We start from the raw sequence: 288,358 nt of genomic DNA, 5'->3' as shown, positions 1-288,358 counted from the left end.
TTAGAGCGAGAGGATACACTGAAAAAACAATTGACAGGGCCAAAAAGATTGTGGCAGAAAGAAGCAGGGAATCACTTTTAATAGAAAAGGACAAAATAGTGGAATATAATGAAAATATGAAAACACGCTTCATCACCACATACACCAGCCAAGCGTTTATGATTAAACACAGTTTGAAAAAATTCTGGCCTGTCTTGCAAACAGATCCCGAGATTGCAGGGTGTGTGGAACCATATCCTCAGATAACCTTCAAAAAAACGAAGTCATTGAAGGATGAGCTATGTAGTGCTATAATTCCAACCAAAGGCAAACCAATGGGGATACAGGGGTTTTTCCCCTGTAGGAACTGTAAAGCGTGCAAACATAGCAAAAATTGTAAAGAAGTAAAACTTTCACCGCATACAGAACCCTTAGTGATACAGGATTACACATCATGCAACACAGAGTTCGCTGTATACGCTTTATTTTGTCCCTGTGATAAGGCCTATGTAGGTAGCACGATACACAGAGCCAAAATCAGAATTCTGGAACATTTAAGGGCCATCAAGAACTGCGATAAGGCTTATCCCATGGCAAGGCACTTTCAGACAGAGCATAACCAGAACACCAACTTATTGAGATTCTGTGTGTTGGACATGGTCAAACACGATGAGAGAGGGGGAAACAAAATCCAAAAACTGCGGAGACTGGAATCCAGGCTGATTATTAAATATCAGACAACAGTACCGATTGGACATAACTGCGATGAGGAACTGGAAACTCATCTAGGCTAAGGGGACAGCAAAGCTAATACAAGAAATTTAAGTCCAGGACTGTTGGTCGTGTATCTTGGGTTTAATAACACTATGAATTGGAGAAATTGTGAAGCTGATATATAACACATACAGAGGAGAGGAAATAGAAAACATTAATTGTTGTGAATGACCTAATGTAGTACTGAGAGATACTGTGTAACATTGCTTTGAAAATGTAACCACGACTTTTGAACCACTCCAGTCCCTAGGACATGAAGAATGATATCGTTTAGTCTCGCATTACTAAATAAATATGAGAAGCTTTTGAAATTCACAGGGTGAAGTTGAAATGTGTGTGGTTAATATAATTTTTGTCTATGTATTTTCATAGATACTAATGAAGAATAGAAGAGGAAGAAAATTTGGATGCATGTCAGCCGAGTATAAGAGGATGGAAAAGAGAGGAAATGTGGACTTAAAACAGACTGTTTGAGATTGAGGGGTTCAAATGTATGCCCAGGAGAGCATAATAACTGTCAGATAAGCTACAAATGGTTATATGCCCACTAGGGCAAAGGGATTTTTAGTTGCTTAACCACATCAGTAGAGTTATGCTGACTCGGTAGTGAGGTAACCCAGCCAGGAGCTGGTATAACTAATCATTATAACCTTTGATAAGCAGTGACAGCACGATTTATTCCCCCAACGTCTACAAAAGCGCAGCAATGCATTTGCTAAGTAATGGTGAGGGTTGAAAAACAAATGTTTTCAGACTGTACAGCAAAAGGAGCTATGAATGTAAGCCCACTTGGGCAGAATAACTCTGTGGCACTCAGATATGAAATGGCTGTACTAATTAGCTAAATAGCGATTACCAATGGTAAATTACAAAAAACGATTTATGTTGACAATGTTACATTTGCAAATATGTAATTGCATATGCTTTAACTGGTCCGAATGCCTTGCACAGAATGATTAACTTGAAGATGCTGTCAAGTTTTTTACTCGGCTGAATATCACCATTAGTATCTATACACTTGTTATTTTGCAGCGCTAGTCTGCTTTCTATGATTATGCACTTGAATGCCACATTTTTGTTTAAAAACCTATCGTGAGCACAACACTATTACTCGTGAGCAAGGGAGGTGAGCTCCTGAAACGCGTAGAGTTTTTTTGCCTGAAACCTGCATTAAAGCGGTTCTTCAGCAAGAAGTTGTTCGTGTGTTTTTGACCGAAAAGAAAAAGTCAAAAGTCGATTTTATGTGAAGGCTCGCTGCCTACACGCGAACCGCCTTCGTCAAGTGGCTCGAGGGAGCGGGGCTTGGCAACTGCCAAGCAACTTGGAATTAGTATATATATATATATATATATATATATATATATATATATATATATATATATATATATATATATATATATATATATATATTCACTGAAAAAACCATGGGTTATAGACCATATATAGTTAGGAATTAGCATTTACAAAACCTTATTTTACTCACACAAAACCATTGAAATTTCATATATAGTTAGTTGCACTAACTATATATCGCGCACCCGCAATCCACTGCTGATCATGTCACATATTACATCATTCATGACATGATCAGTGACATCACAGATGACATCACTGATGACATCTCAAATGACATCACTGATGACATCACTGATGACATCTCATTTGACATTACTGATCACATCACTGATGACATCATTAATGTGATAATACGGTGAACCTCTTCAGACTCTAATATAATCTTAGATACACTCAGAGTAAATAGACACTCACAGACTGTCACTCATCCATGGAGTTACTCACACACCTAGTCAGTCATGCAAAGAATCAATCCCACTTCCATTTCCTCAACTATACAGTTATACACACCTTACTTATTCAAACATATACTAACACATATTTACTCTCTTATACAATCCCTGATACAAGTTCACAATGATCCATACAGCCACTCACAAATTCACTGGCTCTTATGCACAGTTATTTATATATGTCAACTCTCACATGTACTGTGTTTTACATATGTACTTACTTTGACATGTAGCACTGAGATATCCATTCACTCACCAATACACTTATGCACACAGTCAACCGCCCATACAGCTGTTTCCACATGCACTTTTGAACCCATACATCTAGTGAATCAACTGCTCACACATCTATGCACCTCCCAGCCACCCAGACTCACACTCAGTCTCCCATACAAATACTTGGGCAACCAATCAATAACCCATATACTTAATCATAAAACTACTGATCAACACATGCAGCAGTTTACAGAACAACAGACATAATGATGCACAAATTAAGACAGTTTAGTCACTAACCCATGCACTCAGTGAGACACATTTAATCCCTCACTCATACAGTCAGTCATGCACCTACTAAATCCTTCATCCAGACACTTATATATCCACTCATTCTTCAATATGTAAGACATATTTTGACTTTACAGAAACACACAGTCACTGGATGGTGTCATCAGTGATGTCATCAGTGATGTCATTTGAGATGTCATCAGTGATGTCATCAGTGATGTCACTGATCATGTCATGAATAATGTAATATGTGACATGATCAGCAGTGGATTGCGGGTGCGCGAAATATAGTTAGTGCAACTAACTATATATGAAATTTCAATGGTTTTGTGTGAGTAAAATAAGGTTTTGTAAATGCTAATTCCTAACTATATATGGTCTATAACCCATGGTTTTTTCAGTGAATTTTCAAGGTTTTGTAAATGCTAATTCCTAACTATATATGGTCTATAACCTATGGGGGCATATTATCAAGGGGGTTTATCTCTGCTTTTTTGGCTTTAAAAGCCAAGAAAGCGGAGATAAAATTATCTCCCTATTACCAAGCTGTCGCTAACACCAGTTAGCGACAGCTAGTAGGAGATAGCGACCATCTTGGGCCCCACTTTGCATGTCAGTGATATTTATCACTAATGAGATGCAAAGTGGGCGTGCCAAGATGTTAGAGACTGAAAACAGTCGCTAACATCGCTATCTCCTATTACCAACTTTTGGAGATATTCGCGCTAAGCGGGAATATCTCCAAAAGCTAACACCTGCCCTGAGCAGTTCTTAGCCATGTTATCCAATGGGAGGTGGATAACATGGCTAAGAGCATTTGCTCGATAATGCATGAATATCTGTGACTTGTCAGCGATATTCATGCATTTCGGCCGTTTTTTATCGCATTTGCGATAAACCTTGTTAATAGCAAGGTTTATCTGCGATAAAAATCGCCGATGTGCGGCGATAATTTTTGTCTCTAAACAAGTTAGAGACAAAAATTATCGCTAGTTGTTGGTAATATGCCCCATGGTTTTTTCACTGAATTTCAATGGTTTTTGATTGGCAAATATCAAAAGCTGTAAAATGTCAAGTACGTCGTAGGTAAAAACATTTTCGTATTTATGCACGCTGATGTGCTTTGAACGCTGCCCCCCCCTCCTCTTTTCTTTTAGGAGTATTCTCTCTTTGCAGATAGTGAAGGGTAGGTAACACAGGCCTTTGCCCCCGTTGTAATCCGTCGTGCCTGCTTCCCTCTCCATTTGATTGATTGTTATCCTAGCATTTATTGTTTTGGAATTGGTTCTCTTTGGTTCATTCTCTATTTACAAACAAGCACAGAGTCGCAATACTCTGATTAGTCTTTGCAGATGGTGAAAAATCGTTCAAAAAACAAAAGGAATCAAGCAAAATCAGTAGGCCACTAATGGGATCTCTTTTTGACCTCGCTAAAATAGAAACATTATGAACAACTCCTCATGACAAATACGAAACTAGTGAGAGGAACTGAGCTCGACACCATGATGGCTGCAAGACAGCTCGGCTCCGCCGCCCACCCCACCCAAAATAACGTCAAACACTATGCAAATATTATAAATATATACAACACACCAGCAAAGTAACAGGGTAAAACGTTTTATTAAATAACTATTTACATGGCAGCCTGCTGCAACATCGATCCAAACAATCCTTTGTATTTGGGGCTCAAAATCAACAAGTAACAGGGTAAAACGTTTTATTAAATATCTATTTACATGGCAGCCTGCTGCAACATCGATCCAAACAAGCCTTTGTATTTTGGGCTCAAAATCAACCATCAATAGTAAGATTTTCATAGGTGAGTGTAGGTTCATGGTTTTCCATCCACAAACTAAAAGCCTGGAGTGGGAGTGAAAGAACAATAACTAGGTAAGAAGGAAGGCAGAGGTTGTGGGAAGGACTCTGGATATGGTATGTTGCTTGGTCCCTGATATGCTTCGATGTCACTGCCTTGCACAAATGGCATAAGTCCTGGATGTTGGGTGCCATAGTTGAGGTTTCCGAGCAGCGCTTGTAACACTGTCTGAAGCTTATTTGCACCTGCTGCAGCTTCACTATTCTCAAAGTAAATGGGGGCTGTTTGTGGACCTGACTGCATTGAAAACAATGTGATGCGGTGCCTCCCTGAACCGCTTGATGGAGGCCCCCGAGATAATTGCGCCTGCTCCACACCTTGTCCCACAATCCGTATGACCTGAAGACACGTCCTGCGGTGCCCTGGTCCGACCATCACATATACCTGCGCCAGGAGACGGCGTGGGGTGCAGTAGAAGGGAGAGGCGGCGCGAACGAGCCTCCCCCACCTCCCCAGGTGGAGGTTTCTCAGCTACACCCCAGCGCTTCACTCAACCAGCTGACTTGCGCCCGCTCTTGCGACACAGTGCCTCGCTCAGCCAGCTGAATTGCGCCTGCTCTTGCTATTACAACGTCTCACCCGCCATCCAACGGAATTGCACCCAATCTTGCTGTACAGTGACAGGCGGCCGCTACGGAGCTCACGAAATGGCGGTCGGCTCCACAGACTTGGGCCTGGCCTGCAAAGATGGCTCTGGGCAACCGTGGAACTCGGACGCTTGACTGCTAGGGCATGGGCCCCATTCCCAAAAGAGTCCCCTCAGCCTTGAAGATTCTACAACAGTCACCGGGACCCCCGACTCCCGTAGACTTCCGGTGGGGAGCGACTGCCAGGATTGCTCGCGGAATGGCTACGACGTAGCCACGAGATGGTGGTGCTCTCATGCTGACGCCAGCTTCAGTCCGAAACATCCAGAAACACTGTAGACTACCAATTCGATCAGTTCCGGTGGAGCCCCAACGTGACCCGGTAGAGAAGAACTTGCCCTCCCCTCTTTGACTGATGGTTCTTGTTGCCTGTCCCTTCTGTTGTCATTTAACAGAACTTTTTGGACTGCTGAAAGGGGTTGTGTTCCGACCGCTGGTTGGTGGAGACATTTTGACTATATTCTGGACCTGCGTTGTCGCGTAATGCGTCATATGATGGGCCGTGTTAGCGCACCCGGAAGTGCTCTGGTGCGCGAGGCGCAGCTTCCCGGAAACGATCCAGAGCGCGGCGTGCAGCGCATAACGTAAGCATAACAAGTCATGTGACTTGTTAATAAAACTTTTCATTGGTTCATTTTACTTTTGTTTTTCTATTGATGAAAGGCTTGGTCATATGACCTAAAAATAACACTTTTCATTGCTTTCGAACATTTTTGTTTTCCCAAATGATGAAAGCCCCACCTTTTTTTTTCTCACTCTGACTTGTAAAGCAAAGGACCCAGATGCATTTACAGTTTATCACTAACAATGTTCCAGGATAATGTATTTTCCCGGGAAATTTACAACTGTCCTGCAAGTAAAATATTCCTATTTCGAGAAAAAGGGCGTTTCTTCGTCCCATGAGGGAGCCGTTGAACAAAAGAGGCTCGGCCTGCTGTCTTAGTCGCTGATAGGCATGAATATCGGATTCTTATCGATCACTTTATGTTGCAGGAGTGGAAAACACAACAGCCCTTGACCATTTATCTTTACTGCGTTCCTGCGTATTATACCTTTTAACCGTCATGTAATCGGGCTGCTTTATTTCACTTGCCTTTTACTGATTCAAAAACAGTGGCTATTATTCAAAACTTTACCAATCTAAGTACTACTACCATGTTTTGTTTTAAAAACCTTTATTCTGAAAATGTCAGTACAAAAATATGGGCCTATAACCACGTGGGCCAGCCACGGAGTAAACTGGAATCGTATATGATGAGGGGACATTTACACTGTAGAAGAACGTAACGGGCGCCCCATTAGGTTGCAAGAACTAAGGTGTCTAACAGTTGCGGAATCGGCGGACGTACATTTTATAATTAAAGTACGACAGGGCCAGTTACAATAAAATTATCTAGATATACATTTGCGGGCAAGTACCATGGGTGACGTTAATTCGAACTTTCAATAGTACAGTAATTAATAACACATCAGAACTTAATAACAATAGGGATGTCCAAATGTTCAATCAGTACTCGTCCCCGCCCGCCATGTGCTTCAAAACTGCATATGTATCTCGTGATATCAAGGTTGGGCAACCAGTACACAACAAGGAGTTACGAGTCCCATTTATACCGGCGCCATTTTGGGCAAGGCCGGGCAGGTCCAGGATATAGTCAAAATGTCTCCACCAACCAGCGGTCAGACCAGAACCCCTTTTGGCAGTCCAAAAGATCTTGGGCGAGATCTTGGGCCACGCCCACCTTGCAGGCCACGCCCCCTCCGCTAGGAAGCATATAAAAGCGTCAAAACCTAGCGCCGCTACAGATTTGAACAAGACTCCGCAGGCACACGCCGGGAGCGTTTTAAAAGCGATTTTTAAAATTATTGTGAGTATTCTGTGTTAAAAAAACTATCTGTTAGCAACTCAAGCCTACCACAAACAGCCGAGAGCGTTCCTTAGCGCCGGCTGCAACGATTAGTCAGACGCCATTCCGGCGAGATCTTGGGCCACGCCCACCTTGCAGGCCACGCCCCCTCCTCTAGGAAGCATATAAAAGCGCCAAAACCGAGCGCCGCTACAGATTTGAACAAGACTCCGCAGGCACACGCCGGGAGCGTTTTAAAAGCGATTTTTAAAATGATTGTGATTATTCTGTGTTAAAACAACTATCTGTTAGCAACTCAAGCCTACCACAAACAGCCGAGAGCGTTCCTTAGCGCCGGCTGCAACGATTAGTCAGACGCCATTCCGGCGAGATCTTGGGCCACGCCCACCTTGCAGGCCACGCCCCCTCCTCTAGGAAGCATATAAAAGCGCCAAAACCGAGCGCCGCTACAGATTTGAACAAGACTCCGCAGGCACACGCCGGGAGCGTTTTAAAAGCGATTTTTAAAATTATTGTGATTATTCTGTGTTAAAACAACTATCTGTTAGCAACTCAAGCCTACCACAAACAGCCGAGAGCGTTCCTTAGCGCCGGCTGCAACGATTAGTCAGACGCCATTCCGGCGAGATCTTGGGCCACGCCCACCTTGCAGGCCACACCCCCTACTCCACCTACATCATGTGCTGTCACCGGAAGCGCAGCGGACGAGCACAGCGGGAGCGCCGTTTGCGCGCCGAAGGCGCACCTAAGGCAAGCCCGTCTGCGCCCGTCCACGCCAGGACAGAGCCCAGGGCCAGCCCCCCTGATCAAAAAGATAATGAGATCAGTCGCAGGAAATATACATCTCAAGAGATCCTGACACTAAGATGCATTGCAACATGCCCTCCAATAGATCTACATAAAGAAGGTAAGCGATGTCCTTGCTGCCCTCTTAATTTCGAATTTGCCACAATAAATCATACAAATGATACATTAATAGACAACAATACAGAGAGTACCAAAAAGCGCTGCATTAAGGCAGGACTCATAAATGCCAGATCAATGGTAAAACATAACATCCACATCGCCTTTTTGATGGAAAATCGAGAAATCAATGTACTATTTGTAACGGAAACATGGGCGGACGAGGCGTCAGACGCCGACCTCGCACTGGCAATACCCGAAAAATACTCATTATATAGAGTAGACAGAAAACTGAAAAGGGGAGGGGGACTAGCAATTATAGCTAAAGAAAACCTCAGGATCAAGAGCTCTGAAAAAGGAAGTCATCCTGACTGTGAAATCATGACATTTCAAATCATGATTACTAACAATTACAGTTTCAATGGAGTACTAATCTATAGACCACCAAATGCAAAAAGACCGCTCATTGAATCACTAAGCCCATTCCTAGAATCCTGTGTAACGAACCAAGACTACACAATACTGGGGGACTTCAATCTACATTTGGAGAAAACCACAGACCCCAAGATTAGCACCTTTAAAGATGCAATGGCTAATTTCAATTTAGAACAAAAAGTCAAGCTAGGCACACATATAGCAGGACACACACTTGATGGTATTTTTACATCTTGCCAAAAATTAACAAAAGTAGAAGTCCACCCGATGGCGTGGACAGATCACAAACTTGTATCTTTCCAACTACAGATTGTAGAGGACCTAGGAAAACCTATTGAAAAGCCCAAAAAAGTCACTTACCCTGATTGGTCAAAAGTTGATCCCCAAATATTAACAGAGGCATTGAACTCATCATATCCAACTCTAGATAGTGACAGCAATATAGCCTGTACGCAATTCAATGACTGGCTAAAAACAGCAATTCAGAGCTCCGTACCACAGAAAAGAGCGATCTTCAAAAGGAAGTCACCCTCGCAACCCTGGTACTCGGACGCCTTAAAAACACAGAAACAGATATGCAGAAGAGCAGAAAAGAAGTGGAGAATACAATATGACCCCAAATTAAAGACAGATTACAAAAAAGAATTGGCCACTTACAAAAATATGACAATCGCAGAAAAAAGCAAATTCTTTGTACATAAAATAAACGAATCCAAGAACTCGAGTAAAGAGCTGTTTGCAGTAGTCAAAAAACTTGCTAAAATCGAAAATAATAATCCCGAAAACATATCATCCGATTTCTGCAACACCCTAGGTCATTTCTTCGTAAAGAAAGTGTCTTCAGTTTATGAACTATTCAAAAACAATCAGATAGACCATACAACTGAAAGCCTCACCAATAATACAAAATTGAACAACCAATCCAGCGGTACACCCTCCTTTCACTGGTCTCTACCTACAGTGGAACAAATTAGTAAAGAAATAATGACAACCAACTCGGGCAGCCCCTTAGACCCTTGTCCACCGAAGGTAATGCAAAAATGTTCAGAACAAATAGGACCAGCATTGCAAAAATTGTTTGAGGTAATTCTGAACACCAGCACATTTCCAAACGACTGGAAAACAATATCGATCAGGCCACTTCTGAAAAAACTTAATTTGGACAGTGAAGTCCCTAGCAATTACAGACCTATAGCCAGGATTCCTTTCGCTGCGAAAATACTGGAGAAACTGTTAAACAAACAGTTCTCACAGTACCTTCTGGAAAACAAGTGGCTGGACCATTCCCAATTCGGTATCCGCGAGGGGCACGGAACAGAGACAGCCCTCCTTACGGCAACTGAAGAACTTAGAAGAATATTAGATAATGGAGAAAAGGCCGCCTTGGTGCTATTAGATCTCTCGGCGGCCTTCGACACGGTCAGCCACGAGATACTAATAAAACGCATTAAAGAAGCCAGAGCAAGCGATCATGCATGCAATCTCATCGCATCTTACCTAAAGGACAGAAAATTCTCAGTGGAACTAGGAGAAGCAAAATCAGACTCCTTCACGGTACCATGCGGCGTCCCACAGGGCTCTTCATTAAGCCCAACACTTTTTAACTTATATGTGGCCCCCCTTGCCGAAGTAATACGAGAAAATGGCTTTACGCCAATTTCCTACGCAGACGATACACAGATCGTCATCTCCATAGGCAAAGACAATAAGGTAACAGCCAAAAAATTCCAAATATGCATGCTAAAAGTCAGTCAATGGATGCAACGAAATTGCCTCAAACTCAACGGAGAGAAGAGTGAGGTAATGATTCTGGGAGGTAATGCAGACATCTGGTCGCCAGACTGGTGGTCTCCTGAACTGGGAATCAGACCAGAACCTTCAGAGAAGGTTAAAAATGTAGGATTTATGGTCGACACAAAATTAGCATACGAAGCACAAGTAAATAAGCTAGCTTCGTCTTTCTGGCTGATTTTAAAAATGATAAGAAAGATACTTCCGTATCTGCCCCAAGACACTCGTAAAACTGTGGTGACTGCCCTTGCACTGTCGCGACTGGACTACGGAAACGCGCTGTATGCGGGAGCCAGAGTAAAAATCATGGAAAAATTGCAGCGGCTACAGAATGCGGCAGCCCGACTCATACTGGATATTCCGAAGTTCCAGCCCATCAGCCACAAACTAGAGTCACTACATTGGCTTCCAGTGGCTAAAAGAGTCAAGTTTAAGTCATTATGCCTGGCATACAAGGCATTGCAGGGTAAAGGACCAAACTTCCTGAAAATGCACCTAAAACATTACGAACCTTCTAGACTACTCAGATCTGGACAACAAAATCTGATAGCGATACCCAAGTTTAAGCGATCAAACTGGGGAGGAAGAAGTTTCCTAGTTCACGCAGCACGGACCTGGAATTTACTACCACTGGATATAAAAAACAGCCCAACATTGGAAATATTTTGAAAGAAAATTAAAACATGGCTATTCGGTGTATAAATTGCGCTAACCACAGACCTGCTCAGGGCAATGGACAAATCATAGCGCCAAGACGCCTCCGGGCATTCGTGCGCTTTAGAAATGGATAAATCAAATCAAATCAAATCAAAAAGGTTCCGTTAAATGACAACAGAAGAGATAGGCAACAAGAACAATCAATCAAAAGAGGGGACGCTTTCGTGAATGGGGCCCATGCCCTAGCAGGCAAGCGTCCGAGTTCCAAGGTGTCCCAGGGCCATTTTAGTGGACCAGGCCCAAATCCAAACATCCGGCCACCATTTTGAGAGTCCTGTTGCAGCCGGCTATCGCTGCACCGCAAGAGTGGGCGCAATTCAGCTGGATGGCGGGTGAGTCACTGTACCGCAAGAGCGGGCGGAACTCAGCTGGATGGCGGGCGAGACGCTGAACCGCAAGAGCGGGCGGAACTCAGCTGGAATGGGGGGTGAGGCACTGTGCCACAAGAGCCAGCGGAACTCAGCTGGACGGCGAGGGAAACGCTAAGGGGCGCCCCACTGCAGATCAGGTGCCTCCACCTGGGGAGGCGGGAGAGGCCCGTTTGCGCCGCCTCCCCCCCCCCCGGGCACCCCACGCCGTCTTTCGGCGCAGCATTGTAGGATGGCCACACCAGTGAAACTTGCTGGACACCACCTCGGTGCCATCCGGATCTCGGCGCGTTGTGCTGCCTTCGGCCTACTGTAGCAGCAACTGCGGGCGCAACTCTGCTGGACGGCGAGTGAAACGGTAAGGGGCGCCGCACTGCAGATGAGGTGCCTCCACCTGGGAAGGCGGGAGAGGCCAGTTCGCGCCGCCTCCCCCCCCCCGGGCACCCCACGCCGTCTTTCGGCGCAGCATTGTAGGATGGCCACACCAGTGCGGCAACTTGCTGGACACCACCTCGGTGCCATCCGGATCTCGGCGCGTTGTGCTGCCTTCGGCCTATTCGCACATCGGTCCACTACTGACGCCGCCTCACAGGCCAACGGATTTTGTAGGCTTTTTATAGCCCAAAGCCGCATAACAGGTCATGTGACTTGTTTATAAAAGTTTTCATTGGTTCATTTTACTTTTGGTTTCCTAATGATGAAATGCTTGATCATATGACCTAAAAATAACACTTTTCATTGGATTGAAACATTTTTTTTTCCCAAACGATGAAAGCCCCACCTTTTTTTTTCTCACTCGGCAATCCAAAAAGGTTCCGTTAGATGACAACAGAGGGGACAGGCAACAAGAACCATCAGTCAAAAGAGGAGAGGGCAAGTTCTTCCCTACCGGGTCACGTTGGGGCTCCACCGGAAGTCATCAAATTGATAGTCTACATTGTTTCTGGATGTTTCAGACTGAAGCTGGCGTCAGCATGAGAGCACCACCAACTCGTAGCTCCGTCGTGGCCACTCCGCAAGCAATCATGGCAGCCGCTCCCCACCGGAAGCCTGCGGGAGTCGGGGGCCCCGATGACTTTTGTAGAATCTTCAAGGCTGAGGGGACGCTTTCGAGAATGGGGCCAAGCCCTAGCAGGCAAATGTCCGAGTTCAAATGTGTCCCAGGGCCATTTTAGTGGACCAGGCCCAAATCCGAAGAGCCGGCCGCCATTTTAAGAGTCCTGTGGCAGCCGCCTATCGCTGCACCGCAAGAGTGGGCGCAATTCAACTGGATGGTGGGCGAGACTCTTTAGCCGCAAGAGCGGGCGCAACTCAAGTGGATGGTGGGCGAGACGCTGTAGCCGCAAGAGCGGGCGGTAAACAGCTGAATGGCGGATGAGGCACAGTGCAGCAAAAGCGGGCGGTAAACAGCTGAATGGCGACTGGAACGCTAAAGGGGATCCCCATTGCAGCAGAGAAGCCTCCACCTGGGGAGGCCCGTTCGCGCCGCCTCCCCACCCCCCCCCCCCCCCCCCCCCCGGGGCGCCCCACGCCGTTTTTCGGCGCAGCATTGTAGGATGCCAAGACCAGTGCGGCAACTTACTGGACATCACCTAGATGCCGTCCAGATCTCAGCGCGTTGTGCTGCCTTCAGCCTATTCGCACAACGGACCGCTACTGACGCCACCTCACAGCAGCCCATTGTTGCTTTGTTTAAAAAAAAATGTTTTAACGTGTTTACTTTGTTGGAGCGTTGTATATATTTATAAGTTATTAAAGTGTTATAATCCTACTACTTTGTTGGAGTGCTATATATTTTTAATGTGACACATAATTGTGAAGACTTTGATGTACAAAAAGGCATCCCTGGAATCTTCTGCTTCAGGCTCGGTCCCACACACCCTCACAGTGAGAATCCCCTCCCCAATCACAATACAAGATCGTTATCAGATAGTAGGAACGCGTGTGGTGTGACGGATCTCATGGGGTGGGGGCCTTGATCTACTGTAACTCCTTTGAAGAGGGGTGATTCTTTACAGTTGGGGCCATAAACTACATCCACAGGGCTAGGTGATAGCCTGGGACCGGCCTGGACAATCAGACACAGAGGAAGAGGAGTGTCAGAGGGTGCGGTAGTGAATAGGGTGAAAGGGAGGTGTCGGGCGGGCACAGGGTGTGATTCTCAGGGAAGAGCAGCGCAGATGGGGGGAGGTTTATGGCCCATGCATCAGAGAGAGAGCGGGGGTGACCAGTGCGTGGGGGAGATGCTTGCGAGGGTGGGGAGCCATACCGAGGATCGGCGGCGTACAGAGAGAGGGTCTGGTCAAGGCATCTAAAATGGCTGCCGTGCACGACAAAAGTGTGGCATTGGAAAAAAGGCAAGATGGCGCAGACAATGTTTATCAATACGAATTAATTTATAACAATTATTTTTAACAATATATTTACTCGCAGTGACAAAATGGCGGTCAACACTTCCTGATTTCCTTCGAATCGAACGTTAACAGACGTCACGCAGCAAAAAAAAAAAAAAACGCTCACGCGCAGCCGCTGGAAGACATGTATCAACATATATGAGCATCCTCAGCCACCCTCAGAAAACATAGGGGGTCAGGATACGTCTCCCGTACCCCCTTATACCCATTTCTCACATTGTTTTTCCTCCATCTTGTAATTTAATTAAAACGAAACACAAAATGGCGAATTCCCGTTTCGCGACCCGGTTCGCTACCCGGTTCGCGAACCGAAAAGCGCTTCTACAGCAAAAAATCAAGTTTTTTTTATTTGCCAAACGGGACCCTTTAATAACCCCAACATCATTCCTAGGGGGTCAAGAAGGGTCTACCTTGCCCCCTTTCATTAAATTCCCCCTTTGTTTTTCTCCTCCTCTTGTCTCTCGATCCTATCGAGAGACAAGATGGCGGCCGTTCCGGACTGTTTAGAATGTTGACAGACACCGGAGAGCCAATCAGCTTCTTTTCGCAAAGTTCCGTTACGCGAAAAGTTCGCGAGCCGGAGCGCTACCTGGGACGCTGTCACAGATATATCTGTTTTTTAAAACGTTAATTTCTCAAAATCCACTGGAGCACATATATTGAGACCTAGCAAAGGCACATCGGGCTAACAGTCCCTACAATTTTGCCAAGTTTCGTGCAAATCCATTCAGCCGTTCGAGCTAAAAGTGAGGCCAAACGCCCTATGGAAAAATGAATGGGAAAAACGTGTTTTGGGACCCCCCTTTTTTCTCGGCCCCCCCTTGACGACACCCCCACCAAATTTTCAGGGGCTGCTCAGAAACAAAATGTGCCATTTTCCTGAACATTTCAGCCAATTCCGTCCACAAACGGCAAAGTTATTAGACATAGAATTTTCAAAAGTCCCATAGAGAAAAAATCCTAACTATATATACCTACTGGCGACCGCCAGTAGGTAATATATATATATATATATTTTCAAGCTCCTCGGTCCGCCACCAAATTGAAGGAGCTCTCGAGCAACAGAGAAGGTTTTGACCTGCAACCTTTATTATTAGGTACAAACTGCACACGTAGGTGGGCGGGATATGCAGAAACTTCGAATCACCTGATGCGTTTCAATTTCTATCTTCCTCAGAGGCTTACGCTGAAGTTTTCGTGCAGCACTCCTACTTGCTCACTGATTGGGCCATTCACGCCCCTCAGCATTGTGGATGTTGAAGTCTTTAAAGTCCATAAATTAACGCACTGTCTTAACTGCTGCTCTGTATGAGCCCCTAGACTCTGGATGAGCCTCCACCAACGCTGCAGTTTGAATCCAGCTCCGCTGCTCCACAGTCGAGGTAGGTAACATCCCATCTCATGGCCCCCGTTTTAGACAGGATGGTGCAACTTCGCGGCTGGGCTGCCGCTATGTATTCAAGCTCCTGGGTCCGCCACCAAATTGAAGGAGCCCTCGAGCAACAGAGAAGGTTTTGACCTGTAACCTTTATTATTAGGTACGAACTGCACACGTAGGTGGGCGGGATATGCAGAAACTTCGAATCACCTGACGCGTTTCAATTTCTATCTTCCTCAGAGGCTTACGCCGAAGTTTTCGTGCGGCACTCCTACATGCTCACTGACTGGGCCATTCACGCCCCTCAGCATTGTGGATGTTGAAGTCTTTAAAGTCCATAAATGAATGCACTGTCTGAACTGCTGCTCTGTATGAGCCCTAGACTCTGGATGAGCCTCCACCAACGCTGCAGTTTGAATCCAGCTCCGCTGCTCCACAGTCGAGGTAGGTAGCATCCCATCTCGTGGCCCCCGTTTTAGACAGGATGGTGCACTTTCGCGGCTGGGCTGCCGCTATGTATTCAAGCTCCTGGATCTGCCACCAAATTGAAGGAGCACTCGAGCAACAGAGAAGGTTTTGACCCATAACCTTTATTATTAGGTACAAACTGGACACGTAGTTGGGCAGGATATGCAGAAACTTCGAATCACCTCTTCCTCAGAGGCTTACGCCGATGTTTTCATGCGGCACTCCTACATGCTCACTGATTGGGCCAACATCCACAATGCTGAGGGGCGTGAATGGCCCAATCAGTGAGGTTGTTGTATAAATCAGAATATATGTAACATCTCAGTATGAAACCTTGCTTTAACTGAGGCTATCTCATTTTTGTAGTAGGCTTTTATTTTAGAGTGTAATCGGACAACCGGATTTTTGAAATTACTAACATTGTTTTTGAATAAATACTAAAGTTGCAGTATCGCACACAATATAATGACAAGATGCGCAAGAATACAAATCAATAGCGCACATGATTAGGAAAACGTATATTTCCATTCCTATTTAAAAGGTGTTTGGTGATATGGTGTTAGTTGGGTCAAACCCTCTGTGAAACAAGGACTTATTGTTAGTTTGGCCGGTAAGAATGTTGTACACATCGGAGTAGAGCTTGACTGACAATAAGATGGCAGCAGCTTGAGAGAGCTCCGAAGATCGCCAGGAAACTCAGCAGGCATCGACCACATCCAGGAACTATATTGTCCTGAACATAGCAGATGGGGTATCGCTAGTTCAGAGTAAGCCACGCGTGCGTGCCTCTTTGCACTGCGAGCCCGCTGCGAACATTGAGATTGAAAAGACAAAGTGCGGCCTATCCAAATGCGTATGCAGTGGATCGAGCTGCATTGGAGCCACGGTCGTCAGCCTGGGAGCTGGTCCCAGTATGCCTGTTCCGGAGTGTTCAGGCTCGCACACTGGGTGCCAAATTGATCTATGTGTGCATGCTGGTGGCGGAGTGCTACGGAGCTGCATCAACTGGCTGCTGTCCGCCTGGACGTCCGAGGCCGGCAAGCAAGTTTTGATGTGGCGCACAGAGGAGGCTAGGCTGACCCCCAACTGAAGTTGGCACAGATAGCATCTGACAGCGGAGGTGCAGAGGGACTGCATGGGCCCCCGTCAACGAGAGCGACATAGGCTGGGTCTGGAAGACACCCTGTGGAGCCGCGTGGTGCCAAGGTGCGGCCTACCTGAAAACTACTTACAGCAGTGAGTGAGCGCTGGTCATGCTTTACTCCTCCCTGGCAGTAAATGGCACATCATAGTGCACAGCTGGGTCTGTGTAGAGGAGCTCAGGCCTTCATAGCGTGGACTGGAGGGGCAGGGTGACCCCACCACTGCCGCATCAAGAAATCACAATAAAGAGGTGTACCAGTAGCTTAACAGCATGTGGAATACAGATACAAACTTGCCTGTTGGCCTTCAGGGGCATAAATAGGCAGTCCAATGACTGCCACTCAGGGTAGCCCACAACTACACCTGTGGTAGAACAGCACAGCCCAAAACTATGGCGAAGGCCGACAATCCACAACTAAAACGTAATTTCGATCGACGCAAGACGGCTGGGGCCCGGGAGGATGTTGTGGACTACATGTTGTCGGAACAGGGGAATGTGGCCACTGAACCAGGTGATGACGTATGCCACATCTTAGCAGCAATGCAGCAAAGCCTGGTTACCATAGATGGCAAAATAGACTCATTATCATACAGAATGGATTGCATGTCTGAACGTGTGGATAAACATGCTGAAAGGCTAAATATGGTGGAGTGCAGGCTGTCAGAGGCAGAGGATGTGCAAGTTGAAGCTGGGGCCGGGCAAACTAATGACAACATTGCATGATAAAGCGGAGGACTTAGAAGCGCGCTCTAGGCGCAATAATGTGTGCATACTAGGCCTACCTGAGTCTACAGTAACTGGAAATATGGAACTATTCACAGAACAAATCCTGGTGACCTTGCTGGGTCATGAAATATTCTCGTTGGTGTTTGTTGTGGAGAGTGCTCACCACTCACTGGTCCCTAAGCCTCCTCCGGGGGAGCTCCCTCAAACTCTAGTAGCAAGATTACTAAACTACAGAGACAGGGATGCAGCACTCTGACGAGCCAGGGAGCTACGAGTGCTCAAGTATGAGGAATCTGAACTGGCTCTCTTCCCTGACTTTACCCCATAAGTGCAAGAGGCACGCAGACATTTTGCACCCATGAAACGTAAATTAGGAGAGCTTCAGCTAGAATATGCAATGCTTTATCCGGCCAGATTGAGAGTGTCCTTTGACGGCAAGACCAAGAAATTTACTGACCCTCAACTATTGCAGCAAGAACTTAAAAAGCACAGCAAAGACAATCAGAGGAAACTCTCGTAGAAACCCACAGAAGAGGAAGGCAGTGTACAAGAAGACCTATAATAGCAGGACTGACAGTACCGGAACGCTAAAGATTTCCTCAACAAGACGGAAAGACTCATATGTGCACAACATAAACAGCGGATAAACACCCTGTAATGAAACTGACAGATTGAAATGGACGCATAATTGTTAACAAAGTAGGACATGTTACTCTACAACAGTTGCAAAATGAAAAGTTCTGCACTCCCTATAGTTGCCAGTAATAGTAACTACCTGGATGGTAATTCACTAGGAGGGCAGTTAAAAGGCCAACAGGTAGCACCAGGAGGCAGGCAACCACTGTACCTAAGTTTATCATATACCAGGAAGCATTGTTTAAATAAATTTTGTTTCTGGGGAGGGGGTAATCAGATGTTCAAGTTAAGCCATGTCGTATTTTTTGGGATGTGGCGAGGGGATGGGAGCCGGGCTAACCCAGTTATTTGGCCAACAAGCAGCACTAGTTTAATTGTGTATAGTAGTGTCCGACGAAATAATTGGTCATGCCTTGTGTATTTCTTGGACCAAAATGAATGTGCATGCTATGTGCACAAAGCAAGCCACTAATACCAATGTTCATTTAAACTTTTTGTCATGGAATGTGAGGGGCATTAATGACCATAGGAATATTCGCAAGGTCTTTGCAAAGACATTGTGCGTTGATGTGGCCATACTTCAAGAGACCCCCCCCAACCCCAGCCACTGGCCTGTTGACACCACAAAGGATGAAAGGTACATGTATTGCGTCCGGGTGTACCTCACATGCCAGAGGAGTGCTGATCTGGGTGTGCAGGAATTCAGGATTACACGTGCACAGGGTAGAAGTAGACACAGGGGGCAGGTACGTGTTAGCCAGATATCATAAGGATAATTTTAAAGTGTTATTGGTCAGTTCCTATGGACCCAATCATGATAAGACACAATGTTATCATACTTTACATGGCAGAATCATGCAATACCCACATTTACCGCAACTCTGGGGGCAGGGGGGGGGGGATTTTATTCGTATACAGAACCCAGACTTAGAAAGATCGAAAGGCCCCCCCCAGGCGTCATTCTATGGCTGCTAGAGTGGTAGCTGGTATGGCTGAAACTGGGGGACTCACTGATGTTTGGCGACATCGCTCACCTCTGGATAGGGAATATATGCACTATTCTTCCGTACACAATACTCATACCAGAATAGATTATTGGTTTGCATCGCAGGAGTTGCTGCCCTTCATAGGCAAATGTACACATATGGCGCACAAGTTCTCTGACCACTCACCTATCATGCTTAGGTTGTTAATTAGTGATATACATCTCAGGGAATCCACCTGGGGATTCCCACAGTACTCTTTTCTGGACCCAGTCTTTCGAGTCGAATTGGGAAAGGTAATCGATTAATTTTTTGCTACCAATCTGGGAAATGTACCCAAGATGAGCACTATCTGGGAAACATGTAAGGTATTCATTAGAGGGATGATGATTTCAAAACACGTTGGGGTCCTTAAATCAATCAGAACACAACTACAAAAAGCAGAAACAGCATTAAACATATTAGAGGGACAATTTCAGGAAAGCGGAGACCCTAAACTACTTTCACATATCAGGTCGCAAATAGACTAATTCAATGAACTAGCAAACACTGAGATCAAGCACCTGGGAAAATATGCCACAGCTCGGGTATATGCTAAAGGGGACAGGCCCAGCTTTGTACTGGCAAGGCTAACACGATCCCCTAGAAGTGAAAATGACATCTCGCAAATATATCATGAAAACGGAAACTTGGTCGGGAGTATGGCCAAGATAGTGAAGGCCTTTAGTGGTTATTATAAAAAACTATATACCATGCATGAATCTATTACAGAAGAATCAGATGATGATTATTTCACCCATGTTGCGATGAAATGGTTGGGCAATACTGATAGGGAAAGACTTATGGCCCCTCTCCACCCAACAGAAATCACGGCAGCACAAAAGACATGCCTAACGATAAAGTGCCAGGGTTGGTGGCCTGACTGTGGCCTCTATAAAGCATATCAGGATCGGCTTACGCCTCACCTGATGAATCTATATGAGGAAATTGCAAAGGAGGGAATAATTCCACCCTCGATGCGAGAAGCCATCTTGATCATGTCACTAAAGCCGGGGAAACAGCGTGATCAATGCTCCTCTTATAGACCTCTACAACTGCTAAGCTGTATGCCAAGATTGTAACGAACAGATTGGCACCTCTATTTGACTGGCTTTGTTCTCGGCCATTCCCTCACATGTAATTTGAGAACCCTTTTCGGCAATATCGCACAAATTGACCCGAATGTTAGAGCTGCTGCCCTTTTCATAGATATTGAGAAGGCATTTGATTCAGTCAAATGGCGATTTCTGTATGCTGTCCTTAGGAGGGTCAGAGTGGGAGAGGTATTCTTGAAATTAGTTGAGGAGCTGTACACTAAGTCATCAGCACATGTAAGGGTCAATGGGTTATTTTCGCAGTCGAAAACAATCACAAGAGGTGCTAGGCAGGGATGCCCCTGTTCCCCGCTATTGTGCGCCCTGGCGGTGGAACCTTTTGCTTGCGCTATGTGCGATTATCACGCTCACAGAGGCATACATACATTCCTTACAACATAACCTGGTCATTGCAGCGTATGCAGATGACACACTGCAATATATACGCAACCCTGAACACAATTTAAAGCCTATGCTCCAAGAGGTTGAGCTATTCTGCCAACATTAGGGACTAAACATTAATTGGCATTAATCAACAATATTTCCACTCACAAGCCTGACTCTCCCTGCTCACACTGACTATCCAATAGAATGGACCACAGACCCAGTGCGCTACCTGGGATTTGAGATACATACTGACCCAGAAGTGGTACTGCTGGAAAACTAAAATGTTTTGTACTTGTATGGCGCACAGCTACCCGCAGTGGGTTTCCCGGCGCTTGTATGAATACCACAATGGAACCCTTCCTGGCTTTCCCTGTGAAGTGTCCAGTCCTGGGCACCCCCATGGTGCAGCCAGGCATCACTCGCGTTGTGGGGGTCGTTGTGGAAACCAAGCAAGCTATTGCATCGTGGGACCCATGATCAGAATAGGCACTGAGGCGAGAATATCCCGTCAGGGGAATTAATGAGCCGGAGACCGCCAAGGCGGGAATCGAACCCTGGTCCCTGGCCGGAGCTCTGCATCGAGATATGCCTGCTCTAGCCATTGAGCCACACTTCCCCACTACAGGCCTTCAATACAGAAACTAAAAGGCTCAATTGATAAATGGATAAGACTCCCACTGTCTCTTAAAGGCCGCATTGCTCTAATAAAAATGATCTTACTTGCAAACACGAAGACCATCTCACAGACCTGGGCAACATAGTTTAATACCTTATAAATATCTTCACAGAGTATAGAACACTCCAGCTTGGCTGTACAACATGGCTTGAGGAGAGGATGATAGATGCATGAGGTGTATGTGGTGTTTGTTATGTTAAAAAAATGTGTTTATATAGCGCTCGGCTACTCTAAAAGAGTGTCCCGGCGCTTTCCACATAAAGCTACAGTGTATAACAACATAACAAGAAAAACAAAAGCCCAATAGAGAACAAAGAAGAAAATCCACCTAAACAGAAAGATTAAAAAGCCAAGTCTTCAAATTCCTTCTGAATTGAAGCAGAGTGGGAGTGCTGCGAAGTTCCAGTGGAAGCGAGTTCCACAGCTGGGAGGCCTTGAGGCTAAAGGAGCGCCCCCCAATCCGGGCCTTCCTCACGCGAGGAACCACAGCCGTGAAAAGGGATTCCGAACGCAATGAACGGGCAGGGCGATAGAAAGCCAGTCTCTTCTGTAGATATCCTGCGCCTGAGCCTGTTTCCTCCTTGCCCCCACACTATGCACTGAGCCACTTTAGGTGTAGACTTCTTTATTTGATATAATAGCCAAGTATTATGAACATAGGGCGCCGAGCGTCTATCTTGCACCAGCTCCGGTCGCCAACTCCCGTTTTCCCCGTTTACGCCTTTCTCTCCACTCTACCGCGCATGCGCGCGCCTCGCACTCCAGTCTATGGCGTGACGCGTCATCGCGTACACGCTCATAGACTAGAGCGCATACTACATATCTCCCCTTTTTATATAAACAACAAACAACATTTCCCCAACTCTCAATGTGTGTCCATAGTCCCCAATCTATGTCTCTGGAGGGCGCCCGGAGACGGCCATGCCTATGACTAGTGTCCACTCATTTCAAAGTCTCTATATCGAGAGGGCACGGTGACTGCCCTGCCACTACGGGTGTGTCTTACCGGCATGTTCTCTTCCACCTCTCGCTCTCCTCGTGCTCTCTCTCCTTCTCTCTGATCTTCACTCTGTACTACACCGGCCGGTGTATCATCTCTGTCTGTAGACTCTGTGTTGGGATTGTCCGCTTCACTGTTCTCTCCCATTCCATCCGACAGGTCTCCTGCGTTGTGCCCCGTTTGAGGTCTAGCTTCTTGGGAGTCCACCTGTATCTCTTCCTCCTCGGACTTGGGCCACACTACTATCTTGTTGACTCTGGCCATGCGGTCTTGGGACCACACCTTGCCGTCGCTGAGAAGAGCCGCCCTGCCTCGCACCTCTTTGACCTGTAAGGGCTGGCTATACTTGCTTTCACCTTTCTTTTGTATGGTAGGGAGTTTGACCCTGACCCATTCTCCTTCTTCCAGCTCTGTTCCCTTCGCATTGCGACGTTTGTTGTAGTGTGCAGCATAAATCCTCTGGGCCTTCTCCAAGTTGTGCTGGACCACCGCGGGGGACCATTTGCTGGTGATGGTCTTCTCCCTCCACACTACGTTGTCCCGGGTGAACGGATGTTGTCCTCTTAGCACTTGGAATGGACTGTACCCCACCACCGTGGGGGTGATCCTGTAGGCCCACAGCATACTCATCACTTCGGTCTCCCAGTCCTTTCCCTGCGTGATGGCTGCCTGTATGGAGCCCATTAGCACGCAGTTGAACCACTCCACCTGGCCATTGCATGCTGGGTGATAGACTGCCGTGTGTTTTGACTCAATCCCGTTCCTCCTCATAAACTTAATCCATTTGTCCGAGACAAACTGCGGTCCGTTGTCACTGAGGATACATTTGGGTATGCCTTCTCTTAGGAACACTGATGTCAGGAATTTCAGTATCGTGTCCGTGTCCATGGACTCTTGTATGTCCACTTCAGGCCATTTGGAATACTTGTCTATCACCACACATAAATACTTGTTCACACCTCTGCTGTCCAGGACGGGCCCTAGTATGTCGATGGCCACGTTCTCCCAGGGGCTTTGTGGTGTGTCAAACTTTCCCAAGGCTGGTCTGAGTGGTCGTAGCACTTTGTCCGCTCCTTGGCACTGCCCACACTCCCTCACTTGTCTTTCTATGTGGACATCCATGCCTGGCCACCAATACATTTGCTTGACTCGTGCTTTGGTCTTTACAATACCCAGGTGTCCTTCATGCAGTTGTGTTAACAATCTGGGTATTAGTGATTCTGGTGGTACGACCCTTTCACCTCTGTAAATGAAAATCCCTGAATCACTCAGGGACAGTTCCTCTCTCATTTCGTAGAATCTCCGTACCCCTTCAGTGAGCTTCCTTTTGTCAGGCCAGCCAGACGTTAGATGTCTCTTTATCTCTACCTTCTCCCCATCCTGCTCATAAGCTGCCGCCCATTCCTGACAGCTTATCGTCGTCTCATGGTCCTCCATGCTGGCCACCATCTCTTCTCTGTCCGGGGCTTCCTCCGGCGCATCTTCCATCGCCGCCGCCCTGCTGAGGTAATCTGCAACCCTGTTTTGCGTTCCTGGTAGGTACTCCACGTCATAAGTGTAATCAAGTAGCTTCAAAGTCATTTTCGCTATTCTCGGGGTCGCTGTCTCATGGCCCGAGGACGTCAAGACTTTGATCATGGGTTTGTGATCGGTTTGAAGCTTGAATCTTGTGCCCCAAACGAACTGCCGAAACTTGCCCATGGCCCAAGTGACCGCCAACATCTCTTTTTCAATGACGCTGTACCTTTGTTCCGTCGGGGACAGCGCACGTGAAGCAAAGCTGATGGTTTCAGTGGATCCATCTTCCCTTTCCTGTGCCAAGACCGCCCCTAAGCCCTTATCGCTTGCATCTGTCGTCACTATGGTCTTGCCCGTGGGGACATACCCTTGCAGTGGAACAGCTTGGCTGATGCAGTCCTTTATTGTGTCAAATTCCAATTGCGCTTCTGAGTCCCAATCAAATTTTGTCTTGTCTCTGATGAGTTGCCTCATTCTGTATGTTCTGGTGGCGAAGTGCCTCACAAACTTGCTATAATACTCGGCCATTCCGAGGAATGACCGCACTTCCTCCTTGGTGCTAGGAGCATTGGCATTCCTGATGGCCTTCACATTTTGTTCCTTGGGTGATATACCAAGCGTGCCGATTTCATGACCCAAGTATGTCACTGAGTGAGTTCCAATTTTACATTTGCTCCATTCCGCAGTTAAACCTTTGCTTTGTAGCACTCCCAGGACTCTATGTAGCTTCCTGTCGTGATCTTCCTTGGAGGAGCCCATCACCAGGATGTCATCCTGAAAGTACTGTACCCCCGAGATGTCCTTGAACAGCCGATGCATCAGCTTCTGAAATACGGCCGCTGCAGATGCCAGGCCAAAGGGCATCCTCCGGAACTGGTAGCACCCAAAGGGCGTAATGAAGGCGGTGTACTTCCTACTCAAAGGATGCAGCTCAATCTGATGGTACGCTGACGTGAGATCTATGGTGGAGAAGTGGGTTACACCTTTTGTCCTAGCCAGCATCTCCTCGATCCTGGGAAGAGGAAATCTCTCCACTATGAGATTTTTGTTGAGCTCGCGGAGGTCAACACAGAGACGAACCTTTCCATTGGGTTTCTTGACCACCACCAAGGGTGATAGCCACTCCGCACTGTCCACCGGCTATATGATGCCTTGCTCTTCCAGCCTCAGAAGTTCTTGTTGTACCGCCCCGCTTGTGGATATGGGTATGTTCCTGACTTTGTGTACCACTGGTACTGCTCCCTCCTTGAGGACCATTCTGTGGACGAACTTGTCCAGTTTACCGACTGTGCCATCAAAAACCTTGGGGTATGCAGATTTCCAGTCTTCTTCTTTCGTGAGGGGCAACTCATCCGTTAATAGTATCTGCTCTCTCCCGCCTGGGTTGAGTATGATTCCTAGATCCCCTGCGTCTCTCCATCCCAGCACTGATGGGCCCTTCTCCGCCACGTACAGGGTGCATGTGGCCGACCTTCCTCTGAATTCAAATGTGAAGTCTCGGCACCCCACCAGTGGAATGGCGTTCTCTGTGTACGAGATGGGTTTGATGTCCGGCGGCCATAAGTCTGGCCCCACTACCGGAGCGAAGTCTTCTTCCCATATGGATCTTTGTACGATGGTCCAGGGAGATCCTGAATCGACAGCCACGTGTACCTTCACTCCCCCTATCAGCATGTCCGTGCGAGGCTTATCTCTTCGCTTCCCAGCCACCTCCAGCACTTGGTCCTCGATGCATAGCACCAAATCGCCATCTTCCAGGTCGTCTTCCTCGCTGATGTCTGCGGTGGCTGAATCGACGCACTTGACCGTGGACTTCTTCCCCCTCTTGCGGCATACCTTTTCAAAATGGCCGACCAGGCCACAAAACGCGCATCTGGCGCGGAACGCGGGACAGCGTTTATCCTGGGCCGAATGCGCCGTGCTGCCGCATCTGTAACACGCGAACTTATTGTCTGTGCTGGGGCGGACCGTCTGTTTCCCAGTCCATCTCGAATCCTTCCTCTGGTCTCCATACGTCCCCTTGGGTCTACTGGACTGTGATGCCTCATCGATCTTGTTAATCATCTGCCTCGGTGCGCCCTCTCGTTTGGCTGCATCTGCACCGCGTTTCGACATTTCTGCTTTTTTGACCATCGCCACGACTTCCTTGAGTGATGTCTCGTTCTGCGCCCATAATTTGTCTTGGACGGCCCTGCTGGTGGTATGCATGACGATCTGGTCTTTTATGTACTCATCCTGTAGAGTACCGTACTGGCACGTGATGGCCAGACATCGGAGCGCTGCCACATAGTCATCAATGGATTCGCCAGCCTCTTGTTTCCTCTGTTGAAAGTTATAACGGTCTATGGAGACACAAACTGCTGGACGGTAATGGCTGTCCAAGTCATCTAGTGCATTTTTGAAGACATCTGTCTCAGTCGCGTCCCTTTCCTTGGGCACCAGGTTTTTGAATACTCTCACCCCTTCCGGGCCTAAGTTGTGGAGTAACAGTCTCTTTTTCCTTTCCGGGGTGTATGCTCCGTCATTTTCATCCTCAAGTGCCTCTATGTAATTTTGAAAGTATTCCTTCCAATCCTCCCATTTTAACTGGGGTTCCCCCGGTCTGGGCAGGAATGGGACGGGGGCCATCAGGGCCGACGCTTGACTCGCCATCTTAGCCTCGCCTCTGGGGTCTACTGCCTGGGCACTGTGTTGGGCGGTTACACCGGATGCTCCTGCACTCCCTGCCGTGTCACTTTGCCCTCTGGGACTACCTGGGGTATTGTCCCTTATAGCCTGCGTGGGGTTGTCCGTCTGCGCCCCTTCCTCTGGCTTGGGGGTGGTGCCTTTGGCTGCCAGGATGCTGGCTGTAAGCTCTATTCCTTAGGGCAGCACTGACCTGAGTGCTTGGGCTTATATCCTCGTTTATAATCGTGCTGTTGCGCTGCTGCCACGCCCTCTGCTCATCCTTGTTGCTGTTCTGTCCTTCTGTCTGGTGTGGGGCTGTTGAAGGGTGCCTGCTCCTGTCCACTGTGTTCAATGGTGTTCTTTGTCCCAGCCTCGTCGCCAATGTGGTGTTTCCTCCTTGCCCCCACACTATGCACTGAGCCACTGTAGGTGTAGACTTCTTTATTTGATATAATAGCCAAGTATTATGAACATAGGGCGCCGAGCGTCTATCTTGCACCAGCTCCGGTCGCCAACTCCTGTTTTCCCCGTTCGCGCCTTTCTCTCCACTCTACCGCGCATGCGCGCGCCTCGCGCTCCAGTCTATGGCGTGACGCGTCATCGCGTACACGCTCATAGACTAGAGCGCATACTACAGTGTAGAGCTGGTAACGTGAATTTCACTCACCTGGTGTGGGAGTGCCAAGGAGTTTGCACATTCTGGAGCGAGGTTTACATGGTTCTAAGACAAGTTCTCCACGACGAAGTATCACAATGGTATATGCACTCATCAATATGCGTAACACTCAGGTACTGCACAAAACACAATGGGAGTGGCAGAAATAGCTAGGTATAGAAATCACTGAGGCACAGTGGGTGCGTTGCTTTGCAAACACGAAGATCATCTCACAAACCTGGGCAACATAGTTTAATACATTATAAATACCTTCACAGAGTATACTACACTCCAGCTCGCCTGTACAAATATGGCTTGAGGGAGGCTGATAGATGTATGAGATGTAGAGCTGGTAACGTGAATTTCACCCACCTGGTGTGGGAGTGCCAAGGAGCTTGCACATTCTGGAGGGAGGTTTACATGGCTCTAAGACAGATGCTGGAGTTGCCTATCCCAGAGACCCCACTGGTTGTGCTCCAAAGCTCTGATAAAGAAATACACAAACCAGGTGACAAACTGGTGGCTATTAGCCTATTATTAGCAAAACATAGGATAGCACTGTGAAGGACGTGGGGTCCTCTGCCCAAGCTATCAGATTACCACACAGACCTAACTTACTGCTCAACGCAATTGGACAATTATAATGCATTAATTCTTGACCGTAGTAGACCTAAGGATATATGTAGACTGTATCAGACTTATAAGGCGCAGAAGTCCATTTAAGATGAAGGACCGGAGGGGCAAAACAGAACAGGTCTGGGCTGAGGCACTGGGAGGCAGGTGAGGGTCACTAATAAAATACCTGTGATGGAAATCATATAGATGTACAGAATTATAGATAATAGGTGGTGAGAGCACGCACCTATATGTCAGTATTGCACCCTGAACAACAGAGCATAAAGGTGGTAGACATACAGTGGTAACCATAAAATAGCTTACAATGAGTTGACTGTTGGATATATGAAATAGTATTTGTATTGATGATTTTGTATTATTTGTGCTCCGTGACTGGCTGTAAGACACTAACATTTAAATAAAGTTTAAAAAAATGTTGTTCACATTGATATTCAGGAATTGAATTTGATAAGTGATACTCGAACAGAACAGTAATTTAATATCCCTTTTGAGAGGCTAGCTCAGTGTATGAGGTACACTGATGTTAAGGGACACCTTGCAATGATCCAGAAAACCCTTATGCTGATTTTAGTGGTCTTAGACAACCTTAGAAAGCTCTCTAAGTGGTAACTGTGGAGAGCGGCCTTCAGGCTTACAGGCAAATGCATCAAAAGGATTTTGCGATTGCAAACGGTGCGAATCGCAAAAATCGTCCGTTTGCGATCGCAAAATCTGCTTTTGGAATGCATGAAGGGTGAAGGCCCTCGCAATTTGAGAATTCGCAAATATTTGGGAATTCTCAAATTGCGATTGCATTTATGGAATCGCATTCCTTAAATGCAATGCATGAAACTTTAAAAAATTGCGATTTCGCAATTAGGGGGAGCAAATTACCATGAGGTTGAACCTCATGGTAATTTGCGAAAACTTTGAAAAATGCACTTTTGTGCATTTTTCAAGGTTTCATGTTGTGCACACACATGCCCTTAGGGCATGTGTGTGCACAACATATGTGCACAGATTGATTTCAGGGGTGCAACAGGGTGTCCTTTGGACACCCCTGCACCCTTGAAATCGCATTCTCAATTTGCGATTTGCTAATTGCTAATCGCAAATTGAGAATGTCTTCCCATTCATTCCAATGGGCCTCTAGGGCCATAGGAATGAATGGGGAGGTATTCCTTAATTGCGACTCGCAATTTGCGAGTCGCAATTAAGGAATATTAAGAAATCGCAATTTATTTAGCGATTTCTTGATGCATTGCATTTTGCAATTCCTTAATTGCGATTCCTTATTTTTCGCAATTAAGGAATCGCAGAAAGCAATATTGATGCATGTGACTGTTAGTCCGAAAGGAATGTAATGCAGCTTGTTTTACTAGAACATAATCTTATAGGGAAAGATTGAGTGAAAAAGAACCACACAGTGTATTTATAAAAATATGTATTTATTACAAGACACTCTCAAACACGCACATATATCTTCTAGCCGGAGATATACACAATGCACAAAATACTTTGAAATAGAAACAGGTAAGTAACACAGAATACACAGTGGTCCCCAGCGGGAGACCAATTTATACACTAAAATAGTGGGATGCGAACCCCGACTCGAGTCAAGACAATACTCAGAAGAGGTAGAAGTGTCGGGACCCAATGAACCACCCAATGAGTATTTAGTAGCCCCACAGAGGTCATGTGCAGTGTAGGAACATGACTGAGTTCTCTCTACAAATCAATGTGTAAGTCAAGGTTGCAATTTTAAAGAAGAAGGACCCTTCCCAGTGGACCCTGAAGAAACAACGTGAAAGACAAGAGGTTGGAGAGCCACCCCACCCATGGATACCCATGGATACCTTAGTAACCAGGATACCTGCACCAGGGAGGCCGGGGGCATAGGTGTGAAGTGGTGTCGGAAACCGAGTCAAACCCAATGGGGAACTTCAGAAAGATGCTGCCGCTGGAGAAGGTGAAATTGTCCGGTGGAACCCAAAGGTGGATTCAAAAGGTGAAGAACCTGCAAGCAGAGGGGACAGAGTCTATGCCACTCAAGAGTGACCAAGAGGCACTGAAGACGAATGCCCTCCGATGCCAGGTATTGCAGGAGAGCTAACGGTGACCTTGAAACTCCAGCTGTGTGGACCAGGCGATGATGTCAAAGACCAGGAGCCGTACATGAGCTGTCCCACATCGGATGTCAAGAGTTGAGGGGTCAGTGTCCAGCGGGAGTCCCAACAAGCCTTGGCAACTGCAACCAATGTGGAAGTTGAAGAAATCGCAATATCAGCACCAGCAAGGTCCAGGAGACTCACCACAAGAAGGGGAGTCAGGGCAGACCTCAAGCAATCAGGGGAGCACAAAGAATTAAATGTGACCCTCACCAGGACCCACATGCCACAGGCACTGGAGTCGCAGGAGGACCTTGAGCAGCTACCAAAGAAACAGGCCCACAGTGCAAGCAATGCGGTGTGACCGAAGATTCTGGTCATTAAAGATGCTTGAGGTTAGGGCTACTTGGAGCCTGAGGATCTTGATGGAAGGAAGCCAACAAGCTTTTGTAATGGCAAGTCAACGCTGTGCACAGAAGTTCAGTTCCTGCAGCTCCGACAAGGGATACTGACCTTAAATTTGGTGAGAGGACAGGGCAGTCCTCAAGGGATGTGAAGCACCACAACTGTGTTACTGGGCCTTTCGGAGTCTGTGGGAGCCCAGGATCAGCAGACCGGTCAGCTTAGTTGCAGTGCCTGTAGATGCAAGGAAGTGACTCCTTCATTTCAAGGAAGATTCCTTCAGGTGTTTTGGATGCCCACAGTCCTTGGAATGTTTCCTGTATGGAGCACAAGCATGGAATTTGCAGCAGATGAACAGGGTGAAGAAATCAGGAGCAACAGGAGTCTTCCAGGGTGCAGCCTTGATGCCCAGAGCAAAGTCCAGCGAAGTCCAGAGTGCCCAGACAGTCGAAGTTGAAGTGGTGACTGACTTGAATCGTGTCCCACAACGAATCTAGGGACCCACCTTCAGGTACACCCATAAGTACCCTAAGGAAAGGTTTGGGATGGTTCATAATTCCCTCCCAGGGGAGCGGTTGGACATTGGGGAGAGTACTCCCATGTCTTCTGTCCAGTTGTGTGCCAGAGCGGAGCCAACAGCTCCTTGAGCTGGTTTGAACTGGACTATGCAAGGAGGGCACCAATTATGCTCCTCAAGCAGATTGAGTGGTGCTGGTAAGCCCTCCTACCTGGCCCAATACACTAACGTTAAACCCTGCTCTGTCCCCCCTCCCTTTCAAAGGATACCTATTGTTCTGCCTTCCCCTGTCTCAGCAGCAGGAGGGCAGAATCGTGTCTCTGTTTGGCAGCTGCCATGTTGTGCTCTATGGGTCTAGAAGACTGGTACCGGGAGTACTGATGACCTAACAGAGGGCCTTTACAATGCTTGGAATCATACCTCCCACACCAGTTACAGTGTGGGGGTATGATTCCAACATGCGTGATACCAAACATGATAGGGTTCATTACAGCCAGTTTGGAGATGGTCATCGAGTAATGACGCAGTGCCCCTCTATATGTTATATGGCTGTCTCACTTACAACCAATGTTCCCTCTAATATTTTTCCTCTGTGTGCGGCAGTGGAGGGTCTCTGTGCGATGCAACCATGGCTATGTGTGCCAGGAACCAAACCGCGCGTGTCTGCGGCGCCTAATGCCACTCAAAACGTTTAATTTAAAAAGTCAAAAGATGGTGCATTTTCACGAATACAGAGCCACAATAAGGGTCTTAAGGGCAGTTTGAAAATGTATTGTATTGCCTGTATTTTCATTGTTGTGTCTCTGACTGCTGTTGTCTGTCTTCCCCGCTGCCTGTACGTGGTCCATGCCCCTTTTTCTTCCCTTTGTTCCCCTCGCTGTCCCTGTGATCTCTCTGCCCGGTCTTTCCTTCTGTACCCCTCGCTGCCCCTGTCTGCCCAGTTTTTCCTTCTGTTCCCCTCGCTGCCACCATGCCGCTCTGCCCGTTCTGCCTTCTGTTCTTAGCTGCCCCTATATTTCAGTATTTTGCCTCTGTGCTATTAGTTTTTTGTGCCCGTCCGCCCTCTGTGCCACTAGTTTTTCTGCCCCTTTTGCCTTCTGTTCCACTCGTATTTCCCTAGTTTTTTGTGCCCTTCTGCCCTCTGTTCCACTCATTTTTTGTGCCTTCCTGCCCTCTGTTCCACTTCGTTTTTCCCTCAATTTTTTGTGCCCTTCTGCCGTCTGTTACACTTGTTTTTTGTGCTTTTCAGCCCTCTGTTCCACTAGGTTTTCCACTCGCTTTTTGTGCCCTTCTGCCCTCTGTTCCACTCGTTTGTTGTGCCTTTCTGCCCTCTGTTCTACTCGTATTTTGTGCTTTTCTGCCCTCTGTTCCACTTTGTTTTCCCCTTGTTTTTTGTGCCCTTCTGCTCCTGTTCCACTCGTTTTTCATGCCTTTTAGCCCTCTGTTCCACTTGGTTTTGTGCCCTTCTGCCCTCTGTTCCACTCGTTTTTTTGTGCCTTTTAGCCTTCTGTTCCACTGTTTTCCACTCGTTTTTTGTGCCTTTCTGTCCTCTGTTCCACTCGTTTTTCTGCCCCTTTTGCCTTCTGTTCCACTCGTTTTTCCCTCGTTTTTGTGCCCTTCTGCTCTCTGTACCACTCATTTTTTGTGCCTTTTTGCCCTCTGATCCACTTCGTTTTCTCCTCGTTTTTTGTGCCCTTCTGCCCTCTGTTCCAATCGTTTTTTGGGCCTTTCTGCCCTCTATTAAGCATGGGCGGAAAATCCGTTACGCTCGCGGATTTTGCGGATTTTCGGGAAATCCGCAATCCGCGAGATTTGCGAATTTCCCGCAAAATCCGCAAATCCGCGAGCAGCGGATTTTGCTCGCGCTGCTCGCACTGTTCGCGTGAGTTCGCGCCCCGCGAATAAGTGCAAAATTGCAGAAATACGATCTTAGCAAAACTGAAAGTAACTACTTACCAGGTTCAAAAGTTCAGGCACATCATTAGTAGCCATTTGCTGTAGTGCTTCCTGAGGGGCCCCTCCAGAGTTCAGTTGCCAGTTGAAACTATTATGTGACCCTGCTCTGAACCTCAGAATAGTTACACATATGCCACAAAGGTCCTGAATTACAGCTAAGGGAGACAAGCAGGAGCCAGGCTGGAAGTTAAAATCCATTAATCAGCCCCTAATTCATTATTGTCAGTTGGGGCAGGGCAGGTGTTGTAACTAATTTTGCAACAATGAAAGCACTTAGCAAGTGCAAAAGATCACTAATCAGGGCGCACTAAGGAAGCAGGTGCCAGCTAAAAAAATATTCTGTGACACATTAATCAGCCCCAAATTAATTCAGGTCACTTGAGGCAGGGAAGGTGTGCTTTGCTTTGCCGAAAATAATGTACACTGGACAACCAGAGGGTGTGGTGATGAAACAGAGGGTGGCATGGGTGGGCCAGAGGGTGGCATGAGTAGTCAGAGAGTGGCAGTGGTGACAGAGAGTGGCAGTGATGAAGAAGAGTGTCCCAAACAGGCTGGACACGTAGAAACAACAAGTTCGCGAAACTTGCGACCCGACAGGTAAGTTCGCAATTTGCGAAATTGTAAAAACCCTCGCGAACTGGCAGAAACACGGGCGAACACAAAAAAAAAAAAATCCGCAAATTCGCGGGAATTCGCGGATTTTGCGGATTGCGAATCCGCAAATCCGCAAAATTCGCGGATTGCCAATCCGCAAAATCCGCTCATGCTTACCCTCTATCCTAATCGTTTTTTTGTGCCTTTCTGCCCTCTGTCCTACTCATTTTTGTGCTTTTCTTCCCTCTGTCCTACCTGTTTTTTGTGCCTTTCTGCCCTCTGTCCTACTCGTTTTTGTGCTTTTCTGCCCTCTGTCCTACTAGTTTTTTGTGCCCTTCTGCCCTCTGTCCTACTCGTTTTTGTGCCTTTCTGCCCTTTGTCCTACTCGTTTTTTGTTGCTTTTTGTGCCTTTCTGCCCTCTGTCCTACTCCTTTTTGTGCCTTTCTGCCCTCTGTGCCACTCGTTTTTTTCCTTGTGTTTGTGCCCCTTTTGCCTTCGGTTCCGCTCGTTTCCCCAGCCGCTGTGGCCTTTTGTTTAAGTATTGCTGTTAATCAGAGCCCCTTCACGGGCTCCGATTACAGCAATACTTAAACAAAAGGCCACAGTCTGCCCGCGCTTTAATAACAAAAGCGTAGAGACAGTTTCTAAACACAGCGTGTACTGTCTCTACGCTTTTGTTATTAAAGTGCTGGGCAAACTGTGGCCTTTTGTTCAAGTATTGCTGTTAATCGGGGCCCGTGAAGGGGCTCAGAATAACAGCAATACTTAAACAAAAGGCCACAGTCTGCCCAGCGCTTTAATAACAAAAGCCCTGCCTCGCGCTCCCACATAGCCCAAGCGCCTCAAGCGCCACAAGCCCCACCAGCCCCCCCGCCTCCTTACCTCACTCCTCACGTCCGCTATGCTGCCACCGCCGCCACCGCCACGAAAAGTGCCTCATGTTTGCGCCGCTCGCCTCTTTAAAGCGGCCGGTGGCGTGACTCTCTCTAGCGACGTCCTGTGTGCGCGCTCCATGCGAGGTGGTGCGCGCTGATGTCAGGGGAGGTGCGCGCGCGTGCGCGCCCTAGATGGAAAAGTGCTTACAACCCAGGAGAATGGACTCTGAAGGCTGTAGGGGTGTACTGCTCATGCAGGTGCACCCTTACACTGAGCACCCTGCCTGACTTCAGGATCAAAAAGGCCTGCTTTAGGGGTGACATGGGTTTTAAGTGTAGTGACCTTAAATATAGAGAAATCTATATCTTTGGTAAGTGATGTATGAACCAGCTTACACAAGCTGCAGTGGCAGGCATGTAGTTACAAATTGGGTTATCTCCCATGGGTGGCATAACACATGATTCAGACCACAGGGGACACCTGTTGTGTCTATGCCCAGGATACCTTACTACCATATACTAGGGACTGATAAATGTACACCAGTGTCCAATGTGGAAGGTACCTAAGTGCTTACTATAACAATTTAGGGGAGAAAGCAGAGAGACTGGGGTCCTGATTAGAAGGATCCCAGTCAGACTAGTCAGAAACTGCATTGTACCAGGCAAAAAGTGGGTGCAACCATGCAGAAGTACCTTACCTTCCTACATCCCTATTTTCAGAAACCTTATTTCATGATTATCCAAAGAGAAGTATCAGGACATGTAGGAATATTCTCTTCTCTTTCAGTGAATATCAATCACAGATATTTTCTTTACAGGTATTTCGATACATTATAGATAGAGAATTATTATTTAGTTTGAGATAGTCACCTGTAATGTTTCCCATGTTTTAATTTTCCTTTTAGGTCTCCTTCCCTGTTGTTCCCTTCCTTACCTTCCCTCGCTTGATTCTCCTCAGTCTTCTGTGTATTATAGCTGTCAGAATTGAGACGATCGAGAGGCTGACTCATTTGAGCCTCAAACAGATCCTGAGAGTTTGGAACAGATCCTTGCCAGTCACAACGTACTTTAGTCAGATCAGCTTGGCTGGTTGGTCCTGGTCTGTCAGAGGTTCTTGAAGGAAATGTTGCTCAAATATGAATATACCTTGAAAAAACAAATGACAAGAGGTGTTTGGCAAAACCGGAACAGTTCGTTTAAATAAACGCTTCGGCCGGGAGTGCAGTTACAGAAGTGGGTCTGAGGACTGTCTCGAAGTACAATTGATCTGATCAAAGTTTTATACATTTCTTTGGGTTTCATAAGTGTTTCCCTCAGTCTTTTTTGGTAAAGAATTCAAGCCTTGTCTTTGGAGTAAGAAATAAGGCCGCTGACATCAAATACAGGTGGGCCTCGACCTTGTGTGGGCACAATGGGGACCAGTGGGTATCCTGTCCAGATGTTGGGCATGAGGGGCATATGATCACTGTATGTACTGTGTTTGCTGTGTCCTGATGGGCTGTGTTCCTAACTTCATGTTGCATCTTACTTTATAGTGTTTTTGAGAATGCACCCACCCCTCCGGCCATGTGTGCTTTGTGGTGTTGCTGCGCCTATCTATGGGATTGATCTGAGAATCCTGTTTGTGCATTTTCTTTCTGCAGGTTACGTGCCACCCAGCTATGACCTGTCAGTCAGCATCCTCAGGCATAGGTCTCAGAGCCTGCTTGACCACGTATTTCTGAGTCAGAATTGACATAGAGTTATTGACAGGTTAATTCAATAATAGAGATACATTTTTATTCTTACATACAAATGCATCATTATTAACATTGTCATCAACTTTAAGAACATTGACATTCCCCCTTCTAGAATTTCCAACTACACCATCCAACCCATACTTCATGGCAGTCACATTATTGGAGACTTGTTGTTTCTCAGTTTTGACCAGTACTACTTTCCTAGTTACTTGCATTCTACCCAACTTGAGCAATGTGTTTTTACAGCAGGAAATTCACTACTGCAGAAAGCCACACAAAAACAATAGAAATACGAAAACATGCAGCAATGACATGCACTCTCATACAGTCAGCAGGGAGCCAGGAGAATCTGTTTGTGAACCATTCCTGCTCAGGTGCACATCCCTTCTCATGCATGTCTCTTTGTAAGTGGTGCAGTGCTTGGATGGCAAGAGTCAGAGTCCCATTGTCCATATCATTGCCTAGAATAAACGTGCAGCATGACACCAACGATCATGGCACACACCCCTCCCTCCATCGTGGTCATTAAGTCTAATACCTGTTGATGTTGCATCATCATGAGTTAAATGGCTCTCAGTTCTTCCTTGATTGAATTAAGGATGAGCTCAGTGCTTGTCATCATTTTGAGTATTTCCCACCAGGTTATCTGCAACCAGCGGGTGTTCGCTTTTGTCTGTATGGTGAAGAAGGGCATGGACCCTCCTGTTGATACTGGTGCCTTTGAGAACAGGCTGAATTCTTCTGAAATGTCCATATACTGAGCCCAGCCAATATAATCAGCAGTTCTTTTTCACAAGCCTGATGCAACAAAGTTGTCTTCTTCATTAGCGGGTGTTGATACAAATCCAACAGTTCTTCTCCTGGAAGGACCAGAGTCTGGTGTGAATGGTGACGAGGGAGCAGAGGCCATGCATTCTGGGGATGAGCTGAGTGTAGGCAAACTTGCTGCCCCACCAGAAGGTATCCATCAGCGTGGAAGAACCCCTTTACGTGTGCCAAATGTTCAGGATTGTTTCATAGTTTTATTCATGCCCAGTGGACGTGTTTTTTTTCCTCTAAAACACAAGAAATACAGTGTAAGTTACCATACATTTAGGGGTTGCCCCTTCCTGTCCAGCAATGTATATCCACACCCCTTGATATCCCAGATTTCTTGACATGGGTTATCCATGCTGCTATTAAACCCTCCCCCACAACACTAATTTTCCTTCGTATCATACAGATGGATGGCCCTAAACTAGAACTCCATGTCTATGGTCCAATTGTTATTAAAGAAGACTGCCCCTAATGGCCCTAAACTAGAACTCCATGTCTATGGTCCAATTGTTATTAAAGAAGACTGCCCCTAAGGGCCACCTTGGAACAACAGATGGAAGCAGGGATGGATGTGTTCATGCACTAGATCAGTGGCTATGCTACCTCCAAGAATCTCTTCTCTGGGATGTCTCAGACCCAAACAATATCCTCCCCTATGCTACCCCATCTGTGCATCCGATCTAGCTCAGTTTTAATGTTGCGAGGCTCGGTGAAAAGGTATAGTATAGTTGGATTGATCTCGTATCGAGGCAGATTCATTACTAGTATGTTGGTTTCCACCTTGTTGGGTTGTATGTATTTTAGCCATAACCCTATGGAGGTATAGGTGGAGAGGCCATTTTGCTTGTTCCGCAGCTACCACTTGGGAAAAGTAAAGCCTTTCTGCGCCTACCGAATGGGTTATCAGCAAAAAGACCTAAACATGACCTTGTCGATGTCTTGAAGCCTACAGCCATCATGTGCAGATACCATGTTTTGTGTAAGAGGGTACTGTGTAATGCATATGAGATACAAGTGCTGAGCTTTGTGTTATTGTAAGTGAAATGGGTGCTTTAATAGTTCCTGGGTGGACTCCATTTGACTAGGCAGGTCTTTGGTGATGAATGGATGCAGCAACACCTATAGTAGACAGAGGGTACATAGAAGTGCAACAATTCATAACTTATTGAACATTGCAAGTCGTGGGGTGAATCCAGGGAAGGTATCTCTAGTCCTCTAGTAATTGGGAGTTTCTTTAGTTTCAAAAGTTTGAAACAAAAAAGTTCATGGTACAATTCGTAGTTCACAATTTACACACTGTAGATCCGATCAGGATGCGGATGTCGCCTATGAAAAGGTGGTGCACTTGGACATTCAATCACCGGCCTGGTGGATAAGAGCTACTTTCATTGGTTAGTTCAGAAAACAGTGTATTATTGCATGTGGTAATGTCAATAATTTGTCTTCGGGGTTCCTGTGCTTTTAGGGGTGTGTTCTTCATGCTCCATCCACGAAATTTTATTGAGGCACCAGAAGTGGCCCCAGTCGGGGTATCTATGGGCCATATGTATGAACACATTTTCCCATAGAGACAGAATGGGTAAAACCCTTTGATACATATGGCCCTAAGTTTGATGGTTTACATTAAAGAGTAGGTATTGTTTAAGGAACACCTTCGTTTTTTATGATTTGTGAGGCCTCCCCCTCTCCTTAACTAAGGTAGCAGACTGGTGAAGTATTTTTATAGGGTGAACTTGTTAACGTTAGGGCAGTATCAATTTTATCTTGAGTCCATGGGGGTCGCCAGCCTTTCTCTCCTGGTGTGTGCAAGGGGGTGCTATCGATGTAGGCTGTGTCTTTAGAACTACAAGTGTTTGGGACGATATGTAATGAGGGGGCGTGTCGCTATTTGATTGCTGTTGGTGGTTGCAACATGCCCTGAGGTCACATGTGAACCCCTCTAGTCCCTGGCATGTGGAGTGCATTGTGACCTTCTTGGCATCAGGTATCTTGGTTGAACCCTTTTTCTAGAGACTTCTTTTGGACTGGTTTAGGCTTCTTATTGATTGTTGGTCTTCTGGGCATCTCCCTGGATCTCATGCAGAGTTGGTCAGAAAGCTGCTCCTTGGCTCCATGTACTCCTGCTTGTGTCGTTTTACGGTGTTTGAGGTTGGACTTACTGCTTTCTCCAGATTTTGTATGTAAGGCCTTGTGTGTTGGCTGATTTCTAGACCAGATACAAGGGTGAGGACATTCTGCGTTCTACTCCTGCCTTAGCTGTGATAGACTTTGCGGGCTACCTTCTCCCAGGCACGCCCCTCACCCTCAGACCATGTCTTTTCCAGGGTATTTGGGCCTGCAGTCACTAGTTGTGGCTAGGGACTTTTAACTGGCGGCATGCTCCAGTTGTTATTTTGAAGGGGCGTGACCAGGCGAACAGACTTTGAATATTTTAAAAACTTCAGGGAAAGGAAGAAACAAGATTGCTGCATGGAGAATCCAGGGTTAAGGTCAAGAACTCATAGAAATTCACCTAATGATGGTGATGGGCTGGAACAGTTGGTTAATCTGGAGAACCTCCCCTCCCAACTGACCCAGTGCGATGTTGCTTTGCAGCCTGTCAGATCTTGTGCGTGGTGTAGAAGTGATGCGATCCTCACTATCTCAAGCGTATAGAAAACTGGAGGATAGTTTCTTTTTGGAACCAGAAAAAGGGAGCCTATATTTGACTGGAGGCTTCTCGTTTTTTGGGGGTGCTGTTGGGACAACATGCCATGAAGGAATTTTGCTCCCAGGCTGGATGTCCGAGAATAGGAACATTTCAGCTTGGTAACTGGAACCCGTCCCAATTAACTTGGTTGTGGGAACTTGAGCGACTGCCTTTAAGGACTGGTCAGGGAGCCACCCTTCCTTCCTTGTCAGACTGCCCTCCCCCTTGGATGTGGTGAGCCAGCCTGCCCTTGGGGACCAGCAGAAAAGTAGGCACCCTAAATGGCAGACTGTGGTGAGGGTACACGATCGACAAAACACAATCAGCAGCCTTGAATTCCAGAATAAAAGTAAATACTTGAACTCCCAATTTTGTCTCATTGGTCCTTCTTTTGATTTTTGGTATAGCGAAGCTTGAGGTGTGGGTGATATGTGTGGAATGCTTTGGGGGTTTTAACTCACTGCACATTTGGGTTCTGAGATTGTGTGAAGGCATTACCTCCCCAGACAGTTATCCCTCCTTGCTGAGGTTGCAGCGCTGGTTCTTGTTAGACTGAGTTCTGTCTGTTGTTGCTGTTGCCACTTGTTTGTCATACTATCTAACCCTGTTGTGGTGGTGCAGTGGCTGACTGACCTCCCTGCATCAGAGCGTAGGGTGCATTTAGGTTTCCCTGGGCTTGGGTTTTTGGATGGAGATTTTGTGGGGACTGGCCAAGGCTTATCTACCTCTGTTTGTGGAATGCTTTAAGGCCCATTCTGAGGCAATAGTAGCATTCAATAAGGTCTTGTTGCTGCCAGCCTCCCTGGCCTCTGCCACTATAGCTATGGTGGAGCCCCCTTAAAGCTGGTGCCAACTGAATGCTCGCAGACAGGGTGGTCTTTTTCAGTTTGTTTAGGACCAAATCAGTGCTTTATTTCTAGGAGTCCTCCTGTTTGGGAGCCTTTCTAGTAGTTCACTGAGTGGGGGGCACATGTGACAGCCTGCCCATCACATGCTCCATGTGGTTGGCGGGAACCTGTGTTGGCGAGAACACTTTCTTGTGGTGGTTTCCTGTCTTCTTTACATATAGTATTTTCTGCGATAGCTGTGTGTTTGGGTACCACATTCAGCAGCAGTGTCTTGTACAATATATTATATCACACTGGTCATGTCATATTGACATACATGAGACGTGAGACTACATGGGTATGTTGATATCACACTATATGTTTCTTTCTTTCTGTTCCCAATATTCTATATCAGAATTCACTGACGTGCACGTAATTTATTCACACATTCTTTATTCAGCATGTCAGATGCACTGCTCCTTTAAGATTGGTTTAGCATTTAACTTCCGGGTAGCGCGCATAATCATGTAGTCTCATGTCTTATGAATGTCAATACAACATGACCAGTGTGATATAATATAGTGTACAAGACACTGCAAAACTGTCACGTTTAAAGAAAGTATTGCAAGGGAAAAAAAGAAGCAAAGTCAAAGCGTATAATAAACACGGAAAAATCATCACATAACTCATGGTCTGAAATGCAGAGTGATCAGCATGATTGTATAAAAAATGCAAAACACTGCAGGACAACAGGTCTTAGTTTTCTCACTTTTCAAGTAGGAGGTGGGCTGTAACTCTTCTTCAGGTGCACTCCGAATTGAAGAGTGTTGATGTTATTGTTTAACTTTGTAGTTACATTTGTTCAAATTGCCGGCATATTAGCTGTTTATATTCTCAACTTTCTAAAAGTGGCATTTTCAGACTTACAACTTAAAACCATAAGTGGTGATTTTAAATTGTGAGTCCAGAAACACCAAACTGGAAAAATCTATCTTGTCTCACTTCGATATCACACTTATAAAATATGATAAGGCAATCACAGTGTTAACCTACGGGAGAGATTGGCCTTACAGTACGTGAGCATGTAAATCTTAAAGGTACATGTCCCATTATTTTTAATGCACTGCACCATGACACTTGAGGCTCTCTAGGGCCCTACCTTTGCGGTCACTTATATGGAATAAAAAGGAAGGTTTGGGCCTGGCAGGAGCGTTAACTTGCCAGGTCGAAATGACAGTTTTAAACTGCACAAACAGGCTCTACAGTGGCAGTCCTGAGACATGGTTAAAGAGCTACTTATGTGGGTGGCACAATCAATGCTACAGGTCCACTAGTAGCTTTTAATTTACAGGCTATGGGCACATGCAGTGCACTTTACTTGGGACTTATAAGTAAATTAAATATACCAATTGAGAATAAGCCAATGCTACCATATTTTAAGTCTACAGCACATGCAGGTTAGCAATAGTTAGCAGTGGTAAAGTGCCCAGATACTAAAGCAAACAAAAAAGAGGTCAGAAAAAGGGGAGGAGGAAGGCAAAAGGTCTGGGGGTGACCCTGGAGAAATGGCCATATCCAACAGAGATCAAGTATTTTTTTAATGTAGTGCCTATTGATATTAGTCATGTTTTCCACCTAACCATGCCCTTTTAATGTAAATGTAGTAGTATTTGTATAGCGCACCAAATCGACCCCCAAAGGGGTATCTCAGGCACTTGTACGCATATCTCTGTGGAAACCTTCCTGGCTTTTCCCTGTGAAGTGCCCACTCCTGGGCACCCCAAGGTGAAGCCAGGCATCCTAGCGTTGTTGGGGCCATTGTGGAGATTAAGAAAGCTATTGGCCGGAGTTGCAGAGTGGGACCCATGATTAGAATAGGCACCGAGGAGAGATTTATCAGGTCTGCGGGAATTGAACCCTGGTCCCGGGTTAGACCTCTGCATCAGGGTCTGCCGCTCTAACCATTGAGCCACACTTCTCAACCCTGCCACACTCATTTTGAAGTATGTATGATTCAATCATATAAAAACTGAAGTGGGACCACTTTTAGTTGATTTACTTAAAATCTAAGAATCAGTAGATCTATGATGGCTCTGTATTTTTTTTACTTGAGCTCATTTCTACCACCTAATTTCTGATTACCTTGGTTGTAATGATACAATGCTTAATTTTAGTAACTTCTCATCATCAAATGACCTTCAGGGGCAATCCATCAATAAAACGTAATGCCTGCTTAGTACTTTTGCTTGCCCAACTTTGTTCTACCTTTATTGAAAAGCACCCATAAAACCCAAAGAGAGAACTTACACGAGCAAAAAGCGCAAACGGTCCTCTTGCATTAAGTTTGTGCTAGCATATTAAATAAGCATGATCTGCTAACAAAAACAAGCACTGTAGTAAGGTAGGACAGGCAGCAAATTAAACCATCGTAAATCATTTGCCCTCATTGTCTTCGGTACAAAACCTACTAATCCCAGTATTATACTACTCCTCTGTATGATAAAGGCGTTTGAAAACAACCTGACATTTTTCCTTTGAAAGATAGAGGTGAAAATTGTTATAGTGAGCTAAAAGAAAAGGTTATTAAAACAGAACAAGAAAGATAACTGTAGTGGAGCATGATTGTGCAAGACTTATTGGCAAGGTGATAACTGAAGACTTTACTCTGACTGGAATATCTGGCAGCCTACGTGGGATTGAAAAAAGGAAAGCAACTCATAGATAGGATCAAAATAGTTTATTAGCCACCCTGGGATGCACACCTGTTCAGTCCTGAGATCTTTGGACTGCAGTAATTCAGAGGTAAAGTCAGTTGCACTAAAGAGGGCCACCATTGTGTAAAATAAGCAGAGAGACAACAGATGTAACTTAAAATAATGACTGACCTCTGAGGAATAACCCTTGACTGCACCCATCTACAGGCAATTAGAAAGCCATATGTGATGGCATCAGATCATACCATTTTCTTAATTCTTGCCCTTTTCATTTCAGAGGATATCAATTTAGTTAACATTTTCCAGAGTCCTTCTGATTTTTCTCTCCATCACGAGTTTAGAGGGATTACGAATAAAATGTATCATAGTATGTCTTTGCCTAATAGACGAATTCTGGACACACAAGTAAAATACACCTGGAAACATGACATAAAACATTTTTGGTTTATAAATTTGTGTTTTAGACTATTACATTGTACAAAATGATCTAAAAACAACTTGAAATCCAAAAAGGAAATGAGGTGATGAGCATCCAACCCCATGGAAAAAGAGAGTAACTGATGACAGTATGGCAGTCCATAAAGACTTGTGTGCTAAGGGGATGCCTCCTGCAATCAAAATGTATCACTTTTATTCTCCCCAATAGATACAGAATTGAACAACAGCCTGAGGAAGATTTATAGCAGGGTGATGAACTTGTGGATCACGATGCTACTCATATTCCAGATGATGTATATCATTCAGAAAAAATAAGGAATAACATTTGAGGACTATGAAGGAAGATTTTTACTGACTGGTTGCTACTTTCATGGGTTCTGGACCTCACATCATGCCTAACTAAGGGACTACTCCTTGGACTGTATATTATATTATTGAATGTAGTAAGGACTGCAAAACACCTGGAGTTTGTATAATATGTCACACAAAAACGAATAATAGTTCCATAGGAAACTTGGGCAGTTTTCATGGGGTTTACACTGTTACAAAGTGCATCCATCCCAAGGATCAGAGGCGGAGCTAGGGGTGGAGATTGGTATTGGATCCAGTGTTAGGCATTCAGCATAATTCTCTGGTTTTTAGATCAATGATTTATTTATCATAATGTCTCCTGCTATGAAGAAATTCAAACATACTTTAAACATAACATAAAAAACAAATTTGTTGGAATTTCCCAATATACATATGTACACAATAAAAACAAGCATTAAAACTTCAACTATCAGAAACCCTTTAATGTTAAAGGACACATACAATTTTCAATCTCTAAAGTTTTTTTAATTTCAGGAAGTGTTAGAATGAATTCAGTACCATCAAAATTAATTACATTTTTGTAATACTATAAATAAGGTCAAGAATGACCATACATGGTGCTAGTAGTATTTCCCACCTCCATTATTTTCCATGAGTGAGCCTTGTAGAAGCAATGATTTGCAAAGAGTGGTGTTTGACTCCAAGGGCTGCTTGGAGAGTCTCCTGACCAGAGTCTGAGAAACAGATACGACTCTAACCATCTTGACCCACCCCTGGACCCAGCCTGAGTGAGTCCTAACCCTAGTAGTGGTGCCCCTCCAGTCCTGGGCCATTGGAAGTGGTGCTAAAGGTGCCAAATACCCAATTCCAAAATGTAGGACTTGGAAAATGTTCTTTCCAAAAAGTGCTCTGAGAATCGAGAAGTTACCGGGACCTACTTGCTCGCCGATCCGCACAAGGTGCATTACCGGTTGGCCTGACAACGCTAGATCCAGCTACATTCTTCTCTGCAGCAGCAAGTCCTGTTCAGTGGCTCTCTGCCGAAGGTGCATCTGGCCTTATAGAGCCCTCATCGGCTACAGCCTCCATCTTCTTCCCACTGGATATTTTTGTGCTTAATTAAAATAGACCACTGGCCTGATTTAGAATTTGGCATGGATTACTATGCCACAAACGTGATGGATATCCTGTCTGACGTATTACAAGTGCATTATATCCAATGGCACTTCTAATACAACAGACAGGATATCCGTCACACTTGTGATGGAGTAACACATCCGCTGAAATCTAAATCAGGCCTATGTCTGAACGTAGAAATTTTCACTGCGACTTCGTCCAGCAGCTCCTCAACAACGATGTCTTCATCTCAGACAGCACTGTCTGCCTTGCCCCACTGAACTTACTCTCCTAAGTCCAAAGACTAGTGGGGACGAAGTCCAATCCATATTGTGTATCCAATCCGCACTCTATCATAGTCTGCCATAGCGTTCGACTTCACATGACTAGACATCCGCGGTCTTTTAGGTGTTATTTGCCACTTAAAAATTTTAAACATCATAACTCCAGTTCTACTATGTAGATTTCGGTCATTTATATGTTAAATAACTCACCACCATTCATTTTATTTGTCTCGATTGGTGTGGAATTTTTCTTTTGATGTGTTCTAACCTAACTACTGTTTAAGTGCTGCATAAATTCGTTCTACATTGCCTCTAAGTTAAGTTGATGTCCTTTGTGTGAAACTACGAGAAGGTTAAGCACATGTTAATTTAATGTCTTTTTGTGATAACCTTGACACAGATTGTTGCTGTTGCTTCAGTAAGGCTTCATCCCCCTCAACCAACAACCCGACTTCTCAAAGTAGGTTATTCAGCTTCACTTTTTTAATTGGCAGAGCCTTGCCATTCATTTAACAATTGTTAGTTGTTGTAATTACGTTCACTTCTATGTGTAAGCATTTGCAAATTAAATAACTCAGGGGCATATTATCAAGGGGGTTTATCTCCGCTTTTTTGGCTTTAAAAGCCAAGAAAGGGGAGATAAAATTATCTCCCTATTACCAAGCTGTCGCTAACACCAGTTAGTGACAGCTAATAGGAGATAGCGACCATCTTGGGCCCCGCTTTGCATGTCAGTGATATTTATCACTAATGACATGCAAAGTGGGCGTGCCAAGATGTTAGCGACTGGAAACAGTCCCTAACATCGCTATCTCCTATTACCAACTTTTGGAGATATTCGCGCTAAGCGCGAATATCTCCAAAAGCTAACACCTGCCCTGAGCAGTTCTTATCCATGTTATCCAATGGGAGGTGGATAACATGGCTAAGAGCATTTGCTCGATAATGCATGAATATCGCTGACTTTTCAGCGATATTCATGCATTGCGGCCGTTTTTTATCGCATTTGCGATAAACCTTGCTAATAGCAAGGTTTATCTGCGATAAAAATCGCCGATGTGCGGCGATAATTTTTGTCTCTAAACAAGTTAGAGACAAACATTATCGCTAGTTGTTGGTAATATGCCCCTCAGTTTTCGCATTTTTAAAGGTTGCGTACAAAATAAAGAAATCAAGGAACTATTTGATATATATTACACCTTTTTATTTGTTTATAAGTGAAGTAAAACACACAACTTGCTCTTTGAAAAAGTGAGAGTTACATTAACAGGAACAAAGCTGCCTAGTCACTTCCGCACAAAGTCGCAAGAATAGTTTCATAATCTCCTTTGGTTTCATCCTGTGAATGTAAACAGACAACCACATTGAGTTAGAGTTGCTAAACAAACAAGAACATAAAAATCTGATGGTTGGTGGAGACAAAACACAAGATCCTTACATGCTACAGTTCAAGTAGTTTAAGCAGTGTACAACATTTGTCTCACTCGATAAGGCCTTGAAACTTACTCAAACCCTTTCTCAGCCAGTACTAATGAGTCCAGAGTTTCAGGAGTTTTCTTGGTTATCTGTCTCTTTTTCCCCCTCCTCTTTTTTAAAGTGACGTATCTGTCTTAGAATGTATTGCACTTTGAAATCTGTGGGTGAGGTTAGCGCCAAAAAAAGCACCAAATAAATAAATACATTGAAATTCATTTGAAGGAAGAAGGCAACTCGTTTCCCCTTGTTTCCTCACCGAGCAGATTTTGGTTAATAACCACGGTTCAGCACTATTAGTAGCATCGCTTTTACCATATTATATGCATGCTAGGTACCAGTCCTTCACCCAACAATCAACTAGATGATGTATCACATATGTTGTGAAACATTTTGTATTATTCTAGGGGCTCAAATTGATTACAACTTTGAAATTCCCCAATGTGTGGATATTTGGCTTGTGCATTTTGAAGAGTCACAACGTTTGTCTGGTTCATTCAAGGCACATGCCAGCGAACTGTGTACATGAATGTACATGGGTTTTCATAAGTAAAACAGGAGGGAACACAGAGGAGAATTTGATTTGTTGAATAAAAAGGCCCTCTAGGAGTTTACTACTTAAATGTGACATAAAGAATCTCAGATGTACTCAAAAAGATAGCTTTAAGTATGTTAGCCGTGCCCTAGAAACAGACCCTGCGTTCAGTGAGCAGCCAGTGTAAATAACTCAATGTAAGTTTGATATGCTCCCTTCTAGGATGCTTAGTTGTCAGACATGATGCTGCATTTTATACTTCGCCGGGTGAAAAGATAGATAAAGTTGTCTTTGTCCAGACAGGAGTGTAATATAGAAGTAATTAGCAGAGTTTGAAACTGTTGTTAAAAGTAAATGTTATGTTCAAGAACTTGATCTGAAGCAAACAGATGCTGGTATCTTTGGCAGACTACATATCTCATGCCAAATTACTATTACTGTCATAATAGATTCCCAGGTTAGAGATTGATTAGCAAAGAAAGGTAGTGGGTCCATATTCGCAGCCAGACCAGTTTGCTCCACCGGAAATATCAGGGTTGGCAAGGAGGAGCTCAGTTTTGGCTCTATTGCACTTGAGAAAGTTGGTCCCCAACCACCATTGGCTGATAAAGAGGTGGACAACGAGGCAGGTTCTCAAGTGCTTACATCAGCTGGAGAGGCTTTGGATAACCTGAAGATATTATTTGTGACATCAGCATATATTTACAATTAGGCTCCTGACAGATGGGGGAGTTATGTGAGAGGCCACACACACAAATATAACAGAAATGTGGAGAAAACTGATCTGTTGAAAATATCACAAGTGAATTCCCTGTCCCCTGGGTAAATGCGGGAGGGTGACTATATGTTGCCTATCCCTGGGAAATTATTTGAGCCAGTTAAAAAAGTTTCTGTGAAATTTGTCTGTGTCAGTTTATTTAAGGAATATTAAATATTTATAATTTGACAAGTTAATGTTTCACACTGTAAAAGCAAGTTAATTGCGTTGTAAAGTAACTGTTTTGAGGTAATGGTCAAAAAAGGATCTGGCTTGTGGGTACATATTTATTTTTTAGAGTTTTGTTTCTTGCGAACTCGACCCGAAGGTATCAGTGCGCTTTACATATGAACCAGTTATGTTACAGATAGACACATTCATTTTTGATAGTCACAGAAAGATTAAGTGATTGACCCGGAATTACAGGACATTGAGCTCCCCTGATAGGACTCAAACCCAGTTCCCCAACTTTGAGGTCGACCGCTTTAGCTGCTAACCCACATCCTCTATCTTATTGTAACCATTTACATTTATCCACTCACCCAGTGTATCCACAGACACCAGCTCATAGAGTACAGTCCAGCAATAATTGTGTTTCAAGAGATGGCTCTACATGGATGATACCTTGGTCACTGTCAGAACGACTGCCTTTTCTAAACCTAAGATCAAAGCTGTCAATGGCGTTTCTGTAACACTGAGGGATGGAATAAATGTATGGCATATAGATATATCAATCCATGCTTACCATCAGTCTACCTCAAATGAATTACCAGGAAGTAACTGTGCCACACCTAAGCTGCATATTTGTCCACATAGCGCTGTATCGTCTATATCTGTTTTGTAAAATAAATGTAAGCCAAATGGCCGTCCTGCACCAATGCTTGGGCCTGATTCACAAAGGTAAAGTTAGACTTTTGGTCTAAGTTTAGACAAAACGTCTAACCTTACTACTTTTCAGTATGCACAAAGGTAAGTTGTGAGTAGTATCTTTACGTCTGCTCTCCGTGTACAATCTCCGCACTCAGGCGGAATCTCAGCACTCGGGTAGAGATCCGCCCTGAGGGTGGAGATTACACCCTAGTGTGGAGATTCCACTCAGAGTGCAGAGTAGTAACTCCTCACTCGGGGCGGAGATTCTACCCCGAGTGCAGAACTCTGCCCAAATGAGAACGTAAAGATACTACTCGTAACTTAGCTTTGTGAATACTTAAAGTCGTCAACTTTGACTTTTGGACTAGGTTTACCTTTGTGAATCGGGCACTTAGGTTTTATCTCAATCTCTCCCTAGCATTTTGCTTCCTTCATATTTTAAAACTGTGAATGGAAAATGCACATCCTCTATTTGGGTAGGGGAAGCAAAAAGTCCAGTTTAAAAGAAAGGCAATTTTCATTAGATAAGGGAGAAAGGTCTCTCCTGATTTTAAGTTCTATCTTTATGTAGCAGCAGCACCATACATGTGGTGAGTGATATCAATGTAGAACGATATAATTATATAATGCAATGATTCATCACACATCAGAGGAGTATGGCCCTTAGAATATATCCCACATTGATATTCTTCAAAAAAGGCTGATTCGGCAACATGCTTTAGTTGTGTTGGTTGGCAAAGTGAGTGGAAACATGAGGTATTGAAGATCCTCAAAAGTTACAAGCATTTAAGGGTTTCATGGGTTTCTGGGATTTCTAAATACAATTTGGGTTGCAACAGCAGACTTGTTTTTAGAAATATCTTCCTCAGCTTATCTTGATATAGGTGTGTATTGCTGATGAATCCAATTATTATAATCTGTTTTAGGAATATCTATAACAGAGTCATACTGAAGCCAAGAATTGTAACAACTGTAAGATTAACTCGAAGCAATATTCTCAGACGAAGCATAACATGCCCGTTCGATGTATTAGTTGCCCTCTATAACTTGAGGCCTATATCACATAATCCTACATCCTCTTGATACCTCTAACACTGTTATGCTGGGCAAAATAGTTTGTTTATTTTTGGTACATACCAACGTTGGCATTCTAAGACACTACACATATTTTCAGAGACAAGGGGTTGCGTGATATGCAAGGTCTACAACGAATGTCTATGGCTTCCAGTGTTCTACCTCAATCTCCCGGTCTTGACCAAAATCTTGGCAAAGAGCAGTAGAGAGGAAAAAAAGCTATTTTAGGATATGCATAATTTTCTTCTTAGGGCTAAATTACAATGGATCAGATATTCTAATATTTATAGGCTCAATCATACTCCATAGAAAATGCACACAATTACACTTAATAGCACAGTCAATGCCAAGATAGAGCAGAGGTTAGCAAAGGTGTGCCTATGCTCTGGTTTTGTTCCATGCTGGTCAAAAACAACTTGTCCAATTCTATCAAATGCCCAACTTTTGCACCTTCATGAAATTGAAATGATACAGATTTTTGAAGAATGCTACCGGACAGTGACATTTCCTATAAAAAATATTTATGCACCCTAATTCACAAATTAACACTTTTATGTGAACAAATTATTTTACTAAATGGAACTTTAAAGTTGAAAGTTTTTTTCAGGATTTTCATCATTTTTTAATGTCACCAATTCCTGAGATTTGAGAAGTTGCTCTTTAGGATTACTGGGGTGGTCTAGTGTGTGGGAAACATCAGAAATGATTCTGCATAAGCACCAGTCCATTCTAGAACCGGGCAGCATATACTGCCACATTATTCCCACATAAAGAGAATGGCGGGGCGATCCCATCATGTAAAAGGCGGTATCCACACCTCTGAATTCTCCCCCTAATTGGCAGCACAGAGGTCATTGGTGAGACCTTGGTTGAGGAGAGTATACAGCCTCCCTCCACCAAGATCTAAGGAGAGAACCAGATCATTGCCTTTTTAGCTTCAGTCAGAAGTAAAAGGTCAGTACCAGAAGGTGGATTACTCCCAAAACACTTCCCACATAAATGATTAAATTAATGCAGACTTCTCTTGGATAACAGCGACACATGTATCACTTTACAATGAAGGCATGTCCCTCTAGACTGACGTGCTAGTGGAAAATCCAAAAGAACACAAAGGAAAACATTATTAAGTCATGAAACACTTACCAGGATAGCCTGCAGAAGTGTCTTTCCATACATCCGCTTGTAATGCGCTTTGATCTCATTCATGTCAACACCACAACGTGAAACCATAATTCTTATCAATTGTTTATCGCGTGTTCCAGAACCCTGTTGAAATTGCAATTCATTTTTGTTACCTATAAACCACTAGGTTAAATGTATTCAAGCACAGGAGCACTTTACATCAAGCTACTATTCTAATCAAATACATTTTCTACTTAATTGTTAAAGCTTAGCTTCAAAACAAGCTCTTTTGTGTAATCACAACTTTAGCGATTTGAAAATAACATGTTCACCTTTATGTGAAATTATTTTATGTTTAGATAGTTACTTTATAATGCATATATCCCATGAACAGCGTTGCATCTAGGCCCTGGCTCACCCAAACCAAAAGAAAGAAGAAAACAAAATGATTGTCCTTTCCTATCAAGACAAGAATTAATTACAATATGGGCAGTGAAAGACAGAAAATTGACAAATAATGGATTGTAGTGTCTCAGGATCCAAACTTTTCTATGGCCTCTGTATTCCTTTTGCGAATACCAGCTCATTCTTATTGATGTTTAGAATAACATTTCCCAATTTTACCATCCAGTAAAGCATTAGCAACTAATATTCATCAAAGTTACCAGCCATTCATTTACTATCAGTTGTACCAGTGCAGCATTCTCCCCTCAAAGGGCCTGATTCACAAAGACTTTTTGTCAAAGTTCTGACCCAAAGTCTAATTTCACTCCTTTTCGGTATTCACAAAGGTAAGTTACGAGTAGTTTCTTTACAACTGCACTTGGGCGAAATCTCCTCACTAGGGCCAAAGATCTGCCCAGAGTGCAGAGATTCCACCCAGAGTCTGGAGATTCCACTCCGAGTATGGAGTGGAATCTCCACACTAGGGAACAGATTCTACCCTGAGTGTGGAAATGCCACCACGAGTGTGGAAACTCCACTCTGAATACAGATGTAAAGAAACTAGTCACAACTTACCTTTGTGAATACCGAAATTCATAAACTTAGTCTGTTGGTCTAATTTCACATTGGTGAATCAGGCTCAAAGAGTTTCCATTCTGAAATAATGCATTGTCATTATAACAGTTGTTGGACCTGACATCCTCAGCTTGGTTTTTCCCCAACTTTTCACCTTCCAGCCCCTGTTTTTGCTGACTTCATCTTTTGTTGGCTTTAGGAAAACACAAATGTTATCACTGCCAACCTGTGCTAAAGTGCTTGTGCTCTCTTCTTTAAACAAGGCTGTAATTAATGTATATCCGATTGTTATAATTTATCTACTTATACCCTAGTAAAGTGGTACTACATGTACCCAGGACCTATACATTAAATGCTGCCAGTGGGCCTGCAGCATCTATTGTGCCCCTGACTTAAGTAGCCTTGAAAACATGACTCAGGCTTGCCATTGCAGCTTATGTGTGTGCAGTTTTAAACTGCCATCATTTTGACCTGGCAAAGAAAACCTTTTGCCAGGCCTAAAACTTCCTTTTTAATACATACAAATCACCCCCAGCTTAATGTATTTGAAAAATTGGGCATGTACCTTTAACATTTTACCTGTCCTGGTAGTGAAAAACTGTTACATTTGTTTTTCACTACTGCAAGGCCTACCTCTCCCATAGGATGAGTTTCAATGGGGAGCAGGTAGGAATATCGAGTTTGGCGTCTAAAGAACTGTAATTTACAATCCTCTTTAATGGTAAAGTCATATTTAAGTCACATCTCTGAAATGCTGCCTTTAGAAAGTTGGTGTTTTCATGTTCCAACCATTTGGTGCCTGCAGCATGTATCTTGGGCCACATGACGAGGTGCAGCTGGCAGTTGATATTTGTGTATTGCTCCCAGACAGTGAGACAAAGAGGAAATAGGTGGTGGTAGGATGGGTTATCTTTGACTTGATGAGGGAGAGGAGCTGTCACCTACTACACTTGCACATCAGAAAGCTCTCCATGAGAAAACTCACAAAGGAGTTGATACTAGTCTTTTGTGTCCCAGACAAACTGGGGCAGAAGCATGGAGGAAGGAAATTCCGAGCACCTCTAGCAGTGGAAAACTATAGAAGCTTCTCCTATTTCAAAGTGGGTACCAGGTATAAATAATGGACCCTGCGACCCAACTCTTCAGTACACCTCTAGGCCTGTGGAAGGCTCTGAAGACTGCTGTGCGGCTTTGCAAGAAGGACTGCTGCCCTGCTGCTTGGCTGCCTGAGCGGGAAGGACTCTACCTGCATATTGAACCCATGGCCACCTGAGTGCCTCCAAGGGCTACTTGGCTAGCCTCCTGATCGGAGCCTCAGGAACAGAAAAGGCTCCAACCGTCTTGAACTCAGCACTTAAACTCTGCCTGATGTGAGTCTTGCCCCCAAGTTCATGATATGGCAGGATTAGGAAAATGTTATGCCATAAAATTGTTTGCGTCTGAGGCATATTTAAACATTAAAAAAATGTATGTGGAATATCTACGCATTCTGTATATATCACACCTTTTACAACATTAAGATAGGGATACAAGATATATACAGATTCAGAGAATGAGCTTTGCTCCCCCCAGTCTATCCCAAACCTTTCGGCTTGTTGTTGGATTGCATCATTATGGATCTATACGGAAACCGCAAGACATTGAAAAGATATACATCATATGTTAGCTGGCAATGCCTGACCAGTCTTTAAATATTTGGCTTTTATTCTTCTTCAGTTCTTTCGTATTCAATTGCTACACTGGACAAGGTCCTCTCTGCTAGATGGAACGTTTACAAAGGATGTGAGTGTGACAGGCATTGTGATCCTATTCTGTGGGAGAGACATTAACTTTCAGTCCAGGTGTAGTGTTAAGACAAAGCAATGAAGCTCAATTGAGAAATATTTTCTATGATACTATTAACCATAGTCATGTTTTTTTAGGAATGCATAAAGCAGCATTTTACAACTGTCTAAGCCCACCCCAAAGGTCTCCTTCTCAAAAGGTAGCATTATGGATTTGAGTTTGTTAATAAGTGCAGCACTAGCCTGTGCCAATATTAGACCACTGCATGGTATTTTAGATTCTGGTACCCACAATCCACATCATGGGCTCTCTGATGTTGCAGGAGTTTCATACTCTTCCTTCAATTGGTTTGCATACACACAGTGCACCTGATAACAGCACCTCAAGTTAGGCCTTTTCAAACCACCAACTTTATTATGCCCCCTCTGACACGACTCACATCTAACTACACATTACCAATGAGCAAATCCAATGATGTGCAGTAGAAACCTGACTATTTCCATTTCATTAGGAATGACTAGACACGTCAAGCTCTTTATTCCATAACAGAAATAATTTTCTATAATTATAAATGCACATCTATATCAAGTTAACACCTCCGTCCGTCCATGGTCATTTAATAGCCTCGGCACCAAATTCTAAATCTTTTTTAATCATATTTGACTTAGGAGTGACCCTGGGTGACCTGTTCATATCTGGGTGAAGCACTTCAACTATTCTGACTACTCTTGCCTGCCCTCTGCTTTAGCTTTCAGATAATCACAAGGCAGTTTTGTGAATTACCATTAAGTGCAGTTCAACCACAAAACGCTGATTTACTCGACACTGGTCTGCCAGAGCAGCAAGAAAAAAAACTCCACTCCTCGAACCGTGAAACATAGACAGTATCTCCCCAGTGAAGCCGTCTGCTTCTCTCATAAAGGCATCACGAGAAAAACTACAAAACACATCAACAGAATAATAAAAAATCTTGTTGCTTTCTTCACCTTCCCCAACTGGACTCTTCTCCACATCGCTGAACATGCTGCAACTAAAAAGTGTAATCCAATGACTCGGGTCCAAAACACGCATCCTGACTAGCCAAATTACCTCATCTTCATATAAAAATGGTCATATCTAAGAAGTCTTCTTCCACCAAAATCTCAAAGCCAAAGAAGCGTTCATGTAATTACATTATTGCAGAGCTCCGTTTAACAAGTTTAATAATTGTTTTATTTACCAAGGGTTCCTTTTGACAAAGAATATTCTAACTCGTCCAGCAGCATCATGAGATTATAACATTGTGTTGTAGTGCCCTTCACAGACCATTGGATACGGTTCAAGCAGAAAGCAAAAGCGTTCGGTATTTGAAGCGGTATTTTAAGGTATTTTAATGCATTTGGTTCCATTTCCTTACAGTTGACATACACTGATACACAATAAGCAAAACGTTCAGAAATGTATTCAGATACAGTACCTTCATTGAAAGAAATAACTGTTCAGCAAAATAGGCGGGTTTGCTTACTGCGCATTGCACTGCAAAGACAACGATGAAGAATATATTTAATACAGGAGCAGAAATTCGAAACATGGTTGGACACCCATATTTTTTTGCATTACCTTTTTATGACATTGTTATATAAGATAATAGCTATATCGACGTAAATTACGTTTACCTTGAACAAACGCCACAAAAAACTGAGGATATTTTATACAAACTGACGTTTTTGATACCTGTGTAAATGAGCGTTTTCTGTCATAAGGTCTGCATGAGAGGCTCTGTGTCTGTCCATGACTGCCTGGCTTTTCCTCCTTGCCATAAAGAGCGTTTAAGATCTGCCTCATCTATAATAATCATCACGAAATCGCCTTTCACAAGCACTCCAAAATTACACAAACACTCCAAACCGCCATTCAATGTTTTTTTTAACTCAAATCGGTTTTAATTAAACCTTCAAGAAAAGAACAAATAAATAACAAACAAATTAAACAAATAATAATGATCACAAGAATATTATCAAATGATTGCAACCATTCAATGTTATCTGCACCACAGCCGTCCGCTCTTTTCAGCCTATGCTTATGTGCCCAATAAATTCCCTGTTCTGTCTTCGACAATGTATTCATTTTCGTATTAGTGCTGATTACCTTTGAACTCCACTGGGGCAGGGCAGGAGTGGGTTAGAAAAGAAACCCTGGCAAAAAGCTCAACCAGCCTGCTCCCTTGGTCTCCTCGTGCAAACTCTCTCGTTCCATCCACCCACTCAGGCTGATTATGAATTTGGAGGCGCGGGAGCAGAGCGGCATGCCACTGCCCCACTCCTGCACCGCCAAAGTTAACCACCACACACCCACCAGATTACAAGTAATTTAGTTGTCTTGTGGGAGGAATCGTGGTGGTTCCACGAATCTATGACGTTATTCCGCTGGCTTTAACAATGCAGGGAATCACAACACGGTTGTTACAACGACCGCGTTGTGATTCCACATATAATTACTCAGCTAGTCGGAACGACGACTTGCAGGGGGGACAATGGATGTTGGAATAGTATAATTTACTATTCCAACTCCAGCCTGTGCGGACACTTGGGAAGGTGTTGGGTTTTGAATCCAACACCTCCCCACCCCCTCCGCAAGTCATTGTTCCGACTTGCGGAGTAATGGTATGTGCGTTGTAAAAGTTTCGGGGTAAACGTTGTTTACCAGTCCCACGGCTTTGCAGTTTAAAGGCTCATAGTCAGCCTTATCACTGTACTGCCGTGGGACTGCCAATGGACGCTCCTGCATGGCATGGACTGAGCAATCCATGCTATGCAGGAACAGGGGTGCATGCACACAGGGGCAGAACATGTGCCCCCTGCATGCACCACCATGCATAGGGGCAACAGAAAGCCCTGTAGGGCCCCCTTTGGTTCCCTACCACCAGCTTTTTCATGGTGGGCTCACCGCCAAGGTAAGGCTGGCGGTGTAGAAACTAATAATATGCTTGGCGGTGCTGCAGTGAAACCACCAAGCATATTGCTGTCCCAGACAGCTGTGGGACAACGTTTCCATGGTAGTTGTGGTGGTGCTATGGCAATCTGACAGCCAAAGTTGTAATACAGCAGTCGGATTACTGGTGTGGCAGCAGCTGGACCACCACTGCCATGCCTCCGTGAGTCTGGTGGTCCTTAGACCGTCAGACTCGTAATCAGCCCCTCTGCCTCCTTTGCTCCTCTTTCTTTTCATCTCCTTGCGTTCTGCCCCCCCAGGGTGTGGTGTAGGTAAAAGGTAGGACATGTGTCTTAACTGTGCGGCATGTCCTGGTAGTGGCAAACAGCTTATTTGGTTTCTCACTGCTGTGAGGCTGCCCTCTCAAAGGTTTGCATTGAGGATTCCCTGATAGACCTCCTAAAAAACTCACTAGCAACAGGATCATTGCCAGCCAGCTTTAAAGAGGCACGTGTTAAACCCCTGATAAAAAAAAACCAGGGGCTGATCCAACCAGTCTGAAGAACTACAGGCCAATTTCCCAGCTGCCTTTTCTGTCTAAAATTTTAGAACAGCATGTATTAAAATCATTGTCACCTCTCCTGGAATCACATCATCTACTCCAGGAGTGGCAAGCTGGGTTTCATGCCCACCATAGCACGGAATTAGTAATGCTGTCGGTGCTGGACGAGCTTAGATGCATGGCTGACAGTAAAAAACCAAGCGCCCTGATACTCTTAGACCTTTCAGCGGCGTTTGATACTGTCAGCCATGCACTGCTCCTGGACAGATTAGCCATGTCTGGGATAAAAGAACAAGCTCTCCAATGGATAATGTCTTTTCTGTTAGGGAGGACGCAGAGGATCCAATTAGCAGATCGTGTATCTGATGTAGGCGTCCTGGAATGTGGAGTCCCGCAGTGTCCGCACTCTCGCCACTCCTATTCAACTTATACCTGCAGCCACTGATAGACTCTTTGGTAAACATGGGCTGTAAAATTTTCAACTATGCCGATGATACTCAGCTGCTGCTGAGTATCGATAATACAACATCGGCTCAGTCCATGGCCCAAAAGATATTGCGGTTTACAGTGAACTGGATGACGTCTAACCTATTAAAAATCAATCCAGATAAAACGGAGGTCCTAGTAGTCTCAACTATCGCCTCTCCCTGGAATGATCTGTTCTGGCCCCAAGAACTCGGACCTACCCCAAAGCCATGTCCCAGCGTAAAGAGCCTTGATATTAAAATCGACCAGGAGCTCTCGATGACCAGCCAAGTATCCATTGTGGTTGGATCATGCACCAACCTGATTAGGCAGTTGCAAAAGCTAGCCCCTTTGCTTTCTACGAACATGCTTCGAACCATTGTTTCAGCTACAATAGTCTCCAGAATCGACTATGGGAACGCACTATATCTAGGTCTTCCAAAAAATGTAATCAATCGTCTACAAGTCATCCTGAATGACGCAGCACGGTTAATCTTTGGATCACCTAGACGGACTCATGCTTCCCCTCTACTTTATAGGTTACACTGGCTCCCTATAAAGGAAAGGGTAGAATTTAAAAGCCTGTGCATCGCCCATAAGGCAATTTATGGGCAAGCGCCTGCCTATATAAAAGAGAGGCTTGAAGTGTATAATCCCAAGCGAGCTCTACGATCCTCCAATTCCCTACTGCTATCATGCCCACGCTTTAAAATGGCGACTAAAGGTGGCAGATCCTTTTCAGTCCAAGCCCCCACCATTTGGAATAAGCTACCGGAGGTTCTTCGTAGAGAATCTAATCTTCTCCGTTTTAGGAAATCTCTGAAGACACTGCTTTTCAGGAACGCTTTTACATCCCTGTAAGATAGGCCGGCAATCTGTACTTTTATTCACCCTTCTCCTTGTTGCTGTACTCTGTCAGAAGCGCCTTGAGACCTGTCGGTGATTTGGCGCGATATAAAACCCAGATACAAATACAAATACAAATACAAATATGTGCTTCAGTGGTAATTCCTGACATAAGATGGGTAACGCGACCATGCTTGGTATGTCTGGAACAGTAGTGATAAATCCTGCTTATTGGTGAAAGCAGATTTATTAATGCTATTTTAGAAATACCACTTTTAGAAGTGGGCATTTCTATGTGCTATGTGTCTTTGTGCCTGCCCGGATGTGTATTGAATGTCTGGTTCTGACTGACTGGGGAGAGGGGATGTGCATTCACTCCAGCCAGTCCCTGGGGGTCGACGTGTGTCTTTCCCTGCCATGGTTACCCAACGCTAGGCTGAATGCACCTTGGCAGAATATAGAGTAGCAGGAGGAGTTGTCCCTTGCACCTGAATAGGCCTGGTCTGCATTTGGAGTGGTGAGAGGAGTAGCACCTGCACTTGTATAGGGCTGTGCCTGCCTTCCACAATGATGGCTCCGCCCCCCTGTGGTGTGTCTGAGGCCAAGGCGTACACTCAGAATGGAGGGTGCTGTGCACTGATAAATGTATTTTTAAAGTGCCCCAAGAACTGGTTTGGACTGGGCTCAGAGCCCTGTGCCAGGGGAGAACAAAGACATTGGGCTATAAGTACAGGGGATGTGACCCCATGTTTGGTGGACTGTAAGAGTAAGCCACTGTACGGATTACTGTGTGCCAGGAGGAACCGCCATGGGACTCAGCGACTGCCTGCTGGATGGTCAGAAGGACTGCCCTCTACTTAGGGGCCATGCGTGCTGGCCTGCCTGTGCCCTGTTCTCTGGCCCTCTGCTAGAGGAACTGTAGCTCTACACGTGTCTTGCATTTGCTTTGTGGTGAAGTACAGATAAAGTACATTGTTTGCCTGATTACTGATGTGGAGCGATGTCCACAGTTTGAAGGATGCTTCTCTCTTTATTTACTAAGAGCGCTTTATTTTCTACCACAGAGCGCATGGTGGGCGCTTTCAATTTTAGTGTCTGAGCCAGAGACGTGGGCTCAATCTACCAAATGCAGCAGGCGCAGAGATTGATTGCGCCATGAGGCATGGCTGCCTAGCAGGAAGCCCAGTAGCTGCCGGAAGTCAGGCAGAGGCTAAGCCTGGGCATGGGTGGAGCTGTGTAGGCAACCATCGAGGAAGCAGCATCGGAGAAGCCTTGACGGGATCCGGCATAGCCTGTGGGCTGGGCCCCGTTGAAGAGAAGGAGCCAGAGCCTTGCGGGCTCCACTCCATGACTTCCTGCCTCCCGCCGCCTGGAGGTGGAAGAGGCGGGCAACCATTGGCAGTAGGTCTCTATGAGGTTACTGGGGAGGCCGGAGGAGGTCCCGGTGAGTAGGGCCTGTGAGGATCACAGTTTTCCTTCCTCTGCGCTCCGTGCAGCAGGGTGCTGGCTCTCCACTCTCATCATGTTTCAGCAGCTGGCCCAACGTTTATGGCGCTCCTGGCTGCCCCTGGGGGCTAATTTGGAGGCCTTGTGCTGAGGGGATCAAAGGGATCACCGCCAACCCTACAGGGGAATACATGCATGACCTGGAGGGTTCCTGGTACGTTGGGACGGCTGGATAGTGGCATTTTATTTAATTTCATATTGCGGGTCAGACTCAGTGATAATGGTTATGCCTAATTCCTGATGTTCACAAGTATGTTGGGCTAATTGGCAAGGTTGGCACACTATGCATTATAATGGTGACCTACATATGCCCAAGGTGGACATGATTGGCTTATGATATGTGCAGTACTGCAAGGGTTTACTATGGTGCACTCCTAATAACATGTATGCATAAGGTGTTATGCTGAGTACAGTTCCTACCACTAGCTACTGGGTTCTGATTTATGTAATGTTTATGACAGTGGTCCGATTGGCCAAGTGATTCATGTAATCCCTGTGAAGTCATAACGAGTGCCTGGTGGCACACGGTAATATATGTGATTGTGATCTAATGTGTTTTTATGGATAATGCAAAGGCTATTTTTATATGAGCTTGTGTGGAGTTTCTTTTGTGGTGTGCCTAGTGTGTCACTGCTGTGAGTGTATTGCGCACATGCTTTACACATTGCCTCTGGGATAAGGTTCACTGCTCTGCCAAGCTTCCAAGGGGGTGAGCAGGGGTTATCTTTAGCGTTTAACTCCCTTGCCTTGACTAGAGTGGTGGGTTCTGCCTGGCTTAGGTGCATACCCTAGCCAACCAGAAATCTCATTTCTAACAAAATTCAACAAGCATTGACAACGGGTATTATTTTAGACAAATTATATATAAAAATAAAAAGTACACAGTACCTATTATATTCTTTCCATGTTTTAATTGGGGTCAACCAATTTTTAAGTTACTCAGTCCTGAAGATGGTCTAGCGGACTATAGCATGATAGACCGAAACGTCAACCACAACACCTATCTCCTGCTCAAATGATAGCTTAGGCGCCTTTGATTTATTAAACTAATCAGTCTGCCTTCTTTGTATGTTTTTGAGAAAAAGTTGTCCACAATTGTAACTGAGAAATATATGAAATGTATATACAAGTACAACCTTCTGCTGCATTGTGGATATAATGATTTTGTACCCTTTTATGTTATCTTTTGAAATGAGATAAATTCCATTATTTTAATTCATACAACCGTGTTTATGATATATTTTTATATCTCAAAGTGAATGAAAAGGGAGTTTTTTTTTAATTCATGCATTAACTGTTGATACCATAACTCTGTAGAAGAAATTATTCCGCAAGTAATATATTTAAAACTTGTCTTGAACTCAGAACAAAATCGAACTCCGAACAGTCTATATTAAATAAATCCCTTGTAGGCATACCTAAAAGGAAGCTTTTGGCCATATTTCTTCAGTCAGTAACTTGTGCGAGCCTCCTTCAAACATTGGCTCCATTGACTTTCCATCATATGATGGATCAAACAATGGTATTTGGTGTATGTTTCCATGCTCTACTTTACATTGGTGAGTATACAAATGAGTTCATCTGCAGACTTATACTGCTGCCACCCTGTGTCTTTTTCTCTCCCTATGGGCCACACTTTTTTCATGTCTTTTAGGATAGTCTCATCATGGATACCCCATTTTTACATACATTGTCCCAGCCACACGACAATAGCGATTCTAAACAGGTGACCTTTTACCCAGGTAGATTGCTCCTGTCTCTTCGAAACCAGGCTCTAAGTATTCTATCAAAATCCCTGTACCTGATGTACATAAACATGTCCTCAGGCACGCAGAATTATTCTGTATAAGGGTCACCACTTTTTTTCATCCTTGGCCAACAGCCAGTTGTGCATGATCACACTTGTTTAGAAAAGCATTGGTGATTGTTTTCAAAACATGTATGATTGTTTTCAAAACATCCATGGTTGTTTTCAAAATATATTGATTCTAGGAAAAACCCTGGAGTAACCACTTTTGATTAAAAGACCCTCAAACCTCCCACACACACACATTTGAGGAGAATTCCTTCTGAGCTGAGTCCTGCATGCTAAATCTTCGAAAAAGCAGAGGTCTGACATCTACTATTTACTAAATTGGTACTAGCAATCTCTTTCTTATGCTTCTATCTCCTGATTATTGCAGCACATATGTTTTACAGGAGGCTGTTGCTGGACCAAAACATTCTTATTGAAACCTCCTAATCGCCATGCTGTGTATTTTCTGAGAGAATGTAAGCATGAGTGTCTGAGCAAAAAGCATTGTACAGTTTTCCACGATCCCTGAAGAATCAGGGTTGTCATGTTCCGTGGTTGTCAGAGAATACCTACACCACTGTGGAATACAGGGGAGTGGTAGTGGACCTATAGAGCTAGTTTGTCTAATGGCTGACATATCCTGTGTGGATGTCCGGAAGCGGTTGGGACGCCAAGCCCTCAGTTTAGGTCATGCAAAATGCGCAGGTCCTGGAGGACTCCAAGGAATTTCACAACACTTTATTATCCATATGCTCCGCCTAAGTGTCCCGGCCACTGAATCCACAGCACTTGACATGGGTTTTCCACAGTGTCCTTCTACCTCTGGTGCCTGTACTTGTTTGCGGGTTGCTTCACCTTCTGCAGAAGTGAAACAAGAGCTTGTCTCCCTAGAAGCTGAACACTCAGTCTTCATATGGTTAGAATGGGTGTCCCATTCAGATCACTGACAGTGGAAACAGTGCAAGGGTGTGTGTCTAGCAGTAGCAATGATGTGTAGTGGTGGAGCACACACTTAACCAATACATCATGCTATTGAATGTTCCGGTGATGGCCCATGCCCCCATCACTCTGCCAGAGTATTTTGAGCACAAAAACTGCAGCAAGTTTTACATGACAAAAATGATTACAGAAAAATTTGAGGGTGTGGTTATTACCATAAAACTCAGAATTCTGACCCAGGTGTAAACCCAAATTTGGATTGGGATTCCTGTGGGTCCATGAAAGTGGCCCCTTATGTTTCGAGATTTTCATTTGTTCTGTGATGTCTCACTATCTGATCATGGCACCATTTGCTTCTGCATGATGCACTTTTTTACCTGACGTTTCTTGCCACCATTTCTTTCACATCCAGTAGACTTCACTGTTCTTGCTCTCCAATTCCTTGTGGTGAAGCAAGCTTAAAAAATGTGCTGCACTTCCTTCTATGGATTTAATCCCATCAACTCCTTAGCCAAAGTCTGACACTTGTGCATAAACCATAGCTGCTGAGATGATAAAAAAAGACAATTCCTCAATTATTTGCATCACCTCTCTCAAACACACTCCGACAGGCTCATGCCCACAAACAAAGATGTCTATATTTGTTGTAGAAATATGATTCCATCTCTGAAGCCAGTTCTACCAAGGAAAGTGCCTGGTGTCTCAAAGGTAAAGCCATGGGGGAGCAGCTGCTTCCTCTGGCAATTCCTTCTTGTTGTCCATGCTTGGGTCCATGGTAAAAAATTCATGTATGAACATTGCTATCATTCCATAGCTACCCCATACTGTTAAAGTGTCTAGTTAATACATACATGTATCTCAAGTAGATGCAGTTAAGTGAAATAGCTGGTAACCTTTACTTGACCTCTTGTACCCCTGATCTCAGAGATCATAAAAACTGTAACAGAACCAAATGTATATACAGTCCTAGGAGAGGTGTTCACTTTCAATGCTCTTTGTACTCCTGCACCTCTTTTATGTATAGGGCAAGCGTTCCCTGTTTCCGGCAGGTGCACTTTAAAACAAGTGTGCCAAACACAAACAGGTAAAGTGTACCCTAGTACATAGAATCCGCTATCCCTAGGGCAAGCCTAAGCTTGTGCTGCTCCATGTTTCACTGTGCAGGTGGCAACCCGCTGCCATTTAAAGTGGATTAGAGATTTCCTTGCAGGCAGGTGTAGTGAGCAACTGCATCCGTCTGCAAGGGGATGTCTGGGGGTCCATTAATCCCCTTTTACACCTTTCGAAGGCTACTATCAAGGGGCACACTGACAGTGCACCAACCTTTAAGTAGTGTACTGTCAGTGCGCCCCCTGACCGCTTCTTTGCCTCTGTCACGTCTAAAATATCGCGCGGGCACACTGGCAAAGGGATTCCCTCATTTGCATGGGGTCACGTCCCTATGCAAATTAGGAAATGCATTCATGAGAAAGCGCTGCCGCTTCATATGCGCCAGAACTTTCAGTATTATAGAAGGGGCCGCGCATGCCTCTGTGGCACCTTCTATAATACCAAAGTGCCCCCGGGGTGTTTAATGCAAAAACAACAGTTGATGGACAGAATGCAGAACAATGTCATACATTCACCCCAGTGCAGAGATCTGGGCTTAAATCCATTGTTTATTTGCACTCCACAACACCCCAGTTCAGACATGGCCATATGCAAATCAGCCTTGACCCAGTGCCTCATGGGAACAGTCCAGCCCGAACTGCCAAGCCATGTCTTTCCTGGACCGGAATCAAGCATCCTAGGACCGGGTTCTGGCTATCAGCCGTCTTCAGCCAGGATATCTTGACTCCAGTGGTGTGAAGAGCATGGGACTCACGTCTGAGCATACCCATCCCACTCGGGGTGACAAATGCAAAAACAACAGTTGATGGACAGAATGCAGACCAATGTCATATACTCACCCCAGTACAGAAATCTGGGCCTAAATCCATCGTTTTTTGCACTCCACACCACCCCAGTTCAGACATGGCCATATGCAAATCAGCCTTGATCCTGTTCCTCATGGGAACAGTCCAGCCCGAACTGCCAAGCCATGTCTTTCCTGGACCGGAATCAGGCATCCTAGGACCGGTTTCTGGCTATCAGCCGTTTTCAGCCAGGATAGCTTGACTCCAGTGGTGTGGAGAGCATGGGACTCCCGTCTGAGCATACCCATCCCACTCGGGGTGAAAAATGCAAAGACAACAGTTGATGGACAGAATGCAGCACAATGTCATACATTCACCCCAGTACAGAGATCTGGGCCTAAATCCATCGTTTTTTGCACTCCACACCACCCCAGTTCAGACATGGCCATATGCAAATCAGCCTTAACCCTGTACCTGACATTGTTTGGCATTCTGTCCATCAACTGTTGCTTTTGCACCCGGGGTGTTTAAAGCAAGTGCAAATGCCTGTCACTTTGTATAATATGGCCCCTGGTCCTTATTTTAGTTTCTTTACTGAAAGTAGGAGGCTTTTTGGGGCCTTGGGTGGCTAGTAGTGTGGCTCACTGGTTAGAGGCGGCAGACCCGAGAGCAAAGGACGACCCGGGACCAGGGTTCGATTCCCGGCGCGGCAGGTTTCTGGACCAGGGTCAGCGGACTCGATAATTCTCTCGCCTCGGTGCCCACTCTGATCAGCGATCACACTCGGCAACTCTGGGCATTAGCTTGCCTCATCTTCACTAACGGCCCCATCAGACCGCCGGGGATGCCTGGTCTCACCCTGGAGATACCCATTAAGTGACCATCTCTCAGGGAAGCCAGGAAGGGTTTCGCAGCGGTCGAAGCGCCTTGGGACCCTACGGGTAAGTAGTGCGCTATATAAATGCCAATACATACATTTACAACCTTGTGGTGTTACCTATGCTATCCTGACATTCCAAAATTCACAAATAAAAAAAGAGACATCAATAAGATACTTGATTCAAAGATCAAATTTTGAGGGAAAACCAATACATACCAATGGCTGTCAGGCACTTTTCAATGTCCCCTTTCAATTCCAGGTCCAGCGCCTTGTTCATGTCATTCTTGCTATAGGTGGGATATCTCTGTAAGACTGTGCAAACAGTAAATAGTAAGATAAAACCAAGTGAAACATTATTCAGTTGATGCAGTGTTTGATTTCTGGTAATGCTCCATGACCATGAAATAAAATCATATAATTCCCTCAACAATTTTTGAACGGTGCCGCCACCTGTGAAGGAAAACATTTTCCTCTCCCAGTTCGGGCAAAAGGACATGATTTGACTGGGTAAGTGGGGTGATTAGTAAATAAGGATTAAGAGAATGCAGTTATTGTAAATTTGATTAAATGGCCTTCCGCTTCCGGGAGATGTCATCACCTGTGATTATACTGGCCATCTCGGAAAAGATAATTTATTCCACAATATTGAAAACAATTCTGTTTTTATTGCTTTAGTAGAGCATAGCCTGTCTGAAAATAAAATGAACGTGAGCACTTGTGTTAGTGGAGAATGATGGTAAATGGAGAAATTCTAATGTCAGTGTAAGTGGACGAGAGGATCAGTACAAAGCAGTGATCATTTCAAAAGAGAGAAAGGAAGGACAGAGAGGGTTAAATTTATTGTTTGGCAGAAAGGCACTCTATCATAATGACGATGGGGCACCCTTTCTCGAGCAACTCAACGTCGGCCCAATAAATTATGAGGTGGGCGGACGTCCAGGTTTTCAACAATGGAGTACAATGTTCTCCTTCTGGTGTAAACCTATCTCAAACAGTCTGAGGGAGCATGAGGTGTTGGAGGTATCCATCCAACCACCTGACCTAGTTAGAGTGCGGTAAGTGACCTGTGCCTAGTCGGAGGAAGGTTGGAGGAAGTGATGTGTGACGAGAAGCAGTGCTGGCGAAGGCCACTCGAGGATACCGTGAAGCCTGTGAAAGCCACCAGCGTCTTCAGCCAAGAACCAGGCAGGTGAAGCCAGGTAAAAGACAGCCATAAGCCATAGGCTTAAGACATCAAGCCACCAAGCCCTGACTCCGAGCTTAAACAATGAACCCCAGAGTGCAAGGATGGATGCAGAGTGGCTGGAAGATGCAGCATTAGTGGGGTGGACTGGGCGTGACAGTGAGCCACGTTTACCGATCCCTGATCCACTGATTGCAGTTTCCTGCTTGCTGTCCCATCTCCCATTCATTGCCGAGATGCTGCTGTGAGGTCGGCAGCGCAATTGAGGGATTCTGATGTCCCTGGGTGACTCCAGCCTGCTGGTCTCAAACCGCAAGTACTAACAGAGCACACTGGGACATAATGAGGAGTGGGACAGCAAGGTTTTGTGAAGGACAGAGAGTGTGTGGGCTCAAGGGTTGTACTCAACCTTTGTAAGAGTGAGCCCGATGGCCTGTGGAAGAGGTCCAGACAGGTCTGTGTGCAAATTGTGGGAAACTGTAATGCTCCTGCTCTCCTCCTCTGGTCCTGGTGCCAAGTGATCACAGCCAACTGGGATTCTCCAGCAACATCCCCCCATTGTCCTACAAGCGTTATCAGTCACCATCAGCAACACTGTTGTGTCTCGAGCCAGGAACCTGCTGCCTGCACTCCTAAGCTCGAACACTGCACAGCTGTGTTTGTGTGCTCGTGCACCCTTGCTCTGCCTATGTGTTATGGTTCAAACTGTGGTGGGGATTCCCTGATGTGTGGGAGGTAGTTGGGGGCAGTTCGAGTGGTGTGAGCTGGTCAGCGACTGCGTCCGCATCTCCTCTATGATTCGGGGTTATGTCTTCATTAAAGGATATTCTATAAACATCGACTACGTTTATTCATCTTAACAATGGCGACGATGGTATGAGAGTTTGCAGCTGAATTGAGAAAAAGAATGTTGGAGGGAGTGATAGTAATGCTGTTGTAAATAAAGCCAGTTATGCGAACAGTGATGAAATGATTCAAACTGTCAGAACTCCTGCTCAGACCAAGAGAAATTTTGACCAAAGTAAGGGAAAAGGTGTAACAAGAGAAACCAGCGACGGCTCAACCTTTGAGTATAAGGGAGATTGTTTTCGTTGTGGGAGTTTTTCTTATGTTAGTGATGAGTACGATGACGAACTAATTATTGTGTAAGGGTGTTATTAATAGTTTGGTCCAAGGTTTTTCGCACTTATTTCTGTGTATTACACCATGCAGGAAAATGTTGACAAGGTTATAACTGAAGTTGCAATATAAAAGGTGTGTACAGCATTGTTTTTTTTTATCTTTTATTTTTTTGTTGTAAAGGGGGGGAGAAGAGTCTTGGGTTTTGAACCCAGCCTGTTTTGTTGTTATTTTGGTTGTTATTGTAAAGGGGGAGAAGTGTTGTGTCTCGAGCCAGGAACCTGCTGCCTGCACTCCTAGGCTCGAACACTGCACAGCTGTGTTTGTGTGCTCGTGCACCCTCGCTCTGCCTATGTGTTATGGTTCAAACTGTGGTGGGGATTCCCTGATGTGTGGGAGGTAGTTGGGGGCAGTTCGAGTGGTGTGAGCTGGTCAGCGGCTGCGTCCGCATCTCCTCTATGATTCGGGGTTATGTCTTCATTAAAGGATATTTTATAAACATCGACTTCGTTTATTCATCTTAACAAACACCACACAGGAGACCTACATAACAATTGCACATCCACAACTGCGAAAGCCCAGAATAACACAAGCAGTTTCCAGTGTCCAGTGAAATCTTTGAACTTTGCATGTTACCTGCAAGGCAGTTGTGGTTTTGCTGGAGGAGCTAAAAGAGGCAGGAGTGAGTTCTCCTGATTCTGAGACTAGTGTTCTTCTGCCTATCCCTCCCTCCTGCCCCAGGCCGGGCCCACTGGGGGCACAAACTGACCCGGAGGAAAGGCAATACTATCTACATAGTCGCCCCACACCATCTCTCAACATGTTTATACCAGCTTACAAAGGCCAAATCTGCACAGAACGGCAAATCATGCTCCTTGAGAACAAGTGTCCAACAAAACTGTGTGAACATGGTTGAAAGGAAAGTCCTCCCCTTGAAAGCACTCCCAGAGGGCTCAGACTTCTTCCATATTACATCTCGGTGGCCCTTCTCCAGGACTTTGATTTTGCTTCAAATGAATCAAGAAAACAGGACATAGCAGAGCAGAAGCAAGAGGCTGCACTTATGGCTCCCCCAACAATCACCAACCCCGAACCAAAAAAGCCTCTGGGGCTGACAAGCGGGTTCTCCACAAAGACCCAGAACCTAGGTGTCCAGCCACCTGTGCAAGGAGCAGATAACGAATATTTTACTAAGATCCTCGACAGGGATCCCCACCTAGCAACCTCATTGGGTTCATGGGACTTTAACAGTTCATCATTTTCCTCCTCGTCCTCACACAGCATAGGCTCAGAGGGCAAACTGGCATCAGAATTAAAGCCCTGTAGGTCAAATTATTGCCCTGGGCTTCAATGGGTTCCCCAGTGCAGCAAAGAGAGCCTTGTTTTCATTCCTCAAACAACCCTCCAGACAGCTGCCCCAGAGACTACAGTAGCAGAGAGCGAGAATTATTCTGCGAATCAAGTGAGCATAGAAAACTTGCACCTGGAAAGAGAAACCCTGTACAGTGAACATTGCTCACGAGCAGTCACAGTGATCATAGAAGTCCAATGCAGCAAGACACACCCTCTCCTTACGGGCTACAATATCAAAAACCAAACCATCAGAAACGGCTCCAGAGGCAATCCCCTTCTAAAAAGCCTAGGATGGAAAGTATATCTGATTAGGAACTTGGAAGCCTATTGGACCAGTTTCTTGCCACACTAGAAGCTCAAATAGAAGCTCAGATGGAAGCATCACTGGCACAAACACCAAAGTTTAGAAATGACCTCAAACTCAGAATCATAGGTCCCATTCACCAAGGAGTATCAGTTCCTCCTTCTGCAGGGCTTCCTAGTTCTACACAGGCCTCCCTGTCCTTCATTAGCATCAAGCATGATATTATCACCAGGGTGCTCCTATGTCAATCACAAAAGATGGCGCTTCAGATAGCCCTAACCCAATCCATCGCCTCCAGCTAAATGGTCATGGGACTCAGGGTAAGGACACTGGAAAATCTCTTTGGTGATGCAGGGGTGGACAATCTGCTCATGCTCCTCGTTGCTTGATCAACTAATCTCTCTACCGGAGATACTCTGGTCTCTTATGGACAGTATAAAGAGTTTGGCCTATGCCCTGGGAAAAAAAGTAGTGCATCCTCCCCAAACCAAACTCTTAAACCCAACCCAATTATCACTAACAACGCCTCTTCCCCAGATGTGGTAATACTGGCTTTACCAGGGTCCGAACAGATGTCCCATTCTTTATTAAATTAGCCCACTCACACCTTGGCCAGTATTGTGGCCTAACTCCACTGAAGCTCGACCAGAGGGAGCGTACAAGTTCAATTGCCTGACTCACCATTCCCATCAGGCACCAAACTTTAAAGAAGAGCAATAAAGATACTAAAAAAACTTTTTAAAAAACAGTGCCTCGCAAAACAGAGATCCCTGATCACAGGACCTACCAGGGTCTCTCATACGGCCCAAAAGGACGGGCCCACTAAGCTCTTATCCATATTTAGCACAGCCCCTAAATCAAGCCTGGGTCACATGGTAGGTACAAGCCCGCAAACCAGCACGGAAAATTCAGGGAGCCCTTCTGCTTCCCTCAGAGACGTTGCAATCCAAACCACAAAAAGCATCAGCTGCACTGATCTGCCAAAGGGCCTGGAAAAACATTCAAAAGGTTACTACTCTGGGGACTGGCTTGGATCAGGCACCAGCAGTTAGCACCAATCCACCTAGGGTCACACTGATTCTTATACCCACAATTGAAATATTAATGGTATCAATGTCATATAATGAATCCCAGGAAGGTACGGGTGCACACAACAGCGAACCAGACACAAAGCAAGCCAACACCTCCCATTCACAGTGTGGAAGGGGCTGCACACAGAGGTTGTTTCTATGAGCCCTGCATTAAACAAATCCACATTGGGCAAATATGGGATCAATCGTGCTCAGCCTTCAAACAGGCAAAAGTGTGCATATATTCTTAACTGCCCCAGGCCACAAACAGTAGAATCAAGTACTAATAGAATACCCTCACATGGAGCCATTAGGGTGCCTCCCACCAAAGGCCACCCTAGCCCTCCTGGCTATGCATGTAGCATCCAAAATACCTACTGGCCTATTGCACCCAGCAATCAAGCACAAACAAATATACGGTATGGGCTTAGCGACGAGAATTTGGAACAAGCCCATCTAAGCAGTGGGTCAATCCTAAACCTGGTGAAAACAGATAGTTTGACATTCAACCACAACCAATATTGAGACCAGCAGTCCAATGCTCGAAAGGGAAATGGGGGGTCAACCAGTCACACACAGCAAATGGACCAACAGATTAAAAATTGGAGACAAAGCGGCCCAATTAGCAGACTCCCACATATCCAACTCAGTGGCCCCCCAGGTGCAACCTGCCCCAACGCTTTCCAGCCGCAACCGGATCTGGAGCCTCAACCTTAATACCAGGGTGAGTCACATATGCAAGGACCATGGACCACTTTGGACTCGCATTCATTCCACACTACACCCCCAAGGGTCCCACTGACATATTAAACAGGGGTAATTTGTTTCTCTAGTTTAAACACATTTTTACACTGAAGGGCCTGACATCGGCAGTAAAGTTTGCCCATCTCCTGGAAAAAGTTCCTTGCATGTCCCAATTATCACATGGGAAAGGGCTGATTTCAAAGATGCCATATTCAATGAATCAATTATATTTGAGGAATGGGACATTGAGCTGTTAAAGGTCCACCCACCAAAATACCTCCATGTACTACTGCCGCAGGCGCCCAGTATGCAACACAGAAGTGTTCTGAGAGGGGGTTATGGTAACAAGAATTTCTATATGTAATGTTAACAAGAATTGCGCACGTACACCAAGAGGTTTCGTGGTGCTTGTTATGTGTCAAGGCTGAGACGGATTTACGCATGAGCCTGCTCAAACAGCCAGGTCTTGAGCAATTTTTCTGAACCCCAGGAGGTTGTTGCAGGAAAGGATTACTGGTGATAGGGAGTTCCATAATTTAGGTGCTAGATAGGAGAACCTACACCCTCCCTGGCATTTCAGCTTGAAGGCAGGGGAAGTTAGCAGTGGAAGGTGATCTGAACACAGGTTGTGATAGGGGACATGCCTCGATATCATGCAGCTGATTAATTTAGGGCTCCGGCAATGCAGGGCCTTAAAGATTAGGCACCCTGTCTTGAAGGCCGCGCGTTGAGCGATAGGGAGCCAGTGAAGTTTAAGTGGTAAAGGTCTGGCAGATTACTATCTATGTTGTTTGTGGATTAGTCTCGCCGCTTGGTTCTGTACCAGCTGGAGACGTTTAAGTAAAAACAATGGCAGGCCGAAGTAGATAGAGTATGAAAAGTCAAGGTGAGAGAGTACCAGGGCAATCACTACCTGTATGAGAGTGGTGTGAGTGAGCAGGTGGCTAATCTTCCTAATTTTGCGCAACTGGAAGAAGCAGGTCGAGACCACTGCCCCAACTTGGGTTATGAGTAAGAGATCAGCATTTATGGTGACCCCTAGGATTTTTACGGAGGGGGACCGGGTGGGGGCAGGTCCCAGTTCAGTCGGCCAATAGTGTGGGCCGCAATAGATCTGGCGTTTCCCAGGAAGGACTAGTTTGGTCTTGCCCGGATTAAGTTTGAGGTGATTGAGGTCCATCCACCGCTGGATATGAAGTAGTTTGAAATTCCTGGATTGAGTCAGGGGAGTTATCGATAGTAAAAACAAGCTGAAGGTCATCAGCGTAATTAAATGTGGTTACCTTCTTGTTCCTTAGGGAGTGAATCAAGGGCAGGAGGTAAAGAGTGAACAGATGGGGGGACAGCAACGATCCCTGTGGGACCCTACATGTGGTAGCGATCTTGGGGGCAGTGAAAGGGGCAAGGCGTACTGCTTGGGTGCAGCCCTCAAGGAAGGACTTGATCCAGTTGAAGGCTGATCCCTGTGTTAACACTCTATAGGTATTATGCACCAAGAATCAACAAAATGCAAGATAAATGACAGCAAGCAACAACAATGACAGGTGAAACACGCTGGTAGATCCCCAATGAAGCACCCAACAGGACTTATCCTAGCCACCTCCAATAAGTTTGCCTGGAAACTCAGAAAGCTCCAACTTAGCAAAAGCTCATAATTACATCATTGAACGTGGCTGGTCTGAGGTCAATACTAGAATCAAAATCTGCGGTGGCATTCCTACATAAAAGCGATATCATCTGCCTACAGCAAGATCGAAGTTGTGCCCCACAACCAAAACCCGGGCTTTGCAAGTGACAATTTCAGGGCTAATAATCTCTCATAAAAATCTTTCCTTTCTCCTGATCAACTGCTATCACAACATGCAAAAAGCCCCAAGACAGTGCGCTATCAGCGATCTTTCTAACCACCTAGAAGCCATCCTTATGGAATTTCCCTCTCATGAAGACTTGCCTACAAGGAAACTTCAACATCAGGGACCTGGGAAATCCTAGCACTGCTGCTCGAAATATCCAGGAATGGGGAAAAATAAACAGTTTTCTAGGTTCCTTTAAACTAATCTCTGGTAAACTAGCATTCAAGGCCTAGGACCCTTACTACCAGTCCCACAGTACCTTCAAAGGAATCTCAACAATCAACAACATCTTCCTGTCCAAAACCCTTGCAAATTGTCTTGCCAACTTTGAGATTCCCAGCAGAGGTGAATGCGGCCATAATTCCATGACTCTAAGTCTGGACCTAGTAGTTTCAACAGCAGCCGAATATCGCTCAGTGTATTTTTCAATGCGCCTGCAAACTACAAAGTTAGTCAGGAGGATTAATTGGAGGGCCATAGACACTTCTATGGTGACTAAGTGGGGATGCAAGGCGCATATCAATTCCATAAATGCACATGGAGTCTGTTAGACGTGGCACGATTGGCGTGGATCTCCCTTCCATTTTTTTGCTCTTGCCTCATATGTTTTTGCCAGTTATATACGCTTTAGGCACTGTGCCACTGCTATCCAGTGCCACAGTGCAAGTGCTCCCTCTGGTAAATTGATGTATGGATGAGTAACTCCATGATTGGCTGGTTTTGTTTACTTGTCAGACCCTAGTAAAAGGCACTGCATGTGCCCAGGGCCTGCAAATCAAATGCTGCTGGTGGGCTTGCAGCAGTGGTTGTGCCACCTAAGGAATCAGCCTGTAAAGTGCGTCTCAGGTCTGCCATTGCAGAACCTGTGTGCACTTTGATACTGCCATGTTAACTGGCAAGTGCACCTACTTGCCAGTCCCTAAACCTCCCCTTCTGTGCATATTAGTCTTCCCTATGGTAGGCCCAAGGGCAGGGTGCATTGTAGGTAAAAGGTAGAACATGCACTGATGTGTGTGGCATGCCCTAATAGTGAATTACAGCCATTTTGGTTTTTCATTATTGCAAGGCTTCCTGTTCCCAATAGGCCAGAATGGGCAGTTTGATTATTATTTAAATTTTTATATAGCGCGCAGTTACCCTTGGGCATCCCAGCGCTTATCCAGACACCATCAGATAGTAAAAACAGCCAGTTTGAGGCACTCAAGCGGGAAACAAAAAGGTTTTAAGACCTTTGCGAAAACGCAATGTGCAGGTCTCGGCGCGTAATTTTAAAGGGAGCGAGTTCCACAACTTCGCCGTGTTAAATGAGAATCTTCTCCCGCCTGTGCGGGCCCTTTTAACTCTGGGGACTAAAAGAAGGTGTTTTTGATCAGAGCGGAACGTTCTGCTCGCTTTGTATGGGATCGCTAAATTCTTTAGAATAAGGGGGCCTTTCCCCAAAAGGATTTTATGGGCTGTACAAAGTGCCTTAAATATAACCCTCTCCCGCACTGGAAGCCAATGCAGCGCCTTTAAGGCGGGTCTCGCTGATTGCGTCCTAGGAACGTCCATAAGCAGCCTTGCCGCCGCATTTTGGACCTGTTGGAGTGTCTTGAGAGTGGATTCAGGGGCGCCCAGAAAGATGGCATTACTGTAATCCAATCTGGATGTTATCAGGCCCTGAATCAGCAGCTTCCTCGATGTTACCGGTAAAAGAGGGAAACTTTTTCGGGCAGACCGTAACAGGGCGAAACACACTCCTGCAGTTTTCTTAGCTTGGGTCCAAAATGACAAGTCTTGCTCTAACCAGACTCCCAAGCTTATAACATCTTATAATCCTAACTGACTCAGCGAACTAGGTAGAAATTCGAGTTTAGTATGCCTGAACACAGAATGATAAAATACATCTTTTAGTGAAGTTGGCTTTAACATTCTGTGTTTGAAAATACCACTTTACGAAAGTAGGTATTTTCTTGCCTAACTAGCCATGCCTGCCTCTGCTAGGTTGTGTATTCCTTGTCTGGAGTTTCAGAGATAGGGGCTGGGAATTTCAGAAGACAGGATGAGTCATCACAGGGCTGAATAGATCCATCTGCTTGTAGAGTGGTGGGAGGGGAGCACCTGGGACCTGAATAGGGGTGTGCAAGCCTTCCACAATGCTGGCTCCACCTCCTGCGGTGCGTCTGATGTCCCTGGCCTACACTGTCAAAGGAAGAGAAGGAGTCCTGCAAACAAAGTGCTCCAGGACTGCACAGAACTGGTTTGGACTAGGCACAGGCACTCTCTGTCTTTAGAGACAAAGGATTTTGGGGTATACAAGAGGGGACCCAGATCCCAGAACTATAGATCACTTCTGGGAAACAAGAAAAACCTTTGCTGAGGAGAGGAACCCAAGAGAAACTGAAGGAGGAGACTATCCCTAAAGCTGAGTTCTGTTTGGGGGATTGGAATGCAGTGGTCGACTGACTGCCAAAGAAAGGAGAAAGGACTTTGTGCAACTTTTATTATCTTGTAGAAGATCTCCAAGGGCTTGGAAGTTGACCTTGCCTCAAGCTGAAGTCTCAGGGATAACAAACTTCCCCAACCAGCTCCTCTGAGTTCCCTTGCTGGGAATTTGAAGTGCCTGCTGTTGTGCTGGGTCTCCTGAGACTGCGTGTTGCAGGGAGCTGGAAGCGCGACTCAAGGAGAATAAGGGTGCCGCCGCTGCCGCCGCTGCCGCATTGCGTCACCGAAGCACCACGCATCACCAGAGAAGTGTTGCTGCCACAGCCACTGTCGTTTTATCACTGAGTAAGGGTGTCGCTGCTGTAGCTGAAGCCGTCGCATCATGGAAGAAGCATGTCACAGGGCCTGTCGTGGCTCAGAATATTCACAGAATCGCTGCATGGCTGTTTGGCATGCACGCATCGCCCCTTCGTTGTCGCATCAAGAAGAAGGAGCCCTTTTTGTTGCATTGCAATGGATAGTCATTGCATCGTGGCGCTGCAACTCGCATCGCCACAGGAGCGCAGTAAGAAACCGATGCATCACCTCCCCACACGGAGAAGAACCGACGCATCACCTCCCCTCCCGTAAGGAACCAACGCATCACCATCCCCTGCGAATTAGTAGTGAACCGACGCATCACCTCCCCCAAAGTAAGGAACCGATGCATCCCCGTTCTTGCGTGTAAGGAACCAGCGCATCACCTTCCCTACAACTCTTTTGCTTGTATCGAGTTACACATCCAAAGGTACATTGAACATAAAGTGTCGCATTTACTATCTAAAGTTAACTAAGCTATTTCTACCATTCTAATGTACAGTATTGTGGATTTTTGTTGTTTGTGGTCTTGTGTTAAGTCTATATAAAAATACTTATTTTTATGATGTAACCTGTGTGGTGTCCATCTGTAGTGTTATCACTGTATTACTGTATGTGTTCACAAATGCTTAACACACTGCCTCTGAGATAAGCCTGTCTACTCGTGCCAAGCTACCAATGGGGTGAGAAGGGGTTATTTTGGGAGTGTACCCCCTTACCCTGACTTGATGCAAGGGTCCCGATTAGGTCAAAGGTACCTACCTCTGCCAACTAGAGACCCCCAAATCTAACATTGGTGGTCAGCGGTGAGGATTCTGGACTTGCATTTCTGACTTATCTACAGTGATTGTGAACACTACTAGTGAGTGCAGACCAAACGCAACCACATACATTTTAGTAGATTGTTTTCCTTGGATTTTCTATTTTTGACAAGGACTGCCAAGTATAGTCAGCACGAGTAAAACAACATCCATTGCATCCATTGATTTTGATTTTGAAGAGGAGAAAGTAGAAAGCAGCAATGTGAGACAGCTAAAGCACTTCTGCAGGAAATTCAAAGTTGCTATGATCGGTCTCACCAAAAAGGATGAGTTCCAAAAGGCGCTGAGGGTCTGGGTAGAAGCAAGGAACACCCCAGAGCATGTGGAGGGGGATGAAGATGCAGAAGGGCCACTGGAAGGGCCATTCGGTCCAGTGGGAGGAGAGCAACTTCCTCAGAAGAGTTGCAGGACAGGGAGAAATGTAGGATGCACAAATTGGAGCTGACCAAGCTAAAGATGGGTGGGCAGTTGGAGTTAGAGAATACACAATTGGCCCTAGAGGAAAAGAGGAGCCAATTGGAGCATGAGAGAATTTTGAGGGAGTTAATGTTAAAAGCTAGGAGCTTAGAGATTACTCCTTCTGGTGGCAGCACACCGTCCATGCCTGTTGAAGCAAAGGTGTATGTTAGATCTGGGGGTCTCAGGTTGGCAGAGGTAGGTACCACTGTCCAAATAGGGACCCTTGCTTCTAGTCAGGGTAAGGAAGATACACTCTTCAGATAACCCCTGCTCACCCCCTTGGTAGCTTGGCACGAGCAGTCAGGCTTATTGAAGGCAATGTGTAAAGTGTTTGCACCAACATTCACAGTAACACAGTGAAAACACCACAAACTGACTCCACAACAGTTTAGAAAAATAAAGGTATTTAATCTAAACTAAACAAGACCAAAACAACAACAATCCAACATACACAGTTTAAGAATATGGTTTCAAAAGTGTTCTTAAGGTTGCGTTAAAATAATCCACAGTTGCGTCACATTTTAGCCAACCGTACCTTTAGGTGCGACAAAAGTTGCAAGTGAAAGCTGCAGCTTTGAAAAGCAAGCGATGCGTCACTCCTGAGACCCTGGGGCGACGATGCGACAACCTCACTGGATGCAGCAGGCGTGTTGTAGTGACTCCGGTCTGTATGGGGAGGGATGCGATACCTTGCGTGGATTCCGGTGCACAGGTTTCGGTGGAAGCGGCTCGCAAAAGTTACGATGCGATGATCTTCGGGGGCGGAGATGATCTCTGGTGCGGCGATGATGCGCGGCTCAGCGTCAATCTTCTCCTCGCACGGCCCCTCGATGCGATGGCTCTGTGACGACTCTCGCAGCGACGTGATGCGGTCCGCAAGCAAGCGGTGTGGCGATCTCACCCAGTGACGACAGGCTCTGCGACGATATTCGCAGAGATGATACTCTTCCCGCACCGGACCGGTGCGTTCCGCAAGCGAAGGATGCGATGACTCTGGCAGCGGCAATAGGTGCTGCGATGATCTCGGCCTTCGCGGCGGCAGGAATTTCCTCGCACTGACGGGGATGCGCAAGCGAGCGATGCCTTAAACTTTGCAGAAGTTCTTAAAATCTTGGTTTCCAGCTTCCCATCACAGGTACAACTTCCAGAGGCACCAAAACGGCCCAATCACTCTAGGAAGGACAGAACTCTCTCAGTAGAGTTCAGGGAAGCTGGGGTGAAGTCCTTTTAGTCCGTGGACTTCTAAACAGGGAGCCAGCTCTTCTTCAGGCCCTTGGAGATTCCTTCAAGCAAGGGGACACAGCACAAAGCAAAGTCCTTCCCCTCTCCTTGGCAGCAAAGCAACTGCATGTCAGTCCAGCAAAGCAACAGCAGGACAGTCTTCCTTCTTCAGTCTTCCAGCTTTCTCCTTGGCAGAGGTTCCTTCTTGATTCCAGGATAACCTAATTTTCTGGAGTCTGGGGTAGTATACTTATACCCCTAAAAGTCTTTGTAGGAGGGCTCTGAGCCCGGTCTGAACCAGTTCTGGGTGTTCCTTGAGCACTTTGTTTTCCTGGCTTCTTCTTTCCTTTTGGAGAGAGGGGCAGGTTTGTTAGCAGCCTTGCAGGAGGTGGAGCCAGCATTGTGAAAGGCAGGCACAGCCCTATTCAGGCCCAGGTGCTATCCCCTCCCACCACTCAAGATGCAGATGCAGTCATTCAGCCTAGGGCTGACTCATCCAGCCTCCTGGGGGCTCTCCAGCCAATGTCACTCTCAAACCAGAAAGTCAATTCACAAACCGGCCAAGGCACACAGAAAGGTCAGACAAGAGAACAGTCACTTTCTTAAAGTGCTGTTCTCAAACACAGGATTTAAAAACCACCTTTCCTAAAAGATGTGTTATTAAATTCTGAGTTCCGGGATACCAGACTTTTATGTCCTATCTTGCTCCTATGGGAAGATATGCTGGTAGCCACTGTAGCCAGCATTCCCCATGATAGCCTATGGGCAAGATAGCCTTACAATAGTGAAAAATAAAAATGGCTGTAATTCACTACCAGAGCATGTCACCTGAACTAGTACATGATCTACCTTTCCCATACACTGCACCCTGCCCAGGGGGGTACCTTGGGCCTTCCATAGGGATGACCAATGTGTACAGAAAGGGAAGGGTTAGGCCTGGTCAGTAGGGACACTGGCCACGTTGACAAGACGCCGTTATATCTGATGCAGTCTTGACCACGCTAGGAAGGAAGATGCAGTCGTGACCACGCTAGGAAGGAAGAGGTTTCTTCTCCAGCATTTTGAATTTAATTAAAGTGCTATCCCTTGGCTCTTCAAAACATATGTGGATGCACGACTGGGTACAAGAGTAATCCAAATACCCAGTCAGAAAAAAAGTCCGCACAGCGGTTCCATAAGAACAACCATCGTGGGAGCATTCTACGCACCACCGATAGACACACGCCGTTCAAGCTATTCAAGATACACCACCTTGACAGTTGATTTCTTTTGAAGGCTGTTCTGTCCCCTCCCAGTCCTGATGAAGACCCGTGTTTGACGTCATATGTGCGCGCTTAGAGGGTCGAAACGTCGACGAATGGCTGGATCTGTATTTTCAATACCCTGTGATGAGAATTAACCTATGTGGTATACAGTGGTATATGTGTGATTGTACAGACCAAAGTTGAATCATTGTAGATTTTCCCTGTATATAAATATTGTATAGTTTTTGTTCACTTTTGCGCCGCCAGCACTGAGCACTAAATGTCACAAAATTGCACTTTTTCACACATTGTACAGCCTTCTCTTGAAAATTACAAAGAGTATTTATGAATGACTATAAATTCATAAAATAGTGCATAAATACAAGATTGGTGTGGGATTCTGATCTTTTTTGTATTGTACCTGATACACTACATATAATTATGAGTGAGTAAAAGAAATGTGGCACACCCGAAGGAACCAATTGTTGTAATATTGATTAACTGCCCAGGTTCTTAGGGATACTGGGTTAACCCCATTGGAGATTTCACGACGTTGACATGGCAGCCCACAGACTGCACACAAGCACTGCGGTGGCAGGCTTGAGACACCATTTTAAGGCTACTCATGTGGGTGGCACAATCAGTGCTGCAGGCCCACTAGTAGCATTTGAATCACCAGCCCTGACACACTCAGTGCACTTTACTAGGGACGTCTTGGTAATACAAATATGCCAATCATGGATAAAAAAATTACAATAACAAATTACACAGAGAGCATATGCACTTTAGCACTGATCAGCAGTGCTAAAGTGCCCAGAGTCCTGTTGCCAACAATCAGGAAAAACAAAGGAGGAAGAAGCAAAACGTTGGGGGATAACCCTGAAAAAGGGCCATTTCCAACAGTGTCTATACCTAAGGATGTGGTTAAAGAACTTTATAAAAATGACATTAAGCAGTGGTTCAAGGCCTATGAGGGAGCCATGTCCTCCCACTGGGTCCCTGAGAAGGATTGGGAAGTGGGGTTGTGGGGACGGTTCCTCAGTGAAGGGTGGGATATCTTGTTAGACTTGCCTACTGAAGTCCACAATTCTTATAGCCATATGAAAGAAGCATTGATGTCCAGGTAATGGGTTGACTCCTGAACTGTATAAGCAGAGGTTTAATAGGTGCAAAGGTTGGAGTCAAGCACATGGGTAGAGTATGTAACTTTTTTTGCAGATTGGGAAAAAATAATAAGGAGGACCCCACACTGAATTATGAAGGACCGTGGGGAAAACAGACTTTAAAAACAACAAACGTCCCAAGTCGGTGGACAAAAAGGATTGTGTCCTATTTTAGTGTTGGTCAAATGGGCATGGTAATTGTAGGATATAATATTTGTCAAATGGGACGGGCGTAAATTCCACGGGAAAGGCAAAGGTACAAGTTTGTATGATTAGTTATCCATATACAGAAATTGCGCACTATAGTCTCTAGACACGGGTAAATGACAGATTCTACGCAGTTGCTTCAGATACCTTCAATAAGTATTACAAAACTCATTACGACTTTTTAACAAGTATTACAAATTTAATTAAAACTTATCACCACATGTGTTTGGTAACAATATATAAATTTTATTACACTTCATAAATTTACAGTTTATCTTAAAAACAACATTAAAAACATTTAGCAATAGACATGATCATCACAATAATTTTTGATAAAATATATATATAAGCACAGAATCAAAAGGGCAATAATTCCATTTGGAATAACAAGGTATGCAGTCAATATAAGAGATGGCGTACTACTTTTAGTGGTGGCAGCATGGGGATCGTTCTAATATTGTACATATTTCCAAGGGGAAGGCAAAGGAGGAGTGTAAACATGTGTAAATAATGATTGTCAATATTAAGCAATGAAAACAGAAAACGCAGATATAGACCATGTGGTTTTAAATGATGAGCAATGATGTAGACCAATATGAAAAACAGTAAACTAAATCGGGAAAATGAAATGTGATAATAGACAGATGAACAATATAGCACCCAATCATAATTGTTTGGTAACTTTGTGTTTTTATTTTAATTGTTTAGAATCAGTCCTGATGAAGGTGTACTAAAAAAAGCCGAACGCCGCGTCGACCTTTTGATTCTGTGCTTATATATATATTTTATCAAAAATTATTGTGATGATCATGTCTATTGCTAAATGTTTTTAATGTTGTTTTTAAGATAAACTGTAAATTTATGAAGTGTAATAAAATTTATATATTGTTACCAAACACATGTGGTGATAAGTTTTAATTAAATTTGTAATACTTGTTAAAAAGTCGTAATGAGTTTTGTAATACTTATTGAAGGTATCTGAAGCAACTGCGTAGAATCTGTCATTTACCCGTGTCTAGTCTAGAGACTATAGTGCGCAATTTCTGTATATGGATAACTAATCATACAAACTTGTACCTTTGCCTTTCCCGCGGAATTTACGCCCGTCCCATTTGACAAATATTATATCCTACAATTACCATGCCCATTTGACCAACACTAAAATAGGACACAATCCTTTTTGTCCACCGACTTGGGACGTTTGTTGTTTTTAAAGACTTTTTTTGCAGAGCCTTGAATGTTTGGGTGAGGATAGCAAAGGTAATGATTTTGAGGCGCTCTTTGATTTAATTTTATGGGAGCACTTGGCAAGTAATTTTTTTCCAGAGCTAAGCCAGCACCGTATTGATAGCAGGCTGACTAACCCTAGCAAGCTTGCTGAGGAGGCGGACCACTGGATGAGCACCCGGGTCCACAAGAGTCACTTGGGAGACTCCACCAAGAGTGGACAGGGTCCCCAGCACAAGAGTGGGGGGACAAGGGTAAACCGAGGGAGTTCCAGAAAGGGCCCCAAAGGAATCCCCCAGGGATCAAAGGGAATGGTTCCTAGCGTCCCCTGAGAAGAAGCCTGTGGCCCCGACAGGTAGACCTGTTCAGAGGTGACCCCTGAGTTGCTTCAAGTGTGGTGAAGTGGGCCATAAGTCTTTTGATCACCAGTGCCCACAGTATGGAAAGACAGCACCTCCACTGCCCCACCCCGGCAGATGGCGAGTGTAGCCCTGGGGGAGGAGATAGGTGCCAAAGGTGGGTGGGGTCCTGCAGAGATGACCCTTGTCTCCTTAGTAGACTGTGAGGTGGTCCCCAGGACCCAACTGCCTGATAACACTAAGAAGTACAGGCAGTGGGTGACCACCAATGGCCATAGAGTGGAGACACTATAGCCAGTGTGACAGCTGTCAAGTGTCACCTATTGTCTGAAGAGCAGGTGGTCCCCAATGCATTTTACCCAGTTGTTTCCGCTGACAACACAGAGAGCCACAGCAAGGTGGCTCAGGTTCCCTTTGAGTGGCGGGGTCTCTGGTACTCTTCAAGTAGCTGTGAGGCCTGCCATGCCTGTTGAATGTCTGTTGGGTAATGATTTGGAGAGCTCCCCTTGGGCTAAGGTGGAGCAAAGTGCTCATTTGGAGATGTTAGGTCTGCCTGGGTGGGTGTGTGTGACCACATGGTCCATGGCAGCCAGTAAGGGTGTCCAAGAGCACCTGGAGCCTGAGAGGGAGGCCCAGGTGACTGCCTAAAAGAGGAGGGGCAGTGGGCATGAGAAACCGGCCCCGAAGTTCCCACGGTCCAGGAGAAGGCAGACCTTGAAGGGGATGCCCTGGAGCCTACATGGGGACAGGTAGCTGAACTGGGGGACTTGCCTGAGCTGACCCATTGGCAGCAGGAAGGAGGACCTTCCATAGAAGAGATCTGCGAGGAGCAGAAATTGTGCCCTTCTCTTGTAGATTTGCGGTAGCAGGCTGCAAACCAGGCAGCACGTGATCAGTCTGGATCACATTGGATCTATTGGGAGAATGGTCTCCTGTATAGTGAGCCTAAGGTTGCTGAGCCTGGGTCAGCCCGTGTTCTGGTGGTACCCCAGCGCTTCAGAGCCTTTCTACTGGGGCTGTCTCATGATGTGCGTTTAGCAGAACGTTTGGGTCAGGATAAAACCTTTGATAGGCTTGTCACCCACTTTTATTAGCCTCAAATGCTCAAGAGTTCAGACACTCATTGCAGGACCTATCAGACTTGTCAGACAAGTGGAAAGAATGGAAGAAAGCAAAAGGCTCCTCTCCAGCCATTCCCTGTGGTCAGCATCCCCTTTGAACGGGTGGGAAGTGAAATTGTGGGGCCACTGGACCCCAAGACAGCCATGGGCAACAGGTTCATCGTGAAATGTTCTCGAAGCTTGGCCTCGGCGGCCTCAAGTCCCGGCTGAGCATGGGCTGCGCCCCCTCTGAATGTCAGTGCTGCCGAAAGCATGACCACGATTACAATGAAGGACCTCTGCTGCAGCGCAACTCACCCCTGTGACTGCGGACCTCGGACTGGAGCCTGCTTGCTTCCCTGCCGCCCCCGCCGCCGCTCAACACCCGCGGCTGCCGAGAGGGGCTGAGCAGGAGAACTACATCTCCCAGCGCCCCCTGCTCCACGGGGACGCCGCCGCCTGTCAGCTGGGACTTCCGCCGGGAAGGCGTACAAGAACAAGCCCTTCCTCCCGCGTCGCGGGACGCGCGCAGGCGACGCCGGGCGGAGCCCGGGCAGAGGGCGGGCCGTCTAAGGCCGTCCAAGGACGACCAGGGACGGGACGGGCCACACCTGTAACAACATGGGTAAGAGAAAACTGGCCACTCCGGTGACGGGAGAGGCGAAGGCCAAGGTCCCGAAATACACCACCAGCATAATCACCTATCTGACTTCTAAAGTGGATGAATTATCCTCACAGATAGCTGTCTCGGAACGTGCACTGGGGCTGGAATCTACTCCTGAAAGCATTACTACTGTTCTTTCTCCGCCCATTAGTTGCGTACCTCTTGAGCCGAGGGTCATAATCGCATCATGTCGGGCAAATGTGGCACAGACCCCTACTGTCCTGCCTTCCCCGGAACTCCCTATCACCGTGATACCTCCTGTTAATGAGGCAACATGTGTTGGAGACGGTGTGGCCACCATTCATTCTGGGGGTTTGCAGACTTCCTATGTCACCGAGGAGGGTCTTACGGATCTCCTGGAAAAACTTTTCACAGAGAGGCTAGAATCAGTTTTAATCCAAATTGCAACAGACATAACTGAAACATTGAAGGATTGTGTCAGTAAACTGTTAAATAAATGTGAACGCATTAACAATTTTTTGGATAGCCGGGCTCCGGTTTCAGTACCCATAGAAATTGACCCTCCTATCACCCTAGTACCTAACTTACCGGCAGAAAACTCTATGCCAGTGAAAGGGAAAGTTATAAATGGCAGATATACACCTTTACCGCAAGCTGTGTCAAAACGTGTTCTATTGGATAAGCCTGTACAGGGAAACCCATTGGGCCCTCTAGGAGACCAGAGGGCTAGGGTCCCCCCAGTACATCTCCCTCCCGAGGCAACACCTTTTGTGGCTGTACTTGTTAATGTTCCCAAACTAGAAGTGCCGGAGGTTGAACACCATGAAACACTGTGAAAGCACACGGAAAATTGGTGTAATGCAAATTGTACGGGTGGAAGTAATGTCGCAGCTAACATATTGATGTGCAGAAGGGTAAATTGGGTTGGCAAAACCAAGAAATGTGTGTCAGGCGATTGTGTAACAGTCAACTTTAAATCACGTGATGTCACAAGTCGCCTCTTCTGGGATGCCTCTCCTTTAGATTCTTTAGGTAAGGGTGTGCGCGCCATGCCGCTGGGTTTCTTCTACCCACCTACATTCAGGGGAACTGGAGATGGATATGGCAGGCCCCAGCCAAATAATAACCCTGGCTTTCACGGCAAACAAAATCTCCCTTTGATAGGAAATGAGTGGGTGACTAAGAAGGTCAGGGGTGGTGGCGCAGCCACAACAGTAATGAATACACACCCAGATAACCTGCCCCTTTCAAATAGATTTGCGGCTTTTGCTGATCAGGATGTTATGGACTGACTAGAGCCCTCGCAAACTAACCAGCCAGTCATTGAACTGGATGACCTCACTGAGACCCCTATGCGCTGTAACATTTCTAACACTACTAACAACTCTACCTCATTTAATGCGGCATGTGTTGAGGGGGAGACAATGATAGAGGGAGACAATAGCAATAGAAATATTAAAATCATGTCCTGGAACATTGCGGGCCTTCGAGCCAAACGAAATGACCAAATTTGGCTGGGTAAGCTGAAAGAGTACGATATAGTAGCCATGCAGGAAACGTGGGCTAGGGAAAATTCATTTTGGCTGGACGGCTATTCCTCATTTTTTGTTAAAGCACAGCACTCCGTGGTGGGAAGAGACATTGGTGGCTTGATGTTCTTGGTATCCCTTAACATAGCGGGGAGTGTGAGGGAAATTCCTAGTTCCTCACATTACTTTCAAGTGTTAGAGATACGCCACGCAGATAAAAATAAAACACTCTTTATAAATTGTTATAATGCCTCGCAGGGTGGTCCCCAAAACTTTGTTTTAGATTGTTTAGTTTTATTTGTTACTGAATATATGTCAAAGCAAACCACTTTTGTTCAAATTATTTTAATGGGCGATTTTAATGTGCATTTATGTGAATCACAATGTCATATTAAGGATCTAGATGGGCCGGACCTCACGACCCCTCCCCATTTTGAGCATAGCCTGAAGGGTTCAGCTATGGAACAACTATTGTCATCTAATGATTTGTATGAACCTAGTTTTGCTGACCCAAAGGATCGGGTGGTTACTTATAATTCTAGGGGCAGTGAATCCATCATCGATTACATTTTTATGTCACCAGGGCTCCTTCATTATGTTTTTTTTATAACGCCACAGAGAGTGGTTTTAATGACCACAATCCGGTGTGCTTGACGCTGGATGGATCGTTGGGTTTGCTGAAGGGGGCCTCGTTGGCCACTTCTGCGAAACATGTTAAGAGTAAAGACCAGGGGCGGCGATTAAAATGGTGCAAAGTCTGCCCAGAAGACTTTTCATATTTTATTGAACACAAAATGGTGGTGGAATTCCAGACCTGCAGGGACCCTGCTAGGGGGATAAAGAGATCATTGCCGCTTTTGAGGCTATTTGCTCGAAGGTGGAGAAAGACCTAACACTTAGACCCAAAAGGGGACCTCCACCTGCCTCCGGTTGGTTTGACCATTCATGCACCAAAGCGCACTCTGCATTGATAGCAGCACTTAAACAATCCCCTAGAAATAAGCTAGTGATAGCCCAACTAAGGAGAAATTATGCAAAGGCGGTAAAAATACGCAAAAAGGCAGTGAAGGAAGAAGCCTGGGATGCTTTAATGGATTCTACCACCCTAAAAAATAGCTCTAAATTCTGGTCTATAATAAATAATCCCATTTTTGCAAAGACATGTAATACTGACCTTGAGGCTAATATTCCGGAGTCAGATTGGCTTAGTCATTTTTCAGTTATCTATGGGAGCAATCAAGTTTATGAAACATTCTGCATACCCTGCTATTCGAATATGCTACCCATTGTTGATTTTACTGAAAAGGAAGTCAAGGTCGCAATAATGGGGTCTGCTAAGAATAAAGCCCCTGGTCCCGATGGGGTTCCATTGGATTTATATAAATCAAACCCAGAGTTGTGGGCTTCTGTTTTAACGAACGTATATAATAATGTACTTAAAGGGGGTTTTCCTAATACCTGGGCTTGCTCAATCATTGTACCAATTTTCAAAAAGGGAGTAAGAAATGACCCTAAATGTTATCGCCCCATATCCTTGCTGGATTCCTCCATGAAAATTTTGGGGAAAGTACTACTAGGGAAAATTAATAAATGGACCTTAGAGAATAACATCTTGTCCAATGCCCAGTATGGCTTCCGGTCAGGTAGGGGGACAGAGGACCAATGCTTGAACCTGAACATGATCATCTCTAAATACACCAAGGTCAGAAAAGGGACAATCTATGTTGCCTATATGGATTTGTCCACGGCATTTGATCTAGTGAATAGAGCCAAGCTGTGGGCCATGTTGCTACAAATGGGTCTAGACCCCCCTTTGGTCTACTTCTTGGCTGAACTTCACAAGGATCTAAAGGCTTCCATTAGAATGGATCAAGAGGGACATCGCACAGCATGGTTTAAATCAGGCAGGGGCGTGCGACAAGGTTGCATCCCTGCCCCTATGCTGTTCACTTTATATATAAACTCTCTGGAAAAAGCCCTACTGGCCGCATCTGCGGACATTCCGCGTGCAGGAGACACAAACATCCCAGTGCTTTTGTACGCGGATGATGCTGCTTTAATAGCTAGGACACACTTGGGCCTCCAGAGACTTTTAAATGCATTTAGTGACTTCATGTCCTCTCTTGACCTTGTGGTCAATAACACGAAATCCCATGTGATGGTTTTTGGGGCAGCTAAAAATAACACTAAATCTTTTTTCTGCAAAGGGGAAGCGATCAGTAATGTTAAAGTTTTCACTTACCTGGGAGTAATTTTCGACACTAGGGGTAGTTGGATCCCCCAGATAGTAGCAAAGACTAAAGCAGTGAGAAGCTCTGTTAATGCTATCTTAAGCTTCTCAAGGAGACTAGGGGGGAAACCAAGTGGTGCCCTTTTAGCCTTGTATAGAGCAACATCCTTGGCTATAGCTAGGTACGGGGCTGGATTATGGGGTTATGTAAAAACTGAAACCATCCAAACTGAAGTTAATAAGTTTTTATGTTCAATATTAGGACTCCCCGCATCAACACCCACTTTCTCAGTCCATCAGGAGCTTGGAGTAGGATACATTACTGATGTCCTCTCTATGGCACCTTTACTTTTGTGGATAAGAGTGTGGACAAATAACAACTTAAGCCTCAACCACAAAATCTTATTGGACTGCCTAAAATTGGATAAGTTTAAAGATATTGCTTGGCTGGCATACATCGACAAGTGCGCTGTAGAACTAGGACGTCCAGAGATTTTCTCCTCCCCGCTTGATCTACAAAAAGCGGACCTAGCTTGGGTCAAGGAAAATTTCTACAAACTTAGGTCCTTGGAGAGAGAACTACACCAGTTAACAAAACCTACGGTCAGAGCGCATTATATGACACTCACCGTATTGCCATCCAACCGTATCTTGCCCTAGTCAATATCCCGTTTCACAGATGGCTTCTGGTTAAATTTAGATTTAACCAGATCTACTTAGTACTCTGTGACAAACAGGGATGGTTCAAGCCTGAGGATGCACCTGTATGTGGATGTGACAACTTTTCCATACAAGACAATATGCACCTTATGTTATTCTGCCCTTTTTATCTTGCTCCAAGGCAAAAGTATCTGTTACCCTTGTTGAAGGGGAAAGCGTTCATGCAAGCAAAACCTGCTCTTTTGTACCTACAAATGCTAGACTCCCCCCTGGTAATGTTCAGTGTGGCAAATTACCTTGTCGCTGCTGTTCGTATTAGGAGGAGGAAAGTACAAACTAACCTGTAGGGGGATGTAATGAATTTGGTATCTCTTGCTTTTTTGCACACGATGAGACTTTTAAACTGACCTTTTTATTACTCAAAAAATGCACTGTTCAATATGAAATAATTTTTTTTGTATTGTATCATATGGAATTTTTATTATACTTGTATTGTATTATGTAAAAAATTTCATTTTTAAAATATGTACTTGGAATGATTTTAACTGCTGTAGTATGCTTTTATGATTTTTTAACAAAATCGAATAAAGTGGTTTTTGACTTGACTTGACTTTGAACAGGTTCATCCTGGTCTTGGTGGACCATGCAATCCGGTACCCGGAAGCCATCTCTGATGAGAATTTTCTCCAGTGTGGGGTTCCCTAGAGAGGTGTTGTCTGACCGAGATTCAAACTTAATTTCCAAGTATATACAGTCCCTGTAGCAGGAGGGCGGTGTAACCTACAAGTTCACCACTCCTTACCACCCCCAAGGTAATGGGCTGGTTGAAAGGTTCAACCGGACCCTCAAAGGCATGATTATGAGTCTGGAAGAACCCATGTAGCATAAGTGGGATGTCCTCTTACCATGCCTTCTCTTTGCTTACCGTGAGATGCCACAGTAGTCCCCACGGTTCAGCCCCTTTGAACTTCTCTATGGTCAGCCAGTAAGAGGACCTCTGAGTTTGGTCAAGGAAGGTTGGGAGCAATCTTCCAGGAAACCTCCCCAGAATGTATATAGCTACATGCTGGCCTTCAGGAACCAAACCAGGCGATTCAGACAACTCACTAAGGCAAATCTGGAAGCCATCCAGGAGGAGATGGAGCGATGGTACAACCAAAGGCCACTCTGGTTGAGCTTCAGCCTGTTCAGAAAGTGTTGGTCATGGCCCAAGTGGAGCCCTGTGCGCTCCAGGATAAGTGGACCGGACCATATGAGGTAGTGGAGCGCAAAAGTCCTGTTACCTACTTGGTGGACTTGCGGTCTCCCAGGAACCACTTGCAGGTCCTGCATGTCAACCGCCTGAAGCCCCACTTAGAGAGGTCCGAAGTGGGCATGCTGCTAGCAACAGATTCTTGAATGGAGGAGGAGACTGAGCCTCTTCCTGACCTCCAGTCTGCAACAGAGCAAGATGGATCAGTGGATGGTGTAAACCTCTCTTCCAACCTGACCCCAGAGCAACAGAATGACTGTCACCTGTTGCTGGGACAGTTTTCTGATCTGTTCTCCCTGATTCTCAGTGTCACTGATTGGTGCATCCATGATGTGGACACTGGAGTCCTGCTGTTAAGCACAAAACTTACAGGGTAACTGACAGAGTGAGGGCTTGCATCAAGGAGGAGGTCTCAAAGATGCTTGCGTTAGGGGAGATTGAGTCCTCTAACAGTCCTTGGGCCAGCCCAGTGGTCTTGGTCCAAAGGCTGCCACGCCAGTGTCACGCCAGAACTGTGATTCTGTGTGGACCACAGAGGGCACAATTCAGTCACCAGGACTGACGCACTCCCCATCCCCAGAGCTGATCGATCGGTTAGCGGCTGCCCGGTACTTCTGCACGTTTGACTTAACGTCTGGTACTGGCAGATCGCCTTGACTGATGGGGCAAGAGAGAGGTCAGCATTCTCCATACCAGATGGGCACTTCCAGTTCCGGGTTATGCCCTTTGGGATGAAGAATGCCCCTACCACCTTTCAGAGGTTGGTCAACCAGGTGTTGGCTCACCTGGAAGAGATCAGTGCTGCCTACCTGGATGACATTGCAGTGTTCAGCGCCTGTTGGGAAGAGCATCTGCGCCACCTCTGGGAAGTGTTGATGGTATAGCGGGGAGCAGGCCTCATGATCAAGGCGAGTAAGTTCCAGATCGGGCAGGGTTCCGTGGTGTACTAGGGACACCAGGTTGTGAGCGGCCATGTGACGCCCCTATAGCCAAAGATCGAGACCATCCTGGCTTGGGAACCCCCAAGACCCAGACAGAGGTGAGAGCCTTTGTAGGACTCACTGGGTATTACAGGAGGTTTGTCAAGGGGTATGGCAGCATTGTTGCCCCCTTCACAGACCTGACTTCCAGGAAGCAGCCCAAGAAAGTGATTTGGACTGACACCAATCAGAAAGCTTTTGATGCCCTGAAGACTGCCATGTGCACGGCGCCCGTGCTCCTGGCACTCAACTTCTCAAAAGAGTTTATCGTTCAAACAGATGCTTCAGAGCACGTGTGGGGGCTGTTTTGCCACAGATAAATGAGGAGGGCCTAGATCAAGCCGTAGCCTTTATCAGTAGGAGGTGGAGGTCAATTGAGCGTGAGGCATTTGCTGTGGTCTGGGTGCTGAAGAAAAAGAAACTTACGGGTTCAGACAGACGACAGGCCCCTCAGATGGTTGATGCAGATGAGGGTTGAGAATCCAAAGCTGTTGAGGTGGTCCATTTTCCTACAGGGGATGGATTTCACGGTGGAACACCGCCCTGGTTCAGAACACGCCAACGCTGATGGCCTGCCCAGATTTTTCCACCTTAGTGATGAGAACTCCCAGGTAGTAGAGTAGTTCTCCCCACATTTCAGCTGGAGGGGACACATGTCAGCCTGGCACCATTGGCGTGGGTCTCCCTTCCATTTTTTCAGACCCTAGTACAGTGCTCTGCTTGTGCCCAGGGCTTGTAAATCAAATGCTGCTGGTGGGCTTGCAGCAGTGGTTGTGCCACCCACAGAAGCAGCCTGTAAAATGTGTCTCAGGTCTGCCATTGCAGAACCTGTGTGCAGTCTGGTACTGCTTGTTGACTGGTAAGTGCACCCACTTACCAGCCCCTAAACCTTCCCTTTTCTGCATTTTAGTCATCCCTATGTTAGGCCCAAGGGCATGTTGCATTGTAGGTAAAATATAGGACATGCCCTGATGTGTGTGGCATTTTCTAATAGTGAATTACAGCCATTTTCGTTTTTCATTATTGCAAGGCTACCTGTTCCCCATAGGCCAGAATGGGCAGTTTGATTATAACATCTTATAATCCTAACTGACTCAGGGAACTAGGTAGAAATTTGAGTTTAGTATTCCTGAACTCAGAATGATAAAATACATCTTTTAGTGAAGTTGGTTTTAACATTCTGTGTTTGAAAATACCACTTTTAGAAAGTAGGTATTTTCTTGCCTAACTATCCAAGCCTGCCTCTGCTAGGTTGTGTATTCCTTGTCTGGAGTTTGAGTGACAGGGTCTGGGAGATTCCAGGAGACAGGTTGAGTCAGCACAGGGCTGAATAGATCCATCTGCGTGTAGAGTGGTGGGAGGGGAGCACTTGGGACCTAAATAGGGCTGTGCCTGCCTTCCACAATGCTTGCACCACCTCCTGCCTCTGCGTCTGATGTCCCTGGCCTACAATGTCAAAGGAAGAGAAGGAGTCCTGTTAACAAAGTGCTCCAATACTGCACAAAACTGGTTTGGATTAGGCACAGACACTCTCTGCCTTCAGAGGCAAAGAATTTTGGGGTATAAAAGAGGGGACCCAGACCCCAGAACTTTAGATCACTTTTGGGAAACAAGAAGAACCTTTGCAGAGGAGAGGAGCCAGCGAGAAACTGAAGGAGGAAATTGTCCCTAAAGCTGAGTGTTGTTTGGGGGATTGGCGTGCAGTAGTTGCCTGATTGCCAAAGAAAGGAGAAAGGACTTTGTGCAACTTTCCTCATCTTGTAAAGATCTCCAAGGGCTTGGAAATTGAGCTTGCCTCCTGCTGAAGTCTCATGGATAACAGACTTCACCAACCAGCTCCTCTGAGTTCCCTTGCTGGGAATTTGAAGTGCCTGCTGTTGTGCTGGACCTTCTGAAAGACTGTGTGTCACAGGGACCTTGAAGCTCGTCTCACAGAGAGGAAGCGTGTCGCCGCCGCAGCCGCTGTAGTCTCATCACAGAGTAAGGGGGCCGCTGCTGCCGCTGAAGCCGTCGCATCACCGGAGAAGTGTGTCGCAGGGCCTGTCGCGGCTCAGAAGATTCACAGAATCGCCACACGGCTGTCGAACGTGCACGCATCGCCCCTTCATTGTCGCATCAAGAAGACTCCGCTATTTTTGTTGTATTGCACCGGATCTTCATCGCATCAGGGCGCAGCGAGTCGCATCGCCACAGAAGTGCAGTAAGAAACCGACGCATCACCTCCCCATGAGGAGAAGAATCAACGCATCACCTCGCCTCCGGCAAGGAACCGACGCATCACCGTCCCCTGCGCAACAGTAGGGAACTGACGTATTACCTCCCCCAGAGTAAAGAACCGACGCAGAACAATAGGATAATTTCTGAAATGTTGGACTAAGAAATGATCTAAAAGGGTATGATGTTTTGTAAAAAAATGGTCCATTGTCTCATCAGATCCAGATATACAATAACTTCTCTTGATGAATCTGCGTATAAATGTGATCTAAAATGTCTACTCTCTATTGTCCCGGATGTTATGTGAATGTTTTCCCAAAGATTTTTAAATGTTCAAAAACTGCTTGATTTGTTAATTCTGGTTCTCCCTGTTTTTAAGAAAAAGTGTGTTAAGAAAATAGCACTTATGTATTGCACTTTGTAAATATGTGTTTTTGTATCTTTTTATTGTGTATAGCCCTGAAGAAGTCCGGTCACGGACGAAGAGCGTTGTCTATTTGGGTATCAGCGATTTTTAAAATGAAAATGAAAAACTAAATAAAGGACAGACAACTAAAGACACAGAGTCTCTTGCCTATGTATCTGTTGGGAAAACAACTGTGATATTGTCACATGTGATTTAACAAATGTTGAGATACCATTTTGCTATCTATCCAAAATTGTGTATTTAATCCTGAAGGTTGCTGTCCATTTTCAAAGTTAAGGAACCAACACATCCCTGTTCTTGCGTGTAAGGAACCGACACATCACCTTCCCTGCAACTCTTTTGTCTGTATCGCATTACGCATCCCAAGGTACATTAAACATAAATTGTTGCAGTATTTTTGTCATCTGTTGTCTTGTGTTAAGTCTATATAAAATACTTATTTTTATAATACAACACGTGTGTTGTTCATCTATAGTGTTGTCACTGTATTACTGTATGTGTTCACACATGCTTAACACACTTCCTCTGAGATAAGCCTGTTTGCTCGTGCCAAGCTACTAAGGGGGTGAGCAGGGGTTATTTTAGAAATGTAGCCCCTTACCCTGACTAGACACTAGGGTCCCTATTTAGTCAAAGGTACCTACCTCTGCCAACTAAAGACCCCCAAATCTAACACTCTTAAAAACAAGTGGGGCAAACTGACAATAGAACTTATAGACTCATTATTCACCACTGGAGTCGTAAGCAATCCCCACTGCCAGAAGGGAAGGTGCAACCCAACCGACCATATAAAACCCTTGTTATTACACGAAGAAAGCTAACATTTTTAAAACTCCATGACTGCTGACTGTACTAAGAAACTTGATAATATCTAGTGGCATAGGAGGATCAACAGCCCACCTGTCTAATGCTGCCCTGACTAACTCGTACCCATGCCTCAGATCAGCAATCCGCACCGCTGCACTTTGTACCACCCTGTCTTAGGCTATTATCTCTGCCTTTCTAGCTTTCTAGAATTTAAATGTTTTTACTCTAACCAATCTTTTTCATCCCCGTGTGACTGACATATATATGCATTATTTTACTAGTAAATCAAATTGAATCCCTCAGTAAAAGTGGACTTCAGTGGGTGCTGTACCGACAATGATACATGAAATAACCTTTCATTATGGTTTTTATTAACTAAACAATACGTTTGATTCCTACATGAGTGGTCAGGGGGATGGCTTGTTTCACTGTACTTCATCGCTAGAAATAGCTCTTCTTTTTTAATTTTCATGCTTAATACATTTTATTACCATGATTATCGTAACGCCACCTTGACTCAACTTCTTCAACAAAACCACTATAAACATGCAGATGAAAATGTACACACTTATTTAGATGGAGACTCTGCAGCTTTGTCAATGTCATGACCTAAGAAGATGCAGGATGTTTGCTTATGCTTTAACATGCAACATTTGGAATCTGGCGTGATCGGAGGATCATATCTTGTGGACTCTAGCGTGTTCTAGTACCTTAAGAAAAACAAAACCGTTTTCTTGAAAGAACACACAGTGCTTAAAAGACATGATCATTTTTCTAAACACCATTTAAATATTGAGATAGAAGAAGTTTTACCCATATGAGGCTGAAGGCTATTATCCATTGTAAATGTAAATGTAAATGTATTTGAGCTTATATAGCGCACAGCTACCCAAAAAGGGTTTCCCGGCGCTTGCTTAGGGAACCCGTCCTGGTATTCCCCTGTGAGATAACCCCGGCAGGGTATCCACAAGGTGAAAGCCAGGCATCCCGCCGCGAGGGGCCGTTGTGGAGATTAAGCAAGCTATTGCCCAGAGTCGCAGAGTGTGAACCCGTGATTCGAGAAGGCACCGGAGCGAGAATTATCGAGTCCGTGGAATTTTTGAGCCCAAGACCCGCAGAGGCGGGGAATTGAACCCTGGTCCAGGGCCTATCTCAGCTTCCGGGTCTGCCGCCTCTAACCCCTGAGCCACACTTCTCCATTGTAAACTTGCATAGGTCAACATTACTCAGTCAATGACTTTGCAGTGGGAATCCAACTAACACAATGATTGATTAGTCCCTCTACAAATGTCTATATTTGCGTTTACTTTTTATTTAAAGGTTTGAGGACTCATTTTCAAAAATAAAAATTGCTCCTCATCTAAAACTGCATCTATACTCAATAGATTCTCAACTGTCTACTGCTGTCTACATTGTCTCACACAAGAACAAGCATGAGGAAAGGCAGAAAATACCTATAACTGACTGGGTATATACTCAAAACACATTGATTACAAACATTTTTGACTTAGATCTGAATACATCAATTGCATTCCTTTTTAAAGCAAAACAATAAGATGAAGTCTAACTAGGGAGTGAAATGATAAACTGAACATTTGAGCAAATTTGTGGGGTGTTTTGTGAACAGAGTGAACATGTTAAAAAATGTGGTTGCTCACCTCAGTTTGCACAGGTGAAGTAACGTTTCTGCAATTATTATGCATAATCATTAGGGGGTGTCTTATTCCTTTCAGTGACGAGATCAGAAGTAGAATCAATTAGTCAATAATATGCATGAGGCAGTAATCTTTTTGCCACCCCTTGTAATTGCATGCAAATGCATGGATGGAGGCCTGAGAGAAACTGCAGAGCACTGGTCACCCATTTTCAAGCGGCCCACTTTTTTAAAAGCAGCAGGGGCGGCTTAAAAATACGGGGAATGTGTTTCGGGTGAGCTTCTGGTGGACACTCGACAAATGTCTGCTTCCTGAATTGTAAGCAGCTGCCAATCCAATGGTTGATATTGTCCCATTAGCACCTATTACCTTTACCTTTCTGAAAGGATCTAAACATCAGGCCAGTTTCAGTCAATCGTTTGTGTGGGTGCCCCTTTCAGGCCCCTTATTTGGAATGGGTTGCAAAAGGTACATTGAAAGTCAGAAAAACTTTTGTGACTTGTAAAAGTTTATTCAGCCTATTGCGAATTGTGCTTTGTGGTTGCAAATCATCTGAGTATGCGAATCAGAAGCATTTCAACCACAAATGCACTTTGTTCATCGATTCTTCTGAGTTGAAGAGTGTTTTTTAGTGACAGTGTAGTTTCTATGGAGCATATTCCTCAGTATGTACTCATATGTACATTTGCAATGCAACTTAAAAATTCAGATACATTTGCTTTACATTAAGGAATGTATGCATTCAATTAACCATTGATTCAACCACTTGATTCAGCCGGAGTAAAAATACCCATTGCACATGCACTTCCTGACTTCTTGCGGTGTAAGATCTCACTAATACCTACCCTTACGAAGGTGTGGGAAACTTCTTGTTGTAAGAATGTTGATGAAGGCATTAACATCTGTCCCCTTTCTCTTCTCGCCAGCTTCATACAAGGCCTATTATAAAGCAAAGCAAAATAACGCATTATTCCTTAGTATGGATGGGTTCAGTAAAATGCATTTCTTGGTCTGTATTTAAGTGCATCATCTTGTCTATAAAATCGAAAAGATTTCTATATATACTCCACTGACTGTCCCGAGCTTACACCCCAGTATTTGCTGGGATTGTATAGTGGTGAGTTGGCGCATAAGAGGGTTAATTACAGTAGGGGATTTATACACAGGGGATGGTTTAAAGTCATTCAGTCAGTTGAAGCAACAATATCAACTCCCATCTGCACATTTTTTTTAATATTTACGAATTTGTGCTTATTTAATGAAAACTACTATAAGCATGATATCTAACCCTCTTATAGAGGCCAACAAGAAAGGCGCTTGGATCGGAGTACTTTATAATTTAATGCTAGAGACTATGCCTAATGACTTAGAAGTACAAGTGACCAGATGGGAGAACAGGTTAGGATGTCAAGGAGTACCGCTTGAAAGGTCAATTGAACTTGCTGGAAGAATACTTATGTCTGCTAATCTTATAACCCAACACTATAAAACCTTGTTTTATATGTACCGTACTCCAGATAAAATATCAAAGTGGGGTGGAGATCCAGAAGGAAAATGCTTCAGATGCAGCGTCCAACAGGCGGATGTAAAGCATATTTTTGCCACTTGTGTAAAATTAGGGGAACTGTTTAGGCATGTAAACAAGTTTCTATCTGAGATTTTGAGCACCCCTTTTCAACTCTCAATAATGCAGATTTTGTTGGGTATAGATATGGAGCCTGATCAGGCTGAGGCTAACGATAATACCGGCTATCTGATTTTTGTTGCCACAGCGGTCCTAAGACTCTGTATTGCCTCATGTTGGCTACAAAGTGAACCTCCTTTATTTGAAGCTTGGCAAACTCGGCTCTTATTCACTTATAATATGGAATATAATTTGTACGCCATGAAGGGAAGGAGGAAAAAGGCATTGGGACAGCAAATATGGGGTCCGGTTAGAGTATATATGGATGCAGAAGATTGATTAATCCTGACTTTCTATGTACCATTTGTAAAACCTATAATTGTCTTCTCGCAGGATTGTTATGAAATACTGTAATATGTAGTTCAATATATAGTATATGAAACAGCGGATTTAATTTAATTTATTTCTGTTTAGGTTTTAAGGCTTGATCTGGTTGTACCTTCATATTTCTCTTTATTTTTTTCTTTTTCGTTTTTGGGAAAATAATGCCTAGTACACTGCTCTTGCAACCCCACAATTGTTTGATGACAAGTTGTTTGTTTTATTTCGTGTTCATGATCTCTACTTCAATAAAGAAATAAAAAATCTAGTCATATTGTCTTTGATTCAATACAGGTGTTGGCGGCTGAAATGTACTGTAAAATTAGGGTGCAAAGTTCCTAGTAGGATTGTATCTGCTGACCGATCAAGATACCAGACAATGATGCAAAGAACTCTTTTCCACTTGCTAATTCCCCTATCCAGCATTATCCCAAACCTATACCCTCCTTCTCCCCCCTTCCTTCATGCTTTCCTCCCCTTGAGCAATATTCTTTAACTGTTTTTACACAAACTTCTGCAATTAAATCCAGCCATCCCAAAATCTCACTGGCATTCTAATGTTTGAACATTCTGAACTTTTTCTTGAGATCCAGGAGGAAAATTTCCATCAGAATTTTGAGAAGAATCGGAGCCTCTTTTTAACACGTCCCATGGTATGCTGAGGTCTTTATACTGGAATAAACATCTTACACTTTGATTTTCAAAAGACCTAGGCACCAAACCACTCTCTAATTTGTTTCTTCCAAAAAATGCAATAAGAAGAAGAGACATTATTTTCATTAGGAAGATAAAACAAATGTTACTTGAGAGACAAGGAGGCAGCCTACTAAACACCGTAGATGTGGTTCTTTCCTTAGCACATTGTGTATCAGGAAATTGCAATGATAACCCCAACATAATTGCAAAAATATACCACGAGGTGCTTACCACGCGGTGCAGAGATGAATACAATCTCCCATTTCTCTATGGGAGCTTGTGCTATGGCCAATTTACAGCCGCAGCACAAGCTCCTATAGGGAAATGGGAGCATGTGACGGCACCATATGCATTTGCATCGTAATTCTGCAGTCGGATCCGCCACCCGGAGGTCGGTCGGGTCTCTATTCCATGATCATAATCAGGATCATAGACTGTTGTGATTGACTAAAAACTCTTTCTTTAGTAACAAGGCATTTAGTAGTTACCCTAGTCCTCATATTAGGGCTGACATTGGCTTGATAGATAGTGAATCATCACGCAAATACATGATTTCAGATCCTATCCATTACGTCTCTTGTTCATTTGTTTAGGTGTCGATTTAGACATTTAAACATTGATTAGTGGCACTACCCTAATTTAGGTGTTGCTCCTGCCATTCCTGTCACTACCCTGTCAAATCTAATGATTTGAAAAATGCTGCAGCAGTACAATCACATAATTCCAGTGGCCCTGCTTATAGACCTTCTGTATTTCCTATTTCAAATGCCATTCTAATTTGTAGGAGACATTTAGTCTTAGTATTTGAGGTCTAGTAAAGAACACCACTCGATTTAACACAGCATGCCTTCATTTGAGATTGTTACTTTATTCTTTCTTATACAAGGATGTCAAAAAGAAAAAAGGACATGAAAGACACTAAAGAGATGACGACCGGTCAAAAAAGACCTAATTCTACTTCCCCGTTGCCATTGTCACCTCTAAAATCCAAAACTGATCAAATCACAAACATGAATCTTATTCTACGGTGAATTACAGCTTCACATGATTTTTAGAGAACCCCCCCAAAAAATGGATATATGCAAATTGACATTCAAGGCTTAAGGAAGGACTTTAAGGATTTGGCTAGAAGAATCACTGAAGATGAGTCTCATTTCAGCTGCCTAGAAAATGGTAGATCGATGTCACTGAAACTCAACAACTCCATTTGTTCTAAACTTGCACCTTTCTCCTTGAAGTGATTGATCTGGAAAATCACAGTCAAGAAGAACCCCAAGGGTATTTGGCCTTCTGAAGGTGTAGAGGATACTGCAAATTCGTGTGCAGAATTTCTTGAATCTTGAATTCCCAGTATCATAAACACATCTTTCTGTAAAGACTTTGAAATCGAGAGAGCTTATAGAATCCTCTCAGGCTAATATCTTTCGGACTCATTTAAAAGTAAGAAACAACCCAAAACCATGATCTTCAAACCACTGAGATATCAACACACTGAAGATATTGACAAGCATATGAACCAATACATAACCTGGGAAGAGGTTAAAATTGGTATTGCTAAGAACTAATCCTACAAAAGGAGTTACGAAATCTCAAGGCATAAGAACTAATCCCACAAAAGGAGTTACGAAATCTCAAGGCACTGCAAAAAAAGAGGATCTGGGATAAGAAAAGGCAAATGAATGAGGAACTATGGGTGAAAATAATGCATGATTCAAAATTGAGAAACAGCGCCAAGTTATGGAAGACAATTCATAGCCTTCAAAGGCCTGGTAACAACAGAGTAAATCCACACACATCAGTATTTGATTGGGCACATTACCTATCCAATCATTTCAATGACAAAAATCGAAGGGGGGACTCAGCTAGAGTAATATTAAAGATAATCGAAAATAATTCATGCAACAAAAACACAGGAAGAAACAAACATGTAAAATGTGAAGGCATCACCCTGGTTGAGACCCTGGCCGAACAAGCGAACCAAGAGGAGGAAGGAACAACAAGCTCAAAAACAACTGCAAGCGGAGGGAAAAGAATGATGAAATAACAGCCACAAAAAAAAAACTACAAATATCAAAAGGAATAGCGGATGGAGCTCCCGGTCCCAACGGAAACCCTCCAATAGTTTTCAAACATGATGCTGACTTTTGGAGTAAAATATTGGTACCAGTCTTGAAGGGAATCAAGGAAACAGCGAAATGTCCATTGTCCTGGACAGGTTCAATAATAAGCCCAATTTATGAGCAAGGCAATAGGAGTAATCCTAGCAACTATCGACTTATTGCCCTAATCGACACTGAAGCAAAGTATTACGTGGAGCTGCTCCTGGAGGAATTAATATTGTGGGCTACCTTAAAACATATCATTGCCGCAAACCAAAAAGGATTTTGTAGAGGACAGGGTGCAACAACAAACATCATGACACTAACCCTATTGATAGAAGCAGCGAAAACAGCAAAGAGCTTGCTATTTCTATGTTTCATAGACTATAGTGCTGCGTTCGATCATGTAGATCGCGCCAAACTGTGGCAAAAATGGGATAAGTGGGGAATGCCAACACCTCTCCTGGAACAGCTGATTCAACTGCACACCAATACATGGGTCAAAATCAAGATGGAATCAGGGTTGCACCTCTCAAGGCGAATTAACACCACCAAAGGCATAAAACAAGGGTGCGTTCTTGCCTCCATGCTGTTCAACCTTTTTCTAGCACACCTGCCAGGGGAACTGGACAATAAGATGGCCGCAGGGAAGGAGCTGCTGGGATGAACTCCGGTCCGGGATCACAATAAGTGAAAATCCCCATGGATCGTTCACATCAGCCTCACCCTGCCGACAGCCACAGCGAGTTTCCATTCCTTACCTGCACACTATGAGGAATCCGGCGGCGGTGTGGAATCGTCGAGGGAAGTTCCAATAGAAGAAACGGGAGCAGCGTCGAGAATGCACCCGAGAAAGGAAGTGCATCCAAGGCATCCTTCAAAGAGGTCAACGGAACGCAGGACACACTGAGGCAAGACGATCGGGGGCCCAAACACAGCACTGCTGCGGATGAGCCACGGGTCGCGCGGGGATGGCAAAGGAGTCCGGGACCGAGGTGAGAGTGCCTGTGCCTGACTCTGCAATGGCCACCAAAGTCCCAATAAATAGAGAGCTGCAGCTCGCGCCACAGTCCTGATTAGCCTCTGCTCCCAAATCGGCTGCCAGCGCCCAGCAGCCTGGGGAAATTGAGAGCAGAACTCCTGCTAGACTGACTGCCTCGACCAACGGCTGACTATTCTGAGCCCCACAGTCTCAATACAATACGCCTGTCCCCAAAATGGCCACCAATCAGGACACCGAGGACAAGCGAATATCGACATAGCCCCCTAAAGTTTAAAACCGACTCTGTTCAAATTAGATGCACCATTCAGCAGCTTAAGTAAACGAGTGCAGACTGACTCCCTTGAGCAAAGACTACCGATCTTAATGCTACTCAGTCTCTACCACACGCCTGCCCCCAAAATGGCCGCCAAATAGATCAGTGAGGACAAGCTATTAACTTTGGAGCCCCCTAAACTTGGAAAGCCAACTCTCACCAACTCAGATGCCTGCGCTCAGCAGTCTGGAGCCAACGAACACAGATCACCTGCTAGATTGACTCACCGGAGCAACAGCTGACAATTTGAGCGCCACTAAGGCTACTCATTACGCCTGTCCTGAAAATTGCTGCCAAAGAGGACACCGAGGCCAAGCTATCAACTACATGGTGATCAAAGGTTGAAAACTAACTCTCAGCAGAACTCATCGCAATAAGGTCACTAAGATTCATTAGTCATTAATTAATAGAGTCCTGAGCTAAGAATAACCAACAATTAACAAAATCCTGGCATCAACCTAATCTGAATTAGTTTTCACCTGCAAGAATAGCAACAAAGGTCAAAACTAGCCATCATACAGTAACAAATGGGGCGTTGATCTTCAAAAGTGTCCAAATCTCTTGAGCTTCCGCAGAGAGAGTACCCTGACGCCTGCTCTTATATTGTCCACCAGAATAATCAATTAAACTAGCTTCCCTCCAGCAGAATCCCTAATGCTACATTCCGGTTAAACCTCCATCAACACCCCAGAATACATAATCAGCTGCATTTAGTACACTGCTCATTCTCAGTCTGAGAGAAGTCCCTCTCCAACACGCCCCCCCTTACCACTCCTCTCCCACGGGAGAACCCCCCACAAGAGTCAACCCCACTTCCCCCTCTAGAAGCAACCCCTCCTCCTCACCGCCCCCCGCCTGACCAGAACTCTCTCACCCCACCTCTTCCGCATTCCTTCCTCCAGATCAAACCAGACCCCCTCATATCAGAGGAAAATGTCACTGAATTCACAACCTGCTTCCACTTCGCTAACTTCAAACCTCCTGACTCCCCATGGTCCGAACTCTTTCGCAATCGCCTTCCCCTCCAAACTCTCCAGTAAAGCGAAGAAACTCTTCAAACATAGACTTCTCAGAATTCACCCCGAGACTCTATTCGCTGACACCTACCACTGCCTCTCCAGAGGGCAGATCAAAATGGACCTTATCTTCCATCTTCAAAACCACCTCCACTCCCCTCAGTTGCAAACTGACGACCTCCCTCCCGAATCTCCTGCTAAAGAACGGATATATCTCCATTACCATTTTCACTAATGGCACAGTCTTAATTCAGGCCAAAAACGCTCACCTTGAGAGCTTTGATTCTCTCTTCCTCTCACTAAAAGAAACCCCCCTGACCACTTCAGGTTTCGGACCCATCCCAGCCTTTCATTCAGATAGACATCCACGACAGCAGACGAATCAGACCCCTCCTGCAGCTGCCCTGACACCCACCACAGCACCAACCCGAGACCCCCTCACAACCCCACCCCTCCTTTCTCCACTTACTCCCAGGTTATAAGACAGCCTGCTCTCCAAGTCCCCCACGGTAACTCTTTCCCGCTCCCCATTCCACTTACCCTCCGCCAATCAGAAAACCTGGTCACCCAGCCTCCTCCTTACCTCCTCTGCTGATTCCTAGGATGGATCATCTCCCTCCAGATCAGCCCACCCATAGGTCCCCACTCCCGAATCACTCGGGATCAGTCTACATTCACGAGGCAGCATCCCCGTCAATCAGACAGCCTGCCCATCCTTGCCCCTCCTCCCCTCCTCTATTAACCCCCAAGTGGGAACATCACCCCCCAGCTCAGCCCACTCGCACCCCTCCATCCCCTCTCCACTCGGGACCCATCACATGCCTTGAGGCAACAATCTCCTCTCCTTTTACTCCTACTATAGATTATCCAGGCAGCCCCTTTCACAAGAATCTTCTTGAACAGGACTCTCGTCCTTCATCAAACCACCTTCTAGTCAGAGACCCATCCCCCGTCATCAAGAACAATGCGGCCTCTGACACCCTTCCTCCCCCCGTGGTCCCTTCTCCCTTGGTCCCTTCTCCCTCACACAAGATCACCCCGGATTCAGACACCTATCTTCCCCACAGTGACAACACGACACATCGCCTCTCCCTACTAGAAACACAGTTGGAAATCCTGGTTCGAGGCTTGAGTGAAATTCTTTCCTCCCTAACCCTAACCCAAAAGTCCTTCCAGCATCTCTCTGAGCTAGTCGATCCCATCCAACCTAACCCAGGCAAGGTAACACCCCCCACAGAGCCACACGTCCCACCCAGATCTAAAGTCGGGTCCCTAGAAAAGGGAAGATAATCTCACTGGAAATACTCACAAGAACTTCATCCTCACTTTCCCCGCAGGGCTTGACACCCCCTGAGGAATCCTCCGAACTTCTGCTGAACTCGTCCCCAAAATCCACGATCCAAGTAATCACGGGAGACAGAAGCAAACACCCCCCTCCGAGAACCCTAAGACCCCCTTCCCACCTGGCCCTCCTTCCAAAGGCCCAACTGAACGAGTATAAAGAAGTATCCCCATCAACTGCATGCTCATAAACTGCAGATCAGCCTCTAAATATACTTCCGAATTAGCAGAAGCCAAACTCTCCCATGACATAGACATAGCATTCATAACAGAAACCTGGCTCAACAACCTCTCCTACCCTATTATGGACATATTAGCCCCCCTGGATTCTCGAAGATTAACAAGGACAGGCAAGGGAATAGAGGCGAAGGCATAGCAATCATCCTGAAGAGTATCATCGCCATCACAGAAACCTCCTCTTGTGCTTACAGCTCCTTTGAATGCCTCTCTGTCAACATCAAAACTCAGGATTCCAGACCCATACTCTTCCATCTTCTATACCATCCTCCAGGTAATTCTTCAGAATTTGGGGTTCACCTTTCCGACTTGATTGCCCACTGAGCACTAGGCAACTCTAACTAGATAATTCTGGGCAACCTCAACCTAAGATGGAATGAAACCAAGAACAAACTCATTCAAACCTTAAATAACCTACTTCAAGCGAACAATCTGACACAACACTGCTTAGAAGAAACTCATCACAGAGGAGCTATCCTGGACGTCATTATAGCGGAAAGAAAGTCTATCACCATCGATCACATCCCCCCCCCGACTGGTCCGACCATCACATTGTCCTCTTTCACATCAACCTTCCAATCCTGACTAATTCAATTCCAAAACGAGACCCTTCCAAATCGGTGAGAAACACTGCCCTGATTCCACGAGCGATCTTAGAAGAAAGAATCAACTTGCTGCTCCCATGCACCACTGACCACCTCTCAACCAATGATATCACTTCTCTCTATAACTCTAATTTAACGCTTACCCTAGATCAAATTGCTCCCTTGAAACTAAAGAAAGCTAGGAACATCCCCTCCAGAACATGGTTCACCACTGACATCAACGAGGAAAGAAGGCAATCAAGAGCCGTAGAAAGAACTTGGAGGAATAATCCCTCAACCCCCCACCATGATCAACTCCAAGAAGCCCGCAGGAAGCAAAAAAATCACATCAAGAATAAAAAGTCTGCTTTCTTCTGCTCAGCATTAGATAATGCAAAAAATCGACCCAAAGAACTTTTCAGCATCATAAGAAATCAGACCTCCAAACCCATTCCTCCCTGAACTCAGGCATCCAAAGCTCAGTGCAACAACTTCGCAACCTTCTTCACTGACAAAATCTTCAAGATCGACCTCGCATTGGGTTTAAACCCCATCTTTCTCAAAGAGAGCAATTCGCCCAAAACCCTTGTCAACGCTTCCATGAAATCTCCACAACAGTCGTCATCATTCATTCCCATCCAGGAAGCAGAGATAGTAAATCTAATCTCCAAGGCTAAACCCTCAGCTCACGCCCTGGACCAACTACCCCCTCTCCTGACCAAAGACCTAAAGCGAGTTCCAGCTCCAATATGGTGCAAGATCATCAATAGCTCCTGAGCTCTGGATCTGTTCCAGACTGCCTCGAGGTAGGGCAAGTCACTGTTGTGGTTACTATACCTTTAATGGAACTTTACCAGCTCTACCTTCTTGACATAATTATCAGAATGTTATGTTTTCTTCTGAAGAGTCAGTTGCTGTGATCTCCTGTTGATGGTTGTACCAATAAAGCTCCTTCTACAACTTATCTTGCTTCTGAGCTTTTATCACTAGCGACGAGGGTCAGGGTTTGATTGGGGACAAGCATCTACAACCATCAACTCCCCTACCATTGGAATTTTCGTTTTGGACTTGGATTTATTCAAATTTCCGTTTTTTTTTGGATATTGGATTACATTGGACACAGAATATTCATCTTGGACTTGGTTTTAATCATCTTGGATTGTTATTTTACAGACACGTTTTTATCACCCCACTATTAAAGAAACCAGGTGTAGACACAGAAGATCTGAACAATTTCAGACCGGTCTCGAACCTTCCATTCTTGGCTAATATCATGGAAAGATGCGTGCTCCCCCAGCTAACCCTTCACCTTGAAAACATCAAATTTCTAGATCCCCACCAATCGGGATTCAGAAAGGGATGTAGTACTGAATCTGCAATCCTCAACGTCATAGACGACATACTCAAGTCACTCGACTCCGATCAATGCAGCCTTCTTGTCCTCCTAGACCTATCGGCTGCATTTGATACAGTCAACCACAACCTACCATCGTAATTGGTCATTCAGAAATGTTTCTGAGTCTGTCAGAAATGCTGGTTTCAACGCGGATTCAGACAAACTGAATGCCGTTCGGAGTCTTTCCGACCGGCATCATAATGAGGCCCTTAGGATTGAGACATGGATTGTTAATGGTAGCAGTTTATGTGCCTTTCTCTCACTATTTTGGCCATCAGGCTTTAGTTTCTCTATGGTTGTTTGATTGACATGATCAGTTCATTTGGTCCTAATTTGTCTTCAAACTGCTAATGTATGCATTGTTTGGTTAATGTGTTATGGTATATTATAGATACACTTTTGCAATTGAATTTATAGATACATAAAATTAAATTTGTTGACTGTGATGCTATATTGTGATATTATATTACTCTCTCCATCTCATATTTAGTTAGGTATCTTTTGATCTGATTCCCACGTACAAATGGAAATTGCTCTATTGATAAACTGCAAGTTAAGGAGTATTTTTTACGTTGTTTGGCTGTTCTGCGGTCATTATATACTCCATCACTTAATTTCATTTTCTACCATTTGACCATTATTGGATATTTTATGTTGCCTACCATACTAACTTGCTCACAATGCAGTTACTAAAAATACTCTCACTGATTACAAATCATTCATTTAAAAGGAAAAAAATGTTGAATACTGTCACAGATTAAGGGGGATATCATCTTACTGCAGAAAACAAGGCTTAGTTTGTTAGAATCCTAAAAATCCAAATACTCTTGGATCAGTATTAACAATCCTGCTCATCCCACACCGACTGAGCATATACATCGTGTACACCTCCTAGAGTTCTGTCTCTCTCTTTTTCAGCATTTTCTATCTTTGGTTTTTTAAATCCCCTACTCTATGTTTCCAATGTTATGGTACAAATATATCATGCTGCTAATAATATTCTGCACCCATCCCTTTCTTCAATGGGAGCCTGTGTTGTTGGTCGGAACACAGGCTCCAATTGAAGTCAAAGGGAGTTCGACCGAACGGTGTTCGGAAAGATAGTAATCTGTCGGTCGGACTCCCAAAATCTGATTCAGATGGCAACCATTCCGAGACCGAGTTGGGCGGAGTGCTTTCCGACCGACATCATAATGAGGCCCTTAGTTGTGATTCGGAAATATCGACTCCACAATATGGTGTCCCCTAAATATTGCGAACAAAGTACTTAACTACAAGAATATTGCAGGGCATATTATTGAAAATATTTGTATATGCTTGGCAAAAATATTAATGTTTTAAAATATAGTACACATAAATACAGTAGCATATATTGCTTATTGTTTGTCTATTTTTCTTTTCATTTAATATAAAAAATATCTCTGAGAGTATTGTTTTGAAATATACTACATTTTTTGTTCCTAAGGTTATTTTTTAGATTGTGAGCTTTATTTGGGGATTGAGTGGCTAATGTTTTGCTGTAACTATATATTATCTAATATCATATAAATATTTATCTACTTAATTCATTTATAACATCCATTTATTTTATGTGTTTTTTTATAATGGGTTTGGTTCTTTGCATTTTTTTAGGTTGTTTAACGTTATAGGTTTTATTGGTTTGTTTTTGAGCTTTAGATATTAGTTAATACATACAATTGCAATTCTAGAGAATTATAGTTTTTGTTGAAATCTTAAATACTATATTGGTGGGTTAAATTACTTTTCTATATTTTTTTCATTTTTATATGTATAATTTTAGTTTTTGTGATAAATGGGTATTGAGTTGTCACTGTTTTGTTTCAACAGTATATTAATTAATACACAATTAATAACTATAACACTATTTAATTAGTTCAACAGGCATTATTTAAATTAGCATCTTTACTAAATCATTTAACAAATATTAAAACAAATGGAGGTTCCAATATTTATATTTTTTAAGTATTTATTATTTGATAAAAAATCAATCAAAAAACACCAAAAAAGTCAAATATATTACTTTTTGAAAATGTGCTATTTTTATTTAGGACAACAAATGAAAGCTCTCACCCTAATATTTGTATGATCAGCAATAGTAGTCAGACAGGAAATAAAATACCAATGCAAAACTCCATAATGTATTATTCACTTTCACCAATGTGTGTGGGACTGGAGTCAAAATAGTATATCTGACTCTTCTCCACTCCCCAATGTTAATGGGATTGGGGTTAGAATACTAAATCTGAACCCATCCACGACTATATGCAGGCTCCCCAGTGATTATTGGGACTGAAACTAGAATAGAAAATCTGCCCTCCCCCAATATATACACTTTCTACCATGTTATTAGGACTTGAGCTAGAATAGTAAACCTCGTACCCAAAAGTCTATGCACTTTTTCCTAGGTAAGGCAAAAGAGTAATTCTGACCTCCACACAAACAAATATATGCACTTTTCCCAATCTTAGGGGCCGATTATGATGGCGGACGGACCTGAGTCCGCCCGCCACCATAGAGTAGGAGGGAACCTCCGCATGGCCTGCGGAGTTCCCTCATGTGCAATGAGGATGTGACCGCCACCCTGGCGGTCACATCCTCTATTTTTACCATTGCAGCGGGTGCGGCTTCAAGCTGCATCCGCCGCAATGGTAAAAATGCATACATTGCATTTGTATGCAGAAAGTGCCAGGCACTGTGCGGTGCCTGCCGATTTCTGCATACAAATGCAAGGGGGTACCATTGGTACCCCCATGTGCACCCCCAACCCCCTTCACCCAGGGGACCCGCAACGGGCCCCCACAGTGAAGTTACACATGCTTTTCCACGGCGGAAAACCAGCCGCGGAAAAGCATTTTAAACAGCCCATCCTAATATGGCTGACAGTGTCTGAGAGACACTGTCACCATATTGGAGCTTTTACGCCGCGATTGCGCGGAGGATGCGGAAAAACCGCAATCGTAATAGGCCCCTTAGTAGGACTTGCATTATAATAGTAAATTGGAACACCTAAATAGATGCACATTGTCAAAGTTAGAAGGACTGGGGATAGAATGGGGAAAAAAAGCTTCACCCAAATATTTGCACTTTCCCGAATGTTAGTGTGACTGATTTTATAATAGTAAAAATGACCAGCCCCAATATATGCACTTTCCCCAGTGCTAGTGGTAATGGAGGTAGAATATAAACCTGACATCTCCAGATACATGCACTCTTTCTCTAATGTTTGAGGGACTGGTGTTACATTTAACCCTCTCACCCCAATTTAGTGATATTGCTCAGTGTTGGGGGGATAGTACCAAATCATTAAATCTGAGTATCCAAAATATATGCCCTTGCCCCAGTGTTAGGAGGACTAAAGTTAAAATACTAAATCTGCCTACCTCACACTACTCCCCCCCCATAAAAAAACAATGTGCAGTTTCTTGAATTTTAAGAGGAATTGAAGTTAGAATAGTATATCTATCCCGGCCCACATTCTGTATGCTCTTTACACAATGTTTGTGAGACTGTTATTAAAATGGAAAATTTGACCCTCTGGTTTCTAAAGTTTTCTAATGTTTGCTTAAGTAAAACAAAGTTAATTAATACTCTTTAATTTTATTTTTAAATGTGCGGTTTAAAGGGGGTTGGAGTTAACATTTTAGGACTACTAATTAAATGTATTTATAAATTGTTATGGATGTATAATATATGCATTTAAAATTATGAAAATATTCGATTTTTAAAACAGGGCTATAACAAATGCGAATTAGAGCATTTAGATTTACAATACGTGTAAATAGAGTGTTTATTTAAAATGTGATAAAAAATCTATTTTGTATAAGATGTTTTATATATGATTATTTTGCATGAATGTGCAAAAAAAAAGATCGTTGTTATTTAAATGTTAATTAAACATAAACATGCTTTTATTTTTAAAATATTTTCAAAATAAAATATATTTTACAATATTATATAGCTATGTATTACACTGGAGTATATTTATGCTTATCTATTTATGATAAATGTTTTTGTTGCCCTGCAAAAGTTAGATTTTTTAAAATTAAAATATTAAAGTAAATGTGAATTGCATTGCAGTTATTTTTTATATATTATAGATATTTTGGAGTTTGTTCTAATATTGAAGTCACCATCTCTTTTTTATCTATATTTTTGGGCTCTATATTTTTGTATTTTAAATATTTTAAACATGATGGTTTTGATATCAATATTTTTGTACTTCCCTTCATATTTATCGAACATCGATACAGTGGCCTTAAACATTCTTAGTAGGAAATGTTTGCATCCATATTTTGCACATGATATTCTGCCATGCAACCCATCTGTACCTTTAAAACAATGTAGTCTTTAAGTCTTTAACTAGAAATAAAATGCAGTGTGGCTTTTAAACAGGTGAGCATTTAAGTCATTTCAAGATAATAATTACTCAAACAACAAAAGTGCATGTGGTCTTTTCTGAAAAATTTAAAATAAGTTTGGGACAATTGCGGGAGTATATGTAATTGTTGAAATATGCCAGTATAATGCATAGGTTGAGTGAAATGTTGTTTTCGGAACTTGAGATCGGGTAACTAATTTATGTCTATTGATATATGTCACAGTAGTAAAACATATTCTATGACATCCCACAAGAGTACACACTCTGCCATAGTTTTTGTGTGACATTCTTAACTGTTTAAATAAATGAGAAAGAAAAGATGACCACCATATTGTTTTTTAGAAGACCAAGACCACCAAGAAGTTGTATATGGAATGCTTACCCTTGCATCATTGTCCACAAGTTCATCATTCACACGAGTATCTTCACTTCTCTCACCCTGAAAAAGATCAATTACTATGCCTTAAATTCAGATTTTTGCAACATGAAATGTTTTTAAATGTGAAACTCAAACGACATGTAACTAAATAAACATTACCTAGATTCAAACAAGCACGGGTGGTACTGTTATTTTTAAAATTGACTCCAGATGCTCTTACACTATTTTGTGTCATGAACTTTTTAAGGGCTGCATTCAGACTAAGGAATACAAGGGGCAGCAGTAACTTGTAGATTTCCTGTCATAATTACCTTTTATTTTTAAGAATGGTCCCCATGACTGTAGTTGAATTGGTTGGATGTGGGATAGGTGCAATGTAATCTTTTAACCGTTTTTGACTGAAACTGTATCATATGGTTTTTAAACTAAGGGATTATTAACTCTTTTTATGATTGTACCTGTAACCTGTTTCGGATAAGTTGTTGCTTTTATGGTATTTTTACATATCGAATAAAGTTATCTAATAATAATAATAAAATAAACATTACCAGTCCAAAGACAATCATATCCTTGCAAGTAAAAGTCAAATACACCCCATCAAACAGACCAACTAACGTGCAATGAAAATACATGTGAGCAAACATCCAAATGAGTGGATCAAAAAGGAACAATGAAGAATCTTGTACTTGAACAAGGCTTTGTTTGGAGACTTGAAATTATCTGGGCATGGCGTTCTCACCTTGGCTAGTGCCAACAGAGCTTTCTGAAAATCTCCTTTTGTGTCACCACTAATATCTTTAGACAGCTCACACTTGAACTCTGCATAAAGGAAATAGAAAAACACACATAATAGACACATTGATAGCTGAAACCTTTCCTGATTGGTACTGTATTATTGTGTGCAATAGCATACAAGAGTTAATAAAGTTGAGGGCACTGGATTCGCTGAGTGAGCCCTCACAGCCCAAACAGTGTCAAAAAGCTACTTGATAAAATCTACTTTATTCAAACAGCTTCTGCATACTATAATATCTGAAAAAGTACTATTACTTCCGAAATCACAGAGAAGGAAAATGCTATGGGACCAAAACAGAAAGACACTGTCACAAGTTTGATGTGCGCACTTTGCAAGGCCCACTTCTTGTCACCAAGGCTGGCTTTGGAACACAAATCAAAGTAGACCTTTAAGGACCTTTCTTCTTAAATCCATGTTTTCCTTTGACACCACTAATAGAGGGGTGGTCAAAGAAAATCGTACAACTATGCTCTTATGACTTAACAGTGCAGTGCAGAAGGCAGTATGAGACAACTGCATCCTTTTAGCATTCCCCTTTGACTGGCTTACTTATTTAAGTACTTTGACTGGCCTACACCTCCTTAGATCAGTCACAGAGGAATGCAGAGTTCATAGGTACAAATGTGAATGCATATTTTACTGGAATCAGGATACCTCACCAATGTGGCCACCAGGGGTGTAGCTTAGTCAGTTAGGTTAGGGGGTGTGGAACTGAGATTCCCTAATTACTAATATTTAAATGGCAAAATGGATGAAAATAGTATTATAATTAAATGGTTTCTCTGCATCACTTAAGAGCCAGTCAGACCTCTGTTTTTATTGACATATTTTGTGTGAGAGGAAAGAACAGTAGTGGTTGTATATAAGCTCAGTGGAGTTTCATAGAGACATGTGTCTGTGTTATGAGAGCTGCTAATCCGAGTGGAAACTCAATCAAAAACACAGCTAGCCCAACGGGAGGCCCCTGGACCCAACTACACTCACCAGAATTCATTTATTAGTGAGATGTCATACTCCATACAACCCCACAGAGCTACACCCCTGATGGCCACACAGGCTCTCTGAACAACTGTTAGAAGGTGGTCTGACACTATGGGCCGCCCGGATTGTTTCGCTTTTTGAGGACCTAATTGTTGAGCTTTCACTGTGGGGGAGCCTCATAAGTTGGGACTCACCTATGGGGAACTCAGGATGAAAGAGACTGCACAGGGTTTTTACTGGTATCCCCCTGGCTTCACCAGGCCACTGCGCAGCACCTGGAGTAAGGGAAACTGGGCTGGTTACATGCAGACACAGGTGTTACTGCATGTGCACATATATAAGGGCTGTGCAGGGGAGATTCCTAGCGTGCGCAGTCCAGGAGCTGCTACAAAGTGAATAGTGTGGCAGGACTTATGCAGAATATACACTGGTAAGGAACATGCCAGGGAAAGTGAGTCTGTTTTACTGTTTTTCACTTCAATATTCCCCTCTGGGGGTGTGGAGCCCATGGGCTAGAGTAACTTTCATAAGCCCTACAGATTCCAGACACACACTAAAGTCCACTGTAACAGATGTGAGAAGGAGTATTCTGCAGAGTCCAAAGTCATATTTTTACTGCTTTTGGGTCATCCAGAAATGTCACATTTCTCTGAGTCAGCCATAACCAGGGCTTGGCTGAATATGACCTCAGCAGGATGAATTGATAACCCTTCTATCACAAGCTAAGGCCTCCTCTCTACGGAGAGAAGATGGGTGGGGCTACAGGCTAATCCATTAGCAGCTATCACTGGGTGCCAGGCACCAGGCTGCACCAAGGAAGGAAGGCAGCGAGGGGGAAGGGGCTTTTTCAGAGACCGTGTGGATGTGGTAAGAGTCCCTGGGTGATGCCATTTTGAACAAACCCAGAGGCTGGGCAGGAAGGAGGGAGCAGGGGCAGTGAAGTGATGTGTCGCTGTTTGATAGGACAAACAGAGACTTCCTGCCAGCCCCCTACTCAACTTTAAAAAAATGCTTGCACAGGAAGAGAAGCTCTCTCTGGGGTGTGGTCTGCAGAGGCAGAGGGTGCTGGAGCCTGGCACAATGGGCAGTTGGAAGGAGGAACTCCTGGACTGCTCCAGAATCCTGAACTGTGCCAGGAGAAGAGTCCAGGACCAGTGCGCATAAGCAGGGGCCTCTGCGCAGGAAGAAGAGAGGCCCAGGACTAAACCAAGGTGAAAGGCTGGTGCAGGGAGCCAATGAAGGTAGCTCCCTGCTGACTTCCCTGGCTGGGAGGCCCTGAGGACGAAGGAAAGTGCTCCCAGTGGCTGGGGAGCGCCACCAGGAGTAAGAAGAGGTGAAGAGGGTGCAGATCGGTACCCTGGGGGACAAGCTATGCCCCCAGAAGGTAGGCGTCCTTTGACCCCTGCCTGGACCGACAACCAAGCATGTGTGGCTCCACCGCCGATCCGATGCTCTAATATGCGACAACTCCCATAATGCCTTACAGGCCAGGACCAGCCTGCAAGGGCAAAACAGCATTCTCCTCTGCTTATGGTGGCCTCAGGAGAACGGGATCACCACCACATGGTTGCAATGGTGCAGGGGGAGCTGCTTGAGAAGCACAATCTCCCCCAGCACAAAACTGGAAGTCCCTCCACAAAGGTGTCAGCAAGCATTTTAACTTCTCTTGGGCTAGAACTTTCGTTCTACAGCTGAAGGAGGGTTGAGAAGTGCATCAAGGAGTGAAAGGCTGAATTGGGGATGTCTGGAGGAAGGCATCCCCTGGAGGTGAAGAGGTGTAATTACACCATTAGTGCATTTAGCGCGCATGTGTTTCATGTGAAGATATTATGGTTAAAATGTAAACTGTATCAGAGGCTCAGCAGCATTTCGAATAGCAGCAAGTGTAAGAAAACAACAAAGCTTAGAAACTGATATTGGCTGTATGGTTGTGCAAAACTCATGTAATTTGGATTTGTACAATTCATTGAACTTTTGAAAAAATTACATGAAATTGCACTTAATTATACATGATGCAAAACTGACATTACATTTTATCGCAATTATCCCAAAATGCATCCTAATAAAACAAAAGCACTGCTAACAACATCAACTCGTGTATTTTTGTTCCTGTACGTTCGTGGAACATTTTTACCTCAAATGGCACATAGTTGCATGATATGGCATTATAGCAGAATGTCGTCTGGCAAGAGAAGTGTGGGATTACTACAATTATGCTTCATTATCCAACATAATGATGATTTTACCTGGGTCTAATTAGGAGAATCTAGAGAAACAGAGTATCATAGAGGAGGTTATTGGACCATCACAAGGAAAATGCTAGATCAATTTTGGAGTTAACGAAGACGCAAAATCAGAAGTAGACAGTGCTTAATTTGAGACCGTGGTTTCTGGTGCTTTGCACCAGCACTTAATTGTCAGCAGTGGCACTTATGACAGACTGCCATATGGAGGCGCTGTTTGTCTACTTTAAAGATGAGCACAACACCAGAACTTTAGCACTATAAATACAAAAAATGACTAATACCTATTATCCAAGCAATTCTTATAGTTTTAGGGGTCTGGAATAGTCTAAATTATCACAAGTGTAGGAGTGTGATGGTTAATAGTTGTGTTGGTACTTTCATTGGCAGCACTGGTAGGGGCAGTGAGTGGTGCAAGTTGCAGTGGCCTCCTGACAAAGGGCTTTGCCCGTATTTTCTTTTTCTTTTACAAATTAAACACTGGAAGTAGTGAGAGAAAAGCGAGACAAGAGATTGGTAAGATGTTTGAAAATAGAAACGAAAGTCCATGGGTTTGGTGCAAGAGGGGGATCTGTGTGGGAAAATAACTTTTCTTGGCAAACAGAAGACGAGTCTCGAGCTGAGTGAAGACTGGAGTGAGGGATTTGGCTATTAGAAGAATAGGCCTTTATTAAGAATAGTTTCGCTTTCAGGTAGGAGGATTGTATTGAATGGAGAGAATAAGTATGGCAAGGTCAGGGAGGCCTGCTGGAAGGTTCAAAAGATTGAAGGAGTGAGTAGAATTGATGCAGATCAGAATGGGGGAGAAGTAGTTAATATCACTATTGAGGTCAGCAGGATTCAGGTTAAACGGGTGGGAAATACATTGTGCATGAGACAGAAGGGAATAACAGAACAAATGCCCAGGAAAAAAACTAAACTTGATAATAAGTAAAACGAAAAGAATTAGTAGAATGTGGAATTCGAAAGTAAAAGAGAGAAAAAATGTCCAAAGTTCCACAGAGGGAGAGAGAAGACACTGGTTCAGAAGGATACTGGAAATCAAGAACACAAAGGCATGAGCAGCGATAATATGAACAGTGTAATCCCTGAATACAAACCTAAAGATCCTTCCATGAAGAGAAAAGAGGGAAGGTAGCATGAAATATCATAGCCTAACTAGAATCAGTACACTTTGCCAAAGCTGAAAAGCTGTTTCTTTGAAAATGTGTGCGTTAGGACCATCTGTGATAATCAGAAGTGTTTTACTATAAGAGTGGTTCTGATCTTTCCCACATTCGCCTCACACTTACCTATTAAGCCTATATTCCTATTCCTCTGCTTTAGCTACATAAAAGTTAAAGATGAATCATGGACCATGGTCAACGGTCCTATCCATACACATCTGAACTGAGGTAAAAGGTACTTAAAGATTACCTTCTTTGTAGGTCTTAAGGATCTCCTTGATTTCTTTGTTGTTTCTCGAAACAAGGATTTCAATAAGGGTGTCTTCATCTGTCCCCAAACCCTATATAAAAATACAATATAATAAACTGTTTGCAATTTAATACAATACCATTGAGACACCTCAGCTTCTGCCTTCTTTGCACCCTGTAACTCAGGATTTGAAATTACGAGGCAAGTACGAATAACAGACCACGAATAGTAGGCATATTTCTAAATTTATCAGGCAGATTGATTTGCCATCGCATTATAAAAGTGGATTTTAAGTATTTAATAATTTTAACATGCTTACAAACACATAACACACAAGACCTGATTCCCAAAGGTAACTTACACTTTTGAGTAAGTTCACATTTTGGAGTGCGTTTACTGCTTTCGGTATTCACAAACTTCACATGGAAACCTACTACAAAGGTGTAAGCTGCATGGCTCCAACCCCAGAGGAATCCAAGTGGCTTACGTTTGTATGTGTGGCCCATCCAGGCACACCTAAGCTCCCCATTGTGTGTGGCTGTCTGGGAGGAATACACAAAGCCCAACTGTCACCCATACCCAGTCATATAAACCAGAAACAGGCTGTAGGCACCAAATAACTAAGGCCTGAAAATGCCAACTTTCTAAAAGTAATTGCATAAGAATGGGGTATCCCGACTAAATGACCCAAAGGACCTTGGTAGTTATTAATACGTGAAACAAGTGGTCTAATCGGGAAGATCCACAATGTAGATAAGGCTGTAATGAAGACACTTATCCAAACCATTTCTTCATAAACCCGAACCCATATAACTCAAGGATGTGAGTAAGTACTCTTTCTGACCGTAAGGAAGAATAGTTATACCAAATACTTTAATCACACACAGAAGAAACACATTTGAATGTGTACATTTTTCTACATTTTCTAGAAACACGAAATCTAAATACATTGCATGCCTATACTGTTGCTCCAAGGAGATATGTGAAGGGGTGCTCAAGAAAGAATGCTTGTACGTGAAGTTTCAGGAGAAAGATGGCAGATTAATTACATAAATTAACTTATTTGCACAATAGGCTGTTCATAAGTACTTTTCATCCAACATAAGTAAGGTCACATCAAGACAGAGGTAATTGTATTATTCAAAATTACCCCTTAGTGATACCACTGGACGATGCAGGCTGTGGGAAGTGAAACTCTTTTGAACCAGACTCTTCATACAGCAGCAACCATCAGCGACGACTAGCAATGTGAGATCTGCACTTCATGCTCCAGCAATGACAGCCCGCGGTGACCGCTAACGCAAGCTCCAGCAACAACTATCTGCAACACCGGACTGGCTCTTCGTGCTACGATGACAACAGCCTGTGCCACCCCCCCTGCTCTTTGTGCTACAGCGACAACCATCCACAACACTCTCCCTACTCCTCCTGGCCTCCTTCACAGAGAAATAATCTCTCCACCCTGGAGTTTGAAAAGATAACATTTTTCAGCAGGACTGACCTGTTCTATGTAGCCTGCCCATGCTTCATCAGGATCAGCCTGAACTTGTGGCTGCCCATTGTCTAGCACAACCAGATGACCAATAATGCAACATTGTGCTTTTATGTGCTATTTTCCCTAAAAATTGCATATCTCTGGCTCTACTGATTGGATTTTTGTAGTTCTGGTATCATTTTTAAACTTTTCGCTAATTTTCAAAATTGGTTTGGGAATTTTCTTGTGCTGTATCTTCACTGTATTACTGTTTGTGTGCTGCATAAATACTCTACACAGTGCCTATATGTTAAAACTGACTGCTTTTGTGTCAATTTACCAGAGGGTTGAGTGCAGGTTAATTTAGTGGCTGTTGTGTTTCACCCTGACAATATTGTGGTTGTTGATTGAGTAGGGTTTTCACCCCCCCTTAATCAATAACCCCATTTATTACATTGGTGTTCATTGGTGGGATGCAGTACTTGTGTATGTGCAGTAACACTCAGTGATTGTTTTGTCCCACTAAAATCCCATACAAATAACTTGATACCAGATTCATATTTTCTCTCAATTTTCCTTGATTGCTCTCTTTTGCTTTTTTCCAAATTCACTTCCACTCTGCCCGTGTTTGCACACCTGTTAGTCTTGCCTGTCAGCATGGAATTTGAGCTCAAAAACTTGGAGAGATGCACTGGCTGAGCTCAGGGCATTCAACAGGGAGAGGTGGCTTACAGCAATCAATATTTCCAAGAAGAAGGAGCACCAGAAAGCACCTTAGGAAATGGTAGGAGACCCGCCAGTTACAGTCCACAGCACAGAAACAAGAGGAGGATATGGATATGGAGGGGCAGGTGAAGGAAATAGAGTGGGAAGCTGCCCAACCAGCCCTGGGTAGATTATGTGTACTATGTTTGCAAGGCACTGGATGGTTGGGTGAAGGGCAGTGATATAAATAATTAAAATGACTTGTACAATCTGATTGCAAGCGAGCACATGTTCAGTAGTTACTTTGCAGAGCTGTGCCAACATCTGATAGATCGCAAACTCACAAGACCAAGAGACCTTGCCAAGGAGTTGGGCTGCTAACTCTACAACAGGGTCCATAAGAAGATATCTGGGAGTGAATGTAAGTAGGCCCCCCCCTTGCAGAGTGGAGGTCAGATCTCAGGAGACCCAGACAAGTCAGAGGATAAGGTAGGGGGAAAGAGTTCCCATGCCTCTTCTAAGAAACAGGGAGAGATTCTGACGGACAGGGCTTCGATTATTTTCAGTTAAGACAGAAGCAGGGGGAATCTGTCTGTCCTAGGAAACCACCCACTGGTGGGAGCTCTACAAGGGAGGCCAATTTGACCGTAGGGCTAAATAGTCCACGGGTGCAAAGGTTAGAACGTACCCTAGTCTCCCTTAGATGGGAGGTAGACTCAGAGAGAAGGTGTGTTATTCCTGGGGGTGGCAGTCACCACTTCCACTAGATCACAATAAATGGGATCACTGCCATTACTCTGAGAAATACTGGTGCCAGCTAGACTATGGTAGTGGAGAGGCTGGTTTCTCCAGTTCAGTACCTGCCAGGTCAGGTATGTAGGTTGAGCCAGGCACTTGGAGCAGGAAGTTGTCTATTCTATGGCTCTGGCACCCCTAGTATTTCTAGGAAATGAGTTAACACTAGCATTAGAGGAGCTGGGAGGGGAAACCCCCCCAGGGGTGCCCTGAAAGCTGAGGTCTCTGGTGGTACTATCTCCACAGGGAAAGTTTGAGGCCAAAATTCAGAGGAAGGTGCGGGAGGAGGAGACAGTACCCTGAGGAAGGACCAGTTGATCAGTGGTTCAAAGCTCTGAGAACAAAGCCCTCCAAGAGTGACTCTTGTGAGGCCACTTCTGCAGGTGATCCCTGTTCTGTCACAAAGCCAGACCTGCACTAGGCAGACAATGTGTCACTCTTGAGAGGGGTGGTTCCCCCCTAGACCTTGTGACTTGCCAGGCACCTGTTCAGTCTGAGGGTACATACCCTGGGCTTAAATGCAGGTCTAACGTTACCACCCCTGGAATGATGGGAGGGAGAGTGTAAGTAGGATGCCTAACATACAGGGCTGTTGACCCCCACTTTGAGAGACCTCAGAGGTATGTCAAACCTCAGGAACAAGGAGGGTACTCCTTGCCAGCTCCAAGGTCTGCGGCACTCAATGTGCCACCCCCTAAAGTAGCCCTTTACAACATGTCTCGGGCCTGCCTTTCTAGCCTGCTGGGGGTTTAAATTGCCATTTTAGCCTGGCAAAACAAACCTTTTGCCAGGCCTAAGCCTTCCGTTTAATCCATATAAGTCACCTCTAAGGTAGGCCTTAAAGGCCCGTAGGGCAGGGTGCATTGCATTTAAAAAATAAGTCATGTTCTTAAGTTTTACATGTCCTGATAGTGTTAAAAACTCCAAAATGTGTTTTTCACTACAGTTAGGCCTCGCTCTTCCATATACTTAGATTAGGTAGCCTTATTACATTTGCTAACGTTTGACTGGAAGCAAATTGCATGTTGCAACTCAAAAGAATTGCAATGTAAAATCCTCTTCATTGGTAAAGATGAATTCTAAGTCACAACTCGGAAAATACTACTTTCAGAAAGTTCCCATCTTCTTGAAATACCATTTGTACCTCCTGCCAGTGTCCTGATTCAAATTATGTGAATGGCTCTGCTGCTGGGCTTTGTTCATGCCTTCAAGACTCTGTGCAAATGAGGACAAGGTGTTAGCAGAATGGGTCATCATGCCAGGATGGCAAGGCCGGAGCTGTTCCCCGCCCTACTTACCCTTCAGAGGCTTGGCCCAAAGCCCATACAAAGAAACCTGACATTTGTCTTTTGAAACCCCAGACTTCTCAGGGCCTTGGCAGGCTATGGGGAGAACTTTCCAGAACAAGATTTGAAGTAATATAAGGAATCACCCATCTTCAAAGGCTGGTACCACCAACCGCCCGCACTGCTCTTTTCACTACAGCAACGACTATGCAAAGATTGCGGTTGTTGCGTGAGTAGGGTTTTCACTCCCTTTAATCAATAATACCAATTTGTATACTGCTCAATTAACAAATGGTTTTATGCATGATTCATTTATTTCTCGTATTTAATATATAAGAACACGCTCCACGAAGGGTATGGATATTCTCTAAAAGGAAATCTTCCATGTTCTCAATCTGAAGCCCCAGAATAATGTGGAGTTCTGGTTTACTATATGTTTCTTGCCCAAGGCCAATGAAAATGCAATCTTATTATTCTGCATACGTTGCAGGCTGAGAATCAGTCTATGGCCATTAAAGAACTTAGGGCCTGATTTAGATTTTGACAAACTGGTTCCTCCATCACAACAGAGATGGCTATGCTGTATGCCAAAATCTAAATGTCATTATTTCCTATGGGATTTAGATTTCAGTGGAAGGGATAACTGTCGCCGTTGTGATGGAGTAACCCATCCGCCTACATTTAAATTGGTCCCTTAGTTTGTCAACCCTTGAATAATAAAATTCAGTCAGCATTTTTCTGGTTTCCTCCTTCAGTGTGTCTGAGAAAAATAAACTTGTCTTGCACAGGGCCACTAAAATGTGATAGTGACATATAGGTTGAAGTGGGAAATTGGGTTGTTGAGTGAGGGGGTGTGAGCACTTCTCAAGGAATAGCCATGATTCTTGTCACGATGAACCACAAAAGTCACTAAATTAAACTGTTCTTAGCCCTCTGGTAACTTAGCACAAAAGCAGTGAGGCTTAACTTAGAAGCAATGTGTAAAGCAGTTATGCAGCACTCAACCAGCAATAAAGCAAAAACACAACATAAAAGAAGTCCTAAACAAATTTAGAAAAATAGAGTACATTTTAACAAATTTTTGGAAACTAAAGCTACAAAAATCCAATAGGATTTGCTGCTGCTGAGAGCAAAATAGCAAGACCTACCGCAAAGTCAGGCCAACCAGCGATGCACCTTGGGTAGATTGGCAAGCAGGTAGGTGCCAGTCTCCTCTTAGTTCTCAGAGCATTTATTCGCAGAAAAATTTAAAAGTCCCAAGTTTTGGATTTGAGCTATCTGGGCACATTTAGCACCACTTGCATATATTCAGGACTAGAGGGGAAGCACTTGGAGGGACAGGGTTCACTGGGGCAAGGTCTGGGTTCAAGATGTTTGGAGCTTTTTCTGTCCCTGAGGCTCTGATCAAGAGGCCAGCCAACTAGCCCTTTGAGTCACTCTGGAAGTCTCGGGTTCAAGCAGAAGTGCAGGTCTCACGCAGCAAGCCAGTCCTCTGAGGGCCCAGGGCAGGCTTCAGGCAGCAAAGCAGTCCTCTTAGAGACTTTCCCACCACAAAAGCGTATTGCATTGCCTGCCTCCCTGACCTGGTCCCAGGATATCAGGAGTCACAATAGACTAGAGTAATGCCTTTCTAGCCTGCTGGGGGTTTTAAATTGCCATTTTAGCCTGGCAAAACAAACCTTTTGCCAGGCCTAAGCCTTCCGTTTAATTCATATAAGTTACCTATAAGGTAGGCCTCAAAGGCCCGTAGGGCAGGGTGCATTGCATTTAAAAATAGGTCATGTTCTTAAGTTTTACATGTCCTGATAGTGAAAAACTCCAAAATGTGTTTTTCACTACAGTTAGGCCTCGCTATTCCATATACTTAGATTAGGTAGCCTTATTACATTTGCTAACGTTTAACTGGAAGCAAATTGCATGTTGCAACTCAAATGAATTGCAATGTAAAATCCTCTTCATTGGTAAAGATGAATTCTAAGTCACAACTCGGAATATACTACTTTCAGAAAGTTCCCATTTTCTTGAAATACCATTTGTGCCTCCTGCCAGTGTCCTGATTCAAATTATGTGAATGGCTCTGCTGCTGGGCTTTGTTTATGCCTCCAAGACACTGTGCAAATCAGGACAAGGTGTTAGCAGAATGACCCATCATGCCAGGATGGCAAGGGCCTTAGCTGTTCCCTGCCTTACTTACCCTTCAGAGGCTTGGCCCAAAGCCCATACAAAGGAACCTGACATTTGTCTTTTGAAACCCCAGACTTCTCAGGGCCTTGGCAGGGGATGGGGAGAACTTTCCAGAACAAGATTTGAAGTAATATAAGGAATCACCCATCTTCGAAGGCTGGTACCACCCACCGCCCGCACTGCTCTTTTCACTACAGCAACGACTATGCAAAGATTGCGGTTGTTGCCTGAGTAGGGTTTTCACTCCCTTTAATCAATAATACCAATTTGTATACTGCTCAATTAACAAATGGTTTTATGCATGATTCATTTATTTCTCGTATTTAATATATAAGAACACGCTCCACGAAGGGTATGGATATTCTCTAAAAGGAAATCTTCCATGTTCTCAAACTGAAGCCACAGAATAATGTGGAGTTCTGGTTACCTATATGCTTCTTGCCCAAGGCCAATGAAAATACAATCTTATTATTCTGCATACGCTGCAGGCTGAGAATCAGTCTATTGCCATTAAAGAACTTAGGGCCTGATTTAGATTTTGACAAACTGGTTCCTCCGTCACAACAGAGATGGCTATGCTGTCTGCCAAAATCTAAATGTCATTATTTCCTATGGGATTTATATTTCAGTGGAAGGGATAACTGTCGCCATTGGGAAGGAGTACCCATCCGCCTACATTTAAATTGGTCCCTCAGTTTGTCAACCCTTGAATAATAAAATTCAGTCAGCATTTTTCTGGTTTCCTCCTTCAGTGTGTCTGAGAAAACCAAACTTGTCTTGCACAGGGCCACTAAAATGTGATAGTGACATATAGGTTGAAGTGGGAAATTGGGTTGTTGAGTGAGGGGGTGTGAGCACTCCTCAAGGAATAGCCATGATTCTTGTCACGGTGAACCCTAAAAGTCACTAAATGAACCTGTGCTTAACCCTCTGGTAACTTAGCACAAAAGCAGTGAGGCTTAACTTAGAAGCAATGTGTAAAGCAGATATGCAACACTCAACCAGCAATAAAGCAAAAACCCAGCATAAAAGAAGTCCTAAACAACTTTAGAAAAATAGAGTACATTTTAACAAATTTTTGGAAACTAAAGATACAAAAATCCAATAGGATTTGCTGCTGCTGAGAGCAACATAGCAAGACCTACCGCAAAATCAGGCCAACCAGCGATGCACCGTGGGTAGATTGGCAAGCAGGTAGGTGCCGGTCTCCTCTTAGTTCTCAGAGCATTTATTCGCCGAAAAATTTAAAAGTCCCAGGTTTTGGATTGGAGCTATCTGGGCACCTTTAGCACCACTTGTATATATTCAGGACTGGAGGGGGAGCACTTGGAGGGACAGGATTCACTGGGGCAAGGTCTGGGTTCAAGATGTTTGGAGCTTTTTCTGTCCCTGAGGCTCAGATCAAGAGGCCAGCCAACTAGCCCTTTGAGTCACTCTGGAAGTCCCGGGTTCAAGCAGAAGTGCAGGTCTCACGCAGCAAGCCAGTCCTCTGAGGGCCCAGGGCAGGCTTCAGGCAGCAAAGCAGTCCTCTTAGAGACTTTCCCACCACAAAAGCGTATTGCATTTCCTGCCTCCCTGACCTGGTCCCAGGATATCAGGAGTCACAATAGACTACAGTAATGTTCTTTGTGTATCTCCTGAGGCAGTGTCTATGAAGTGCAACTAAGGCTGAGCGCAGCTGCCCCTCCCCATCCTACCGGAGTGGCCCATCCTACAGCCACCCATTCCCTCAATTGTGTGACTGTCTGGTAGGAATACACAAAGAACAATTGCAACTCACACCTAGTCATGTTACCCAAGAACAGGCTGCAGACACTAATTGGTTGCAACAGGAAAATGCCAACTTTCTAAAAGTGGATTTTTCAGAACTGTGACATAAAATCCCACTTTAATATTGAAAAGGATTTTAAATACCAATTCTGTAGACACCTAACATGATATTTCTACCTGCCCCCCAGCAAACATTATCATATATTAAATGTAATAAGGTAACCCAATGTCACCCTATGGGAGAGGTAGGATTCACATTAGTGAAAAAATGAATTTTGGTGTTTTTCACCACTAGGACATGTAAAACATAAAAGTACATGTGTAACTTTTTAAACGCAATGAACCCTGCCCCATGGCCTATTTAGGGCCTGCCCCGGGGTAGGGGGCGGCGATTTGGCAGTTTAAAGGCGCAACACACTCTGTAAATGGCATGCTAATATATGTTTAAAAGTACACTTAAGTGATTAAGTGATTGGCACAATAGGTACTGCAGACCCACTAGTTTTATTTAATTTAGCCCTGGGGATATGTAATACCACTTTACTCGGAGCTTAGAGGTAAACAAAATGTGCCAATCAGGTATACTCCAGTTTTACCATGTTTAAAGGAGTGAGCACATGCACTTTAGCACCGGCTAGAAGTGGTAAAGTGCACAGAGCCCTAAGGCCAACAAAAACAAATGGGAGGGGAGTAGGCAAAAGTATTTGGGGGAAAGCCACCAAAAGGCTGACAGGTCAAACAGTAGATCACTTATCAGATATATGAACTAGTCATTCAGGCAGAAATGCTTTGAACACAGAACGAGGTGCACTGCTGACTGTCAGTTGGGAGAACCAGTCCGTGCAAGGCCAGCTCACCCGCAATTTGGTGCTGCCATTGGTGCTGCTGTAAGAGTTCTGCTTTAAGGCTAGACCTATCTAAACTGCACCTTAGCAACACTTGCACTATCTCACTGATAGCAGTTCAGGGCAGAGCGGGAAAACTCGGGAAGGCTTAGCAATGGTACTAGGGGGCTCGGAGCACTCTAAGCAATCATCAGGGGCGCAGCTTCAGGAAGATGTTTGTATTGTGAAATTCCCCCCCCACATAAATGTATTCTAGGTGGGTCTGGGGACCCTGAGTTGAGACTATTGTCTCTGCTCCAGTTTTTTGCATCGTGAGACAAGAATGTAAGAAAAAACATTGACCTTTGATGTAAAGAGAGAGAAACAGAGGTACCCATCTGCCGTCTGAATTTCAAAATGTTTATCCACATTGTGTGATCTTAATCAAATATTTTATTCTGGGACTTGTAGTCCAGTTCAAATCAATAGGAAATGAGGGCTACAAATCAAAGAATGCAAAGCAAAGACTGACCTGGATAAGGTACGCACACATGTACATTGGAAGCTTGAGAACTCTGTTAAACTCGACGTAAGCCACACACCCCTTAAAAATGACGTAGGCCACACACACCATTGTCCACCAGAAACACTTTCTGTGTTGACTCAGGCCAGATGTGATTGCTTTTTGTTTAAGAAGCTTGCCTTTGGACAACGTATTTAAATAGCCTTTAAAGGGAAATATTTATTCCACATGAAATCTGAAATTCTGCCACACTTGCAATTTATTTCCATTGATCCAATGATTCTAATAAACTTATGTCAAAAGATATTGAACACATTTTCTTTTATACTCCTATGGTTGATATGAAGGATACAAAGTTGTACAGTAAACACAAACAACATGCCTCAAAGTATTCTCTTTTTTAACCATTTGCCACTATTGACCTAAATATATTATCTCTAATGTTTACAAACCCTTCACTGGAAACATATTTTATTCTATTCTAGGTGTCTTATATAGCACACAGCTGCCACAAGAGGCCTTCAGGAACTAAGAAAGGCACACCTGCAAGACCTAGTCCAGTCATACTGAAGCTAGAATAGATGGTCTTTAGAAGTTACCTGAAGGAAGTTTCTAGCTGCGATAATCTTAATTTGGCAGGGAGGGGATTTACATAACTGGGCAGCTAGATAGGCAAAGGATATCCACCAAATCTGGCTTTCCTGACCTTGGGGATGATCAACAGAGAGGAGCTCTCAGAGTGAATAGATCTTCTTGCACATATGGGCAGACTAGTCTTCATATCCGAAGGGGACCCTTTCCGTGCATTGCTCAGTGGGCCATGCAAAGGACCTTAAATGGATCCTTTTTAGGATTGGGATCCATTGAAGCTCAACCATGGCTGGGGCTGCTGAACGGTGTTTGGGTATCTTGATGAGTGATCGTGCTGCGGCATTTTGAATGGTCTGCAGATGTCTTAGGACATATTGAGGGCTTCCTAGGAACAGGGAGTTACTGTAATGAAGACTGGAATTGACCAGTCCCTGTATGACTACTTTTTAGATGAAAGAGATAGCCATTGCATGAATGTTTTTTTACTGTGCGCAGTAGCCCTAAGCAAGTTGCAAACAGTTTTTTGGCTTGCATTTCCATAGTGAGATTGCTGTCCAGCCCAAACCAAAGACTTTTCACTGCTGTGGAGGGGTCCTGGCTGCTCTCTGAGGCAATGGGGCCATAGCAGTTCTTTCCAACTAGATGCATTGTTGTCTACAACCAGCACCTCCTTCTTCCCACCATTGAGCTTGAGGTTGCTGTCTGACATCCATCCAGCTACTTAAGGCAGGCAGTTAGGTCACTGAATGTCTGCTTAGATTCAGGGGCAAGTGCAAAGATCAACTGAGTATCATCAGCATAAAAGACAAGGTCTAAGCCATGTGCTTGCACAATTCTTGCTAGCGAAGGATGTAGGCATTGAAAAGAATTGGACTCAAAGAGGAGCCCTGTGGGGCTCCACATTAGATGGGTTAGGTAGATGAAAGAAATGGTTCACCGATAAACCTGGAAACCTCTATTGTTCAGGAAAGCCTTGAGCCATTTATGCACGTAACTTCTGATGCTGTCATTTTCCATTCTTTAGATCAGAGTACAGTGCGAGACAGTGTTTAAAGCGGCACTGAGATCCAGCATGATCGTGGCCGCTGAGCCACCTCGATCCAGGATGGCCGAAGCTCTTCAGTAGCCACTAATTATGCGGTCTACGTTTTCGAGAAAATTAGAGATGTGTTTTAATATACTTGTCTGAAATTTTACTGGCAATTGGAAACAAGGAGATTGGCCTGTAATTATCGACCATCAAGGGGTCTGCATGTGGCTTCTTCAGCAGAGGTTTGATTATGGCATGCCTGCATGCAGGAGGAACAGTGCTTAGTGCCAGGGAGCTGTTAAGTGGCTTCATAAGAGTAGGTAGAATAACATCACCAGAAGGAGATCAAGAGGAGCTGAACTAGAGGTATCCATTTATGGCAATACGAAATGGCCTGGAGAAAGTAAGCATCCAACAGGCATAAACCATTAAACAAAATGCTGATCAAAGGTTTCAGAATAAATGCCATTCATTTACTCTCCTTGAAAGCTACATTCATGTGTGAAATTCGGCACTAAGGAAGTGTCATTCTTCAGGCCTAATGGGAGAATATTACATAATGCTAGTCCCAAAAAAATGGGACACTGACTGCATCTTATTGTACAGTTTCACAGAAGAACCTCCCAACTTCTATCGAATCATCCATCCAATATCGAATTGCTCGATAGTACCAGACAATAAAAATGATGGTCATCAACACCTCGGTTACAATTATTAACCACAATGGAAAATCACAATGAGACATGGGTGTAACAAATTTAGCAGGCACACAGCAAGCATTTTTAATCGCATCTTCATTGCTTGGTCAAGCATATTTTCCTTACAGATACATACAGTCGATTTTCAAGAAGGAATTACTACAAATAGCATGCTTGTGCTGCAAAGGCGATACATAAACGTACGCATGTCCTCGTGTACGTCGGTACTGGCATGAGTTGCCTCTTGTGTCTAGCTTGTGTTGTGCTGCATATGTGACTTTACATGTTGCCTGAATGATAATTCTGTGTCTACTCATCTCTGTTTCTTGGGTTGTTAATCTGTGGATGTAGCATACGAAAGCAAGACGTGTTAGCTTTGCCAATTCTTGTTTCAGTTGAGGTGGTGTGTTTTAATCTGCTGAAGGCCTTAGTTTCGCTTTTACTTGTATATGACAACTCGTTTGGATACTGAATCCCACACAGCACAATCCCTGGCACTTTAGATGACTTCTCTTCTTATTAAGGACAAGAGCATGTGGTGCAATATTCAGTGTTTCTGTGATAACAATGATGCATTACGAATGAGATCGCTAAGAGTAAATCGTTTAGCTAACGTGTTAATGTGGCATTAAAACAAACACAATTCTGATCCAGTCAGTCACAGAGCACAGAAGAGTACATTTTCTCAGTAGCAGACTGCAGCAGATGGTCTTCAGTCTGCTGTTTGCAAGATGTAGGGTGCAATAGTAGTAAGTGTTCATTTGTCTCTAACCTTCAATAGGAAAACATATTTATTTGATACAGAAATGAGAAAAAACATTATGCATTAATTTCTAATACAATTCTATTTTTGCAGTGTTCCACTCTTCTAAATAGTTTATGCAACTCGGCCATGAAAGAATTTGTTTTGGCATTGAACCTCAAAGCTATTTTGTAAAAATGTGCATTTGAAACATCACCGATTACAATAAGGAGACCAACCAATTGCGTTGCGTACCTTAGTGGCAGACTTCAGTTCATGGGCATCAAACTGAGCTGGAGTCTTCAGCATAGCCAGGACGACCTCCTCATAATGACCGGAAAGAGCTTTCTTGAGCGACTCCTCTAAAGGCTGAAGTACAATCCAGGAAGACAAATAACAGTTGGTAAGTGCATTTAAAAAGCAACTTCTAGCTGATGATTAAATCTGAGTTAAAAACTTAGTAAAAAGAGGATCTAAAAGCCATTCACGTAAAAACTGCTGCCCAAATAAATGCATGAAAGCTAGTTGTAGAGTTGTATGCAGAGGTAAAGAATGTTATATGCCATGAAAATAGAAACAAGGTAGGCATTTCCTAATGAGGCCACATTTATCTAACTTAATAGAATTAATATAACTCAATAAAATGCGTTAAAAAACTAATGACCCATCCATATGTTTCATACTTATTGCTTTCAAAGCTCTCATGTGTATATTTAAACAGGACGTTCAAACCAGGAAATGAATCTCTGTGGACATTGGGTTAAGAGACATTTCAATCGAAACTTACAATTTTCAGAATTCTTTGGAATACTAGCATTGATAGCTGCTGGAATGTAAACGTTTTGTTGCTCCTCAATGAACTATGCAGGATTGAAGCTTAATGAGAGTTTATGCACCTGGTATCTGGTAGCCCAGATGGAGCCCATTATATGTTTTCCACAGGATGTCACCATATTTAAATGTGAATTTGTGAAGGAGGTCAATGGTTCCCTAACAGTAAGAGTTAATACAAATGCCAACTATTATTTATACATGACAACCCCTAATTAAATTGCATTGATGTAATTGCATGACTCACATGACTGGCATGGAGCCTTGCCTACATTATTCAAAAACACTGAGGGAGAAGCAGATGTTTAACGGTTAGATGGAGATAATTAAGCAATTAAGTGGATAGAACATCTAAGAGTGTTGCACAACACAAGACCCACAAAATGACATACAAGGATTCACAGAGTTATTTATTGTTCAATTATTGAAGAGGCAGGGATGGGCTCAATTATTCTACCTAGTTCGTCTTAAAAGCTTATGATCTCAGTTCACACTCCACTCTGTACTCTTTGATGAGGTTTGACAGCCTGATCTAGTTTTAATGTAAAATAGCCAGTATTAGAAACTCTATCCTAGCTCAAGAGAGAGCCAGGTGCTATATAAAGTAATGAGCGATTTATTATATTCTCGATACAGTTGAAGTCCTAATATCTCTGAAGATAAACAGGGTAACCCTTAACCCTTTCTGTGCGTTAGTCGGGCGGGAGCTGTCCAACATCATGGTGGGCATGTGCGTCGGACTGCTCCCAGCCGTCCTAGCACACACCCACGGGGAAGCACTGGCGATTACCCAGTGGATCGCCCTTCATGCTGCACCCACCGGGGAGGACAGCGGAAGCCCTTACGCTGCCCTCTCCTCCATGTCATTTAATGACGTCAGTGCGCCACGCACGCCGATGTCATTATGTGATACCGGATGCGTTGGAAGCCATTTGCTTTCAGTGCATCCAAGGAGGGACAGGTGAGTTTCTCCTCGGGGAGAGTGGGGGGATTTAAAAAAGAGCCATCGGAGGAAAGGAAAGGGTTTTCCTTTCCTCTGATGTCTCTTTTCAGCATTCCTGCTGCAGGGTGGCGCATGGGGCGTGATTGTGCAGCAGGAATGCCCACTAGACACCAGGGGTTTTTAATTATTTTTTTAATTGAGTGTTGTGTTGTGGGGAGCGGCCCCTTGGGCAACAGTTGCTCCCCTTTGGGGAGCATTTTGTTTGGTTGTTTTTGCCCTCTGGGAAGATGATCAACTGATTTTTCTTTTAGCTTTGTGTGCCTAGTCCACAAGGAATGTCTTCTTTTTTTAATGTTGGGTAGCGTCCCCTTGGGCAAGGGTTGCTCCCATTTATGAGGATGAATATTTTGGCCATTTCTGCCCCCCTTGGGGAAATATCAGCCTTATGTTTTTAGGCCCATCTGAAGCTATTAGACACCAGGGATTTTTTTTGTGTGGTTGGGGAGCGGCCCCTTGGGCAAGGGTCACTCCCCTTTATAGGGTGAATATTTTGGCCATTTCTTCCCCCCTTGGTGGCATATCGGCCTTATGTTTTTAGGTCCAGGGTTTTTTAAATGTTGGTGTTGGGGAGTGGCCCCTTGGGCAATAGTTGTTCCCCTTGTATGGTGGGAATATTTTGTCTGTTTCTGCTCCCCTTGGGGCAGATCGGCCTTATGCTTTTAGGCCCACCTAGCCCCCAGCTTGGTTGCTGGATCGTGTGTGGACTGGTACATTATTTGCATATGTGATTGTAATGCTTTATTTCTCCTGTTTATTCTAGTGAAAAGCTTTTGATTCTTGTTTGCGGTTTCGGCAGTGGTTGATCTGCAGTTTTGCATAGCTGCATATATTTGGAAAGAAATGTTTTTGTACGTGTTTACTCCAAATGAGTATTATTGTCATGGATACATGAATTTGTTGTTAGTGGTGTCATAATAGCAGCATATTTAGTTTGTGTTTTGAGCGTGAAATTCTTTGTGATGTGGTTTGTGTTGTCTTATGTCTAATTTCCTTTTCTTTTCTTTTTTAGTGGGATATTGTTGGTCCTTGCTGTGTCTGTGCAGAGTAATTGGTGGTGAGTCTAGCAAGTGAGTCGTATAGTTTTGGAGTATATAAGTCTTTGCGATAAAGCCACATATTGTTTACTACTTATTTTACAAAGGGTTTGTTGTTGTTGACTAGTTTGACAAGTTACCTTTATTAGTAAGGATTATGGCTAGCAGCAGAATTACTCCTCAGCAGATGGTTGGTATACTTTTTAAATCTTCCTCTGAACATGATTATGAGACAGACAGTTTATCTGAGGGAGAGGAGGAAGTGCAAGATTCTGGCAGCGATTTTCTGTCCGCGATGATTCATGATTTGATGATGAAGCTACTCTCAGTGTGGATTAAGCTACTCTCAGTGCGGATGAAGTGCCTGTTTTAGAGGAGGACACTGATGTGTCGATGGTGCAACAAGAGGCATCTGGATTGCAGCCTGTGGCTGCAAGGCTTCCCATTGGAAGTGCTGGATTCTGGGTTGATCCAAACATGGTACAGCCGGTGTTGCCTGCCAAAAGTGGTCTTGCAGGGTTTTTCAGTTGTTTATAGGTGATGTATTTTGGCTGAGATTATTGAGCAGACTAATTTTATGCTGAACAGTATTTGAGGGACAACAGTGCCAGATTTAGGCCACACTCTAGAGCTACCTGGTGGACTCCCACAAATCTGGATGAGATGAAGAAGTCTTTTAGTTTGACTTTTTTGATGAGGAAGCTGTCCCTGGCTTCATATCAGTCTACCAGTCCATTGATGGCAATAGCCATATTTCCTGCAATTATGAGTTGTGATTGGCATTTACGTTTGCTTCGGATGCTGAATTTTTGGATAATGCTTCAGCATTGCCACAAGATCACCCTGAGTGTGACCATCTTTTTAAGATTCAGCCTGTTCTTGATCACTTTATAGATTGGTTTTCAGAGATCTATATTCCAGGGAAAGAAACAGCTGTTGATGATTCTTTGGTCCTGGTCAAGGGCCATTTGTTTTTTAGGCAGTGCATTCCTAGCAAGAGGGCACAATTATGGAATTAAGATGTATATGTTGTCTGAGAGAAGGACAGGATATGTCTATAATTTCCTGGTGTACACTGGTAGGGATTTCACCATTGACCCCGCTGGTTGTACATCCACTTTAGGAGTTTCAGAGAAGATTGTGTGGGAACTTGCTAGAGGACTTTTTAGCAAAGGTCATCATTTGTACCAAGATAACGGTTTAAGGAATTGTTCAAAGTGGACACTCTTGCTTGTGACACAATCCGCTCTAACCATAAAGGTTACCCAAAAGTGTTTCTTTGCAAAAGCTTCAGAGGGGACAGTGCAGTGCCTTGAAGTGATGAACTGCTAACTGTGAAATTTGTGGACAGGAGGGATGTGTACATAGTTACTACCATCCATGATGACAGTACTTCACCTGTGACTGTTTGGGGTCGGGTTGCTGTAGTGCGCAAACCTGTGTGCATTGTAGACTACAATAAGCACATGGGTGGTGTTGCTAGAGTAGATCAGAGGTTGGAACCTTACACTGCTGTTAATGAGGCTTACATTTGGTATAAGAAGTTTGCCATCCATCTTTTTCATTTAGCAACTTTTTTTTGGGGGGGGGAAACCTTTATTGACACTTCAACCAGTTACAAGTATGGGCCTACAACCACCAGGGCTGGCCGCTAATCAATATCATTTAAAACAAACAATTAGAACCAAACTCGGCCTCCCGGGAGGCGAATACAGCACGACTTCAATTAAAACTGGCAGCACAGCATACTATACGAATAGCAGGATAATAAAGGTTCCATTTTAAAATATAAAGATAGAAGGATCAGGTGCCATACAATATCACAAAGGTGCAGAAAGGGCGGGCAAAACAGTGGGAGGTACACAGTTAGTTCGATATCATTCAAAACAGTGGCGCTGAGGCATACGATTCAGGATAAACAAGCATACAATTAATGTTCGCACCAGTGAAGCGCCCGCCCGAAGGTACTGAAGTACCGTGAAAGTATAGGCACAGATAAAAAGGCGACAATTGACAAAAGAATAGACCCACTACGCTGACCCGAAAAAGAAGAAACAAAAGAAAAGGCGAAGAAAGATAAGAAGAAAAAAAGGCCCTAGAAACAAATAGTAAAAACAAAATTCCCCCCCTCCAACCCCCCACCCTGCACCCCTGCAGATGACTACGGCCTACCCCCCAGCAGCGTGCCTGTCGCCCCGTAAATGAACCAGAAATATAGAAGGACAAAGGTAAAAAGAAAGGGAAAGACAGAAGGGACTAAAACCCCGCCCAAAAAGGAGAAATGGAGGAGGGCTATGTCATACGCATTCCCGGACTCTCCCACCCGTCTTAACAAAGAATCCCCCGCAATGCTAACACTATCAGGCAGACCACAATAAAACAGTACATCAGAGGAAACTAGAAATCCCGCCCCGGACTCCGTTAACCAAATAAAGCAGTCCCGTTACCGATAAATCAATATTGAGAAACCTCAAACAACAGTCTCAGCCTTGGCCCAGTCGATCAAATTTGCTGATCCCCTCTGATAAAGAGAGCCCCACCGTAAAATTGTCAAAGGTCAAACAGAAGTTGTCGAAACATAGTCCATAAGTCGAAGAAAGGATTGCAAGTCCCAAAGCTGACGCTCGAGTCCAACAATGCCCCTACCCGGCTCTAAGACCAGGCACTATCCCATCCGCCATCTTGATGGACCAGCTGGGAAGGGGGTGCGCCACAGTCCCACACAGATCCCAATTACGAGCAAACGTCTCCAAATCGGGAAAAGCAGTGAAATGTTCCGCCAATGGCAGTTCCAAAGATTCCGACTTTGTAGGTGCATCGCCAATCTCCACATGTTCGATCCGTTTCACTTCTGTAGGGGTATGGAAAGCTCCAAGCACCGGGTCAAATTGCGTTGCTGGGGTAGCAATAGGAGAAGGAACTGGCCACCGGGTCTCGAGCAGCAAATCAGAGTCCGGCCCCGATCCTCTAATTCCGTCCGCCGCCAACATCAGATTCCAGGCCTGGGTCTTCATAGTCGCCTGAAGTGCTTCAAGGGCCGCCATCACTGACCGCAATGACGGGCCGCACTGAACCCGCTCCGCCGGGTTTCGCATAGCATCAAGCATATTGACCCCCACGGAGAGGCGCCTTCCCCGGGGTAAGATTAGGCGGAGCAGGAATGAACCCTGAGGGACCGATCGTCAATAGGCCATAGTGCGCACCAAGTCTCCGATCCAACGGCACCGGCGCTACGAACGCCAGGCTCCCGGGTCTCGGACCCCCACACACACCACCTCGGGCGTCACTTGTCTCCTCACCTACGGTACAGTTCCAGGCAGCAGATCGGCAGCCAAGCAATCATAAAGATGTCGGAAGTTCCATGGACCGGACCCTGCCGCTCTCTCCGGTCCGCTGTTGTTCAATTAGGACCCGGCCAGACCAACACTTGAGACCCCGGCTTCCAGACTAGGCTAGGCCTCAAATTAAACCTCGACATAACTCCACTCCACCATGTCGGAAAAATCTCGGGATTGCACCGTCAGTCCGCAGAGTAGTTCATGCATCCGGATATGGGGCGAGAAATCAGGATATACGACAAGATCTTCGAGCGAAAGACAGGGGTCAGCGGAGCCGGGAAGCTATGCGGCCATCTTGCTTGCTGTCGTAGCTCCTCTCCCATTTAGCAACTTTTAATGCTTTTGTTGTGTTCGAGGAATGTTCTCTCGCATCAAAGATTACTTTTGTTCAGTTTCATGAGTTTGTGATAGGCAGTCTTGTTGGAGTGGAACAGGCAAGTATTCCTAGAGTTGGAGTGGAGGAGGATGTGGCTAGATTGAAAGATCAACACTTTCCCGATTTAATTCCTCCCATGCCCCAAAAAAACAATCACTATAAGAGATGTTTGGTCATTAGAGGGATGTCTTTAGCTACAGCTGTTGTGTTTTTAGTTATAGTTTTGATTCTAGTTCCAATTGACTTGTGATTTCTTTTTTGTTAAAAAAATATGTATGACAGTGTGCGTGGTCTGGCTGTTGGCTGGTGGTGTGCATGGACTGGTGCATGGATGGCAGTGTGCATGGACTGGCGCTTGGCTGGTGGTCTGCCTCGCTGGCACTTGGCTGGTGGTGTGCGTGGGATGCTGCTTGTCTGGTGCTGTGCGTGGGCTGGAGATTGGCTGGCGGTGTGGGTGGGATTGGGCTTAACTGGGGGTATAGGTGGGCTGCCGTTTGGCTGACGATGTGTGTGGACTGGCGCTTGAATTGCGGTGTGTGTGGGATAGCATTTGGTTGATGTTGTGTGAGTAGTGACTTGCTGCTGGTCATTACACACTCTGCTAGCCAAACGCCACTGCACACACTATGTCAACCACCAGCCGGTGTGATTGCTATGTCAGTCATTTGGGCGTCTGAAAGTGATGGTCCCTTGAATGGCGCTGTCTGTTGATGTGAACGTTGTAATGTGCTGGGCACTCAGCGGGTGGTGTGAATGGTCTTGTGTGTCACATATGAAAGGTGTGTGAATGGGCTGTAAAGAGGTTGATGCCTTGCCATGGCTTCACAGCTCACGAGCTTTAAGTCACTGGTTAAGGTTTTTAACCTTTTAATTATTAACAGAACATTTCCTTTTTATGGAATCTCTTCTTAATAAAATGTTACGTTCTGAACCTTCACTCACCCTTGTGCCAAATCAAACCAGTATGTGTGTGTACTTAAGGACAAGTTTGTTTTGAAGTAATATTTGTCTTTTCTGCCTTTCTCTGCCAGGGTGTACATTGTCTCTACATTGTTTGATGATGTGAGAGTTGTAATGTGCTGGGGCCACAGCTGGTGGGTTGACCGTGTGTGTCAAGTATGAAAGGAGAGTGAATGGCCTGTAAATCGGTTGGTGCCTTGCCGTGGCTTTACAGCTCACGAGCTGTGAGTCATTGGTTCAGGTTTTTAACCTTTTATTTATTAACACTGCATTTCCTTTATGTGAAAACTCTTGTTAATAAAACATAAATTTTGAACCTTTCACTCAACCTCATGTCAAATCCAACCATATGTGTGTGTACTTGAGGAACAGATGCATAGGCAGTCATATTTGTCTTATCTGTCTTTCTGTGCTAAGGTGTAGTTTGTCTCTAGGGAAAATGTACTCACATTGCCATGCAGACCTCAAATTGTGTCTATAGTCATACACTTTTCTTGCATTACTGTGTCATAATCATGTGGTATCAGAAAAACCACAATGTTCCTACTGTCCAGCATTCTCCCAGATCTCCAGATAAAAATGGTACCTCACTCTTGTGCGTGGGCCGAGTACATGTGACAGGTAAGGGCCCAAAACATATTGAGGAGACATCAAAATCACCTATCACAAAATGACCTGGTTTTGCAAGGGGGGTCACCTAGTTTTTTGGCCCAGGGCCCGGCGTCCATCTAGGGAAAGCTACCAAACCCACACATTTCTGAAAGCTAGAAACATGGGGGAGTCCAGGGAGGTGCGGATTGCGTGGACCCCCAACGTTTTCCTACCCAGAATCCCTTGCAAACCTAAAATTTAGCTGAAAAAATCAAATTTTTCTCACATTTCTGTGTGGTTAAGTTGATGGATCACTGGACTGACACAAACTTCCTACCACCAAGCGTTCCCCCAAGGTCTCCCAATAAAAATGTTACCTCAATCATGTGGGTGGGCCAAGTACCCATGACAGGCAAGGGCCCAAAATGTATTGAAGAGACATCAAAATGACCTACCACAAAAACAACCCAGTTTTTCAAAGGAGGCACCTGGCTCTGCGACCATCTAGGGAAACCTACCAAACCCACACATTTCTGAAAACTAGACAACTGAGGGTGTCCAGGGAGGTATGTATTGTGTGGATCCTTAACATTTTCCTACCCAGAATGCCCTTCAAACCTCAGATTTAGCTGAAAAAAAATCATTTTTCCTCATATTACTGTGTGTGATCACCATGCCGGCACAAATGTCCTACCACACAGCATTTCCCATAGTCTCTCGAGTAAAATGATACCTCACTTGTGTGGGGGGCAAGGGTATGTGACTAGAAAGGGCCAAAAACATAGGGATTAAGGATATAGCACAAAGAGTTTTAAGTGCTACATTAGAAAAACAGTTTTAGCCAATTCTGCATTGTACATCCATACAAGTGAGGTATCATTTTATGTGGGAGACTGAGGGGAATGCTGTGTGGTAGGAAATTTGTGCCGGCACAGAGATCCCAAATAGAAATGTGTGTAAAATGTGATTTATTTTCAGCTAAATTTGAGGTTTGGAGGGGATTCTGGGCAGGAAAATATTGGGGAATCCACACAAGCCATACCTCCCCGGACTCCACCGGGTGTCTAGTTTACAGAAATATGGGGGTTTGGTACGTTTCTCAAGATGGCTGCCGAGCCCAGGACCAAAAACCCAGGTGCCCCCTTGCAAAACCAGGTTGTTTTGTGATCGGTAATTTTGATGTCTCCTCAATACGTTTAGGGCCCTTGCCTGTCGCAGGTACTTGGCCCACCCACACGAGTGAGGCACCATTTTTATCAGGAGACCTGGGGGAACGCTGGGTGTTAGGAGATTTGTGTCAGCCCAGTGATCCCACAACTTTCCCAAATAGAACTTTGAGCAAAATGTGATTTTTTTTCACCTAAATTTGAGGTTTCCAGGGAATTATGGGTCGGAAAATGTTGGGGGGGGGGGGCGGGGACAATGCAAGCCATACCTCAATTTCCCTAGATGGCCGCTGAGCTCAGGGCCAAAAACCCAGGTTATCCGCTTGCAAAACCTGGTCATATTGTGATCAATAATTTTGATTTCTCCACAATACGTTTTGGGCCAATCCCTACCGTGGGCACTTGGCCCACCCACTCAAGTGAGGTGCCATTATAATCAGGAGACTTTGGGAAATGTGTGATAGGTGGAATTTTGTGGATCCATGCAGTTTCCAGAATTTTCCATCACAGAAATATGAGGAAAAGTTGTTTTTTTAACAAAGTTTGAGTTTTGCAAGGGATTCTGGGTAACAGAACCTTATGAGATCCACACAAGTCACCCAATCCTGGATTTCCTTGTTTGTCTAGTTTTCAAAAATATATAGGTTTGCTCTGTTTCTCTAGGTGCCTGCAGAGCTAGGGTTCAAATTAACACACTTTGCAAAAAAAAGGGTCAGCTTTCACTGTAAAAACGTGGTGTGTCCATTTTGCGTGTTGCCCCGTTTCCTGTTGTGGGGCCTAGGCCGACCCACAGAAGTAAGGTACCATTTTTATCGGGATTCTTAGGGAAATGATGGGTTAGTGGAATTGTGTGGATCCACACAGATTCCAGAACTATCCATCACAGAAATGTGAAAATATTTGTTTTTTGACACTTTTTGAGGTTTGCAGGGGATTCTGGCTCACAGAATGTGGTGAGAGCCACACAAGTCACCCATCAAGGATCCTCTATGGTGTCTAGTTTAAAAAAATATGTAGGTTTGCTGGGTTACCCTAGTGGCTGGCAGCTAGGGTTCAAAATCCATAAGTAGGCACTTTGCAAAAAAAGGGTCTGTTTTCACTGTAAAAATGTGGTGTGTCCACGTTGTGTTTTGGCCCATTTCCTGTCACTGCACTAGGCCTACTCACACAAGCGATTTACCATTTTTATTGGGGGGCTTTTGGAAATGCGGGCTGGGTGGAATTTTGTGGATCTATGCAGATTCCAGAATTTTCCATCACAGAAATGTGAGGAAAATTTGTATTTTTTTGCACAGTTTGAGGTTTACAAGAGATTTTAGATAACAGAACCTGGTGAGAGCCACACAAGTCACACCATCCTGGATTACACTGAGTGTCTAGCTTTTAAAAATGTATAGGTTTGCTAGGTTTCCCAAGGTGCCGGCAGAGTTTGGGTTCAAAATCCACAGCTATGCACTTTGCAAAAAAGGGGTCAGTTTTCACTGTAAACATGGGGTGTGTCCACGTTGGTTCTGGCCCTTTCCTGTCGTGGGCACTAGGCCAACACACACAGGTGAGTTACCATTTTTATTGGGAGGCTTTTGGAAAAGCGGGGTGAGTGGAATTTTGTGGATCCATGCAGATTCCAGAATTTTCCATTACAGTTGACGTTTGCAAGGGATTCTGGATAACAGAATCTGGAGAGAGCAACACAAGTCATCCCATCCTGGATTCCCATGGTTTTCTAGTTTTTAAAAGTATATAGATTTGCTTGGGTTCCCTAGATGCTGGCAGAGCTATGGTGCAAAATCCACAGCTATGCTATTTGCAAAAAAAGGGTCAGTTTTCACTGTACAAATGTGCTGTGTTCACGTTGCATTTTGGCCCATTTCGTGTCATGGGCACTAGGCCTACCCACACAAGTGAGGTACCATTTTTATTAAGGCGCTTTGGGGAATGCAGGGTGGGTGTAATTTTGTGGCTCTACGTATATTCCAGAACTTTCTATCACTGAAATGTAAGGAAATTGTGTATTTTAGCACAGTTTGAGATGTGCAATGGATTCTGGGTAAGAGAACCTAGTGAGAGACACAGAAGTCACCCCATCCTGGAATCACCTCAGTGTCTTGTTTTCAAACAGATTTGCTTGTATTCCCTAGATCCTGGCAGAGCTAGTGTTCAAAATCCACAGCTAGGCACTTTGCAAAAATAGGGCCAGTTTTCACTGCAAAAATGAGGTGTGTCCATGTTGCGTTTTGGGCAGTTTCCTGTCAGGCTCTAGGCCTACCGACAAAAGTGAGGTACCATTTTTATCAGGGGACTTACTGGAATGCTGGGTAGTTGGAAGTTTGTGAATCCACGCAGATTCCAGAACTTTCCATCACAGAAAAGTGAGGAAATATGTGTTTTTATTTAGGAAGGTTAGAGGTTTTCAAGGTATTCCGGGTAACAGAATCTGGTGAGAGCCACACAAGCCACCCCATCCTGGATTCCCCTGGGTGTCTAGTTTTCAAAAATGTAAAGGGTTTCTAGATTTCCCTAGGTGCGGCTGAGCTACGGTTCAGAATCCACAGCTAGGCACTTTGCATAAAAAGGATCAGTTTTCACTGTTAAAATGTGGTGTGTCCATTAGGCCATTTCCTGTCGCAGGAAATAGGCCAACACACACATATGAGGTACCATTTTTATCAAGAGACTTTGTGGAATGCTGGGCAGGTGGAAGTTTGAGGATCTATGCTGATTCCAGAACTGTCCAGCACATAAATATGGGGATAATGTGTTTTTTTGGCAAATTTTGAGATTTGCAAAGGATTCTGGGTAACAGAAATTAGGGAGAGCAACACAAGGCCCCCCATCCCGGTTTCCCAGGGTGTCTAGTTTTAAAAAATGCTTAGGTTTGCTAGGTTTTCCTAGGTTCCGGCTGAGCTAGGGTTCAAAGTCCACAGCTAGGCACATTGCAAAAAGAGGGTCCGTTTTCACTGGAAGAATTTGATGTGCCCATGTTGCGTTTTGGGCTGTTTCCTGTCGCAGACCCTTGGCCTACCCACACAAGTGAGGTAGCGTTTTTATCAGGAGACTCAGGAAAACACAGAATAGTAGAACAAATATTATTATCAATTGACTTTCCTTGCATTTCTGCCTTCCAAATGTAAGACAATTTGGAAAAAAAGAAGTCATTTTGAAAAATGACCTCTAATTCACTTGCTTGTATGGGTACCCACAGTTTTGTAGATGTGCAAAAACCTATTGCTTCTAAACTCTATATTTTGTTCAAATTTCAAAAGTATATTGGTTTCTTTGGTACCTATTTTTCACTCTTTATTTTTTTACCAAAGGAATTGCAATTTACCCGATACACAATGAAAAACCATTTCATGATGCAGCTCAGTTATTGGCTCTGGGTTCCTCTGGTTCCTGGTGAACTTACAAGTGCTTTATATCCCCACAACTTGAAGCGTACAGCGTATGGAATGGTATATTGCTTTAAAATATCTGTCATACTTAGAAGACGTTACAGGTGAAAGCGCTGGCACAATTCTTTTTAACTCAATTTCAATATTTTCTATTTTCAACTGTTAGTTTCTATAGAAATCCCTTAAAGGAGATACACAAATGACCCCTTGCTGAATTCAGAATGTTGTCTAGTTTTCAGAAATGTATAGCTTTCTGGGGTCCATTATTGGTTTTATAACCATTTCTACCACTAACTGGAAAAAGGTTAAAAGCACAAAAAATAGGAAATATATGCCATGACCCAGTAAAATGACAAAACTGTACAGAAAACTTTGGTTTTCTGACAAAAGCCTGCCTGTTCCTAAAAGCTGAGAAGATGGTGATTTCAGCACCACAAACCCTTTGTTGATGCCTTTTGCACGGAACAAACCAGACGCTTTCTTCTGCAGAAATTTTTCCCATTACATTTTTAATTAGCTGTATTTTGACTAATTGCTGGGTTGCTTCCAGGTGAATCCACAAACTTTGGGTACCTTTAGAATCCTCTTAGTATTGAGAAAAAGGGTGCAGATTTGACGTTCATACCTAATGTGGACACAAAATTACAGGGGCCTAACGCAAACTACCCCAAATAGCCAAAAAAGTGTTAGCACGGGGGGCTAGCAGCGAAGGGGTTAAAACTCAAACACCAAAACATTCTCCACATGATTTAGCTAGCCAACAAGCTATTTCAAACCAGTCAGTTCCATCCTGAAAGTATGGTTGCACCCTGGATATGGGATGAAACCTGCACCGGTTGGTATTAAAGATTGCCTCTTATGACCTATTGCTGAAAGTTAGTAGGCAGCTTTGATATTGTAGACCTCTCAGCTGCCTCCCATACTATAGATTGTGCTCTGCGGATAAGAGATTTAGGGGCAGATGTATCAAGATAGCATTTTGCGATTCCCTAATCACAAGGATTTGCAATTAGGGAATCGCAAAAGGCAATGTATAAAGGTGTATAGTACACAATTTGCAATTCCTAGGGTGTCGCAAATGACCTACTTCGTGAATATTAATGAGGTAGGTAGCAATTTGCGACCCCCTAGTAATCGCAAAATCACGGGGATGGTGGCCTGCTGAGATCAGCAGACCACCATGTCCATGATTGCTTTTCAATAAAGCAATAATTTTCTTTATAAAACAGCCCGTTTTCTTTAAAGGAAAACGAGATGCTTTACAAAAATAAAAATGAAAAGTTTTCTTTTTATTTTTTAAGAGCAGGCAGTGGTCAGTTGGACCACTGCCTGCTCTAAAAAATGGTTTTACAACCAGTCACAAAGGGCAAGGGGTCCCTTGGGGACCCCTTCCCATTTGCAAATGGGTTACCACCTACTTGAGGTAGGTGGCAAAATGCGAATGTTTTGCGACCACAATTGCAGTCACAAAACATTCATGCATACTGATTGTGGTGTTAGGGTTCTAGACGCTAGGGTTCTGTGACGTAACCGGTGGAAAACATAGCTGCTGCGCATGCGCAAATGGCGGTTCGCGCTAGTGAGAGCCCGGCTCAGCGCAAAGCACTCCTGTTGCCGGCGCTCTTCCCAAACTAATTTAAGGAAATAAATGAAACTCTCCCCTACACCTGCCTCAGTGTGATTATTAGGAGGAAACCTACACCTCTACAGTGGCGACGAGGAGTGGGATCTGTCCACTCATTGAAGGAGACAAGGTGCAACATGTGGCAGGACCAAGCAGGCAGAGACGCAGGAGGTCCAGAGCCAGATCATCTGCGCCATCCACCTGCAGGAGAGGAAGGAAGCATGGGGGGGCGCTACAAAACCGAAGGGAAGAGCGTGGCAGAGGCGCAGAGTCAAGGCCAAGTGCACTTGCAGTCAGAGACTCAAGGAGGGAGGGCGACCGGCGCACAAGCACAGTAGTAGCACGCTATCACCCCACCAAGGGCCCTGGCTGAGAAGGGTGTCCACGAGGGAGCGGGAGGAAGCAAGCCCAGCCCCACCACGCCACAGGCAGAAGGCGCCAATGCACCTGGCAGCCCCAGAAGCCAGGGAGGAAGCAATAGCGTACCTGGCAGCCCCAGGAATCAGGAAGAAGGGCCAGACAGACAGGTCAAGATGAGCAATCAAGCGTCATCCCTCACAGCGCCGATCCCGTTTTTGCCCAGGCCAGGGGAACCACAAATGAAGTAGGAGGACTGGAGGGAGAACTTCAAGAATTACTTAGACCCTGGAGGATGAATCTACGGACGAATTCACCCCCAAGACGGAGAAGGATATTGCTGCACAACCTGGGCCCGGAAGGAATAAGGGTGTTCACAAACATTGCAACGTCGCCACCACAAGCAGCAGATGCAGATGTCTTCAAACATGCCCTAGATGACCTAGACGCTCATTACCACCCAGCAGTTTGCGTTTCTATTGATAGATTCAACTTTCAGCAGAGGAAACAAGGCGATGGAGAGTCAATGGACGATTACGTGGCAGCTCTGAGAAGACTAGCAGTCACGTGCTAGAACGGAGCGCTGGAAGAGGAATTTATCAAAGACCAGATAGTAATGCACACCACCAACAAGAACGTGCAGGACAAGCTATGGGCTCATGGTGAAGTAACGCTGAAAGAAGTGATCGCCATGGTGAAAAAAGCTGAGCTTTCCAAAAGGTGTGCAGAAGGGGCGAAGAAAGAGAGTGCGCAAAGAGTCATGGTTAACAATATTGACAACGCGGAACCACCGAGTAGATACAAAATGGCGCCGGGAGACAACCGCGGAACCAGCAAATGGGCGGGAAAACCAGGTCAAGCGGGAAGGCAGTCCTCCTTCACCAAATCGACGTGCTACAGGTGCGGAAGTGCAAACCACGCAACTCAAGAGAAACGCTGCCCCGCCTTTCGTGTGAAGTGCATGTTCTGCGGCCTGATAGGCCACTATGGGAAGGTGTGTTGAAAGAAAGAAAAGAGAACGATGGTGAAATACATAGCGCAACAGCAGCAGGATGAAGGCACCGAGGAAGAGTCTGACGAGGACGACAGAGTGTTGTGCATCAAGGAGCAAGTACTAGGCATCGACACCCAGCGATCTGACAAACCGAGAGCAGATATGTTAATAGGAGGTGTGAAAATCAGGGTTGCAATTGACTCTGGATCCCCGTACACCATTGTGCAGAGATCGGTGTGGGAAGGAGAATTCAGACCGAGCCTAGGTCCACAGCTAAACCCGCCAGACATCAGGCCGGTGTCGTACACAAGCAACCCGATCCCCATTGTGGGATACCGGAGCCTGAAATTCGAGTTCAGAGGGAGAACGGCCACATGCAAGCTATACGTAGCTGAGAAAGGACCCTCTGTGCTAGGATGGAGGGACCAAGGAGACTTGGGGATCAAGCTGGATCCAGGAGGCAAGGAGCAGGTGCTGCTAACAGATATCGAGCAATGGCCAGACCTAGAGAGAGTGTGAAGAGAATTTCCCAACGTCTTCGGTGGCAAGGTGAAAAGCTGGAGAAGTTCATGCATAAAATCGTGCTCAGAGAAAACTCCCAACTGGTGTCTCACAAAGTCCGCAATGTGCCCATTGCAGTGAGGAAAGCGGTCCAGCAGGAACTGTCTCGTCTGGAAGAGCAAGGGATCATTGAACCGATCGACAGCTCAGAGTGGTTGGCTCCGTTGGTTGTCGCCAGAAAGCCCAATGGCAAGGTTCGTCTCTGTGTGGACCTGCGCGAACTGAATAAATGCTTAGTGGTAGAAAAGTTTCCCCTTCCCAGGATAGAAGAAATGTTGGCGGGAACCAGGGGAGTGAAGTGGTTCTCCACAGTCGACCTCACGTCGGCATACCAACAGATCAACCTACACCCGTCCAGCAGGAAGATTACATCTTTCATCACCCCCTACGGCTGTTATCAGTTCCGCAGGATGCCCTTCGGCCTGGCATCGGCCCCAGCAGTATTCCAAAAGCTCATGCATCGCCTGTTCAAAGATGTCAAAGGCATCCAGTACTTCCAGGACGTCATCCTGGTAACGGGGATGGCTCGTAAGGACCACGACTCCAAACTGGACAAAGTGCTGAGCGTTCTACAGGAAAGAGGTCTCACGGCGGAATGGGAGAAGTGCAGATTTGGAATGACATCTGTGACCTACCTGGGGCACGAAATAAGCGGACAAGGGATCACGCCCAAGAAAGACAATGTCAGAGCAATCTGCGTAGCCAGAGGCCCCAACAACAAAGATGAAGTACGGTCATTCTTGGGGATGGCCGAGTACTACAGCAAATTTGTCCAACACTTTGCTACGAAAACGCACAGGTTACGACAACTTATAAGAGACAAAACAACTTTCCAGTGGGACGACGAGGCACAGGCGGATTTTAAGGAGCTGAAAGGGAACATCAGCCAGGCCGTGCCATTGCAAGGACACGACCCGGCAGGAGCCACCATCCTCACCACCGACGCCAGCGAAAAAGGACTGGGCGCAGTCCTTGCCCAGCAGAGAGACAACAACACGGTTGAGACACTCAGCTTTGCATCAAGGGCGCTGTCGTAAACTGAACAGAAGTTTAGCGTAATAGAGAAAGAGATGCTAGCTGTCGTGTGGGCAATGGGAAAATTCTGTCAGTTCCTGTGGGGCACGAGGTTTCGCCTACAAACTGACCACAAGCCTCTAGTCAAGGTACTGACCTCAAGTGGGCATGCCATGGCCACCCCGCGGATTGCCAAGATGACTCTCAAACTATTAGAGTACACGTGCGATGTGGAGTACATCCCGGGGACACGCAACAAGGTGGCGGAATGCCGCAGCAGGGCCTCAGCCATGGAAGATGCACCCACACCTGCAGATGAGAGTGAGGAAATGGTTGCAGTACTGGAAGACATGGAGAAAGCGATCAGCAAGCAGGAATGGGCACATGCATACAGGCAAGATGAGACCCTGGAAGAGATCAAGAGGTATCTAGTTGATGGGTGGCCGGAAAAGAGGAGGCTGAAGGAAGCAACCAGGAAACTATATGAAGTGAGAGAGGAGTTATCAATGAGTGACTCGGGGACATTCCTGTATCGCGGGGATAAGGTAGTGCCTCCAGAAGAGCTTATCCCTACATTACTGAACCAGCTGCATGAAGGTCACCTCGGCATTGTAAAGACCAAGTCGAGGGTGAAGCAGATGTATTGGTGGCCTGGTATGGACAACATGGTTGAGAGACACGTTAGAGACTGCAGCCAATGCCAGGAGTCCAACAAGGTACTAAAACCGTTGAGACCAGCGTTAGGCAGCTTCGAACAACCTCGCGATCCCTGGGAGGACCTAGCTGTCGACATCCTAGGGCCGGTATTAGATGGACAAGGCATGGCAAAGTACTTGTGTGTGCTGGTGGACAAGTATTCTAAATGGCCAGAAGTGCATGTGCAAGAGGAAATGGACTCGGAAATTGTCATAAAGTTCCTCACGTCGGTGTTTCTTAGGGAAGGTATCCCGAGAACCATAGTGACAGACAATGGCCCGCAATTCACATCCGATAAGTGGCACAGATACGCTGAAAGAAATGGAATCAAGTCCAAACACGCCTCAGTGTACCATCCTGCCAGCAATGGGCAGGTGGAAAGGTTTAACTGAGTTCTGATGGGGTCAATCCAAGCGGCCATAATGCAAGGAAAAGACTGGGAGGCTGAGATTCAAAGAATGCTGTGGGCATACAGAATCACTCCCACGGCGACGGGATACAGTCCCTTCCAGATTCTCAGAGGCAGGCACCCGTTCACAAAGGACAATGTGGTTTGGCGAGAAAAAACAGTCACCAGTAAATGGTCTCCTGCAGTGGTCCAGCACAACTTGGAGAAGGCCCAGAGAGTGTACACGGACCATTACAACCAAAGAAAAAGAGTGAAAGAGTCAACTTTGTAGAAAGGGGAGTGGGTGAGAGTAAAACAAGCAGTACTGAAGAAGAAAGGCGAAAGTAAGTACAGCCCACCCCTACAAGTAGAAGAGGTGTACAGTAGAGCAGCCCTCCTCAGTGACGGAAAGGTGTGGTCCCAAGATCGCATGTCTAAGGTAAACAAGATTGTGAAATGGCCGGAGGAGAAAGACAACTGCACTTCTGGTCAAAGACAAGAAGATAGTAGTGAGGAAAGAGAATCAGAGCATGGAAGTCTGGGAGGTGGAGATGAGTGCATAGAAAGTGAAGACCGAGTAGAGACAAGTGTGAAAGTAACCCCAGCAAAAGAAGAGTCGATATCTGGGAGATTGGGGCATAGCCAAGAGAGAGAAAGGGTGGAAAGCTCCACTCATGTGGTTGTCCAAGGAACCACCACCCCGGTAAGACGCAGGCGGGCTGGGAGAATGGTGATCAGACCATCGCACCTCAAAGACTATGAGTGAGACATCCACGAACACTGAACTGTAATAATGCATTGTGTAAAAAGGGGAGATATGTGGTGTTAGCGTTCTAGGCGCTACCGGCAGCGTGTGATGTAACACACGCCGGTGGAAAACGTAGCTGCTGCGCATGCGCGAACGGCGGTTCGCGCTAGTGAGAGCCCGGCTCAGCGCGAAGCACTCCTGTTGCCCGGCGCTCTTCCCAAACCCTGTAATTTAAGGAAATAAATGAAACTCTCCCCTACACCTGCCTCAGTGTGATTATTAGGAGGAAACCTACACCTCTACACTGATGTGATTCGGTATTAGGAAGGGACACCCTAAACACGCCCCTTCCTAATACTGAATCAAAAACCCATTTTCCTATTCGGTAACAGGTTACCGAATTGCAAAAATTAGGTTTGCTACATCGGGAAAGTAATTTTTGCGTTTGCAAAAGGTCAGATTCTGCAAATCTTCCCATTTGCAAACGCTAAAAGTTTTCACATCTTGCCCTTAGACTTGTACGCAGCGATTTTTGGGAATCTGAGGTTTGGAATATTTCCTTTATTACTAACAGGTGTCAAATTGTCCATTTTGGAACCCACATTTCTTCTCCAACTGCTCTGTCCTTTTTCATAGCCAAAGGATCATCATTTATATATAATCACTGGCTGATGTCTTGGGGATGAATTTGGACTTCAAATGTATGCTGATGATATTCAGCGTGAGTCTCAGAGTAGAAGTCAAAAAACGGATGCAGTACAGCAGGTTGCCGGTTGCTAGGTCACTGCTGATGGGCAAGATTGTCCTTGAGTTTCCTCTAATTTCCTTGGTGTTACACGTTTATTATAGCCCCTTATTTCATTCCGCATGTTTCACATCTAAGAAGCTGTTAAAATGTTTAACTTCGGTGTTCATTTACCAAGAAACCTCAGACCGGTTTGAAAATGTTTAATCTTGGGATTCCGTTAATTAGTGAAATGGTTGTAAGGTGAATGGCTCATTGAAATGTTCAGCGACATGCACAATTATGACTGGGCTGGGTGACATGCAAACTGAAACCTCAGAGTCGTTTCACCTGAGATACAGCTTGAAAAACGAGCTGGCAGTTACACCTAGATTACATAAAGTAATTCAAATGAAAGGCAAACATATCGAATTGAGGTAATGGGGCTCCAAAAGCCTACAAGAATGTTCACGGTGATGCTAGCTCCTCAAATGCATGCGCCTAGGTGGAAAAACATCTTCAGGGCAGGTGCTCTTTGATTGTGCATAAGCCAACTCTTTGGAAATCTCTTCCTGAGAAGTTACAACGAATCAGTTGCAGAACGGCATAGAAGGCTGGGAGGAGTTTCCTTTTTAATCATAATAATAATAATCCACATTTGTAAAGTGCGAACAATCACCCGTAAGGGTCTCTAGGCGCTGGGGGCCGTCGGGAAGATTAAGCAAACTATTGCCCAGAGTCACATGGTGCTGGGCTAATCTGCCGCGGCACGGGGATCGAACCGTGATCCCCAGATTCCAGAGTCAGTCGCCCTGGCCGCAGCGCCACACCTCCACCACTTTCAAGCCATCGACTTACCCCACACTACTCAGATGCATGTGGAGTCAATAATATCCTCTAAAATGTTCAACATTTATATTCAGCTTCAAGCCAGTCAGATGGATTCTGTTTTTTTAATATATATATAGACCAGTGACAGCCGGATCTTACTTATACCGTGTCATAGCACATCTATTCCAGAGGTAAACCTATGGGCCAGATGTTGTGTTTGATGGACAGAATAGCATCCTTGGGATGGCAGAGGACTTTAAGTTTGTCATTCTAAAGATACTTTGTAGGTCAAATTTAGAGATGACAGCTATCCCAGCAGTCATTTCTGTACTTGCAAGGAACACTGTCATGGTTGTTCCCTTCCAGGGAAAAAAAAGTTTGGTGGATGGCTGCAGTCAGTTTTGACAGCCATTTCTCAAACTTCTAACTTTTTTGTTTTTCAGAAACAAACTACCAAAGGCCTTGCCTCAAGCCCTCAGAAAAATGACGGACCTCATGGCCTTTAGAAGAGTTTTAAAGACATGGCTGTTTACCATCTGATTCCCCAACCCACCTCTATCTCAGGAGTAATACTTAGCGCCAGGACACATACGGGAAACAGAGCGCTCTATAAATGCCAAAAATAAAAATAAAATAAAATTATTTAAAAAAAAAAAAAACTAAGGTACCCCACGCCCTGGGGGTGGCTACCAGGGTCATGAAGGCTTTTTTCTGTCTCTCACTAATAGGTTTTTACTGGTGGTGACAGACGGAAAAAAACATCATACAGTCGGCTTTAAATAAAGCAGGTGGTTTCATCATCCTATTGGAGGAAGACTAGGGAATCGCTCACAAGGACTACACACTGTAGCAATGATGGACAGGCCTATACCCTGGGCTCAAAACTTTTAAGACTGTGGCTCATGTTATGGATTTGGGACTTCTTCTAGCTAAATGTTAGATTACTTGAGTTGGAAATCTCGTACAGTGCCCCTTGTTTGGGACTGACGAGAGGAGGTTTAGCGCTGGGGCACAGTGGAAAGTTATCCGCTGCTTAGGGAAGAATACAGTGGGTACGCAAGCAGCTCATAGCAATATTTTGGGATGATCTACTGTAACAATAGGAGGAGGAAGTTGTCTGAACCTTGCCTGCACAACGGAGATGATACTTTGATGTCCCTGTATCTTGTCATTTCCTACATCTAATTATACAGGCTGTATGGTAACCCTTATATGTACTTATGAACTCACATAGATCTCACCCATTATGTACTGATTCTCTTGGGGGCGTGGACTCTGGATGGCAGTTTACATTGGGGGTGGTTAGTGGAAAAGTGTATTTTTGTCTTTTTCAATCTTTTTGTTATGCATATAAATGTGATTTTTATATCAACTACACTGCTTATCACAGGGTATACACCACTTATACTTATTCCTGTATATGGATGACTGTTGCCACTTTTGCTGGCTTATACCACAATGTATGGCAATATTATCTTCGATTATGTCTTGTTTATGATTGTCAAAATGCAATAAAATATGTTTGAAAAAAATAATAAATTGAGCAGGTGGTGTGCTGACTACTGCTAAGGCCCCTAATCCATCGTCAAAAAATCCAACGGGGACCCTTCTGACAGAAAAGGTGCGGTCAGCATATATCTAAGTGAGGTGGGCAGACTGGGAGTTTGGTACATTTGCAATAGAGTACTTTGTTCACCAAACTCTAAATCAACCCAAAATAGACTCTGCCTTGAAACCAGTGTGCACTGGCCCTACAATGATAACGTGGGGCACCCCATCATACTGCACATGAATTAAGTGTGCACTGAGTGCACATTAGAGAGAGACTGGCTCATGGTAGGCGTGTGAAAGCAGAAGTAACCGAAGTGCTGAATTCAGCCATGATGACATAGCGTAGTGAGCCCCCATTTACCAGCTACCTGGTAAAAGGTCAGACGTGGGGCTTCACAGGTGACTGAAGCTGGATCTTTGTGGTGTAAGCAAAGGGAGTCTGGACAATGAGAATACAAGCACTGATAGCTAGTATACTCTGTAATCAAGGACTACAAATAAGATGTAGAAGGATGAAAGAGGATTTTGAGGAGTCAAGCTGTTGTATACTGTCTCTGACACGAGATGACACGTGGTTTGACTCGTGTTATCTTGTGTCAGTCGCTTTCTGTTTTGTGCACATGCCACTGCATCTTTCAAATATGTAAGTTATGCGTTGCTTGGAATGATGTAGGCATTAACTGTTTTGACTGGACTTGCTCCAGACGTGCTTCATTAAACTCTTTCTTTAACAAGCTTCCTGAGACCCTTAGTCTTTCCTACACTGGCGACGAGGGAAAAGGACATTATATTTCCTAATTTTATTTGATTATGAAGAAGATTTCATCAACGGATTTTTAAAAAAAAGGAAATCCCGACTTCAAGCAACTTTTAACTTGCGGAGCTACTGGAACCTGCGGACTCCCACAGATTCGACTTTAGCAAACACTCGCTTTCATCTTCTGAGGTATTTATATCAATTATTCTTTACCTCGAAGATTTCTTTAGCGCGAGTTGTCCTCAGCGCGAGTCTCTTTCAGTCCGAGCTCCAGCCAGCGCGAGTCTTCAACAGTGCGCGTGCGCGAGAGCTCCAGCGTGAACCTGAAGGCAACGCGAGATTTCCTCAGCCTCAATCTACGTCATATGCTTTCAAAACAAGGCCACTGCCTTTAGAAAGAAAGCGATTTCCACGGCGGCCATCTTAAATTGGTGAATTTCGTTTGTTTATCATTTTTCATCGTTTTTTTTTCTTTGAAGTTCGTGTTCCTGGAATCAATTCTACACGGTTGTTCTTCAACTCGACTTTATCTAAAGGTATTATTTTGGATATTTCCCTTAACGTATTATTTCATACAAGTCATCTAATTAACTTATAATATTTTAACATGAGTGGAATTGTTCCTCCTCCTTCGTTCTTGGCAAATAAAAGTGATCCTCCCATGGAATGGGAAATATGGGAACCTGTTTTCTTGGCTTATGTTGAGGTCATGGAAGGTACTGAATGCGAACCTGAGAGGAAATTATCACTTTTAAAACATTGTCTTGGGTGGATTGGATTAAAAGAATTTGTCACTCTTCCAGCTTTAACCAATCCTGGTGAGAAGGATGTGTATGAGTGTGCAGCAGAACAATTAAAAATTAGATTCGGAAAAAAAAAGAACATTGTCATGGAGAGATTTATTTTCTATTCCCGTAAACAATCTGCAGACGAACCAATTGATGATTTTGTATCTTCTCTCAGATCACTTGCTGTGACTTGTGATTTTGAACACATTACCTATGAACAAGTACTAAGAGATCAAATACTTATGAGAACAAATAACAAAAAGGTCCAGGAAACACTTTGGACAACTTCGGATATGTCCTTAAATGCAGCTATTGATATTGCAAGGTCAATTGAACATTCTGAGAAGTTTGTGAAGGAAATAAGAGGAAGTGAAAAAGGAGATGTTTTTAGTGTTTGCAAAGAAGGAGAGAAATTTAAGAAACCCTTTATTTTTAAAAATGAATTTGCTAACAATAAGAGTGACTCAAAACTTAAGTACACTAAAAGTGATAAGAAGAGCAATACTCAATGGATTTGCTTCAGATGCGGAAGTTCAAATCACTTAGCAAACTCTAAAATGTGTCCTGCCCTTGATAAAATGTGTTTAAAATTCAATAAGAAAGGGCATCTAACAAAGTTTTGCAAATCCACTACCAGGAAAGTGAATATTGTCCAAGATGTTGATGACTATGATTCAAATGAAAATGACATCAATACTGTTATCAATATTTGTGGTAGTGAAGGTGTAAGTAAATTTCCATCTTGTGACGTGATTATAGATGGAAAGACAATTAATATCTGTGTTGGCACTTGTGCATGGTATACGTTATTCAGTTTAGATGTCGTAAAAAAGAATTGGCCAAACAAAATTTTACTTGAATCTGACATTTCCCCAGGGGGCTATACTGGACATAAAATTGAATTAGTAGGGTATTTTTGGGGGAAAATCCCATTTGCCAGTGAATCCACATATGGTAAGATCTATGTCGCAAAGTCTGGGCAGCCATTGTTAGGATGGCCACACCAGGATCAATTGGGCATTAAGATAGATCCAAGAGCCAACCCTCCAGTTTACTCCGTTGCAAACACCAACGATTCTGATCGAGATCTCATGCTTGATAAATTGAAATCTGAATTTTCAAATGTTTTTAGTGGGAAACTTGGTCAGTATCTAGGTTTTAAACATACTATTAAACTCAATGATGGTGTTGTTCCTGTTCGGCACAGAGTCAGGAACGTCCCTCTTACATATAGAGATAAACTTAAAGTTTTACTCAAGGATTTGTGTGACAAAGATAATATTGAGCCCATTGAGTCCTCGCCGTGGGTTTCCACGATTGTGATTTCGGTTAAATCCAACGGCGAATTGAGGCTCTGTGTAGATCTTCGCAGCTTAAATAATTCAATCTGGGTGGATGCTCATCCCTTGCCGAACCTTCATGAGATGGTCTCGACATTAGGAGGTGCTGAGATTTTCTCGTGCATAGATTTGGCAAGCGCTTATCATCAGGTTGGCCTGGATGATGATTCCAAAAATCTGACAGCTTTTATTACGCCAGAAGGTCTTTTCAGATATAAACGTATGCCTTTTGGATTGGCTAGTGCCGCATCCGTTTTTCAAAGGCTAATGAAAGAGACACTTGAATGGTTGACAGGGGCAATCGCCTTTCAAGATGATATTCTTGTATTTGGAAAAAATGTGGAGGAGCATGATGATAATCTAAGAAAAGTTATATCTGCATTGTCCTCTAAGGGTCTTACCCTTCGCCTTGATAAATGTAAGATTAGAGAAAAAGAAGTGGAATACCTGGGACACTCCATAAGTGGTGCTGGGATTAGACCTAAGCAAAAACACATTGAAAGCATTATTAAAGCCCCTGTACCTGTTTCAAAAGAACAATTGGTAGCCTTTTTAGGACAAATGGAATTTTATGCCAAATTTATTCCAAATTTCTCTTCTAAAGTTGATTCCTTTAGACCACTTTTAAAGAAAAATGCAAGGTTCTTATGGTCTGATGTAATGACAGAAGCATTTCAAAATCTGAAAGCTTTCGTTGTGAATGCACCTTGTTTGAGACCTTTTGTTGTGGGGAAAAAGTGTACCATCATGGTTGATGCAAGTAGCACGGGGTTAGGTGCTGTGCTCATGCAAAATGACTGCGGAAAAGAGTGGATAATTGCCTATGCTTCAAGGGCTTTGAGGGATGCTGAAAAACATTATTCAGTTATTGAAAGAGAGTTATTAGCGTCAGTTTGGGCAGCTGAACATTTTAAAACTTTTCTATGGGGAACAAAATTCACTATTAAGACTGACCATAAGCCCCTTATTTACATGATGGCACCGGGTGGAGGTCGAACCTTATCAGCTCGTCTTGCCAGATTGGCTTCTAGACTACAATCATTGCACTTTGAGATGGTGTATGTAAAAGGGAAAACTAACATTCATGCTGATTGCATGTCCAGATTGCACACTTCCTGTGATGCCCCTTGTGATGATGATGAGTGTGAAGTAGCTTTCACTTCCCAAGACATTATGTTGGTGTATGGGGAGAAATTTGATTTGAGTAAGGAGTCCTGGGCGAGAGAAATGGAGAAGAGCATTGAATTAACTGAAGTTAAAAATTACATTTTACAAGGATAGCCAGAACAAAGGAAGTTTTCAGGCGAGATGATGAGTTATGCTAAAGTTCAGGATGAGTTGGCAATCGAAAATGGGGTTCTCATGAGAGGTGATAAATTTATTCCTCCTTTTTCCTTGAGAGACACTATCATTGGCATTGCTCATGAGGGACATTTAGGAATCTCGTTTACTAGGAGACGAATAAAAGACTTCTTTTGGTGGCCAGGAGTAGATGGTTGTGTGGAACACTATGTCCAAAAATGTTCAGAATGCGCCAATAGTGACAAGTCTGCTGTCCCTTTGCGTTCTGAACCTTGTCCTGTGGAATGTCCTTTCGGTCCTTGGCGGAAGTTAGGTCTTGATTTTATTGGTCCATTTTCTGTCTTACCTGAACATGAGAGATTTGGCATGGTTTTGATAGATTATTTCTCAAAATGGCCAGAGGTAAAAATGGTTAGACAGATAACAACTAGAAATGTGGTAGAGTTTTTAGATGAGGCATTTTGTAGAGAAGGAATTCCAGAAGAGTTAGTGACTGACAATGGACCACAATTCACTAGCAAGGATTTTCAATGTTTTATCACTAAATGTGGGATTACTCACAACAAAATTGCTGTGTTCCATCCTGAGACCAATGGCCAGGTTGAAAGATTCAACAGAGTTGTGAAGGAGGCTATCCAACTTTCTGTTAAAGGTAACTTGAACTGGCATAATGCTCTTCAGTCTATGTTACTGTCTTATAGAACATCTCCCAACTCTGTTACTTTGGTTAGCCCGTTTGAACTTTTAAGGGGTCGGAAACCCAGTACTTGGCTGACTCCGTGGTGGCTGAAAAGAAGTTTGAGTGACCATTGTGGTTTATCAAAGGTAGATTATGATTTGGTTCGAAACAGAGTTAGTGCATATAAGGATGAGATGAAGAAAAGGATGGAGGTAAAACAGGGGTCAGTGAGTAAACACGTCATTTCGGTTGGTGATTTTGTTCGTATTAAAAGAAAGGAAGGTGTTTTGAAAGGGGGTCAAATTTGGTCACGTCCCAAGGAAGTCATTGAGGTTTTCAAGCATGCTGTTAGAATTGATGATGGGAGTGTTTGGAATTTGAACAGCGTTTCCATATGTAAAGGCAAAGATACTGTTGTGTCAAATGATGGCAGCAGTGTTTTACTTAAAGGCAAGGATGCTGTTGTGTCAAATGATGATAGCAATGTTTTTTTTTATTTTGAGTCTGACAATGGGGGTCCTGGGAATGTAGGAATTTCTTCTGGGAGTCCTTTGAGTGAGAATGTCACCCTTAGGGATGTTACGCCCATTCCTCTTATTGTACCTTCAAAAAATTGTCCTATGTCTCACCGCCTCCCTGAAAGATACAAGGATTTTGTCATGAACTAAGATTGTTCGAATTGTATATGCTTTAGTGTTTAAGATTTTATTGTCATGTTGTGTTTTTTTTTATTTTATCATTCTTTGACTTTATTTTTTTTTTAATTGTTTTTTTTTATTCACAGGAAGGGAGGTGTGTTGTATACTGTCTCTGACACGAGATGGCACGTGGTTTGACTCGTGTTATCTCGTGTCAGTCGCTTTCTGTTTTGTGCACATGCCACTGCATCTTTCAAATATGTAAGTTATGCGTTGCTTGGAATGATGTAGGCATTAACAGCCTGATTCATGTAGCCAACAGCGCTCGCAAAAGGGCCAGATTCTGAGAATCTGGCCCTTTGCGAGTGCGATTTTTGCATTTGGTATTCTTGATCCCAAATGCAAAAATTGCTAATAGAGAATTAGCAAAGATGCGAGGATTAGCATTTAAGGAATCTCTATTAGAGATTCCTTAAATGCTATTCATGACAAATATAAAAATTGCGATTTAGCAATTTTGGGCCGCTATTTACCGAGAGGTCAGACCTCTCGGTAAATAGCAAAAACTCAGAAAAATGCTTTCAAAAGCATTTTTCTAAGTTGTATGTTGCACACACACATGTCCTTTGGACATGTGTGTGCGCAACACCTGTTCAAATGTGCATTTTAGGGGTGCTACAGGGTGTCCTTTGGACACCCCTGGCACCCTTAAAATCGCTATCTGATTTGCGAGTAGCAAATTGCTACTCGCAAATAAGGGATACTCCCCATTCATTCCTATGGGCCTTTTGGCCCATAGGAATGAATGGGGAGTTATTCCTTTTTTTGCGAGTAGCAAATTGCTACTCGCAAATAGAGAACATGTAGGAATCGCTATTTATTTAGCAATTCCTACATGAATACCGTTTTGCGTGTCCTCAATAGCGAGTCGCTATGATTCGCTATTAGGGCCACGCAAAACGGCCCGTACATGAATCAGGCTGTAACTGTTTTGACTGGACTTGCTCCAGACGTGCTTCATTAAACTCTTTCTTTAACAAGCTTCCTGAGACCCTTAGTCTTTCCTACACAAGCAGTATGGTAACGTGTGCTTGTTAACTTGGGTAGAAGGCTCTGACTGGTCTAAGAAGTGTTAGCACCACTTACTTACAATCTTCAAGGATATCCTTCAGCTTAGGGTGATCCATGTTGTTTCTGGTCACAATGGGTGTAAGGACTGTTGCCTGCTAACACCTCTGAACTCAAACAACTTCATTTGCACTTCTGTTTATAGACTGTTATGGCTCTCTGATGTGGCTGGATATGATTTCATATCCCTCGAGTTTTTAAGGGATAACATAGCCCCTGTCCATTTTGGGAAACTTGGCTAACCTACACTACTGTTGCTTAGTCCCAATTATGAGTGGTCCTAATTAACTGTAGTGGAAACTTTGTCTACACCTACTTCGTCAAGTTTCACCTATATTAAGTGTAAACAAAGAGGTTCACAACAATAGATCATCATTACAGGAGACCACTACACCAGTAACAGTCATGAAAAATCCTTCTGCAAAAGCATTATGGGCAGGAACTTTCCAGGGTAGTGCGAGTTTGTTTTGAAGTAAACAAACTTTGCGCTTTGGGAAAGGAAAATATGTGTATTTCTTGGGAGCAGCAGATTTGAACGCTATTTTCAAGGGGCATCTGGTGAACGATGCCACAATACCCTAGGAGACATCATCAAACAAGCATTGGCATAGCCACTAAGTCTCGCCTTTGGGACCTTATAAGTGTTTAGCCATGCAACACTTAATGGTGTTGCACCAACGATAATGTACTGGATAACTAAACACTTATAAGGTCCCAAAGGGGAGACCTATTGGCTATGCCAATGCTATTTTTAAAAAAAAAATTTTTTAGGACAAGCAGTGCTATAAGGCTCCGGCTGCCACTTAGTTCACCGCATTCCACGTAGATGCTGTAGCCATCTTTGGATGGTTTTAAAGCCAATTCAAAAGCGGTTGCCAGTGTATGTGAATCCCTTCCTCAACGGTGAGACTGTTCTCCTGCTTCCAAATTCTATTAAATACAAATTATGTAAAATGAACCTCCCTTTATGAGCTGCACGGCTCATCCTACCCATGTTTCACACGCAGATTTAAAATACTGATGGTTTGGGCTTCCCGGAATTCAACTGGTAGAGAGGTGTAGAGAGGGGTAGAGAGAGGTAGAGAGGGGTTTAGAGGGGTAGAGAGAGGTAAATAGAGGTAGAGAGAGGTGTAGAGGTAGAGAAGTAGAGAGGGGTAGAGAGAGGTGTAGAGGTGGAGAGTTAGAGGTAACGAGGTAGAGAGGTAGAGGTAACGAGGTAAGAGAGAGAGGTAGAGGTAGAGAGAGAGAGGTAGAGGTAGAGAGGTAGAAATGTAGAGGGAGAGAAGTAGAGGTAAAGAGAGAGGTAGAAAGATAGAGGGAGAGAGGTAGACAGAGGTAGAGAGAAGTAGAGAGAGAAAAGCATAGAGAGAGAAGCAGAGAGAGAGAAGTAGAGAGAGGGAGGTGGAGAGAGGTAGAGAGGTCGAGAGAGAGAGGTAGAGAGAGAGTTATAGAGAGAGGTAGAGAGAGAGAGGTAGAGAAAGAGAGGTTTAGAGGGAGAGAGGTAGAGAGAGAGAGGTAGAGAGGTAGAGAGGTAGACGAAGCAAGAGAGTGAGAGAGGTAGAGAGAGAGAGAGAGGGATAGAGAGAGAGAGAGAGAGAGAGAGAGAGGGAGAGAGAGAGAGAGAGAGGTAGAGAGAGGTAGACAGAACATAAAGAATGACATTTGTAGATCAGCACCCATTCAGGGGTTTGCTCCTATACTATGCCGCATTCTTACTGTGGAGGCCATTCGAAATAGTTTGGGTGCAGTGCGCAAGCAGAAGAAGGGTGGAGAAAGAGTATGTAATTGAGTTATCATCAAGAAGCCTTACACCCACAGAAGAGACGCATTCTGTAAGAGAGAGAGAGACACACTAGCTTGTGTGTGGGATACAGAGCCTTTTCAGGCACTTGGGTACTGCGTTTGTTGTACAATGGACTACAAAACAACAGTAAATTTGCTTACAACAGAAGGGTTTATGAAGGCGCCTGCAAGAATTGGCAGGATTTCTATGCAGTTACAAGATTATAATTATCAAATATGTGCCGGGTGTACAGAACAAAGTTGTTGATTGTTTAGGCCATATGCCATTACCCATTAGAGAACTGCCAAAAAGTGAATGGGAGGATTGCTTTATAAAAGAAATGGGGTGAAGCATGTCTATCCTTCAGTATATCACCCATCAGGGAAAGGGGCAGTGGAGCGATTTAATCGGGTAATGAAAGGCACCAGCCAAACAGATTGTGAAAATAAGAAGGGATGGGAGGTCGTGTTGAAGAAAATGTTGTGGAGATACAGATGGACACCTTCGCTCTCTGGGTACAGTCCTTTTGTGCTGATGCAGAGTAGGGAGCTATTCACCAAAGAGAGCATGGGGCAGAAGGATAGTGCAAGATGAGTGAGTGCTCACCAGAAGTGCTTAGGAGGGACGCTGTTAAAGCTGGCTGAGCTCATAAAAAGTTGCTGTTTCCGTGCTGTCCGGCCACAACGTAGAGTTGAGACTAAAGGAAGTTGTACACTTGGAAGCACATGCATTTATTCCCCACAGGTACATGGGATGGCAAGGAAAGGCCATCTAACTTATGGTGGCAAGAAGTCAGGAGTATCAGTAAAGGGAACTGAGCTGACAAACTGGATGTTGGGGTCACCCCGGGTGTGCAAAGGGAGCTAGGGTAAATTGCCATAGCATAAGACTGATCTTGAAATGAACTGTGTACTTCCTTCCTCTGCACGATCGGCATTCCGCTCAACTAAGTTTCACTCTGAGATCTATATTAGTGTACAGTGTTGCAAAATATACATATCACATGCTAACCCATCTGACAAAATATTTTAAAAATGTATTTCCAGATACAAGCTAGGTAAACCATCTACGATACAGTCTTTCATAGGGCAAGACCTCAAAACAGATTGCACATTGCACTGTATGAACTGATCCTCCAAACTATACTAATTTCAAATGCATCTGAGCAGCTTTCCAGAATATGAATGTAATTATAAGCAAGACAGAGTACTCAATTTATACTTTAATAAAATAAGTGTCTTCCTCTCACTGAAAGAAAACTACTTCGGAAGAACAAAACTATGCCATACGGTCCCAAGCTTTCAATGGTACATATCAGCAAAAATAATCTATAGTCTGTAAATCTACTTACACATGCTTGTGTATATTTAAAGTGCAACTTGAGGTGATAAATTAATGGAAAAGCACTCCACTCAGACTGTATTTATACCCACTTGCAATGTACTGGTCAGTCAGCCAGCCATCCTTTAACCTGATCTTATATTTTCGCTAAACAATATTAAGCAGCAGAGAACATGGGCAGTACCCACGATATTGGGCTCAACTCTGAAATTCCTCAGCAGACCCCGAGACATTTGGTGCAAGCTAGGCAGGACCTTTTGTTGGTTCATGTACCTACAGTTTTAAAAGGAAAGGTACAACAGGGAAAATAAGTGCAGTTTCCACGTAATGTGCACCAATGATCCAGTAACTTCACTTTAGCTTAAAGATCGGCAGGCGAAATGCCAGTTGGTTTAGCACAATTGGAAGTTGCCTGACCTGCTGCTTCACACGCAGGCTGGCTGACACATAACTTTGATCCGCACTTAGGGGCCGATTATGATGGCTGAGTCCGTCCGCCACCATAGAGTAGGAGGGACCGTCCGCAGGGGCAGCGGTGGTCCCTCCTTGCAGATTAGGATGTGACCGCCAGGGTGGCGGTCACATCCTCTATTTTTAACATTGCGGCAGGTGCAGCTTCAAGCTGCACCCGCTGCAATGTTAAAAATGCATGCACGGCATTTGCGTGCACAAAGCGGCAGGCACCGCGCGGTGCCTGCCGCTTTGCTGACGCAAATGCAGGGGGGTACCATAGGTACCCCGCACGTGCACCCCCCACCCCCCCTTCACCCAGGGGGCCCGCAACGGGCCCCCGAAGTGAAGGTCCGTATGCTTTTCCACGGTAGAAAAGCCGCAGTGGAAAAGCATACTTTGTACTCCATCATAATATGGCTGGCGCTGTCTGATAGACACCGCCAGCCATGTTAATGCTTTTCCGCCGCGGTCGGAAGGCGACTGCGGTGGAAAAGCGGCGGACAGATTCAAAGACCCACCAGCCATCCTAATTTGGCGGTGGGTCTTTCCGGCATCCGCAGCGGTTTTCCTACATCCTCCGGGCCGGCGGTGGATTCCCCCGGCCCGAAGGATGCGGGAAATCCGCAATCCTAATCTACCCCATAATGCGGGGGTAGACGGACTACTGGCATGCAGGGGGGCAGGAGGAGAAACAGACTGGCATGCAATGGCAACGAATACCAAGAACCTACTATAGAAGTTTAGTATATCAAGCAGAAGAAGATGCCATTCAGAGTGAGAGGTGGTGGTACATAAGGAAGACGCGTGCAAGCAGCGGGCAGAGAAGTGCAAGTAGAGCAGTTAGCATGCACAGGAAGTGGGGGGCGCAGAACTGAGCTTTTTTCTTAAAAAAAAAAGGTGCTGGCATGCAAGAATCAGGACATTAGCTTGGCATGCAAGGATGTTAACACACAAGATGCTAATGGCTAGGAGGAGTAAGTGCTTTCAATAGTAAACAAGAAGCGCGAACAAAAAGTGGACGCGAGTGGTGCGCGCACGCAATATGAAAAGTGAAAGTAGACTGCAAAAAGTGAATGCGAGTGGTGCGGGCGTGTGCGCGCAATGGGAAAAGTGGAAGTAGGCTGGCGAGTGGTGTGTGCACACCATGACGAGAGAGGAAAGCCATGTGGCGCCTCTGCTCGTCAATGTGCGCGAAACCGCACACTCTAGGCCAGCCAGCTTTTGGTAGGACTTTTAAAAGCCCGTTTACAAAAATTCTCGCTGTGCAGCGCATGCGCTGGCTCAGGCGAGAGCTAAAAAGGAACACACTTGAAGGCCTATTGTTGGCGTTTGTTAGAGTAACAAGACCAGGTATTAAGGTCTGCTTTTTTCTCTACTCTGGATATGCCCTTTCAATATTATAACATTTTAAGCAGAACAGTGGAGAAAAAGTCACTGCCTAATTTACATAGATCATTCCTCATGCTAACAAGTGATAAGTTGAACCAGTATACCACTGAGATGTATGCCAATGTGTCACTGGAGCATAGAGGTACAGGTCTGCAGTAGAGTTCGTATATCGACTAATCATATATATTTCTGTAGGGTATGCACCCTTAGCAGCAACTCCAGAATATCAATTTAACACAATATCGAGGACAAAATATAAAAAAATATATATCAACATGTAAGTAATTCCTAACTTCACATATATGTACCTACAAAGTACATATATCTTGAAGGTACTTTGGTGTAAAGTTAGGAATAGTAAATCTATGCTTCCCTAAACTCACGGACCTTTTGATATGTCGACCCTCGAACTTCTGTCCTCACTATTCCTTTTATGGCTATATTCTGGGGTCGATATTCAGTATTGCATACTTCTGGCAGCATTGCCCTTACTTATCTTTGTGAATGAGAGAAATATTTTTTGCGACCCAATTTAATAGAGTCAACGCCTCCTCCCAGTTGCTACTTCACCCTCAAAGAAAAGGACAATAGAAAGATTTATGAACAGCCTGTATTTACCTTTCCTGTAGCCTGTTGGAACGCAGCTTTGATCTGTTGTCTTTCTGCATTGTTTCGCTTCGTCAAGATAGCGGTAATCGCTGCTTCGTCCACTCCTATGTGAGGTAGAAAAAATATAGGAATTTGTAATGGGTACCCAGGAAACCGGGTGTCGGAACATATCCATCTGTAGCAAGGTACAACGAGGAGGTAAAGGTACTATAAAACAGCAGGTCTACCAACAGGCTCACCACAGTGCTGGCCTCACGCAAAATGATGGAGAGCCCTGTAGAAAGGTACATCGGGCCCGAGTCTCCCATAAACCCACAGATATGCATTAGTCTGGGGAGGAATGGGGCCAACCAGAATGGTTGGGGGCTCCTTGGATGGTTGGTGCCCCCCCCTGCGCCGCAGGGGATACAGAGGCTGTTTTTGAACCCCTGGCTCACCAAACACAGACCTTCTGCAAGGAAGACTTTCGAGAGGTCTAAGTGGAAGCGAAAGGAAAGATTTACTGCTGTATGTCCAAGCTAAGTTCCACCTCTCATAAAATATCTACTCACAACAGAGATGTGCCCAGCGGTCTCTAAAACATACTTAACAGTGCATACAGGGCGTATGTTTCATTTCAACAGTTAAACCATTCAAATATTGATAACAGAAATAGAAAACGTCACAAATAATGCAAAATGTGTATTTATAAAATAAATGGTATAGTTGTCTTAACTAGATTGCATTAAGTCCCTCATTCTAAGAGATGCAATGGAACCCCATTGGTAATCACATTTTAGTGATTACGTGCCAATCGGCAATTCCAGGATGTGGGATTGTTGTGGGATAGCAAATAATCCCCAGTGAAAGGGGACCTGTAGAAATCGTAGTTTGAGCACTCGGTTCTCGGAGAAATTCCTGTTATAGGTGATTATCAGCACCCCCGTTTTGTGATGTTTAAGCTGCTTAAATATCAGTGGAATTTTGAGAGTGCCGTTTTTCAGCTCATCCAGTAATCCTTTTTTTTAATAACAACAACGCCCATTCCAGCGAAACTCGATTAATTAAGCCTATTCAGTATTGTGGGATGGGGGGGGGGGGGTAAACAGATGAATTAGGGTAAATTAGCATCCAATAGGCTTTATAGTAGATATTCGGTAAAAATATGTCGATTATGAAATCGCTGGGTTCCTGAATCCAGTTGTGTTTTTTTGTTTTTTTCATACAGTGACACCCCCCTCCCTGTCTTTGTTCCAATGTTTATGCCTCCTCCAGGACCACTGACACGCACATGGTACTGCTGACTTCTCGCGCCGGTCTCCATACTTTCCAGAAAGATTCCAACGTGAATGCCAGACATGCACCGTGTAGGGGCATACTGGGGGACATTTCTGGCATATTCGATGTTAATTCCTGGCATTGTCTCCAGACCTGGCATATTGGGTATAATTGTTATCATTTTTTGGAACCCTCGTGATAAAATGGTTTGAACCCTGGGCAAACTACTGGCCATGGCATATTGGTGGTAATTTGTAACAACTGAACACCACCCACTACAGAATGTACCCTCTCTCAACAAACTGTTGGCCATGTCTTATTGGTGGTGATTTGTAGCATTGTGGGTCTACCCAAGGGCTGAAGGAGGCATTTCTTAGCAATTTAGAAACACCCATAGCATATTGTTGGTATTTCCTAGTATTCTGTACCCATCCATAGCAGGATGGTGGGTTTCTCTGGGTAAACTTCTGGCCAAGGCATATTGGAGGTTACTGTGAGCATTTAAATTCAGCACCTGTAGTAAGCTGGTGGTAATTCCTGGCATTTTAGAGACCACCCTTAGAGATCGGGCGCATCATGGTCCAAATGCTGACCTTTGTCATATTGAAGGGGATTCCTGGTGAATTGGGGCTCTCAGTGTCATGAGGATTACCATAACAATGATAATTAGTGCAAAAGTGAAGGGATACATGACATGAGATGGGGATATGGAAACACTTCCAGTTATAGTCAAACCTGAGGGCTTTACTGACTGATAGATTTGACTTGCATTTTCAATTAGAAACTCGGTCTGGCCAACATTTGTATGTATAAAGAGAGAATTATTGGTTTGCCAATGCTTGTTTCCATGATATAATATGATTTTGGTACATCTCTGATGAACTAAAATGACATTTCCAGTCTAGGACTAGCTTTGCTGTCAGTCTGACACTCTGGCACTGCCAGATGGCCTGACTTGAAGGGCCACAGAGTGGTCCATTATTGTTCGGGCCTACTGGGTGTTATGGAACCAAAATAATGGCCCACACACTGGACCTTTAAGTAGTGCCAGAGGGCCAGACTGACAATACAGCCAGACACTGACATTAACGTCCATATAGTGGATGTACCACTAAACATTAAATTATGTTGTGATCGTTGTAACCCATATTTTTAAGGGTTTAACAGTGTTCAGAATGATTATGCACATTTTATTAAGATTTTATTTTCTGATGCTACGGACATTTACCAAGGGTCAGCCCAGCATCCAGCAGAGTTTAGTCATGCTAAAGCACATAGAGGCCGATTATGATGCACCCCAGAAAAGCTCCTACCAATGGTCGAAGCCTTCTCAGGTTGCAACGTAATCGTCCCCTCAGTTTATTTCTAACGGCTGCATTGCAATGCAGGCGGTCAGAAACTAAATCGAACAGTCATTCTGGCTGGCTTCCAATGGCTTCAAGGAGCCCGTCGGCCACTTGGAACCAATTTGTAATCCCTAAAGGTGAGCATTTATGCCCTTAGGATTACGATGCATGGTTTCCGGCATGGTTTCTATGCAGGCCTGTCGGATATGGAAACCATGTCGGAAATGATGTTTAGGGCCCTCAGCAGGCCCCCCTTGTGTGTGCAACCTCCGGTTGGGGGCCAAGTGACCCCCTGTTGATCCCTGCATCCCGTTTAGGTTCCTGCCAATGCGGTGCAGGGATGAACAGCACCTCCCATTTCCCTATGGAAGCATGTATTGCAGCCGGTTTACGAACAGTGTTCGGTCGCATCCTAATTAGGCAGTCAGGACCCCCGGCCAGAGGTTGGTCCGTCACAGGAACAAGACAGTCTTGGGCGAACTTAAGTCTGCCTGACATCGTAATTAGGCCCTTAGTCTTTGGTAACTCTTCAGAGGCCTGGGGAGCAGGTATGAATAGATGACTGAACTGTGATGCAAGACATTATGGGGCCTATTAGGATGACGGGTGGACTTTGTCCGCCCGTCATCCTAGCGGGGAATGGGACCGCCCGCCATAAGGGCGGGGGTCCCGGGGGTGGCATTAGGATGTGCCCGCCACTGTGGCGGGCACATCCTGCATTTCTAGCATTGTGGCGGGCGGAGCGCTCAGCACCGCCCGCCACAATGCTAGAAATGCTTTTCAGCATTTGCATATACAAAGCGGCAGGCACCGCGCGGTGCCTGCCGCTTTGTATATGCAAATGAAGGGGGGTACCATAGGTACCCCCCCATGTGCACCCCCCACCTGTACTTCACTCTGGGGGCCCACAGGGGGCCCCCAGAGTGAACACCGCATGCCTTTCCGTGGCGGCATTGCCGCCACGGAAAGGCATTGTGAAATGCCTATAGTAATACTGCGGGCGGTGTCTGACAGACACCGCCTGCATGTAACTCGTTTTCTGCCCCGGCCGCAGGGCGACCGGGGCGAAAAAAGTGGCGGGCGGTGTTTTGCACCACCGTGGTCCCCCCCGCCATTCTAATATGGCGGGGGGGGGAATACAGGGAAGGATGGCGGGCGGAATCCGCCCGCCATCCTAATGGGGCCCTAGGTCTTTTGCACATGTTTTTATGGTGAAGGCATTTTAGAGGTACTACAAATATCTGGCTGAGGAAAGCTGTAGAAGGTGACAAGAGCATCAGAGTTACATGAGATGCATGATGATAATTTTTTAAGATGTTGGGGTAGATCTCAAAGGAGCTCAAAATAAGGTAGATGTTGTTGAAATGATGGAAGAGGAGATCTGATGGAAACACTTGAAAATGAAATGTGCTACATTTTGTGAGTGCTCTTATATCAGCCAGATGACTGTTGGGGATAGATTAGGATGTCGGGCGGACCACCATTGACAGGCCGTCAGTGGCAGACCGGCTGACAGCCAGGATTACAGTCCAACCCCCACTTTATGAAGCAGCTTGTCGGAGCGTCGGTCGGACCATAATCCCTACAATGTGGTTGGTGCCTGCAGAGGCTCCGCTATAGGGATTAGGATGTTCCTTTCCCCCTGGCTTTACCCGGCGATCTGACTGTCATGTAGAGGCAGACGGAAAGGGATTCTGGGACCCTTAGCAGGGCCTCTGCTATGTGTCCAAGGGAACCAGTGGGGCCCCTCCAAACATCCATGCACATGAGCCAGGTACAAAATGGTGCATGGATGTTTGCAAAATACCTTGTTCCATTGTGGCTTGTGCTGCAGTCCTTTCCCAGGACGCAGCACAAGTCGCAATGGAAGAAAGCATTTTCGACCGCCTACACGGAGGTCATATTGTAATTTGGCGGGTGGAAAAGCTGACTACATGTTGGGCCGTTCCACTTCCGCAGGTATGGTAGTCAGATGCTTTTCCTACTGCCATCGTAATCAGGACCTTGGTGTTAAAACCATTAGCACATATTCAGAAACCTGAACTGCTTGTGCAATCTCTGCACACAAAGAAGGAATTTCATCAACCTCCCTGATAATCAAATTAAACCAGTTCAAGTGAGTCACAGCTATAAAAGAACAAAAACGTCCAATGGCTTATATTGACAGTGCAAGAGAGAGTCTGAGATGCCTTCTGGATTTCTTAAGGGGATAGCCAAATAGTCTAGAAATTGGCCTAGAGAAATGGAAAACTTACCCTGTAGAAAATCTGTTGACCCATGGACCACTAAACATGCACAGACTTCGTTAGCAAACGGAGTTACAAAAGAAGAGGATACATGTGAGTTCAGTAGTCAAACTGTCCCATTTAAATTATATGTGTGATAGTTTGTTTAATAGATACAAAACCATGTTGAAGCATAAAATGTTAGACTAGCCAAATGAAAAAAAAGAACCGTATAGACAGGGCTCTTTTCTTGAATAAGCAATGCTGGAAAATGTTCATAAATCTAATCAATTAGTAGAAAGAAGTTGAAAAGGCTGTGATCACCTGACCCGTCAGTGTATGATTATTGTTTACTAAAATGCAGGGCATTTTCCCTTAGGACCTGGAAAAGGGTTGGATTTCAAGGCAGGTGATCAGAATTTATGATTCCATAACTTCGTTGGTGCTCACTATCACAGTTCTGTTTTGTAGCCATTCAATATCATTTAGTTGCATCTCTTCAACCTGCAGACTGCCTTAGCACAGTCTCCTAACTGAGCGGGTATCAACACAGCATCATCTGCCAATTGTAATAGAATCGGTGTGGCACTGAACTAGAAACATGAGGACCGATTCATAATCATTTACGAGTACAGGAAGAAGTACTGCAGGAGCACTCTTTCACACAAAGTCACTGTGATACAGTAGTACTACAGCTGTGCAACTTTAAGTAATTAGGTACTCCAAAATGCCTTCGTAATCAGGCCTCAAAATCTGCAACCAAAACAGGCAACGAGACGAGATAAACATGGTATAAATATGCAGCTTTATGAGAATAAGGTATATCTCATGTGTAAGGAAAGTCATGGTAGATTAGGAAAGATAATATTTTACATTAGTTTTTGCTCTTGTGAATCCTTTTAATCCCTTTTCTCCTTTTACTTAAAATGTAAGCAACACATGCACTCAATAGTTTGATAACATAGAGGATATGTTGCACTTTAAGCACTTTTACCATTAGATCATTGCAAAAAAAATTTATTTGGGAAAAGCGTTACAAATAAAACAATTTTTTTAGAAATTAAAATAATGACAGAGAAACACAAATATAAAGAATAACGCGTTATTAATGTGTTACTGGCTGAACTGACAATATTGAAGTTTAGACTGTAGGATGCACAGCAACCATGAAACTTCACCATTGCATGCTAACTACAATTTTAAAACTGCAGGAAACTCAGGCCACTCCCGTATGATATTAGTTACTTTCTCCAATGCCTGCGAAGCCTTATTTCACCAACCCTAATCTCATCCATCCCATGCTTGCTTGAGAGTCAGGCCACAGTGTTGATACACTACAGCACATGACTAAAGCTGTACTCCCCAAGATGGTCGACGGGTCAAGGCAGCACCAACTGGCTCAGGTTCACCAGAGTGGGATTCCAATCACTATTGCAAGGGTACAATCACAGCCTACCTCCGAAAAAGAAGTTTCCAGTAGGAAAACACAGTGGCGTAAAGGTGTGACCTTCACCTTCCTAATTATGTTGCATATACACACAGAGCTACCTATCTGTTGTTCAATGCTTATTGTGAACAAAAAATAGTATAGTGAGCCTTGGGTCAGTCCCTTCCCCATGATCGGAAAGCCTTCTTGTCTAGCTTAGCCCACCACATTTGATTCAATTGCCTTTTTCCCTATCCTTGATTTTTCATCCCCTGACCATCGTTTCTTTACTGCCATTTTGAAAAGATGAGGTGCATCCTTCAACTGCAGTGCTGCAATGTGATATGTTCTCTGGGGTCCCCACAATTGCAGGGGACATATTTTTAACCCGCTGGTGTAAAGACTAAGTCAATGTGCCAATATAAATTAGAAATCCATTTGAAACCCATACACAACCCACTGATCATAATGAGCAGGACGTGATCAGTCCCAAATAATGAATTCATGGACACAGTAGAACTCCAAATCCTCTTTCGTTTAAGAATAGCACACTCAAAATAGCCCTAAGAAACAGGACATGTATTTTTTTTAATGTTATTTTAAAATCTTAGCCGAGTGCATGCAATATGAGTATGAATGGTAACCAGAAGAAAAGAAAAATAAATGTAGAGAAGCATGTCATGGACAGAGAAAACAGCCAGAAAAACGATAACATGTTAATTGAATTCTTAACACCCTAACACTTTCATGCTATTTACAGTCTCTAAACTAACCTTTAGCTAAAGCAGTACACAGCAAGCCTGCACTCGCGTTTCTAAGATGAATCTCACAGCATACCTGCATTTTTGTAATGAAATAGCAAGCTAGCTATTTCTTATTGCAGCTTGTTGGTGCATTGAACATAAACATGGACACCTGACGGCCACTTCTCCCCGCTATTGCCACAGACTGAGGCTTGTGCTACAACTGGCATGACCTCTGGCTTGATAGTCGTTGCACAAAGTCCCTCTCTCACTATAGTCAGATACCTGCATTCTTTTAGCATCTAATCGCCAATTCATATTTTGAAAATAAGGACAGTGTGGGCAGACACTAAAGAAGCAATAGGACTAATCAGGTGACAAATCCGTAAGTTCGATTGTCATATTGATTAAATGTATTAAAAAAGATAATCAATCAAAACGTGTGGCTTTAGACAGCAGATGGACATGATACTACCATTTCTATGAAACAATAAAAAAATCGGTACAGAATAGAAATAGTACAATCTGACAATAGAAACAGAAAAGTCTGAACGGGACCTATCACAATGTTCACTACACATAATGTGACCAGCTTTTCATTTTTATTTTGGCGCTCCTTTGGAGAGCATGGGTTTCCTTTCACTGTTCCTCATCCTCTTATTCCCAGCCTCTCTGCACTGTCTTGAGTCTTTCCATCCCCACGCTTGTCCATTGTTTCTCTGCCACTTCTCTTACTGTACCATGCTTTTCTTTTACTTACATTTCTTTTGTGACTACCTTGAAACTTCACACTATTACTGAGCTGCCCTGTTCTTTGTAAGGCATCATATACATACTTTCTTTCTTTTCTACCATTCTAATATGGCAATCACCATGTTGGAATGGCAGACTAAAGCTGAAGAAGATGCAAAAATGGCCACCATTGCATCACATGTGCACGTTGGAGTGATTAGCGTTCACAACTGGATGTCCGGCACAAGGATATGTGAGCCAAAATGTTAATCCCGGCCTCCCAGCACCGCCCTCTATATTTCATTTATCAGCCCCATCTCCTTTCTTGAGCTGTGTCCTGACCATTTCCTCGTGATCTCTCATTGAATCAAAGAGCACCCTTTGAAGAGTACAGGGGGGAGCCTCGCTTTCCCTGCTCCATTTTGCCCCACCCCGCTAATAGGAATGCAGCAATACACAAATTTGGCTAATTCCTATAACTTTTCATGACTTCAACAGGCAGGCCTGGGACTCCCAAAATGGAAACCACACAAAAGAGGGGTGGAGACAACAAACAAAACAAGCATAGACTCAACACCCAGGTGCAAATGTTGGCACACTTTTGGGTGGTGAAAAACTGCCCTCACTCACACACAATGTGTGTGACATGCTTCACGCACAGGATGTATGGTGCACCTGATAGGTGGGAGGGCACTCTGGAGATAATATTCTCTATGGATTCATCTGGCATGGAGCATCCTGTTAGGGCACATATAGTGGACTGTGCAATTGCGGGTCCCTATGGTGTTTATTGACACACGTATTTTACTTGTTTTTCAGTAATGTCACCGTGTTGGCGGAACTCCCTCCACATAGCTCATTATTGATGGGTAGGAGTGACATACACCCTTCTCAACACCTAATTGAGGTAAGAGGGGTAGTGTGTTAGACTGGGACAACTAGACGTCCTGACGAAGACCCAGGTGACCCATTGATTAAGGGCAATTTAAGGGTCGAAACATGTTGACGCAAGTAGTACGAGTGGGGTGTTTGTGGGTCCTAATAACCCTTTATTACACCACCACCCTACCATTTTTTAATCCTGTCCGTGGTACCTAATAATAAAGATGGTTTTGGTATCCATGAGTCAGTTTTAATATCACCTATTGCACTTTGAGTTGTCTTGTGTTGTATCCAGTCTCGAGTCATTGTATGTGGACTTGAGGGTCACGTCCAGTGTCTCTGGGTGTTTCTTTACATTTTGTTTGTTCCCCCCTCCCTATGCTCCGTCCGTTGTGTGGCTACGCTCGGACGTCGCAGCAGACCCGATGATGAAGCATGTCACACACATTGTGTGTGAGTGAGGGCAGTTTTTCACCACCCAAAAGTGTGCCAACATTTGCACCTGGGTGTTGAGTCTATGCTTGTTTTGTTTGTTGTCTCCACCCCTCTTTTATGTGGTTATTATAGCTGTTACTGGAGGTTCGGGGTGGTAGACAGTAATTTAGACCCTCTCCCCTCTTGTGTGCGAGATGACTCCCAAAATGGAACCCAGGTCCTCCACCTAATGTACCACTTCGAATTCAGTCTGCGAGCACTGCTCAGTACTGTAGTATTTCTATGTTGCCGCTTGCAAGCACATATGCAGCCAGCAGTCATGTGCCAATCAGCATCTCCAAGTCAGACAAGTATGAAATATTTACAGTATCTCCACATTAAAACTTTCTATAGCTACTGGAGGACAGTGGGTCAGGAGTTGGAAATACAACTGTAACACATGACTGCTAGTTTATTCTTCAGTTGCAGCGGTCTATAATACCAAATGGCAATTATATTCAACTTTGCATGGTGCTAAAAACCATTTAGAAGCAAAATAAATTTCAGTCAATCACATGAAGCCACTGAACAGCCAGGCAAAAGAGGTAACCGTTTAGGCTCGATGCTGAAGGTGTATAACACACCTCTACGTTTGTTCATATTGTCTTTTGTGGCTTCAATTTAGCCTAATGGACAATTAATTAACCAACATGTATCGTTGGCAGGTAATTGATTGACTAACTTTCAACCATGCCTGCTTTTTCATCCAGTAATTAGAATCATGGTGAAGCTTGTAGGCTTATAACGCAATGGTCTTACATACTGGTTGAAAGTCACCCTACTGGCCCGTGGCTGTTGAGAGCTATGCTAAACACTGTATGAGATGTGATAAAGATCTTCCATACAGTTCTGCTGCCTTTTCACATTATTTGTATTTTCTTCCTGAATCGAACAGTAGATCAATGGTAATAGCAATACACGCTACAGATTGCCAATAATTATTTCTTATAAACTTATCTCACAATACATTTTATACACACTTTTTATGCTTGATTAGAACTTCGCACCTATTTTGACGACACATTCCCATCCTGTCTTCTTCCCACAGGCTACCTAGACTCTGGCGCAAGTGTCCTTTGTTATAGCTTAGTCGTTATCTACGAGTCAGCCCGTCTGTAGCTATGTGGGAAAGCAATCGCAAGTGTTTAAAATGTCATTTAAAAAAAATGTTTCTTAAAGTTGCACGTTGACATCAAGTCATGGCAGTTACCTTCAGTCGGGCCTGTTTTTCAGACAACAGGAATACGCCTGTTTGGACTTGTAGGCCAATAAACAACTTAAATAGTGAAACTGCATGTTCTGGCATGGGACACGTTATTAGCTGAAACCCCCAGATTCAGCAAAAAGCCACCCTCCACACATGGAGCTAATTCACAGCCGATGTTCTTACTCCTGTCGACTGAGACGTTAATCAGAATATCCCATGAGGGATAGCTTCGCTGTCTACGGCCAAAGCCAGTTGGTCTATCCATTGCCAATAGTCTGCTAGCATGTAGGACTGTTAGTAGTCGGCTGTTTAAGGTCCATCCTATCAGATCTAAATTACCTCGGTTATATCATTCCCTTTGTCGGAATGTGCGATTTATTTGCGTATCCAGAACAACGCTAAAAGGCACATTTAAAATACCTCACATCTATATGTTTTACCAATGCTTGTATTAATTATGCGACAAAGAACATACCAAACGATAATTGGCGGGAAGTTGGTGTCATCTGTGATATGATTTTACTATATGTTATGTCAGTGTTTTATATGGCGCAAGCCTTGCTGTACATTATCCTGTGCCTAATCTGTACAATATGAATGGATGAGCCTTAGTATCTCAGGTCTGTGTGTGGTAACGTTAGCTTGCTTAGAGTAGAATTACAGAAATAAATTCCCTCGATTATAATATTTTTCTTGTAATGATGTTAACAAACTAGGAAGGTTTTTTTTTCAACTTCGGCCGTTTTCATGATGGTGGTGGCTGAGAAATGTGTTTTTCTGTAGTTTGGCCTTGATATGGGGACATTTTTGCTGTCAAGAAATCAGAGGAGACAGAGGATGCGACAGTATCTGCATGTCTTAAACCAAAAATAAAGGCATTGTTTTTACTAATATAGCCGCAGCGTTTGGAGGGCTTTGATGACTTGATCGGACTCGCTGTCCCAGGGGGCCGCTGGTCACGCCCTCACCTGGTTGCCTGATTGAAAACGCCCTCGCCGCTCCCGCTTCGCGGGAGCTGCAGCGTTTGGAGGGCTTTGATAACGTTACCTTCTGACTTGATCGGACTCGCTTTCCCAGGGGGGCTCTGGTCACGCCCTCACCTGGTTGCCTGATTGAAAAGGACCTCGCCGCTCCCGCTTCGCGGAACGCGCACGCCGGCGAAGCCAGGGCCAAGGACGGGCCCGTCTGTGCCCGTCAGGGGCCGTAAGAGGCCGGGCTGGGCCAGGTCATTTGGTTTTATTCTCTGTTTACTGATAGCCACTGATTGTATTCTCTGTTAGCTGTATACTTAATTTGACTCGTCATTCACCGCTGTGACTTAATCGCCTGGTTCTTAATTTTTGGGTGTCTTCCTCTACGGGGTGGTACAGATGGGGAAGAGAAAGACCCAGGCACCTTGTTTAGGGCCCATAGCCGCTGCCAAATCTACTGTCACAACAATGTATGCTTTCCTTGCCAGGGCCGCGCTAGTCATCGATAAGGAAATCGAGATGGTTAATAGACGTTTATCTAGGTCACCTAAAGGCATTATGCTTCCTTTGAGCAACAATGGTAACAAGGGTTCTAAAGACTCCTCCCTGATGTTAGGTGGTACCTCATTCCCTTCAGTTGCATTGGGAGACACCCCAGTGGAAGAGAGGTCCCATACTGTCATAGAGAGTGCAGGGGAGCTATTGCATAGACCTCTATCCTCCGAAGTGATAATAATTAATAAGCAGGTAATTTCTCATTGTGTTACGCTAGGGGAGGGTGGTGATACTGAAAAGAACACTGCTATGCTTAATGAAGGCAATAACGGCTTGTCCATCTCGAAGGGCTCATGGGATGATTGTAGCCCCATTGGGATAAGAAAAAGAAAGTGTAAAGCTAATGCTAACCAAGCAAAAAAAACTATACCCAATAATCCGTCATCGCCGGCCCCAGTTACAAGGGGCAGTCAGGTGGCAACTTGCCTTTGGATATACATCCCCTACTAGAACCTATGAAATCTTTATTAATCAACAAATTGGAGGGTAAATTGGCACCTAGTGTGTCTAAATTAAAGTATATAGAGCAAAGTCTAGCGGCTCTTATGAAAACAGTACCATTCAAGTTCAAGTTCAAGTTTAAAATTTGTATAACACACTACTCACCCAGAGGGTCTCAAGGGGCTTGGGGGAGTGGGGTACTTTACTCATCGAATATCCAAGTTTTAAGTTGTTTTCTGAAGGAGAGGTGGTTCTGTGTAAGGCGTAGGTAAGTGGGGAGAGAATTCCAGGTCTTGGCCGCTAAGTAGGAGAAGGATCTTCCCCCCATGGTGGAAGATCCTTAACCAGGTCAGATCCCACTGCAGGCTCCCAACACCACACAACAGGTCAGGGGATATCAACCCTCTCTAACTCACACAGAAACCCGGTTTCAAATCACACAGGGCAGGTAGCGGGTGGCTCTAGGGAGGGCTGGGCAAGGGCTAGGACTCCTCCAGCTCTACAACAGGTCCAGGCTCCTCGGCGCTTGGGCGACAACGCTGGTGATGTCGCGGGTAACCACACTGTTGTCCCCCCCAAACTGTATATCTATTAATTTACCCCCCGAATCAACACCTCTAGTGGTAATTCTAGGAAATGGTTCACCCCTTCCCCGAGGTACTAATGAAGTACTTAGCCAGCTTAAGAATAAGGTCACACACTTGCTTTCTGGCAACACCTCTGTAGGCCCGGCTGTAGACCGTAACATCTAAATGGTCCGCCGCATGGGCTGGGTGGGTAACGGCAGAAAAACAGGGGAGGGGGACTGCATTATTATAAATTTCAATAACTGAACGATTGTTGAAAGAATATTTAGAGAATCTCGCTCTAGCCAGTCTTATTGGGGTTCTAACATTCAGATTCTCCCTCTGGATTTTTTCTACAACCCTGTGTTATTTTGCAATGATTACCCTCATGGTCACAACCATCGATACGGCCAGAAAGAGAACAATGTGAGATCCTACATTACTCAACATATTCCAAGAAATTCCACCTTGGAGGGGAGCCCCTTTCTGCCAATTCCCCTGGAGCCAAATAGATTTGCTCCAATCTCAGGATTAGAAGATTGTGACTGACTGAGTGCTAGTATTGGTTCAACTGTTGCAACCCTGGACTCGCAGTCACCTACACCTTTTTTATACCGTAGGCAGCCCTCTCCAAGAGTGTGTATCCCTGTACTACCAGAGGTTCAATCGAATGTCCCCTTGGGGGACCCTCCAGAGACAGTATTGCATAATATCATCTCCTGGAACATCGCAACATTGGCGGGGCAGTTCCTTGACCCAAAGTGGGTCCGGTTTATTAAGCAATTCCCAGTGATTTCTTTACAGGAGACTTGGTTGGTGGAATGTAATCTATTCTTAGAGGGTTATAAAGCTTTTTTTTGTCCCCGCCTCGCCCTCGATAAGGGGTGGAGCTAAGGGGGGTCTGGTTATATATACAGCCCTAGCTCTAAAATGTAGAATAAAGGAAATCTGTTCCCCCCACCCAGATCTCCAAGTTGTGGTTTTAAAGCAAGGGAATGTAAATCTCAGCCTGATTAACTTTTATAATGCAGTACACGCTGTGGGGCCCTGCAAGTTCACCTTACTGGGCGAGTTTGTTAAACATCACTGCAGCTCTTTTCTTCATTGCCTTATGGTATCAGGAGATTTTAACTTACGACATGGGAGAATTGGGCTGTGCAAAGATGGGGGAGGGGGGCTACATTTTGAGCACTCATTGCAGGGAGTTGTGCTTAATAACCTACTCAATGAGCTAGACTTGATCTCAGCCATGTCCATGGTAGGTGATTCTAGAAAACAGCCTGTTCCTTCTTTTAAAGGCCATAATGGGGGCTTATTTATTTATTTATTTTATTTTAAGAGTTTTATATAGCACTGGCTAGACCCGGAGGTATCAGAGCACTTTACATGAGGTTCCACAAAATTACACGATTGCATCAGTTCCAATTTACATCAGTTGCTAGACAAACAATAAAAAGAGCATAGAAAACGAGATAAGTGAAGAGTAACGGGGACGGGGGTAAGGGTAAAGGGGTGGAATGGAGACACGGCAGAAAGACTAAAGAAAGTCTGCTCAAAGTCCGGCTGGGTAGGTGACGGTCGAAGAGGAAGTCCCCAAACCCATCTCCTCTATAGCTATCAAGTAGCTCCATCAGGCTTTGGCCAAATAGCTAGGTCTCAATGGGTAACATTTAGAGAACATGGAGGTCAAAAAATGGAGCGAAGAGGGGAGGGGACAGCGAAGGTGAGAAAGGGAGGATAGGGGAAGAAACAACAAGGAGAGACAAAATGAAGTCTGTTTAAAGGCCGACTGGGTAGGTGACGACCAAGGAGGGAGTCCACGGCCCATCTCCCCTATAGCTAAACCAGGTAGCTCCATCAGGCATCACACAAAATAGTTTAGTCTCAATACATTGAGAGAGGAGAGAAGGAGAGACATCAATAGAGGGAGGATGCAGGAAGAGACGACAGGAGAGACTAAAGGAGGTCTGGCTAAAGACCGACTGGGTAGGTGACATCCAAGGAGGGAATCCCCGACCTGTCTCCTCTGTAGCTAAACCAGGTAGCTCCATCGGGCATCAGACAAAATAGCTAGATCTCAAATGACGAGGGAGAATTCACAGGTAGACAGGGTGGGGGACCAGGGCCAGGACAGGTGAGGGCAGAGGACAGTAGCAGGAAAGTGGAGAGGAGTAGAGCGGGGAGGGGTAGGGGGTAGGAAGTTCGGTAAAAGTTACATGGTTACAAAAAGTTACTGGAGCATGGTGATGCATACGAAGCAGCTACATTGGCTTCCTGTAACACAGCGGTTGATGTTTAAGACCGGATGCATGGTCTTTAAGACCTTGTCCAGTTTGTCCGAAAAGGACAGGTTGGGTGGAGGTTCTGTAGTTAAGACCCATGTCGGGGTCTTTGGCATGTTTTCTGGGGCGGTCTCAGAGACCGCGGCGCGCTCCGATGCTCTCGGTTTCCCCATTGCTGCGGCGACTGAAGGAGTGGTACGTGGTGTTGTGCCCACTGCGTGTATGCTGGGTGATCCTGACGAAGGAGTGGCACCCACCTGACGGAGGATGGAACGCGCAGCAGTTCGATGGGCGTCTGGAATTGCCGGGGCCCTCACTCCGGTCATCTCAGAGTTGATCTTGCCACTTTGTCGTTGCGGGGGGAGGCGGGTGCTGTGGCGCGGTCCAAAACAGAGCAACGTTTCACTGAGGATCTCTCCTATTCTTCTTGCGGCCGCACTCAGGGGCTGGGGAGATGCATCTGGCATCTCCCTCAGCTCTCGTTGTTCCTTCCAGATCACGTTCTTATTTCTACTGGCCTACAATCTTCTTTTTTGGAGTTCAAAATCAGAAGTAGCATTTTTAGTGACCATAATCCTGTGTGTGTACGCCTTTGTGGAGATTGTTTGACTCAACAAGGGAAGAAAGCAGCGCCTGGCGTGTTGAAACTCACGGACGGCAGGCGCCGACTTAAGTGGTCCCAGGTGGACCCCGTAGCATTTTTTTACAATATCCGGGAATCTTGTGCTCCTGATTTAGCAGCATGCATGTCCCCTGACTCTTCTCCTGAGAATGTACTCAATGCCTTTAAGGCCATTGTCAACAAGGCGGGGACCTTGCTGTCTATCCGCTCTAAAAAAACATCGCTTAGAGATCCCAGGTGGTTTGACAGTTTATGCTTGAGAGTGGCGAGAGAGCTAAAGGTGGGTCTGAGGTCCACCCCAAGAGATCAACCTCTAATCGGGCTTCTCCGCCTTAATTATAAAAGGGCCCTGGCAACTCAGAAATCCGAAATAAAGGATACCACATGGAAGGAGCGTCTCGAACCAGACACGCTAGGTAATAGCTCGAAACTTTGGGGAATAATCAATAAACCCCTATTCGAAAGGGAAGGGGCACACGTCATTGGCACAAATATAACAGAAGATGACTGGGTACATCATTTCGGGTCCATATTTAAGTGTACTTCGTCAAAGCTATACCCAAAATTGGGAGGAAGTAATTAAACACTTCCCCCGTTCACGCTGTGTGAGGTCGAGAAAGGCATCCCTGGCCTGACCTGTAACAAGGCTCCAGGCCCAGGTGGCTTGCCCACAGACCTCTTTAAATCAAATCTGCCTCTCTTGACCCCACTTCTGACGGCTGTGCTTAATGCAGCAGTGGTTGAAGGTTGCCCAGAGTTGTGGGGAACCAACACGATCGTTCCAGTTTTCAAGAAGGGAGACCGTAATAGCACTAGTTGCTATAGACCGATCTCCCTTATTGATTCTGTTGTCAAGGTAGTGGGAGGAGTATTCCTGAACAGATTATCCACTTGGGCTGAAGAAAATAGAATTATCTCTGATATTCAGTACAGGTTTCGCCCGGGGCATTCTACTTTGGCACAATGCCTCAATCTGTATATGAACCTAGGGAAGTACGGTCAACCGTGAAGAAGGAGTAATCCGAAACGCGTTGTTGTCTGCCATTAAATTGGATATTTTGCAGCACATTGAGAGTCTGGTGACCTTTTTCTGACAAGGACAGAGGTATTTTGCAATATATGGGGACATCCGGTAACCCTACCAGACCGCCCAATGACAGCTCAGTCAAACCGGAACTGGATGTTTATCTATATATATATACTGATGACATCATCCAGTGTCTGTGTGTTTCTGTAAAGTTGAAATATGTTTTACATATTGAAGAATGAGTGGATGTATAAGTGTCTGGATGAAGGATTTAGAAGGTGCGTGACTGACTGTATGAGTGAGTGATTAAATGTGTCTTACTGAATGCATGGGTTAGTGACTAAACTGTCTGAATGTGTGCATCATTATGTCTGTTGTTGTGTAAGCTGCTGCATGTGTTGATCAGTAGCTATAAGAGTGGCTATATGGGTTATTGATTGGTTGCCCAAGTATTTGTATGTGAGGCTGAGTGTGTGTGTGGGTGGCTGGGAGGTGTGTGACTCTGTGCATAGATGTGTGAGCAGTTGTTTCACTAGGTGTATGGGTTCAAGAGTGTATGTGGAAACAGCTGTATGGGCGGTTGACTGTGTGCATGGGTGTGTTGGTGAGCAAATGGATATCTCAGTGCTACATGTCCAAGTAAGTACATATGTAAAACACAGTGCATGTGAGAGTTGGCATATATAAATGACTATACATGAGAGCCTGTGATTGCGTAAGTGGCTGTATGGATCAATGTGTACTTGTATCAGTGAATGTAAAAGAGAGTAAGTATGTGTTAGTATTTGTTTGAATAAGTAAGGTTTTGTGTGTATAACTGTATAGATGAGGAAATGGGAGTGTGATTAATTCTTTGCATGACTGACTAGGTGCGTGAGTAACTCCATAGATGAGTGGCAGTGTGTGAGTGTCTGTATAGGTGTATGAGTGGATATGATAGTGTTGTATTGACTGTATGTATGAGTGATTGTATGTGTGAATGAGTGGATGTGTGTGTTGTCTTAGGAATCAGTGAGTGAGTATGTAGTAACTGATATTGGTGTGTCAATGGTTTCAAGAATGGTAGTCTGTTTTTAACACTGGGTGTATCAAAGGTTAGATTAGAGTGTGAGGAGGAGCATCGTATTATCACATGGATGATGTCATCAGTGATGTCATCAGTGATGTCATTTGAGATGTCATCAGTGATGTCATCAGTGATGTCATTTGAGATGTCATCAGTGATATCACTGACCATATCATGAATGATGTAATATGTGACATCATCAGCAGTGGATTGCGGGTGCGTAAGTTATAGTGAGTCCAACTAACTATAACGTGGGAATTTCAATGGTTTTGTAGGAGTAAAATGTTCAGCTAATTATAACTGGTGTGAAACCTATGGTTTTTTCAGTGAATTTCAAAGGTTTTTTAAATGCTAATTCCTAACTATAACGAGTGTTAAGCCTATGGTTTTTTCAGTGAATATATATATATATATATATATATATATATATATATATATATATATATATATTACCTACTGGCGGTCGCCAGTAGGTATATATAGTTAGGATTTTTTCTCTATGGGATTTTTGAAAATTCTATGTCTAATAACTTTGGCGTTTGTGGACGGAATCGGCTGAAATGTTCAGGAAAATGGCACATTTTGTTTCTGAGCAGCCCCTGACAATTTGGGGGGGTTTCGTCAAGGGGGGGCCGAGAAAAAAGGGGGGTCCCTAAACGCGTTTTTCCCATGTTAATTTCCATAGGGCGGTTGGCCTCACTTTTAGCTCGAACGGCTGAATGGATTTGCACGAAACTTGGCAAAATTGTAGGGACTGTTAGCCCGATGTGCCTTTGCTAGGTCTCAATATATGTGCTCCAGTGGATTTTGAGTAATTTAGGTTCAAAAAAAGATATATATCTGGGCGGAGCCTAACCACACATCTGATCTGATTGGCTGTCAGCACTTCATCCAAGAAGTGTTGGCAGCCATCTTGGGACCAATATACATGATAGCACCTCATTAAAAAGCATTGTAGTTAATAGAGGGTTTTAGGACTTTAGTTACATTATAAATCATTTGTTGATGGTACCATACTCGTTTTAGGAATTGTGGTGGGTTCTAAGGTGATTTTACCATGTGAAAAAACCTTCTGCTGTGATATCATGAATATTGTTTGAAAGAAAACTAATATCTCATGATTTTCCCACAGTGGTTTGGAAGGGGATCTATAAGCTAAACTGAAAGCATATTTTCTGTAAATTCACATTATCTTTCTCAGTCATGTGAAAATGAAGTCTGACATTCTCAGTAAAACATGTACATCCAACAAGGACAGAGACTGTCAGTTGATTCCTTTGTGTTCTACTGCAGCCTCCTAGAGTGTTCTAAAGAACAACTAGAGCGCTAACAGTCCTACTTATTACAAAGGTATGGCACACCTGAAGCCATCTTGATTGGAATAAAGTGGTAACTCTTAAAACATTTAATTTAAAAAGAAACAACATGAGGGGGTATATTTTGCCATAGAAAGTATGATTAGTGCTGCAGAATGAAAAATTAGGGCACATTTTGAGTGACTTCTCAAATCCTTTTCTATTTCATTAAAACATTCTGACATGCAGTCTCCCAAAATGGCCACCAGAGACAAAAGAGCCCAAATGTAGCCCAAATATCACCCAGATGTAGCCCAAGTATAGCCCAATGACAGAATGTCCCAGAGTGTTCTAAAGAACAACTAGAGCGCTAACAGTCCTACTTATTACAAAGGTATGGCACACCTGAAGCCATCTTGATTGGAATAAAGTGGTAACTCTTAAAACATTTAATTTAAAAAGAAACAACATGAGGGGGTATATGTTGCCATAAAAAGTATGATTAGTGCTGCAGAATGAAAAATTAGGGCACATTTTGAGTGACTTCTCAAATCCTTTTCTATTTCATTAAAACATTCTGACATGCAGTCTCCCAAAATGGCCACCAGAGACAAAAGAGCCCAAATGTAGCCCAAATATCACCCAGATGTAGCCCAAGTATAGCCCAATGACAGAATGTCCCAGAGTGTTCTAAAGAACAACTAGAGCGCTAACAGTCCTACTTATTACAAAGGTATAGCACACCTGGAGCCATCGTGATGGGAATAAAGTGGTAACTCTTAAAACATTTAATTTAAAAAGGAACAAAATGAGGGGGTATATTATGCAATAGAAGGTATTATTAGTGCTGCAGAAAGAAAAATTAGGGCACATTTTGAGTGACTTTTCAAATCCTCTTCTATTTCATTAAAAAATTCTGACATGCAGTCTCCCAAAATGGCCACCAGAGACAAAAGAGCCCAAATGTAGCCCAAATATCACCCAGATGTAGCCCACGTATAGCCCAATGACAGAATGTCCCAGAGTGTTCTAAAGAACAACTAGAGCGCTAACAGTCCTACTTATTACAAAGGTATAGCACACCTGGAGCCATCGTGATGGGAATAAAGTGGTAACTCTTAAAACATTTAATTTAAAAAGGAACAAAATGAGGGGGTATATTATGCAATAGAAGGTATTATTAGTGCTGCAGAAAGAAAAATTAGGGCACATTTTGAGTCACTTCTCAAACCCTCTTCAATTTCATTAAAAAATTCTGACATACAGTCTCCCAAGATGGCCACCAGAGACAAAAGAGCCTAAATGTAGCCCAAATATCACCCAGATGTACCCCAAGTATAGCCCAATGACAGAATGTCCCAGAGTGTTCTAAAGAACAACTAGAGCGCTAACAGTCTTACTTATGACAAAAGTATGGCACACCAGAAGCCATCTTGATTGGAATGAAGTGGTAAGTCTGAAAACACTCAATTTAAAAAGGAACAACATGAGGGGGTTAATTTTGCCATGGAAAGTATGATTAGTGCTTCAGAAAGAAAAATTAGGGATCATTTTGAGTGACTTCTCAAATCCTCTTCTATTTCATTAAAAAAATTCTGACATGCAGACTGAAACATGCACTTTGAATACCAGCAGCAGACGTCCCTGGTGAGCAGTAGCTTTACTACAGTGATCTAATGTGCAACTAGAGTGCTAACATTCAGAATTTATGGCAAATGTGTGACACATCTGAATGCCTTCTTGATGGAACCAAAGTAAACAAGCATTGAAAATGCAATAGATCTCGCCCTCGTTTAAGTTAAAGCCATTCTGTTTGTAATGAGGTGGCTTTTTAGCTTTGCTTTTATTAGTGTTTTTTCAACTTTCATGTAAATAACATGCATCTGTATGCATATAAGTATATGTATGCATGCATTTATGTTTGTATTTATATAGATATACAGATGATATATGTTTATATATGTATGTATATATATATATTCACTGAAAAAACCATAGGCTATAGACCATATATAGTTAGGAATTAGCATTTACAAAACCTTGAAAATTCACTGAAAAAACCATAGGTTATAGACCATATATAGTTAGGAATTAGCATTTACAAAACCTTGAAAATTCACTGAAAAAACCATAGGTTATAGACCATATATAGTTAGGAATTCACATTTACAAAACCTTATTTTACTCACACAAAACCATTGAAATTCCATATATAGTTAGTTGCACTAACTATATATCGCGCACCCGCAATCCACTGCTGATGATGTCACATATTACATCATTCATGACATGGTCAGTGACATCACTGATGACATCACTGATGACATCACTGATGACAACATCTAGGGACTGTATGTTTCTGTAAAGTTAAAATATGTCTTACATATTGAAGAATGAGTGGATGTATAAGTGTCTGGATGAAGGATTTAGTAGGTGCATGACTGACTGTATGAGTGAGTGATTAAATGTGTCTCACTGAGTGCATGGGTTAGTGACTAAACTGTCTTAATTTGTGCATCATTATGTCTGTTGTTCTGCAGACTGTTGCATGTGTTGATAAGTAGCTATATGAGTAACTATATGGGTTATTGATTGGTTGCCTAAGTATTTGTATGGGAGACTGAGTGTGTGTGTGGGTGGCTGGGAGGTGTATGACTCTGTGCATAGATGTGTGAGCAATTGATTCACTAGATGTATGGTTTCAAAAGTGCATGTGGAAACAGCTGTATGGGCGGTTGACTGTGTGCATGAGTGTATTGGTGAGTGAATGGATATCTCAGTGCTACATGTCAAAGTAAGTACATATGTAAAACACAGTACATGTGAGAGTTGACATATATAAATAACTGTGCATAAGAGCCAGTGAATGTGTGAGTGGTTGTATGGATCATTGTGAACTTGTATCAGGGATTGTATAAGAGAGTAAATATGTGTTAGTATATGTTTGAATAAGTAAAGTTTGTATAACTGTATAGTTGAGGAAATGGAGGTGTGATTGATTCTTTGCATGACTGACTAGGTGTGTGAGTAACTCCATGGATGAGTGACAGTCTGTGAGTGTCTGTTTACACTGATTGTATCTAAGGTTATATTAGAGTCTGAAGAGGTTCATCGTATTATCACATGAATGATATCATCAGTGATGTGATCAGTAATGTCAAATGAGATGTCATCAGTGATGTCATCAGTGATGTCATTTGAGATGTCATCAGTGATGTCATTTGAGATGTCATCAGTGATGTCATTTGAGATGTCATCAGTGATTTCATCAGTGATGTCACTGACCATGTCATGAATGATGTAATATGTGACATCATCAGCAGTGGATTGCGGGTGCGCGATATATAGTTAGTGCAACTAACTATATATGGAATTTCAATGGTTTTGTGTGAGTAAAATAAGGTTTTGTAAATGTGAATTCCTAACTATATATGGTCTATAACCTATGGTTTTTTCAGTGAATATATATATATATAAGCTACCCAAAGTGGCTCCCTTCATCGGTTTGTGCTAGTGCTCCTTCCGGTACGATATCCCACGGTCGAGCCAGACCGTTATTTATTAATCACAAATCCTTCCCTCCAGGGAAGGACAAAAAGGGTCGCGCTCATGTCGGTGTTTTGCGATTTTTCTTTATTTTTCAATAGTTCATAATTTGGTGTAAAGGCAGCCGATCTACGCATTTCGGTCTTAGCATAAGACCTTGGTCACGATCATAGGTGGCAGTTAACAAAACCAGTAAAAATACTTTAAAGTTTGTGATGTCACTCCTGTCTCTTTTTTGTCCTAGCCCCTAAGGATTGTGGGAGATGTAATCCACATGAACCATTTGTTACTTTTTAAGTGCACAATTTGAAAAGGAAGATTATTAACAAACGGTGATTTATTAACACAAAAATACATTTTTTTTCTCTTTTCAAAGTCCATTGATCTCAATGTCCAACATATTTTCTCATTTCAATTGTTAATCAATACATTTTTTTTCTTTTTATATTTTCTAAGTATCTTCTTTTATTTTAATAAGTTTCTCCAGTGGGACAAGGTTTTGTAATATTGTGTATCTTCTTCATTGAGCCTTGAGGATCCTTTTAATGTTTCTATTGATTGTAGTGATAGTGTTTCCTTTCTAATACTTTTTTATTTTGTATTTCTCTCTTATCCATACGTTTGGTTCTCGGGAAGATATATTACTTTACAGATTTTGGAGAATTCTTAATGTAAACAAATTGTATTTATAAGTCGATATAAAGCTCCTTAATCTGGTTTAGTCCATTAGGTGTAGATGTTCCTAAATTCAGAATGTGGTGTGATTCCTTTTGCTGCAATGTTTTTTCCCTGTTTCCGCCACAAATGTTTTGTGGCACAGTCTCTATTCCATAGAATTTAAAAGCTTTCCAGTCACTACCATAAAATTGCTCCATATGTTTGGCCACTGCATTCATTTTATCCTTGTTTATCGTGGCCCGTACATGATCCAGTTTTCTCTTTTTAAGTTTGCATATGATGCTACCTACATATTTAAGCAGGCATGGACATTCAATCATGAATACCATGAATTGGCTTTTGGCTTTTGTAAGTTATCAGATTTAAGAGGTAAATCTTTCAAAAAGAATAAAGTTGGATGCAGAAATATCGCTATTCAAATGAAGCACACTGAAAGAGAAATGCTCTGGTGGGTTGTTGAAGTGGTTAAACCCACAATAAGGCAAATTAATGTAGATAAGATTCTCACAATGAAAGAACAACGATGGATCTGCTGTGCTGATACTGTATGTAAGGGGTTAAATTCCTCTACAGAATGGCGTGCTTAGTTTGATCAGCTAATCTTTATCTTCTCTGTATAACGCACTTACATTAATGCTGTATTGAATCAGGATGTTCTGCAACTAAGTCATCTTTTAATCATGTTAAACCTATATGCTTTGTTTTTTGAATATATTGATCTTGGGACATGTGTGTATATATGTTTTGACATCTATGTACACATGTCTCGTAAGATTTCTGCATTAGATGTTTATAAATTGTAGGATGCTTTTCTGTTATGAATTGGTATTCCTGTTTCAAAAAATATTTGCCTGTATTTTGGGATTTCATGTTTTGTTTGATGACTCACTTTTGCTCTAAAATGACCTTGTTTCATATGATATAAGATCGTTAACCATTTCAATTGTCTGAAACCATAGAATGAACATGCAGCCAGTTTCGCTGAAAAATTCGATACGATTATTAAAGGTGTTATTATATTGTATGTGAACACAATATACTGTATATTTATCATCCAATGAGTTGGACATTGTAATTATGCATCAAGTTGTGCAGAAGAAGATTGTGACGTAATGTTAAAAAGCATTATGTGGTTAACCACTACAGGGTGTCTCGCTCACCCAATATATGGAAAATGAGTATGATGTATATTTTACAACCGCCGTAGATTATAGTAGAGGGTGGTTTTACATCATTAAAAGTGAACTCGTTATACATTACGTAATTTGCCTATTACTGTAACCTCATCGTTTGTGCATTGTCCAACTGTTTAGTGCCTATGTGCGTGTAATTTGCACCTATTGCAATCGGCTTTCATGAAGGATGCAATTGCTGATTGAGAGTAAGCATAGTATTTTTAGACATTCTAAGATGGCCGCTATTATTTTTACGAATCGTGCACAACATTTTTTGGTATCCCAGGAGGTCACATTTGGTTAGCTTCTGGATTAATACATTCAAAAGAGCAAGCGTGAGCGTTCTTCCCCTCATGCCTGGTCGCTACCCTGCCAGAATCTACTGCAGTTCGTATTACACTACAAAATTGTAAGTAAACCTTGGTGCTATGCCCGTCTGCACTTATAGGACGTCTCCATGTTATACGGAGATTGATATGTCACCCATGCTTTTCTCTCATGTGACCGACTAGAATGTTAGCAAGTGGCCCAAATTCCAACTTCTGTTACATATGAAGCGATTGCCGCTAATCATATATAAGGTGCCTCGATATTACATGCTCACACATAAGGTGCCTCGATGTGACGCGGAGATTAATATGTCACTCCAGAGTTTTTTTCTGTTTTATTAACTACAGCTTTAGCAAGCGGCTCAATTCAAGCTTTTGTTACACATGGATCAACTGCCGACAAAGATGTATCAGCTCTCTTGTGCGTATTTTTATTGAGGTTGATTTATCGAGGATGCAATGACATACATACCCAATGCATCCGGTACAGAGATTACTTTTTAAAAATATTTTTTAAGTATTTGTGGCTTTGCATGTCTTCTTTAAAAACATTGAGACCTGGTTAATGGCCATATGTCCCTCAGTTGGAGTTGATTTCACACGGCGTTTTCAATGCTGATTCCTCATGAAATTCTAGATAAATCTTTAGTATAAACAGACCCGTTTTTGACTCCCTAAAGTGGCCTCCGCTTTTGCGATTGAAGATTAAAGAGGCACATAGTATTTACATCGTTGATTGGTCTTTGTTATTCCTGATGATTATGCACCTTTTGTTACTAGACCACCCATTTGAGCTTTTCCATTACAGTTTTAAGACTCATATACCTAATGAGTATTTTGATTGTCCAATTATAAATATACATCTTTTCCACCTTATGAAAATAAGCCAAGCAACACGGTTTTCAGTCCACAAATAGTTTGTGGTTTTGAACACTATTACAATGTAGGCAATGTATCTGTTAGTAGGCCACTGTAATAGATCCCTTATTTATGATCTGATAAGTGTACAATGAGGTATATTTTTACATTCCAAGTTACAGTGATCAGATATAGATATACTTTTACATTTGTTGTTCTTGGCTCTTCCTAGTGATACACAAATGTAGTGCCCTTCTCTATTACATTTAAAGCTTTAATGCAGGATAATTGCCATAGTATTCAGTTTAGATCAATGGGTTAATCTATGAATAGCCTTTGATGTACCTTCTAGTCTTATTCATTTATAGAAATTTGGCTTTATCGCTTCTTTGAAGAATATAGGACGACCCATTATTGGCTTCATCACAACCATAAATTGGTTGTTTCATACCACTAGGTATGCATTTTGATGGTAATTTACCCTACCTCTTAATATATCACTGATCTGTGGAGTAATGATTACTCTCTTGATTTACTTTGGCAGTGATTCATACGTGGTCTGTAACCACTACCCTGATCCAAGGTCACCTGTTATTACCTTGTGAATACAACAGAAGTAAGCTATTGCAATTTTGGTTTGCTTTCCACATTAGTTTAAACACAAGGGCTATGGTGGTGATGTCTTTGTCTGCACTCACTTGGGCTTTGCACAAATGTGATCCTCTGACACTGGTGTACTTCCTTGGCCAGTTCATTATTGCTCCCATCGCACACGGTCCTTCCCCATTTTGTCACTTACATTTGTGATAATACAATGTAATGTGAAAATATAACATATTGTATTATATTTGTATAGGGTTTTATATCTTGCAAAAAATCATTTGCCCTGAGGATGGTCTAATGGTCTGATGCCACACAGACCGAAATGTCGACAGTCTTCAGTTTCTTTAGCGATATTTATTTATGTTGAGATTAATATTTGCTTTACTGATTTTTCAGGAGCTGATGCAGGTTATGAACTGTGTGTCTAAATTCATTTGTACATCCTATCATAACTCTATATGCTGATATTAACTTTGTTCAAATGTACCCTTTTCAAATTCAACATGCTAAAATCAGATACATTCATTTTATACGAATAGGATCTTCCGTGTGCTGTGTTTTTCTGTTATTTGAAAATTGCATTTATTGTGGTTGTCCTGTTGGACACTTTGGAGTCTGATTGTACATGACTGACTCAAGAATAACTGAAACAAAAGAACATATCCATTACAAGTGAAACTCCTTGTAGACATCTTTTACTTTGAGCTATTTAAAAAAGGCATTAATTTCTGTCCCACTCAATCAATGGATCTAGCACAGACAAGAATTGATATCTATAGGTATAACAGAAAAATCAAGCATGCAAAAGTGTTTGCAGAAAATCAAGAAATGCGGGCAGACACAAAAACTATCTCACAACCTATGTCAACTTTATCAGCTAAAGACTCAGAAAACATTTTGATGTTGCTAAAACTTAATGTGGAAAATAACCAGGGAAATATCCCTCTACAATCAGCGGTTTCACAAATGGATGGTGGTTAAGTGGCAAGAGATCAAATTCAAAATGTTACCCCCAATTGGTACCAGGAAACAAAGTAGATTTGTTTCAGGAGACAGTAATACAAGACATATACAACACGAAAAAAAGCAAGTATATTGATAACGTAACAAAATCACAGAGAGAGGCACTTGAAAATTTAACACAAAACAATGATATTGAAATAAAAATCGTGGACAAAGGTGGAAATGTCGTTGTGTGGGACCACTCTGCCTATGTAACGGAAGCACATTTTCAATTGAGAGATCTGGAATTCTATGAAAGATTAAAAACAAATCCAACAATGGACATAAAAAGGGCCCTTGATAAAAAACTCCAGGAGTGGTTATCTCAGAATCTCACTGACGAAGAAGAAAGAAAATATCTAACTGTGGATTTCCCTAGAACAGCCACCAGTTATTTCCTGCCTAAACTACATAAAGATTCCAAGGAACCTCCAGGACGCCCAATCTTGTCAGCTAACGATTCCCTGTTGAAACCAGTGGACAACTATATTGATCACTTCTTAATGCCTTCTGTTGCCAGATTGGATTTGTATATTTTTCAATTTCAAATGTCTTTATTTCGATTATTTCATCATAAAAGACGTTGCCATCATAAAAAAAGACATACATCAACTCATAAAGAAGCATTAAAATACGATTATAAAAGCATTTTAAAAAACGTACTGGCATTTAAAAATGAAAATTCTATTCCATTGAAAAAAAATACAATCAGAACGATCAAGTAAAGACTAGATGAAATCACTTCACTGCTTACTGCTTTGCCCTAATGATCCACACCCAGCCTAGAAATTTTGCAACAACATTTACGATAGGTTCACTTGTGTCAAACCTCAAGATCCTTAGGGCTACAGACCCTACCGGTGTGCCCTTGTTACAACAAATGGGTTTTAGCCATTTAGCCCTGGGGGCCTGCATAGGCCGGGCATTCAAAGAATATGTGTCCAATGAATCCCTTACGGTTGATACACCAGCAACAGGATTCAGGATCCTTACCCTTCCAATTTTTAGTAAACTATCTAATGGGGAGGCAGCCAACCCTTAGTTGGTGGTAAAGATTCCTGTCCCTGGACCTGGTGATGGTATCCCAATAGTCTTCTAAAGAAGGATCACTTTTAAGCTCCAGAAACATACCAGACAAAGAGGTGGCCGGAAATTGTCGAATATGTTTCTGGCTTATTGAAGACCAGTATAAGCTTTTAAATAGTTTTTTAGGTGGAAAAGGATTATTGGCAGGGTCGGTCCACAGATTTCCCAAGCCCATAGACTCTAAGAGCAATCGGACTTGCTTAAACCATGGTATATTACCCGAACCCATAATGGATCTAACATCCATAATTGCCTTGGCGTATGGGGCTAGTTCAGGGGTGGTCCAGATCCTCCTCCATAGAGCCACTGATTTGAAGCGAGCAATGTCATCTATGGAGTGACAGCCTAAATCCAATAGCAACGGTTTCATGGGACTAGAGCAGGGGAGACCTGTAAGATTCCGTAAAAATTTATTTAGTATTTTGACCAACGGAGAAAGGTCCACAAAACCCCAGAGGTCCGCACCGTACAGGATCGCTGAACCTATCCTAGAGTTGTAGATCTTCAAAGCTGGGCCTATCCTTTTGGTCTGGGACATTCTCTGTTCTTTCACTAAACTTGAGGGAAAGGGTGTCTATTCGGGGCTTCCAACTCAATTTGCTCTCTAAGACAATCCCCAAATAATTCATGACATTAGTCTGCTCTAACTTTGTATTATTCATCATGACATGGCCAACCACTGGTCTACCTTTGGTGAGAATCATGAACTTAGTTTTGGTGACATTAACCTGTAGATCATGATCTTGGCAAAATTCTTCAAACTTGTTCAGGGCCGCCTGCAGGCCCACTTGTGTCTGAGATAGTAATAGGGTGTCATCCGCGAACATAAGTAGCGGAAACTTGGTGCCACCCAGGGAAGGGGCGTCGGTCGGAAAGGTTGAAAAATACTGCACAACCCTGTTGATGAATAACAAAAACAGGGTTGGCGCTAGGACGCACCCTTGCCTGACACCCTGTGACACTGCAAATCTATTTAAGACCTGCCCCTGCTTACCCCAGCAAACTTGTGCAAAATTTGCCTCATGGAGCTTAATTACAACATTCAGAAGCTCCGGGGGCATCCCTATATTTCTTAAAACCCCCCACAATTTGACCCTAGGAACTAGGTCGAATGCTGACTTAAGGTCAACAAAAGCGGCATATATAGTGCCACCACCTAAGCTAACTACTTTCCAATAAATCAATTGGAACCTGAGGACCTGCTCGATAGTACTAATGCAGGATCTGAACCCGGCCTGGAGGGGAGATATTATATCCTCCAGCTCAATCCAACTCTGGATTCTAGCAAGGACCATCCTGGCAATGATTTTTTGGATGGAGTCGTTCAAGCTGATTGGACGATAATTCCCCGGTCTTGAGCGATCACCCTTCTTGTATATTGGCAGAATCTCGGCTCCACGCCAAGATTCTGGGATGACAGCCCCCTTGGCGATTGCGTTACTCAAAAATACAATATAGGGTACCCAATTTATTTGGTAATGTTTGAAGAGGTCAGTCAGGATGCAGTCAATTCCCGGGGCTTTTCTACAGAGGATCTTGCTCAGAGCTTCCTCAACTTCTCTGCAGTTAAATGTTATGTCGTGTGTGATATGCATAGGGCAGGAATCATAGGGGGAAATTTCATCAATCAGTTTCGGCCCAGAAAACTGGGACTCAAAGTGTTCAACCCAGATCTCTGCCGGGACATGGTTTGTGGGAACCTGTGAGTCGTGGGTATTGCCCCATTTAACTATGTGCCAGAACTTAGTCAGATTTTTTAGCTTGCTGGCTACTAGAAGATCTTGCCAATGTTGGTTATCCCAATCTTGTTTGGCCTGGTTTCTGACTTTGCAATAGTTGCGCCTAGCTGTTCTAATGTCAACCATAATTTTAGTTTTAATGGCTGAGGCCAATTTACCATAGGATTCCCGGCACGATTTGTTGTACCAAAGTTTATGCTTTGGTTGGCCGGTTGGTTTCTTTGGTTTACTAGGTTTAGAGAAATGAGATTTTAGACCATTAAATAAATCTTTGTGGAGTTTGGTTATCTCCCTATTAATATCTTCCTGTTTTGGAAGAGAGCACAAAACTCCAAGGGTCCGTATTACTTTTGAACTAATCTCATCTAGTGCCCCGGGGTCAATGGCAATCCTTGCCCAGCGCACCCTGCGTAAATCATTGGTAAGCAAGGCATCAGCAGTGACTAGCACTGTTTGGTTGTTACGCCTACAGTCACTGCTTAGGTGTAGGCTCACTACGAGGGGATTATGGTCACTCTCAGGGCGATCCAAGATCACCATGTCCTCTAATGTAGACCAGTACTCTATTTTAATGAGGACACAGTCTTTTCGGCTTTTATGTAAGCCGTTTTCAAAGGTTGCACTGCCCAATTTAGCGGAGACAGTCCCTCCATTTGCTGCCGTAAAGCCGCACTCTAGACAGAGGCCCATCCACTGTAGGGCAGATTCTGTCCATTTCTTGATGGGTATAAGGTCAAGAGGGGGGATGTTCCATTGAACATCCTCTTCCGACAGGAGTGTTTCCCCATCGGCGTTAAGAGGCTCAAACGAGCAGTTTAGATCCCCTGCAATTATTATGTTGGTGTCGGGCCTGACTGAGTCCAAAAAACGATCTCATTTTAAGAAAGTACCAGTGCCACGCCCTCCGGGCTGTCCTCTATTATACACATTTACAATGAGGATGTCTGGACGGTCTGGCAAATGCAACTTTATGGCTAGAAGATCCGGGCTATCAACAACAATTTCTGTAGATCTAGAGTTGATAGTTTGTCTGACCCATATACTAAGACCCCCTGCTGATTGGATTCGTATATAAAGGATACTACCAATATGCTAAGGAAACTACAAAATACCCTGTGGCAAGAGACATATAAGAGTTTTCAAATTCTTCCTTCAGGAAAGAAATATTCATTAAAGCCATCATAATACCATGCAATTTGAAAGTATTTTTTACGTAGCTAATGCAAAATATGTTTGTCTTTGGTGAAGAACTATACTGCCAAAACAAAGGGACTGTGATGGGGTTTTCTTTTAGGCCCAGCTATGCCTGCCTGGTGAGGGGGAGGTGGGAAAATTAGGTTAATAGTGAGAAGGTGACTTTCCTGGATAATGGAATTTATTTAAAAAACAATCAAATTCAAACGACTCTACAATAAAAATAAACAGCGTCCAATGCCACATTACAAGCAACTAGCTTCCACCAACCATCGGTAATTTGCAACATACCGCACAGTGAATTCTTAAGGATTCGTAGACTTTGTACAGAGACTTAGGAGTGGCAAAGACACAACGCAGCAACCACAAAAAGATTTGAGGAAAGGCAGTACAATAAAAGTATCATAAAGAGATGCTTAAAAAAATCAAATGAAAAATCAAGGGAAGAATGCCTGATTCCAAAACAACAAAATGCAACACAAGGACCAGAACCAATTCGGTTTATAATGGATTTCTCTAAGGAATCAAAAGAAATAACACCCATCCTTTGAAAAAATTGGAAAGTTTTGTAAAAGGCTAACACTGTGGGGAAGCTGGTTGGCAAACATCAAATGTTACATAACGAAGAGCAAGAAACCTGAAAGATCGACTCATTCATAGCCACTACAAAGGAAAAAATCAAAAAAGTAAAAAGTGGCTTAAAACTCAAGGCTTCGTAACGTGCCATAACTGTAAGGCATACCAGATCGCCAAACCAACCACAGAGATCAGATTAGCTAACAACAAAACATGGAAAATCTAAAAGCTGATAACTTGCAAAAGCCAATTTACGGTATACGTGATTGAATGTCCATGCCTGCTTAACTATGTCGGTAGCACCATATGCAAACTTAAAAAGAATATTCTGGAACATGTATGGGGCACTATAAACCAGGATAAAATGAATGCAGTGGCCAAACATATGGAGCAATTTCATGGAAGTGATTAGAAAGCTTTGAAATTCTATGTCATAGAGGCTGTTCCAAAAAACATTTGTGGCGAAAATAGGGAAAAAACATTGCAGCAAAAGGAATCAAGCCACATTCTGAATTTACGAACACCTACACCTAATGGACTGAATCAGAGCGAGGAGCTTTATATCTACTTATAAATACAATTTGTTTACAGCAGTGTTCTTCAATCTGTGGGGCGCGCCCCACTGGGGGGCGCAACACCTTCCCAGGGGGGGCGCGCACTCCACTTCAATTTGACCATTGCGCCCTGCAGTCGTCTGTCTGTCCGTGCAAGTCTTCTTGAAGCACTCCGGACTCCGGTATGTGGAAGGGGGAGGGAGGGGAGATCGATAGCGCAGGAGGTGCCCATTATTTTGTTATGTTAACTCTCCCAGGAGGGGGTTAATCACAGAGCTGACAGCTTCAGCTGCAGTGGGACACGCTTTTGGTTTTTAGCAGAGGAGACCCCTCGCCTCCCACTGCACCTGAAGCATGTCAGCTCTGTGAATTAACCCCCTCCTAGGAGAGTTAGCTCTTCCCAGAGCAGAGACAAAGTTTCCAGGGACATAATGCTCCGTTTACTTTGTCTTGTATTTGTTTGCTCATGATTGTCACTTTTGCCTCATGTAATTTAGCGTTTGCTTTTGTAATTTGTTCACTTGTAATGTTCTCTCATGTATCAGTTCTGTTCCTATTGTGAAGCGCTCTGACCCCTTCGGGTAAAGTCTGCACTATATAAAAACGCATAAATAAATAAAGGGGTTGGGTGGGGGGGACTGAAAGTGCCAGCTCGCTTCTACAGTCTTGCCTCATGACCTTGAATCATTTTAAAACACAATGTTGTAAATATCGTTTTTCAACCATTCATTTTTAATGTGTAAAAGTCTATTACATACATTTTACAGACAAAATGTATTTATGCGTCATGCGACTTCCATATAAAAAGTTTATTTTAGATCAATACATGACCTCACATATGAGAAATAGAAGGTGGTGACAGATTATTTACAGTAATATTAGTGAACTGCTGTTGTGTCACATACTGAAAACACACATCACTATCCCTGAATATCCGATGTACACACATTTAGTATTTGACCAAAGAAGGCATGAAAGAGCAGAGACTTGATCATAAAATCAAAGCTGGGTCCGAACAGGGGCCCCAAAAATACATTTGGCCCACAGACCCCAAAATCCTTAAAATGTCCCTGAAAGTTTATTTTAAAATTACACAGGCAGGCTTATAAATAAGAATTATGTATTCATTTGAGCTGTGTAATAAGCCTCTGTCATTTCACCACACCCACCTACTCACAAACCTGCAGTTTACTAAGCACTCTTATTGTATTGAATGTTATTCGCTGAATATGCCCGGAATGTGCGCGTGGCGGTCGAGTCCAGACATTTCTGTCAGGTGGTGGGGGGGCCCAACATCTAAAAAAAATCAGCTGGGGGGGCTCAACCTACAAAAGTTTGAAGACCTCTGGTTTACAGTAAGAAATTTCCAAAATCTGTAAAGTAATATCTTCCCAAGAACCAAACGTATAGATAAGAGAGAAATACAAAATAAATAAAACAAATGTAATCAATAGAAATATTCAAAGGATCCTCAAGGCTCAATGAAGAAAATACACTATATAAAAAAACTACACCCACTGGGGGGACTTATTAAGATATAAGAAGATACTTAAAAAATATGAAAAGAAAAAAAATGTATTGATTAAAAATTGAAATGAGAAAATATGTTAGACATTAACATCAATATACCTTGAAAAGAAAGAAAAAGTATGTATTTTTGTGTTAATAATTCACTATCACTGTTTGTTAAAAATCTTCCTTTTCACATTGTGCACCTAAAAAGTAAGGAATGGTTCATCTGGACTTAATCTCCCACAATCCTTAGGGGCTGAGACAAAAAAGAGACAGGAAATAACATCACAAACTTTAGTACTGGTTTTGTCAGCTGCCACCTATGATCATGATCAAGGTCTTATGCTAAGACCGAAACGCGTCGGTCGGCTGCTGCCTATATCTTAATTATGAACTATTGAATAATAAAGAAAAATCGCAAAACACCAATGTGAGTGCATCCCGTTTTGTCCTCCCCTGGAGGGAAGGATTTGTTTTATATATCTATATCTATCTATCTATCTATCTATCTATCTATCTATCTATCTATCTATCTATCTATCTATCTATCTCTCTCTATATATATATATATATATATATATATATATATATATATATATATATATATATATATATATATATATATATACAAAAGTACAGCACTCTCAGTAAACTTTTACCTTGATTTATTTGGGTATTTAGCACACAAAAAGACATGTTTCGGTGACAGCCTTTATTAATGTCAATCGGCAGCCTGAGACAGCATAATTTAAATAAACATAGACACATTTTATTGGTGGTTTAAATCGAATCAAAACAACCAAAGGACTATTTGGATGGAAACACAGACAATTTCGGCCATCTTTAAACATTCAAAGTTCAATCGTTTGATCATGTTTGTATTACTAAATTCATATGGTTAGATATACATATATACATATATACATAAATCAATATCTTGCCCTGGATGGGCATTGGGTAGAAATGTTTAGTTTATTCATACCACACTTTTGATTGTTATAATTAATTTTGGATATCATACATGATTGAGCACAGAATGGGCATATCTTATGCCCAATATTTACAATTTTATATCATTGTATATCGATTTGATACTAGCTAGCCACCAACTAAAACGAGAATGAAAGGAATAAGAAGAACGAAAGATAGAAATCAGAGAAACTAAAGGAAAAGCAAAAAAAAAAACTTTCATTTCATGATACTACTATTTGCAAATATTTACAATCCAGAATCTACTATTACTACTATCAGAAATGTATAGCCAGTTCCTCACCACTGTTGCATCCTTGAGTTATTTTGGTCTGAATATCTATAATCTATCTAGATTCAAGTTTCCGGACTTTGAGTTGTTTGTCACCCCCTCTGATGTTACCCGGCACATAATCTAAACAGAAATAGCTCAAAAAGTCCCTGCTGCTACTATGATGAATTTCAAAATGACAAGCCACCGGATAAGTCACATCCTTAGTGAAGATGGCTCTCATGTGTTCTAAGATCCTTATTTTGGTGGGGTGTATGGTGCTACCAATGTACTGGAGTCCACACAGACATACTAGACAGTATATCGGGTGGCTGGTGTTGCAATTCATACATTTCTCTATCTTTTTCAGAATTTACAGTCCCGAAACCTCATATGACAAGACCTTGTTACTGGTCTTGCATGCATTGCATTTTTTGCAGGGATGGAAGCCCTTGGACTGGCCAAGGCATGAATCACTACTCTTTTTGGTGTAGTGACTTTGCAACAACTGATCTTTGAAAGATCATGCCTTCCTAAACAAGAATAAGGGGGATCTAGCCAGACCTTCCCCTATGATTGGATCTGATTTGAGGATGTGCCAGCTCTTCCTCAATGCCTGTCTTAAATAATTTGCATTGCTAGAGTAGTTTGTGATCATTCTACAATCATTGGATTGAGACAGTCTAGCTTGCTCTTTTTTCTGTTTGGTAATAGATACCCCACATATCAGTTCTGTTCCTAACTTAGGGGCCGATTAGGATGGCGGATGGATCGCCACCGCCATGCAGGCGGTGGCGATCCGTCCGCCATCCGTGCCCGTCCGCCAACTTTTTCCCCCGCCATATTACAAAGGCAGGGGGACCGCGGCGGACGGGAAGACCGTTCGCCGAGCGGAAAAGGTCTAATATGGTGGCGGCGTCTATCAGAGACCGCCAGCCATATTAGGATGTGCTGAGGGCAATGCCTTTCTGTGGCCTCAATGCCGCCACGAAAAGGCATACTGTCTTTGCTTTGGGGGCCCGTTGCGGGCCCCCAGGGTGAAGGGGGGATAGGGGTGTACATGGGGGGTACCGATGGTACCCCCCTGCGTTTCAAAATACAACATGGCAGGCACCGCTAAGTGCGTGTCATGTTGTGCTTTGAAACGCACAACATGCATTTTTAGCATTGAGGCGTGCTGGTGCTTTCAGCACCGCCCGCCGCAATATTAAAAATGTGGGATGCACCTGCCACTGTGACAGGTGCATCCTAATTCAAGGCACGGGACCTCCGCCCCTGTGGCGGACGGTCCCATCCCCCGACAGGATGGCGGACGGACTTTGTCCGTCCTCCATCCTAATTGACCCCTAAGTGTCTACTTTCTTTTTGGCTCTTAGCAGAACTTCGCTGGAGTAACCTCATGTTTGAAATCTGGCAGCACTCTCGTTGGCTGCTGCTTGGAAATCGCATTCTCTGGTGCAATTCCTTGTTATCCGCAGCAGATTGCCATATGGAACACTATTGATTAGGTTATCCATATGGCAACTGCTAGCATGTAAAACGGAGTTACCCACTGTGGACTTCCTATGTAAGATGGTGCAAAATCTCCCTTCAGAAACAAAGACCTTAAAATCTAGAAAATTGACTGCTATGTTGCTCACTTCTCCAGTAAATTTTAAGTTGAGGTCATTGGTGTTCAAAATTGTGTCAAAGTCTTTAACAGACTCTTCTGTCTCATTGTATATGAAGAATAAATCATCAATATACCTGTTCCTGCTGAACAGTCTATTGGTCCATTCCTTATTGGTATCTGACCAGGCCACCCACTTCTCCAACCAGCCCACAAAAAGATGCGTAACTGGGGCGAGGCAGGTGCCCATGGACATGCCCTGTGTTCATAGGAAGAGGGAGGTGCACTCCAATAAAGTTAGTTGCACAAATGATTGGTGTGAAAGTTCTTTTTCTTGATTCTTTTTGTGAAAAAAGCGGCACAGCCAACGCGTTTCGTTCCCCAAGTACCACGGGAACTTCGTCACGGCTTATGTAAAGGGAGGTATTGGAAGAATAATAATCTTCACTAAGATAAGTCAACGGCGTTTGAATTTTCCCAGCTAGCCACCTCCAGAGCTCGTAGCTAATCACAATAAGCAAAGTGACGATGTTGCTGAGAAGAATAACATCTATTGGAATTCAATGATTAATATCAGTCCATGTACGGATGTCCTCCTAATTCTTTATTTAAGCCAAGTTCGCTGTGGGAGTACTATAGAATCACTATTGGATTTCTAATTTAGGCCCCTAAGTTTGTTGTTTACAGGTTTAGTTCCAGTGGGGGATAATACTTAGGCTTGGTCTTTAAACATCCCTCATACCTCTGGTCTCTTCGCAGCTATTTGTGTGTACTGCGATGATTATGTTACACTGTTCTTGTTTTTAAATGGGAAGGGGCTGACGTTTATTAAAATAGGTTTTTTGTTAAGTTACCTATCCTTTTTTAACCACCACATATATTTTTTTTGCACTGCACATTCCCATCATATCAACACCATGTGATAACAACCGAGTGATTGTGGGTCGCTACCCCGAACCGGCTATCAGGGTATGCTGGCGGTCTCAATGATCAAGAGACACAATACCCGATAAGGATTACCAGATGAGAATATTGATCCATACCAGACTTTGATGGGAATCCTCAACTAAGGGTGACTTACAGTTGCTGGTGTTTCGCATTCTGGTGATATGGTTTGTTAGTTCTACCTATTTTCTGTTCCTACGCACACGAGCTGGCATAGGCACAATACTATAGAATCACTATTGGATTTCTAATTTAGACCCCTAAGTTTGTTGTTTACAGGACTTTTAGACTAACAGTTTATGGATGTGTGATGAAACATGATTAGAGTGTAATTTATTTACAATCCAAAAATATTCAATAAAGCATTTCCGTTGATAAAGGCTTTATCATGAATACCATTCATGGTTTTGTCCAGCCCAAATGTATTGATTTGGCCACATGAGTTAAGTACACTAGAAATTGTTTCACTGCCTCAATGCCAACATATTTTATGTACCAGATAGGCAGTCTTCACAAAAAGATTTCAGTATCTTGAAAATCCCAACTCAAGTAGAGATAAAGCCAGAGGCAGAGAAAAATGTCAGAGAGCGTAAGAGCCAAAGACCATCCACAGTGGGGTTGTGTGCAGCAAGGGTCGGACAATTCAAAGACTAAGGCAATTTAAATACATGACCTGGCCAACGTCTGCTGCACATGACTGAAGGCTGTAACATTTTCCATTTAAATTTCAATAGGATTTAGAAAAAAATGCTAAATGGAATCATTTTAGCTGACTTCCTCCACACATGTTTGCCTGCACAGCTCCTGTTTGATGAAGTTAGTTTTTGTTGGTTCTATTACTCTGTGGACTTTACCAATGCTAACCAGTGCTAAAGTGCTTATGCTTTCTATTTCAAACATGGTAACATTTAACTACCAGTAATTTGTGCATTCAATTTACTTGTAAGTCCCTATGAAATGGTACTACATGTACCCAGGGCCTGTCAATAAATGCTACTAGTGGGCTTGCAGCACTATTTGTTGCACCCACTAAAATAGCTTTTTAAAAACATGTTGCAGGCTGGCCACTGCAGTCTGTGTTGTAGTTTTAAACTGCTATTTCAATCTGGCAAATTAAAACTTTTGCCAGGACTAGACCTTCCTTTACAATACTTATGAGGCAACCTCAGGCAGTCCCTCAAGCCTTGTAGGTGAAGGGAGCATTGTATTTAAAGAGGAGGACAGGTGTGCTTACGTTTTACATGTCCTGGTAGTGAAAAACTCTTGAAGTCTTTTTTCACACAGGGTTACCATATTACATTTATTAAGTGCTAACTTCAGATTGGCAGGAGGTAGAGATATGCTGTTTACACTCAAATGAATTGTAATTTAAAATCCTCTTTAATAGTACAGTTGGATTTTAAGTTAGAATTCAGAAATGTGTTCTTTTAGAAAGTTGGCATTTTCCTATCCCAACCGTGTGCCTTCTGCCAGTGTCCTGTGTCACACGACTGTGGATGGCTTTACAGTTGGGGTTTAGATGTTGTTTCATGGCAGAATCCCAAAAAGGGGGCTTAGGTGTGGACAGGATGGGCCATCCTGGCAGGATGACTGTTGGGAGTTTCTACCCAGCCCCGCTTAAGCGTCAAAGGACTTTGCCTCTTGCACCCACAAACAAACCTGAAACCAGGCCGTCCTTGCCTTTTGTCACCCCAAGGCAATGTGGAGCCTTAACAGGGGAAGGGAAAGAACTTTCCAGAGTCAGATTTGGGAATTGGACAGGGAGTCCCCCCCCCCCCCCCATAAAAAAGGCTAGCACCTGGTATGAATATTGGACCTTGAGAGACACTCATCAGAACACTCCTGGACCTGTAGAAGTCACAGAAGAATGACTGGCCTTCTGCCAGAGGGCAGCCCTATTACTTGAAGGACTCTCTTGCTGTTTGAGAAGGAAGATTGGACCTACTTTCCTTCATCTCAGGCTACCCAGAGTGACTCCAATTGTTAGTTGGCTAACCTCCTGTGTGAGCTAAAGGTACATGACAAAGTTCAGAGGTTTCCCTGCAACTGCCGACCTGCTGAAACTGGAACTCCCTGATCTGCAACTGGACCTGCCTGAACCCTGCAGCTAGCCACTGCAGCAGTGAGTCCTGATCCCCAAGAAGTGCCCCCCCATCTTTGACCCTGGGTGGCATCACTTGATAGCTCCACCTAAATGAGCAGGTGGAAATTCTGAAGTTTGGGCCCCTCGCGACTGCAAATGGATCTGTTAATGCCAAGACTCTGGCAACAGTAACAATAATGGCGACAGTGAGTACAGTGGCGACAGTTCGCAATGCCCAACTTGATCTTCATGCCAAAGAGATGACCGTCTGTGACACTCTGCCTCAACCTCGCAACCTGCTTGATCACAAACGGACCTCTTTGCTCTGGACTTCAAAGGTAACTTTTCAGTAGGACTAACCTGGTCCCTGTATAGGCGAACACCCATTACAACACTGGCATTACTACGCATGCCTTTACGTCGTATGCGTTACAACGCCAGCAACGTTACGATGCTTACACATTGCGACGCATCCCATTACATTGCATACGCTTTTAAAACGCATGCGCTTTTAAATCACATGTGGCATAATGGATGCGAGGCGGAGCACTCGGACAGAGGCGAGCGAGCACCGGGATGGACGAGTACTGGGACAGAGGCGAGGAAGAGACGATGCGAGGAGAGAGAGGTAAGGGGGTTTGTGCTTAGAGTATAGTTTAGGTCTTAGGATTTAGGGAAGTCTTAGGTGGGCGTACTGTAAGGTAGGCTTAGGGTTGAGGGTAGTGTCAGGGGGGTCTTACTGTAGGGTACTGTATTAGCATTTAGGGTTTAAGGCTTAGGGTTTAGGGAAGTGTTGGAGGGTTGTAGTGTAGGGTAGGCTTAGGGCTTAGGGTTAAGAGTAGTGTCAAGGGGTCTTACTGTAGGGTACTGTATCAGGGTTTAGGGCCTACGGTTTAGGAAAGTGTTAGTGGGTCGTACTGTAGGGTACTGTTTTAGGCTTCAGGGTTTAGGGTTTAGGGTCAGGTCATGGGGTCCTCGTGTAAGGTAGTAATTAAAGGTTTTAGAATTTTGGGTTTAGGGGTGGGCCTAAGGGTAAAAATCACGATGGGTGTTTGTATGCTTTGTAAATGTATCTTGTATGCATTTCAATGGAAATGCGATGTAATGGTTTGTGTTGTGGATACATGCAATGTTACCGAACATGCGATGTGAAAACTGCGATGTCATACCATGTGATGTAAATGTTTGCGATGTAGCATCATACATCCCCCTGTATATGACCTGCACTCCTTCGCAGTTGTCCTGAACTTGTCACTTGGTCCAGGATGACCAGATGTCCGCGAGTAGTGCTTTTTGTTTTTAGGCGCTTTTTCACTTTAAATTTTAAAATTGAATATCTCTGGTTCTACTTATTCTTTTTTGTTGTTCTGGTATCAATTGCTGTGTTCAGATTTACTATATTTTTCTAAATTGGTTTGGGATTTTTCTTGTGTTGTGTTTTAATGTTGTTGCTGTTTGTGTGCTTCATAAATAAACACATTTTCTGGAAATTACGCCTGATTGTTTTGTGCCAATCTACCAGTGGAAAGTACAGGTTAATTTAGTGACTTTTGTGGTTTGAATAAACAAGAATTGGGTTGTTGACTGAGTGGGGCTTCCACTCCATCAACCAATAACTCAGGTTCTTACAGGGAATTACACCAAATTTGGCATGATTATTTTACTCAAAGCCATGCCTTTGCCTTGTTTTGTTGACATGAATTCAGTAATTTTCAAGAAATTAGCATTTACATTTTTTAGGGGGTGCCTGAAAGGATTTAATTAGAGATTTATGGACCATTATTTCATGATGTCCATGAAACTAGGTTCACGGATCTAAACAGACTAAACATTTGAAACATTAAAATCTAATTGGATGGAGGAGATGTTATCTTCCATGTTGAGTCTATGAATCATAAATCGGGTATGCGTCACAAATCTCCCTGATTGCTGGACCACAACAACAGGAATAATGTTGTGTCCACCATTAAAGAATGCAGGGATTCATCCCCACAACATATATGAACAATGAAAAGAGTCATTAAGCATCATTAGGGGCATCACGTGACACTGTGGCACAGATGGGGAGGGGACAATGGCTCTCTATGTGATTAAAAATAGAATTGAGATGAGGTTTGCAAGTCCCTATGATGGGTTTTCAGCCCCCAGCAGGGCCCTAAGGTCCGGGAATCAGGTACAGAATATGCAAAACCCTGACATGGGCTCCTGGACCTTTGTTAGACCTCTTTGAGGTCTGCTGAGTTTAGCGAGATAACCATGCAATATTTAACAAAACAAAAAGCAAATGATGTTCAATTGATAACACCATTGTTTTTAGAGTTAAGTGAATTTGTTAGACCTGACAATCTTAGGGTGGTCTTCTCCCAAATGTTTTACCCTACTGCTTCATTTTTGATGATCTTGTTTTTGCTGGCTCTGGGAATCTGTGCACGCTGCTCTGCTAACCAGTGCTGAAGTGTGTGTGCTCCTTCTCCTCTAAACATGCTAAAATTGGCTTGCACCCTATTTGCACATTTAATTGACTTGTAAGTCCCTAGTAAAGTGGTACTAAATGTACCAAAGGCCTGTATATTAAATGCAACTAATGGGACTGCAACAGTAATGGTGTCAACCACTTAAGAAACTCTTAAACATTTCGTAGGCTTGCTAATGCAGCCTGTGTGTGCAGTTTTAAACTGTCATTTCAAACTGGCAAAATAAGTCTTTTTCCAGGTCTAAACCTCCCTTTTGTATACATATAAGACCATAGAGTTGCCCCTATGTAGCCCATAGATTAGGGTGCAATGTATTTAAAAAGTTAGTCATTTACTTTTAACTTTTTCATGCCCTAATTGTGTTTTTCACTACTACAAGGCCTGCCTCTCCTATAGGATAACAATGTGATAACTTATTGTTGGGCGCGAGCTGGTAGTGACGTGCTGTAACGATCTCGAGTTACTGCGGCATTACGTCACGTGTTTCCAATTGCCTGCTGAAACCACATCGATACCACGCCTGTGAAATAAGGTCAATTTCTCAACAAAAGGACGTCAGAACGACGTGGCACCCATTTTGTTGACTTATTCTCCGTGTCCTTTTGTTTCCATGACAACGGTGTTACAAGAGCGCAACATTATTAGATGAACTTGTGTAATTTCCTCAAGGCTGCTGGTAATTTTGGTAAGCAAAGACTCATTGCCAAGGCATTTTTCATGTGCTATATCCATCGCTAATGTCCAGTTTAACCTGCTTTAAGAGCATTAAGTGAACAGCATTTGACACGACAATCGTATTTATCTTTTAAGACAATTTTGCTGGTATTTCTTCACAATAGTGCCATTTTGTGGATTTATTGGGTATTTTCCTTTGGATTGTTTTATCTAGAATCAGCGCTGATGCACACAACTTCATTTTGTTCGTTTCTTTTCAGTGGTGCACACTGCTTTGATGTTATTTTGTGAATTATCTTTCGCTACAGTGCATTTCTATCTTTATTAGTGCTGGCAGCAACTCACCCATGTGTTATCTGTGACCATGGATCATATTGCGGTCCTCCACCATTTCTTCAATCTCCTGGTCCACCTCCTATGTTATGGCAACAGTGGAAAGACACTTTCAAAAGTTATTTAGAGGCCATTGATGGTGACACGTTCACCAACAAAAAGAAAAAGGCACTTCTGATGTACAATTTGGGTGCCGAGGGTAGAAGTATTGTGAAAACCTTAACTTCTGAAGTTGTTAGCTCTCGTAGTGATGATGGGGATTCCTTACTTGTGGATGACTATACATCTTTGATAAAAACTTTGGAAAAAAGGTTTGATCCTAAAAAGAATGTCGTACTTGAACGCCATAGATTTTTACAACGTGCTCAAATCTCCGGAGAGTCTATCGATAATTTTGTCTCTGCTCTCAGAACTTTTTCTCTCACGTGCAATTACAGAGAGTTTAGGGATGAGATCATACGTGATCAATTAATCGAACGTACTTGGTACTTACAACAAGAAAATTCAGGAGAAACTTTTATCTTCAGATGATCCGGACCTTGAAACCGCGATTACTCTTGCCAAAAGTATCGAGCATTCACAATTTTGCATGAAGGAGAAGAGTAATTTTTCTCAATCTTCTGAGGTGAAACTCTTATCAACGAAACACAGTGTCAAGGCCACAAAAGTTCCTTCAGATAACTGTTTGCGTAATTCTGCTTTACCGTCTAAGTCCAAGTCGGGCAGAGCACAGGTTTTTTGTTTTCGTTGTGGCAGCAGGAACCATCTTGGTAACGCAAAGTACTGTTATGCTCTGAATCAAACATGTTTTAAGTGTGGTAAAAAAAAGGGCATCTTTCTCGCTTTTGCAAGTCTACAGTGTCCAATCCAGCATTCAACAAAAGTGCTGCCCAAGTCAAGTCAATCGAAGAAGAGTTCGTTGATTCCAGTGAGGAAAATGATAATATGTTACTAATGTTGTCCTCATCCATTACACATTCAGATGGTGTTGTAGAGATTGCATCCATGAGTTGTTTACGCAAGAGAAAATCACCTACTTGTGTGATTCTTGTGATTGGCTTGAGTGTGAATTTCTTGGCTGATTCGGGGTCTCCTTTCACTCTTGTTAATATCAAAGATCTTGGTACATCTGGAGACTTCCATTTCCAGCTATCTGATATCAACATTTTTGCTTCTCAAGGTAAAAGAGTGGAAGTCTTGGGCAAACTTGATGCATGTTTAAAATTCAGTGGAGATACAGCCTCAGGCCCTGTGTTTGTGGTTAAGGATGGTGCAAATTTGCCTGGGTTGGCATGAACAAGGGGAACTGGGGATCATCCTTGATCCTAACCACCCTGACATGGTTATATCCAGGCGTGAAGCTTCCAAGTTTTATTCGTTTCCTTCATCTCCTAACGTTCCAGATGATGTAGTCGTGAAACACTTGTCTAGTGATCAGTGGATCGAGATGTATCCCGATGTTTTTTGTGAAGAACTTGGGAAACTAAAAGGTTTTCAACATCGCAGTGTTTTAAAAGATGGCGCTAAAGCCGTTGCAGACAAAGTGTGTAAAGTACCTTTGAGTTTGCGTGCCGAACTGAAAGAGGAGCTGGAACGATTGTGTCGCATGGATGTCATTGAGGGCATTGAGGGATCGGAATGGTTGGCTCCCATTGTTCTTGCACGTAAGGCTGATAAGTCCCTTAGGATGTGTGTGGATTTGCGCGACTTGAATGCCAACATTTGGATTGACCGCCAACCATTGCCGAATATAAATGAAATGTTGGCTAAGCTTGATGGGGCCAAGTATTTTTCCTCTTTTGACATTTCTTCGTTCTATCATCAGGTTGAGCTTTCCAAGGAGTCCAGACATCTTACCTCCTTTGTCACTCCGGAGGGTGCGTTTCGTTATAAACGCATGCCTTTCGGCCTGGCATCGGCTTCCGCTGTGTTTCAACGTTTAATGGGCAATCTGTTTAGAAACACAGCGGGAGTCGTGTTCTTCCAGGATGACATTTTGGTATATGCACCTACTGTAGCTGAACATGATAGCAGGGTAAAATTAGTTCTTGATACTGTAAAGACCCATGGCCTTATGCTCAGGAAGGATAAGTGTAAGTTTTTTTGAGAGAGGGTTGACTATTTGGGGCACCACATCTCTACTAAGGGGATTGAACCGAAAGTTAAAATTTTAGATGCTATTTAAAATGCTCCTCCACCTTCAAATAAAGATCAATTGCGCTCCTTTCTTGGACTCGTGGAGTATTACGCGAAATTTGTTAGAAATTTTGCTGACAAAACTTCATGCTTAAGAGAACTTCTCAAGAAAAATGTCAAGTTTGTATGGTGTGACAAGTGCGCTCATCAATTTTGCATCTTAAAAGAAGAAATTGTTCAAGCTCGCCCTTTGAAACTATTTAATATTAATGACAAATGTATTGTTTCTACAGATGCTAGCAACATTGGCTTAGGGGCAGTTTTGATGCAAAAGAGATGTGACGGTTGTGAAGAAGTGATTGCATTTGCTTCCAGGACACTCCGTGGTGCTGAAGGCTCCTATTCCACCATCGAGAAAGAGGCGTTGGCCTTATGGTGGGGCGTTCAGTATTTTCAGAATTTCTTGTGGGGTAATGTGTGCACTCTCAGGACCGAGCATAAACCTTTGGTGGACCTTTTCACCACTAAGTGTGGTGGTCGTGCCACTCCTAGAATCGCCAAATGGCAATATAGGTTGCAAGAGTTTAATTATTGTTTACAGTAGGTACCTGGTGCCAAAAACATCATCGCGGACTGTCTTTCTCGTCTTCCTCTGGCTAATATTCTCTCGCTTCATTCTGATGATGATCTTGATGTGGTATGTGCTGTGAGAGCAGTGGTTAGTGTTGTGAATGGTGCGCTTTCCGAACAAGATTGGTTGCGTGCTTTGTCTGAGGATGAGGAAATTAAGATGGTTGTGGATTTTCTAGTTCAGGGTTGGCCTGTTAACAATGATCTATCTCCTGAGTTAATACCTTATAAGAGGATTTGTGATGAGTTGTCTGTGGTGGATGGTATTTTACGTAGGGGTCGCCTTTTGGTTGTTCCAGGGTGCATGCGAGCAAAAATTTTGAATCTTGCTCACGAGGGTCACCAGGGTATTCGTGCGATGAAACGCAGAATTTGTGAGGACTTTTGGTTGCCTCATGTGGATAGGTCCATTGAGCATTTTGTTAGGGACTGTTGTGCTTGTGTTCTCAGCGATAAATACCAAGTCACCCATCCGTCTCCTATTGATCCTGTGCCAGTTAAAAATGTGCCTTGGTCTAAACTGGCTTTTGATGTCGCTGGTCCTTTTGGTATTTCTGGTGAGTCACCCTTGTATGCCTTGGTTTTAGTAGACAAAGGGCCAGATGTAGGTAATTCTATTTTACCGATTCATAAATACCGAATTTTACCGATTCAGTATTTATGAATCGGTAAAATAGAAGGTGGGAGATGTAGGTAAAATTTAATTTTCAATTACCGAATCGGTAACATTCGGTATTTACCGATTCCGTAAATACCGAATCGGTATTTCCCATTGATTCCTGTGGGCCTTGAAGCCCATAAGAAACAATGGGCAATACCGATTCGGTATTTACCGAATCGATAAATACCGAATCCTGCAAGGGTGCAGGGGGTGTCACGTTGACACCCTCTAGCACCCCAAATACAGGCATGTATGCCATGCGGCACACAGACATGCCCTGAGGGCATGTCTGTGTGTCACATGGCACAGGTGTGCATGCACAGATGTGCATGCACACCTGCATTCGGTATTTTACCACCCAATAGGATTGGGTGGTAAAATACCGATTCTAAAGGGCCTGTGGCACTCTCAGGAGTGCCACCTACATGTGGAATTACCGAATCGGTAAAATTACCGATTCAGTATTTTACAGAATCGGTATATTTACCGAATCGGTAAATTTACAGATTCTGTAAAATACTGGCCCCTACATGCCGATTCCTAAATACCGCTCGGTAACGGCCGAATTTGGCCGTTACCGACCGGTATTTCCTCTCCTACATCTGGCCCCTATATGTGTAAATGGCCCGAAGTCAAATTTGTTGACTGTGTTCATTCATCGTCTGTCATTGGTTTGCTTACAGATGTGTTTCTTCGTGAGGGGTTTCCGGATGAACTGGTAACGGATAATGGGACTCAACTAGTTTCGAGGGAGATGCAAGATTTTCTAAAAGTTCTTGCCATTAAGCATGTATTGACATCTCTTTATCATCCCCGCAGCAATAGTTTAGTTGAACGCCACAATCGGGTCATTAAGGATCACCTACAGTTAGCTCTTGTGAATGGTTTGTCATGGCGTACTGTTGTTGCAGATATGTTATGGGCTTTTCGAACTACTCCACATACTAGTACTGGAATATCTCTTTTTTCGTTACTCAGGGGTAGGGTTGCCGGTTCTAAATTGAACAAGGATTGGATGTCCAGGAAGGTAGTTGATCCATCTAAACTTGATGGCGTAGTTGATGTTGGAACGGCTGTTCAGTCTAAGTATGCCACTGTTTCTGTGAATGTTTCTCCTGTGTGCGTGGGTGATTGGGTAAGAATCAAGAATCCCGGTTTTGTTTGCAAGGGTGAAAGAAGTAAAAGAACGTGTGGTGGTGTTGGAGAATGGGAAGGTGTGGAACAAGTGTGCCATTTCTATTGTTCCTCAATCCAAAATTGTGTATGTAGGAGGGCGTCTGTGTTGATCCTTCTGTCGACTCTTTTTCACGTGCTACTCTTGATTCACCTTCTTGTTCCAGCGGTTATTCCTCTAATGTCACTCCTTCAAATGGGTGTGGTCAGTCATCCTCTTCTGCTCAGAGAAGATTTTCTTCTAGGATGAGATCTGTGCCAACCAAATTTTGTGATTATACCATGTATTAATATGCATGTATTGTTATTTGCATTTCTTGTCCAATATTTATTCTACTTTCCTTGTGTTTCGCAGTAAGGGTTATATTGGTTCTTCATTGTTTGTTATTATAACTTTCTCATTTATTTTCTCCTTTATTTCTTTCATTTGTTTTCTTTTCTTTACCTGTTGAGCGAAGGGAGGTGTGTTGGGTCCTTCCTTTGTGTCTGCATGGAACCTTCTTACATCTATGTTCCCTGCGTGGAACATGGAATGTGGGGGCTCTGGCAGTTGCTACCTGGGAGTTGACGGGACTGGCCATGAATAAAGAGCTTCCCAATTACTTGATGTATGCTTTACTTTTCACTTATTACATTTAATAAGTGATAGCTATCAATTGGAATTAGGTAGGACTGTCTAGTTTGGTGTCTGAAGCATTGAAATTGAGAGCCTTTTTTAATGGTAAACTTGGATTTTAAGTCACAATTCTGAAAATGCAATTTTTAGAAAGCTGTCATTTTCTTGTCCCAACCATTTGGTGTCTTCAGTCTGATCCTGGCTCACATGACTAGGTATAGCTAGTGGTTGGTCTTTGAAAATTGTTTGTTGCTCCCAGACAGTTACACAAAGTGAAATTGGTGCTGGTAGGAATGGCCATCTCTGACTTGATGATGGGGAGGAGCTGTCACCTACTACACTTACACATCACAAAGGTTCTGCCCGGGCACACTCACAAAGGGTTTAACACTAGTCTTTTGTGACCCCAGGGAAGCTGTGGCCAGGGCATGGAGTGAGAAAATTCCTAACTCCCTGGGCAAGAGTGGGGCCTCCAGAACATTCTCCTACTTCAAAGCTTCGACCCCCGCTTGTCGGTCACCACCAAACTTTCCTTAAAGAAACTAAGCAACAATAGCACTTTTTGGGAAAGATTCATGAAGACTACACCTGTAAGACGGCAGGAGCCTCTATTGAAGTGTAATTTCATTACATAGCGTTTATTGCAACTAGGGAGAGCTCTTTACACAGGGCAACACACTGTTGCTGTACCCAATGTTTATATTATTCCAGTGGTCATTGTTGCTCATTGGGATTAGTATTGCTTTGAGGAGAACATGGAATGCTTCACCGGTTTTAGTGGGTGATATGAAATGAATAGGCATTAGGCATGCCTTAGGATTCTTGCTTATGGGGAAGTGTCGTGTCAATTATACGATTACATGCCGAAGGTAACTCAACACCATGGGGGTTTGCGAGCCCGTCCAGCGGGCTTGGATGTCTTTGTTTTATCCATGCAGGTATCGGTCAGAGGAGGACGTCGTGGATCACTTCATGGCACCCTTCGAAGCGACCTGTGTTGTGGTTTGGAATGTGTACAAAGTAGTAAATTGATGGTGGTGCATGCCTTGTTGCAATTTACGTAACGTCAATGTTCTGCATGGCGTGTAAGGTCCACACAAACACTGTCTAGGTGGTGTGTATATAGCTTATCCATGACTTACATCGTTAATAACTGATGCCTATTAGCATCATTGGTCATTATGAGCGTATTCTGGGTGTTTCGAAAATAGTGTCTTCATCCATATTTCCTGGCAGGATATGCTGGTGCGAGGGTAACCATGCTAACTATGAATCAAAGTTTAACAAGAACATTGCGGGCCTTCCAGGGGGAATTGGGCCTTGCATGAGGATTTAGTGCATGAACTCTTAACAATTTGAAGCTGAACCCTTGGGAGCGAGAATAGATTTATTCACTCAGTTAAACATGGAATGAGGTGATAGGAAGCTTGTTGCAGGTCTCTGCAGTTTGAGGCACCTGGCGTTGGAGCACAGACTTTGCCCGATGGGGTCAGAATGCTTCTCAAGGGGGACAGAACCGATACTCCCATAGGTGTTCCCAGTACATAGCAACATGGACTGAGGATCAGAGGATCTACTCAGAAAACCGAGGATCTACTCAGTTAGAGGGATATTACTGCAAGAATAGCGGATGTACCATGTTACAACGCATACCGTTACAACTACCTACTATTACAACGCGACCATTACAACGCATACCATTACAACGCATAGCGCTTTGAGGTGCTGGATAGTGGTAAGTATAATTTACTATTCTAACTCCAGTCCCCGTGGACACTAGGGAAGGTGTTGGATAGTAAATTATACTTATTCCCTATCCTAGAGCGCCCCCCAGCGCAATGCGTTGTAATGGTATGCGTTGTAAAAGATGCTTTGTAATAGTAGGTAGTTGTAAAAGATGCGTTGTAACAGGTGTATACCAAGAATAGCTAGCCTCTCTAGGCCAGCCTCTCTAGGCATCAGAACACTTGGTGTTTCGTTTATGAATGGACTTCCTTCAATTATTAAGAAAGGACAACTTTAAGTGTGGAAGGGTGCAGGTAATGCTGACTAATTAGTGCTCGTAACACCTACTGGCCTGGGTAGTTTGTGGGGGCATTGAGGGCCATGTCTCATTGCAGAGAATGCAAATCGTGGATCGGGGGGGACATTGTAATCAATGTCTTTTTGTCTCTAATGCAGGAACCACGCACGAGAGCCGACCCACACACATGGGGGGCCACCTGAATTATCAACAGGTGTAAGGATCATAGCACACTGGGGGCAGTGTGTTAGGGTCTGGGATTCACATGCTCTTCCCAGTTGTCATTACTATACGGGGTGTGGGACGCGTGCTGGTCTCACTCATGGAAGTATTACATGGATAGTAACTGGGAGCTGGGACTTATTAGGCAGCCCTGTGCAGAATTGGATGTTCTCTCTTACTTGAGTCTGGACAATGTGCTTCACGGTGCAATAATTGGGGTGTTCGCGCTGGATGCAGCAGCAGAATAGGGGCTAATTGTGCATTTAATGCAACAAAAAAAAATGGGAAATGTGTTTTCAGCTCAACAACAGGTTGATTTGGGCATATAATGCATCTCATGTGCATTAATGGATTGCTGTGCCATTTGTTCTCTAATAATTTATTAGCTGTTTGAACATCTGAGGCCCCATCCACTGACGGACGGGTGGGGGCTCTGATACCTGTAGCACATTGAAAAAACCCATGTTGGGACTACTCCCTTCGCACAGGCTGATCAGTTCAGAATGGTGAAATTTTGGGGCATATTATCAAGGGGGTTTATCTCTGCTTTTTTGGCTTTAAAAGCCTAGAAAGCGGGGATAAAATTATCTCCCTATTACCTAGCTGTCGCTAACACCAGTTAGCGACAGCTAGTAGGAGATAGCGACCATCTTGGGCCCCACTTTGCATGTCAGTGATATTTATCACTAATGACATGCAAAGTGGGTGTGCCAAGATGTTAGCGACTGAAAACAGTCGCAAACATCGCTATCTCCTATTACCAACTTTTGGAGATATTCGCGCTAAGCGCGAATATCTCCAAAAGCTAACACCTGCCCTGAGCAGTTCTTAGCCATGTTATTCAATGGGAGGTGGATAACATGGCTAAGAGCATTAGCTCGCTAATGCATGAATATAGGAGACTTTTTAGCGATATTCATGCATTGCGGCCGATTTTTATCGCATTTGTGATAAACCTTGGTAATACCAAGGTTTATCTGCGATAAAAATCGCCGCAGCTCGGCGTTAATTTTTTCACGCTAACCAAGCAATAGCGATAATTATCGCTATTGCTTGGTAATATGCCCCTCTGTTTCTTCCCCGATACCTACAGTTATTGTTTAACAACATTAGGCAATGACCAAACAGCGGCTATATATCAGGCAATATTCAGCACATCACCTGAACAAGCAAAATAGCCGTGCAGATTAGTTGGGCCGGCATAAGCCTCACATTAACTGCTGCATCCTGGCCCACGCTGAGACAATCACACAGTTGTACCACAGCATTGCCGGTTTCCTTTACTCTGGCCCATGGGCATTATGGGGATGCATTATCAGGTTGCACAAAATTTTGGGCCTGCATTAGCCACTCACATACCTCCTCCAGTCTGATACCACTAAGACCTCTCAGCTCTGCCTCCACTTTGGATCAGGCTGATACAGTATGCCTCTAACTTGTTAATTCATGGGACACATGTTGGCACTTAGTTGGCCATGTAAGCGATTGGTTTAGCTGGTGTGCGTGAAGGGTCCGGTAGTGGGCAGGCAAATTTTACAGCTAAAAATCAACAACAGGGGTTGACACGCAGTGGAGGGCCCGTGGCTAGGTGCTCGGGTAAGCTTTCACCTAGATAGTATCTACTTAGTTGTTTTTCAGGTACTAAAGTAGGGATTCCTCTGGCAGTGTGCACATGCCAGGAAGTAAAAGCGAGAAAGGATTAGTTCACTTAGTTGCACAACTTGTATATACAGTTGTATAGGCGGCTTGTTACAAGATTCATAGAGTCCATCGAAGGCCAGGCACAGGGGGATGTCTTTACAAGTGTCAAACATGAGGAGATCCTCTACTCAGTGTTTTAAGCCAACACCAGAACGCAGTTGGCAGGCATAGTTGAGAGGTGATGGTCTTACAACTAGGTTCCCATGGGTTTGAAAGTTACGTGTCTTTCCACTGAGGCTAAACATGCGAGGCGTTTGTTAGCCTACAGTAGGGTCGGCGTCATGGGAGTGTGCCGCCTGGCGTGACCTTGATGGTGAATATGTCCCCAGTAGGTCTAAGTAAGGGTGTAAGGCCACATGCTATACAGGGGACACCATGCCAGTGGCAGTGGTGTTGTTTACCTGATAGGGGCTTGTTGGTTGCTGGTCAGCCAGCGGTACAGAATAGGAACAGACTGGGGGATGGCGCACTAGATGGACACCTGCAAAGCACAGTTGGCATTTAGTTGTGAAGTTCATGGACATCACTGTCACAGTTCCCTGTCCGGAGGGCTGCAGAAGTGAGAAGGAAGTTTGGTTGCGTGCCAGCTTGGCGGTGCTGATGAAGAGAGCAGACTTGTCCTTGTCTGAGCCGAGGGAGGCCGGTGACGGCAATTGTAGTGCAATAGGTCCTTGGCGCCAAGGAGAGGCGAATAGTGTCGCCCGACAACTTGGGAATAGCCTGAAGCATAGGTGAACTTGTTTCATCAGGCTTGGGTTGCTACTCGCCATATGCACTGTGTGCTTTGATGTAGATGGGGTTCATTTACCCTAAGTTGAAATGACGATCTTTGGATGATATAGCGGAAAGCACTATGAGCAGCAGGTTGTACTAATAGGAAGCTAGTACGTGGGGGGACTCTGGGGCGGCGGCGGCCACACCCAGAGCCATGGCGGAGTTACAGGGCGATCCAATGCAGAAAGGTACAGAGGGGTACCCTCTACAGGAGCACCGGTGGGTGCGAGAGCAGAATTATCCCCCAGGGAGATCCACTCTGTGATGGATCCTGGAGGACCGACGGCGCCTCGTTAGTCCTTTGGGCGGTTGAAGACCTGAGCAACCGGGGGTTGCCACAACGCTCTGCCCCCCGAGGGGGAGGGGCTTGAGCAAGGGGCGGAATAGAGGTCCGCCGAGGGGAGGGGTTAGACCTTCCCTCGAAACTGACAACGCCCCTACGGTTAACACCCCGGGGGGTTATGGCTCATCAGGTGGGCGGGTCGCGAGAGGCGGCCTGCTCTGGATCGACCCGTAAGATAACCCATCATGGTGGCATAATGTATATGCTAATAAAACTGCAACAACTTTCTCCATCAAACTTGTGTTGTGTCGGTTATTGGTGGAGTGGTGTGTTGTATGTAGAAAGGTCTGGGGTTGGGCCGATATTGGCACTATCAGTGAGAGCTCAGAGCACTTAATTTTTGTTCCCTCAGTAACAGACACAGCACAGAAAAACAGTGTTTGGCTTCCGTGTAGTTCGGACAGAACCATAAGTAAAATTTGCCAAATCAAATCAATGAAGGAAGGGCTATGTACGTGGTGGATAAAGAGAACTCTCCAACGAATGGTACACGAGTCAACTTCAGCAATGTTACGATGGCTGAAGAGTCTCAAAGCAGCCCTGAAAGGTGAAAGAGTCGAACACTGGAATAAATGAAAGTTGGTCCTGGGGCAAAAGAAAATAAATCTGCAACTACAGTGCTCTCTAACTAGTTTTAAATATCGCTTCCTAGGAGCAATGCAGTCTGAACCAAGGAGAAAAAGACGATACAGATCATTAAGCATTGTATCTATAAGTATCAACAGAAGCGGCGTTGTTTTGTATTTCAATTGCCTATACATAGCGCTTACTACCCCTGGTGAAGCGTCGAAGCTCTTTTCCGGCAAGGAGCAAGCAATTTAAAATAACTGGTAACTCTAATAGTAAAACCAATCGTATGCCTCAATGAAACATGCTCTTAAAGGTATGCACATCCAGGAATGCAGTACCCATTGGGCTCACTGGGCTTCAGCCCCTTTGCCCACATGTGTATCAGCCCGGGCGGAGAAAGCTTCGCAGGCTGTTGACCGTCTAATTGCAGCTGCACCACAGTATTTCACAGGTCTTTAAAAGAACATTTACTTGTTAATGAGACTTTTGTTGTGTTTTCACCATTTCTTAGAGCCACTCTGCCTATGGCTGGAATAATGATCCCCCCCAAATTCTTTTTCATCCCCCCCTGAAATTTGGCCCTAGTTGTACGCCTGTGCACAGCACACACTGGGATCTGCAAAAAGCCATTGTCACAGTCCACTCTGGCAAAAGGCACTCACACAGCAGAGTGAAAATGCCCACACTGGGTTTGATTAATCCCAACTCCGACCACTAGCACTGGGATGTTCGTACGCTAAAGTGTTTCAGCAGTTCTAGCGATCTGGATCTGGCCTCAACAAGGGCCACGCTCAGAGCAGCATCTATGGGGTCTGATGTACCCATCTGCACCGTTACGCTGTATCGGTGACCAAAGCAAGGTAAGCGACATAGCCCTGCCAATACCCAACACAAGGTCCGAGCTGAATTATGGCTCTTTTCGAGCCTGAGGCAGCCCTATTATTTTGCTGCTTCGTAAACCAAGTGCTAGCAAACATCCTAGCGGAGTCTCAAATTCCTGATGCTATTATATAGGCAACAAGGGGTGGTGATGGACAGAGTTACTGAATTAAGCAGAATACTCTCACCCAGTCAAGAGATCAGGGCTAGATCCAACACCGTTTTTTAGCTCACTGCACCATCCCAGTTCAGAACCTGGCTATATGCAAATTAGTATGTTCCTGTCCCAGTGCATGATGGGAACAGGGCAAACCAAACTACCAAGCCAATTCTTACACTGGGAAGGAAACAAGCTTCCGGGGACCGGTTTCTGGCATTTCAGCCTTCGTCGGCCCGGCTTGCTTGAATCCTGATGGTGCAATGAGCAAGGAACTCACATCTGAGTATACCCTTCCACGCTTAGGGTGGACAAAATATTTAACAACGAGGGGTGGTGATGGACAGAGTTTCTGAATTAAGCAGAATACTCTCACCCAGTCAAGAGATCAGGGCTAGATCCAACACCGTTTTTAATATCACTGCACCATCCCAGTTCAGAACCTGGCTATATGAAAATTAGTCTGTTCCTGTCCCAGTGCATGATGGGAACAGGGCAAACCAAACTACCAAGCCAATTCTTACACTGGGAAGGAAACAAGCTTCCGGGGACGGGTTTCTGGCATTTCAGCCGTCGTCGGCCCGGCTTGCTTGAATCCTGATGGTGCAATGAGCAAGGGACTCACATCTGAGTATACCCTTCCACGCCTAGGGTGGACAAAATATTTAACAACAAGGGGTGGTGATGGACAGAGTTTCTAAATTAAGCAGAATACTCTCACCCAGTCAAGAGATCAGGGCTAGATCCAACACCGTTTTTTAGCTCACTGCACCATCCCAGTTCAGAACCTGGCTATATGCAAATTAGTCTGTTCCTGTCCCAGTGCATGATGGGAACAGGGCAAACCAAACTACCAAGCCAATTCTTACACTACGAAGGAAACAAGCTTCCGGGGACCGGTTTCTGGCATTTCAGCCGTCGTGGCCCGGCTTGCTTGAATCCTGATGGTGCAATGAGCAAGGGACTCACATCTGAGTATACCCTTCCACGCTTAGGGTGGACAAAATATTTAACAACAAGGGGTGGTGATGGACAGAGTTTCTGAATTAAGCAGAATACTCTCACCCAGTCAAGAGATCAGGGCTAGATCCAACACCGTTTTTTAGCTCACTGCACCATCCCAGTTCAGAACCTGGCTATATGCAAATTAGTCTGTTCCTGTCCCAGTGCATGATGGGAACAGGGCAAACCACACTACCAAGCCAATTCTTACACTGGGAAGGAAACAAGCTTCCGGGGACCGGTTTCTGGCATTTCAGCCGTCGTCGGCCCGGTTTGCTTGAATCCTGATGGTGCAATGAGCAAGGGACTCACATCTGAGTATACCCTTCCACGCTTAGGGTGGACAAAATATTTAACAACAAGGGGTGGTGATGGACAGAGTTTCTGAATTAAGCAGAATACTCTCACCCAGTCAAGAGATCAGGGCTAGATCCAACACCGTTTTTTAGCTCACTGCACCATCCCAGTTCAGAACCTGGCTATATGCAAATTAGTCTGTTCCTGTCCCAGTGCATGATGGGAACAGGGCAAACCAAACTACCAAGCCAATTCTTACACTGGGAAGGAAACAAGCTTCCGGGGACCGGTTTCCGGCATTTCAGCCGTCGTCGGACCGGCTTGCTTGAATCCTGATGGTGCAATGAGCAAGGGACTCACATCTGAGTATACCCTTCCACGCTTAGGGTGGACAAAATATTTAACAACAAGGGATGGTGATGGACAGAGTTTCTGGATTAAGCAGAATACTCTCACCCAGTCAAGAGATCAGGGCTAGATCCAACACCGACATGAGTCCCTTTCTCACTGCAACATCAGGATTCTAGCAAGCCGGGCCGAAGACGGCTGAAATGCCAGAAACAGTCCCCGGTAGCTTGTCTCCTTTCTGGTGAAGAATTGGCATGGTAGTTTAGTCTGCCCTGTTCCCATGATGCACTGGGCCAGGGACAGACTGATTTGCATATAGCCAGGTTCTGAGCTGGGATGGTGCAGTGGGATAAATAACGGTGATGGATCAAGCCCTGATCTTTGGACTGGGTAAGAGTGGTCTGCTTAATTCAGACACTCTGTTCATCACCACCCCCTTTTCTGAATCGTTTTTGGCCACTATAGGTCTGGCAGGGTATACTCAGACATAAGTCCCTTTCTCACTGCACCATCAGGATTCAAGCAAGCCGGGCCGACGACGGCTGAAATGCCAGAAACCGGTCCCCGGTAGCTTGTCTCCTTTCTGGTGAAGAATTTGCTTGGTAGTTTAGTCTGCCCTGTTCCCATGATGCACTGGGCCAGGGACAGACTGATTTGCATATAGCCAGGTTCTTAGCTGGGATGGTGCAGTGAGATAAATAACGGTGATGGATCAAGCCCTGATCTTTGGACTGGGTAAGAGTGGTCTGCTTAATTCAGACACTCTGTTCATCACCACCCCCGTTTCTGAATCGTTTTTGGCCACTATAGGTGTGGCAGGGTATACTCAGACATGAGTTCCTTTCTCACTGCACCATCAGGATTCAAGCAAGCCGGGCCGACGGCGGCTGAAATGCCAGAAACCGGTCCCCGGTAGCTTGTCTCCTTTCTGGTGAAGAATTGGCTTGGTAGTTTAGTCTGCCCTGTTCCCATGATGCACTGGGCCAGGGACAGACTGATTTGCATATAGCCAGGTTCTGAGCTGGGATGGTGCAGTGAGATAAATAACGGTGATGGATCAAGCCCTGATCTTTGGACTGGGTAAGAGTGGTCTGCTTAATTCAGACACTCTGTTCATCACCACCCCCTTTTCTGAATCGTTTTTGGCCACTATAGGTGTGGCAGGGTATACTCAGACATGAGTCCCTTTCTCACTGCACCATCAGGATTCAAGCAAGCCGGGCTGACGACGGCTGAAATGCCAGAAACCGGTCCCTGGTAGCTTGTCTCCTTTCTGGTGAAGAATTGGCTTGGTAGTTTAGTCTGCCCTGTTCCCATGATGCACTGGGCCAGGGACAGACTGATTTGCATATAGCCAGGTTCTGAGCTGGGATGGTGCAGTGAGATAAATAACGGTGATGGATCAAGCCCTGATCTTTGGACTGGGTAAGAGTGGTCTGCTTAATTCAGACACTCTGTTCATCACCACCCCGTTTTCTGAATCGTTTTTGGCCACTATAGGTGTGGCAGGGTATACTCAGACATGAGTCCCTCACTGCACCACCAGGATTCAAGCAAGCCGGGCCGACGACGGCTGAAATGCCAGATACCAGTCCCCGGTAGCTTGTCTCCTTTCTGGTGAAGAATTGGCTTGGTAGTTTAGTCTGCCCTGTTCCCATGATGCACTGGGCCAGGGACAGACTGATTTGCATATAGCCAGGTTCTGAGCTGGGATGGTGCAGTGAGATAAATAACGGTGATGGATCAAGCCCTGATCTTTGGACTGGGTAAGAGTGGTCTGCTTAATTCAGACACTCTGTTAATCACCACCCCGTTTTCTGAATCGTTTTTGGCCACTATAGGTGTGGCAGGGTATACTCAGACATGAGTCCCTCACTGCACCACCAGGATTCAAGCAAGCCGGGCCGACGACGGCTGAAATGCCAGAAACCAGTCCCCGGTAGCTTGTCTCCTTTCTGGTGAAGAATTGGCTTGGTAGTTTAGTCTGCCCTGTTCCCATGATGCACTGGGCCAGGGACAGACTGATTTGCATATAGCCAGGTTCTGAGCTGGGATGGTGCAGTGAGATAAATAACGGTGATGGATCAAGCCCTGATCTTTGGACTGGGTAAGAGTGGTCTGCTTAATTCAGACACTCTGTTCATCACCACCCCCTTTTCTGAATCGTTTTTGGCCACTATAGGTGTGGCAGGGTATACTCAGACATGAGTCCCTTTCTCACTGCACCACCAGGATTCAAGCAAGCCGGGCCGACGACGGCTGAAATGCCAGAAACCAGTCCCCGGTAGCTTGTCTCCTTTCTGGTGAAGAATTGGCTTGGTAGTTTAGTCTGCCCTGTTCCCATGATGCACTGGGTCAGGGACAGACTGATTTGCATATAGCCAGGTTCTGAGCTGGGATGGTGCAGTGAGATAAATAACGGTGATGGATCAAGCCCTGATCTTTGGACTGGGTAAGAGTGGTCTGCTTAATTCAGACACTCTGTTCATCACCACCCCCTTTTCTGAATCGTTTTTGGCCACTATAGGTGTGGCAGGGTATACTCAGACATGAGTCCCTTTCTCACTGCACCATCAGGATTCAAGCAAGCCGGGCCGACCACGGCTGAAATGCCAGAAACCGGTCCCCGGTAGCTTGTCTCCTTTCTGGTGAAGAATTGGCTTGGTAGTTTAGTCTGCCCTGTTCCCATGATGCACTGGGCCAGGGACAGACTGATTTGCATATAGCCAGGTTCTGAGCTGGGATGGTGCAGTGAGATAAATAACGGTGATGGATCAAGCCCTGATCTTTGGACTGGGTAAGAGTGGTCTGCTTAATTCAGACACTCTGTTCATCACCACCCCCTTTTCTGAATCGTTTTTGGCCACTATAGGTGTGGCAGGGTATACTCAGACATGAGTCCCTTTCTCACTGCACCATCAGGATTCAAGCAAGCCGGGCCGACGACGGCTGAAATGCCAGAAACCGGTCCCCGGTAGCTTGTCTCCTTTCTGGTGAAGAATTGGCTTGGTAATTTAGTCTGCCCTGTTCCCATGATGCACTGGGCCAGGGACAGACTGATTTGCATATAGCCAGGTTCTGAGCTGGGATGGTGTAGTGAGATAAATAACGGTGATGGATCAAGCCCTGATCTTTGGACTGTGTAAGAGTGGTCTGCTTAATTCAGACACTCTGTTCATCACCACCCCCTTTTCTGAATCGTTTTTGGCCACTATAGGTGTGGCAGGGTATACTCAGACATGAGTCCCTTTCTCACTGCACCATCAGGATTCAAGCAAGCCGGGCCGACGGCGGCTGAAATGCCAGAAACCGGTCCCCGGTAGCTTGTCTCCTTTCTGGTGAAGAATTGGCTTGGTAATTTAGTCTGCCCTGTTCCCATGATGCACTGGGCCAGGGACAGACTGATTTGCATATAGCCAGGTTCTGAGCTGGGATGGTGCAGTGAGATAAATAACGGTGATGGATCAAGCCCTGATCTTTGGACTGGGTAAGAGTGGTCTGCTTAATTCAGACACTCTGTTCATCACCACCCCCTTTTCTGAATCGTTTTTGGCCACTATAGGTGTGGCAGGGTATACTCAGACATGAGTCCCTTTCTCACTGCACCATCAGGATTCAAGCAAGCCGGGCCGACCACGGCTGAAATGCCAGAAACCGGTCCCCGGTAGCTTGTCTCCTTTCTGGTGAAGAATTGGCTTGGTAGTTTAGTCTGCCCTGTTCCCATGATGCACTGGGCCAGGGACAGACTGATTTGCATATAGCCAGGTTCTGAGCTGGGATGGTGCAGTGAGATAAATAACGGTGATGGATCAAGCCCTGATCTTTGGACTGGGTAAGAGTGGTCTGCTTAATTCAGACACTCTGTTCATCACCACCCCCTTTTCTGAATCGTTTTTGGCCACTATAGGTGTGGCAGGGTATACTCAGACATGAGTCCCTTTCTCACTGCACCATCAGGATTCAAGCAAGCCGGGCCGACGACGGCTGAAATGCCAGAAACCGGTCCCCGGTAGCTTGTCTCCTTTCTGGTGAAGAATTGGCTTGGTAATTTAGTCTGCCCTGTTCCCATGATGCACTGGGCCAGGGACAGACTGATTTGCATATAGCCAGGTTCTGAGCTGGGATGGTGTAGTGAGATAAATAACGGTGATGGATCAAGCCCTGATCTTTGGACTGTGTAAGAGTGGTCTGCTTAATTCAGACACTCTGTTCATCACCACCCCCTTTTCTGAATCGTTTTTGGCCACTATAGGTGTGGCAGGGTATACTCAGACATGAGTCCGTTTCTCACTGCACCATCAGGATTCAAGCAAGCCGGGCCGACGGCGGCTGAAATGCCAGAAACCGGTCCCCGGTAGCTTGTCTCCTTTCTGGTGAAGAATTGGCTTGGTAATTTAGTCTGCCCTGTTCCCATGATGCACTGGGCCAGGGACAGACTGATTTGCATATAGCCAGGTTCTGAGCTGGGATGGTGCAGTGAGATAAATAACGGTGATGGATCAAGCCCTGATCTTTGGACTGGGTAAGAGTGGTCTGCTTAATTCAGACACTCTGTTCATCACCACCCCCTTTTCTGAATCGTTTTTGGCCACTATAGGTGTGGCAGGGTATACTCAGACATGAGTCCCTTTCTCACTGCACCATCAGGATTCAAGCAAGCCGGGCCGACGGCGGCTGAAATGCCAGAAACCGGTCCCCCGTAGCTTGTCTCCTTTCTGGTGAAGAATTGGCTTGGTAGTTTAGTCTGCCCTGTTCCCATGATGCACTGAGCCAGGGACAGACTGATTTGCATATAGCCAGGTTCTGAGCTGGGATGGTGCAGTGAGATAAATAACGGTGATGGATCAAGCCCTGATCTTTGGACTGGGTAAGAGTGGTCTGCTTAATTCAGACACTCTGTTCATCACCACCCCCTGTTCTGAATCGTTTTTGGCCACTATAGGTGTGGCAGGGTATACTCAGACATGAGTCCCTTTCTCACTGCACCATCAGGATTCAAGCAAGCCGGGCCGACCACGGCTGAAATGCCAGAAACCGGTCCCCGGTAGCTTGTCTCCTTTCTGGTGAAGAATTGGCTTGGTAGTTTAGTCTGCCCTGTTCCCATGATGCACTGGGCCACAGACAGACTGATTAGCATATAGCCAGGTTCTGAGCTGGGATGGTGCAGTGAGATAAATAACGGTGATGGATCAAGCCCTGATCTTTGGACTGGGTAAGAGCGGTCTGCTTAATTCAGACACTCTGTTCATCACCACCCCCTTTTCTGAATCGCTATTATATAGGCAGCTGCTAATTTTCCACTGTGCCCGATTAAAGCACAGAACGATTGGTAGGATACTTAGTCTGCCTTCAGATCGCTCATATCGCTTGTAGCACTCAAATGATGCATTCTGTGAATTGCACTGCATACATTTCGACACTAGCAGTCACACTAGATGTTGCCATTAGCTGGCACTTTTATCATAACGAGAGCAGGGCCGGGCTGGTAGTTTCGGGCAACGGGCAATCTCCCAGTAGGCTGGATGGGGTGGGGGCCGGTTTTCCAACAGGGGGCCGGTGTTGTGGCTGGGGTCGATTTTTGGTCCGACTGAGAGTGACATGAGTCACTTCAAAGAGAAGTCTGACTTACTGTCTGTCTGAGTCTGACAGTCTGTGTGTCAATCTCAGACAGACAGTCAGTGACTGCTACTCCGAGTCTGTTCTCTTTGTAGTGTCCGCCGACATGTCTTCGCTCAGCCTCCGAGGTGCAGGAGTGGACAGCCTGCAGCTGCAGGGAAAGCAGCACAGCTTGATTGACTCGTACGGTGTGCAACCCAACATTTCAGGAGGAGGAGGTGAGTGTGTGCAGCGCACAGAATGATGCACTGTCTCCTCTTCCGCCGTGTCTGCACGCCTCTCTAAGGTGCGGCTGATGTCATTCCCGCATGCGCATTGGGCCTCGCACAATTAAAAGTGTGCGTAACTGCCTGCCTGCCCTGCAGCATCAGGAGTGACGACTGTCTGAGACAGAGGCTCTGTGCGCACTTGACTGGAGCTTGCAAACGGCCATAATTTAATTATTCCTAGGTTAGCCGTAGACCATCTGTCTCCCTCCAACAGCAGGTGAGTTTTTCTGGCACCAATTAATGATTCATGGTGGTGGCACAGTTGCCACTGGGCGGGCGTCATGTCACGCCTCCCTTGCGCAGTGGTGGTGGTGGATTAAATTCTATTTGATTGCTGTGTTGTAATTGTTGTTGTGAGTGACTTGTTGTGAGCAGGGCGGCGGCGGAGGCAGCAGGCAGTGTGATGCGAGGACCGATGGCCCCACTGGCCTGAGTAACAATTGGGCGCTCAGCTCAGCCTCTCACAGGAGGACCGTAGTGGGTGCAGGCAATAAATCTAAATTTGTGATTTTGATGATGAATCAATCATCATGATTAAAATTTTAGATTTGGTGCACATTGTGCGGGCGGCCAGGCCAGCAGGCCGCAAATAATGTAGGAGAACTGAACTAAGCTAATGCAGGCTGGCTGGGTGCTTTGTTCATTCTCCTACTTTAATGGTGGCCTACTGTGATTGCTGCCTCAGCCTCTCAGGGGCTGCAGGTGGGGGGGTGGGGGGGGGGGCGGCGGCACGGCCACGAATGTATGTACAGGCCCAATGAATTTTTTTGCACATGCCATCAAATTGAGGCCTAATCTGATGGTATGTGGGGAAAAAACGGAGCAAACATTATTTGGGGCATGTGGATTCGTTGTCAATTATTCCAAGGAAAGAAGTGATATTTTATAGCTTGAATGTATGTAAGGGTTTATCATTATCACCTACTGCCTGAAACGAGACGCAGAGCCCGGCCCTGACACTGAAAGTCGCAGGACTGAGTCTGCAGCGCTGATGGACAGTCTAGTTCACGGTGCGATGTACGTCCCCTGTCTCTTTCCTCTCCTTTCTTTTATTTGCTCCCCTGTGAAATGGATCCAAAAAATAAAAAAACACTTTTTTCTGGAAATGTCGTATTTTTCTGTTATTTTAATTCCAAGGTGCAGCATCAGGAATAAAAGGTAAACAATATGATAAAATAACTAAATAGAGTAAGACAGAGTGGTCGCAAACTGGCCAGATTGATTTTATTTACACCCAAACACATTAGCTTCACTTTTACAGAGTTTGCCAGTGAAGCGCTATTTTTGTTTTCTTGTCTTTATTTTCCCTGGGCTTGCAACTAGTACACCAATCCTGGAGGTACTGCAATGTGTGGATTGGGAAACAAAATGTGTACTGCGGCTCTGCGTCCAGGGATGTGGTCTTTTTTACCATACTGCTTACATTTTGTAAGGATATAAGCAATGGACATTAAAATGGGTCCACTCAGGGCCCTGTAGACATGTCCTCAACTTTTCAGGCAAAAGCACTCACTGATTTCTGAATAGTGAGTGCAAAAGCGCAAAGCTAACCATGTTGTTCCTACTTACATTTCACATAGTTTCCTTATTTTGTATTCCCTATGAGTGTTTGCTTTTCCAGGATGTTTTTCTTTTTGTTTGTAGGCCACATAGTGCTCTTGTCTAGTGCGTCATTTAAATTGAGCCGCATCCAAGTGTTTATTGTCAGCAATAATTGGGTTGTAATTGAAGGCAGTGGGAATTTTTCTCAGTGGGGCAGTATGGTGTTCAGTTGGGGAGAGGATGTGGCACTATGGCCAGAGCTGCTGAATTTGGAACGGGTGAAACAGGTTCAGCCTTAATAACAAGTCCATCACACACTCTCCTGAGAGAGCACAATCCCATGCTAGACCGTAGAAGGCTTTGCAAGACCTTAGAAGCCCTGGTGTCTTATCACCAGCAGGTGGATCCTAGCAGTGGCAAGTGTGGTTTAACCTTCAAGGCTTGTCCACCACAATCCATACTGAAGTTCACCTCCAGTCTTGCGGGCAGGCCTATGAAGCAGCACACCCTAGAACAACAGTGACTCTGTCACTGAGGTCACAGGACCCTTGAGACTGCACCGGGTGCTGACATTGGGTGGAGGCATTATGTTTGCAAGTATATTAAGGTTTTAAAAGCGCTTGCTGCCTCCTTCCTGGCCTCCAGCAATTTTCAACATCAATAAAAATTTCATGATGACTCTGGTGTTTAATGTTCTTCCTAGAGAGAGATCGGAATTTTGTCTAGTGGAAGTTTTCACTCACAGAAAGGTAGCTCAGAGGGTTAATGTGCCTGCTGCAAAGAACATGTACCATGCAGATCACAAAGTGCACATAATGTAAATAGGTCAGTGGGCTACTTCTTTTGTCAGAGAGACCCTATTGTTACTTGCTTAATAAGTTAAAATCCTAACATTGAACAGTGAGCTATTAACTGTCATGTAAGGGCTGCATGGAAACTGCAAGGTATAAATTAGACCATTATGTTTTTTCCCCAGTCTTTGATTATCTCAAATGCATCTGAGAGAGAGTGTGGTTATGGTGACTTGAGGGGCATTGTTAAAGGGTAGTAGTGGGAGAATACATGGGCGGAGGTGGTCACTGGGGGCAATAACAAACATTGTTGCAAAGGGCACCACCAGTGCTAAGGCCGGCCCTGCCCTTGAGGGCAGTCTGCCTCACCCATAGGTACCTCCATTGGCCTTGTTTCAGAAGTAGTTACTGCAACTCATCAGGTATCGGCAATGCAGGATTTGCATGCACACCAGACTAAGTTCGCAAACTTCACAGTGTCTCTGCTTCATGCAAAAGCACTTTTAACATGTGCTGCCTGCTTTGGGACCACTGGAATCTTGCAGCAAAGGAGGACTAAATGATGCCGCAGTGTTGACTAAATTATGCATAAAAAAGGCTGCAGCGTAACGCAGTATGTTTTCTGATATTTTAGTATTTTTGACATGTGTACACATGCTAAGTCTCTGGAAAGATGTTGCTTCACTAGTACCAGTGGAACTTACAAATGCAGCAGTGAGAAAGGTGACCAGTCAACCTTTGCAATTAGCCATCCACTACGCAGCAGCACATGTCAAAATTTTTATTAACTTTTGATAAGTTTGAGCTTCAAACAATTTATTCGTTTAAATGGTTAGATCATGCAGAAGATCTTGCATTATGAGGTAAATACGGCAGAGCCATGATTATATAGAAAACATTTGCAAACTAGGATATTTTGCCATTCATGTTTGAACTGCTGTTGTGGAAAAAGGGAGAACTGCTGAGGGCAGAAACTCCATGGCTCGGCGACAAATGCCTTTTGCTTCCACATTTTATCGTTTTTGAGACATTCTGTGATTAGAAGCATATCCCACTTTGTGAATGTATTTTAATGTCAATAACTCATTATGACCTTAAATAATCATGTGTATTTATTGGTTGATTAAACTGGGCAGTGAAATGCCAAACAAATACAAAAAATTGGGATGTTTGTGCATTCTTGCCATACCTCTGGCTCTGCCCACTGATCCAATCCTTGGGTTATTCCCACCCTCTGATTCACCGCCTACAGTTCCCCTACTTTTTTTTGCCCACTTGGTAACCTGGTGCTCTTTAAGGTCATCATCTACTAATTACTGTGCTTTGGAAGTTGATACAATTGAATATGTAATGAAAAATGTGCTGTAAAATTCACCATTTTGGTCTGTTGTTTTCCAAAATTTTCTTGGGAGAAGAAGCCCCCCAAACCTTCCTATTTGCGGTCGGGCTCGCTTGCTGCGCTCGCTCGCTACATGCCATACGGGGGTTTATCTGGCAAAATTTGCCAGGGCTGCTTTCAGTTTCCAGCCTGGCCCTGCTTGCAGGCCCCTCTTGGTTTTTTTAATGCCCTGAAGTCATGCTGTACTCCTTGTTTTTGTTTTAAACAAGGTCACACAAGCTCTGTTTGAAATGCCACGACAGCTGTATGGAGCCCGTGGAATCACTTTGGAGAGGCGTTCTGATAGCGCAGCTTGCTATAAATTATACTCATTTGTATACGCATCTTGACATTTGCCTGGCAGTTTATTTGGTGTGGTCATTCTCCCATTGAACGGTTACCTGCATGTCATTTCAGAAGGGGAAGGAGGAATGTAAATGGATTCTGTTAATATGCAGCGTGCTCGGCATTGCGATTTCTGTTTAACTAGATTATGTCCACGTTCTAATACGCGGTTCGTCTACATGATGCTTTTCTACACAGGATCCCATGTTTTCATTAAAGAAAGTAAGGGGATACTACTCGAGCGCCTTGGAAATTGGGGCATAGGCTGAGAATAGGGAGGTTTACACAGTGCAATACTTGGCATAATAGCCTAAACAATACGCCGGCCACCAACTTGCCCATATTGGCTACCGGCGGACCCGGATTCGCGCCATTGCTCACCTTGCTATATGCCCCCAACGAGGCTTCGGGGGCATCACCGCATGCACCAACCCCTCCGTGTTCCGAGGCCTGCCCATTCAGCTTTTCCTGCGTGATGGCTGGGCTGCGTCCCCTACTTCTTTTTGCGAGGCATTGCCGTTCAGGCTGCGGGTGCCGGACCTGAGTGTGCAGTTCTCTTGCTGGCGAATGGACCCTTCCACTCCACTGCTCGGTCCTTTTTGGCGGCACCTTAGCCCATAGCTGGTTGATGGTCCCTTGGCTTCCCCCAACCCAGGTTCCGACGATTGTGGCCAGGATCTCGTCACCGCTGCCATTGATTCTTTTCCTCATTTCTTGCGGGGTGCATGTGTTTAGCTAAGTCTTGGTCTTCTCTTTGTCTGTCACACGGCTTCTGACAGTTCTGTGTTTTGGATACCGAGGCAGTGGCCTCATTACTCCACATTCTTTTTTGATTTTTTTAGTCGCTGTTTCAGTTTTCTTATTGATCTGTGACACTTTGTCACAGTTTAAGTTGGTTCACATGGTCAGCTCTGTGATGGGCCACGGGTAGCGGTCATTTGAGTTTGCAGAAATGTGAGCAAGTTCTTCAAGAGTCTTGTCTTTGTCTGTCAAGTACCTTCTGATAGTGATGAGTTTTGGATGCCTGCTGAGGCGGTAGCCTTCTGACAGTGAAGAGTTTTGGATTCCTGCCGAGGCAGTTGCCTTCTGACAGTGATGAGTTTTGGATGCTGAGGTGGTAGCCTCATTACTTCACATTTATTTTGAGGTTTGTTTTTTAGCCGCTGTTTCCAGTTCACAAGGTCTTCGCTGTAATGGGATGCAGGTAGAGGTCAAATGGGTTTGCAGAGATATCGGCAAGTTTCCTGTACAGTGGGTTTTCTTTTTGATCCAATCCTTTGTAGAAATTCTTGTTGAGTTTGCGGAGATGATCGTCCAGCACCTCAACGCCTAGGTAGCTGTTCTTGTGAAGCGAGGAGCCCCAACTGCAATACGTAAGGCCTTGCTCTGTGCTTTCTGCTAGTCTTGCAGATACTTCGGATGGCAGCCACTCCAAACTGGTGAAGCATGCGTCATTGTTGGTCGAATTATTTTGTTGATTGCTCACACCTTGCTCCGCATAGGCATCAACTTTATCTTCAAGAGTGGGTACAATGCAGGCAGTTTGGTTGTTGCTTTCTGGCAAGTATTCTCGACGTGGTTTTCCAAATGAGTTTAGAGTCCAGAGTTACCCCTAGGTAGAAGCTGTTTGTTTCCCAATTGATCTCCTCTCCATTGAGGAGGATTTGTGGATGCTTCCTGTTCAGCTCTCTGGTGAATAATGTTGCTTTAGTTTTGCCTGTGTTCAGATTATCTGCCAGTCGCTTTACCATTCAGAGAGTCTGCTGAGCGATACCTCAAGGTTCTTTGCCACTTCTATTTTGCTGAAGGATTAGGAGGTGACTGCAACATCATCAGTGTAAAGAGCAAGATCAGTCTTCTTTAAGTCTGTGGGGATATCGTTTGTAAATATATTAAAGAGGAAAGGTCCAAGAATTGATCCCTGAGGCACTCCAGCGAGAATAGGGCATTCTTCTCGTACCACCATGTGGCAGGTCAATTCTAACAAGTAGCTAGACAGCAGCTTAACCTAGTAACTTGGAAACTTGAGCCTGATGAGTTTGTAAAGCAGTCCATTGTGCCATACTCAAATGCTTTGGCTACATGCATAAAGACCACTCCAGTAGACTTGTGGATTTTGAATCCATGGCTGATGATGTCCACAACTCTGAGAAGTTGCTGATTTGTTGAGTGGTCTTTCCAGAACCCAAACTTTTCTTTGGAGAGGAGGTTTTCACTTGAGACGAGCGAGAATAACTTTTTCGGAGAGCTTCGATAGGCCCGATAGCAGGCTTATGGGGCGGTAGTTTGCAGGGTCCCATAGTGGTTTTCCAGCCTTAGGGAAAACAACGACTCTTGCCTCTTTCCAAACCATGGGGAAGTACTGGTGCTGCATACACACATTGAATATCTCTGCAAGTTGATCCACTGCAGCATTTGGGAGCATCTTGATGGCTTGGTTTGTTATTCCATCCTTTCCTGGAGCCTTGCCATTTTCTAGTTTCTTTACCAGGGCTAGGACATCATATGTTGAGCATTCCTCAATAGTTGCAGCTTCTGTTTCTGCTCGGTGCTCCAGGTAGTGCTTAGTGACCTCCTGCTCAACTTCTGCTGCCAGTTTGCTTGCCTGGTTAGTCCTGAAGGATGCCTCCAGAGTCTCGGCAAAGACCTCAGCCTTGTCTCTATTGCTGCATGCCAGGTGTGTCTTTCCTTGTATGGGTTGGTTTGGTTCTTTCTTTCTAGTCAAGCTTAGGGTCATTTTCCAGAGAGAATTGTCAGAGTCCTTCAGGTTGGCTGTAGCTGCTTCCCATTTTTCACCTCTGTGCTGGCTTATTTGCGTCTTCAGCTGTCTTGTCAGTTCGTTGTACTTCTTCAGCAGATCAGGGGTGTGGTACTTTTGCCACTCTCTCCGGGCTCAGTTCTTGTCAGCTATCCACTTCTTGATGCCGGTCGGGAGGTCGTAGATGGAGCAGAGTTTGGGTTTCTGCTGGGGAATGCAGCGTTCAATAGCAGTGTGGACTGCAGCTGTGAAGTGGTGAGCCGCCTGGTCAATTTCTTCAATGCAGCGTAAGGGGCCAGGGACCAGTGTCTCCTCCAGGCTTCTTTTGTACAGGCTCCAGTACGCCTTCTTGTAGTTGTGCCTGGTGCCCTGTTGTTGGTTTTCAATCACGTCTCCAACTGTGATCAATACTGGGTTATGATCGGATGTCAGAGCTGTCAAAGTCTCTAGCTCCATAGACTGTGATAGATTCTTCATGACAAATATGTCCAGAACATCGGGATTGTACCATGCAGCACCTGGGTAGTGTGTTGGGCAAGTTGGGCCGGCCACTACAAAGTCCTTCTTCCTTGAGTGGGCAAGTAGAGCGTGTCCTTTCCTTTCCTGTTTGCAGTGTGAGAGTTCCAGCACTGGTGCTTGGCATTAAGGTCTCCTCCAATTAAAGTTGGGATGTTGGGGTGCAGTAAGGCATCTAGGTCTTTTGGGTGTAGCTTTTCTGGGGGTGAGTAGGCAGCAATCAACGGTAGAGGGACTGCTGATGTCTGGATCTGTATACCAGTTGCTTCGATACTCCCCACTGGTGGTAGTGTGATCTTGTGGTGCTTCACTTTTGTGCTGACAATCACTGTTGTTCCTCCACCCTTGGCTTCAGTGGTGCAATCTGTGTGGTACACCTTGTGGTTTGCTAGTTTAAGCTTCTGGCTTCCTTGGAGATGGGTCTCGGAGATAAGCGCATACTCACATCCTTAGTTTCCATCAGGTGTTGGAGTTCATCTGTTTTCTTCTGAATGCTGTTAGCATTCCACATCAAGAAGAGGGAGTTTCTTTTAGTTTTTGCTGCCAATGGAGTTCTTTTCGTCACCTGGTAAAAGTCTGGCGATAAGCTTCACCACCATTGTCACCACAGGGTGGATGTCCTTGTCTGCGACTACTTTCGCGACCTTCACAATGAGTTTCTGACAGTTGATGGCTGAGCCTATTTCACCGGATGGTCCCAGTGCGGTTGTTGGAGGTGGGCTGACTTGTTTAGGTCTTGTAACGTCTGCGTATGTCCTTCACTATGGCTGTTGGTTGTATTAGGGGTTGGGATCCTATGTGCCAATGCAGGTTTGCGGTTGTAAGTCTTCCTTTGACCCTGGTCTGTTGCTGTTGAGTTTCGAGAAGACCTTTGTGGTTGGGGGAGTTGCTTGCATTGTCTATCCTTCTTTGCCTTCTGCATGTAGGTACAGCCACAATAGCTTGCTGGGTGGTTTCCTGTGCAATTTGCACATATCGCTGGTTCGGTTTCTCTGTTCCTGGTGCATTGGTTGGAGGTGAGTTTGCCTCCACAGCGTACACACCTTGGCTTCTGGTGGCAGAAAGCAGAGGTGTTGCCTAATCGCTGTCAGTTGTAGCACATTACCGGGCCCCTTTTCTCCCTAGTAGCTTCCGTGGTGACGGTGCAGCTGCAGGGCCAAGTGACCTGCTGAGAGGTCTGCTGTATTCCCATCCTTGCTTTCGACAGGGTTACGACGAACAGGGGAAATTTCTTGTTCTTGTCCGCCGGTGAGGCAATCTGTGCAATATTTTTAACTGGACGTTCAAGTTCCGCTAAGTCCTCAGTGATATGTCCAAGGGATGTGTTTACTAGGAGTCCCCGTATTACAAAGCCTTGGGCTTTTGCAGTGGTCAATGAGAAGGTGTGATAGTCTATTTTCTGTTCTGTGAGTATGCTGGTCACGCTTCTGTAGTCCTCTGGTGTGGTGAGCATGATCTTGGCGTGGTCCTGCCGGGGTTTGATTGTGAAGGTGGAGGTGCAGCATTCCTCCAGTAGCTCCACGAGGTCCTTGGAGTGGCTAAGTTCTTCAGGATGATGGGAGGGATCCGTAGTCATTTTGTACGACCTGTAGAGTTCTCAGCTTCAGCCGTCTTGTGGTCCTGAGGGTTGGCGTCGCAGTCCTGGGCATTTTGGAGAACCTGAAAGCGGTTTGTGGTTACAATTGCTGCGCTACTGGGAGTTGCGCGGGCAACCTTTGGGGGTTTTTCTGGTGAGTTTGGGCTGGAGAGGGGTCCTTGGGTAGAAATTTTGCTCTGATATTTTAGCTCAGATACTTTCGCTCAGTTGCTTTCTCTGGTGACTGTCCCTTTGGTCTATCTGGTGGTCCTACATCTGACTGAAGTGTCTAGTAGAGGTGCTCGCCCTTAGGTTCCTTCCCCCTCAGCACAGCCTTGCTCCGTGCAAGCCAGAGAACGAAAGCCCAGCCTTGGGCTCCAGTCACACAGTGTCTGGACTATCACCCCTTCACCACAGCAGCGCGCAGCCTGGCCCCGGTCAAGCCAGGGAGACGCTGGCCCAGCACCTAGGTGGGTCTGGGGAAAGCCCTTGAAATTCTCAAGTATTCATCCTGCCTCCCTCTCTTGTGCACAGCCTGGCCCCGGTCAAGCCAGGGAAATACAGGCCAGCACCCAGGAGGAGCCAGCAGGGTAGTTTGTCTAGCCCTGCTCCTTCCCCTCCTTGGCACGCAGCCTGGCCCTTGTCAAGCCAGGGAAACGCAGGCCCAGCACCTTAGAGGAGTGGGGAGAGAGAGCGGAGCGTTGTGAGAAATCCTAATCAGAGAGTGACCTCTGACATCGAAATCAATCATATCAATCAACCGAAAATCATGTGTTTAGCTCGGCCGTTGGCCCCTTCTTATCCCCCCTCGCCCTGACCAGCTCGCCCCCTGATTGGTGGGGGTTCGCTTTGTTTAAGGGGGGGGACAATCCTGTGCCCCGCCGGACAAGACGGGATGCAAATGGGGGCGGGAAGTGCTCCCGCTTCCGGACGGCGTTTTACACAGGCCCCCATCAGGTCCAGCTTAGCCTTCCCGGCCTGGGTTCTAACACCAAATTGTCTAAGATGCCCAAAAACAGGTACAAATGCCTGTAGCCTTCCAGGGGATTTTTTTATTTAAATCGGCCTCGGAATTTGACCCCGGGCTCAGAAACAGAAGTAAGTGTGCTGTCTATCTCATATTGAGTTCAGCTAAGAGGCAGGACATGTAAGTATTAAATACAATGTTTTGTTCTTTCCCTTTTTTCAAGCATACCTTTAGTTTTGATGGCTTTATCCAGATTTGCAGCATCAGCAGCAGCATTAAAACCAGGGGCTCCTTTGACTGGTCCAGCAGCAGCCTATAAACAATACAATTTCTAGGAATAATTAGTTTCCATAAAATCCTTAAATTAAAGTTGAAACAGTATTCTTTAAATGATACAGTCGACGTATGTGACCCTGAATCAAATAACATTTAAATTTTAAGCACATTACTAGCAGTGGATCTCCCATATACCAAAGTAGAACTAAGTATACAATTAATGTTATATTCACATACTAAAACTCATCATAAGGCTGCAGTTTTTTATACTTGTCTGTTTCTCACTAATCTGCAGGCTGCTTTGCAGTCTATTCCTTTCTGATCCTCTCCTGATCTTAACTACCCTGAGTTTGATGTCCTGTGACATGTTTACATAGGATTTCTTCTACTTTTCACTCAGCCATCCTGATTTCAACAAGGTTATAACATTTCTTAACACAACAAGTCCTCCTCTTCACAACTTGGTGAGTGAAAGCACAAATGTTTCCTTCTTTGTGATGGCTGTGTTGCACCCATCTCTGGACCACTGCATCAGCCTGTCATATGTTGCTTCTTTTCTTAATAGCCTCAGTTAGAGGGGGAGAAGCATATGAAAAAGATGCACATCCCGTTTTCCCTCCATTGGGATTCCCCTCCACATTTAGGGTGCATGGGAATGGCCGAGCTTCACTGCTGGTTACACATTGGTAACACCCCTCGGGACATTTCGACCCTTTCTATCCAGGTTATAATCATGGTGGGCTAACACAAAGTAAGTCTTTACCTCTTCCATTTTCTTTCTGAAAGGGTACCCCCTGTATGAAAGTCCCTTTTTCCAAGAATCTGCCGCCAGTGAAGCCGAATGTCAAAGCTGCTTAATACCAGAACTAGTGGGACTAGTTCCTCACTTCCCCTTGGGGCCAAGTGAACGAGAACTTGCTGAGGGCTCTGAAAAAAGGGTCCTCCTATATTTCTGTGGATTGGTCCTGGCTGTGGTTCCCCTAGCAGGAGTACTCGAAGACCCTGCTGCACACACAGGCAATATGCAAGTGGAAGAATTACTTGGGAGCTTAGGGAGTGCAGACAGAGAAATTGGTCTACCTTGAGGACTGTAGGCTGCTCCTGACTGAAGGCTTCAGACCATGAAACTACCAAGGGGTTATTATGAGGGCAGGTACAGATACTAGATCCTAGCTGGTTCTGAAAACAGAGAAGTGCCAGTGCAATTGGTCTGAAAAAATAATAAAACCCATTCCGAAAATCAACTAAACATTTTGATCCAAGGAGGCCACAACCCAGCACTCCTGGTGGTGTATGCACACCACTAGGAGTAAAGCATATTGCAACAGCTGTGCCTGGGGCATACACCGCAGGTCATCTGTGGCCTTATGAAAACAATGTGCACTTTGAGTACTCATATGTCGTGTTGCTGAACACTCTGCTCAGAATGTAGCCAGCTTTACAGTGCTGTTGGTCCTGTTATTGCAGACACCTGAAAGGGTAGTCTGTGATCAGGTGGAAACATTAGCTAACTTGGTTGATACCTTCACTGGCCGCACCTAGACCTGACATCCGTGACATGATGTTCCCCCAAACTTTCACCCCCTTAATTTGATTACCCAGTTTTTTGGGGGGCATTAGGATTTTACCCCTGCTAAAATATGTTCTCTCCTTAAAACTTGATAAAATTAGCCTACACCTAATTGGCACACTAAATTTACTTATTAGTCCATAGTAAATGGAACTGTATGTACCCAAGGCCCAATACGTAAATGCTAGTAGTTGTTAGCAGCAGTCATTGTGCCACCTACTAAAGTAGCTTTGCAAAACATGTCTCAGGCCCAGCACTGCAGACTTTTCTGCAGTTTTGAACTGCCATTTTGGCCGGGCAAAATAAACTCTTTTGTAGGCCTGAACCTTTCTTGTTACTACTGTTCGTCACCCCTAAGCTAAGGCAGGCCCTAACCCCTCTCAGGACAAGGTGCATTGTATTTAAAAAGCAGGACATAGGCATTTAAGTGTTTACATGTCCTGACTCTAAAAAACTCCTAAAATTGTTGTTCACTGTTTTAAGGCCAGTCTCTATGATAGACTAACACTAGGATACCTTATTTCAATTATGTTATTTTCAAATACTTTATTTGGTACTATGACTATAAAAGTGCAACAGACAGCAATAAAGCATATACATAATAAAAATAAGTAGGTAAATAAAAACACGATCATGTCAATAATCCCATTGCGTTACATGATATGAAAATATAAAACCTGGTCAGTACCTAAAATATAAAAAGATAAAATTAGACATGAATAAAACATAGCAGCAAAATAGAAACTTGTAAAGACCAGCATGCCAGCTATGAGGTTGGGCACTCAAAGGCAACACAAGGTCACTCCGATAGACCTTCCTCCCTATACACAACACAATCATATTTAAGAGAGTAGTGGCTCAAACTTCAAAACATCGGGGCAATTAACCTCTGTCGTAGCTTTAAGCAGTAATAATGATTCAGGAGTGTTGAGATCGATAACTAATAGAAAGTTTTCTTGAGTTACCTCATCGCATTGGCTCTGATTCTCCTGCTTCAATGAAGATATTTGCAATGGCACAGACAATAGGTTCTTTGGTCTCTGCACGCATAATCCTCAGGGCCACCAAACACTGCCTGACCCCCAGCTGTCTACAAATTGGAAGAATTCATCTCAGCGTTGGCAGTACATAGCCAGGGCTGAAGAAGATAAAGTATTGTAGGTTCTCTTCAGATTGTAGGCATACAGGGCAATTAATACATCCTAACGTCCGATTAGGATCAGAAACACAAATAAAGTTTGCACTAAAATAAATTGTAAGTTAACATTCTCTTTAATGGTAACGTAGGATTTTAAGTTACAATTTTGAAAATGCCACTTTTAAAAAGTTGCTATTTTTTTGCTCAAATCAACTGTGGCTTGTTGCCAGTGTCCTGACTCATATTACTGGCAATGGCTCTTCTGTTGTGGGTTGTATACTGCTTCCAGACAGTAAGACAAAAGATGCCTACATGTGAGGGAAAAGGATCTTCCTGAGAGGATGGCTGGGGAAGAGCCGTACCATACCCTGATTACACTTCAAAGGGCCCTGCCCACAGCACACACTAAGGAACTTGGCACATGGCCTCCCCTTGCCATCCTAGATAGTTTAAAACCAGGACCAGTGGACGGGGAAGACCTGACCAGAACAAGTTCTGGGGGGTAGGTCAGTTAATTCCCCCACACACAGGCTGGCTCCAGATATAAAATTGAACCTCTCACCGGAACACACCTCGACCTCTGGAAGATTCAGAAGATGGACTGCCCTGCTACTGGAAGGACTGCCTTGCTGTCTGGAAGAAGAAAGGTTGGACCTGCATGCCTTGATCCCAGTCTACCCAGAGTGACTCTAAGGGTCAGTTAACTGACCTTCTGCGTGGGCTAAAGAGACACAAGTTTCCAAGGGCCTCCCTGCAACTGCCCCGCTGACCAGCACCAACCGAACCTGCCTCGACTTGCCAGAGTCCTGCAGTTGGGCTTTACTGGAGTGAATCCTGGACCCTTAGCTGGCATCAGTGAGAATTATTTTTAAAACATTTGGTGGCAATCCACAGGTTTGATCTCCTTTCATCGAAAAGGGACCTATTTGTGCCAATAAAAGACCTATAGCGATGACCACTGTGAAAAAGCTCCAATGGGAACAGCTGTTTGCAGCGAGAGCGGCCATCCGCAGCAACTAGCAACTTGAGACCCGCAGCTCACGCCGGCAGTGATCATCTCTGACGATCAACCAATTTGAAGCTCCACCGATGATGACCGGTTCTTCTCATTACTCTGTGATGCTTTCCCTGCTCCTTAACCTGAAAGCCTCCTCCTTCAGGCCCCTGCCAAAGCAAACAGCACCCTTCTCACTCGAATTGAGAACGTAACTCTTCAGCAGGACTAACCTGGTCCCTATAAACCAAGCCATGCTCTATTGGAGTCGGCCTAAAATTGTAAATTTCCGACAGTCGAGCAAGACCAGATAACTGCAATCAGCACTTTGTTCTTCTTTCTGGTTCTACCGATTGGATTTTTGTTGTTTTGATGTCATTTTATTTAAAAAAATGTACTCTGTTTTGGGATATAATTGGTGTTGTGTTTTCACATTATTACAGACTAGCAGCCCGTCCCGACGTTGTCCGGGTATGAAATAGAATGTGTGCAATGTGTGTAATACGCAAGGGAAATTTATTTTAAAATCTCGCGGTAGACAACATTTTTAGCATGAAGTGTCACAAGATTAAGGCATGTGTGTGCAGATACGGTGTGTACCTCGGAGTAAGAAGTATTAGCAGATGTCTCTAGTGTGTATGTACTCCACTTCCGTAGGTAAGCGTGTGTGAAAGTGCATTCAGTTGTAAATTTCATGTCCCCGCAGGCACGCTGAATCGCGTCATCCCCCGCTTGAGGCCCGGCTCCAGTTTTGTTTGATGTTGTGCTTGTGGTGTAAAGTCGTTGATGCAGAGAGTTGAGTGGGTGACAGCGCGCGCTGGAGATGCTGCGCGTGTGGGAAAGTGCAGTCAGTTCAAAGATTAGTGTCCCAGCAGGCACGCTTAGTCGCGTCATCCGCCTCCTGAGTCCGGCTCCAGCCCTGGTTGATGTTGTGCGCCTGGTGTCAATACGTTTATGCAGAGAGTTGAGTGTGTGACAGCGCGCAGGATACTGTGCAGTTATTGTCCCAGCAGGCACGATCAGTCGCGTCTGCCCCCGCCTAAGCCCCGGCAATTGCCGCACCCATTGGCCACGCCCCTTGCTCCCACGCAATTGACGCACCCATTAGCCTTGGCCATGACCCCGGCCCAACGCACATGTTTGTTTTCCACACGCCCTCAAGGCACGTTTTTTTGGGGGGGGATGTGCCGCGCGATTGTTGCCATTTGTCGCGCCCATTGGCCACACTCCTTGGTGCCACGCAAATGCAATTGCCTGACCATTGGCCTTGTTCACGCCCCCGGCACACGTCCCCAGCACAACGCACACATTTAAGGAACGCTTTTTTTTTGTCGTCATGCCGCGCCACGCCCACGCCCACAAAGGACTACTTTGCCGGTAAGGTTCTTTTACTTTTCTAATGTATATGGTGGGCAGCTGTATAGCCTATGTCCATCTGCTGCAACTGTCCTTTCCAATGCTGTATTGGGTCTTGTGATTGGTGCTGTGGTTCCTGAGATTGCCTGCCTCAAAGGTTTGGACTCTCTCTTTATTATATTAGTATAGATTGTGAACTGCATAAATATGTTACTCATTGCCTCTAAGTTAAGCCTTACGGTTATGTACCAAGCTACCAGCGGGTTAAGCATAGGTTAATTATGTGACTTTTGTGGTTCTCCTTGACAAAGATTGTGTTTAATATAAGAGTGGGCTTCCACCCCTCTGCACTAATAACATAGGGGCATATTACCAACAAAGTGGCGAAGAGAGGTGTTAGCCGCCTTTGCTTAACGCCTCTCTTCGCCACTTCGGAAATGCTAGGCTGCACCATATTACCAAGGATATGGTGCAGCCTAGCATTTCCCCCTGTGATGGCGATAAGTTTTACAACTTAGCGCCAGCGCAGGCAGGGAAGGTTTTTTTTATGTACAGGAAGGTGTTCCGTCCTGCACATAAACAAAGCTTAAATGCCATTTTGTAACTTACATGTGTGCTGCTTCATGCAGCACACATGTAAGTTACAAATTGGCATTTTTAAAAAGAGGTTTGTTTATGTACAGGAAGGGACACCTTCCTGTACATAAAGAAACCTTGCCATTTTGTTTTTCCATGTGTGCTGCACAAGGCAGCACACATGAAAAAAGCAAAAACAAGGAGAAATGAAGCATTTCTCCTCGTTCCGCCACCTTAAGAACAGGTCTTTCCTGTTCTTAAATTTGGCGCTGCCACCTATTATCGCCTCTCTTGATAATAGGTGGTAGCGTCGAAGTGAATGGGTGTTGCGGTGGAACGCCCACCGCAACACCCACTGCACGCGCCCTTTCGCGATGAGTTTATCGTGAAAGGGGCCCTATTACCAAGGCAGCGTTAAGTCAATTAACGTAGTTTTAAGCTATGTTAATTGACTTATCGCTGCCTTGATAATAAGGCGATGCAAATATTGCCGCATTATCGGCAGAAAAGTGCCGATAACGCAGCGATAAGGGGCTTGATAATATGCCCCAAACTTTCTTAAATGTTCATGCTTTTTGTACTCAAGAGATCAGGATCTTTATCCTTGAATTGATTTGAGAGGTTTAACTAAGATGACAAGTAAGGATCAATTTCCCTTGCCTCCTATAATGGATATACTGGAGCCCCCCTCAAAGTGCACACCTCTCAAATCAGCTCAATTTGCAAGGCGATTACCATATTCTGGTTATAAAGTAGAGCAACTAGCCGATGATGACTTATCGCACCCCATTTGGACATTTTGAATAACATGTACTCTCAGTTTGGTTGTGTAATATTGCAGCTATTTTTTAGTACTCCATACATTCTATAGTCTCGGATGCTTTAAATCAGTTTGTGCTCTTCCACTTGGTTGGTATTGTGGCATTATCTGAAAATCTGGTTGGAAGAATATGTGAGTCTCCTGCTATCAGGATTTCAGCAACTTGATTTATTTCACAAACCCCTAGTAGGTTGAATTTGAGAAGGTAAGATGGAATACCATGGAATTGAATGTCTCTGGTCTGCCTAATGATACAAGGAAGTTTTTCAAATTCACCTTCTAATGCAATAGAGACGGAAACCTTTTTTGGTTTTGCAGTTCCCACCAATTTATTTAAAATGTTCTCAAAATAACTGTTGACATCACTCACCTTTTGAAAAGGGAAAAAAGAAATCAGCTGAAATATAAATCCCATTATATCCTATGGGATTTATATTTCGGCGGATTGGATCTCCGTCACCGTTGTGTCGGAGTAACCCATTTGCTAGGATCTAAATCAGGCCCTAAGTCTTTTTTGATTTTAGGAAGCTTTGTGTATGGCCTTAGAAACAAGTAGTTTCCTAAGGCTACCAACCAAGTAAAATGGACAAACAGAGAACACACATTGATATAGTCAATGTTACTGTAATGAAAACCAAGACAATTGGGTCTCTATTTGCCCACTACTGACTTTTACAATGATAATGTAACTCATGGTGCTGCTGGGAATTTACCTTTCTATTGCTTGCAATATTTTACTTCAAGAGGGTTTACCTCTTGGGAGGCGTGGCCAAGATGGCAAATGTGGCAGACGCACTTTGAAGAGCTCCGTGCCAGCCACCTGTCTGACACCATCCTCTTGCATAGTGGCCCACTCTCCGACCGGGTGAGGGCCCTCTTGATCTCTGCTCTAACGGTGGAATGAGGGGCAGGTCTGAGGCCTAAGGCAAGTTGCTGCCTCTACCTCACATGACTACCCCTCCCCAATTGCACTGCTGGAATGGAGCTGAGATACTGTGAAGCTGCCATGGTGCAGCAGAGGCCTGCAAGGCGGACTTCAGCCTAGGGTGAACCATGGTTGTGGGACCCCATGAACTCCCTCGACACAAGCCCTGATTGCACGGGTCCTGTGGTGCCACATCTGGGACAGCCTCCTTCTATACCTTATGACGAACAACTGCGGTGGGACAGCAGCAGTGGTGAAGGGTATTTACAGCTTGGGTGAAGGATTACCCCATACTGAGCTGATGGACAAGTTTCATCCCCCAAAAATGCTGAGGTTTGGCTTGCTACTGCTTGTCCCCGCAACTATCAGACAACTGTATGTGTGCACTGCTGGGGCAATACTACATTGCCAGAGATTCAATGCACTCTTACAGGCCATCAAACATGTCAAGACTGCATTGGACTCCACATTGGACACCCTGATGATCAAAATGGGCCTGTTCAGAGCTGACTGACTGGAATCCAATGAATCCGCCTTGGCAGGTACGCACCCATCAATTGTATACATGTAGTTCCAACTAAAGGTCCGTCAATCTGAAGTGACTTTGTTACGCACCAGCCCAGACGATGTAGGACGTCAATCCCTCCGCAACAACATTTGTGTGGGGGGATCCCGAAGGGGGCGGAGGGCCCCAATATGGACTTGTTTCTTGAAGATTGGTTGCTCAACACTGTGCTGCAGGAAAAAGATGTACCTTCTTCTCGGATGAACGGGCCAAAAGGGTTCGCAGTGGGGCTCCGACCCAGGAACTTTGCCCAGGCAAGTGGGGATAAATCTCTTAAATTATTTTCCAAGTTGTCTACATGAAAGCCCCTTGGCAAGTGGATAACAGTCCAGTAAACACCTGTCCAGACTATATGGTAAATGTGCAAAGCCGGCAGGGCTTGTTCATGTCGTTTAAACAGAAATTTCGCCAACTAGATCTACAATATTGGCTCACAAACCCAGACAAATTAAGCATCATAGACTACGGACACACGCTTTTCTGGGAGTGGCTGGAATTGAAGGTGGTCACCCCACCAACACGTAATTTGCTGTTGCTTAATGACCGGCAACACCAGAGGCCCAGACAGTGGCAGCACAGAAATCGAAAGGCAGGCATACAGAAGAAGAAGAGGTGAAGTAGAATGCACAGGCGATAGCTGAACTGGAGTTTCGACATTGTCAGCCCATGTGTTCACTTGGCCGTACAACGGTTTCCCTGGAGAGGGTGTTGCCTTTTCTCTGAAAGATATGCCACCGCAACCTGGGACAAGCCCTGCTCTTCCTCCCATGACAGTGGACCAAGTGATCTGAAGTGAGGTACTATATCCTTTTTCTAATCTGTATACCAGGATTATGTCGTTGTATGGGAGGGGGTCCAATTGCAGCTGAATCATGGTCACATCTTCTTACCACACTTGGATATTCCAATCCCCTGAGTCTGAAAGAATTTTTTATTCTTGTTATTTGTACAGTTTATATTTGGTCCAGAGCTTGTTGATGTCCTGACCTGGGGATGGGATTTGGGATTCATGTTATTGCCTTATTTTTTTGTGTGACCTGACTACAATACAGTGTCGATTGAAAGGGGGTCTGGACTCCCTGTGAACTTAGGGTCCTCACCAATTACAATCATGAAAGAAAATTTGGCAGATTCTCATCCTATATATGACATTATGACCTGGAATATACGGGGTATGGCCACACCTAGATGCCGCCACAAAGTGTACTCTTATCTGTGATGCAGACAGATTTACTTTGCATACGTACAAGAAACCCATATGACGTCCATGGAACTCCTCAAGCTCAATCACCAATGGAGAGGCCAGATTGTTCATGCCTCTTATTTGACAATTGCAATGGGGGTGCCTCTAAGGGTGGTGTCAGCAATGCCTTTGGTAAAGGCAGACAAAAAAATCACAGAATCAAAAGGGCACTATATGTAGGCCGAGGGAAGGCTCAATGGTGCATCAAACACTCTAGTGGTGCTGTATGCCCGCAACGTTGGTCAATCACAATTCCTAGACACGGTAGCACCCTCAATGATACATGTTCTAAAAGCTCCTGGTATATGGGACAGATAATTTAACTATTTGCACAACAATAGTTTGGATAGATCCATCTCTCTCCTACATGGCATGCATCTTCATAGGTTGGCTAGGGCAAAACTGCCAGAAGGACATATGATGCTCCATGCATCACCTCATGAGGGAATACTCATTCTTCCACCAACTGCACAACAGAATTGACCTTCTTCTTTGTAACCCTGACATGGTTCCATTTTTCACAGCCACCAAATACCTTGGCCACACACTCTCTGTCCACAGCCCTCTCAAGACGACGATAAATTGGGGCAGACAGCAAACACTCATTAATTGGCGGTTACACATATGGGCCCTATATGATGACGCATTCCATAGGACTGTAGGCACATACATCACCTAATTATTTTAGGAAAATGATGGAACAGAGTCCAAAAGAAGGATGGAGTGTGATTCCATTAGGGTGGTCCTGCAGGTATTGAAGACTGAGTATGAGTGAAGCTCAAACTGCGATGCAAACTTGTTGTAAGCGTGTATGCTATACACGAGGCAGAGGTGAGTGACATAGAAAGTATAGTGCATATGGGCAAGCTCCCTGCTCTTGAAGCAGATCATACATCCTTAGTGGATAGAATTAGGAAACTAGATTATAAAGAATACATAACAAAACAAGTTGCAGCGGGAGACAGAACAGGGCACATAATGGCTTGGCTGCTGCTCTTGGATGCTGACAGTTCCCAAATTAATGCTATTACAACCCAGACCGGGATCATTCTCAATGCACCAGCAGACATTAACACAGTCTTGTTCATATACTCCAGCTCCCTGTACCAGGAAGGGGCGAGACATGAGGGGCACTAATTGCAAGACTACCTGGAATGTTTGTTGATTCCACATCTAGACCCCCTGCAACCCCACTCTCTGGATGAACCGCTGACAATGGACATATTCCGGCTTGTGATGGACAGATGGGCTCCCTTTAAAGTTTTACTCAACCTTCAAGGCATCCCTCACCTGAGGTTGCACGAATGTTTCCACTTACCAAAGGTAGAGGTCACATCCTTATGGGAGGTATCGATCGTGGTCCTCCCCAAACCAGATCATGACCCACTGGAGGAGCGCTCCTACAGTCCCCTATCTCTTCCCAATTACGACAGTAAGATCCTTGGGAAGATGATTACAAAATGGCAGCTGACTTACCTTACCACACTGGTACAACAAGACCAAAAAGATTTAATCTGCTGGAGGAACACATTTCTGAACCTGAGGCGTCTCTTTGAATTCACTGAGGAATACCCCAAAACTTTGCCTCTGCCTTTAGCACTTTCCTTAGACATACAAAAAGCCTTTGATATACTGGGCTGGCCTTCTCTATAGGGTGTGCTACTCACAATGGACCTGGGACCAAAGATACTGAAATAGATATGTCTCATATATGCTAATGCAGTTGCCTGGGTACGCACATGTATGAAAATGTTCTCAGCCTTTTGGGTGAGCAGGGGCACCAGCCACGGTTGTCCACTCTCACTGAATATGATTATGAGGTGCAAGAACGCCTGGCAGGTTTGTTTCTGCTGCTGAGTTCATAGTTGGGGATTCCCCCATCAGAAGCAATTTTGTTATATGCAGGTCATGCCCTAGTGTATCTTGGAGACGTACGTTGAGACCTAATCTGAGTGATGGAAACAATAGACAAGTTCAAAACTGCCTTTGGCTTGAAACTGAACTGGGCCAAATCCTGCCTTTTACCTCTCCAAAGAATTCCAGAGTGCGAAGTGTTCTACCACATGGGTTTAACGTGGCAGTACGACTCATTCAGAAACAATGTCTATCACTTAGATGATAACTTAGTATAAGGCAACCTGGTGGTGTTGATGGCCGGTATGCGCCATTCCATGACATTCTGGAAGTCACTACCGCTCTGGGAGTTAGAGTTGCAATACCAAAAATGCTGGTTCTACCTAGGTTACTCTACCACTTGTCTGTGCTTAAACTCTGCCTTCCCCAGCGATTATTTCAAGACTTAAATAATGTTCTTTCTGACCTGACATGGGCCACAAGGACAAAGAGAGTGGCTCTCCATTAACTGTATTGCTCCAATGGAGGGGGAGAAAGGGGGCCCTTCACTATAAGTTGTATTATGCGGTGGCACAGCTACAGTAAACAATACAATGGTTATCAATCAATCAATCAATCAATCAGGAGTTTGTTAAAGCGCGACTACTCACCCGTAAGGGTCTCAAGGCGCTAGGGGTGGGGGGGGGGAGGGGGGGTGCACGTTCCATTCCATCAAGGAGGGGGTCTGTCGAAGAGCCAGGTTTTGAGGTTTCTTGTGAAGATGGGGAGCGATGTTGTCTGTCTGAGGTGGAGCGGAAGGGCGTTCCATGCTTTGGCCGCGAGGAAGGAGAAGGAGCGGCCTCCCGATCTGGTCTTTCTGGTGTGAGGGACCACGGCGTAGGAAAGCTGGGCTGATCGTAGGGTCCTTTGGGGTGCGTGGAATTTGAGTCGGCTGTTCAGGTATGCTGGTCCAGTGCCGTGGTTATCAGAGACACTTAATCCAGAACGGTTGTCTGTTTTACAAGTTATGGAAAGTCAGTGTTATTGGAATGACTTATAGACTCCCACAATGACTCTCCACACATTGGAAGACTTGTCAAGGTGGCCAAATACTGTTGGCATGTGTCTGTACAACCAAGGAGCAGCCCACAGGAGTAAGCACCCAACCCTCCTCTATGGGTACTCCTAGCAATTGCAAGGTGGCTGACTGACACAATATAAGACAATGGTTGGAGGCGAGCATCCTCAAGATAAGTAACCTGTACGAGCATAAAACCTTGATGGCCTTCTATCACCTCAGAGAGTGTTAGAACCTTGAGAAGGGCTAGTTTTTAGCCCACAATGCCCTGACAGCCATGTCAGGCACCCTGTGGAGCCCCATTTGTATATCCCTAGCATTGCAATTGTTACTGGAGCATGGCGTGGGGAGACGAACGATCACACTAATTGACAGTGTGCAACTGGAATCCCATAGCCTAAGTCTCCATGGCCTGAGAGATTAATGGGCCCTCTTGCTCCAGCAAGAGCTCACAGACAGGCAGTGATCCCTTGCACTGGAGCAGGTCCGACGAGTCTCCAGGAACCTGTGTTTAAAATACATAAAGTGCAGCTACCTACATCAGACAGATCTTCCTCCCGCGCTTCTACATTGCATTTCTCCTGGAGTGGTTCCAAAATGCCAATAGTGACTATGTCTGGAGACCAACTTCTACCATATGGTATGGGCCTGCCAAAAATTGGGCGAAATTGGACAGACATAGTGACGAAGCTAACGGACATCATGGGACGTCCAATACAGCTTGATCACCTACACTGTTTGCTGGGTGTATGGGTGTGACATGCCATACATGCAAGAACAAAAATGTTACGAAGTTTGTAGACCAGGTGTATATACTGTAAAAATATTGCATATTGATGGCAAGGAAGTCCACCACAGCCCTCCCCCATTATCTCTGAGGCTTAAAGACCATTTCTAAAGGGGTTGGGGGCATTGGGGTCCTGTTTCTCACGCAATATAGGCTTGACTATGTTAGCTCCGTAGTCCCAGGGACCACTGACTCCGACACGGTAGCTTGGCACGAGGCAGGTAGGCACGCCAGAGGCTTTGTGTGAAGTAGTTGTGCAGCACTCTCCCACACTGACACAGTAAAGCACACACAATAAGGAGACACCACTCCAGTTTCATTTACAAGAACAAGTATCTTTATCTTCTTCTGGTCAGGAGTAAAAATGCAAAGGTTGCACAGTGTGCAGGGAAAACGGTTTCTGGAACGTTATGTCAATGCGGGCAACAATTCCTATGCAGATAGGCACTACAGGTAATCATTCTTATGGTTATACTCTATGCAGGCAATCACTCTTAATCCACTAGGCAATATGGGTGAACCTTCTCGAGACTCTTATTAAATGCAGGCAAACAAGCTTGCTTGGGTAGGTTAAATAGGTAACTATGCCCACTCTGGTATAACATCCAGGTGGCAGTTCTATTACAGATACACATTCATTACAAGCAACATTTCCTAGCAAGGTACATGCTCTATTCAGGTTTGCAGTACATGTAGTGATGGTTTCACAGACATATATTCAATTTGGGCACAATTCCCCCTGCACCTTTTCACACAAGTGAGCATTCTTAAGCCGAGGTACAATATAGACAACCCCTCGTCTGTGGACATTCAATGCAGGCAAGGAAGGGGTCTTCTGCAGATTTTCAGCACATGGTCAAAGGAGACACTTCCGCCGGGGGGAGGGCGTCACCCAGGCGGTGATTATTCATATGGGCTATGCTGGCAAGGTGTGCAGGCCCCAGGAGCCCTTGGGGCAGTACCTATGGTGATTATGCTTGAACCTCGTGACGGTGCAGGCTGGGGCCACCAATGTCAACTTTGGAATGCGGGGGGGGGGTTAAATGCAGTCCCTGCGGTTTGGCCCAGTTCCCCCTCGACAATTAGGCAGTCGCGGGGCTGCCACCACACTGCGGACTCCGTCTCTGGCAGCCCCGCCACTCACGAGGGAAAGCCTCCCACCTGGGGTGTTACCTGGCGTTGGAGGGGGCTGTAACTACGCCGCTCTCTTCTATTTTTGGACGAAGGCAGCCCACTCCGGCTTAGAGTCTCCCTCGGCACCTCTATCTCCAATGCGGGGGAAGGGCTCTCGGGCTTCCTGCTCGACCCAGGGCCCGGGAATCAATCCAAGCGCAGGTTCCTGGGGGCGCGGCCGATGGCACGGCTGGCGCCCCGGTTGACTTGCAACGCTCCTCTTCGCGCACTTAGGCCCAGCATGGCCTCCGTAGTAACCGCGGCGGCCCTCCGCTCCGCTCAGGGGCCGCAGCAGTACAGGAGGACACAGCTAAGTTTATACCAGCGGCGCCTGGGCCGCGGCAGTGATTTGGCCACAGTAGCGCTTCCTCCCTCAGCACTGCTCGAAGTCACCCGGCCAGCGGCGGTGAGTCTCACACCCATGGTGCTTCTTCTTCTACAGCGCAAGGGCCACGGCGGTGATCCTGTGCACAGGGAGCTCTCTGCCACTGCGCCGAGTGGCACATTCAGGTCCTGGGGTACACAGCGCTGGGATGCACTAGCAGGTAATGAGGCTACAAAGCGCATCACGAGCAGCACGCAGGGGACAGTTGTAAGTTCTGGCAATACAACGCTTTATAGTACCTCAAAGGGTGGGGGGCCCCAGCAGCAGCACAGCACTTCCCAGTCTCAGCACTGGTAATGGATGGCAGGCAGTAGTTGCGGGTATTGGCTGCAGGTGTTAGTTGCAGGGATAATTTGCAGGTGCAGAATTGGGGGTCCAGGGCAGTCACACTGGAGCTGGTGTCCCTGGTTCTCCTCCCACAGGGCAAGGTCAACGGGCAGGTAGGGTAACTCATCTGAATTGGGGCAGCAGGTCCTAGAATCAGTCAGCCTCAGTAGTGTAGCATCCCCCTAGCTCAGCAGCCTTTACTCCAGCGGAGGATCCCCAAGTCCAGTAGTGCAAAACTGACATGTCAGGTTTCCCTCCTTTACTTTTATAACCCTAGGTCAGGTGACCCTGATGAAAAAGGCGGCAAGGACTTGTGCCAACCTGGGTGGGAGGGGGGTTGGAAGGTTCTAGAGGAACCTGGGGACTCTGTGGTGACTGTCTCTGGTGACAAGAGGCGGGACGGTCAAGGTTACAGTATCATTAAGTTCCAGCATTATCCCAACTACTAGTACGCAGATAGGACAACGGCAGCACATCAGTAGCAGGGGCCTGTGGCAACCATGTTGTTAGGAGAGAGCACCTACACCTCAGCACTGTTCAGCAGTGGTAAGGCGCCCAGCCAACAAAAATGGCCGTCAAGATTGAGGCAAAAGGGGAAAAAAGGCGGAGTAAGACCACCCTAGGGCTGACAGGTCTAACACGTGTCCCCCCAGCCAACAGTGGGGAGAGATACCAAACCTATAGGGAGTTCTTGTCACTAAAGCGGAAGAACCGAGAGAGACCGTCAGCATTGGCGTGGTCTACTCCGGGTCGGTGTTCCACCCTAATGTCCATACCCTAAAGGGAAATGGACCACCTCAACAATTTAAGGTTTTCGCCCCTCATCTGCATGAGCCAGCGAAGGGGCCGGTGGTCGGTCTGAATCAGGAAGTGAGAGCCAAAGAGATATGGCCTCAGCTTCTTCAAGGCCCAAACCACAGCAAAAGCTTCTCGCTCGATAGTACTCCAACGTTGTTCCCGAGGGAGTAGGAAGGCCACAGGCTGGTCTAGACCCTCCTCGTTGAATTGTGAGAGTACTGCCCCAATGCCATGCTCAGAGGCGTCTGTTTGAACAATAAATTCCTTGATGAAGTCCTTAGCCCTAAGCACCGGAGCTGTGCACACAGCCTGCTTGAGGGTATCGTAAGCTTTCTGGCAAGCATCAGTCCAAATCACTTTTCTTGGTGGCTTCTTGGACGTGAGTTTGGTCAGGTGGGCCACGATGGTGCCATAGCCCTTGACAAACCGGTGGTAGTAACCCATGATGTCCACGAAAGCCCTGACCTCCGTCAGGGTTTTGGGGGGGCTCCCAGGCTAGGATGGTCTAGATTTTGGCCTGGAGGGGCTGCACCTTACCCTTGCCCACCAGGTGTCCCAGGTAGACGACAGATCCCTGTCCGATCTGGCATTTGCTGGCCTTGATGGTCAGGCCGGGCCGCTGCAGGGCCTGCAGCACCTCCTGGGTCCTCCCAGCTGCTGCTGAAGACAGCTATGTCATCGAGGTAGGCAGCAGAGAAGGCCTCTAGGCCAGAAAGTACCTGGTTTACCAACCGATGAAAAATGGCATGAGCGTTTTTCAATCCAAAGGGCCCTCTGGGGTGGAGAACGCAGTCTTCTCCTTGACTAAGTCCACCATAGTATCCTGACGTGAGGTCAAAAGTACTTACGTTTCGAGCAGCCCCCAGCCGGTCAATGAGCTCATCCGCCCTAGGGATAGGGTGAGTATCTGTCTTGGTCACGGAGTTGAGTCCTCGATAGTCCACATAGAACAAAAGTTCAGGTGTGGTGCCCGGTGGGGCCGCTTTCGGTACCAAAACCACCGGACTGGCCCAGGGGCTGTTGGACGGCTCGATCACTTGGTGACTTCACTCTGGATACTGGTCTTCAATTTGTCTGACAGCCAATAAGGTCTTGACAGGGGGGCTGTCTCCTGTGTCCACGTCATGGATACATAGGTGGGTGATCCCAGGAGTGAGGGAAAACAAGGAGGGGAACTGCCACAATACCTGACAGCAGTGCCTCTGTTGCTCCTGCGTCAGGGATTGGGAGAGGACCACTCCCTCCACCGATACATCTTTCTCTTGGGACGCCAGAAGGTCCGGAAGAGGCTCGCTCTCTTCCGCCTCGCTCCCATCAGTTACCATCGGGAGGGTATGTTCTGATCTCTCATGGTGCGGCTTGAGGCGGTTAACATGCAACACTCGGTGGGGTTGCCTTGGGGTCTTGAGATCCATGTAAGTGGTCCGGCCCTTCTTCTCTTCTATCTTGTGTGGGCCAGTCCACCGGTCCTGGAAGGAGCTAAGCTCTCCGGGCTCCATGACCCACACCTTCTGTCCAGCTTCCAGTTTCACCGGATGGGCACTCCGGAAGTACCACTCTTTCATGACTGCTTGGCTGGCCTCCAGGTTGTCGGATGCCTCCTTCCACAACTTGGCCATCTGGCTGCGGAACGCCAACATGTAGCTCACCACATCCCGGGAAAGCCACCTAGGAGTCTTCTCTCACACCTCCTTCACGAGACTGAGGGGTCCCCTAAAAGGGTGTCCGTACAGTAGCTCAAAAGGGCTGCAGCCTAACCCCTTCTGCGGCACCTCCCTGTAGGAAAACAACAGACAGGGCAAAAGGATGTCCCACTTCTTCCTCAAGTCCTCAGGCATACTCCGGATCATTCCTTTCAGGGTCCTATTGAACTGCTCCACGAGCCAATTGGTCTGGGGTGGTAAGGAGTGGAGTTCTTGTAAGTCACCCCACACTCCTTCCCCATGGCCTGCATATAGGCGGACAAAAAGTTGGTGCCCCTGTCCAACACCACTACCTTGGGGAAACCCACCCAGGTGAAAATCCGCATCAGGGCTCGCGCCACTGCAGGTGCAGTGATGGACCTCAGAGGGATTGCCTCCGGGTACCGGGTGGCGTGGTCCACCAGAACTAGGATGAACTGGTGTCCAGAAGAGGTTGGCGGATCCATAAGCCCGACAATGTCGATGCCTACCCGCTCAAAAGGGTTACTGACGACCAGTAGTGGTTCCAGGGGAACCATCAACTTGGTCCTGGTCTTCCCACTCGCCTGGCAAGTCACGCAAGTCTTGCAGATGGCATCAGAGGCGATTCTCATCCTGGGCCAAAAAAAGTGTGGGACCAAATGAGCAAAAGTTTTATCTTGACTCAGGTGTCCCATCAGGGGAATCTTATGCGCTAACTCCAGCAAAAAGGCTCAATAGCATTGGGGGACCACTAAGGCCCTTGAGGACCCATGTACTGGAGCCTTGGGCTCACTGTAAAGAAGGCCATCCTCCCAGTAGATGTGATAGTTTCAAGCAGCATTTCCAGCTGCTTGGGCTGCGACATGTCACCGCTTGCCCTCAAGGGTGGGGCACTCCCTTTGTGCCTGACAGAATTCCTCCCTGGTAGGCCCTCCTTCCACCTGCCACTCTGCAGGGGTTGGCAAGACCCCCAGGAGAACAACATCCCCCTCCTGGACTCCGGGGCCACCACAGCGGGTGCCCCATCTATCTCATGGGGTGCATCCTCCAAGGCTTTTTCCTGGTCAGCAGTGGGCTGGGACATTGTCCCATGCTCCTGCCCTGGTTGACTCCTTTGCCGGGCAGCCATGGATTCTGTGACCGCACAGGTCCATCCTGGTAGTCCCAGCATCTCAGCGTGTGCTTGAAATTCCACCTCCTTCCTGGCAGTATGCTCAAGGTCGTTTCCCAACAAAAAGTCGACTGGCATGGCAGGGCTCACCGCAACTCTCAAAAGGCCTGAAGCCCCTCCCCACTCAAAGGGAACTTGGGCCACGGGTAGTGACCCACGCTGTTGTCAGCCATCACAATCGGGTGGAATACATCAGGAATCACTTGCTCCGGGGACACCAGCTATCTCCTTACCATTGTCATGCTGGCACCTGTGTCCCTGAGAGCCTCCACCCCCTGCCCGTTAACAAGGACCCTCTGCCAGTACTTGGCAGTATTTGAGGGTACCTGAGTCCGTGGGACCATCTCCCTGTCTCCCAGGGATACCAGGGTCAAGCCTGCCCACTCACCCCCCTTATCTATGGACGACTCTTCCCCCAGCACTACACTAGCCACCCCGGGGTTCTTACATCCAGTAGGGGCTGGGGACCTTTTTCAACACTGGGGATCCCCCTTGTAGTGTCCCACCTCCCCGCACTCGTAGCACCGGACAGTTTTGGGCTGCTGACTTCTGTCAGGATAAGTAGGTTTCTGGGAACCAGATTAGGGCTGGGATCCAAACCCTCTCCCTTGCGGTCTGTTTTGGGGGCCTTTGCAGAACTCCTTCTTTTTATCCCCCCTCTCTCTTCTGGGGGAAACCCTGTCCACCCTTCTGGGCGTCCCCCCCGGATCCCTTGTTGGACACCCTGGGACTGATCCAGGGATCTGCCCCCCCCACAGGCTTCCTAGGGTCGGTCAACTTGCGGTCAACCAGATGTTGGCGCAGCTCTGGAAAACATTTATCTAGAAAGTGCTCTCTTAAAAACAAATTGTACAGCCCTTCACAGTCGGTCATCTCACTGCCCCGCACCCAACCCTCCAATGCCTTGCGGGCGTAGTCCAGAAAATCTATCCAGTTCTGTGTGGGAAGTTTGTGGCTATTTCTAAACTTCTACCAATATTTCTCAGGGGTAAGACCAAACTTCTTAAGCAATGCTTCCTTCATGACAGAATAGTTGGTCTGGTCCACCTTGTCTAGTGTCAAGAGTGTGTCCCTCCCCACCGGAGGCATGTACCTATGCTACCCCCTAAATAACTCTCGGGGACCCCATGGGCTGTTAAGGACACCTCATAGGCTGCTAGCCACTTTTCAATGTTGTCCCCCACATTGAAACTGGCCACTACATCTTTGGGCATGTAGAACCTAGACTGCAGTGGAGCTTCAGTAGGTACGCTGCCACAATTTGCATTGCTGTTATCCCCTATTTGTAGGGCCCTGATCTCCAGCTCCTTTAGGCTAAGTTCATGGACAAGCTTTCTTTCCTCCATAGCCAGCCTCTTCCCTTCACGCTCCTTCACGAGCCTAGCAATCTCTAGTTTAAGTTGTCTCTTGTCCCTCCTGTCCTCGAACTCCTCCGCAGACAAGCTCCTTACTGAAACACTATTGCCTGCTCTGGAACGTCTTCCTGGCAACACATTATCGCTAGCATCTATGTGCAGTAGGTCCATCTCTCCTGGAGCGTTCTGCTCTCCCTGCCCCTCGTCCCTTCTCCCTCCCGGTTGGGCCAATGCCCATGCTCCCAAGGTTTTTTGAAGCTCCTCTCCCTTGGCGCCTCCCTTGAAGAACACCCCCTTCCCCTGGCAGAACTCCCTAAGCTGCACCACCGGGTACGTTTCTAGGTTAGCCAGCTCGAACTCCATCCGGCTAGGTAGGGCCTCTGACAATTTCAGGGAAAACCACAAGGACGTAGGTAACAGGCTTAACACAAAAGCATTTACAATCAGGGAGAATTTTGAGCTCGCAATAAAACAGGTGTCAGATTGCGGCACACACTCAATCACTGTAGGGTGCTGCACATGCTCAAGTCCTAATCCCACCGCTGCCACTAATGTTAGATCTGTAGTCTCAGGGACCACTGACTCCCACACAGTAGCTTGGCGCGAGGCAGGTATTCACGGCCGAGGTTTTGTGTGAAGTAGTTGTGCAGCACTCTCCTACACTGACATAGTAAAGCACACACAATAAGGAGACACCACTCCAGTTTCATTTACAAGGACAAGTATCTTTATTTACTTCTGGTCAGGAGTAAAAATGCAAAGGTCGCACAGTGTGCAGGGAAAAAGGTTTCTGGAACGTTAGGTCGATGCTGGCAACAATTCCTATGCAGACAGGCACTACAGGTAATCATTCTTATGCTTATACTCCAAGTAGGTAATCACTCTTAATCCACTGGGCAATATGGGTGAGCCTTCTTGAGACTCTTATTTAATGCGAGCAAACAAGCTCGCTTGGATAGATAAAACAGGTAACTATGCCCACTCTGCTATAACATCCAGAGGCAGTTCTATTACAGATACACATTCAACATCAAGCAACATTTCCAAGCCAGGTATATGCTCTATTCAGGTGTGCAGCACAGGTAGTGATGGTTAGACAGACATATATTCAATTTGGGCACAAAGCCGAGGTACAATATAGACAACCCCTCGTCTGTGGAAATTCAGTGCAGGCAAGGATGGGGTCTTCTGCAGAGTTTCAGCACAGGGTCAAATGAGACACTTCTGCCAAGGGGGGGGGGTCGCCCAGGCGGTGATTATTCATATGGGCTAAGCTGGCAAGGTGCGCAGGCCTCAGAAGCCCCTGAGGCCGTACCTGGGGTGATTATGCTTCAACCTCGTGATGGTTCAGGCTGGGGCCACCAATGTCAGCTTTGGAATGCGGGGGGCTAATTGCAGTACCCGCCGTTTGGCCTAGCTCCCCCTTGACACTTGGGCGGTCACGGGGCTGCCACCACACTCCGGACTCCGACTCTGGCAGCCCCGCCCCTCATGAGGGAAAGCCTGCAGTCTGGGGTGTTACCTGACGTTGGAGGGGGCTGTGACTCTGCTGGTCTCTTCTTCTTCTGGACGAAGGCAGCCCACTCTGGCTTAGCGTCTCCCTTGGGGCCTCTATCACCGATGCGGGGGTGGGCTACCAGGCTCCCGGCTCCCTGCTCGACCCCAGGGCCCAGGGATCAATCTGAGCACTGCTTCCTGGGGGCGCGGCCGATGACGTGTCTGGTGCCCCGGTTGCCTAGCAACGCTCCTCTTCACGTGCTTAGGCCCAGCGTGGCCTCGGTAGTAACTGTGGTGGCCATCCGCTCTGCTCAGGGGCCGTAGTGGTACAGGAGGACACAGTGACGCTTCTACCAGTGGCACCTTGGCCGCGGCGGTGATTTGGCCACAGCGGCGCTTCCTCCCTCAGCACTCGCTCGAGGTCACCCTGTCAGCGGCGGTGAGTCTCCAATGCATGGCGCTTCTTCTTCGACAGCACTGGGGCCGCCGCGGTGATCCTGGGCACAGGGCGCTCTCTGCCACAGCACCGAGCAGCGCATTCAGGTCCTGGGGCACACAGCGCTGGGATGCACTAGTAGATAGTGAGGCTACACAGCGCGCCACGAGCACCGGGCTGGAGGACAGTTACAAGTTCTGGCAATACAGAGCTTAGCTGGTACAGCGCTTCACAGTACCTCAAGGGGAGGGGGGGGCAGCAGCAACAGCAGCACATCACTTCCCAGTCTCAGCACTGGTAATGGATGGCAGGAAGTAGGTGCGGGTATTGGTTGCAGGTGTCAGTTGCAGGGATTAGTTGCAGGCGCAGAGTTGGGGGTCCTGGGCAGGCACACAGGAGCTGGTGTCCCTGGGTCCCCTCACACAGGGCAAGGTCAGCAGGCAGGTAGGATAACTCATCTGACTTGGGGCAGCAGGTCCTAGAATCAGTCAGCCTCAGTAGTGTAGCATCCCCCTAGCTCAGCAGCCTTTACTCCGGTGAAGGGTCCCCAGGTCCAGTAGTGCAACAACTGACTTGTCTGGTTTTCCTCCTTTGCTTTTACACCCCTAGGTCAGGTGACCCTACAAAAAGGCAGCAAAGTCTGGCGCCAACCTGGGGGGGAGGGTGGGTTGGAGGGTTCTAGGGGAATCTGGGTACTCTGTGGTGACTGTCTCTGGTGACAAGAGGCAGGACGGTCAAGGTTACAGTATCATTAATCCCAGCCTCATCCCAACTACTAGTACGCAGATAGGACAGTGGCCGCACTGTAGTAGCAGGGGCTTGTCGCATCCATGTTGTTAGGAGAGAGCACCTGCACCTTAGCACTGTTCAGCAGCGATAAGGCGACCATAGCCCTTTGTCCAACAAAAATTGTGGTCAAGATCGAGGCAAAAAGGGAAAAAAAGGCGGGGTAAGACCACCTGACTATAGCTCTTCCTTTCTTATTTTCTATCCACTCCATGGGTCTCCATGACCTCCTTCAACTCCGACTGACACTAAGACACATTGAGAGACTCTGCTTCCCAAGAGAGGGGCAATAGGTAGAGTTCACACAACTGCCACGATTGTCAATGGGCAATGTGGAATTGTTCCTAATTATTACACAATGCTGTAGTAGCTCTTATGAGACAAGCAAAAGGGTGCTCTAACCTTGACTGCCTGCCGACTATGTATGCCCAGGGCACCAGGAAAGATGTCTGTACTCATTTGGGAACTGGAGATGTAGGGGAACATATTGTGGACTTATGCTGAGTAATATGTAATGCATACTTTATACAGCTATGTCGTGAATCCAAACCATGTTCATCACTGCCTGTCTATAAGTTAAAAAAGGAATGAAAACCTACTGTGGAAAAAGAGTGTTTTTCTCTTTTCCTCAGATTGATCCTTTGATTCTGGCAACTACTGACTGTGTGCATCAGTACTAGAAACTAAGGCAACTTGTTTCTAAAATGTTATGTAGTTCAGAGATCAAGATGAAGTAACATGTTGATAAGTCAAGTTCATGTTTTTCACTTTTTGCTCCTAGAGTTAAGGTTTGGCTGTCTTCTCATTTTCTTACCGTTCAAAAACTCCCAGTCTAATTTTGGAATGATTTGTGGTCCATTTATTGTTATTCATCAGATCAGTTATGTGGCTTTCATTTGAATATGGATCACATTTGGAAAGGTCATTGACTTTTCAGTCATCTAAACTGAATCCTGTGTCCCTGATTCTAATCATTAACTTTCATTTGAACCTCTGATACTAATGGTACCATGACAACCAGAACATAAAGTTCAGAAAATGTGTGACAGTCAGAATTTCATCTTTAACCCCTTCCATGCTGATGACAGAACGGTTCCGTCATCAGCTACGGGTGAGCTGTGCTGATGACGGAACCGTTCCGTCATGAGCCCGTTAGAACCTTAGAACCCTCAGCACAGCGCGAAAATTCGCGCCGCGCTGAAGGGGTTAAATTCTTGATTAATTGGAAGGGAAAGGATTAGCCATCTATTGAGTTAACATTGTAAGATACTACTGTTTATGCTCCCTTACTAGTTTGACACTTCTTTCAAAAGCATCTTAATAAACAGAGACTTTCCGAGTATGGTATACTGTCACAACAGGGCCCTTGATTCAGCTGCTGTTGGTGCTGTGATCACAGACAACCACTAAGGTCAAAGGGGTGCTACAAGGGACTTGATTCTAGAAGAGAAAATATACTCAGTTGGGAGTCGTATTCGAATTATCACACTCCAGTGTATCCACAAGATATCACATGTAAAGAAAAAACTGTAATATAGAGTGAATCAATGGAAGGAGAAAGAAACAAGGAAAGAATAAAAAATGTATTCAAAGGAAATTTTATAGGTTTAGTAGTACAATTCACAAATAAAAATATGGGGACATGTGAAGAAATCAATTTGAGCAAAGAAGTTATGAACAGAGGTATAGGCAATATAAACACATCAGTTCACAACTAAACATCAACTCCTGAATAATTACGACAGACAACCAGAATAATTAATAAACAGTGGTTGTAAGTTTGTTCAAACGAAACGTTGATGGAGATGATGAGCGTGTCGACGTTTCGGTCTATGATGCTGCCGTCATGTAGACCATCTTCAGGACCAAAAAATTCATTGCTGGTAAAAAAAAAACCTGGAAATTACACTTGTAGCCTTCTCTTGACAATGAGAAGTAGCGACCGTTGGAGGCGGGAAGTAGATCTTAATTGCAGCGTTTTATTTAATTGACGCTGTGTTATCAGCTGTTATTAGAGATTCGTCTTGAGTCAGAAATTAAGTTTCGTATAATTCAGCGATTCTCATTGTATCGACCAGAGACGGGTAGGGTTTGTACAGTTCCTGCGTTTTATGTGGGTACAGAGGGTGCGCCCAAACTGGATTTTAGTGTGAGATATGGAAGGACACTAGGACTCTAGGGTTACCACACACACACATCCAGAACTCGGAGCCCACTTTTAGGGTAGCAAAAGACCTTTGCCATCTTTTAAATGCCCAAAGTGGGTAGGGTTGGCCTAGGGAACATTTACCACATTGGTTAGACCATCCCCAAGAGTTATTCCTATACACTAGCTAATGCCAGACATAAATGTTGCAACTCAAGGCACTCTCTTCAGAGCACTGCTGGACCTGAGGAAGAACAGAAAGGAATAGACATGCTGTTTGTGATTTGGGAGAAGCCTTGAAGGATTGGGCCTGCTCCCTCCTGTACACAGGACAAATAATTTGACTCCAAGGGTCATAAGGCTGATCTCATGTTCAAGCTACAGGGATACAATAAGCTACAAATGGCCTTTTCTGCAAATCCCCAACTGCCCAGTGGTAACTGGTCCTGCGCTGGACCCTACTGTTGGCATCTGCGTGATCTGTGAGACTCTAAGTACCTCCCCTGATGTCCTGAGGGCTTTAGTAGCGTACTCATGTGGTCGATTGGGGCTTGAAGGACTGTGTCAGATGGTAAATCTTTTTACCAGGATGAGTGGTTGGTGTATCCAACCTGGGCTCCACCATGACCAGCCTCAAATTGCTCACTGTGACAATTAACTATGATTAGAACTTTGTGCTTCTTGGCGCTATTCCTACTTAAAACTTTAAAAATTCATATTTCTAGTTCCCTTTTGGGGTTTTTGCATTTTTGGTGTCATTTTGTCTGTTACAATTTGCTCTATATTTCTACTTTGGTGTGATTGTTTCGTATTTTGACTTTTGCTGTTGTTTTGGTGCCGCATAAATACTTTACCATTGCCATATGTTAAACCTGTCTGATCTGCGCCATAGCTACCAGGGACTTAAACTCAAGTTAATACACGCACAGTGCTTCATACTTGAGCTCTGAGCGAATCTTGTGTAACCTTAACACTAAAAAATAAATTGGGATAGATTGTCACATAGGCTTTTCATATGCTCAGGTGCAAGAATGAGCTATCAGTTTGTTGATTATTTTGAAAAATTCTTTAGAATAATCTAGGACTGTGGCTATGCAAGTGCAGTAATATTTCCAGTTTGCCAGAAGGTTTTGCATTTTGCATGCAGTAATTGCTATGGAGTACTTTTATTTTGCTTCCTCCTAGTATTTCAGCCACCATAACCTTTTCAATCTTCTAGCTTTATGTTTCCAGAAATAATATTCTGGATTGAAATATAGATTGATCTTCTGGATGGGTGAAAATGGGTGGTTATGGGAGTGCATGAGGAGCATTTTATACACTATAGAATTTAGGTCTTACTTCAAGATGATCAACGCTATCTTAAAATTAGTAGGTTTAGAGTTCAGGTGATCAACATTGACAATAGGAATCGTTGAAAAAAACTTCACATTTCTTTCCATAGTTAAAAGTTTTTTGCTAGTTTTTTTTTAATTATTGGCACAGCAATAGTAAACGGCACACGCAGATAGACAGACCAGGGTAATATTATACAATAGTGAGCCACACAGTGTTAATACTGAGAGGTAGAGATGGTTTCTAGGAAGTGGCATTCTTGATGCGTAGGTTCATTATTTCTAAATGCTAAGTTACAAACCTATATTTCTTTCCCAAATCTATGGGCAGGTTCTGCTAGGGTTTCCAAGTGGAGGTTAAGTATCCCAGAGCTATGGTGAGATCATTGATCAAGGCAAAAATCTTCTATGATATATACTTACTCCATCAAATATATAAACCTTCAAATGTAAATACAAATACATCTAAAATTGCATAGCCACTTTTGTTTGTAATACTCCAAGGGTAAAAATGGCTGGGGTGAGGTGAATATGTAGAAAGAGCGCAAAATGATGATAGTCACAATTAGGTCACTGGTGGTAAGAAGGCTCTGCATGCAAGCCAAAAATATCCATTTCATTCCATATCAAGCCTTGCAGAACCACTGACTATCTCTGAGAGGAGAAACCTCTATGACACTATGCACCAGAGTGATATAAATACATTGTGGATTATTTATCGTTGCCCAACACAGTAGTTTTACTAAAATATAAATGTAATATAACGACATGCACAATTATCAACTTCACAATATCAACTTGCATCTCACCATGGTTAGTAGATGTGTAGTTGGAGTAGTAAACCTACACTCCCTCATGTATTTTACCATGATGGTGTAATAGTCCTCAATATATATATATATATTTTTTTGCAGATTTATATAGCGCAAACTCAACCTGAAGGTATTGGAGAGCTTTACATGAGCATCAGTTACGTTACACAAGGCCACATTCATCTTTTGGTAGGCACGGGTAAATTAAGCGATTTGCCCAGAATCACAGGATGTCGAGCGTCCCTGCTGAGCCTTGAACCCGGTTCCTCAGCACCAAGGTCAGCAGCTCTAGCTGTAAGACCACATCCTCTCGCCAAGGTTGCAATATATGTGTAGATTCAGAGTTTTGACCTTAAGATTTTGGCGTGAAATTAGGAGCGGTGGAATATTAATTTCGCTGGCTGACTTGCAGCAATTTGGTAATTTGTAACGCTGAATTACTGATTCAATTCTGCAACCCCACTGGCGGAATTAATCTGCAGTGGTTCTCATTTTTAATAGGGCTGGAAGAGGGAGCAACCACTCCATGTTTACAAAACACTGTAGATAAAGTTTATTCAGCAGTGTTTTTTAAACATTGAGGGACTGCTCCATCTTCCAGCCCTGTTAAAGACAACTGCACAGGAGGACATATGCCTTGGCCCCCTTACATTAGTATGAAAAGTCACCTAGGGGTATGCACTAGAGTGGATACCCCGCAGTGCCCTTACATGCTTATATAGAGAGTGAGTGAGAGTGAATGTATGAGAAGAGGCCGAAACATCTCTTTTATATGGCATTGTTGACATACCTCCGTGATTGTGTTCTGCTTAAGGTGTTTCTACACAATATTAAAAAAAATAGGAAAATATCCACTTGGACAATAAGATGAACTTACAGGCGTTTCGGATCCTTCCAACGCGTCTAGAAAAGAAAGCTTTCCTAAAATGTCGCATATGGAGGTCATTTCTGAAAAAAAAAGAAAAGAAAAGAATATAAATTTCAGAAAACGTTAATATTCAACATATGCAAGAGCAGGTATCATGATTGTAGCTTCATCCATGTATGATGGTCACAGATCACCTAGATGTATAGTAGACAGTGTAGTTGAATTATTTTCACAAACATGACGCAAACTCTGTAAAATGTAAGCAGTAGAATTTATATGTATAATGTCGTAGGACTGAGACACTAAAGAAGACACTTTGTGCAATCCCAGAATGCGATTTAATGGTGCACATTGAAAATGAAGGAGAGAAACCTTTGTACGACTGATAAGGAAAAAATGATCGGCGTTTTTATTGAGCGAAGCTTTACAATGCAAAACATTAGCAATATGTCATGACAAATGTAAACTATGGGGCCGATTCACAGAACTAACTTAAGACAAAATCCTAAACTTACTACCATTTTGGTATTCACAAAAGGCACTTACTAATTTTGGTATTCACAGAAGGCACTTACTCATTTCGGTAATCACAGAAGTTAGGAGTCCCAACTTTAGGACTCAAAAATGCCTTCTGTGAATACCAAAAGTCTTAAAGTTAGGATTTTTCTCCGTTTAGGAGTAGTAAAGTTAGGACTTCTAACTTTAGGACTCCTAAATGCCTTCTGTGAATACCGAAAGTCTTAACGTTAGGATTTTTCTCAGTTTAGGAGTAGTAAAGTTAGGACTCCTAACTTTAGGACTCCTAAATGTCTTCTGTGAATGTAACTTTAGGACTCACAAACTGAGAAAAAGACTTTCGGTATTCACAGAAGGCATTTAGGAGTCCTAAAGTTAGGACTCCTAACTTTACTACTCCTAAATTGAGAAAAATCCTAACTTTAAGACTTTCTATATTCACAGAAGGCATTTAGGAGTCATAAACTTAGGAGCCCTAACTTTACTACTCCTAAATTGAGAATAATCCTAACTTTAAGACTTTCGGTATTCAAAAAAGGCATTTAGGACTCCTAACTTCTGTGAATACCGAAATGAGTAAGTGCCTTCTGTGAATACCAAAATGAGTAAGTGCCTTCTGTGAATACCAAAATGGTAGTAAGTTTAGGTTTTTGTCTTAAGTTAGTTCTGTGAATTGGGGCCTATAATTGTTCATGCTAGGGTTACAAAAGGGTTGGAGGCAGGGTGAAAGTAACACTGTCGAAAGGACCGCTGGTGTTGAACATATCTCACCCAATCCATAGAAAATTGAATGAAACACTGCCGAATAAAAAATAAAAAAGATTATCGCTGAGGGAAGAGTTTGAAGTAGTGTACCCACGTGTTGGGAGCTAGGGACAAACACAATTTTGGGACTGAGGAAAATCATTAATGTTTTAATCTATCAATGTTTTTACACGTGTGCAATCAAAAGTAACTCTTTTGTCAAGGCTACTCTGAAATTCTTCACCAGCTCCAAGCAGATATCTACATCTTCTGATAAAGAATTCTGACAATGAGTGACAACTGAATTACCCTGCATCGGTCCGAAATAAAACTATCATTTAACATGTGACTTATCAGATCAAGTTACTGAAGCAAGAAGTGATCAGACCTGCCAATGCACACAAGCGCAAATTGGGTTTATATGAGCTGGTTTATATGTGGGATGGACGGTAAATCAGTTCATTGCATACTGCATCCCCCATGATGTTTGTAGGTATTTAAAACCCTTAGGCACCTCCTTTTCACATCGACTCGTTACCTCTAATTCTGATTTTGTTTTGTGACCCATCTGCAAACGTCATGTAACCCTCAATAATCGTGGTGCCCTCATTGTGCATTAGATAGACCTGTCTCCTACTCTCCAGACACCTAGGGTCGCAAATACACCTACCTCATGCATATTAATGAGGTAGGTCGCAATTTGCAACCCATTAGGAATCACAGCCATCACAGGGATGCTGGCCTGCTAGGGTCAGCAGACCAGCATGTCTGTTACTGCTTATTAATGAAGCAATCTTTTTAAAAATGCAGCCTGTTTTGCTTAAAGGAAAACAGGATGCATTTAAAAACAAAAATTAAACTTTGAAGTTTCATTTTTGTAAGAGTAGGGAGTGGTCTGTTGGACCACTGCCTGCTCATAAGAAATATTTGTTTTCCATTCTCAAAAGGGAAAGGGTACCCTGAGGACCCCTTCCCATTTGCAAATGAGTTACCACCTCCTTCAAGGAGTCGGTAAAATAAGAATGTTTTGCAACTGTAATTCGGTTGCAAAACATTCATACATCCCATCAGATTTGCTATCAGAAGATGACCCTCATTTTCTCTAAGATTGATTAATGCAATGCCTTGTATCTAGGTACCCATAAACATCTGATAGGGAAACTGCAGTCATTGCAGAAGGCGGCAGCGAGAGTGTTGCTGATAGTTCCAAAGTTTGCACCAATATCTCTCAACTAATGCACAGGCTACTCTGGCTTTTGGTGGAAAAAAGGATTTCCTTTATGGCCTTGTGCATAATTCATAAGGCCCTCTACCGGACCGGACCCACCTATTTCCAGGAACAGTTCTCCTGGTATGCCCCCAATAGGACCCTTAGGTCGAGCTCAACTCAAAAGGTTAAGGTCCCGAGAATACACAAAGTAAAATAGGGGGGAAGAACGTTCTCTTATTGTGGAGGGACACTATTGAACACTTTGCCGCTTACTTTATGTTCGCAGGTAACTTTGCAGAAATTTAGGAAGTAGTTAAAGACCTGGCTATTTACTCAATAGATTAATAGCTGTAGCAGACCTCTCTTGTTCTAGGTTTTTGTTCTTGTCATTTTTTCCGTCTAGCGCTAAGACACCTTTGGGTGCTTCGCACTTCATAAAACTATTTCAGTTAATTTCATTTTATAATTGGGAGGAAAGTCATGAATATGCCCCTTCTGAATACCGAATCGCGAACACAAATTGCAATTCAGTAATATGTTACAGAATTGCAATTTGTGTTTTGGCTCAATCAGCCGTTTCTGACCGCAAAAATGCTTTGCACATGTGGCCCTTTGGGCCTTATTCACAAAAGAAACTTACACTTTGGAGTAAGTTTAGTACTTTTGGTATTCACAAACTCTGAGTTCAAAAGTGTAAATTACATGGCTCCACTCCTTAAGTATTGCACTTGGCTTACTCTTGTGTTGGTTGGTGACATCTTTCCCTAAATTCCTCCCTGGCCATACCTAAACCCCTCCTACTCACCCTAATCATATCCTCTTTTGTAGTAAGTCTGTTCCTTCTGTAGGTCACTCCTCTGTTCCATATTGAAACCTATATTTACTTGTGCAGACGCCACAGTTGGGGCAGAGAGCTACACACACAAACATTTAGGTTATGCAGGGGCATAAAACTTCACACGTAGTTTGTAAATTGTAGTTTTTAGTACGTTATAACACAATAGAACATACTACAAAGTGCAATTTGTGAATCAGACCTTTTGTCTCTTACCTTTGCGGTTATAGATATGCTCTCTCAACCTCAGATCATCTGTACCTCTTTAATTTTATGATCTCTTTAACAGACTTATTAGTAGCTGCTTTATCATTTGTATTGGTGTGTAGCTCACTGCCAGAAACAAATCAAGTACTGTCGACATGGAAGTCAGACTTCTCCAGGATCAAAATCTCCTTATCTTCTTCACAGTCACTCCCCATGCGGGTCACTAGTCATGCTTGGTTTACTGCTATTGCCACAACTGACAGTGTCTTGTTCTATACTGATTGTTCCACAGCCATATCATCAGAAATCTACTACTGAAGAGTGATAAATACCCTTTTCAATAAATACTTCCATCCTTCTCTGCAGAGTACTTACCTGCCCTCTAGTAAAACTTGTCTGGCGAAGAATCCGTTGTGAACAAACACAAAACAACATCCCTTGACAATAACACACCCCAAATTATATGTTCACTCTATGGGGCCTTCTGTTCAGTGATACTGTCATCAGTTCACCTTAAGGGTGAGCTGCCTACAATAGTCCTGGAGATCAGACAGTTCATAGTTTCTGGCTATCACATAGCTATTGTTTACATATTTGATTTTCCATAGATTAGTAATATTCACTTTCCTTCTTCTTGCAGTTGACCTTTTAAACTTCACTTTAATTTCCTATCCGCTTCATGAGTAGCCTGGACTGTCCACTTACACTACATTGCATTGTCTAATTTTATTAAGCAGTCATTTGAATATTAGCCGCAATTCTATGTGTTTGAAGGTTCTATGCACACAAGATGAATAATATTTCAGTGCTTTCAGTGCATGAATCTTCTGTTCTCAATAGCCAGGTTGTGAAACACCAGAATGTGTTTGTCCTTGTCACTCTCAAAGGTGTAGCTGACCCTATTAGGTTCATACAGTAAAATTAAACGAACCCTAGAAAAATATGTAACACCAGAATCGTACAGCACAAAACAGGCATAGTGAATAGGAGCTCTAGTAGATATATGCCGGCGAGTCTCACCTACATTGAAATTTTAAAAAAAACAGGGGCTAGGTGTACAAAGTATTATCCTGTCCTTTGAGACTGCAAACATATTTTCTGTAATGTACAAACACTAATTTGCGATTTAGTAACTTGTTATCAAATCGCAGTTTGGGTTTACGAGCAAATACTGAACCGCTATTTGGAAGGGATGTATTCAGGGCATCCCTTCCAAATAGGGAATCTGAATCGTATGTACTAATGATTCGTGACTGAAATATTTGCACTTTATCACTAACTCAAAGTTAATGGTAACAACATGGGACCCTTCTGCTTTGAGAAAGTTTAAAAAAATATGTTTTAAAGTAGGCAGTGGTCCCATGGACCACTGCCAACTCTTAAATAATAAAAATGCTACATTTTATTTTTCATTTTTAAACGCATCAATTTTTCCTTCAAGGAAAACAAGATGCATATTTAAAAAAATAAATGATTGCTTTGTTTTAAAGCAATCACAGACATAGTGGTCCTGTGACCCCAACAGTCCACCATCCCTGTGATGGCAGTGTATCTTAGTGAACAAAGATTGTGACCTATCTCACTAATATTAATGAGGTAGGTCTATCTGCTACCCATCATAAATCGCTATTTTGGAAAATAGGACATACAGGTAGATTCATCAAGCATTTTTGCGAGCGCAAATGGTGCGAATCGCAAAAATCGGCCGTTTGCGCCCGCAAAAATGGCATTTAAGATTCATCAATGGTTCATGAACTCGCAATTTGACAATTCGCAAATAATTGTGAATTATCAAATTGTGATCGCAATTAAGGAATTTCAATTTGAGATTCCTTAAATGCTATTCATGAACCTTTTAAAAATTGCGAATTCGCAATTTCTGGCCGCTATTTACAGTCAAGTCTGACTTCATGGTAAATAGCGAAAACTTAGATAAATGCACTTTAGTGCATTTTTCTAAGTGGTATGTTACACACATACATGTCCTTTGGACATGTGTGTGCGCAACATCAGGCTACATTTCCATTTCAGGGGTGCTACAGGGTGTCATTTGACACCCCTGGCACCCTTGAAATCGCATTCTTATTTACGATTACCAAATTGCTAATCTCAAATAAGGATTGACTCCCCATTCATTTCTATGGGCCTTTAGGCCCATAGGAATGAATGGGTAGTTATTCCTTATTTGCGATTAGCAATTTGCTAATCGCTAATAAGGAGGCTGTAGGAATGGCAATTTATTTTGCAATTTCTACATGAATCCCGATTTGCGAGTCCTTAATAGCGATTCCTTAATAATCGCTATTAAGGACTCGCAAATCGGGACATTGATGAATCTGTGTGTTAGTACATTGGTAACAGCGATTACCAAATAGCGATTTGCAAAAAAATCGCTATTACTAATGTTCGTACATTTCACCCCTAGGCACAATGCAGCAGTTTAACTTCTGAGTGTGCCACACTGCCTGCAAGTTTTAGTTTTTTGCAGAGCAGGACATAATTTTAGCGTTCCCAGTGTGGCTCCATACCTCAGCAGTATCTTGCTGATTGCTCTACCACAAACTCCTCCAATAAGTATTTGGATTCCCCCATCCCTTCAGCATACTTGATAGTCTCACAAGTCCAATCTTCATGTGATGTCCTTGAATGTTAAATTTGGTAAAAGTCATCATGTTCCGGTGACCGCTAGGTCAATGTCATTCTTCAGGACTGAAAAAACAGTAATGCCACTCCCTATTATTTTTACACTGACAGCTTTGTGGTGCCTCTCATCCAACCATTGTTTCACGTGTTTAAAACAGAACTTATGTTTCAGAGGGGCTCCAGGTATGGCTTGCCTAATCACAGCAAGAAACTGAAAGAAACTTTCAGAGGCATGGTTATCAATACTGGAGCATGTGTACTGGCACTATCATCCAGGGCTAATAAAGAGCCAATGGCCCCAAACTATATCTTTGTTATATTGTCCAGCCAGTGGACGGCGGCCAATTTACCTTTCTCGCAAAAAGGCCCAAGGAGACTTTGCTACACCACTTTCCCCTATCATATGGTCTATGATCCAGCACTGTGAGGTCCATGAGTGTGGATTCTCCTTCCCTGGGCATTTAAGCCATAGTCTAGTACTTGAAGCCCAGGGGAAGGATCATCCTCGGTTCTGCTTTGCAGCACTTGGCCATGGCTGTGAGGCCCAGGAGAAGGTGGCCCCCTCAGGAGCATAGCTATAAATAATATAGCTGGGGCATTTTTTTTACCAGGGCCCAGGGATGTTAGCAGCCAAGTGCACCACATGATATTTGCATGTTATTGTCCATCACGTGGATGGGGGACCCATGTGCCTTTATTTCCCCAGGGACCATGGCACCATCGCTGTGCAACTGCCCCATCTCAACCATGGTCCGGTGCTACGAAGTCCAGTGAAGTAGGAGGGAGAGATACAGATTTGTCCTGCATTTTAGTCATAAATCTTGCAGTGACTGAATGTTAAACAAATAGTCCAACAGGGAAGCCTTGCCTTGAATAGCCCAGACAGGTAGGATTGCCCTGTACTGTTACTGGGAAAAATCACTGTGAAGAAGTGCAAGAGGCTAGAATTTATAAGAATGATAACTAGTAGGAAGGACATGCAGCCCAAGAAGTGACCAAGAGAGGCAGCCTCAGCAAAATATTTACCTTCAGGGGTTCTAAAAGGGGGAATGTAAAATCTCAGAATGATCCCGACCTAAACTAGCAGTTACTCACTCAAAAAACATTACATTTAGATAATGATCTGTGAGCCCATGAGCTAATGACAGATAAAGAGACACCAGTTTGGAGAAATTTAGATTTTTCTAAGATCACACAATTTGGTCAAGTAGGAAAACCAGGAATGTAATAACTTTCCCACTATACCACAATTTTCCTGTTAAGGGAATTAGAGGCCTGATTTAGGGTGGGATAAAAAAAACTGAACTCAGTGAATTTTGCTAACCCTCATATAGACAACTTATTTTCAAAATAATAAGTATGCAAAGGGTCATTTGAATGAATAGTGGACTATTGTACAGAAGAGAAAGCCTCAGGGATGACATGTGGAGCATAATATTCACTTTTAGAACTTAATAAAAGAGCTGCTGGGTATTGATTCTTGTCGTCAAGGGCTCCTATCTATGGCCCACCAATGCAAGGTCAAGTAGAGGGACACTGTCCATCTGAACCTCACATCCATTGTTTGCCTTTGATTACTTTGGAAGTACAAAAAATGTTTTTAAGTTACTTTCTTGTCACAGGCTAGTGTTGATGTCTCCAGATCCCAATTCTTCTGTGCACAAAATCCCTCCAATATTTGCTTCTAAGTGAATATTCAGCTTGCATGGGCCCATGTCCATTCAACAACAATGATCTCCTTTGTGTGAAGTGGCATATAAGTGGTATCCAATTATTGGTATTATGCTAAAACACAATCAACATGCTTTTAAAAGAAATGCTTGATTGGAATTGTGAAATATATACATAATTGTACCCAGCCTGAGTTTAGTTGATGTCAGATATTGACTAGCAGACCTATTCTGTTGTACAGTGTCACACTCTTTTGATATACATAAACTACACGGTCTTCAGTTTTACTCTTGCTTTCTCACTTTCATTGCACCCATGCCTTCATGGAATTTATATGTTTGGAGACAAAACAGATAAAAGTTATATCTCAAGAAGTTGTGTTGATTTTCTACTAAGAAAAAGAAAACGTTTTGAGAGGAATGCTTGAATTAATTTCAGGAAAGTCTGTCAGAACTGGCATTGTAGTCCCTACCGTGGAAACGCTGTCCGTAGGTTTTACTGGAAGGCCCCCAACTTGCCGATGTGCTCCTTGAGCCCATTAGAATCCAGCCGGAATGACCAGCCAGTTTCACTTTCGACCGCCTGCATCGTAATGCAGCGGTAAGAAACTGAAACCTGCAATGGGACCCCAAAAGCCTCTGACCTGCAGTCGGAGACTTTCCGGGTATCATCATATTGAGACCCTCAGTGTCAAAAGTTACATGTTACAGTTAGTAAATAAAATTTCAAAAACCTTATAAATTCACTTAACAAAACAGAGGTTACGGGGACTTTATGGTTAGGGATCAGAATTTTTAAAAGAACCTTAGAAATTGACTTAAAAAAATAAAGTCACAGAGACATTATAGTTAGGCTTACATTTTACGTGAACAAAGCCAGAGAAATTCAGCAGTTATAGTTATCTGAGCTAACTGTAACTTATGTCCTTGCAATGCACTGCTTATGACCTCACTTATTATATCACTTAGAACATTATCAGTGACATCACTGATGACATCACCAATGACATCTCAAATGACTTCACTGTTCCAGTCAGCGACGTTGGTCATGGCATTCTGAAAGTTGCATCTCGCGGTGCTGGTGTCTTCCGTGAGGAAGAGGATGAGGATGTAATAACAGTGACTTAAGATGCAGTAATTAGCCAAAGACCTACCTGCTTCAACTCACTCATTCATCCATACACTCACTCACCTGTCTATTTATTTGACAATTGACTATTTCATCCACTCAACATGTAGAAAACATGACATTCAGTCTTCATAATAAGCATTAGCAAAGCCAATAGGGCTGAGTTTAGCAAACCATATTTTATTGCAAACATGTGCCACAAAAGCAAAAAACAGAAAAAGAAATTAGCCTGTAACCTAATCATGGATGCCTTATGATTGTAAATAATTTTTTTAATTTAAAAACATTCACTGATATGCATGGTTCATTAGAGATTTTTTTAAACAGTAACAGCCAGATTCATCATTGTCCCGTTTTGCGTGTCCTTAATAGCGATTATTAAGGAATCGCTATTAAGGACTTGCAAAACGGGATTCATGTAGTAATCGCAAAATAAATTGCGATTCCTACAGCTTCCTTATTTGCGATTAGCAAATTGCTAATCGCAAATAAGGAATAACTCCCCATTCATTCCTATGGGCCTTACCACGAAGTCAGATTTCGTGGTAAATAGCGGCCAAAAATTGCGAATTCGCAAATTAAAAATGGTTAATGAATTGCATTTAAGGAATCTCAAATAGAGATTCCTTAAAAGCAATTCCTCGCAATTTTGCGATTTTGCTATTAGCGATTTTTGCATTTGGGATTCTCAGAATATGGCCCTTTGCGAGCGCAATTTTCAATGATGAATCTGGCTGTAAGTCTTTTATATGTGCCACGCAAGTTATGATTATTATTTGGGAAGTGGACAAGAGCAAACTGCCTCCTAACTAAACCCTCAAATTGCAGCCAGGTACTATCTTACAGTGTCACTTAATCACATTATAACACAAACCTAGCAAAACAAATAGCCAATATAATAAATAAAGAATATAATAAATAAAGAATATAACAATCATGCTTTGAACCAGCTTGGCAACTGAAGAGAAAGGAACTAATTTTAGGTGGATATGAACAATGTGCACAGGCTCTGTTGAGTCACCCACTATGGAGGGAGCCAATGGGTAGTGCTGTAACGGGAAGTAGAAATTGGGAATGGCAATTTAAAAGGCCAGTGGAGGAAATCTACTGACCAAAAGCCTACTACTCTTAATGTATAGTATGTATGATTTTTTGGGGTAAAACTATAGTCTGGCGAGACAGCTAAAGCTATTTTGAAGCCCAGACTTGAATTTAGCCCTACTGGATTTGCTAATGCTTTATTAAAACTTCCACCTCAGTATGGATGCAGGCAGCCAGACAGTGGGAGTCACTTGCACAGAGTTCAAGCAATGAATGCAGCACAGCAAGTAAAGTTTTGTGCTGCCCTGTGTTGCATGGACAGAAGAAAGTAAAACTGCACCATCTCTACTCAGAAATCTTACAGTTCTGCTTCCTCCCTGCGCGCTCTGCCTTCTCCATGCACCAGTGGCTGTCAGCACAGGTAAGAGCCATGTGGTGAGCGTAAGGTCAGTGGTTTAATTAGTTTTTTAATTTAATATTACCTATCCCATCGTCTGTCGACTTCCACCCCCCCACCCCGCCCTCCGCTCTTACCTGTGCAGTCTGCCACTGCCCTGGTGCTCTTGTGGGTGCCATGCAACCACCAGCGCAAGAACCCATTGTGCCTTAGTGAAAGGATGTCTGCGTTGTCCTCAGCAAACGTTTTGTCCAGGAAGGCCTCCCTTTCTGCTCAAAAACTATGGTTTAAGACATTGTCCCTTTGTACCCTATTTTGTACGTAAATCGTCACAAACCCTTTCTTGCAATCTCCAGCGAACCCATACTTGCAAATCGACAATTTTGCAAGAGACATACAGTGTAGCAACAAGGGCATTGATTGCCATTTTACATTTGCCATTCCACTTTTTAAACTGCACATTTTCAAATGTACGGCTGCGCCACGTATGCCTATTTCTTTCACTGAACTAAAGTGAATGAAAAACCTGAAAAACCAGTTATGGCAGACGCTGAACTGAACAAAAGACTTTCAAGAATCTCCACCCTTGGTATTCAGAGCACTCCTTGAATTTGAGTCTAAGCCCAGATACGAGAAGTCAGCATAGGAGATGAAAAGTTAATTTTACATTTTAACAGTAATATAGTGATTGTCTTCGACTCCAGATAAATTAGCTGAACCTTAAATTGACACAGAAGACACTTAACAGTTAAAACATACGCCAATTAAAAGCAGTTTAATCGGCGAACACATTTTTGGTGCTGCAACTACTTTTGTCTCTTTCCATTAAAATAAATATTTTAAAGTTTAGCCGCCGTGTTATTAGTAACAGAGAGTATTATGCACATTGTCCTTTGCCCACCCTCAGTATTTTAAAAAAACAGCCATTCTTCTTCCATAAACTCAGCCATGTCTCTTTCATTTTGTAAACATGCGTAGATAACTTTCATTTCAGAAAAAAAATCATTTTTTTATCCAAAGAACGAGAAATAAAATAATCTTACTTGCTTTACACAGAGGAGAGATCTTCTTCACCGTGAAATGCTAAGAAGGGCAAAGCTTTTCGCCAAAGGGCGGTTATATAGTCACTGACGCAAACTCCTAACAAGAAAGGAATGCAACCTATGCATTAGGGATTGGCCCGCACATGTCAGAATATTTAAATAAGCCCTACACCACATCCCACCTCGGCTGAAAACAGGAGAGAAGGCTCAAAAATAGGAGATCGAATGTACAAAGTAGATCATACACCACCATATACACAAAGACTTCAAAAAAGTGCTAACAATCAGCCTTTTTCAGACCTGTCTCATATTTCTGATGAGTTGTTTGAATTTTAGAATTCTAAGGAAACTTTTGAAACTATCACCTTGTTCCATTAGTCTTTTCCCATGCAGGCGTGTGGTCGCTTGTTTATGAGCATTCAACAGACCATGCTTCAGAGAAGAGTTTTACATTGAAACATGCTGATTTTCTTACAATCAGAAATTAATCCATCGATAGACAAATGCAGTTCAAGTTGAGGCGATTTCTACATTGAGCAAAAGTGTATATTATTTATATTTATTTTAATCGTATAGCATATGCTTTATGACTTATTTGCTTCTATGCACGTTTGAGAGTGGCAAAAGTGATTTATGTGAGAGGCATATATTAATCTTTTGGGTGCACTTTTTTACATGTCCATTCATGCGAAGAGGGGGTACACTGACCTCTGGTATGCATTTCATACATCATTTACAAGCCATTTTGGGTACACTAAAATGCACGAGGAGGCTATATACTACGCTGATAACCTTTTTTTTTAAATTATTTTTAAAAATGTGCATGATAGGTTACATACATTGTGTCAACCCAGCTTTTGATGTTGAGTGTTCAATGGCCAGCGTCATGTAGTTTATCACAAAACAATATGTATTTCTTTTTTATTAATGCTATTGGCTGAATTAGTATATTTGACCCACGAACCTGGCCTAAGTGAGAGCTGTGGATGTCTAGTTTAGACATGGAAGGGACAGACGTCACATTACACTTGTATTCAAAAGACACGATTTTTACACAAATGTCAGCTCAGATAGAACTTTATGACAGGCACAATTTGTCGTAGATTTTGCTAGAAATACACAAATGATTCAGAAAAGGGGGTGGTGATGAACAGAGTGTCTGAATTAAGCAGACCACTCTTACCCAGTCCAAAGATCAGGGCTTGATCCATCACCGTTATTTATCTCACTGCACCATCCCAGCTCAGAACCTGGCTATATGCAAATCAGTCTGTCCCTGGCCCAGTGCATCATGGGAACAGGGCAGACTAAACTACCAAGCCAATTCTTCACCAGAAAGGAGACAAGCACCCTAAGCGTGGAAGGGTATTCTCAGATGTGAGACCCTTGCTCATTGCACCATCAGGATTCAAGCAAACCGGGCCGAAGACGGCTGTAATGCCAGAAACCGGTCCCCGGGAGCTTGTTTCCTTCCCAGTGTAAGAATTGGCTTTTGTAGTTTGGGCTGCCCTGTTCCCATCATGCACTGGGACAGGAACAGACTAATTTGCATACAGCCAGGTTCTGAAACTGGGATGGTGCAGTGAGCTAAAAAACGGTGTTGGATCTAGCCCTGATCTCTTGACTGGGTGAGAGCTTTCTGCTTAATTCAGAGACTCTGTCCCTCACCACCCCTTGTTGTAAATATTTTTGTCCACCCTAAGCGTGGAAGGGTATTCTCAGATGTGAGACCCTTGCTCATTGCACCATAAGGATTCAAGCAAACCGGGCCGAAGACGGCTGTAATGCCAGAAACCGGTCCCCGGGAGCTTGTTTCCTTCCCAGTGTAAGAATTGGCTTTTGTAGTTTGGTTTGCCCTGTTCCCATCATGCACTGGGACAGGAACAGACTAATTTGCATACAGCCAGGTTCTGAAACTGGGATGGTGCAGTGAGCTAAAAAACGGTGTTGGATCTAGCCCTGATCTCTTGACTGGGTGAGAGCTTTCTGCTTAATTCAGAGACTCTGTCCCTCACCACCCCTTGTTGTAAATATTTTTGTCCACCCTAAGCGTGGAAGGGTATTCTCAGATGTGAGACCCTTGCTCATTGCACCATCAGGATTCAAGCAAACCGGGCCGAAGACGGCTGTAATGCCAGAAACCGGTCCCCGGGAGCTTGTTTCCTTCCTAGTGTAAGAATTGGCTTTTGTAGTTTGGTTTGCCCTGTTCCCATCATGCACTGGGAGAGGAACAGACTAATTTGCATACAGCCAGGTTCTGAAACTGGGATGGTGCAGTGAGCTAAAAAACGGTGTTGGATCTAGCCCTGATTGTTTGACTGGGTGAGAGCTTTCTGCTTAATTCAGAGACTCTGTCCCTCACCACCCCTTGTTGTAAATAGAAATACACAAAGCTCGAGAGAAAAATGTTCAATAATTCATATTCTCCTAATTCTAATGTGGAGGTGTGGGCCAGTGAAAAAGAAGGGTCTGTCTCCTCTGCTCTTATTTGATAGTGGGTATCACTGTTAGGTTGGCTGTGTCAAAGCGACATGTACGGTCGGAATGGTTATTTGTGCTCTAAAACCTTCTAGGATTTTGTAGGTGGGGCATAGATGCTGATGGTAAATCGGACTTGCAGGAACATGTAATTTAACTGCTATGGTTTTTTAGGATTTGGATCACTTGAAGTGCAGCATTTTGTGCTTTTTCTAATCCTTCTATTTGACGTGCATGCATGCACGCAGTAGTTGCCTACCTCCTCTGGGTGTTCTTCTGAGATAAAAGGTTACTTTTTTAGGAGATTACTTTCTACGAAAGTTATATTGACCACTCTCCCCGTTTGGATGAAGAGAGATGCATGGTGCATTATTCCCAGGTTTCTGACCTCTGTTTTGATGGGTCACAGTGGCTCTAACAGGTGTGGGGAGTGGGTAAACAAGATCCATTTTTTGAGAACATAAGATGATGCAAGGATCTATATAATGTGTCATTTGAGCATCAGGATAATTTATTTTATCCACGCCTCTATTTTTTGATGCTTTCTAAGGCATTTGTGAACTAGTCTTTGTCTCCTGTGATACAAAATACATTTATGTCTCATTTGCTTGGGAGCAGAAGTGGAGGTTAAGGGCCCCGAAGGATGCCTAAAAAAGACTGCAGTGTAAATCTTGAACTGAGTGATCATATGGTCCTTTAGAGGTGAGACTCCATCAGTAATGAGGCTGTGGGGAGGAGGGTGGTTATAGGCCTCTGTAAAATGTGAGCCCATATTACTATCGATGCCCGGGCTGCTGCCGCAAGTCGCCTCTTAGTTCCCATTCTGAATAGTTACCAAATAAAGAGACGGGCGCTGGAAGCAGGAATCACAAGAACAGGATTTATTACTCATGAGGAGAGCCTGTCATTTCGGACACGAAACACAGTGTCTGTCGGGAGGTGCTCTAACAAAATGAGCTGAGATACCGTCTTTTATACTTTACAGAACACTTGGCATTACAATCAGGACATTGTGACACAAAGAAAAGACATCCCCATAATCCTCGTGTCAATCCTACCCCACATATGTTTACAATAGAGACCCTTGAACTGCCGATAAGAGAAGGGGCAATGACGCAGCTGAGTGTTCCGCTGATTATTAGGATATGTGCGCCTGATCGGATCCCAAGGGGTGGGGAGGCCAGAATCAATAATGGGTTCTTTGAAGAGGAGTGACTCCATACAATAAGGGGCAATAAACAGTATCTTCCGGCTTAGGCGATGGCCTCGGACATGTGTGGACAGTCCATCGCGGAGGGAGGGTTTACCAACAGAGGGGTTATTCATGAAAGGAAAGGAGGTGCTGGTCAGGTGCGGCCGTGACTCCCAAGGACAGGGCCTTGCAGAAGAAGGAGGTTTATGACTTGTCCACGCGAGGGAGGAGGGGAGAGCCAGGGTGCGCACAGGGACAGAGTCGCACAGAGAGAGAGAGATCTTATGACCCGCACATGAGAGAACGGGGGCAGTCAGATACAGCTGGGGGGTTATGTCAGCTGAGGCAAGGGATGCTTCTTCAAGAAGGAATGGGGGACCTTGCGTGGGTCGAGCAGGAGGGTTGCTTTTCGTAGCAGGGTCGCGCAGAGGGAGAGGGTTTCATGATCTATACATGTGAGTGGGGGGGGTTCAAATACGCGCAGGAGGGAAGCCGGGGATTCCGATGAGCGGGCAAGGGGGCCATGGTGTCTAAAATGGCTATCAGGTATATGTAGGCACGGGCTTTTACTGGCGGAGCGGTATGATTAACATACGGGGAAGGGAATGGGAAAGGGCAAATGAACACTGCTTATGTACATCACGTTTCCTAATTTTCCACAGTCGCCGCTTTTTACATAACAGAGTTCATTTTCCTATTCTATCTTGTTAATGAGTGTCCATATAAACATGTGTGGTTGATGAATTAGCATTTGTCAATACTAACATATGGCATATAATCATGGACAGTTGATGTGATTGGCAGAATGCAGCATATAGGAAATTGCATTTTGTTGAGTTCCTAACATTTAAACGCACTACATAGCATAAATGCTTTCTGACTTTCTTAAAAATGTGACCAATGAATACTTTGATCAAATAGTCGAGGGAGGAATTCAGTCCAATAAGATCTCTTCGTCACAGTGTCTTTTTAGCAGTGAGCCATCACTGGTAGGCTCTAGTCCATGTCCCTTTCGTTGGCGCTGTTGAGCACCGGCGGTGGAGCTATAGGTCCGGCTCAGATCCATCCTTACGCGTTGCAGGGTATGGTCAGTCCTCTGCTGTTAGACCACAGTCCTGTTCCCAAAACAATCCTTTTAGTGGTGCCTTATGTTTGGCACCTATATTCCTGTGGCGTAACCCCATTTCCATCTAAATGCTGTTCCTCCTTTCGGCAAAAAGTCACGTGGAAAAGGGGGTATGGTTCAGTAGTCGATGGGAGAGAGAAGGCGGAGTGGGGTCAGATTTCCTGGGACACACCAAAGGGACCAAGGGAGCAAAGGATAATCAGGCAAGCAGGCCCATCAATCGGGCTTGAAAAGGGGGACGGAGACTTCAGGCACGCATGGATAGGTGGACAAAGGGCTTCAGGACAGCCTTTCATCCTTTCATTTACCACATTGGAGAGTGCTGCCTCGTCCCGTATTCCTGTTGTGCTGTGGCTCCACCTTTGGTCGAGGTCACATGTGTCTCAAGATCTGCAGCCAGGCTGTGCGTCACGTCCGATCCTTCTCCTCCGGTGATCATATATCTTTGAATAGGTACAAAACAAGCTTTAGAGAACTGGCAGGAGAAGACATTTATGCATGTGAATTCCTCCCTCAATCCTACACACCTGGACAAATAGTTCATCGGTCACAGTCAGAAGTTTATTATCAAGCAGTGCATATGTCGGCATTTCCTACTGAGCTCATGCCAGGCTTATTCATCGCCTATTCATGACATAAAAATAGATAGAAATTTGACTCCTATCAACTGCGCATTTCGTTACATTCATCCTTCCGGAACCTCCAGCGGAGATTTGTCTTTCAAACCCGGGCCTTAACAGATCTAACATTTCCCTCCAAAGCTGGCTATCTCTTTCAAAACTGTGGTGGGGGCGTTATCGTCGGAGGTCAGGGTAAAAACAACGTTTTCCTGGGGGACAACAGTTACTCATGGTCACTATGTATGTGTCAGGGACAGCAGCTGGGGTCAATCAAGTGGGGTGGGGATGCTACGGGCATTCGCGCTTGGGTGCAAAGGGGGTGGGGCAATCTGGGCGTTGGGGGTCAATCTAGGCGTTGGCGCTTGTCTCTAACGAACTGAAAAATAAGGTGCCATTGACATATAGTTCCCCTATATAGGGCCAGATTTGGGGACCTTAGTCGTCTTACCTGTCCTTTCTTTCTTAGCCAATTCGAGTTCATTCATTTTGCAGAAAGGAGAGGTAGTAGCATGGTGAGATACAATCATTTTAGTTCTGTCAATTTCGCTGAACATCTTCGCGTTCAATAAGTATCCAATCAGACTGGTGCCAGCGAGGCACAATTTTATATACAAAAAGGAAGTTGGAACAGGGGGACTCTCGTAGAGAGTGAGAGTCGTCCGCAACCTAAACGAGCTATTCAGTACACATATGACATGTAGAGAGAGAGAGAGTGAGAGAGGGAGAGAGATAGAGAGAAAGAGAGAGATAGAGGGAGAGAGAGATAGAGGGGGGAGAGAGAGAGAGAGACGTGTACGGTAATAGGTCATTTTTAGTGCGCTCACAACACAGAACGACAGGGGTCAGGTAACACGCAAACACAGACAGAGGGAAGACATAAACCCGTACATTACATACAAACAAACTCAGACAAGGGAAGACAGTACATGTGTCACATACAAAAGCGTTCACGACAAAACATAAAACAGTCGTTGGCCAAACAAAAATCTCCTTGCGCATGCTGCGCATTTTTAATATCCTATTTATCCATGGGCTGAGCTCTTTTTACCTTTCCTCCTTTTCTTCTCGTTTGCTATTTTTGCGAGCGCTCCCAATTGCCAATACTTATACCTCGGTCAGCCGGTCAGAAATTAACCTGGTCAGGCTATTGCCCATAGGTGGACCTTAAACCACTTTTGAGTTTCTTCTCTTGGTTGGAAGTTCTCCAGGCTGAGGCAACAGAGGGTATTGATCAGGATAACAGTCAGACAGCTTGGTTATATCTACAAGAGGGTGAGAAGGAGGTGGTGCATTTTCGAACATCAACAACGTTTCTAACTTCCAGACGGGTGGTGCCTGGGAATCCTTACCCCAGGACTCTCCTTTGTCCTTTCCCTATCTAGTTAATCGTCATAGTTATATTATCTACGTGCTAATTCGAGTCAATTTCCGTCATACAGTATTTCCGTCATACAGTACCCGTCAAGTTTCTATGTCAGTCCATTCTCCCAGTCGCTACGTTCTAAGGAGGAACAGTCATCTCTAAGTCTAGCATAGGTACTATGCTCAAATCCCCTCCTTCCCTTTCCGTTGGTTTGTTCGATCGTCACTCCTCCATACTTCAGCTGACGTTCCGACGTTACCTGCAGAAGGGAGGAGAAGGAAGGGGGTGGGGCAACATTCAAAATTCATCAACTTGCATAAATCCGAAAATGTTTTTACCTACCACATACTCGACCTATCTCCACGGGCCGCATTCTCTACCATCTCGGCATTTAAGCCCAGAGGGATCAGTAGCATCAGATATATAATCATCGATGGTCTGTGTATCTACATGGATCACACGATTGTGACCTTATAGGTCATGTGCAAGGGTGGCGGTCAGGTGGTATTTCCGTGGTATCGCTCAAGGGCGTCTAAAAACACTTTTCCAGCTGTCCGTGACACATAATGTAGCTGCTAAGTAAAGTATCGGACCCTTTTAACCTTCACCCTTAGCCATACTGCATGTGTTTTACTTATGTCGGTGACAATAGCCATATATTTCAATAACATTCATAAATACAAACACTGCGAAAATATTAGCATTTTCAAAAACTTTAATAAAAAAGGTTGGTGCACAAATACGGGCTTACAACCCAGTGGGCCGGCTACGGAGCAGACTGGAACTGGGCATAAGAGAAGCGAAGTCGGCGGCCATTTATTTCATAAAGTGCAGCAGTGCAATGAAAATCATATCGAACTATCTTAAGCGGCAAGTATAATGCGTGTCAAGCGTTCAATAATATCATCTCATTATTCTACTATTTGCTCAATATCTAATGTATATCAATTCATTGTTTAAATTCTCAATCGGTGCCTACTTCATACCGATTCATAGCTGTCAACACATAATTAGTACCCACTCTAAATCAGTTCATCATCCCAACACATAATCAATGTTCATCTTATATCGCTTTCTTTTCCAGGCACATACTCACTATCCTTCTTATCTACTTTCATTGTCCAAAAACTGCATACGTATCCCGGAGCATCAAAGCTGAGCAATCAGGGTGCAACAAGGTTTATTTTAAAAAGTCTCATTTTATGTCGGCGCCATTTTGGGCGAGGTCAGGCAAGTCCCAGTATAGTCAGATTGCCTCCACTGACTCGCAGTAGGACCAGAACCTTCCGTTGGTAGTTCAAAAGTCTTTCGCAATGTGGTAACAGTCTAACGATTTGGACCATCAGTCAAAGAGTGGGGAGGGCGGCAACAATTTTTCGTACCGGATCATTCTGGTGTTCCACCGGAACTGAACAAGTCTGTACCTTGGCTGTATTTTAGCCATTTCCAAACTGAGGCTGGCACCGGCAGGAGTGCGCCGATGTCGCGGTTCCCAGTGAGGGGGACGGGGGCGCCCATGCGGAAGGATCGGGGTGCCCCCCCGGTTCTCATAGAATCTTCAAAGTTGAGGAGAGAAGGCATGGGGCGTGTGGCCGTCCTGGGCAAAAGACCTCTTTTCGATGTGGACCCTCTTTAAGCAAGAGCGTTGGGGTGTCGCTGGAAGCCTCCACCTGGAGGGAGGTGGGGGAGGCTCGTTCGCGCCGTCTCCCCCTTCCAGCGACCCCGTGCCGTTCTTCGGCTCCAGCGCTTCGGTATTGGCCGTGCCAGCTATTGAAGATGGGGGGGGGGTCGGTGGCTGAGGCAAGACATCCCCCCCTTGACATGTGGCGGGACTACCTGCAACTGTCCAGGCGTTGCCGTGTGGCTGGACTACCTGTCACTCTCAGGCGTCGACATGTGGCGGGACTACCTGTAATTTTCAGGCGTGGTCATGTGGCGGGACTACCTGCAACTCTCAGGGTTGTCCGACCTCGCCTTGGCTCCGGTCCTCGTCGATGGCCAGATTAGGCAAGAGAGGGGGAGAGAGAGAGGGGGGGTGGTCGGTGGCTGAGGCAAGACAGCCCCCCCCGTGGCCTGCGGGGCAGCAGAAGAGGGGAAAAGGAGAGACTTCCACGATTCCTCGGGCCGTCCGCCCTACAGCCTCCCCTTCCGATGGCGGCCAGCCAGGCCCTGCTCTGCACACGCTGAGGCCTCGCCTTCCGGATGGGCGTAACTACGGACCTGTTGCACTTCGGGAGCTTCCGGAATGGGGGTAGGTACCTATTGGTTTGTTCCTATTTCATGTGACCGTTATTTGGGCGTGGTGGGCAATGAGGCAGACATGTTGGGAGCAGGAATAGGCAGTGGAGCCTAGCTACCTCGTGGCTGTCTTGCTGTCAAACTTTTCGCCATTTTATATTTCTCATTACGAACTATTCCTAATGTTTCTTATTTTTAGTGAAGTCGGAAGCTCATCAGGGGGTTACTGACTTAGCCCGATTTCTTTTTATTTTTCCTTCTTTTCCTTAGCGTGTTTCGAGCTAAAGTTTTCTGTTAGTAGGGTACGGTGATCACTTCATATTTTATATGTCCTTTTCATTAGGGGTACTCCTGGACGGACCAGATGAGTTACCTCCAATAAATGGTCCGGGTGGAACTAGATTATCAATCAGAGGGGAACACATATCCTTCGTTAGGGTATCATCCTGGACGGACCAAATGATGTACCTCCACTTACTAGGGTAGCCTCCTGGACGGACCAGATGGGTTACTTCCAATAAATGGCCAACAAGTGGGGGCATGTGTCTTCCATTAGGGTAGTCTCCTGGACGGACCAGGTGAGCTACCCCCCAAATAATAGTCAATCAGTGGGGAGTGGGTAGGACTGACGGATTACAACGGGGACAAAAGTCTGCATCACCTACCCTTCTCTATCTGCAAAGACTAGACAGAATATTTCTATTCCACGTTGTTTGCAAACAGAAAATACCTCAAACAAACAATTCCTTGGACAACAATGTCCAGTCTCTCAATCAATCAGTGGGGAGAAAAACAGGCATGACGGATTACAACGGGGACAAACGTCTGCATTACCTGCCCTTCGCTATCTGCAAAGGAAGACAGAATATTTCTATTCGTCTCCGTTTGTGGACAGGGAAGATCTCAAAGAGCAACAATCGATTACTAATCGATATCAAACAATCAGTGGGGAGAAAGGTAGGCATGACGGATTACAACGGGGACAAAAGTCTGCATTACCTACCCTTCTCTATCTGCAAAGAGAGACGAACGTTCCTATTCGCCGCTGTTTGCAAACAGAGAATGTCTCGTCCTCAAGAAGAGAACCAATATTTCAAGTAGCATCCAAAGCTAAATGAACCAATAACCAAACAATATCAGTATTCAAATACCGATTTCCAATACAATCAATCAAACAATCAGATGGATAAAACCATCCTACCAATCAGGCGTAAAACGCCCTACTTAATCTTACCCGGACCGGACCATATGGATAGTTCTTTATCTTCCTCCTCCAGCGCCCGATCGTTCTCTTACTCCATGTAGCATTCCTGTGGGATTCCAGTCAGGACAATAGGTCACTCGAGAGAGGTCCGTTCAGAATCGGTGAAGTTCATTCGATCGGCAGACGGACGAGGGCCCTCTCAAGGCAGGTATACTCCAATCATTTAGATGTTCACTTCTTCGTCTGGATCTCTCTTACTGGACCTTATGTCACTGATGGGCCCCGCGTTGGGCGCCAATTGTAAAATGTGAGCCCATATTACTATCGATGCCCGGGCTGCTGCCGCAAGTCGCCTCTTAGTTCCCATTCTGAATAGTTACCAAATAAAGAGACGGGCGCTGGAAGCAGGAATCACAAGAACAGGATTTATTACTCATGAGGAGAGCCTGTCATTTCGGACACGAAACACAGTGTCTGTCGGGAGGTGCTCTAACAAAATGAGCTGAGATACCGTCTTTTATACTTTACAGAACACTTGGCATTACAATCAGGACATTGTGACACAAAGAAAAGACATCCCCATAATCCTCGTGTCAATCCTACCCCACATATGTTTACAATAGAGACCCTTGAACTGCCGATAAGAGAAGGGGCAATGACGCAGCTGAGTGTTCCGCTGATTATTAGGATATGTGCGCCTGATCGGATCCCAAGGGGTGGGGAGGCCAGAATCAATAATGGGTTCTTTGAAGAGGAGTGACTCCATACAATAAGGGGCAATAAACAGTATCTTCCGGCTTAGGCGATGGCCTCGGACATGTGTGGACAGTCCATCGCGGAGGGAGGGTTTACCAACAGAGGGGTTATTCATGAAAGGAAAGGAGGTGCTGGTCAGGTGCGGCCGTGACTCACAAGGACAGGGCCTTGCAGAAGAAGGAGGTTTATGACTTGTCCACGCGAAGGAGGAGGGGAGAGCCAGGGTGCGCACAGGGACAGAGTCGCACAGAGAGAGAGAGATCTTATGACCCGCACATGAGAGAACGGGGGCAGTCAGATACAGCTGGGGGGGTTATGTCAGCTGAGGCAAGGGATGCTTCTTCAAGAAGGAATGGGGGACCTTGGGTGGGTCGAGCAGGAGGGTTGCTTTTCGTAGCAGGGTCGCGCAGAGGGAGAGGGTTTCATGATCTATACATGTGAGTGGGGGGGGTTCAAATACACGCAGGAGGGAAGCCGGGGATTCCGATGAGCGGGCAAGGGGGCCATGGTGTCTAAAATGGCTATCAGGTATATGTAGGCACGGGCTTTTACTGGCGGAGCGGTGTGGTTAACATACGGGGAAGGGAATGGGAAAGGGCAAATGAACACTGCTTATGTACATCATGTTTCCTAATTTTCCACACCTCTAGTTTAAGGAAGTAAGTTTTGCTTTTGCGTGTAAACCATTTAATGGATTAATTTGAGATGTGTAATACAGATTAGAGGTTACACAAAATGGTGAAGAGGCCCACTGTGTAGCAGGCAGCGGAGAAGGATTTACATATTGGGGGGCCTGCCACTTCTACCAGATTGCATTAGTTATTGACTACAGCAGTGATGATTAGTTAAAATTTAAAGTGCTTTGACATGACTTTCTTGGATATGACAGTGAGCGAACAAAGAGTAATGTTTCAAATTGCTTATGCATTTTGGGGGCTTCTGCCCTGTCAAAGGTTTGAAAAAACAGGACGGAATTAAGATTTTTACAGAACCATTTTCAAGTAAATTGAGTAAACATACAA

The 288,358-nt window shown here is 44.5% G+C and overlaps 1 protein-coding gene across 1 annotated transcript; it reads right to left on the bottom strand.

The window, feature by feature from the left end:
* Positions 1-46,642: 46,642 nt before the first annotated feature.
* LOC147727227 (annexin A1-like) lies at positions 46,643-276,448 on the bottom strand. The gene is made up of 13 exons (XM_086961276.1): positions 276,360-276,448; positions 264,934-265,004; positions 237,240-237,324; positions 164,403-164,497; positions 130,263-130,376; positions 117,386-117,476; positions 112,689-112,768; positions 111,953-112,009; positions 97,327-97,420; positions 66,111-66,206; positions 55,553-55,611; positions 51,313-51,435; positions 46,643-46,799 (listed from the first exon to the last, which is right to left on the bottom strand). Exons 2-13 carry the CDS (start codon positions 265,000-265,002, stop codon positions 46,743-46,745), a joined length of 1,020 nt encoding a protein of 339 aa, XP_086817402.1. The 5' UTR covers positions 265,003-265,004; positions 276,360-276,448; the 3' UTR covers positions 46,643-46,742.
* Positions 276,449-288,358: the final 11,910 nt, after the last annotated feature.

Source organism: Lissotriton vulgaris, chromosome 3_1 (genome assembly GCF_964263255.1).
Source record: "Lissotriton vulgaris chromosome 3_1, aLisVul1.2, whole genome shotgun sequence".
Classification (NCBI taxonomy): domain Eukaryota; kingdom Metazoa; phylum Chordata; class Amphibia; order Caudata; family Salamandridae; genus Lissotriton; species Lissotriton vulgaris.
This window is presented reverse-complemented; position numbering and strand designations above follow the sequence as displayed.

Coding starts and splice junctions, on each gene's coding strand:
- LOC147727227 (XM_086961276.1), bottom strand. CDS start 265,002: ATGACCTCCATATGCGACATTTTAGGAAAGCTTTCTTTTCTAGACGCG. Junction 130,377..164,402: donor TCCAACAGGCTACAGGAAAG/GTAAATACAGGC, acceptor ATTGTACTTCAG/CCTTTAGAGGAGTCGCTCAA. Junction 51,436..55,552: donor AGTTATTTCTTTCAATGAAG/GTACTGTATCTG, acceptor CAATTTCAACAG/GGTTCTGGAACACGCGATAA.